Source organism: Heterodontus francisci, chromosome 2 (assembly GCF_036365525.1).
Source record: "Heterodontus francisci isolate sHetFra1 chromosome 2, sHetFra1.hap1, whole genome shotgun sequence".
In the NCBI taxonomy this organism is placed as follows: domain Eukaryota; kingdom Metazoa; phylum Chordata; class Chondrichthyes; order Heterodontiformes; family Heterodontidae; genus Heterodontus; species Heterodontus francisci.
In genome coordinates, this window is record NC_090372.1 from 138,588,931 (window position 1) to 138,877,288 (window position 288,358).

The 288,358-nt window shown below is 44.2% G+C and overlaps 1 pseudogene; it reads right to left on the minus strand.

The window, feature by feature from the left end:
* Window positions 1-38,224: 38,224 nt before the first annotated feature.
* Window positions 38,225-134,206, minus strand: LOC137379973 (maternal DNA replication licensing factor mcm6-like; annotated as a pseudogene).
* Window positions 134,207-288,358: the final 154,152 nt, after the last annotated feature.

Below are 288,358 nucleotides of genomic sequence, written 5' to 3' on the forward strand. Positions count from 1 at the left end.
GCACGCAATATTTAAGTGTGGCCTAACTAAGGTTCTGTACAGCTGCAACATGACTTGCCAATTTTTATACACTATGCCCCGACCGATGAAGGCAAGCATGCCGTATGCCTTCTTGACTACCTTATCCACATGCGTTGCCACTTTCAGTGACCTGTGGACCTGTATGCCCAGATCTCTCTGCCTGTCAATACTCCTAAGGGTTCTGCCATTTACTGTATATTTCCCACCTGCATTAGACCTTCCAAAATGCATTACCTCACATTTGTCCGGATTAAACTCCATCTTCCATTTCTCCGCCCAAGTCTCCAACCGATCTATATCCTGCTGTATCCTCTGACAATCCTCATCATTATCCGCAACTCCACCAACCTTTGTGTCCTCCGCAAACTTACTAATCAGACCAGTTACATTTTCCTCCAAATCATTTATATAGACTACAAACAGCAAAGGTCTCAGCACTGATCCCTGCGGAACACCACTAGTCACATCCCTCCATTCAGAAAAACACCCATCCACTGCGACCCTCTGTCTTCTATGACCAAGCCAGTTCTATATCCATCTTGCCAGCTCACTTTTGATCCCGTGTGAATTCACCTTTTGCACCAGTCTGCCATGCGGGACCTTGTCAAAGGCTTTACTAAAGTCCATATAGACAACATCCTTCCCTCATCAATCATCTTCATCACGTCCTCAAAAAACTCAATCAAATTAGTAAGACTCGACCTCCCCTTTACAAAACCATGCTGTCTCTCGCTAATAAGTTCGTTTGTTTCCAAATGGGAGTAAATCCTGTCCCGAATAATCCTCTCTAATAGTTTCCCTACCACTGGCGTAAGGCTCACCGGCCTATAATTTCCTGGATTATCCTTGCCACCCTTCTTAAACAAAGGCACAACATTGGCTATTCTCCAGTTCTCTGGGACCTCACCTGCAGCCAATGAGGATGCAAAGATTTCTGTCATGGCCCCAGCAATTTCCTCCCTTGCCTCCCTCAGTATTCTAGGGTAGATCCCATCAGGCCCTGGGGACTTATCTGCCTTAATGCTTTGCAAGACACCCAACACCTCTTTTTTGATAATGAGATGACTGAGACTACCTGCACTTCCTTCCCTAGGCTCATCATCCACTAAGTCCTTCTCTTTGGTGAATACTGATGCAAAGATAGGCCCTACCCTTTCCTTAGTTATCCTCTTGCTCTTAATGTACTGATAAAACATCTTTGGGTTTTCCTTGATTTTACCTGCCAATAATTTTTCATGGTCTCTCTTTGCTTTCCTAATTTCCTTTTGTACTTCACCCCTGAACCTTCTATACTGCTCTAGGCTTTCTAAAGTATTAAGCTTTTTGTGACCATCATAAGCTTTCTTTTTCTGCTTTATCTTACCTTGTATGCTTCTAGATAACCAGGGGCTCTAGATTTGGCCGTACCATCCTTTATCTTTGTGGGGACATGTCTACACTGTGCCTGTAAAATCTCACTTTTGAATGCCTCCCACTAGTTTGCTACTGATTTTCCTTCAAGTAACTGTATCCAGTCCACTTTCGGCAGATCACCTCTCAACTTTGTAAAATTTGCCTTCCCCCAATTTAGAACTTTTACTATGATAAAAGCAAAATACTGCGGATGCTGGAAATCTGAAATAAAAACAAGAAATGCTGGAATCACTCAGCAGGTCTGGCAGCATCTGTGGAAAGAGAAGCAGAGTTAACGTTTCGGGTCAGTGACCCTTCATCGGAACTTTTACTCCTGTTTTATCTTTGTCCTTTTCCATGATTATGCTAAAACTAACTATTATGGTCACTATCTCCAAAATGATCACCCACTGCTAATTCATCCATGTGCTCAGCTTCATTTCCGATGATTAAATCTCGAATTGCGTCCCCTCTCGTTGGGCTTGTTACGTGCTGGCTAAAATAGCTCTCTTGAATGCAGTTGAAGAATTTTGTGCCCTCTTTGCCCTTCACACTGTTTGTATCCCAGTTGATTTTTGGGTAGTTGAAATCCCCAACTATTATTGCCCTATTGTTTTTGCACTCAGAAATTTGTCTACATATTTGTTCTTCTATTTCCCTCTCACTATTTGGGGGTCTATAGCACACTCCGAGTAATGTGGCTGCCCCTTTTTTTATTTCTGAGCTCAACCCATATGGCCTCATTTGATGATTCATTTAGTATATCATCCCTCCTCACAGCTGTTATTGATTCCTTAACTAATAATGCTACACCCCCTCCTTTTTTATCCCCCTCTCTATTCTGCCTGAAAACTCTATATCCAGGGATGTTGAGATACCATTTTTGCCTCTCTTTAAGCCAAGTTTCCGTTAAAGCAATATCATGTTGCCATATCTGTACCCTTAGCTCATCGGTTCTTTTGGCTATACTCCTTGCGTTTAGATAAATACCTTTTAACACTTCCAAATTCCTGTGCTGCACACTTTTTAACCTGTGCTTCTTCAGTCTTTAGAGTTACTCGCTAATTTTCTGCCTCCCGTTCCCTGCTCTGAATTTGTCCTATCTGAAACTGCCCTCAGGTTCCCATCCTCCAGCCAAACTCGTTTAACCCATCCCCAACAGTACTCGCAAATGACGAAGGATGATCCATTGAATGTGGAGTTTGGTGGAGTGGAAGGTGAGTACAAAGGGAACTCTATCCTGGTCCTGGAAGAGAGGGAAAGGGGTGAGAGCAAAGTACGGGAATTCAAATGGACATGGTTAAGGGCCTTGTCAACCATGGTGGGGTGGAAGTCCTCCGTCAAGGAAAATAGAAGGTATAGGCTCTGGTGGCCAGACAGCAGAATGAAGCTGAAAGATAGAAGGGGCGAATCTGGCAGTGCTGGGCAAAAGGGGGCGAGAGAGAGAGAGATAGTTGGATAGAAATCAGGTGAAAAGGGGGAAGGGTAGGAGTGGATTAGATAGCAGGATTAGGATCAAAACAGTGTAATAGGATGGAAAGGGGGTGGGAATAGAAAGAAAGAAAGAGAGAAAGAAAGAGAGAAAGAGAGAAAGAAAGAGAGAAAGAAAGAGAGAAAGAAAGAAAGAAAGAAAGAAAGAAAGAAAGAAAGAAAGAAAGAAAGAAAGAAAGAAAGAAAGAAAGAAAGAAAGAAAGAAAGAAAGAAAGAAAGAAAGGGAAGGAAGGCATTTAAACAGAGCCTTTCACAACCAGCTGACAACTCAAAGTGCTTTACAGCCAATGGAGTACTTTTGAAGTGTAGGAAACGCAGCAGCCAATTTCCACACAACAATCTCCCCCAAACAGTAATGTGACAATGACCAGATATCTGTTTTGTGCTGTTGATTGAGGGATGAACATTGGCCAGTGGAATAGGATTCTACACCTCCAGTGGAGCCTGCTCATTAATGGGAGTTTTGGATATTAGACTGGTTAGGTTTGGTTTGGTTAGGTGTGGTGCTGGGGTGAGGTCGGTGCTGAGCCATTACAAACTTTTCCCTTGTTTAAGGTGCTTTAAACCCGCATAACACAGCTGTAACTGACATTAATAAAATATGCTTAATGCAAAGATAATCTGCTGCTGGAGATAACTTTCCCTGTTGTGACTTGTTGGGGGATCTGCAGAAGATGCTGATTTGGATTGAGCCCACTCCTGATCAGCTACTGAAAATAAAGCTCTCAGCCTCATGGACTTCGAGTTCAGTCTCCATGATCCACCATGAGCTGACTGATCTCCAGTTAGTCCTGTATCCTTGGCTGTGGTGCCCCTTTCTAGAGAGGGGAGGAACCCAACCAGGGTAATTAATCCCTCCTGCTGGCAGTGCAAACACATGGACATAGAGTAAGCAGGGGATCAGGCATGGCTGTAAAGCTTTCCCCACCTCTGGCTTCTAGTGGTACTACGCAGACTTACCTCCATTCTGCAGGAACAGGCAGAAGCACAGGCCACTATCTGCATGGCATCCATCATTCATATGGGCACATGCAGTTGCATCTCCTGCTTGCGTCCAAATATTGAAAATGGTGTTATCCGGATATCACATAACCTAACTGGCTGATGTGATGCGAGGATACAACAATTGAACAATGCAGGTCCTGGCAATGCCTGCATTGTCCACTCTTTCTTTAAAGAAGTGTGAAACAGCAAGATGGGCCCTGCAGTAGCGTTCTTTAAAGGGCCAGGAACCCTGATTGAAGGCAAGTAACATTTATTGAACTTCTTCCACAGGAAAATGTCTGAAAGTACTCGGCAGTTTTTTCGAGATGTATTTGCCGGAGAGTGTTGCTGCATTCCCACAGGGATGGCAGAGGAGTAGGTGACCTGCCCACACAAAAGCTGCCACAGGTATGGGGCAGCAGTGACAGTGCCTCTGGATCTGGAGTGCCACAGGAAGATGGAGCAAAGGCTGCAGAGAGGGTAAGCTCTGCATCATGCCCTCTACCTACTTGGAGCAGACTCCTCCATGCTCCTCAACAGTGACAGGATACTGTCTGGCAGTCCGGCCAATGCACCTTGGTGTGCATTCCCATTCAACTCTCTCCTGTATACCCTTCAAGGTCCTCATTTGAGCCCTCTGCAGCAGTACTCATCTGCGACCTCAGCCTCCAGTGAGCTGGCAAACAAAACATCCTGTCCCCCTACCCTGGCTGCAGCCCACTCATGCCCAGATGACTCACCACATACTGATTCTGACTATATACCAGCCTCCAAGGTATATGCACTCCCAGCATCTGAGCTGGTGGCTGTGAGTGTTGGATCAAATGATGGTGCCTCTTCATAAGTGCTGTGTTGTTGCTCTTTCTCCTCCTCTTTGGATTGCTATGGCTGGACAGGCTGCAGTTCTTGAGTGTCTGAAAGCAGGAACATTCAAGTTGAAAGGTGGGGTGAGGGAAGAGTTTTTGGGGTGTAAAGCAAGAGGTCCATGGTCACACCATCAGCAGCTTGCTCATCATGCCAGATAGCAGGGTAAGGATGAGCTGGGAGTTGAGAACGGGCAGAAGGAAGAAAGATGCCGTCAATCATCAATGTTCTCAGTGGTGTCGGATGCTACAGGCTCTGTCGCAGCTGGCATCATCATAGGCCTCAGGAGATGCAGGTGTTCTTGTCCCATGCAAGTTCTGCTCTGCTTCCTTCTGTTGTGTGCCACCTTGTCCTGCAAGATAGAGGGCAGAATGTCAGTGGCTGTGTAGCACTGTATTTGGGTGACGTGCCTGCCATAGCTGAAGGTATGTGGATGCAGCGAGAAGTGGGTGTGAGATTGGCAGCATTGGTAGGTGTGTGAGGGTGAGGCATGCATGTGGAAGGTAGGCATTCCAGGGAGTGCTGCAGCACGAGTGATGGGGATGTGATGCATTGAGCAGCATGAAAGGCAGGTGGAGCACTGGGTAGGAGATGTCATGTTAAGATGCATTCTCCTATATGAGGTCATTAGACCTCGTGCCAGGTCCTTGGGTCCAGACCACAGGAGTTGACCTGCCTGGCCACCTGCTCCCACTTCCTTCTGAGGGTCACCCTTGAGGGTCCTCTGGCCCCCTGTACTTCTCTACCTGCCCACCTGTACCGCTAATGCATCCTGTGCAGCATCCATCAGTCTGGATCTTTCTGCATGCCTAGGTGTTCATTTTTCAGGAATTTCCATTGCAGCAATCTTGTTTCCCACTTTACCTTTAGGAGGTAGCTTTCCTTTAAGAAAAAGTCTTTACCACATGATTAGCAAACAAGTGTGTCAGCACCACGTGCTGTGTGCAGACCATGCTGGCAGCATTGAGGGGAGAAGACCAATGATGGAGGCCCAGATTTCTGCACTAGAATCATGCAGATGAGGTGGGTAGACAAATTTTGTGTCTTACCCACCTCAATCTGAATGGCTTGGGCACACCGTGAACCAAGGCCCTTGCACCCAAAACGTGGGGCAATTGAATTTCTTACCCAATGTTTTCATGGAAGGTGTGACGAAACCCCCACATGTCAAATGGAAATATTAATTTCATTATGTAGGACTTTGCCTGAGACTTTTACTGGAAATTGTTACAAATAACTTTTAAAACAGAACAGCTAGCAGCCTAGATGGCCACTCACAATTTGCATATGAAAAACCCAAAGGATTAGGCTAGAGACAGATGTGATTAACTCAGCCTATCCAGAACAATGGGCTGCTCTCTGATGCACTTATCTGAGGTAGCCTTGCCAATGTTGGTTGTAAAAAGCCATCGACATCCATTGACTTTGAAAGAGCCAAACCCCCCCCACCCCCACCCCGCAACCAAGTACGTCTGGGCAGCCTGAGAGGAGAGCCTTGAATTTCAGAGACCATTTCAGAAGATTCTCATTCAAACACAAAGAGGTGGTCATATCATGTGACTGCTTGGTCACTCTAGAGATTTAATAGAACATAGAACATAGAACAGTACAGCACAGTACAGGCCCACGATGTTGTGCCGAACCTTTAACCTACTCTAAGATCAAACTAACTACCTACCCTTCATTCTACTATCATCCATGTACCTATCCAAGAGTCACTTAAATGCCCCTAATGTATCTGCTTCTACTATCACCGCTGGCAGCGCATTCCACGCACCCACCACTCTCTGTGTAAAGAACCTACCTCTGACATCTCCCCGAAACCTTCCTCCAATCACCTTAAAATTATGCCCCCTGGTGATAGCCTTTTCCACCCTGGGAAAAAGTCTCTGACTATCCACTCTATTTATGCCTCTCATCATCTTGTAACCCTCTATCAAGTCACCTCTCATCCTTCTTCGCTCCAATGAGAAAAGCCCTAGCTCCCTCAATCTTTCTTCATAAGACATGCCCTCCAGTCCAGGCAGCATCATGGTAAATCTCCTCTGCACCCTCTCTAAAGCTTCCACATCCTTCCTATAATGAGGCGACCAGAACTGAACACAATATTCCAAGTGTGGTCGAACCAGGGCCTTATAGAGCTGCAGCATAACCTTGCGGCTCTTAAATTCAATCCCCCTGTTAATGAAAGCCAACACACCATACGCCTTCTTAACAACCCTATCAACTTGGGTGGCAACTTTGAGCGATCTATGGACATGGACCCCACGATCCCTCTGTTCCTCCACACTACCAAGAATCCTGTCTTTAAGCCTGTATTCTGCATTCAAATTCGACCTTCCAAAATGAATCACTTCACACTTTTCCAGGTTGAACTCCATCTGCCACTTCTCAGCCCAGCTCTGCATCCTGTCAATGTCCCGTTGCAACCTACAACAGCCTTCCACACTATACACAACTCCAGCAACCTTCGTGTCATCGGCAAACTTGCTAACCCAGCCTTCCACTTCCTCATCCAAGTCATTTATAAAAATCACAAAGAGCAGAGGTCCCAGAACAGATCCTTGTGGAACACCACTTGTCACCGAGCTCCATGCTGAATACTTTCCATCTACTACCACCCTCTGACTTCTATGGGCCAGCCAATTTTGTATCCAGACAGCCAACTTTCCTTGAATCTCATGCCTCCTTACTTTCTGAATGAGCCTACCATGGGGAACCTTATCAAACGCCTTGCTAAAATCCATATACACCACATCCACTGCTCTTTCTTCATCAATGTGTTTTGTCACATCTTCAAAGAATTCAATAAGGCTTGTGAGGCATGACCTGCCCCTCACAAAGCCATGCTGACTGTCTCTAATCAAACTATGCTTTTCCACATAATCATAAATCCTGTCTCTCAGAATCCTCTCCAATAATTTGCCCACTACCGACGTAAGACTGACTGGTCTATAATTCCCAGGGTTATCCCTATTCCCTTTCTTAAACAAGGAAACAACATTTGCCACCCTCCAATCATCCGGTACTACTCCAGTGGACAGTGAAGACGCAAAGATCATCGCCAAAGGCGTAGCAATCTCTTCCCTCGCTTCCCGTAATATCCTTGGGTATATCCCGTCTGGCCCCGGGGACTTATCTGTCCTCATAGCATTCAAAATTTCCAGTACATCCTCCCTCTTAACCTCAACCTGTTCGAGCATATCAGCCTGTTCCACGCTGTCCTCACAAACGACCAGGTCCCTCTCACTAGTGAATACTGAAGCAAAGTATTCATTTAGGACCTCCCCTACTACCTCCGACTCCAGGCACAAGTTCCCTCCACTAACCCTGATCGGCCCTACCCTCACTCTGGCCATCCTCTTGTTCCTCACATAAGTGTAGAACGCCTTGTGAGTGATGATTCAGAAGACAGACAGTTGAGATCCAGCAAGGGAATATCTCTCTCTCCTCTCTCCAGTAAAGTCCCAGAGAAGCCATGGCTGCAACTACTAAGCCTCAAACTTACAGCCCAGAACAGCCAGCAAACTAGGGGACATGGATAAAGCCCCGCTCCTGCCTTCTGGAACCTGAGAAGCAAGCCTGAACTGTGCACGTGGCCCAGAAAAGATTTCAGGACTACAATTTCAACCAAGAACTCTGAAACTGAGATTCAGTATTTAAATTCCATTTATTACAAACTCTACTCCAACCTCCCAACTTTGTTTTTTCCTCTGTAATCTATTTGTGTGTGTGTGTGGCTCTTGTGTGAATATGGGGCATGGATGCATAGCATATTTTAATAATTTTAACCAGTTTAGAGTGATAAGGATAATAAAATAACATCTTTCTTGTTTAAAGCCAAGAAAACTTGTCTGATTGGTTCATTTGCAATTATATTAGAGGAACAGGAGCAAGTACTCACTGAGGTGGTAAGTTAGATCACTTTGTTTAAAAAAGGATAAACCCTGTTGTGATCAAACGAGAGAAGAGATGAAAGGGGTGCCTGAGGCCCCTTCCTCACCTGTTCATAACAAAGGGGAGAGGGAGAAAGAATAATTTTGTACTTGAGGATTTCCCACTGTTGGTGCTCTATTAACCATTGCAAAATTAGTCAAATTATGGATTATGCTGTAAACCTATAAATCTGACAATCTTTGAAACAATGAAACAACAGTGCAAAGGTTACGACAATAATTGGGCACAATAAATAGAAATTTTGGTCTATTTTGATTTTTGCAAAGATAGGAATAAATTATTGGAGTAACTCAGCAGTTTCTCACTGCCAGTGGGAAGCTGCACTCAGAGTGCATCGGTCAGAGAATCGAGAACGCAATGTTTTGCTATATGAACCAGATTCTCCAAGAGCAGTTCCCTTACCTTCCTCAACTTCTCTGTCTCCATCTCTGGGGATAGGCTGTCTACTAATATTCATTATAAGCCCACTGACTCCCACAGGTACCTTGACTACACTTCCTCACACCCTGCATCCTGAGAGCATTCCACTCCATTCTTCCAGTTTCCCTGTCTTTGACGCATCTGCTCTGATGATGCAGTCTTCTACAACAGCACTTCTGATATGTCTTCCTTTTTCCTTAACTAAGGATTCCCCTCCGCTGTGGTTGACAGAGCTTTCAACCGTGTCCAGCCCATTTCCTGCACCTCTGCCCTCATCCCTTCCCCTCCCTCCCAGAACCTCAACAGGGTTCCGCCTGTCCTCACTTTCCAACACACCAGCCTCCGCATCCAAAGGATCATCCTCTGCCATTTCCACTATGTCCAGCATGATGCCACTACCAAATGCATCTTCTCCGGATCATTCCCTCCGCGACACCCTGGTCCACTCTTCCATTACGCTAACACCTCGACCCCTTCCCATGGAACCTTCCCATGCAGGAGGTGTAATACCTGCACTTTTACCTCCTCTCTCCTCACTATCCAAGGCCCCAAACACTCCTTTCAGGTGAAGCAGTGATTTACTTGTACTTCTTTCAATTTAGTATACTGTATTCGCTGCTCACAATGCAATCTCCTCTACATTGGGGAGACCAAACGCAGATTGGGTGACCTCCGCTCAGTCCGAAAGTGTTACCCCAAGCTTCCTGTCACTTGCCATTTCAACACACACCCCTGCTCTGGTGCCCACATCTCGGTCCTGGGCTTGCTGCAGTGTTCCAGTGAACATCAACGTAAACTCGAAGAACATCACCTCATTTACCAATCAGGCACATTACAGCCTACTGGACTGAACACTGAGTTCAATAATTTCAGAGCATGACTGGCCCCCCTTTTTTATTTTTAGTTTTACTTTTTATTTTTTATTTTTATTTCATTTCATTTTAGTTTGTTTCATTATTCAATTTTTTTTACCATGTGCCTGCCCACTCTTTTTTTTTCATATTTGTGCTTTTGGCTAGGGCTTTCATTATTCTGTCATTTAACACCCTCCCTGCGCGCTTTGTCTTTCACCATACTATGAACACACCCTTTGCCTTTGCTTTTGCCCATGACCACCTTGTCAGTTATTCTCTTTGACCCTATGTCCTATCAACACCTTCCCTTTTATTCTCTTGCCCCACCCCCACTTTATTTAAAACCTATTACATTTTTAACCTTTGCCAGTTCTGATGAAAGGTCATTGATCTGAAACATTAACTCTACTTCTGCCTCCACAGATGCTGCCAGACCTGCTGAGTATTTTCCAGCACTTTTTGTTTTTATTTCATCAAGAGCCGGGTACCTCAATTAGAATTCGGAATTACCCCTTGTTTTATGGATTTTTGATGAGCAGGATGACTGTGTCACAACTCGGTATTGTCTCACAGGGTCCATGCACTCCATGAGTTTCCATGGTGTCAGGAAGTCAACAATTTAAAAATTAAGTCATCAACCTTTCAGGATTGTCCTGGACTTTCCAGCAATTAATTATTAATCTCCTGAACGCTGCTGTGAGCAACCTGAGAAAAATCAGAAGCATTTTAAAAATGTGGTTTTTACTTTGTTTTTATATTGAATTTACAACACAGGAACAGGTTATTTGGCCCAACTCAACTCTGTTTAATAGTTATAAAAATTATTGTATATTGGGGGTATTGTAGATGTTTGGAGAAAGTCATGTGATGAAACTTCCTGGAATATATGCAACTAGTTGGCAACCCTTCTTAAAAATCTTGGGGGAAATGTTCATTCACATCGCACAGCTTGAAGCAACACTATGCAGACCACAATGACAGGGGAAGATAGCACCATGGGCCACTATCTGCACAGCCTGCACGACGTCCTTCAATGATATCAATGGGGAATGCTGTGCAGGTAGCATCCCAGGGAATCCACATAGTCTGCACAGGACTGTCTGAAGCAGTGTTACAAAAATGAATTTTTCACCATATTTATAAATATATAAAATACCTCAGTATTTATTATAACACGAGGAGGATCTATAATTCTAACTCAATCTTGTGAATCTTTTAACAGTCCTAAACTGTTTTGATTAGATTATGATTAGAGATACAGCACTGAAACAGGCCCTTCGGCCCACCGAGTCTGTGCCGAACATCAACCACCCATTTATACTAATCCTACACTAATCCCATATTCCTACCAAACATCCCCACCTGTCCCTATATTTCCCTACCACCTACCTACACTAGTGACAATTTATAATGGCCAATTTACCTATCAACCTGCAAGTCTTTTGGCTTGTGGGAGGAAACCGGAGCACCCGGAGAAAACCCACGCAGACACAGGGAGAACTTGCAAACTCCACACAGGCAGTACCTGGAATCGAACCCGGGTCCCTGGAGCTGTGAGGCTGCGGTGCTAACCACTGCGCCACTGTGCCACCTGTTCTTGCTATTATCAGGACCCCTCAATTGAGCAGCAGCTGCATAATTCATTCCCAAACCACCATTACTCTCTGCGCGCAGAATGGAAATAGAAAAAATAGAAAAAATGTAGATATTATTGAAAGGGACATACAGTGAGGCTGACTTCAAGGAATAAGGATTTTTATTTGAAGATTTGCAAAATGTGCATCTCAATCGATCACAAAAAGAAGTGAGTATTATAAATAAAGAACAGGGAGAAACACACAGCTTGTCCTTATTCAAAGTAGCAATGCAATGGTGCAATAGCTTATGTTGCTACACAGACAGCAAGTCCGACTCAGTGTAAAGCAAAGAGCTTTATAGCCTTGACCTAACAGATTCAGAAAAATAGTACGTGTCAGTATTTGGAATAAAGGAGCAGGCTTTTATAAACTCCTGAAGACAACAACCTCTATATTTTAAGAGGCGATAATACTAAGTAGGTGATAGTTTCCCAGGAGTAGTCATTAACAGAAATAGATTGTAGAGCAGCCTAGATTTCACAAGGCAAAAACACTTTGGACTTACTTGTGATTTATTTCTCCCCAGTTGAATAGCACACCAGAATAGTATGCTGATATTCATTTCTAGGGTCTACTGGCTACTAGGCTCCCACACAAAATAAGTTTGGACAGCCTTGATCTAGTTCCTAGTGAGCATGTTTAACGGCACTAACCTACACTTAATTAGGCCATAGTTAGCAAGAAGAGCTGCAAATCTTAGGCAAAAACTAGACATGAGTAAAAACCACATTAGCATTAGTCTCATGATTTAACCACCATCTACTACGGATATCACTAGTAAGTAAAACTCATATGTGCTGAATGCAACTTACCATTTGGATCTTCAATTTTACTAAAATTTGAGAAGATGGCGATTTTAACCCCTAAATAGACACCTCAGTGCAGTGCTGCAGGTTGCTGCACTGCCGGAGGTGCCATCTTTCAGATGAAACAGTAAACTATGGGCTCATCTGCCTTCACCAGTGGATATAAGAGATGTCATGGCACTCTTCTTAAAGAAGAGCAGGGATGTTTTCCCCATTGTCCTGGCCAATATTTCCCTCAACCATCATCTCTAAAACAGATTATTTGGTCTTTACCACTGTTTATGGGACCTTACTGTGTGTAAATTGCCTATCACATTGCCTAAATTATAACACTGACTACATTTCAGAAGTACTTCACTGGCTGGAAAGCACATTGGGAAATCCAGAGGCCATAAAAGCTGCTATATAAGTGCAAATTATTTCCTTATTTTCTTTCTTTACTTTCACTCAAGGGCCATAAAATGGCTTGTGCAGGAAATCAAAGTTCGTCACATTTATACTATAGGGGCATTTGTGAGATTGGAATCACGGCACATTTTTCAGGCATAACAGAAGAAGCTTTACTTTTCCTTTTCCTCTAACTATACCCAAGAGTGTCTGAAATTGCCTGATACCAACATCAATCACCTTGATGATAGCTGGAATATTGAGAGATTATGAGACCAGGAAAAGAAAATGAGAAAGAGATTGAGAGAAAAATTTAGTAGAATGAGAAAAGATTGGAAAATAAAGAAACTAAATGAGAGAATAAAATAACAAGAGAATAAAATAACAAAAGAAAACTAAAAATAAAGTCAGTGTAACCTCCCTGGTGTGAAATTTGGGCCACTAATGAACTTGTCATCAATTATGAAGAATTTACAAACTCTGAATTTTGTTGAGCTCCCGACATCGGGCTCTGTGGCAGGCAGCGACAGAAGATCACAATGGCCTGCCACAGAGCCTGACACCAGGATTGCCAGGCCCGATTTTCCCGGTGGTGGCGAGGCTCCATGGTTGTCCCCTGCTGCCGTTCGGCGATGGGACCTGACTTTACATGTGTAAACAGCCTTTCTGCATACATTATTATGCATCCCAGTGCAATTCAACCATCAGCTTAGTCTCTTCAGCTGGACGTGCTTCACTCACGTACCTTCACTTTCACGTCCTAGTAAAGTCGGCGCCACTGAGGCGAGAGTGCTCGGAACCCATGAAGGTCGATATGTACTGACCTGCTCTCCTGTTCTTTGCGAAGCCGAATTAAATCACCTGATGGGGGTCTGAACTCTGCATCCATGAAGGAGGGTGGGTGGGTGTTGGGAAGGGCGCCGGAACTCTGCATCCATGAAGAAGGGTGGGTGAGAGTTGAGAAGGGGGTCGGAACTCTACATCCATAAAGGAGGGTGGGTGGGTGTTGGGAAGGGGGTCGGAACTCTGCATCGATGAATTGGGGGAGGAACCCCATACCCTTGTTCCGCAAAGGGGGCCACTCTGTGCCCGTGAATGACTGAGGGCGGGGGGGCGTGGGCTGGTGTAGGGAGCTCACCCTGCATTCAGGCAACGATGTTTGGTGAGGGGGAGAGCAACAAGGGAAGTGGATGAGCCTTTTATGTGGGGTGGAGGGCACAAATGTAAAATGTTATAAGCTCCTGTTGCCGGTGGTCCAATCCAGACAACTACAATGATATTATGGTGGTGAGGCTGGCTCGCTCTTAATTAAAGCTAAGATGGGCAATGCCGTGCCATATCATACAGCCAGAACACAGCTGAAGCACAAATTTACATAACTCTCTGCCAGATAGATGCCATTGACCTTGTGAAGGAACCGAGTTGACCTCGAGAGAAATGGGGCTGGTCCACCCTGTCTTCCTGGATCCTCATGCCGCGATGAGGAATATCCACCGGAGGTGGAACCAAGAGGCAGGTGCAGCCCATGTAGAAGCTCCCAGAAGCGAGCACAAACAGCCACTAAGGTGCATTCGAGCCCAGCGGGTCAATAGGACCTGGATGACTTACCTGCAGATGGCGTAACTCCAGTGTCAGAGATGACTGCGGATGCCCAGAGAGGTGGTGACTCATCTCTGCACACTGCTGAATAATGACCTGCTGCCACTGGACTTTGGTGGTCCCCCTATGCCTGTGGCCCTCAAAGTGACAGCGGCTCTGAACCTCTACACCTCCACATCATTCCAGGGATCGACCGGCGACTTGTGTTGGGTTTCACAATCAGCAATACACTGCTGCATCAGGGAGGTCACGATGCCTTGTACTGGAGGGTCGGTGACTACATGCACTTTAGGATGGACCCTGAGAGTCAGGCTGAGAGGGTCATTAGATTTGGGGCTATTGCGTGATACCCATAGGTGCATGCAGTCATCGATTGCATGAAAGTGGCCATCAAGGCTCCAACAGAACAACCAGCCGCACACCTCAACAGAAAGGGCTTTTACTTGCTCATCATGCAGCTAGTGTACGACCACAGGAAGCACTTGCTGCAATTGTGTGCCTGCTTCCTAGGCAGCTGCCATGACTCCTTCATCCTGTGCCAGTTCCAGGTGCCGCTGCTGTTCACTCCACCGGCTCAAATTCAGGGCTGGATTCCTGGGGATAAGGGCTACCCCTTAATTACATGGCTTCTGATACCGATGAGGAACCCCAGCAGCAATACAGAAGAACAATACGCCTGCCATGGCTTCACACGAGCTACCATCGAGCAGCCCATCGGGCATGCTGAAGGTGTGCTTTCGCTGCCTGAAAAGATTTGGTTGGGCTCTACAGTACGCACCAGACAGGGTTGGGCACGTCATTGTCATGTGCTGCATTCTGCACAACATTGCAGTCCAGAGTGGGGAGGCCTCGCAGGATGATGAGATACTGGAAAAGGAGATATCCTCAGATGATGAGGACACAGAGGGCATCTAGCATCAGCCATGCAGGGGAGCATGGACAGCATTGGTGGAGGGCATACATGGAATGGCCAGCAAGGGATGCAAGGCAACACCTGAGCATTGAGCTCTTCCACAATCCCTGAAGTATGCTCCCCAGACCACACACCACCATCCTTCATCTCGTCTGAAGTCTTCTGCCTTTGTAACATCTGTCTCTCCAACATTACTGGCAGCAGCTGACTGAGCCATTGCCCTTGTGACTGCATCTGTGCAGTGTCACATCACGCATACTGGCATGATGTCCGTATCCCTCTATTCCCATCCTATTCATGTATTTGTCAAGATGCCTCTTAAACGTCTCCATGGTACCTGCTTCCACCACCTCCCCCGGCAACAAGTTCCAGGCACTCACCATCGTCTGTGTACAGAACTTGCCTCGCACATCCCCTCTAAACTTTGCCCCTCTCACCTTAAACCTATGTCCCCTAGTAACTGACTCTTCCACCCTGGGAAAAAACTTCTGACTATCCACTCTGTCCATGCTACTCATAACGTTGTAAACATCTATCATGTCGCCCCTCCACCTCCGTTGTTCCAGTGAAAACAATCCGAGTTTATCCAACCTCTCCTCATAGCTAATGCCCTCCAGACCAAGCAACATCCTGGTAAACCGCTTCTGTACCCTCTCCAAAGCCTCCACGTCCTTCTGGTAGTGTGGCGACCAGAATTGCACGCAATATTCTAAGTGTGGCCTAACTAAAGTTCTGTACAGCTGCAGCATGACTTGCCTATTTTTATACTCTATGCACCGACCAATGAAGGCAAGCATGCCGTATGCCTTCTTGACTACCTTATCCACCTGCGTTGCCACTTTCAGTGACCTGTGGACCTGTACGTCCAGATCTCTCTGCCTGTCAATACTCATAAGGGTTCTGCCATTTACTGGATACTTCCCACCTGCATTAGACCTTCCAAAATGCATTACCTCACATTTGTCCGAATTAAACTCCATCTGCCATTTCTCCGCCCAAGTCTCCAACCGATCTATATCCTGCTGTATCCTCTGACAATCCTCATCACTGTCCGCAACTCCAACAACCTTTGTGTCGTCCGCAAACTTACTAATCAGACCAGCTACATTTTCCTCCAAATCATTTATATATACTACAAACAGCAAAGGTCCCAGCACTGATCCCTGCGGAACACCACTAGTCACATCCCTCCATTCAGAAAAGCACCCTTCCACTGCTACCCTCTGTCTTCTGTGACTGAGCCAGTTCTGTATCCATCTTGCCAGCTCACTTCTGATCCCGTGTGACTTCACCTTTTGTATCAGTCTGCCATGTGGGACCTTGTCAAAGGCTTTACTGAAGTCCATATAGATAACATCCACTGCCCTTCCTTCATCAATCATCTTTGTCACTTCCTCAAAAAACTAAATCAAATTAGTGAGACACGGCCTTCCCTTCACAAAACCATGCTGCCTCTCACTAATAAGTCCATTTGTTTCCAAATGGAAGTAAATCCTGTCCCGAAGAATCCTCTCTAATAATTTCCCTACCACTGACGTAAGGCTCACCGGCCTATAATTTCCTGGATTATCCTTGCTACCCTTCTTAAACAAAGGAACAACATTGGCTATTCTCCAGTCCTCTGGGACCTCACCTGTAGCCAATGAGGATGCAAAGATTTCTGTTAGGGCCCCAGTAATTTCTTCCCTTGCCTCCCTCAGTATTCTGGGGTAGATCCCATCAGGCCCTGGGGACTTATCTACCTTAATGCTTTGCAAGACACCCAACAGAGCTGGCGGGCAGCCATAAAGACAGGGCTAAATTGTGGCGAGTCGAAGAGACTTAGTAGTTGGCAGGAAAAAAGACAGAGGCGCAAGGGGAGAGCCAACTGTGCAACAGCCCCAACAAACAAATTTCTCTGCAGCACCTGTGGAAGAGCCTGTCACTCCAGAATTGGCCTTTATAGCCACTCCAGGCGCTGCTTCACAAACCACTGACCACCTCCAGGCGCGTATCCATTGTCTCTCGAGATAAGGAGGCCCAAAAAGAAAGTCGTCCGGAATGCTGGAAGCGTCACGGACTTCCCACATCTCACAGGTGAAGCACTTCACCCCTCTAACTGTCATTTCTAGCACTAATTAGTTAATTAATATAAAATAAATAAATACTTATTAAATCCTTACTAAATTGTTATAATTAACTATATGGTCCCTAGTGCTAGATTTCTACTATAAATATTAAATGCTAACTCCTCCCTCTGGTTTAGTAATCTCCTCCCTCTGGTTTAGTTACTCTACTTATTAATTAGTTAATTAAGGGTTTTAATCAATTTTTACCAATGTTTTAATTTCAAATTCAGTACAAATTCCCTACCAGCCAATCAGGTCACAGCTTTCCTGTGATGTCACTTTTCAGTTTTTTTTAACCAGAGGTAAGTAGTTTATACTTACCGGTCCGGAACTCCGCCCTCCGAGTCTTCTCCGTGAATGTAGGCCGCGAATTCTCGAGGTAAGTTTTTTATACTTACCGGTCCGGAACTCCGACCTCCGAGTCTTCTCTATGAATGTAGGCCGCGAATCCTCGAGGTAAGTTTTTTATACTTACCGGTCCGGAACTCCGCCCTCCGAGTCTTCTCCGTGAATGTAGGCCGCGAATCCACGAGGTAAGTTTTTTATACTTACCGGTCCGGAACTCATGTGCCGTCAATTCTCCCTGACCTCCCTGTCTTTGACATGACAGTGGCACCCTTGTGGCATACCATGTAGGGACACCCAGGTCAAACTGAGCAGTTCTGCAACGTGCCACATACCTTTGCCGAACACATGAGATCGTTGACCCTCTTCCTGCACTGGACCCAGTCTGATCAGATGACCCCATGGCTGCTGACCTCTGTGATCTCCGTCCAGACTTGCTTGGTCAGGTGGGAGGACCTCTTCTTGCCATTGCTGGGGAAAAGGACCTCCCACCATTCCCTTGCAACCTGGAGGAGAGTGAGCAGGGTGGCATCGCTAAACTGTGGGGCCACCCTTCCTCGGATATCTGCCATTGGTACAGGGGTTCCCATGGGTGCTACTTGAAGGCTGGTGCAGTGTTGCAGACACTCCTGGCCTTTCTGCTCCAGCACGATAGTGACAATGAAGAAAGAGCTTGAATGCAGGCTGGCTGCCTTTTAAAGATGGCACCAGCACCTGCTCACGAATCAGCTGATGCCATTCACTGAGGCCAACCCCGCAATGTGATTGGGGTGGAGTGGCCTGCCCAGCGTACTCAAATGAACCTCCGCGCACTACATCATGGTGGTGTGGCGGCGCGCGGCCCATGCCTGCAGGCCACCATTTCTTTCTTCCACCGCCGGGATTGGTGGCGGGTGAGTAAAATGCAGTCCTATGACTGCTGGTGTTTCCTCTCAGCATACCCAACCGTACTGGTATTCAACAAATTCAGCAAACCACTTTGACCCACTTATAGTAGATAATGACTTTTGCCCTTGACTAGAATAAACTTTTCACAAATATGCTGAATGGGAACTTTACAGCACTGGTATGGAATGTGGCATTTTGAGAACAGACACAAAGGAAATGGAGAGATTGGGCTAATGAAATAAAGTCCTTACTGGAAGTGGGGTGAAAGGAAGCATAGTCAAGTAACTATGGGAGTCAGTGGGCTGATAGTGGATATTGGTCAATAGCCTATCCCCAGAAATGGAGACAAAGAAGTCAAGAAAGGAAAGGGAAGAGTTGGAGATGGGCCATGTGAAGGTGAGAGAAGGGTGGAAATTGGAAGCAAAGTTGCTGAAATTTTCCAGTTCAGGGAGAGAGCAGGAAATGGGGCCGATACAGTCATCAATGTACCAGTAAAAGAGGTGAGGGAGGGTACCTGAGTAGGACTGAAACAAAGATTGTTCCACATATCCTACAAAAAGACAGGCATGGCTAGGAACCATACAGTTTTCCATAGCAAAACCTTTTATTTGAAGGAAGCGAGGGGAGTCAAAGGAAAAGTTGTTCAATGTGAGAACAAGCTCAGCCAGGCAGAGAAGGTGGTGGATGTCTGTAATCATGGGTGGATCCAAAACATGAAGGGTAGAATTTCAGTTGGAATTCACATGGAATAAATCAGCTGGAGACAGTTGCTGAGGAAAGAGATGCTGCAGTGAAAGTAAGTTTTGACCTGATCAAGCTTGATAAAGGAAACAGAATGCAACGAGCATAACACGATAAAGGAGACAAATAGAATTCCCATCGGAGGGAAGAACAAAACTTCTCTTGCAGCAATGCCCACCTTGAAGAATTGGCTGTGAATTAAACTCAGTTACAAAAGTAAAACAGTGCAGATGCTGGAAATCTTAAATAAAAAACAAAAAATACTGGAAATACTCAGTAGGTCAGGCAGCATTTGCGGAGAGTGAATCAATGCTAACCTTTCAGGTCAATGACTATTCCTCAGAATGGGCAAAAGTTCGAGATGTAACAGGTTTTAAGCAAGACTGCAGTTGATGCTTTTCTCATTAAGATTGGGTTTGGCAGCTATGATAGTAGATTCACAGAGATTACAAGCAGAGATAAAGTTAGCTTGGAATGCTTCCTAATTTCATGGACGATGGCAAAATGACAGGCATGATTAAATCAGGATTTAATACTAGATGCAACAGAAGGAGAAGAGTGAAATTTTTCATGACAGCTAGAATAATATTGAAAATTTATCGGCACAAATAGATTGATCAGAGCAGTAAAAGCAGCAGTTGGAGCGCAAAAAGGCAACACAGATTCCTGAGGTCCAAGTTGGTTAGTTTATAGTGTAGAACAAGGCATTGGTGTTTATGGAATGTACTACAGCCAGGTGAGGAGGGAGTCACAGGCACCCCTCTTGTCCTTCCTCTTATTTGACCGCAACAGGGTTTATTCCTTTTTAAACAGTGGATGCGCTTACCACCTCAGTGAGTATCTTACCTTTTACCTTTGTTGTGATTGTGAAAGAACCAATTGGACAGGTTTTCTTGGGTTTAATCAAGAAAGAGGTAAGGTTATTATACTTAACAATCTAAACCCGATCTAAATAAAATAATATAAAGGCTGCACATTCACGCACACCCTCACATGAGAATTACACACACACAAATAGATTACAGAGTGAGAAGTAGATTTATGCTTGGATTAAAGCCCAGAATAAAAAAAAAATTAATACACAGTCTGTGAGGTTGGATGATTCTGTGGTTTTCTGGCTGAAGTTATATTCTTGAAGTCTCTGGCTGGTTGAAGTGCACTTGGTGGCTGGCCCACTTGGCTCAGCATTTTCTTGGAGGCAGACTTGTAGGTGGCTCTCTTCCCCTGGTGTCTCTGTCTGTAGAACCTGTAGGCTTGGAGGGTCCACTGTTACAGACGGTTTTCAAACTTGCGATGTCATCAGGTGGGAGAGAGAGAGAGGGATGCAGCTCTTCTGTTTCAGTCACTGGCTTGTCTGTCTTTGTCCAAGGGAAACTCCCAGCTTTCACAGAGATGGACAGTCAGTCACATGACTGCCTCAGTGTATTTTCCGGAACCTTCGAATGAGATTCAAGGTTAGGAGTTTCCATCTCCTTAGGCCTCAAGATGCCAATATTTACACTTGGAGGGGTTTGCGTTTTCAAAGTCAATGGGCTGAATTTTATAAGGCCATCATCGATTTAGCTGGCGGGTGAAAGAAATAGCGGGGCCCCTGTGTGGGCCGCACGCCAAAGAGCCACCATGATCTTAAGCGCGGCGGCTCATTTAAAAAGTTGGCGTGAGCCACCCCACCCCGATCACATGGAGGGGGCGGGCTGTCTGTCCCTAGCAATGGCTTCAGCTACCTGTGCGCAGGCGCTGACGACATTCTTCAAGGGCTGTTAGCCCTACTGGCATATTTAAATATTTAAAGAAAGAATAAATAAAAATGAATACATACATTTCTTTTGCCCCTTGCCCACCTCCTCAATAACACTTCAATTAATTATTTGCCCTTCCCCTCCCCAAACACTTACGTTACCATCTGACCTCCCCGCCCCCCCATCAAACTGCACAAACTTTAAACTTCAACCCTTTACTCCATCCGCTACACCCATAACGTTAATTTGACCCCATCCCCCCACTCCCACACTGAGAAACCAACCTCCACCCCCCTCCCCACCAGTGTTGTGCCTTGTTTCCCCGGACGGGGATCCGAAGTCGCGGGAATGCCGGACGCCGAGCCAAAGATCGCATCAGGACATCGGGAGGTGTCGCAAGTTTATTTAAATTAATTATTTTAATTGATTTAAATATTCTAATTATGGTCCCATCGCCGAGCGGCAGGAGGGTGCCGTCATGAGGCCTCGCCACCACCGGCAATATTGGGCTGGGCCCTGCCGGCGTCGAGGTCCATGGCAGGCCTCATCCAGGGCCATCTTCAGGCCCCCTCCCCCCACCATGGATCCCAATGTCAAGCGCTTCTTAAAATCCAGCCCAATATATCAAGATGGCCTTGAATGTTGTGCTAATGAAAGCAATCTTAGATAATTCAGTTACGAGAGCAAGTCATTGTTTTGGTTACAGGATCATCAGACAAGTGCCTCCTGTTGGAGGCCTTGGAATGTGGTGTTCAAATGCAAATTGCGATGGCCATCTTGGCTACTAGCTTTTTTTAAAGTTAACTGTCGGATTTTTTTCCATTAAAAGTTTAATGTAAGTTTCCAACCGATGAATTAGAAGTCCTCACTTGGCATATCATGGTTTCTTGACAAATGATTCCTCCTTTGTACTTCCACAGCACTGCTTTTATGGTTCTTATCCTATCTATCACATGAAGACAAAATGAGGCAGATTTTCCTTTCATTGCACTTTGGTATAAAGGATCATCTGGTATCAACATAAAATAAAATCTGGTGGAGAGCATCACACATGGATATCCATTTGATTTTTCAATCAATAATTTAAATGTTTGATAAATTGGGCAGACTTGTGTATGTGATCCACTAAACCTAATTTTCCTCTATCTGCTGCACTCAGGTGATGCACAATAAGAGGAAAATCTCCTTCAGTGGTTTCTCCTCACATGTTCTTCAGCAATATCATTTGTAAGCATAACATCAACTTTCAAATACACACTAATGATACCCAGCATTACCTCTTCAATTCACTTTCAACTCCACTGCTGTTATGATGTATTTCAACTGCTGATCCAACATTAAGATGTCAAATGAGTTGTAATGTCCTCCAACTTAATGTCAATAAATCCAAAGTCATCCTCTGTTGCTCTCACCAGTATATCTGTGCCTCTGGTCTGAACTACATCGATCTTGCCGGCTACCACCTCAGGCTTAATTGAGAGCTGTAAAATATTCCCATCCTCAACTTCAAGCTAAGTCTCCTTCCCAACATTGGATCTATTGGCAAGACTACATCTTCCACCCTCTAAAAAGTGTTGAGCTCCATCCTGCCACTTGGTGCCTTAAAATGGAGAGTGCTCTATTCCTCAGCATTGAAATTGTCAAATGTTCCAAAGCAGACAATGTTTGCCTTGTTGCCCACCAGGTGTACCCAATTGTGGAGATAAACTGATGCTCTTGATATTGATCAATTATCTTGGCATGAGGAGGCTTTTGAATTTAACTGATATAGCAAAGCACAGGAAAGAGAAATACAGACTATGATAGCTGAAGTCTGCGTCGCTGATGGTAGAATGGAGAGAAGGAGGATGCATGGACCCAAAGGGCTTCTACATAAAGCTGGAGGAGGTCACAGGTGACTTGGAGAAGCTCATGGAGGGATTTGTAACTGAGGTCAAAGATTGGTAATTCAAAATACAGGGGAATGGTGAAGCACTGGAAGTCACTGAGGGTTGGAAGGATGGCTGGGCAAGATTGAATACGTGAAACATAGATGAGTTGAGTTTATATGGGGTGGAAGTCGGAGGCCAGTTAGGAAGCACTGGAAAAGCCAAGTATAGAAGTAAAAAGGTATGGATGTAGGTTACAGTAGCAGTGGGATGAGATAGGGATAGACACAGGCAATATTTCAGAGATTGAATTGGTGACAGTTTGGATATGGGTTGAATCAGGGCAAAAAGGTCATTTGGCCCAACAAGCCAACCTATTTTAGGGCAAATTACACCTCACTAGTTTGCTATCTCATTATGTGCCTCTAGTCCTCCCTCCACCCCACCCCCACTCCAGAAACATGTTTGTTTATCTGCTAAACTCGTTTAATGGTCTTTCTAGTAACACAGTCCATTGGGAAGATTTTGAAATACATGCTCCCAGTGTGGAGTTTTCCTGGTCAGAATCACATATCAGGAATTTAACAGTCCCACAAAATTTTCCACTCATTATGGATGAACATAACAACATAGAAATGGGAGCAGGAGTAGGTCATTCAGCCTCTCGAACCTACTCCGCCGTTCAATAAGACCATGGCTGATCTGATTGTGGCAATAACTCCACTTTCCTGCCTGCCCCCATAACTCTTGACTTCCTTGTCCATCAAAAATCTGTCTAACTCAGCTTTGAATATATTCAATGATCCAGCCTCCACTGTTCACTGGGGAAGAGAATTCCAAACACTCGACCCTCATGTCCGTCTTAAATGGGAGACCCCAAATTCTAAAACTGTGCCCCCTAGTTCCAGATTCTCCCATGAGGGGAAACATCATCTCAGCATCTATCCTGTCAAGCCCCCTCAGAATATTATACGTTTCAATAAGATCACTTCTCAATCTTCTAAACTCCAATGAGTATTGTCCCAACCTGCTTAACTTTTCCTCATAGACAAATCCTCATCCCAGGAATTAGCTAAGTGAACCTTCTCTGAACTGCTTCTAATGCAAGTATGTCCCTCCTTACATAAGGTGACCAATATTATACACAGTGCTCTAGGTGTGGTCTCACCAATACCCTATACAGTTGTAGCAAGCCTTAGCTACTTTTATACTCCATCCCCTTTGCCATAAAGGCCAACATTCCATTTGCCTTCCTAATTACTTGCTGTACCTCATGCTAACCTTTTCTGATTCCTATACAAGGGCACCTCTGTAATACAGCATTCTACAGTCTCTCTCCATTTAAATAATATTCTGCTTTTATATTCTTCCTGTCAAAGTAGACAACATCACATTTTCCTACATTATACTCCATCTGTCATATTTTTGCCCACTCACTTAACCTATCTATATCCCTTTGCCGACTCTTTGTATCCTCCCCATATCCTGCTTTCCTACCTATCTTCATTTCGTCAACAAATTTGGCTACAGTCCAGTCGGTCCCTTCATTCAAGTCATTAATATAGATAATAAATAGTTGAGGCCCCAGCACTGACCCCTGTGGCACTCCACTAGTTACAGTTTGCCATCCTGAAAATGAAACTGATCTCTCTGCTGAAATTTCCAAATTGTGGTTCTGGTGAGTGGTCTACTGAGATGGGAGAATAAATTCATAACATTTACTTTTGTACATGATATGCTGAATTTCCTATTTAATCGAAATTTCCTAGTTTTAACCTATATTTTCTGATTAGCAGGAACAATTTATCTCAATCAAATTTATTAAAGCTTGTGATCATTTTGAAAATATTCTATTAGGTCAACCTCTAGTCTATTTTTGAGTGGGCCTTACTTGTTTAACCTTTGCTCATGACTTAGATTTCTGAGGCCCAATACTATCTTGTTTTCCTATACTTTGAAAATGAATAATCTATTTTTGTGGTATACTGATCAATAATGCATCGAAATCGGCGGCAGGCGAATAAAATGGGCCGCATGCCAAAGAGCCACCGCAATTCCAAGCGTGGCAACTCATTTAAATAGCCAGGGCGGGCTGCCCCCGCCCTGATCACATGGAGAGGACAGGTTGTCCGACCCCGGCAAAGGCGTCAGCGGCCTATGCGTTGGTGCTGATGCCATTTTTAACATAGAAACATAGCAAATAGGAGCAAGAGTAGGCCATTCGGCCCTTCGGGCCTGCTCCACCATTCAAAAAAGATCATGGCTGGTCATCTAATTCCGTACCCTGTTCCCACTTTCTCCCCAATTCCCTTGTTCCCTTTGGCATTAAGAAATATATTTATCTCCTTCTTGAATATATTTAACGACTTGGCCTCCACTGCCTTCTGCGGTAGAGAATTTCACAGGTTCACCACCCTCTGAGAGAAGAAATTTCTCCTCATCTCAGTTCTAAATGGCATACCCCGTATCCTGAGACTGTGACCCCTGGTTCTGGACTCCCCAGCCATCGGGAACATCCTCCCTGCATCTAGCCTGTCTAGTCCTGTTAGAATTTTATAGGTTTCTATGAGATCCCCTCTCATTCTTCTAAACTCTAGTGAATATAGGCCTAGTCAACCCAATCTCTCCTCATACATCAATCCTGCCATCCCAGGAATCAGCCTAGTAAATCTTCTTTACACTCCCTCCATGGCAAGAACATCCTTCCTCAGATAAGGAGACCAAAACTGCACACAATACTCCAGATGTGGTCTCACCAAGGCCCTGTATAACTGCAGTAAGGCATCCTTGCCCCTGTACTCAAATCCTCTTGCAATGAAGACCAACATACCATTCGCCTTCCTAACTGTTTGTTGCACCTGAATGCTTGCTTTCAGCAACTGGTGTACAAGGACACCCATGTCTTGTTGCGCCTCCCCCTTTCCCTATCTATCACCATTCAGATAATAAGCTGCCTTTCCGTTTTTACAACCAAAGTGGATAACCTCACATTTATTCACATTATACTGCATCTGCCATGCACTTGCCCACTCACCCAACTTGTCCAAGTCACATTGGAGACTTTTTGCATCCTCCTCACAGCTCACAGTACCCCCAGCTTTGTGTCATCTGCAAACTTGGAAATGTTACAGTTAGCTCCCTCACCCAAGTCATTAATATATATTGTGAATAGCTGGGGCCCAAGCACTGATCCCTGTGGTACCCCACTAGTCACTGCCGGCCACCCGGAAAAAGACCTGTTTATTCCTACTCTCTGTTTCCTGTCTGTCAACCAATTCTCAATCCATGCCAGTATATTACCCCCAATCTCATGTGCTTTAATTTTGCACACTAACCTCTTATATGGGACCTTATAAAAGCCTTCTGAAAATTCAAATACTCCATATCCACTGGTTCTCCCTTATCTGTTCTCCTAGTTACATCCTCAAAAATTTCCAGTAGATTTGTTAAGCATAATTTCCCTTTCGTAAACCCATGCTGGCTTTGTCCAATCTCGTTTATGCTTTCCAGGGCTGTTAGCCCTACCGGCATATTTAAATATTTAAAGAAACATTTAATGAAATTAAATAAATACATTTATTTTGCCCCACTCCCACCCACCCCCATAACAATTAAATTAATTATTTGCCCTTCCCCCCCAAACTCTCACCTTTACCATCTGACCTTCGCCCGCCAATTGCACAAACTTTAAACTATGACTCTTCCCACCATCCTTACACCCAGGACATTAATTTGACCCCCCCAGTTTCCCCAGACCGGGAACCGAAGGCACGGGAGTGCCAGCTGCCAGGCCGAAGATCGCAGTAGGACATAGGGAGGCGATGTAAGTTTATTTAAATTAATTAATATAATTATTTAAATATTCAAATCATGGTCCCATCGCTGAGGTGTGGGGGTGGGGGGGGGGGTGAGGCTGCCACGAGGCCTTGCCACTGCCGGTAATATCGAGCCAGGCACTGCCAGCATCGAGGGCCGTGATGGGCCTCATCCAGGACCATCTTCAGGACAGCCCGCCCCGCCAACCCCCACCACCAGGGATCCCACCATTGAGGGCTCCTTAAAATCCAGCCAATTATTGCAGATAGGGACTACCAAGTGTTTTAAACAGCAGCCACATCTCCCTTTTCTGATTCTTTCCTCATCCAATCAGTATTCCGTTCCCCTTTTTACAGCATCCATGCACTGAACAGCTGGTTTCAGCAACTGTCCACAGTAACCCCAAATGCCTTATTTTATTCCTTCATTCAAGTCCTTGCTTCAATAATAATTTAGTGTAGACATATATAAAAATTGTATTTGGCAGCTAATGATCCAGTTCCCTAAAAAAATTCAAAAGATCTTGAATCTGGTCATATTATTCCTCATTATTTGCTCTATCCTATTTTTGTATCATCTGCAAATGTGAAAGGTTTGCTTTCATTCACCTAATTTCAAATCATTTACACATTTATAAGTAACAGAACTCATACATAACCCCTGGAGTACTTCATTTATGATCCCTTTCTATCTTGAAAATTTTCATTTATAGCTATATTATATTCTCATTTTTTGAGCATTTTTTAAACCAAAAGCACCACTGTACCCCATTATTTCTTACTTCAATGATTAATCTTGAATTTTATCTACAAAGAAAACTACTAATATTCTTTTCACATCTATTAAGTGATACTTCCTTTCAGTGGAAGAAACACAAGGTGGCAGTTAAATCCTCAGCATCACAAATTTCTACAACAGATGGAAAACAGACAGTTTTTGCCAAGACAGGCAGACAAGATCTGTGAACTGTCTATCCATGTGCCAAAAAAGACAAAATGCATCAAATATATATATGGATCAACTTGCTTTACTTGATAGCACTCACCTCTGAGTGATAAGATTGTAGGTTCAAGGCTTGGAATACATTGTAATGAATGTAATCTGACACTCCAGTGCAATAAAAGGGAGTGCTGTATTGTCAGGGGTAATGTCTTTCAGATAAAATTTTAAATCAAGGACTCACCTGCGTATTCTAGATTTGCAGCTAAAGATGGCAGATCTACTATAATGTTACTGACAGGCAATGTTGTTGGAAGTGTGGGGGAAGAAGTGCACCGCCTAAAAACATGATGGTGCTGCGCCCATTTAACAGGCATAAAATAGATGCCTAAGCATCATATGGTGGGTGTTGTGTGCACCACCATACTGGTAAAGGCTCTTTTAAAAGTCTGTATTGAAAGCATGGCATTTACATAAAATGAAACAGCACCAGTGCCCTTGTAGAGAGGGTACATTGATATCAAAAGATCAAATGAGAATTAGTCAACATTCCAAATAGATTTGAGTGGACTGTATATGAAAGCACAAAGCATTCAAAACAAAAAAAATCTACAGAATTGGAAGCATTAATAACCATGGATATAATATAGAAACAAGGCTGAAATTTGGACTGGACTGAGAACTCAGTATTCATGGTTAGAACAATTTCAGGAAATATATTTCAGAAGCCATTTGCAGAAGGCATTTGACAAGGTGCCACATAAAAGGTTATTGCGCAAAGTAGGAGCTCATGGTGTAGTGGGTAACATATTAGCATGAATAGATGATTGGCTGGCTGGCAGAACACAGAGAGTATGCATAAATGGATCCTTTTCTGATTGGCAGGATGTGAAGAGTGGAATCCCGCAGGGGTCTGTGCTGGGGCCTCAACTTGTTACAATTTATATCAATGACTTAGATGAGGGGAGTGATGGCATGGTAGCTAAATTTGCAGATGACATAAAGATATGTAGTAAAGTATATTGTGAAGAGGACATAAGGAGGTTGCAGACCGATATAGATATAGGTTGAGTGAGTGGGCAAAAATCTGGCAGATGGAGTGTAATGTGGGAAAATGTGAAGTTGTTCACTTTGGCAGGAAAAATAAAAAAGCAGAGTATTACTTAAATGGAGAACAACTGCAGAATTCCGAAGTGCAGAGGGATCTGGGTGTTCTGGTGCAGGAGTCACAAAACGTTAGTATGCAGGTACAACAGTTAATAAAGAAGGCTAATGGAATGCTATCCTTTATTACAAGAGGAATTGAAAATAAAAGTAAGGATGTTATGCTTCAGTTAAACAGGGCATTGGTGAGACCATATCTCGAATACTGTGTGCAGTTTTGGTCTCCTTATTTAAGGAAGAATATAAATGTGGTGGAAGTGGTTCAGGGGAAGTTTATTTATTTATTTACATATTGATACAGCACTGAAACAGGCCCTTTGGCCCACCGAGTCTGTGCCAACCAACAACCACCCATTTATACTAATCCTACATTAATCCCATATTCCCTACCATATCCCCAGCTTCCCTCAATTCTCCTACCACCTACCTACACTAGGGGCAATTTACAATGGCCAATTTATCTATCAACCTGCAAGTCTTTGGCTGTGGGAGGAAACCGGAGTACACGGTGGAAACCCACACGGTCACATGGAGAACTTGCAAACTCCACACAGGCAGTACCCAGAATTGAACCCGGGTCACTGGCGCTGTGAGGCTGCAGTGCTAACCATTGCATCACTGTGCCACCCTGGAATGAGTGGGTTGTCTTATGAGGAAAGGTTGGACAGACTGGGTTTGTTTTCACTGGAGCTTAGAAGAGTGAGGGGAGACTTGATTGAAATTTATAAGATCCTGAATGGTCTTGACAAGGTGGATGTGGAGAGAATGTTTCCTCTTGTGGGTGAGTCCAGATCTAGGGGGCACTGGTTTAAAATTAGGGGTCACCACTTTAGGACAGAGATGAGGAGAATTTTTTTCTCTCAGAGGGTTGGGTGACTTTAGAACTCTCTGCCTCAGAAGGTGGTGGAGGCAGGGTCATTAAATAGTTTTATGGCAGAGCTAGATAGATTCTTGTTAGGCAAGGGAATCAAGGGTTATCGGGGGTAGATGGAAGTGTGAAATTCGAAACACAAACAGATCAGCCATGATTTGATGGAAAGGCAGAGCAGGCTTGAGGGGCCAAATGACCTTCTTCTGCTCCTAATTCGTATAGAGAAGAGGAAAGGGGGTAGGGTTAAAATTTCAGTAAATTATTCTCACAGCACTAATATCCTAAGGGGCTGTGTATAGACAGAATCTATATGGATAGAGTTAGTAAATAGGAAGGGAAATGGTATAATTTTGTACTCTCTACAGGCCATGAAACAAGGAAGATGAGGTAGGGGTGCATAGAAACATAGAAAGATTTCTAGCACAGAAGGAAGCCATTCGGCCCATCACATCCATGCTGGCCAAAAAAAAGTTACCCAGTTTAATCCCACCTTCCAGCTCTTGGTCAGTAGCCCTGTACGTTACAGCACCTCAAGTGCATATCCAAGTGTGTTTTAAATGCGATGAACATTTCTGCCTCTACCACCCTTCAGGTTGTGAGTTCCAGACCCCCCCCCCATCACCCTCTGCATGAAAAGAAATTCTCAACTCCCCTCTAATCATTCCACCAAGATAGTTCAGAGAGATACAGAAGAACAACAGGGTATTAATATTGGGTGATTTTAACTATCTCAAAACATTACCTTTATTCAAGTCTAAATGGGAACACTTTTTAGAATGTATCCAGGACTTCTTCCTATATCAGTGTGTTTCTAGTCCAATAAGAAAGAAACATTGTTTGATTTAGTTCTGGAAAATAACTGATGCGACAGCAGGAAAATAAATGAAAAATAATGGCCAGAACAGTTATGTTTAATAGAATAGGAAGCAATAATGAAGAGTCAAAGGTGAGGGCGCTGGACTGGAAAAAGATAAAGTTCAAGAAGAGAAAAAGGATAAATGCAAAAATTTATGGAAGGAAAAGAAAACATTTTCCCAATCAATCCAATTATTTCCATTAACAATGTGCTCTGAGACTCTACCCAAATTATTAAATCCCCTGCAGGAAGGTTCTGAAAGGTTTCACCTAGCAACTCCACTTCACCCTTTCCCTAGCTAATTTGATCAAATTGATCTAACTTTGCAATCTGCATTCTTCATCATTGGACAGTTGTTGTTCAATGCATGACATTTTAAGAAAGAGGTGTTTGCTAAATTTTCCTCTGATGGTGGGGCGAATGAACTAGTTCAAACCATACTTGTTTTTTATGTTGAAATATCCAACTTTTCTTACTTCCTTCTGTCCATATGCTTTCGGATTTCAGAAGATATTTTCAATGTGCTTTTAGCACACCATACTGAACTGACTCATCTGGATCACAGCTCAATATATTCACTCAATAACAGTTCCATTACTTTTTGATGTAAAATTGCATCAGACATTGACTTGGTCACATCTATAAGAAAAAGTAAGCAAATAAGGATTTTAAAATCTTGAGGGTCTTGCAGAGAAAGGTTAGGTGGAAGAAAGTAAAATCAAAGTTTAAAAATAAAATGGAGTAATAAAGCAGGAATGTGGAAGGAAGAGATAAATAGATTGTAGAATGTGAAATATGTATTGAAAGTTTTCTTAAGTCTAGACGTAATGGCACTGAATTTGCTCTCAAAGAACATGTAATGTTACTTATGCACAAATTGGAGAGCAGCTTCAGGTGGTGGGGTAGATGTGCAGTTAAACACAGAAACCTGAAAGTTGCTGTCCAGGGTGCATCGTTCACTTCTCGCTTTGCGAAAATGAATCTCGCTGTCTGACTCACCATTCAAATGCTTTGAATACTGAAGTTCCATTTTTCCACTGTAGATACTGACTAAACTCACCAAAGAAAGTTAAGTCACGTTAATTACTGCCAGTTAATCTCTCTGCACTTAATATTAACTATTACAAGCATAGAATATCATTTTTTCAGGTTTAAGTTTTTTGAAAATGTTTTAGTCTCTTATTTTTCTCTAAACCAAAAAATTATTTCCCCATTTCTCTTTCTGTGCCTGATTTGACATTAAATTCATCATTCTAACTTATACTTCCTTGAACAGACCTTGCACTATTCATTTCCACAATCCTGCAATCTTATTGGTTAAGGAGATACAAAGTTGCTTGGCCTGTTCACTCAGATCCCAGATGCCCTGCATAGGACATCACACCATTTCCATCTCACCCTTCCAGGAATATGCACTGCAAAATTTCATGGAGATTAAACGGGCATCGGTAAGTCTACTTCATGGTGGACTTGTTCGTTGACTGGTATTACGAGCGCTTCTATATTAAAAAATTTTTTTTGCAGACTCATGTATTTTTTGAGCTGGACATTGGTTTATTTTGGGAAAACTGAAAAGACTCCATGGATGGGTTTTTAACCAGGGCCACTGAGATGCCTGGCTTTGAAAACAAACAGTTACTGGAAGGCACCTGTTTTCAAATCATCATCCAGCAGGGGTTGTTTTTGACTTGAGGAAGATGTTTACAGTGAAATGACAGGTCAAGATTTATAGAGAAATGAGGCTTGTCTCTTGTAACATTGTTTATAATTTTGTTTTGGACAGTGAGTTGGGTATGAACAATGGTTTGAAAAGACAGTTGGAGAAAACTTGCCAAGAACAAACAACCCCAACTCAGTCTGTTCCAGCAGTTTGGAAAAAGCCTGCCAGTTTTCCATCTCTCAAGGAGTTCAGAAGCAAGTGTAAGAAGCAGACTGAAACTATTGCTGCATTCCTCCTGTAAGGCCTGTTCAAACCTCTGTTGCTGCATTTCTCCATGAAGCCTACCCAAATTGATCTTCAATGTCACCTGAAAAGATCTGTTCTAGGAAGAGCCCAGTGATAGCCATCTGTAGGCATTTGGGATACCAAACCAAAACAAAATGACATTTTTCCATATCTTTTTTTCTTCAAGAATTAGCAAATATTTAGCCCAAGTTGTTTATTTTCTGGGTTTTTTTGTAATAGAGCTCTAAAACAAAAATCCCTTTATTTTTCTGGCTAACCTATGTGTGTGTGTGTGTGTGTGCGCGCGCGCGCGCGCGTGAAGGGCTAATGTAAAAAGGGGACTTTTATATTTCAATCTGTGTGTTGCTGCTTTGCTTCATTGTTGGTTAAGAATTGTTTTATAATAAACTGATAATTTTGTTGTTTATTAAAGAAACCTGCTTGGTGTGTTTTATTCTGGGCTAAAAAGAGTCTATGATTGACCGTATCGGTAAATGGGAAAAAAATGTAAATATATGCTGTGACCTGTGGAAAAGTGGAACTAGAATAAACAGTGCCCTTCTCCCCCCTTAGTCGTAACACCAGCTACAGCAAATTCTGGGCCGATATTGCAGAAATAAAGCTACTCTTCACAATTGAATAACTATTATTGTAATTGTTTAATGCAACATCTAAAGGTTGAATACAAAATCGGGTTCAAAAGTTTACAATGCTTTATAATGTGGCAATAATATTGACTGCTGGTCCCAATGAGTTTACAAGAATTGCTTGTTTTACAAGTATATATCTTTTCATTATGACTTAAATGACAAAAAAAACGAAGATCCATTGGTTCGATATTTGGAGCTCAAAATGTTCCGGAGAGATTGCTATCAAACTGTACAAGAGTGTATTTTTATATCAGAAAATAAGAAGTGGTTTCTTGAGGCTATAGTGATCAAATTATTTGATTAAAAAATGTAATTTAAAGCCTAGGAAATTGCCTTGTTGTTCCTTTATATTCTTTAGTGGGTTCTTTTTTTCCCCAAGTAATTTTCACAACACTTATTAGCCAGTTATATGATCTGTTTTGCTGGTAATTATCATCTTTAAGCACACTATTCCATGCACAGCAGTGCAAAGTTTCAATGTGGTTGCAGGTGGCACAAAAATAGGAGTACGATTGACGAGATACAATACTTGGATTCTTGATGAAAGAAATTGCAGAATCAGGAACTAATACGAAAAGATATGTGGCTGTATAAATCACAGGAAATGGAACACTTGGCGAGTCAAAACAAGGATTGTGTGTGTAGAATTCAGAACTATTTATCTTAATATAAATTCACTTGCTCCATATAATGTTAAAAGGATTCTTGCTGAGCTCTTATCTTATATAATTGATTAAATTTATTAAAATTAGAACAGGATCAGTATTCTAAATGCCATGTTTAACATTCATTTATTAATGGCTTAATTTAAACCAAATCAAAATCTAGGAAATTCTCTGTTCAGCAAGAGAAGATAGATCAGCTGCAATAGGTGATCTTGATTGATTTCTTCATAAGACTCAATGCAATTCACTAAATCTGAACAATCTATTCTCCTTCAAACAAAGATGACTGATCAGCTGTCTGGCTTGGACAAGCAGGAAAATATGAGAAAGATTTACCTCCTTTGAAAAAGCCAATATACCCAGAAGTATTACTTTTATTGCAAAGTTTTATGCGACACAATCTTTTTCTAACTGAAGGTACTCATAGTGATTTTTCAAAACAAAGACTTGAACTTCTACTTCCAATCCTGGTGCTAGTTTCTATTGTTTACCTGAAGCCTGCTAGGTGTAACTATGCTAGAAAAAAATCCAAATTGCAAATATTTTGTTGTTCTACCTTATTTTGAAACTAATGCTGAGTGCAAAAAGGTGAAATGCGCTTCATTCTGAATTAGCATTCCATATTATTTTAACTTAATCGAAGGTTAAGTAACACAATTTTAAATAAAGACTTAAGCTTATAGATCTGACATGACTGTGGCTACTAACTTGTTATTAGCTATTTCTTTTGTATAATGATTTGCCACTAAATTTGCATAATGTTTTTTCTGAATATAAGAAGTTATCACTCACAAAGGAGGTATGACTATTGTTGCTGCATGCTGCAGGGACTTGCAGTCAAACTCTTCTTGGTCTGTCAGTGGCTGTAAAGGCCACAACCTCTAAATTCTGTGCCTCTACATCATTCCAAGGCATGATTAACGTAAGCCACACTAGTCAATCTGTAGTGCATAGATGTATAAAAGAAATGGAAGATGACTTGTTTGCTGCAATTTCATGTCCTTGTCCACTGGGCAACCAACAGCAGGATGAGGTTGGTAGAATGTTGAGTGGCATGATTGCTGAAGGTGCAGTGGGTTATGAATTACACTCAAGTGGCTCAGTGTGATTCATTACACAATACCATTGTCTGTATGAATCAAAGGATTTTACTGTATTCAGTTCATTTGTGACAATTATCATAGGATTAAGGAAGCCAGTGCTATTGTTCCAGGTAGCTTTCAATTGATCTTTATTTCAAGGCAGTCAATCATCCCACCAATAGTTGATTCACAAAAGACTAGTGACAGGGCAGCTCCTGAGTAATCAAGACATCTTTGCAGAAGCCAGGAATACCAGCTGAAAATAAAGTGGAGGATATTCCACCAGTGTAATCTGAATGCACTTCATTTGTTATGTCAACAACTTGCATTCAGATAACAGCTTTAGCACAGTAAAACATCCTAAAGTGCTTCACAAGTGCATTAAACAAAATATGACACTAAGCTACACAAGGAGATTTTTTTTTAAATTAGTTTGTGGAACTTGGGCATCACTGGCTAGGCCAGCATATATTGCCCATTCCGAATTGCCCTTGAGAATGTGGTGGTGAGGTGCTTCTTGAATCGCTGCAATCCTTGGGATGTAGGTACACCAACAGTGCTGTTAGAAAGGGAGTTCCAGGATTTTGATCCAGTGACGGAACGGTGATACAGTTCCAAGTCAGGATTGTGTGTGACTTGGAGGGAAACTTGCAGGTGGTGGTATTCCCATGCATCTGCTGCCCTTGTCCTTCTAGGCAGTAGAGGTCACAGGCTTGGAAGGTGCTGTCGAAGGAGCCTTGGTGAGTTGCTGCACTGCATCTTGTAGATGGTATACATTGCTGCAACTGAGCAACAGTGCTGGAGGGAGCGACTGCTTTGGCCTGGATGGTGTCGAGCTTCTTGAGTATTGTTAGAGCTGCACCCATCCAGGCAAGTGGAGATTATTCCATCACACTCCTGACTTGTGCCTTGTAGATGGTGGACAGGCATTGGGGAGTCAGAAGGTGTGTTACTTGCTGCAGAATTCCTGGTCTCTGACAGACTCTTGTAGCCACGGTATTTATGTGGCGACTCTAGTTCAGTTTCTGGTCAATGGTAACCCCCGGGATATTGACAGTGGGGGATTCAGCACTGGTAATACTATTGAACATCAAAGGAGAGATGGTTAGATTCTCTTGTTTGAGATGGGCATTGCCTGGCACTTGTGTGCTGCGAATATTACTTGCCACGTATCAGTCCAAGCCTGGATACTGTCCAGGTCTTGCTGCATTTCTACATGGACTGCTTCAGTATCTGATGAGTCGCGAATGGTGCTGAACATTGTGCAATCATCTGCAAACGTCCCCACCTTTGCTCTTATGATTGAAGGAAGGTCATCGATGAAGCAGCTGAAGATGGTTGGGCCTAGGACACTACCCTGAGGAACTCCTGCAGTGATGTCCTGGAACTGAGATGATTGACCTCAAACAACCACAACCATCTTCCTTTGATCTAGGTATGACTCTAACCAGCCGAGAGCTTTCCCCGCACCCCCCACCCCCCCGCCCCGATTCCCATTGACTCCTATTTTGCTAGGGCTCCTTGATGCCATACTCAGTCAAATGCTGCCTTAATGTGAAGGGCAGTCACTCTTGCCTAACTTTTCACAACCACTGGCTCTCTCAAAGCACTTTACAGCTAACGAAATACTTTTGAAATGTAGCCACTGTTGTAAAGTGAGAAATGCACCAGTGAATTTGCACATAGCAGGCTCCTACAAACAGCAATGAGATAATGACAGATAATCTGTTTTTGTGATGTTGATTGAGGAATAAATATTGGCCAGGACACTGGGGATATCTCCTCCACTCTTCAAAACAGCGCCATGGGACCCTTTACATCCACCTGAGGGAAGACTAGACCTCAGTTTAACATCTCATCCAAAAGATGGCATCTCCAACAGTGCACACTCCCTCAGTCCCCCAATCAAATGGCTGGCAACTCAGCAGTATTGGCAGAACCACTGGGAGCAGTGGCCACTGCAGAGGCCTTGGGGGTAGGGGCAGGAATGAGGCCATTAATAGGCCACTTATGAGCCACAATTTGCCCCTGAGCAAGAAGACCATCGTCAGCCTAGCCCGGCCCCAGCAAAAATCATTTGGCGATGGGCCCTCCAGCCACACTGCCCGTCGCGATTCAATCGGCCCCCACTCGCCTTTGAGGGGGCCATAAAATCTACCCCATTGGCGATTTAACTACAGTTCACTCCATCATGCACTCCTGGTACAGTTAAATTCATTCCTCCCACCAGGTAATCAGAACTCCAAATTTAGTTATTAGCTCACATTTACAGCTCTATTTGCATTCCACAACTGGTCCCAATATTGCATACACAATTCCCCACTTCAATTTTTTTTTCCTTTCGTCAATGTGTTAACTTGTTGGTGTACAGCTCTGGTATCTCCACTCCAGCAGTCATTTTTCACGAGAAAAGCTACTGAGTGTAGTCAGGCAATTCAGCTATGGGTGAGCCTGAACAAGCTGAACTAAGGCCGATCCTCTCCTCTCCTGATGTAGATGCACATGCACTGAGCTGTCAGTGAATTGCCTTGGACTCTTCTGCAATGGTGAGAGAACTACAGAGTGAACCATCAAAATGATAATTTTTCCAGCAGACTTTTTAAAAAAAGTCAGAACTCATCAGAAAACACCGAATCTGTCCAAAGTTCAGAAATCGCTGTTCCCACCCCCAGCAGCTGTGAAACTGACACATACAATTTTTTTTTTTAATAATCTGACTAACCGTCTGCTGAGCATTCCACCTCTCTGCAACTGTGATGGGTGGGCGGGGAACAGAGAGAGCAAGATAGAGAGAGAGAGAAAGAGAAAAGGAAAGAGAGAGAGAGGACGACAGAGAGACAGACACACATAGGGGGACAGAGATAGACAGGGAACAGAGAGAGCATGGATGACATGATGAGGGGGAACAACAGAGAAGGGGAAACACAGTGAAGGTGACATAGGGAGATAGGGAGAGAGCGCGATCAAGATCACTCTTGACAGATGGACAATTATCCGGAAAACTTTGCATCGCTACAAGTATGAGGGCAAACATTGACTATTGTGCGAGCAAAAAAAGTGCTCGTATCTCACTAAATCAGTGTCCATGTAGTGAAGAGAAATTAAGTCAATAAATTATTCTTCTCATTTAAAGCTTCTTCACTAAAATGTAAATGTTGCTTTGATTAATAGTAAGATTAATTTTTAATGCCTTTATCTTTAAACTGTCTCACCGGCCCCCTACATAAGACACAAATTATAATGTGGCCCCCCACGCGAATGGGTTGGACAACCATGTCAAGAATGATGCAGATGACTGAATCAGCCAGATTAGTTTTGAATCAGTAACAGTGGAGTGAATTCATTTGGTGCCATCGTCGCTGCTGAGCTAATGGAAATTTAGCAAAGGTTTCATATTTTCTCTTGGTTAAGTTCTTTCAAAGCTATACAATAATAACTTTATCACATGGAAACAAACAGCCCTTTATTTTCTGATATATTAAACTATTTTACACAACTAGTCAGCGATTACTCTATGAAGGGATGTTCAGCACCAAACCAGATTCTTCCAAAGTGCAAAGAAAAATAAATTAATAGCCAAGTTCCATGTCCTATTCAGAGTCTCAATACCAGTAGATTTACCATTGCAATATTAGACACTTAATATAATTAGATTCAGCACATATGCATTTTAATTAAAATGCAAGCTTCAAGTGCTAATCATCTGGTAATTAATTTTGAAACTGCAATATCCGCTAATCTTCCAGCATAGTTTGGATTAGCTACTAGGAAGGTTTCATCTTCTTCAATGGCATCATCCCCTTCTCCAGTCTTTAGCTTCTTCAGTCCAGACTTGGTCAACTATATTAGAATATGATCCTAAAATATAAAATTAGCAATGATTTCAACATCCATAACATATCTTCTCAGCATCTCCACAATCTTATTCAAACAATTTATTGGGTTGGTTCTCAATGTGAAAAGAAAGGCCTCATTGTACATTATAGGTTTTTATTAGGCAAGGATATTAAAGAATATGGAACCAAGGTGGGTGGAAGGAGTCAAGATACAGATTAGCCATGATCTAATTAAATGGTGGAATGGGCTCGAATGACTGAATGGCCTACTCCTGTTCCTATGCTCCACTGCAATGGCAGAGGAAACAGCTGAATAGAGTGAAACTTGTCAGGCTTTGCATCAAACTAGGTGGGAATATTCCATTGGAACAGGGGAAATATTAAAAGACATTTTAATTAAAAGAAATACTCACAATTACAATTCAAAACAAGGATATGCTGCTAGGAAGCCCAGTCAAACATATCAAAACAAAAATCAAAGGAAAAATTCCATAAAAACCTCATGGCACTTTCTAGAAAATGCCATCTTTTGTTGTTGCCCTCAAAAGACCCTTTTTATTTTTTTTTGTTCTTTCATGCAATGTGGGCGTTGCTGGCAAGGCCAGCATTTGTTGCCCATCCCTAATTCCCCTTGACAACTGAATGGCTTGCTAGGCCATTTAAGAGTGCAGTTAAGAGTCAACCACGTTGCTGTGGGTCTGGAGACACATATAGACCAGACCAGGTAAGGATGGCAGAATTCCTTCCCTAAAAAGACATTGGTGAACGAGACAGGTTTTTAGAACGATCAATAACAGTTTCATAGCACTATTACGGAGACTAGCTTTCAATTCCAGATTTTTTTTTTAATATTAATCGAATTTAAATTCCACCAGTTGCCATGGTAGGATTTGAACCAGTGACCCCAGGGCATTTATCTGGGCCTTTACTAGCTTAGTGAAATTACCACTGACAGACACACATCCGCCACAGCGCAAGCCAGACAAAAGTGCCAGGAAAAAGCATCACCAAAACTTGTCTAACTGAGAGCTGGGAGAAAATCCAAAATGAAGGTGCCTTGCTGTGAATTCTACATTTCAACGTGTGCAGTAGTGAATTGGAAGTGAGCCGATCTACGAACTGAACTTTCAACCAACAGAAAAATCTACAAACACCTCAGGCCTGCAACTAATGAGAACTTGACCTCCGAGAGAATTCAACAGGTTTATCATGAACCCCAAAACCCTATCTCGCATCAAACCACTTATCCCTTTTCCTCTCTATCTGTACCATCTTTTATGTGTGTGCGAGTGAATGCACGAGTGGGTGCAGTTGCAACAATTTCAGGATAAGGCATCTTGCTCAATAAATTAATTTTCTGTTTTAAACCTACAAGAAAACCAATCGCTGTCTGTTTGACAAATAAAACACAGGGGTTAAAACTCGAACCTGCTGTCAGAGTCTCCGTTTGGTCTCCCCAATGTAGAGCAGACCACATTGTGAGCAGCGAATACAGTATACTACATTGAAAGAAGTACAAGTAAATCGCTGCTTCACCTGAAAGGAGTGTTTGGGGCGTTGGATAATGAGGAGAGAGGAGGTAAATGGGCTGGTATTACACCTCCTGCGCTTGCAGGGGAAGGTACCTTGGGAAGGGGACGAGGTGGTGGGAGTAATGGAGGAGTGGACCAGGGTATCGCCGAGGGAATGATCCCTTTGGAATGCTGACAGGGGAAGGGAGAGGAAGATGCCTTTGATAGTGGCATCACGCTGGAGGTGGCAGAAATGGCAGAGGATGATCCTTTGGATATGGAGGCTGATGGGGTGTAAAGTGAGGAAAAGGGGAACCCTCTCACGGTTCTGGGAGGGAGGGGAAGGGGTGAGGGTAGAGGTGCAGAAAATGGGCCGGACACGGTTGAGGGCCCTGTCAACCACAGTTGGTAGGGGGAAGGGAGTCCTCGGTTAAGGAAAAAGGAAGACATATCAGAAGCGCTGTTGTAGAAGGTAGCATCATCAAAGCAGATGCGTTGGAGACAGAGAAACTGGGAGAATGGAATGGAGTCCTTACAGGAGGCATGGTGTGAAGAAGTGTAGTCGAGGTAGCTGTGGGAGTCGGTGGGCTCATAATGAATATTAGTAGACAGCCTGTCCCCAGAGATGGAGACAGAGAAGTTGAGGAAGGGAAGGGAAGTGACGGAGATAGACCATGTAAAGGTGAGAGAAGGGTGGAAATTGAAAGCAAAGTTGATAAAGTTTTCCAGTTTGGGGCGGGAGCATGAAACAGCACCAATACAGTCATCAATGTACCGGAAAAAGAGTTGGGGGAGGGGGCCTGAGTAGGACTGGAACAAGGAATGTTCGACATATCCCACAAAAAGACAGGCATAACTATGGCCTGTGAGGGTACCCATAGCAACACCTTTTACTTGAAAGAAGGGAGTGGAGTTGAAGGAGAAGTTGTCCAACATGAGAACAAGTTCAGCCAGGCGGAGGAGGGTGGCGGTGGATGGGGACTGGTTGGGCCTCTGCTCAAGAAAGAAGCGGAGACCCCTCAGACCGTCCTAGTGGGGGATGGAGGTGTAGAGAGATTGGACGTCCATAGTGAAGAGGAGGCGGTTGGGGCCAGGAAACTGGTAATTGTCAAAATGACGTAGGGCATCAGAAGAGTCACGGATGTAGGTGGAAAGAGACTGGACCAGCCGAGAAATGAAATGGGGCCTTATTTCTGTTAAAAAGTTGTTAAAAATGTAGGAACTTTGGACACTATTTGGAAATTGTGCCCAAAATGCACTTGAAATTGCGGTTAGATTACAGTTCCACTCAAAGTTTCCTCTAAAATGCATCTGCATAATCACACAAAATCTTCCATGAACCAGTGGAATCAGGCAGCAACAGAACATAATTGTTTCTTTATTTTTTATATTAAAAATCATTCAAGAGTACTAACCTGATGCAGTTTTATTAATACAGCTGAAAACGGTTGATCAAAAATAAGCATTTTTAGTAACGTTGTATAGTCCTCTACCTAAAAGCAACCTGATTTAAAAAGCACTAAAAATGGCATAAAATAACAATACTGAATCATTTATCAATTTCATGGGTGCACACTAATCAGTTTTGTAAAAAAATTACTTTTTGACATGAAAAAGCTTGTAAAACATGCCTACTAATCCCTGCCTGCCTAAGGAAATGAGCACAATTTGAAGAGCCTTACCTAACCAGCAATCGGCAGAATCTTGCAATTTTGACGAAGGCATGGTCAATTTTGGTGTGGGACCCGATTTAGACAAACTGAGCCTTGAACCAGCATAAAAAGATCATGGAAAACATGAGCGTAACTCATTTGTGTTCTAAATGTTCTGCTCTTTTGCACTCGTTTAGCTAATTACACTGGAATCTGGGCCCAAACCTCCACCATGTTAATTTATAGAAACCAAAGAACATTTACGACAGAAGGCGGCCATTCGGCCCATCGTCTATATGCCGATCGACGCAGAGCTACCGAGGCTAATCCCACCTTCCTGCAGTAGGTCCATAGCCTTGCAGTCACAGTTCTAGTAGATATCCAAGGACCTTTTTAAATGTGGTGAGAGTTTCTGCCTCTACCTTTCAGGCAGTGAGTTCTAGGTCCCCATCTCCCTCTGGCTGAAAAAAAATGTTTCCTCATCTCCCCTCCAATCCTTTTACCAATTATTTTAAATCTACGCCCCCTGGGTTTGACCCCTCTGCCAAGATAAATAGGTCATCCCTATTTAGTATATCTAGGCACCCCTCAGCCTCCTCTGTTCCAATGAAAGCAACGCCAGCCTATTCAATCTTTCCTCAGCTAAAATGTTTCCAGTCCTGGCAACATCCTCGCAAATCTCCTCTGCACCGCAATCACATCTTTCCTGTAATGTGGTGACCAGAACTGTATGCAGTACTCAAGCTGTGGTCTAACTAGTGTTGGAAATAGTTCTAGCATAACCTCCCTGCTCTTATATTCTATGCGTTGACTAATAAAGGAAAGCATGCCATATGACTTCTTAACCACCTTTTGACCTGTCCTGCTACCTTCAAGGGTCTGTGGGCATACACTCCAAGGTCCCTCTGTTCCTCCACACTACCTCAATATCCTATTTATTGTGTATTCCTTTGCCTTGTTGCTCCTCCCAAAATGCATTACCTCACACTTCTCTGGAGTGAACTCCATTTTCCACCAGACCATCTATACCTTCGGGCAGTCTAAAGCCTTTCACTTCACTGTCACCCACACGGTCAATTTTTGCATCAACTGCAAACTTCGTTATCATGCCCCCTACATCTGAGTCTCAAATCATGGATACAAGCTATAAAAAGGGACCAAGTACTGAGCCCTTCAGAACCCCACTGGTAACAGTGTTTCAGTCACAAAAACACCTGTCAACCATTATCCTTTACTTCCTGCCACTATGCCAATTATGGCAGCACATGGCTCATCCCAGAAATGCACCACTTTATCCAATAGGTATTACGAGAAACAGTACAATTTTCATCTTAATTTCCGTAGATACCAATAAGACTTTCTTTTTAAATCACCTGCATACTGAGGGACAAGAGTAAATCACAGTTTTAAAGCTTGAAGAGGGGAGGAAAGAGTTTCACTCTCCTGGAATTTTACCCTTTCAAGCTTTTGATTTAAAATATGACTGTGAGCTTACTGCTTTAAAACTCTTAAAACAAAAATGCACAATTCCTCGCCAATATTTTTAGATGTTCTCAAAATTTGATTGCAGTTATCATACTGGATAATCATTAAGGTTTTATAGCAGATTTACATCATGTCACAAGTGGCATACATACACACAATACAAAATGGGTCTTTTCAAGCCTTTAACCCATCAATTGTCATCTGTCAAAAGTTCCTCTTAGAACATAATTCTTATTTCATTGTGCTACTGATTGGATAGCCAAATGCAGTCAGAAAAAAAATCTTATTAGCGAAGAACATAGCAAGTGGCAACTTGGACAGCTAAAACGACCAGTTGCCGATATTCCTCTTCAGGTTTTCATTATGAGATGAGCCCATAAATTTTAGCTGAAATATCTTAGGAACAATAGGAAAATTGAGGCACTACTTTCCTCCTGTATTTCCCCTCTGGACCCATTGAGATCATTGTGTCCAGAGTGCAATGGTCTTCAAACTAACAGGATAGCCCAGATTTTGGATTTGGGCGTGTGGGGGGGGGGGGGGGGGGGGGGGGTGGGCGTGGCGGGGGAGGTGTGTTGTGAAAAATTCTACATTTTCAAAAGTCTAACTACCATTTCCTTTGTCGTTTTGATTTAACAGCTGTAGAGCAGTCTTAAGAGACTATATGCTAAAATGTGCCTACAGAACCTGCCGGGTCCTTCCATACTCAAAGTCTGAAAAGTGAGAGGATTAATAATTTGCCACATGAAACACTCACATTGTGAACCAGTCGGTGAATAACCTTTTCAATCAGGGTCTTCTTCAGAATCAGTTCAGTCTCTGTTTCAATCTCGCTTTCCATCTCCTTTAGGTACCAATTTATAAGATCACTTTTCCGCACAGCCACATCTCCTTCCACTATAATAAAACACAACTAATTTAGAACAGCAGTCCTAAGCACATCTTTTCAGAAACTGATCCTAGGTTAGAGTCCCATATGCTGGTGCTGCAATTCATCCAGCAATATTACAGCCACGACAGGCACAGCAACAATTACCAACAATGGCTTGCAAATGAAATTGGGCTCTTCAAAGATATGAAATGATCTACTGAGATGCTCAAAGATTTGCAGGGACAATTATGCAAGGTTTTCTCCCCAGAATTTTGATGATCGTCTTACTGCAAAGCATGTGCATCACCTTACAACTGAAGTTAGCAAGTACCACAATAAGAAGCCAGCTGTAGCAGAGCTCTCTTTGTACAACAATCTACTTGAAGTGCTAAGACTGTTCAACAGCATATAGGTAAATACAGGAGAGGCCAGGCATATAATGTAGTCATCCCAATTACATTACAGGGACGTGAAGGTGGAGACACTTAAGTTGATTGGCACTGCAGTTCAAAGCAGTTGCTTAGTGATAGTTTTTGCTGCACTTTCATACCTGATGCCAAAGCAGCATTTAAAAAAATTAAGGAAGGGTTGCTGTGGTTCATTTAACATTTTACTTACCTGCAGATTTATTTTCTTGTCTGATGTGACTGGGTCAATTCATGCAATTTTTCATCTTGGTAGTGGCATTTTATTAATGCTTATTTTTCATGTATGAGGACAATTTAAAAGTGATACTGAAGAATGGACCTTAAAAGGTTATAAAAAAAATGTGTGCTGGACTGTGCAGTACAATACTGTGCAGTACAATACAAGGACCAATTCCTGATGTGCAGTGTAATTGCAAGAGTGTGGAGATTAGTTAGTTAGTGATACAGCACTGAAACAGGCCCTTCGGCCCACCAAGTCTGTGCCGACAATCAACCACCCATTTATACTAATCCTACACTAATTCCATATTCCTACCACATTTCCATATTCCTACCACATCCCCACCTGTCCCTATATTTCCCTACCACCTACCTATACTAGGGGCAATTTATATAATGGCCAATTTACCTATTAACCTGCAAGTCTTTGGCATGTGGGAGGAAATCAGAGCACCCGGAGGAAACCCACGCAGAGACAGGGAGAACTTGCAAACTCCACACAGGCAGTACCCAGAATTGAACCCGGGTCGCTGGAGCTGTGAGGCTGCGGTGCTAACCACTGTGCCACCCGATGTAGGGCACTCTTCCCAAAACTGGATACTAAAGTTCAAAATTGAAAGTGCCTTGTATGACTAAATTTCACCTGTGATATTAGGATAAGTGGAGATTAATTATGAAACAAAATAAATTTTAAAAATATTAAAATTCAAGGCTTTGTATTGCATTGAATGGTCCTTTCTAGTTGTTCAATTATCAGGATTCTCTGCACTAAATTTACTGTTGGATATCAATACTGCAGATGAAGACAACTACAGCTGTGCAATGGCAGTATCAGAATTTTGCAGTGTATTAACCATCTCTTGTGATTCCAGTTATTGTATACTTGTGTGTCATCACCTGTACGGTAATGTGTCTAGTAATTGAAACACTACTGGAAATACTCAGCAGGTACATTTAGTAAGTTTGGTAAATGAATAATTTTACCATTTTCAGTTTAAAATTATTGGATAACTGATAGAGACTGAGCAATGGCAGCTACTTTTATGCTACTCAACAAGACTCTTGTAATGCAAGCATAACTACCTAATTTTGAAATACTACACAAGGAGCAGCACATTAAGAAAGAAGTATAATTTAGGGTGGCACGGGGCCATGTTTTAGAACACAGAACTTTCATTTCAAAGCATCTGAGAGTGTATTTTCTTCTGGTTGCTAACAAGAGTAGCAAAATTAATAAATATAAAATGAATGAATGATCACTTCAGAAGTCGGGATGTTGATTGATGATTGCACAACATTCAGCACCATTCGCGACTCCTCAGATACTGAAGCAGGATTTGTAGAAGTTCAGCAAGCCCTGGACAATATCCAGGCTTGGGCTGATAAGTGGCAAGTAAGATCTGCGCCACAAAAGAGCCAGGAAATGACTATCTCCAACAAGAGAGAGAATCAAACCAACTCCCCTTGACATTCAATGGCATTACGATCACTGAATCCCCCACTATCAACATCCTAGGAGTTATCATTGACCAGAAACTGAACTGCAGTATCCATATAAATACCGTGGCTACAAGAGCAGGTCAGAGGCTAGTAATCCTGCAGTGTGTAATTCACCTCATGATTCCCTAAAGCCTATTGTTATGATCAGGTGAGAAAGATGTCGAGTGGTTCCCCTCAGCCTTCACCTGGTCTTACTGTAACAGGGTTTAATTTTAAACACACCATGTTTTTTACCCCCCCTTGGTGAATCCTTGTTCACCGCTTTCCAATTATAAAGCAAAGAAACAGCACAAACAGGCTTCCTTAGGTTTAAAGAAGAAAATTTGAAATTCATTAAACTTGAACAAACCAATTCGGTTGACGCCTACGGATACACGACATGCCCACGTTAGCATGCATACGTGATTTTTTTCCTCTTTGGCCTCACTGTCTCGAGAGACAATGGGTAAGCGCCTAGAGGTCATCAGTGGTTAGTGAAGCAGCGCCTGGAGTGGCTATAAAGGCCAATTCTAGAGTGACAGACTCTTCCACAGGTACTCCAGATAAAATTGGTTATCGGAGCTGTTACACAGTTGGCTCTCTCCTTGCGCTTCTGTCTTTTTTTCTGCCAACTGCTAAGTCTCTTCGACTCGCCACACTTTAGCCCCGCCTTTATGGATGTCCACCAGCTCTGGCGATCACTAGCAACTGACTCCCACGAGTTGTGGTCAATGACACAGGACTTCATGTCGCCTTTGTAAACGTCTTTAAAGTGGAGACATGGACGGCCGGTGGGTCTGATACCAGTGGCGAGCTTGCTGTACAATGCGTCCTTGGGGGATCCTGCCATCTTCCATGCGGCTCACATGGCCAAGCCATCTCAAGTACCGCTGACTCAGTAGGGTGTATATGCTGGGGGTGTTGGCCACCTCGAGGACTTCTGCATTGGAGATACAGTCCTGCCACCTGATGCCAAGGATTCTCCGGAGGCAGCTAAGATGGAATGAGTTGAGACCCCGCTCTTGGCTGACATACGTTGTCCAGGCCTCGCTGGCGTAGAGCAAGGTACTGAGGACACAGGCCTGAAACACTTGGACTTTTGTGTTCCGTGTCAGTGCGCCATTTTTCCACACTCTCTTGGCCAGTCTGGACATAGCAGCGGACGCCTTTCCCATGCGTTTGTTGATTTCTGCATCGAGAGACAGGTTACTGATGATAGTTGAGCCGAGGTACGTGAACTCTTGAACCAATGCCAGAGCATGGTCACCGATATTGATGGATGGAGTATTTCTGACGTCCTCTCCCATGATGTTCGTTTTCTCGAGGCTGATAGTTAGGCCAAATTCATTGCAGGCAGCCGCAATCCTGTCTATGAGTCTCTGCAGACACTCTTCTGTGTGGGATGTTAATGCAGCATCGTCAGCAAAGAGGAGTTCCCTGATGAGGACTTTCCGTACTTTGGCCTTCGCTCTAAGATGGGCAAGGTTGAACAACCTGCCATCTGATCTTGTGTGGAGGAAAATTCCTTCTTCTGAAGACTTGAATGCATGTGAGAGCAGCAGTGAGAAGAAGATCCCAAACAGTGTAGGTGCAAGAACACAGCCCTGTTTCACACCACTCAGGATGGAAGAGGGGTCTGATGAGGCATCGCTATGCTGAATTGTGCCTTTCATATTGTCATGGAATGAGGTGATGATACTTAGTAGCTTTGGTGGACATCCGATCTTTGCTAGTAGTCTGAAGAGACCACATCTGCTGACGAGGTCAAAGGCTTTGGTGAGATCTATGAAAGCAACGTAAAGGGGAATCTGTTGTTCACGGCATTTCTCCTGTAGTACTGCTCAGTCATCCTAGCACAGGCAAAGCAGTTCATGGAGTGCTGAGAGTATAGCAGGCTTGGCACTCTTGATTATTTCAGGGGTAATGCCATCCTTTCCAGGGGCTTTTCCACTGGCTAGAGAATCAATGGCATCACTGAGTTCTGATTTTGTTGGCTATTCATCCAGCTCATCCATGACTGGCAGAGATTAGGCTGCATTGAGGGCAGTATCAGTGACAACATTTTCCCTGGAGTACATTTCTAGGTAGTGCTCCACCCAGCTGTCCATTTGCTTGCATTGGCCAGTGATCATGTCCCCTGATTTAGACTTGAGGGGGGCGATCTTCTTGATGGTTGGCCCAATCTGGCTGCTTTAAGTAGTTCAACAATGCAATGCACTTAGTGGCTATGACAGGTTCCAGCTCTTCAAAGTGAGATTGAAACCAGTCTGCATTCTGCTTCTCATGTTTGCCAAAGGTGGTCATTGCTGAGTCATAGATGGTGTCTCTGATGTGGGCCCACTTGGTCTCTGCATCCCCTGCAGGAGTGTTTTGAAGGGCTTTTTCAAGTGAATTTAGAAACTTATGTAACAGCTGTAGATAAGAAATTCTGTTAGTGTTGATGCGCGGGCAGCCCTTCTGCTTGGAGTGATGTAGCTTCTTTGGTTTGAGCCTAACTTTGCTGCACACCAGGGAGTGTCCGATGTCACAGTCCGCACTGTGGAAGCTGCATGTGATTTGGACACATGAGGTCCAGCTGGTGCCAATGACGTGATCTTGGGTGCCTCCTTGAAACCTAGTGACAGGGTTTAGTATGAAAGAACGAGTTGGTGATACAGAGGTTGTGATAGGTAAACAACTCCGGCAATCTCTGTCCATTCTCATACACACATGCAAATAGAGACAGAAAAGAGAAGAAAAATAAAAGTGGAAAAGTTTGGGGCAATATCTGAAGAGTTTTTCTTACAGTTCTTCAAGCTCACTGTCGAGTCCTTGATTGTAGGTAGATCTTGCTTTTCGTTGGGGCCCAGTATTATTCTTAAACCTTGTTCACTGTAAGAGACTTTTCTCTGTTGGGGTTCAAGTGTCTTCAGTGGATTTGCAGTTCTGTGAGAAAGAGATGGGAGCAGACAGACAGGAGAGGCTGTGGTGAGCCAGCCAGGAGAGAACTTCAGTCCAGGAGCATTCTGCTTTCTGCCCAAATTGTACAAATTCAAAACAATCAGGTTGCCTAGCAGGTTAGTCACGTGAGTAGCTGGTTTGACCATGTCAGTTTGTGTATTCAGCCATCTTAGCAGTCAACCTGGAATACAAGCCCCCCACCTTCAACATCTGGTGATCAAAGGTCCATTGGGTGTTGAATGGATCAGGGAATGGTCCTTTATCTTTTCCGAGCACGGTCTGTTGATATGCAAATGTCTTTCCAGCCAAGATCTGGCAACATTGTTTTAAAGCAAGTCCTTTCTTCACTCCAGTATGAGTTTAAAATCAATGTTCATGACAAAATTAATGTGTCTCATTCATGGTAGGTGGGGGCCCAGCATGACACCTCCACACCCAGCGGAATGCAATGCGATTCGAGAAAAGGTGCATTTTCATAAAAAGGGTTGAGAGAAAAATACAAGATTCAGAAAAAAAGGCATTTCTCTCATTCACAAATCCTAAAACTTATCAAAATTGCCCTTTTTTTGTATCCCAATAAATATGTGGTTCTTTTTTGGGGAAGATTCCCTTCCATTTGCTCATTTCCATGGCTGCCTCGGGTCTTTGTTCCTGCTGAAGTAATTTTTTTCTCTCAGAAGTCAGTAGTGGGTGGGGCTATCCTTAAAACACTCCATGCTTTACTGAGTCATGCAAAGACTTTTGACTTTGGGGGACAGATGGTTTTCTTTTTTTGACTGTAGGGGAGGATTCTTTGCTAATCTCCCCTTTATCCCAGAGGACACTCCTGTCTGCAGGTATTTGTGCAGACTCTACTGCACTCCCCTGCAGTACTTTGGCCAGGTGAGGCATCACCCTCACAGTTTCTGTGCATCCAGAGATCTTTCTTTGTCTCTGCAGGTTCCTGTAGATGTTGTTAGCAACTCTGGTGGGGTGCTTCCAGTGTCTGTATTTACATAGGAAGGTGTGTGATCTAACTTTTCAGATTTTTTGGCGTTGGCTGACCAGACAGTAGGGGTTTTCATCTGGGATTCCTCCTGGATTTCCTTTAACCTGCCCTTGGTCGCTTTTTCCCCTTCTCTTTCTAAACTTTTGCCAGCCTTGTGCCTGCCTGTCTCTTTTTGTTTTCAGCAAGGATCCCTTACAGTCCACCAGCCCTCTGCTGGAGGGTCCTCCTAACACCAGTACAGGACTTAGGGGTAGCGGTTACACTGTAGGTTGGGGTTTCCCCTCAACCTGGCACATGTAGCAACTCCTGCAGTACCCCACCACATCTTTGTGAAGTTTTGGCCAGTCAAACTGCTGTCTTATGCAGGCTTTGGTCTTTTGTGTACCATCATGTAGAGCCACTGTAGTCTCGTGGGCCCTTAATATTTAACTCCGGTACCTCTGCGGCACCACTAACTGGTGAACTACTGCCCAGTCCTTGCTCTCAGGTCTGTGAGGAGAACTCCATTTCCTCATCAGTATCTCATTCGTTATAAAGTAGCAATCAGGGACTCCCTCTGCTGAGCCTCACCTAGGGAAGAGAGAGTTTTATACAGCACAGAAACAGGCACTTCGGCCCATCTGGTCTATGCCGGCCATCAAGCACCGAACTATTCTAATCCCATTTTCCAACACTTGGTCCATAGCTTTGTATGCTATGGCATTTTAAGTGCTCATCTAAATACTTCTTAAATCACTGCTGTTTGTCATTTTTATAAATGACCTGGAAGAGGGTGTAGAAGGGTGGGTTAGTAAATTTGCGGATGACACTAAGGTTGGTGGAGTTGTGGATAGTGCCGAAGGATGTTGTAGGGTACAGAGGTACATAGATAGGCTGCAGAGCTGGGCTGAGAGATGGCAAATGGAGTTTAATGCGGAAAAGTGCGAGGTGATTCACTTTGGAAGGAGTAACAGGAATGCAGAGTACGGGGCTAATGGGAAGATTCTTGGTAGTGTAGATGAACAGAGAGATCTTGGTGTCCAGGTGCATAAATCCCTGAAGGTTGCTACCCAGGTTAATAGGGCTGTTAAGAAGGCATATGGTGTGTTAGCTTTTATTAGTAGGGGGATCGAGTTTCGGAGCCACGAAGTCATGCTGCAGCTGTACAAAACTCTGGTGAGACCGCACCTGGAGTATTGCGTGCAGTTCTGGTCACCGCATTATAGGAAGGATGTGGAAGCTATGGAAAGGGTGCAGAGGAGATTTACTAGGATGATGCCTGGTATGGAGGGAAGGTCTTACGAGGAAAGGCTGAGGGACTTGAGGTTGTTTTCGTTGGAGAGAAGGAGGAGGAGAGGTGACTTAATAGAGACATATAAGATAATCAGAGGGTTAGATAGGGTGGATAGTGAGAGTCTTTTTCCTCGGATGGTGATGGCAAACACGAGGGGACATAGCTTTAAGTTGAGGGGTGATAGATATAGGACAGATGTCAGAGGTAGTTTCTTTACTCAGAGAGTAGTAGGGGCGTGGAACGCCCTGCCTGCAGCAGTAGTAGACTCGCCAACTTTAAGGGCATTTAAGTAGTCATTGGATAGACATATGGATGAAAATGGAATAGTGTAGGTCAGATGGTTTCACAGGTCGGCGCAACATCGAGGGCTGAAGGGCCTGTACTGCGCTGTAATGTTCTAATTCTAAATACATTTAATTCATTCCCAGTGTTTAACTTTTCAAAGTAAGTCTCAGACAGACAGACCTGGTCACCTGCCTGCAGTACTAATTCAATCCCCTCTGGGGGAGCTGGTTTGATCATGGTCTGACCCACTACACATTCAGGGAAACTGCAGAGGTCTGTCTCCCACCACTGCCCTGTCTGTCTGACCTCCTGCAGTCTTTCTTTCACTACTGGGGGGGACTACCACCTTCACCCTTGCCAGATCATTACCTAGGAGCAAGTCAATCCCATCCACAGGCAAACTAGGGACAATCCCCAAGGTCATCGGTCCCAAAACTAGGTCGCACTCCAGGTGCACAGGTACAGGCATGCATTGCCCTCCAATACAATTCACCACCATTCTGATGTTCACTGCACTCTCAGAGTGGGGTGGGGGGGGGGGGGGGGGAGGAAGGTCAGGCCTTTTCCCAGTAAAAGGGATCTAGTGGCCCCTGTGTACCTGAGAATTACTATGGGCTTGCTTGCCCCACTTGAGGGATATGGGGTTACTTTCCCTTCAGACACAATACCCTGATAACCTTCAGGAATCCTACTAACTTTTCCTGCACTTGCAGTAGTAAGCTTCCTGGGTCTCACTCTTACTGCAGTTAAAGCCACAGCTTGTTCTTCTGTGCTTTCCATCAGGTTGCCTTCTTCACTGAGTGGGTGTGCCCTGCATAACCTTTAATTTCCAGCATTCAGCTTTTCAATGCCCTGCTTTATTACAATGGAAACACACAGGTCTACGGGTCTCACTGTTGCTCATAGCAGCTTCCTTTCTGGCTAGAGAGGGACCCCTGTGTCTCCTGCTTCCCTTTTTCGCCCAGGACTGCTTATGTTCCTATCACCTTTCCACCTTTTGTCCCTTTCGGATTTGTGGGGGTGACAAGGAAAGATTCTCCCCTGGGAAACCGACTTATAAATTAAAGCAGACTCATTGGCCGTTTGCTGGGCTCTCTCGACCCGCTGCTCCTCTACATGGGTCTGTATGAAGAGTGGGAGAGAGTGTTTAAATTCTTCTAACAGAATTACCTCGGAGATTCTTTAGCTGACCTTTATTTTCAGCCACTGGTCAAAAGCCAGCTCCATACTTTTTCAAACTCCAGATAAGCTTGATTAGCTTGCTTCTTCAGGGTTCTAAACTTTTGGTGATAGGCTATGGGTACTAATTCATATGCCCTGAGGATAGCATTTTTGGTCAGTTCATAATTTGATGAACTCTCATCTGGCAATCAGGAATAAACCTCATAGGCTTTTCCATTTAACTTGTTTTGTAGTAAGAGAGGCCATATCTCAGCTGGCCATTTTAGCTGCCTTGCCAGTTTCTCAAAGGAAACAAAAAATCCTTCTGCATCCTCCTCATTAAATTTTGCAACTAATTGAGCTCGTTTTAACAATTTTGTATCCACCTTGAATTATGCTCCTCCCTATTGGCTGTGCTTTCATTGGGTTTGCTTTGTCGCTCCCCAGTTAACTCAAGCTGCTTCAACACACTCTCTTCCCACTCCTTCTGGAATATTCTCCCTCTCCTCAAATTCAAGTTTCCTCTGTTATAATTGTATCCTTGCTAGCAGTCTGCTTCTAACCCTGTTCCTGCTTCTTCAGATTCAAGGGAAAAATGGTTAGCCACTAGCCTTAGGAGTTCAGACTTCCTAGCCTTGCCACGTACAGTGATCCCACACTGCTCAGCCATTTTCCTCAACTCCACCATAGACAGTGCTTTTAAACTTATCCCAAGTTACTTCAACCTGGCTTGGAGAGCTAATCGCTTCAGTTGCAAATGTGTTAGTTTTCAAGCACACACAACCACAAGAAAACCTCTTTTTTAACTGGGAACAATTTGGCTTCCCATTTCCAATTTCCCTCGTTTGTCTGTGGGTTAATACCGGACGGCAGCTCCCAACTTTCTGTTACGACCAGGTGAGAAAGAGGTCTAGGGTTCCCTTTCAGCCTTCGCCTGGTCTTACCATAACAGGGTTTTATTTTTAAATAAACACCGTTTTTAGCTCCCCCTTGGTGAACCGTTGCTCACTGTTTTCCAATTATAAGGCAAAGAAACCAGCACAAATAGGCTTTTGTATGTTTAAAGAAAAGTTGAAATTTACTAAACTTGAACTTAAACTCTAATTTGGTTGATGCCTACGGATACATGACGCAACCACGCTAGCATGCATATGCGATACGCACATGCAAATAGAGAGAAAAAAAAGTGGAAAAGTTTGAGACGATATCTGAAGAGTTTTTGTTACTGTTCTTCGAGCTCACTGTAGAGTCCTTGATTGGAGGTCGATCTTGCTTTTTGTTGGGGCCCAGTATTCTTCTTAAACCTTGTTTGCTGTAGGAGACTTTTCTCTCCTGGGGTTCATGTCTCTGTCTTCACAAAGGAGAGGGTTGACGCAGACATTGTAGTTAAAGAGAAGTATGAAATATTGGATACAAAAAGCATGAGAGAGGAAGTACTAGAGAATCTGACATCATTGAAAGTGGATAAATCGTCAGGACTGGATGGATTGCATCCCAGGTTGTTAAAGGAAGCCAGGAGGAAATAGCAGATGCGCTGAGGACCATCTTCAAATCCTCACTCGATACAGGAGGGGTACCAGAGGATTGGAGGTCTGCGAATGTTATACCATTGTGTAAAAAGGGCGCAAGGGATAGGGCAAATAATTATAGGCCGGTCAGTCTGACCTCAGTGGTGAGAATATTGTTAGAATCTATTCTGAGGGACAGGATAAACTGCCACTTAGAAAGGCACAGATTAATCAGGGATAGTCAGCATGGATTTGTTAAGGGAAGGTCATGTCTTATTCAAAAAACTCAATTGAGTTAGTAACAAGAAGGATTGGTAAGGGTAAAGCAGTGGATGTGGTCTACATGGACTTTAGTAAGACATTTGACGAGGTCCCACATAGCAGACTGGTCAGTGAAATGAAAGCCCATGCGATACAGGGGAATGTGGCAGATTGGATCCAGAATTGGCTCAGGTACAGGAAACAATGGGTAGTACTCGACGGATGTTTTTGAGAACGGCAAGCTGTTTCCAGTGGCGTTCCATAGGGCTCAGTGTTGGGTCCCTTGCTTTTTGTGGTATATATTAATGTTTTGGACTTAACTGTGGGAGGAATGATTAGCAAATTTGCTGATGACACAAAAAATTGGCCAATGTAGTCAACAGGGAAGAGGATAGCTGTAGTCTCCAGAATGATATCAATGGTTTGGCTGAGTGGGTGGAAAAGTGGCAAATGGAATTCAGTCCAGATAAGTGCAAGGTAATGCATTTGGGGAGGGCAAACAAAGCAAGGGAATACACAATAAACAGGGGGATATTGAGAGGGGTAGAAGTGAGACACCTTGGAGTGCATGGTCCTTGAAGGTGGCAGGACAGGTAGATAAAGTGGGCAAGGCAGCATATGGAATGCTTTCCTTTATTGGCCGAGGTATAGAATTCAAAAGCAGGGGTGTAATGCTGGAACTGTATAAAACACTGGTTAGGCCACAGTTGGCAGAATTGCGTACAGCTCTGGTCACATTACTCTCCCCAGAGCGGTTATGTCCTTTCTGTAAAGAGGAGATTTACTAGAATGTTGCAAAGGCACGAAGGTTGCAGCTATGAGGAAAGATTGGATAGGCGAGGGTTGTTTTCCTTAAAACAGAGGAGGCTGAGGGGTGACTTAATAGAGGTGCACAAAATTATGAGGGCCTAGATGGACAGACAGAAAGGACCTGCTTCCCCTCACAGAGAGTTCCATTACCAGGGGCACAGATTTAAGGTGATTGGTAGAAAGATTAGAGGGGACATGAGGAAAAATGTTTTCACTGAGAGGATGGTGGGTGTCTGGAATTCAGGAACAGTGGTGGAGGCAGAAACCCTCAATTCTTTTAAAAGGTACCTGGACATGCACCTGAAGTGTTGTAACCAGCAAGGCTATGGACCAGTTGCTGGAAGATGGGATTAGATTCGGCAGCTAGTTTTTTTTCTGGCCAGCATGGACAAGATAGGCTGAATGGCCTCCTTCTGTGCCACAACTTTTCTATGGTTGTGTGTGTCTTCAGGGGATTTGGAGTTCCGTGAGAAAGAGATGGGAGCAGGCAGACAGGAGAGGCTGTGGCAAGCCATCCAGAAGCATTTTGCCTTCTGCCAAAACTGTTTGTACAAATTCAAAAACCTCAGGTTGCCCAGCAGGTTAGGGGTGTGACTAGCTGGTTTGACCATGTCAGTTTGTGTATTCAGCCATCTTAGCTGTCAACCTGGAATACGAGCACCCCCACCTTCAACGTCTGGTGATCAAAATTCCATTGTGGGTTGAATGCGTCAGGGAATGGCTGCTTTGTCCTTCCAAACACAGTCTGTTGATATGCAAATGTCTTTCCAGCCAAGATCTGGCAACGTTTTTTTTTAAAGCAAGTCCTTTCTTCACTCCAGTAAGAGTTTAAAATCAATGTTCATGACAAAATTAATGTCTCTCATTCTTGGCAGGTAGGGGCCTTGCATGACACTGTCCACCATCTACAAGGAACAAGTCGGGAGTGTGATGGAATACTCTCCACTTGCCTGGATGGGTGCAGCTCCAACAACACTCAAGCTTCTCGACACCAAGCAGGACATAACAGCATGCTTGATTGGCACCCATCCACCACCTTCAACATTCACTCCCTCCAACATGAAACGCACAGTGGCAGCAGGTGTGTACCATGTACAAGATGCACTGCAGCAACACACCAAGACTCCTTTGGCAGCACCTTCCAAACCAGCGACCTCTACCACCTAGAAGGACAAGGGCAGCAGATGCATGGGAACACCAACTGCAAGTTCCCCTCCAAGCCACACACCATCCTGACTTGGAACTGTAGTGCAGTTCCTTCACTGTTGCTGGGTCAAAATCCTGGAACTCCCTTCCTAACAGCACTGTGGGTCTACCTACCCCACATGGACTGCAGTAATTCAAGAAGGCAGCTCACCACCACCTTCTCAAGGGCAATTAGGGATGGGCAACAAATGCTGGCCTGGCCAGCGATGCCCACATCCCATGAACAAAAAATAAGCATACAAGCATTTCTAGCAAGCCTGCAAGAATATTAGTGGTGAGAACAATGCTGATATTTCCTTAGACCCCTGCCCTACCCAATGCCCTTAGCTCAGAAACATTGAAGCCAATTATAACTGTCAAAACTCAGCAGTGGTGACCTGTGCGGTTCACTGCTATATTAGCCACTTACTGTTTTAACATAAATGTCTCTAGTTAGTTCTGTTAAATATCTGGAGGAAAATCACAGTAAAGCAGGGTCATAAAATTAGTGTTCAATTCTTCCTTACACAGAACAATCCCCAAGTTTAAAAGAACAACTCTCTTCAAAGGTAAAAAGGCAAATAGAGCAGTGAAATTCATACCATTTGGTTTGTTTTCATCTTCTTGATCAAAGTTGACATCTGGAGTCTCCACCTGAATAGTTGATTTATTCAACAGTCTAAATGCCTCCTTAACATGCTTTGGCTGCACCGAGACACAATACAAAATTAGCCTTCATTTCCAGAAACAAATAAAACGGTGGTGACGCTATGCAGCATTTCAGGTGTAACCCTTCACTTCAATGATGTTGTTAAATTGTTACTGGGTAATTAACAGATTAGTATTCGTTGGACTTCCACAAATATAAATCATGTTATAAGTTACAAAATCAAAATGGAATGGCATATTAAGTTAAACAAGCTCAGCAAAATGTTTAACATTCCAATGTGATTTTTCAAAAGTAGGAGAGGCATATTATTCAACACATCACCTTCATCTAGATTATTTGAACTTTAATGCACATTATTCAAGTTTTCCTTGTATTGCAATTATTTGAAGGAGCTGAAATATCCCTTGCGGCATTTCACATGCAATTGAATTCATAACATTTCTAACCACATTATAACAAAGGATTTGTCTGAATGCATGACCTACAATCAAACTGACAAGTAATAAATGTGAAACATGGAAATTACAACACAGAAACAGGCCATTTGGTGCAATCACTCCATGTTAGTGTTTGTCCTGCACACAGCCAGTATGCTGATGTGTTTACCCTGTTGGTAGATCCCTTTATTCATTTTCATCCTACCAGCTATCATGGTCTCTGCTTTAATCACTGTAGAACAATTACTTTGAGTTGGATCCCTACACTTAGAATGACAGGCCCAGAGTATTATTTCCACTTAGGTGTGGTGATGCTTTTACTAAGCCTTCATTTCAAGTTACAGAAGACAATAATTACCGGTTGCTTAGTGCCCATGCATGCTGAAGCTCGCCCTGAGTGGTCAATCTGACCAATTCTTGCATGTTTTCCAGTCACTGACCAGGTTACTCCTTCCTGACTGCAGTACAGATCTTCTCCTGTTCCAACTTTTAACTTCTTGGCTGTATTCCAATTACCATGATGTCAGTACGTCCGCTGTCTCCGACCATATTCGGCCAAAAGCCAGTTTCAGCTCATCTGATTGAAAGCCAGTCATTTCATTGTCCATTGCAGGCCAGATTCTACTGACTGCACCTTCCTTTGTCTCAACGCCGATTAGATCAGTTTGTTGCAAGTTTCAACTTGTTACCTCACCTGTGGCTCTCGAATCTTCTTTGGTTCGATGCCTTCTCCAATCTTGATGTTTCACAATCCACCCCTCCTGCTTGTTGCACGCATAGTTACTCCAATGGTTTTTACACAATACATCGGTTTCAGCATTTGTAAATCATCTTACAGCATCCACACAAGTGTATAATTTTCCAAAAAAGTTACTACACTTTGTTACATTTTGGCACTCAGTCACAAGTTTTCATCTTGTTCCTTTAACATCTTACTCATCCATTTCATCTTCCATATCATCGGCATGATTCAAATATCAGAAAGATTACAATCACAAATTGTACCACAACCAACATGAGATATTATCCTCATCCAAGGGTGAATTTCAATACTGCTTTCAATGTCCCACCAGTGAGTTCTGGGATATTTCTAATTTTCACCAGCATCTGATTGTTCAGCTGTGGTGACTGGTAATATACCTTTTGCGATCCTTTAATAGATTTATGCAACCCTGTCAATTGCTCAGGAAGTTGCGATGTCATACCCAAACTTCTCCACATACATGCACAGTTGACCCTTTAGCTCATTTGACTTTAATTTTAGTCCTGTCGTAGTAAATGTTTACAAGCTCCCTGTTAGCTATTCTTACAGGTAATTCCAGCGTGAAACAAAAGGTTGACTGGGTATTGGACACCAAGTATCTCTCCCATAGATATCGGATTCTTCCCTGTGGTGACACGGTATTCCCTTTCTCCCACACAGGCAGTCTGAGTGGGCTTCAAGCTGGCGTTGATGGCTTCCATAGTACAATTTACCTCAGCGCTACTGAACCCACACATTGATTAGGAGTGTTCCTCCAGTCGGTAAAGGGACCCTGTTATTCTTCCAGGTATTACATCCTTGCAATCACATTCCTATCACGTACTCCCCATATTTATCACATATGGCTGGATGTCATGGTACTGTATGTGGCTATTGTCTCCTTGGACTCCTATATTTTATATCCTGTAAACCAGGAGTGGCCAAGCCTCATACAGTACCACTGGTAAGTACAACACCATTGCAATAATATTGTGATCAGTTCCATTACAATCCACTCGTACAGGATACACCTGCACTAATCCTGAGTTGGCACACAGTAATGTTGTTTTCACTTTAAATGGAGCTCCAATCTGCTCATTAGTTATCCATGAGGGCACTTCCCCTTTGTGCATGTGTCTCATTCCCCCAAGCCTGTTCTGCCAACCAGGAGCCATTCATAACACACACATCACATTTGACTGCCTTGTTCAAGGCAATTCTATCCTCTCATACGAGTTTGTTTATAGCCCTTGCATGTGCCTCCAATTCGCCGACCACATCCTTTAGGTGGACCGTCATTATCTAGTCCTCCTGCAATTGAGAGTCTTGGTTGGCATTTCCACTAGTGAGGATATCCTTTAACCTCCTATTAATCAGAAATTGACAGCCCATCTCACTGCTTAATGCTGACTACAAGATTCTGTCCAAAGTCATCGCCAGTTGGGTCAAGTCTGCTCTGGAGTTGGTGATTCACCCTGACCAGACCTGTACTGTACCCGGTAGGAAGATCTGATCATATCCCTTAGTAGCGTGAGACTATCGCCTATGTATGGCACAGGGTGGTGGACACCTGCCTCATCAGCTTGGACCAGGAGAAGGCTTTTAACAGGATATCGCACACCTACATGATGGACGTGCTCTCCAAAATGGGGTTTAGGGAGGGAATCTGCAATTAGATCAAACTGCTCTACACAAACATCAGTAGCGCAGTCTCAATCAATGGGTGGGAATCAGAAAGCTTCCTGATCCAATCTGGAGTCAGACAGGGCTGTCCTCTCTCTCCAGTCTTGTTGGTTTGCTGTATCGAACCTTCTGCTGAGTCCATTAGGAAGGATGCGGGCATAAGAGGGGTGACAATGCCAGGCAGTGGAGGCACTCAGGTTAAAGCCTCCCTGTACATGGGTGATGTTGCTGTCTTCTGCTCAGATCCACTGTCCATTCACAGACTGATGAGCATCTGCAAACAGTTTGATCTGGCCTCGGGAGCCAAAGTTAACTACGGCAAGAGAGCGAGGTCATGTTCTTTGGTAACTGGGCCGACTGATCCTTTCTCCCCTTCACAGTCAGGTCAGATATGGTTCGGAAAGGCCAGGGCATGCGCCAAAACCTGGAAGGAGCGAGTAGCCAGGGTACACCATAAACCGAGCATGTGGGAGCAGAAATCTTTCTCCATTGTGGAGAAGAACCTGGTCATCAGGTGAGAGGCGCTCATGTTGTTGCTATACGTGGCGCAGTTCTGGCCCATACCCCACTCCTGCCCCATGGCAGTCACCCGAACCATTTTCCACTTTATCAAAATGGACCAAGTCCGGAGGGACACGATGTTTGAACCTCTGGGTAAGGGCGGGAAAAACGTACCCAACGTTGCCCTCGTCCTGATGACCACCTTAGTGTGCGGCTGCATCAACTTATGTATACAGCCCTGGTATGCAAACACTAAATGTCACTACGTGCTGAGGTTCTATCTGTCCCCAATGTTGCAAAGGATGAGTCTGGTCACATTGCCGCGGAACGTTCCATCCAGTTGGACTGTGCTGTACTACCTATCCTCCGTGGGAAAGTGTCTGTGGGAAAACACCTTTGACGACCAATCCATCAGGCAGTGGTCTGCATGTAATGTCCTCAAGGCCCTACGGGGTAAGGAGACGGTGGATCCTGACGGATGGTTCCCCAAGCAGACTGCCAAAGTCATTTGGCAGAATGCCTCATCACCAAAACTTTCAAAGAAGCAGCAAGACATAGCTTGGCTGGTGGCGAGAAGGGCCCTCCTCGTCAGACCCTTCTTGAATGCCCAGAGTCTCCCCCCTCCACACACTGCCCTCAAGGTTGCTGTGCTGGGGATGAGACAGTTGCCCACCCTCTTCTGGAATGTGTCTTTTCAAAACAGGTGTGGAAAGAAATGCAGTGGTTTTAGTCGAGGTTCATCCCAAGCAGCTCTGTAACACAGGAGTCTGTGCTCTACGGGCTGTTCCCAGGTACGCACACAGAGATAAACGTCAACTGCTGCTGGAGGACCATCAATTCGGTGAAAGCCGCTCTTTGGTCTGCCCGAAACTTGCTGGTCTTCCAGCGCAGAGTTGTCCACGACTGAGTGTTGCAGACTGGCACATTCCAAGGTCCAGGACTACATGCTGAGGGACGCACTAAAGCTTGGGGCAGCCGCTGCAAAGGCTCAATTTAAAATCAATATTCATGACAAGATTAATGTGCCTCATTCTTGGCAGTTGGGCGCCTAGCATGACACTTGGGCACGGGTGCACATACTTCCCCCTGCTTTACTCAAGATCCCACATTTTCCAAAGGGCTCCAAGTGGGGAATCATTTTCGTCTCTCTCTACCCCATGGGTAGTCGGGCCATCCTTTAGCCAGCTTTAGCCAGAAGAAATCAGACCTCCAGTAGTTCTGGGGTTTAACAGATTACCCCTCCTTGAGGGCTCACAACTCTCAAGTTCTCAGGTTCTCGGTTGTCGCGTGCGACAAGGGAGCACCCGTATCAGAGTGACCATCCACCAAGGGGTATCATTACCATAGACTGAAGTGGTCTAATGTCCATCCACTGCTCCTCTGAGAATAACTGCCACTGTCTACATCCATCAACATATTTCTGCAAGACACAAAATTACAAAAGCGAAAAAACACATTGCTCTTTCAGCTAGCATGGCCATTGGCAGTTACTAGTTAAACATACAGTTCAGAGTATTCAAATACTGGATGATGGCAACTGTTCTTTTGCCTAATAATCATTCTTGATATGCTTGAGGTGGTCCATTGATCTGGTGTTTACTGATTTGCATTTAGCATGTCAACGTCACCCAACTTCACCCATAGCATTAGCATCATCACCCCACTATTGTGGAGGCTGTGGGTTTTCCTCAGTCCATCATTGGCATCATCCAATCAACCATACTCAATGGTCTCACGCTGTCATGGGCCTTTACTTGCGGTGTTGCCAATTTCATCTGATTGATGAGAAACCATTTCACTCTCTTGGGTAACTGAACTGCATACACCATTGACTAGCTTTATCAGCTATGATACAAGGCCCTTAATACAAAAGTTCAAAAATTCCCACCTTGCATAGTTTCTGAACATCACCATGTCACTTGTGTTCCACTCCTGAGGTTTAAGACGACCCAGGTACTGTCGGTTCCTTTGATGGTTTCCACTGATATTTGCGGCAGCCTGCATGTTTCACTCCTTCAATGGCCGACAGAGCTCTTTTGTAAACCGGTCCTTAGTAACCTCGTCCTCCTGATGCTCAGCGGTGCGCATTGGCTGTCCTGTAGTAGCTCATGAGCCTGTCCCTTTGAATTAAGTACTTCTGATGTGCATTAGTATCAAGGGCAGAACCTCGCTCCACTTTTTGGCCTCGTCACCCATTTCCTTTCGGAGGGCCATCTTAATGCTGCAGTTCATTCTTTCCACAAACCCCAATGATTGGGGGCTGTGCACCATGTGCCACTTTCCTTCTATCCCTAGCAATTTTAGGGTGGCCAGCGTCACATGACCTGCGAAATGGCTACCCTGGTCTGACTCTACCACCTTGGGAAGCCCCCACCAGAATACTTCCCTCACCAGACCCTTTGCTGTCTACAGCACTGTGCCTGACCTACAAAGGAATGCCTCAACCTACTTGGTGAAATTATCCTTCACACCAGACAGTACTTATGACCTTCCTTGGTGGTCAGGGGGGAAGTCCTATAAAATCTATCTGGATGCACTGCCACAGCCCCCTCGGCTTGTTATGTGACCAATGGGTGCTTTTTCCTTTTTATGGGGGGGGGGGGGGGGGGGGGAGTTGGAGTCAGGTTTGTTGGTTGCACAGACAAGACAATTTTTACAGTAGTCCTTAACATCCCTTATCATGTGGGGCCACATTTCCAGATGCACCATCTCCCAGGTATTGCCCGTCCCAGGACGTCCTGCCCTGGGCCCCCATGTGCCAACTAGATGACCTCTTCCCTATATCCTTCTGGTACTGCCCACTTGTCCCCTTGAACAACATTCCCTCCTTTACGGTCACATCTACCGACCCAAAGGGACCCTCGATTGGGGGTACTTCCTGTTTAGCTTTCAGGATGGCTTTTATAGTGTCACATCCTTCTTTTGGACCTCCTTTAGATCATGTGGGGTGGGGGGTATATCTCTCATCTGTTCCTTTGTGACCATGGGTAATATTAATCCTGATTGGAAGGGGTCCCAAGGGGTTCCTTCCTTCCCCACCCCCCCTCCCCTCCCCCTTTGCCTTGCCAACTCATCTGCCTTCCCGTTTCCGTCCCATCTGGGCTCAGTTTTGGAATGGGCCTTGACCTTGTGTACGTAAAAGTCACTGGACCTCTCACCAATAGTTTGAGCTATGGCTTTCAACATGGGTGCAGTAATTAGGGATTTCCCATCAGCTGATGTGAACCCCTATAAACCCACATCGTTAAGTATTCCATATAGGAGTTAGAAATAAACAGAATCTGAACAGATGGTGTACAGGTTGGGGAATTCCTGTCTGTGTGTCATCACATATGTTACGCCACCAATTCTGCCTGCTGTGCACTGAATGTAATGGGCAGTTTAATGGGCAGTTTGACCTCCCTTTATGGAACATAGACCCTACCGTCGGTTTTCCATTCTCCCTATTCCAAAAAAACTAGACCATCCACAAGTATATCCCGTCCCTTTGGGTGAATTCCCACTTTAAATTCCCCTTCAGTCTCCCATAGTCCTTCTACAGTACATGTGCGCAGTTCTCCTTTGTGTTGTAATTTGGCTGCCAGTCAGAGTTCTGGCAGAGCCTTAACCATCAACCCCATTCCTTCTAATAGCAACATCCAAGCTGCCACTTGGGAACTAGACACCATCCCATCCTTTATCTGTCCCTCCAGCAAAAGAAAACAATAATTACTTAGTATGCCTGCGTGCTGCAGCTCGTCACAGGTGGTCGAGCCAACGACTACTTTTCCTTGCACGTTGTCCAATGACTGACCAGGTCACTCCTTCCAGACTGCAGTACAGATCTGCTCCCATTCTGACTTTTAAATTTTTGGCTGCATTCCAATAACCGTGATGTCAGCACGTCCACTGTCTACAACCATATTGGGCCAAAAGCCAATTTCAGCTTACCTGATTGTCCATCGCAGACCAGACTCTACTGACTGCGCCTTCCTTTGTCTCAACACTTATTAGATCAACGAAGTTTCACTAACATCCTGGGGGTTACTGGACCAGCCGCATAAATGCTGTGACTGCAAGAGCAGGTCAGAGGCTGGGAATTCTGTGTCAAGTAACTCACCTCCTGATTCCCCAAAGCCTGTCCACCATCTGCAAGGCACAAGTCAGGAGTGTGATGGAATATAAAAACAAGAAATGCTGAAAATACCCAGCAGGTCTGGCAGCATCTGTGGAGAGAGAAGCAGAGTTAACGTTTCAGGTCAGTGACCCTTCATCAGAACCCTAATGAAGGGTCACTGACCTGAAACGTTAACTCTGCTTCTCTCGCCACAGATGCTGCCAGACCTGCTGAGTATTTCCAGCATTTCTTGTTTTTATTTCAGATTTCCAGCATCTGCAGTATTTTGCTTTTATATTTGTGTAATGGAATATTCTCCATTTGCCTGGATGGGTGCAGCTCCAACAACACTCAAGAAGCTCGACACCATCCAGGGCAAAGCAGCTTGATTGGCACCCCATTCACCAGTCACTCCTTCCAACACCAACGCACAGTGGGCGCAGTGTGTACCATCTACAAAATGTACTGCAGCAACTCACCAAGGCTCCTTCAACAGCACCTTCCAAACCAGCGAATTCTACCACCTAGAAGGACAAGGGCAGCAGATGCATGGGAACACCACCACCTGCAAGTTCCCCTCCAAGCCGCACAGCAACCTGACATGGAACTACATCACTGTTCCTTCACTGTCGCTGGGACAAATCCTGGAACTCTCTTCCTAACAGCACTGTCGATATACCGACAGCCCAAGGACTGCAGCAGTTCAAGAAGGCATCTCACCACCACCTTCTCAAGGGCAATTAGGGACAGGCATTAAATGCTGGCTTATCCAGTGACACCCACATCCCATGAACGAATTTAAAAAAAATTTGTTGCAAGTTTCAACTTGTTACCGCACCTGCGGCTCTCGTATGTTCTTTGGTTCGATGCCTTCTCCAATCTCTATGCTCCACAGACCACCCCTCCTGCTTGTTGCACACATGGTTACACCAACGGTTTTTACACAATACATCTGTTTCAGCATTTTTAAATCATCTTACAGCATCAATTCCAGTCATACATTTCACAAGCCTCAACCTTGTAAATATGGAAACAGTTCTCCCCACAATCCGTCCTAAATTTCTTGCATTTAATCTGACATTTAATTCCAGTTATTTTACACCTGTAAACCACTGGAAGCAGTTTTATTTTAGTCACCTGTAATCAATCACCCCAATGAAAAAATCCTCATTTTTTTTTTCCAAATCTTTCTTTGCATTTCATACCAGGCAGCACCCTAGTAATGATTTTCAGGGCCTATTTTGCTGGAAAAGAATCAATTCATAAAATGTTAGACCCATTTTTAAAAAAGTATTTCTTGGACTATGGACTTCATTAAAACAATTATTTTCCATCCCAAGTTGCATGTCGACAAAGCCTCTGTTTTAACATCATATTGAAATGATGGCACCCAAGACAATACCGCACTACCTTATGTGGCAAAATGTCATCCAAGATTATGTGTCAATTCTATACCAATTTCTTGTCCTGGAGTGGAACTTGAACCCAATTTTCTGACTGAAAGAAAAATGCTACCTGCTGAGCTGATTATACCTTTACCCATGTGTTTTAAAGGGTAACAGATTAAAGGCTATTTTCATTAAGCAAATTGCCTTTTTTTTCCTTACCCCCAAGTTTTTAATTTAACAATTTCAGGAACATTGGCTGTTAATTTCTAAACCAGTATGTTTGCACACTTGCCTTAGAGGGTCAGTGAAGTAATCTTTGCTTTGCGGCACAGTTGCGCAGTGGTTAGCACCGCAGCCTCACAGCTCCAGGGACCCGGGTTCGATTCTGGGTACTGCCTGTGCGGAGTTTGCAAGTTCTCCCTGTGACCATGTGGGTTTTCACCGGTGCTCCGGTTTCCTCCCACCACCAAAGACTTGTAGGTGATAGGTAAATTGGCCATTGTAAATTGCCCCTAGTGTAGGTAGGTGGTAGGGAATATGGGATTACTGTAGGGTTAGTATAAATGGGTGGTTGTTGGTCGGCACAGACTCGGTGGGCCGAAGGGCCTGTTTCAGTGCCGCATCTCTAAATAAATAAATATTTACAAAAGATTCCTAGTTAAGGTGCAGAAGTTAATTTGTGTAGCATCATGAAGAAAAATACTTTCCACAGGGAATCTCTAAGGATTCAGAGAAAAAGTATTACGGGGGTGTTTAAAGCAAGTTTCCTGCTTACAATAGAGAAAAGAATTCTGTATATAGCACAGAAATCATTAATACATTTGCAGTACATGACTGAGCACCGGCACAGCATTCTACAGTTTTAAAGATACATCTTCATTTTCACTCATTATAGCTTTTGGCAAGACTGGACTGAAGAATGGTGTGCCTCAGCCAATTTAAAAATGGGTGAGTCGCAGATTACATATAGTGTCAAAGAATTTTCAAAAAACTATGAAACGAAATCAACCATGCATCTCCAGGCAGCTTAAGACATTATGTGCAGGAATTTGAACAAAAATCACTGCGTTAAATGATGCATACCATTAACATGCAAATTGGCCAGCAACTTGTGGCAAGTGAATTCCAAATTGCCACAGTTGCTAGACATTTTGTGCTGCTCCATTAGTTTTGCAAAAAACAGCATGGCACACTTAACCTCCCTGTGAGTTTCATGAATTTTTTGCATTTACCCATTAATTGACAATTAAACTCACTACAGAAAGTTAGTCTAGTAAATAATGACGCACATACCCTTTTCATGACATGATAATGGTTAATGACTGCCAATCAACTTCTCTGGCACAGAAAACGAACAATTGAAAGTCTGATGTCTCATTCCTTCAGGTTGGAGATTTAAAAACAGTAATTTTTTTAAAATCTTACTTTACTTTTGCTTTTTTTTCCCCTCATTCTTAATATAATCTATCTTTCCTCTCAATTTCTCTTCTGTACCCAAATTGGCATTGAATTTGCCCACACTAATTCACTCTCCTCAGTTCTTCCTCGATTTTGCAATCCTTAAATCTCATTGATTTAGGAGACACACTGTTGGTCATGTAATTTACCAAAGTCCTACATGCCCCATTGCCCTTGTTATTAGCACACACTTCCAGCAACTTACTGGGCAACATGTTTGAGCTGAAGGATGCAATCCAAGTCTAACTGGGTATGCCATAAGAGGCCTGCTCTGGCAAATTTCAGCCCTCTGGCTTTAAATAGAAGCGCATTATTAAACCACTGAATAAAAAGGGAACATATATTTACCGACTTTATATGTTAATAGTCCTTGAATGGGACCTCACTTCACAGCAGGACATGTTGGGCAACCAGACAGAGGTCAGAGCAATTAATTGACATACATCCCAATGTTACAATCAATAAAATGTGTCTGATTTACAAGAATAGAACCTTCAATGCATTTGTTATCTGAATATTTAAAAATGAAATCATTTAACAGAAGTATTTGTGTCAAGGTGTTTCAGTCTATTTTTTAGGCTGTTGGAAACCATAAGAGGTCCCAAACTTGACCTCAGCCCAATATGTATTAATACATATTCCCAAACTTTACTGTATCATCCAGAGATACAGTTGAAGCCAGGAATTACAACCCCTCTGATATCGGTATTGATAAAATATTGGTTGCTTCTCCACCCTCCCAAAAAAATTATGAATAGAATATCAAGGAGGGAGAAAAAAGCTGAACAGATTTGGAAGATGCTTTGCATTAACTTCTCATCTCTTTTGGATATAAAGTACCACTCTTCTATCTGGCTATCCTATGCTTTCTTCTCCCTTCCCAAGTAAATTACGAGTGGTGTTCACACTTATTTACTATTGGGTGTATAATATACACTTCACAATGCCACCAGGGGGCAGCACAGTGGTTAGCACCGCAGCCTCACAGCTCCAGCGACCTGGGTTCGGTTCTGGGTACTGCCTGTGTGGAGTTTGCAAGTTTTCCCTGTGACTGTGTGGGTTTTTGCCGGGTGTTCCGGTTTCCTCCCACAGCCAAAGACCTGCAGGTTGATAAGTAAATTGGCCGTTGTAGATTGCCCCTAGTGTAGGTAGGTGGTAGGAGAATAATGGGGATGTGGTAGGGAATATGGGATTAATGTAGGATTAGTATAAATGGGTGGCTGTTGGTCGGCACAGACTCGGTGGGCCGAAGGGCCTGCTTCAGTGCTGTATCTCTCTATGACTCAAAGATATTACACCTCATCCATGCAATGTATACGAGCCATGGCCTCAGATAATCTAATCAGGCTCTCCAGCTGACGAACAGTAATGCGCCAGGCTGATTTGACAACTCCACAACCATCACGCTGTCTTAGGAGTCTGTACTGCTGAACGATGAACTCTTCAGCTTCTCCTGATATCTGAAAACAAAATAAAAATATAAAGATTGCAAACCATCCAAGGCATATTATTCAGCTAGAATATGTAATTTCAAAGAAAAATTGAAAAGATTTATTTTAGAATCTAATGGCTCAAATAGCCAGGACAATAGTAGCATTTACACACTCAATTCTGGCTCCCCAGAGACTCTTGTCTCTCTGCAGATCAAGGGCACAGAGAGAGAGAGAAAGACATTGGAACATTGGCTTACTGGATTTTGACAATTAGTTGTGGACATGTTTGAGGGGAAGCACAGCCAAGGTTGCAAGTTTTCTTCTAACCTGATTGTTAAAAAATGCAAGTAGCTAGGTCCCTCCAGCTTTTCCTACAATGTCCAACCAGCAACCAAGATTTACAAAGATACAAAATTGATGGTTCGTCAAGCCTTTCCCATACAATGATGGTCACAGCACCTTAGCTAAACACTTCTTCCCTATCCACCCGCCACCAGCCATGTAATCTCCTGCAATGATAAGGAAAATGAAACAAATGTTCACCATCATATATTTATTATACGCAACAGGTAAAAATCATTGAATTTAGCGTGAATTAACTCTGGGAATGCAGCTAGGCATGAACTGCTCAAGCCTCTGAATATCATAACTGGATTGTTGCAAATTGTTCCTTACCTTACAACTAATATACACTGGATATAGAATTTCTCTATGATCAAACTCAAATATTTCAGTACATCAGCAACAAACCATGACAATTACTAACATCACATTCAAAACATTTGAGCTCATTAACAGCATAAAAAAATGAAATACTCAGTACACAAACTTGTGTCTATCATAAATAAAGCATGGAGCAATTCCAAGGGTCTAGTTTAAGAAACTTTGCTTTCAATTCATAGTGCAAGTAAAGCCAAATAGAGAAGCGTTTCATCATCCTGCTACCCACTTGCTTCGTCAGGTAACTTGCATATACATAAAAGCAGATATCATTAAACATTAATTTAGGAAACGCACTATAGTCTACTTCAAATCACAATTTAAATTATCTGAACTTAACTTTAGCATGAAATTCCCACTGTTCTGTATTAATGTTTAAAAATGGACTAAATCAAGAGTAGACAGTACCAAGTGCAAGATATATTCAAGCACCCTGACGAAATGCGCGGCATCGGCAACAATTCTCCTAAACACAAATTTGATTTAGCTTTGTATCAATTTGCTCTCCCCTCCACCCCTCCAAAAAAAACATGCACACTAATTAAAGCCAGTCCTTCTGAAAACATTTAAAAGCAACTCGTTTATCCATCATTCTTCTCATGCCTTCATCAAAGGCATTTTCACCCACAGATCTGGGCAGTATTCGAAAATCTTCAATACTACGGTTTGTTTTAAAATTCTCAAACAAGTCATGCTAATTGAGAGTCGTGTGTGGATGGGAAGGGGTTGAAGAATCATCTGTGCACCATTTTTTCTCGAACAAATTGAAGTAGTGATAATGCAACACATTTCAAACTTATTGCAGCTGCACTCACCCTGAAAAATACAAACTGCTTAAAAATCTGTTGTTGCCGCACCCGTCTTTCAGGCACCGAAGCATCCAATAAGGTGAGTGATGTGCATATGCTGTGTTAGAGATGCATCACATAGCATGTTGGTATAGCTTCTAAATAGGTGTGCTTGAAACAGGATTTATCCTCTTTGCATATGCAAATAAGAAGTTTGATATCAGTTTAATATCTTTTCAGAATTTGCCAGCAAGCACTCTTGCTGCTCTAGGTACTCTCAGGTGACTGGCAGCCAAACAGGCGATCATTAAAGGAATTGAAGACTGCCTCCAGAAAAGCAAGTTTTTATTTGTGCATTTCTCTGCCAGCAATACAGGAGCACGAAGAAGGGTCACTGACCCGAAACGTTAACTCTGCTTCTCTTTCCACAGATGCTGCCAGACCTGCTGAGTGGTTCCAGCATTTCTTGTTTTTATTTCAGATTTCCAGCATCCGCAGTATTTTGCTTTTATATACAGGAGCACTCCTTCTGGCTCCACTAAAACTCATGAGCCACTGTTGGCCACCACTTGCCTCCCTTCCCCAGACTCTGGTTATCAGGGTGAGCCAGCCGATCTTTGGTGAGCTGCTTCTGGGTCCGTAACCGACATCCAGAGCTAGCTGGTAGTAAACAAAGTAGGCAGACATACTAATTTCCTGTGTTGCTGTCACTGTTCTTATGCGGTATGCATTGCACTGGGATAATGTGAAATTCAGGCACAATCTTATTTTTAAGGTCAACGTTTGTACCCTCACTATGCATTTTTTATTTTAAAAATCCTTGTCCATGGATTAATTTTACTCAAATATTTAAATTCTGCTAGCAATCGTTCAAACACCTCGTGCTGTGCAGTGAGTGCGACAATGAAAATCAAATTATAATAACCTGCCACTTCAACCCTCCTTCCAAATGTTGCTTCCAAAGAAAACTGGAGTTGGGGATTATTCAAAATATTATTCAAAAAAGATTATTCAAATAGATTAAATATATCGAGAGGCTCGCCCAGAAGAAAAATTGTTGTGACTAGTAAGAGCAATTTTCAAAATTATATAACTAACTTGAATATTTTAAATTATACTTTCATTCAAAGTAATTTTCGAGATGAATACATTTCAGAACTGACAAGAGAATAGGTCAAACTGGATTTAGTGATGAGTAATTAACTAGAAGTAGTGAACATTCTGATGGTAAGGGTACATTTTGCAAACAGTGGTGATAATATGATTGATTTTGATATTGGGTTTGAGGGGGAGAAGGGAGAGTCACAAACTGAGCTTTGAAATTTATTTAAGATTAGGAGGTTGATCAGTCTCCTTTCAATGGGCACAGAAACTATGGGTTGAATTTTGCCATGGACCTCAGGAGCCTGATGTCAAGCCAAGAAGCGGGTTCGGAGCACGTACTTGCTGGCAGTGGGATTTTTAGGTGAGGCGGGCTCTTAACTGGCTGCCTCCAAGCTCACTGACCAATTAAGGATGGTGGGTGGGCTACTGATGATGCTGGCAGCTCTGAAGCCTCAGCAGCCCCACTAGGAGAGGTGGGCACTGCTGAAGCAGCTAGGAGACATCTGAGGGGTAACCATTATTTAAACTGCTCAACAGCGGAGGGCAGAGGGCCCCTCCGATTGGAGGGAAATACCTCCAGAGCAGGCAGCCGATCCGCACCCCGACCCAGCTGCTCGCTGCTGGGAAACCTGCCTCAAGGCAGGACTGCATTGCGGAGTCATCCAGAGGCAGCTACCTGCTATTTTCTTGGTTCTCCCCCCACCCCCACCTTCATTCCCACCACCCTGGGGCTGTTAAAATTTCAGCAAACGTTGTGGATTCCAGGCCAGTGCTCACTCTCACCAGTCATACCTTGCCTTTGTTACCAGCCCATGATCGAGTGTAGAGTGATATTGCCCTAAACACACCTCCTTACCCAAGAATCTGAGCACCAACTAAAACCCAGTGTATTCACGTCCTGCCCCCTCAAATCTGGGCCCATAGTTTGGGACCTGGAGAAAAAAAACTGTTTCTGCAGAAGAAATGAAAACCTGCAGTAATTGCAGAACTCTGAAAATCAGTTATGCCCAACAGAAAAAAAATCTCCCAGAAATATCTACAGTCCTGCTAATTTTTTTTTTATTATTCGTTCCTGGGATGGGGGCATTGCTGGCTATTGCCCATTCCTAATTTCCCTCGAGAAGTTGGTGGTGAGGTGCCTTCTTGAATTGCTGCAGTCCTTGCGGTGTAGGTACACCCACAGTGCTGTTTGGAAGGGATTTCCAGGAGTTTGAGCCAGTGACAGTGAAGGAACTGCGATATAGTTCCAAGTCAAGATAGTGTGTGGCTTTGAGGGGAACTTGAGGGAACCTATGCATCTGCTGCCCTTGCTCTTCTAGGTGATAGAGATCACTGCTTTGGAACGCGCTGTCAAAGGAGCCTTGGTGAGTTGCTGCAGTGCATCTTGTAGATGGTACACACTGCTGCCACTATGCGTCAGTGGTAAAGGGAGTGAATGTTATTCCAAGCTTTATGATGCGGATATCTGTGTAATGGGAACAATAGAAAGAGTAATATTTGCACCACAGCATTAATTGACAAAACCTTTTATGAGCTCTCTATGAACTGTGATGAGGAATTTGCTGAAAGAACAAGTTTGTAGTTATAAAAGCACCACATTATGTATCAGAATCATCCCAAACTACTTCACATTAAGCAAGTTGTATAGTTGCTATTATATGGATGAATGCGGCTGCCACTTTGAGCACAGAAAGATCTTTAATAGATCAATGTGGGTGGCGCAGTGGTTAGCACCGCAGCCTCACAGCTCCAGCAACCCAGGTTCAATTCTGGGTACTGCCTGTGTGGAGTTTGCAAGTTCTCCCTGTGTCTGCGTGGGTTTCCTCCGGGTGCTCCAGTTTCCTCCCACAGCCAAAAGACTTGCAGGTTGATAGGTAAATTGGCCATTATAAATTGCCCCTAGTATAGGTAGGTGGTAGGGGAATATAGGGACAGGTGAGGATGTGGTAGGAATATGGGATTAATGTAGGATTAGTATAAATGGGTGGTTAATGGTCGGCACAGACTTGGTGGGCTGAAGGGCCTGTTTCAGTGTTGTATCTCTAAATAAAATAAAATAAAAAGAAAGGTCAAGAAATCTGCTTTTGGCGGCATTGGTTGAGAGCAAACTATTGGCCAGGGTACCAGAAAAATCCTCCATTCTTCTTTGAATAGTTTCATAGGATCTTTACTGCCTGCTGAAACAGGCAAATTGGGGCTCAAATTCTAATCTGAATGGTAGTGCACGGGAATGTGGGCATTTTTATCAGAGTTACCCATGCTGCAGCCATATGCAGACTGGTTGATGCACAGAACTCCCTTAGTTTGAAACTGAACCAATTGCAGCTCATTTCCCAGATGGAGGTAGAAAATCTGTTCAAAATCAAGACCAATACAAATCTTTGTAATGTGAAACTAAAAATATTGTATAATTTCCATATTAAGGTTAAAACTTTTAAAAGGCTAGATTTCTCAGTGCGAAAAATACCTTTGGTTGAAACTGCTGAGCAAACAGCAAATATCGGCTAATGTCCTCTGGAGAATAGACTCGAAGAAATTCTTCACTTCTCGCATGAAGATCCACAATCCACCTGGCAATTGCATAGTCTGTAACCTGTAAAACAACTTTTCATTCTCATCGTGTAACATTTGTACAGTCAAACATGTCCAAGGAAACAGGCATTTTAATTGCAAAATGTTAATTAAAATGTCAGGTAATATTTATACAATTGAATTTTAGTGGAGCTTAAACTTCTCCCAAAATGCATTTCTTACACTGCAAATCTCTTACAAAAGCAAAATACTGCAGATGCTGGAAATCTGAAATAAAGACAGAAGATGCTGGAAATACTCAGATTGGGCAGAGTCTGTGGAGAGAGAAACAGTGTTAATGTTTCAGGTCAATTACCATTCATCACAACTGATGAAAGATCATCCACCTGAAACATTAACTCTGTTTCTCTCTCCACAGATGTTACCTGATCTGCTGCATATTTCCAGCATCTTCTGTCTTTATTACTGCAAATCTCATTGGTTCAACTCCAGGAAACAGGCTTTTCCACATCTCAAGTACGTCCAGTTATGCCAAGCCTTCCTCACAGGAGATTTTCATCGAAGTGAAAGTTAACCGAGTTATTGTCAAAAAAGGAATATCATAAATGAAATCAATCAATAATCGCAAGACTCCAGTAGATCAATCTCAATAATCCTGCCTGAGCAGTTATGATCAGTTGCCTTTGGGGCTCAAGGCAAGGACTCATGTTCACAAGACATCAATTGAAATAACTTAAGTAAGCAGATCGCACTGCTGTGCAGAAAAATATGAAAATATTTACAGGCACTCGGCAACTGGGGAGGTTAGCTGACATGCAACAGCAAGAAATGCAGAGCATACAATGCTTAAAAATAGCTAACATGATTGTTTAAACCCTTATTGCACAAAGTACAATAGGAAAGAGATTTGGATTTATTCATTGATGAAATGTTGAAAGAATGGTTACATGCAACAGCAACAATGAGGAGGACAAATTAAATATCAAGACATATAAACAGATTCAGGGCAGAGGTATAAGGAAGTGATAGGGGCTATTCTATAAACTATGAGAGAGATCACAAGCATAGTGCACCATTTTGGTCACTGTATTTTTGAAGTATATACAAGCACTAGAATTACTGGAATAAAAGGAGAAAGGTTGAAAACAAAGCAGGTTTACCAGCATCTTTTTTTTTTAAAAAGGACAGGGAAATATGAGTACAAATCCTTCATCAGAACTGGAAGAATCCAGTTTAATCCAATTAAATAAGGATGAAAATTAAAAGGAGATGGAAGACAAGAACTAAAGTATGAATCAGGGAAACCATTCAGACCAACTAATTCATCCTTCCAAAGGAACATACAATCTCATAACAGCATCTAAATACTGTTAGAATTGGTCCAAAGTTTTGCCTACCTGGAAAACTATCCAGGTATTAATTGTTCTTTTTGTAGTACAAGGGTCTGATAGGCTAATCTTGAGAGTGTAACAAATACAGCCCATCATGATGCAAGAGGCCATGTGGGAGAGACTCAAGAACAGATACAGCATAGTTTTTGAAGGAGTCACACCGGCTAGTGTGGAGTGTATATAGTTATGAAATAAAGATTAATGTTTGAATACTACAGTTTAAGATCCTCTGTGGCTGGACTCACAGTGGCAGCATACAGAAGCAAACATATATGGTGATCAGAAGTAGGATTCTACACCAAGAAAAAGTTTGAAGCAACTACCATCCTAAACCCAGAGAAAAATAAACAGGGAAAACCTAATCCTTCACTCAGGCTGAACGCGCGGGCGAAGAGCAGGAAACCCCTGAAAAGCGCACAAACTGCTGAAACACAGGAAACGCCCCTGAACACAGCAGGGAGACTCCATTAACACAGCCAAGCATGAAGAAAAATAAATAACCTGCAGTTCTCAAAGAAAGGGGTAAACTCTAGAACAGTCTATTAAAGCAGCAGGAAACTCTCAAACAGCTCTGTTAACTTCATTGGGAAAGCTGAATAAACAAAGTGAAGTGCTCAAGCAAAGGGAAAACCCCTAAAACGCCTATTAAAACAGCAAGGGTCACTCGAAAGCACCTGCTACATTCTATTAAATCAAGCTAGCCTGAAAAAGTGTTTCTTAAAGAGGAACACTCAAAAATAGTCTATAAAATAAAACATGGATCAAAAATTGGGAATGCTGGAGTTTCAAAAGTCAAGAAGGACCCAATTAGATTCAAAACTGGGTACTATGGAGAAAGAGGTTCCTCAGATACAGAAGCGCTTCTAAATTGGACAGCCAATCTGAAGCAGAGCAAGTGAATACACTGCTACATTCAACGGGTTCTATAGCAAGACAATTGCAAGACAAGGTCTTAATGGAACATCTGCCAAATTCAATGAAGTTTTAAAAGCTTTTCAAGTTGCAGAGCAAGATTTTGGAAAGAGCAAAATTCAACAAAAGGGTCCAGAAACCGTGTGAAATTGTCAATAATTTTATCAATGACCTTTACAGGCTTGCAGAGAGATGCGAGTATGGAGACCTTAAAGAAGAATTGATAAGAGATCGTATTGTTGTGGGCATTACAGATGAATCCATATCAGATCTTTTACAGTCGAAAGACCACCTCACCCTGGAGAAAGCTGTTCAGCTAGTGAGGCAAGTGGAGGACAAGAAGAACAGACCAATCTTGCGAGAAAAACCTTGGTTCAGGAAACCACCTGCAGCTGTTCAGTTCCTTCACCGGAGGGCTGAAAAAGAGGCACCAGGAGAGGAAAGCGAAAGACACCATTAAACCCTGTGGCACCAAAAGTACCCATAGACACAAACAAGTCCTGCTGATAGAGCAGATTGCTTTTATTGCAGAAAAATAGGGCATTTAAGAAGGATGTGCCAAAATAAAATCTTGACTACCTCAAGCTCTAAAGGAAAATCATTAAAAATAGAGAGGTTAAGGAAGTTAAACAACCTCCTGGAGCAGAGCAATTAAAACATTTTCTTGGCGAGATCAATGAACAATTCAGGCATTTTGGTCTGCAGACATACGTCAAAGAACATATCAATAATTTCAAACCAGACGGTGGAGCAAATGTAACGGTCTTAGACAAAAAGTTGTGGCTTTTCAGAACCAACGGAAACTGGGTTACATGGCCCAGGAAGGGTTGAACTTGAAGTAAAGGGGAAGTTATAGGCAACACTTCAGTACAAGGGGAAACATATATTAGAAACACTGGATGTCTTAAGAAATCAGGAGTTCTCACTCTTAAGTAGAAGAGCTTGTATGGACCGCCAACTTTGAGAAAGAAGAAGTTAAACGACGAGAATCCAAGAGTCACTTTCAAGAGGAATTCCCAAAATTATTCACAGGTCTAGGGAGACTGAAGACCAAATATAGTATATAGTATAATATAGACTCCCTTTGGAAGATGTTGTCTTAACTGTTTTCCATTTGCTATCACATCAGCACCAGAAATATTCCAGAGAATTACGTCAAATATTCTACAGGGCCTTCAAGGCATAATCTGCCATATGGACAACATCCGAATTTATGGGGAGTCTATAGAAGAACATAACTGAAGGGTTAGAGCAGTTTTGAATCATCTGCAGGATGAAGGAGTAGCATTCAATGAGAGGTGCGACTTTTCAAAAATGTCCATTCGTATTTTGGGACGCATTGTCAGCAGTAGCTGCATAATGGCAGACCTGCAAAAGAGGAGAGCAATTAGTGAATTTTCACTTGCTACTTTGAATCATGATCTTCAATGGTTCCTTGGCATGGTCAATTGGTTGGCAAAATTCTTACTTAATTTAGCCCACATTACCAAATCTTTGTGACAATTGCTGAGGAAAGCTCAGGCATGGTGCTGAGATGCACAACGGATCAAGGAGATGCTGATTTCACCAGATGTTTTAGCCCATTATAAACCTAACTTCCAACTACAATTGCTGCTGACACCTCATCCACAGGGATAGGGGCAGTCCTATTCCAAGAATAGGCTGATGGAAGTCAAAAACGTGTTTATTACACATTATGAGCACTATCTGACAGAGATGGGATACACCATGATCGAGAAGGAAACTCTCACAGTCACTTGGACTTGAGAAATTTTCAAACTACATTATTGGCTTAAAAGGTCATCATTGAGACAAACCACAAACCCCTAATTTCTTTACACGATGAAAAGAAACTCACTAGGATGACACTGTGGATCCAGAGATTCAGGTTGAGGCTCATGAGGTTCACCTACGAAACAGTATACATACAGGGTAAGCAACAAATGACAGCAGATGCATTGTCTCGAGTGACTGTCGACCATCCTACTCAACAGGATGTTAACTTTTTAACAAAATTGAGTCATATTTGCAGGTCACTGCATCACAATGGCTGGCAAGTTCAAACAGACACCAACAAATTTGTCAGGTGCTGAGGAAAGATGAAGAATGCATCTATGTCTGTCAAAATTGCAAGCAAGGTTGGCCACAACAGAGCCCCAAGGATAAGTGAATGAAAATCTTCTTTGAACACAGAAGACATTTTACTATCGTGTATGATTTATTGGTATATGACAAGAGATTGGTGATTCCAGAGTCACTCAGAGTAGAGATCTTGGAGAAAATCCATAGGGTCACATGGACATAATGAAATGTGGAGCATCCGTGTGGTGGCCTAGACTCTAAGGATATTGAAGAATTGATTTCAAATTGTGACATATGTGCAGTTCACAGACAGGATCAGAGAGAACCTCTGATTTCGACCCAATTCCTAACTGGACCATGTGAACGGTTGGCGATGGATCGATTCTTCTTTAATGGGAGATTCTAATTATAGTCAATTACTTCTCAAGATGGATCGAGGTTAAACGGATGTATACAACAATGACTGAAGCAGTCATCAAAATTTTACAAGACGTTTTCGCAACACATGGTATACCTGATCAGATAGTATCCGATAATGGACCACAATTTGCAAACAGTTACTGCACGCACGTTTCAGAAAAATGTGGATTTGTTCATCTAACAAGTTCTCCTAAGTATCCACAATCCAATTGAGAAGCGGAGCGAGCAGTCAGAATCATTAACACCATGTTGAAGAAAAATCAAGATTTCCAGTTAGCATTTCTGACCTACAGAACTACTCTATTATTATGCAGATCAGCACCATCCAACCTCTTAATGGGAAGAAAACTTCGAACACAACTTCCAATTCTACCCAAGAAATCACTTCCAGGTTACAAAGCAAGGATTATCAGAGAGTACAAGACAAAGAACAGTCATATCGAAAGAAACAAAGTCATAATTATAACAAGAGGTACAGCACCAGAAACCTACCAATGTTGTCAGTAGGGCAAAAGGTATGGGTACGAGACCAAAACAGAGGAGTAATTCTCCAGAAAGGGGAGAATCAACAGCGATCTTGTATATTACGAACTCAAGGTGGTACAATACAGGGAAAGAGAAGGAATCTTATTCCTTTACAGAAATGAACTCAGTCATACAGTTGGACAAATCAGATGGCGAAACGGCAATTCAAAAAGCACCAAATACCACAAACCTCAACGAAGGCCGTCCAAGTCAAGACACAAGAGATCAGAGAAAGATTACCAATCTTCCACATCGGACAAGATCAGGGAGATTTGTGAAGCATCCTGACAGATTGAATCTATTAAGTCAGAGACTTGAGGGGAGATGCTGTAGTATGTAAATAAATAAGTGAATGCATATAAATATATATTTGGATACAGACCTTGGAGGGACGGGAAGATATAGTACAAGCGTCTGAAATGGTTAATCTTGAGAGAGTGTAAAGAATACCGTCCATCATGATATTGTCAGTGAGCATGTGGGTGAGACTCGAGAACAGATACAGCATGGCTTTTGAAGGAGTCACACAGGCTAGTGTGGAGTGCATATAGTTATAAAATAAAGATCAATGTTTAAATACTGCAATCTAAGAATCTCCCTGGCTAGACTCAATATGGTGGCAGCGTACAGAAGCAAACATATAACATTTCCCATGAAAAAGTGACATGGAGGTGGACTTGAGAGGAGGAATAGTAATGGAGCATAAAATGGTTGACTGTGCCAAACACCATAGAAAAGTCAAGGAGTGACAGTGTGCTGTGGCCAGTTGCAGAGATAGTCACTGATGACTTTGATCAGGGTGGTCTTAGTGCTGTGGGTAGGGGGAATGACAGGAAATGTAGTTATTGAGTTGTTGAACAATGCATTGAAGGAAGAGGAAGGAGAAAAAGGCAAAGGAGATTAAGACAACACAAAGAGGTTGGAAATAGGTAGGAAAGAGGGAGAAATTTAAAATTACTGCATCTTCAGGATGTTTCACAGTGCTTCACAAACCATTGATTATTTAAGTGTGCTGATTTTTACACAGGTAAGTGAAGCAGCCAATTTGTACAAAGATGAACAAGTAGACAAGTAGTTCATTTTTTTTATTTGTTTGTGGGATGTGGGTGTTGCTGGCTAGGCTAGGACTTATTGCCCATCACTAATTGCCCTCGAGAAGGTGGTGGTGAGCTGCCTTCTTGAACCGCTGCAGTTCTTGGGGTGTAGGTACACCCACCGTGCTGGAAGGAAGGGAGTTCCAGGATTTTGACCCCTCAACAGTGAAGGAACGACAATGTAATTTTAAGTCAGGATGGTGTGAAACGTGGAGTGGAACTTGCAGGTGGTGTTCCCATGCATCTGCTGCCCTTGTCCTTCTCGGTGGCAGAGGTCACAGGTTTGGAAGGTGTTGCCAAAGGAGCCTTGGTGAGTTGCTGCAGTGCATCTTGTAGATGGTATACACTGCTGCCACTGTATGTCAGTGGTGAGGGAATGAATGTTGAAGGTGGTGGATGGGGTGCCAATCAAGCGGGCTGCTTTGACTTGGATGGCATCAAGCTTCTTGAGTGTTTTTGGAGCTGGATCAATCCAGGCAAGTGGAGAGTATTCCATCACACTCCTGACTTGTGCCTTGTAGATAGTGGACAGGCATTGGGGAGACAGGAGGCGAGTTACTCACCACAGAATTCTCAGCCTCTGACCTGCTCTTGTAGCCACAGCATTTATGTGGTTGGTCTGATGCAGTTTCGGGTCAATGGTAACCCCCAGGATGTTGACCGAGCCAACGTTTCAGTTGTGTCACAGAACTGAAAATGTTAACTATTTTTCTTTTCACAGATGCTGCCTCACCTGCTGAGTATTTCCAACATTTTTTGTTTCCATTGTTGGTGTTGGTTGAGGCATGAATGTTGGACAAGGAGAGCTCCCTGGTTATGTTCGAATAGTCCATCTGAACAGACTGGTCTAATGTTTGCATCCAAAAGATGGAACTCTGACAATGCAGTGCTCCCCAATAGTACTGAAGGATTAATCTATATTGCTGCTCCCAATGTTCTGACTCCAAAGTGAAAATGCTGCTAACTGAACCAAACTGATGTAATTCACTGCTGAAAAAAAATCTGAACAGCATTCCTGATGGGATGGGATGGGATCCAAGCTAGCAAATATTGGGATTTTGTGTGAGATACTATTGGATTATAAGCAGGCATGGCTCAGTCTAGCAAAAGGAGCCAAGAAAATAACAGATAAATCAAAAAAATAGTTTTAAAAAGTAATGTTCATTTTGTTTAGTTACCTCATTGCATTCATCGACCAGGATAAAGAATAGGTCAAATCTCGACATTATCGGAGCACTAAGATTTACATTCTATTTCAGAGTCTTGGATCGATCATATCTCCCACCTATAGGATTGGCTGCTGCGAGTATAGAAGCTCGGGTGTTCAATGTAGCCTAGGAGACGGAACAAAGAGCTATGTAGCAAACAAAGGTTTGTACTATTCCTTTACTTCAAATAAAATGGAAGTAGCTTATTTTATTGATCACTGAGGCATATTCAATTTTGTGTTTACTGGAGAAGCCTTTGAATCAAGTAAAAGATGTCAATGCAACATAAATATACAAAAACAGGAAATACATAGACAAAAGAGGAGAAATGAGTGGACAAGCTTTGTCAGAACTAAGAGTCATTTTATTGCTCATAAGCTAAGACCAAATGTCTCAGACTTATTTACTTTTAAATAGGCGCATGCCTCCATTCAAATAGCAGTCAAGAATTTGATACGAGTGTGTTAAGTGTTCACACAGTAACTGACAGTAGTCACTGCATAGCTCCATGGAGAGCTGGTATGGACTTGATGGGCTGAATGGCCACCTTCTGTGCTATATATGGCTAAAACTTTCTTTCATGGAAAAAGTGCAATGGTAAACACATTTTAGGCTGTATAAGAATCGATCCGTTTCACATGCTGAAAGACTATTTAGAACATAGAACATAGAACAATACAGCACAGTACAGGCCCTTCGGCTTACGATGTTGTGCCGAACCTTTAACCTACTCTAAGATCAAACTAATTACCTACCCTTCATTCTACTATTATCCATGTACATATCCAAGAGTCGCTTAAATGTCCCTAATGTATCTGCTTCTACCACCACCGCTGGCAGCGCATTCCACGCACCCACCACTCTCTGTATAAAGAACCTACCTCTGACATCTCCCCGAAACCTTCCTCCAATCACCTTAAAATTATGCCCCCTGGTGATAGCCCTTTCCACCCTGGGAAAAAGTCTCTGGCTATCCACTCTATCTATGCCTCTTATCACCTTGTAACCCTCTATCAAGTCACCTCTCATCCTTCTTCGCTCCAATGAGAAAAGCCCTAGCTCCCTCAATCTTTCTTCATAAGACATGCCCTCCAGTCCAGGCAGCATTCTGGTAAATCTCCTCTGCACCCTCTCTAAAGCTTCCACATCTTTCCTATAATGAGGCGACCAGAACTGAACACAATATTCCAAGTGTGGTCTAACCAGGGCTTTATAGAGCTGCAGCATAACCTCGCGGCTCTTAAACTCAATCCCCCTGTTGATGAAAGCCAACACACCATACGCCTTCTTAACAACCCTATCAACTTGGGTGGCAACTTTGAGCGATCTATGGACATGGACCCCAAGATCCCTCTGTTCCTCCACACTACCAAGAATCCTGTCTTTAAGCCTGTATTCTGCATTCAAATTCGACCTTCCAAAATGAATCACTTCACACCTTTCCAGGTTGAACTCCATCTGCCACTTCTCAGCCCAGCTCTGCATCCTGTCAATGTCCCGTTGCAACCTACAACAGCCTTCCACACTATCCACAACTCCAGCAACCTTCGTGTCATCGGCAAACTTGCTAACCCAGCCTTCCACTTCCTCATGCAAGTCATTTATAAAAATCACAAAGAGCAGAGGTCCCAGAACAGAACCCTGCGGAACACCACTGGTCACCGAGCTCCATGCTGAATACTTTCCATCTACTACCACCCTCTGTCGTCTATGGGCTAGCCAATTTTGTATCCAGACAGCCAACTTTTCCTGTATCCCATGCCTCCTCACTTTCTGAATGAGCCTACCATGGGGAACCTTATCAAACGCCTTGCTAAAATCCATATACACCACATCCACTGCTCTTCCTTCATCAATGTGTTTTGTCACATCTTCAAATAATTCAATAAGGCTTGTGAGGCATGACCTGCCCCTCACAAAGCCATGCTGACTGTTTCTAATCAAACTATACTTTTCCAAATAATCATAAATCCTGTGTCTCAGAATCCACTCCAATAATTTGCCCACTACCAACGTAAGACTGACTGGTCTATAATTCCCAGGGTTATCCCTATTCCCTTTCTTGAACAAGGGAACAACATTTGCCACCCTCCAATCATCCGGTACTACTCCAGTGGACAGTGAGGATGCAAAGATCATCGCCAAAGGCGCAGCAATCTCTTCCCTCGCTTCCCGTAATATCCTTGGGTATATCCCGTCTGGCCCCGGGGACTTATCTGTCCTCATATCATTCAAAATTTCCAGCACATCCTCCCTCTTAACCTCAACCTGTTCGAGCATATCAGCCTGTTCCACGCTGTCCTCACAAACGACCAGGTCCCTCTCACTAGTGAATACTGAAGCAAAGTATTCATTTAGGACCTCCCCTACCTCCTCCGACTCCAGGCACAAGTTCCCTCCACTATCCCTGATCGGCCCTACCCTCACTCTGGCCATCCTCTTGTTCCTCACATAAGTGTAGAACGCTTTGGGATTTTCCTTAATCCTACCCGCCAAGACTTTTTCATGTCCCCTTCTAGCTCTCCTAAGTCCATTCTTCAGTTCCTTCCTAGCTACCTTGCAACCCTCGAGAGCCCTGTCTGATCCTTGCTTCCTCAACCTTAAGTAAGCTTCCTTCTTCCTCTTGACTGGCTGTTCCACATCTCTTGTCATCCAAGGTTCCTTCACCCTACCATCCCTTCCTTGCCTCATCGGGACAAACCTATCCAGCAGTCGCAGCAAGTGCTCCCGAAACAACCTCCACATTTCTGTTGTGCATTTCCCTGAGAACATCTGTTCCCAGTTTATGCTCCCCAGTTCCTGCCTAATAGCATTGTAATTCCCCTCCCCCAATTAAATATTTTCCCATCCCGTCTGCTCCTATCCCTCTCCATGACTATAGTAAAGGTCAGGGAGTTGTGATCACTATCACCGAAATGCTCTCCCACCGAGAGATCTGCCACCTGGCCTGGTTCGTTGCCAAGCACCAAGTCCAACATAGCCTCCCCTCTAGTCGGCCTATCTACATATTGAGTCAGGAAACCTTCCTGGACACACCTGACAAAAACTGCTCCATCCAAACTATTTGCACTAAGGAGGTTTCAATCAATATTAGGGAAGTTGAAGTCACCCATGACAACAACCCTGTTACTTCTGCACCTTTCCAAAATCTGCCTCTCAATCTGTTCCTCCATGTGTCTGTTGCTATTGGGGGGTCTATAGAAAACTCCCAATAAAGTGACTGCTCCTTTCCTGTTTGACTTCCACCCATAATGACTCAGTAGACAAACCCTCCTTGACGACCTACCTTTCTGCAGCTGAGATACTATCCCTGATTAGCAATGCCATTCCCCCACCTCTTTTACCTCCCTCCCTATTCCTTTTGAAACATCTAAACCCCGGAACATCCATTCCTGCCCCTGTGATATCCACGTCTCCGTAATGGCCACAACATCGTAGCTCCAAGTACTGATCCATGCTCTAAGTTCATCACCCTTATTCCTGACACTTCTTGTGTTAAAATAGACAAACCTCAACCCATCATACTGGCTGCAACTTTGTCGTGTCAATTGTCTCACCTTCCTCACAGACTCTGCACTCGGTATCTGCCTGTTCAACAGCTACCCCATCCACTGATCCGTCGCTCCGGTTCCCATCCCCCTGCCAAACTAGTTTAAACCCTCCTGAAGAGCTCTAGCAAACCTCCCGCCCAGGATATTGGTGCCCCTCCAGTTCAGATGCAACCCGTCCTTCTTGTACAGGTCCCACCTTCCCCAGAAGGTATCCCAATAATCCGCATATCTGAATCCCTCCCTCCTACACCAGTTCTGTAGCCACGTGTTCAGCTGCACTCGCTCCCTGTTTCTAGCCTCACTAGCACGTGGCACCGGTAACAATCCTGAGATTACTACTCTGCTCGTCCTGCCTTTCAGCTTCCAACCTAACTCCCTATATTCGCTTTTCAGGTCCTCATCCCTTTTCCAAGCTATGTCACTGGTACCGATATGTACCACGACCTCTGGCTGCTCCCCCTCCCCCTTAAGAATCCTGTAGACTCGATCAGAGACATCCCTGACCCTGGCACCCGGGAGGCAACATACCATCCGGGAGTCTCGTTCGCGGCCACAGAATCTCCTGTCTGTTCCTCTGACCATTGAATCTCCTATCACTATCGCTCTCCTATTCTCCCCCCTTCCCTTCTGAGCCACTGAGCCAGGCTCAGTGCCAGAGACCTGGCCACTGTGGCTTTCCCTGGTAGGTCGTCCCCCCCAACCATATCCAAAACGGTATACTTATTATTGAGGGGAACGACCACAGGGGATCCCTGCACTGTACGCCTATTCCCTTTCCCTCCCCTGACGGTCACCCAGCTACCTTTATCCTGTAACTTAGGTGTCACTACTTCCCTATAACTGCTCTCTATCACCCCCTCAGCATCCTGAATGATCCAAAGTTCATCCAGCTCCAGTTCCCTAACGCGGTCTGCGAGGAGCTGGAGTTGGGTGCACTTCTCACAGGTGAAGTCAGCAGGGACACAAGTGGTGACCCTCACCTCCCACATCCTGCAAGAGGAGCATGCAACTGCCCTAGCTACCATCCCCCCCGCACTAAATTGACAGAGATTTTTTTTAAAAAAGGAAAACCTTACCTTACCAAACCCTCCACACAAGAGTCCTTTTTTTTTGGTTCGAGGAGGAGGATGGGTGGGAGACACTACACGTGTAGTGTTTCGGGTTTAGCCACTGCCCAAATATATAAGTTTACTTACCCAGCAGTCCCCGTGCCCGCCGAAACAAAAGGTAAGTTAATATAAACTGAAACTCACCTTCCCAGCTACCACCTCGCTCGCACCCATCGCTGCTTCAGAAAAAAGCTTCCCAGCTGCCACACCTTAAATGAGCATGCTGCTGGCGATTCAAAAATATTTAAATTAGTTTTGAACCGTGTGTTAAAAATCAGGCTAAAATAATGATGAGTGTATGTTGAGTAACTAAGCCATAGGGCAGCAGAGTGGCGCAGTGGTTAGCACCGCAGCCTCACAGCTTCAGGGATCTGGGTTCGATTCTGGGTACTGCCTGTGTGGAGTTTGCAAGTTCTCCCTGTGACCACGTGGGTTTCCGCCGGGTGCTCTGATTTCCTCCCACAGCCAAAGACTTGCAGGTGATAGGTAAATTGGCTATTGTAAATTGCCCCTAGTGTAGATAGGTGGTAGGGAATATGGGATTACTGTAGGGTTAGTATAAATGGGTGGTTGTTGGTCGGCACAGAATCAGTGGGCCGAAGGGCCTGTTTCAGTGCTGTATCTCTAAATATAAATAAATAAAGTGAAGGAAAGCTCTAGCTAGATCTCAGTCAAGGGGCAGTTGTGTACTATGGTCAATGACAGAGAAGCCCAGGGGACAGAGGGGAGGGAAAATAAATGTCAGTCAATGACCGTATTCCTGATCGCCATCAGAAATCAATTGTTGAAAATGTGGTTTTGTGGAGAGTAGAACACTCACCGCATCATTGAATAGTTCGCTAATGCAAACCATTCAGGCTCGCACAGGCTATAGCCATTTAGGCATGGTACAAAGTGGTAGCCATCTCTCTTCAGAAACAGTACCTCAGTTTGGTGGAATAGAATATAGTCAAATGAACATTTGAGTATATAAAAAAAAGCAACAGATCAGAACACTCCCAAGCTCATGGTATCCCAGGATACCAGCAGCTCAAGTCCAAAATTGGAAAAACGAGAAGTATGGATAATTGAAAGAGAATGAACTTTTAAATTATATTCCACATCTCATCAGTAAGCTGCAACACCATGTTTGGAGTGTTTGTAAAAGGGCTAATAATGAAGCCACAGCTCAGAAAAATGAAGGTGACCACCAGGAAACAAAATAACGAAAAGCACCAAGAGGAACAGTGCGGCAGATTTTTTAACATTCTTGCCCACGTGGAGGGTTCTAGTGTTGGTTAAATTAAAGTATTTTGTTTTGTTTTTTATTCATGGGATGTGACTGGCCAGAATTTGTTCCCTATCCCTAAATGCCCTTGAATGGAATGGCTTGCCAGGCCATTTCAGAGGGCAGTTAAGAGTCAACTACATTGCTGTGGGTCTGCAGTCACATGTAGGTCAGACCAGGTATGAATGGCAGATTTCCCTCCCTAAAAAGGTCATCAGTGAATCATGTGGGTTTTTACAACAATTGATAATTTCATGGCTAGATTTCAAATCCAGAATTTTATTAATTGAATTAAAATTCCACCAGCTACTAGTCCAGTGACATTACCACCACAACTCCGTCTGCCTCTAGATTTGATTGTTCTGCATGTTCATTTATTATCTGAAAACCAACTTATATCTGGCATTATCTCATTAAGATGTTTTAGTCACCTTCGGAAAAATTAGAGGCACATAAAGGCATGTGTGAAAGACAATATAAATTCAGTTTATGATGTTCTTCTCCCCACTCACCTCTCCAACCAGGGCTACAGTAGCATAATTAGATATTGGGCAGACCCCTGATCACAAGATGCTCAGACTGCTTATGGGAGTTACCAGCACCATTATAGGAACATCTAAGACAGATCCTAAACTTGTATCAACCTATTTAAAATAAAGACGTTAACAGTTGCATTAAAATCTTGTCACTTGCAGCACAGGAGGATGACAATTCAGTCCATTGCATCAATGCTGTGCTCAATTCCCTGAACCCTGCATTTTCCTTTTTGTTTCTAATATTTATCCACCTTTTCTCTTAAAAGACGCAAGGCCTTTGCCTCAACTACTCCGTGACACACCATTCAGTATGTCAACAATTTGTTCAAAATTTAATTCAGTCTCACTCCTCAGTCTGATAGCTTAAAAAATTCAAAATCTTATAGTTAACTAGCATTCTGTCAGAATAACTAAATCCCCTCATGGGTTTTGCAAATATTCTGCAGGTCTATATGGGCAATGTTAACCCAGTAAGTTGCTCCAAGTCATTTGCCACAAATGCCAAAGGCTTTAGGCCTGCCATTTAGCAATAAAATGAGTGAAGTGCTGAATAAATAGAAAGTATAATTAGTGGTGTTTTGTCAGATGAAGTGCTGACACCACTCCCCTTAGTAAGGTCTTGAGTGCAGATGAAAAACTCTTCGATTAGGGGCTTTAGTTACTGAACAATTCTGCTCAAGATGAAAGCAAAATACCGCATATGCAGGAAACTAAAAATACTGGAAACACTCGGCAGGTCAGATAACATCTGTGGCGAGAGAAAGTTATTGCTCGAGGTCGTAGACCTATCAGAAGGCCTGATGAAAAAGTCATTGGCCTGAAACATTAACTGTCACTCTCTGATCTGCTGCCTGATCTGCTCCATATGATGGCAGATAACAGATAGTTTTCTCAAGTTTCAAAAGTATTGAGGTTATTTTAACTGGTGCAACAGCAACGTGTATTTATAAAGGGTCTCATCATAAAATGTCCCAAGGCACTTCACTGGAATATTATAAAGCAAAATATGATACCCAGGCACAAAAAGAGGCGTTCTGATAAAAGATCACAGACCTCTCTCTACAGCTACTGCCAGTCCTGCTGAGTAGTTCCAGCATTTTCTGTTTTTATTTCCGATTTCCAGCATCTGCAGTATTTTGCTTTTATAAAGGAGATATTAGGACAGTGATCAAAAACCTGGTCAATAAAGAGTGTCTTAAAAGGAGGAAGAGTGGTAGGCAGGCAGAGATTTTGGAACTTAGGGCATTGACAGCTGAATGCATGACCACCAATAGTGGAACGATTAAAGTCGGGGAAACACAAGAGGACAGAATTAGAGGAGTGCTGATATCTCAGTGGGTTGTGCAGTTGGAGGAGATAACGGAGATAGGGAGGGACGAGGTCATGGAGGGATTTGAAAACAAGGATGAGAATTTATTCAAAACAAAAAAAAAAAGAGGCAGTGCTTAACTGGGACCCAATGTAAGTCAGCGAGCATGGGAGTGATAGGTGAACTGAACGTGGGATGAGTTAAGACATGGGCAGAGTTTTGAATGACCTCAGTTTACTGGAGGGTAAATGAGAGAGGACACAGGTGTGTTGGAATGGTCTAGGTTAGAGGTAACAAAGGTATGGTTAAGAGGTTCAGCAGCAGATGAACTGAGGCAAGGGTGGAGTCAGGCAAAGTTATGGAAGTGAAAAAAAAAGCATTTTGATGGCACAGAAGCGTGGTTGGAAGCTCATCTTTGGGTCAATTACGACATCAAATTTGAAAACAATCTAGTTCAGCCTCAGTCAGTTGCCAGGGAACGGGATGGAGTTGATGGCTAGCAAATGGAGATGGTAGCAGGGAACAGAGACAATGAATGCTTCGGGCTTCCAAATATTCAATATTAAAGATCCCAGGTACCAAAACCTTTCACAAAATAGAAAATCAAAAGTTGTCACACCAAATACCATCGCTCCACTGGCAGATGGAGCGCCATTCTGGCTGCAACATACACCCATCCACACTGTAGTAAACTATGTTCTAAAGAGCCCTTAGAGCTCGGAAACCAATTTGTTTTTGCAGGACAAAGGTGAATATCCTTGATCTTGGCACCAGGTGGCAATATTTCCATTCCTAATTATATTGTCTGATTAATAAAATGAGCTTCCGAAAGGCTTTAATAGTTTGGATGAGTGGTGCTTTATTCCCTTGGGTTGAGAGTCTCTGTTCAATAGCTACAATCAATAGAATATGCTTTTCCCACCTTTACACCAGCCTTTGTAATTGAAATGGTTTGCTGCTCCATAGCTTCATGAATTGCTACTTGATCTTTCACATCCATTTTGTCAAATTCATCAATGCAGCAGACTCCCTGCTTAATACAAATACTGAGAAACTAACTCCTCTGGATTCCTTTCATAATCAAATTTTGTTTTCTCAGGAAAATTAACTTATTGGCTGCATAAAAGAAACTAGGTGAGTCATTAGTCTGATTTTGTTTTGCCTCTCCCAGGAGATATATGGCTCTGCGTGTACAGGAAGTGTGCACATCATGATGCATAGGGTATCACAAATGTATGGTCCATCTAGCTTGTCCCAGTTACTCTTTTCATGACCTGGACTTTCATATGGACCAACTAAGTGTAGCAGAATGGAGTAAAGGAGTATGAACCATTTCAGAAACACAACCTTTTGGTAAAATGTGTACTTACAGGTCAACGTATCAACAGTAAGGTGACCACACCTGACATGTACTATTTCCTGTTCAACTGGAAAGGAGATTCAGGCCACTATCCACACAGAACCTCTACTATCCAATTAAGAAAGAGTAATTTCCATTGCTCTGAAGCACATTTCATTGCTGTTGGGTCAAGCAATGAAAGATTAGCTTTCTGGCTCTTAAGTAATTCCATTATAACCTGATTATATTCAGACAGCTTTCGATTAAGCAGTTAGAATTTTTTTTTTTTAAGGTTTACCAGTTTTTTTTTTAAGAAATACATCCAGCAAATAAATACCAAGGAAATTAGAGAATTCTAAAACATTCTTTTAAGCTATCACTTTTACATCGAAGGGAATGTTTTTTTAGATGTGTACCAACTCAAAGCCCTCAAACTTTTCATTCAGGTCACTTACCCGATTTTACACCCCACTAATGCTAAGAGTGATACTGCCTCCAGAATATCACATCGCTTGGGTTCTGTCATGTGCAAACTTTTGAAAGTTTCCAGGTCAATGGATCACAAACTTTTTAAAAGTTATATTTGAATGTTTTAGTTGGCAAGGTATGCTCTATTACAGTTTAACGTTAGGAAATAGTAAGCATTGATAAGCAAAGCAGTGTGCATGCCTGCTTGGATCTGAAAGTAAAGCTTTATCACTGAACAGAGGTGTTGGCTGCTTTTTGCACAGCACATCATCGGTGTGAAATCAGAAGCTGTAACTCAACCCCCTTAACAATGATAGCGTCAAACAGCAAGTCTTTACTGAATGTGATACTCCCTCTTTCTCAGTACCATCTTCAGTAGATGATATTGGGGATACAGAGTCCCATAAACTATGTGCACACTTCCAAAAGTTCAGGAACATATGCCAAAAAAGCCTAAAAAAGGTATAAAAGTAGAAATTCACATACGTTGTCAGCCAACATCAAAGCACCAGCCTCAATCACAAACCCATATGACTCTTCATCCTTTATTACAGCTGCAGTTAGGCCAGCAGCACTGCTGGCTTTCCCACTGGTATAGACAGCACGAGGACTACACTCTTCAACACATCCAAGGACAACAAAAAAAACTTCAACAAAATAAAGTTCCAATAATTGTTACAGTATATGCATAACATCCAATGGACACAATACACATTCTGATACCACAATACAGTTCAAAATATTCCATCAGTAGATGGTTTGAGAACAGTAATATGAATTCTTAATAAGATGCATTTCCTGTTAATATTTGGAGCATACAAAGCAGTGCTATTTCCGAATAAGCCATCCTAGATGAACTGCAATAATGTTCAGTTACAAACACTTAATCCTTTATTGTTTAGGTGATCACACCATCTCAAATAAATGTGTTGAAGTCATTGTCCGCATCTATCACAGCCGACTTGCATTTATATAGTGCCTTTTGACAAAAAAGTCATAATATGCTTCAAAGATGTGCAAGGAAAAATGGATACTGTACCAAGATGGATGTTAAAAGGGGTGTCCAAAAGCTTGATCAAAGAAATGGGTTTTCAGAAGAATCTCAAAGAGATCGAGTTGAAGAGAATTAGGAAAGAAATTCCAGAGCATGGGGTAGATCAATGAAAGAACAGTTGGAGGAGTGAGGGTGGGGGGGGGGGGGGAGGGGAAACAGGGGAGAAGAGGGATAGGAATGGAGAATTTCAAAAGGGATTGTAGTGCTAGAGAACATTACATGAGGTGGGGAAGAACAAGGTCAAGAAGAGATTTAAAGAAAAGTATGGGAATTTTAAAATGAGATTTTGGGAATAGAAAGATAATAACCAATAATAACCCAGAGGCAGAGTGGCAAGGGAGAACTGCATTCGTTGTCCTCAGCGACACACCTTGGAACCCTTATTTAAAAGGGACCTTATTTAAAATTAGTTTCCCAGCCACAGATAGCCAGATTGAGGGGCTGACTGGCTATAGAGAGTGTAGGCCTGCAGAACCAGGCCTGGGAGGGAGAGATCATGGGTTGGACATTTGGGTGGGGGGTGGTGGTAGGAGAACAAGAGAAGGGGTTTGAGTCAGCGATCACAGGTTGGACATCAAGGGGAAGAGTGAGTCTGATATTTAAAGGGGAGGGGTAACAGTTCAGGGATTAGCAAGTTCGCTCAGATGGAAAAGCACTTACCTGTTCCATCCTGCCGTTCAAGGCCTGGGAAGCCTGGCTGCCCAGGGTCAAATCTGAGCACACCAAAATGTGAGGCAAGGAGGCTCATTAAAGCATTTAAATTCAGGACCTGCCTCGATAGAACAGGTTAGTTGCTCACTCTTAACTTCCCCCTCTTACTCCATTAAAATGAAGAGTGGACACATTGGAGGCAGATTGTAGTAGAGGTTCCCCCATTTTTATTTTTTAAAACCTCACCCTCCTATCCTGGGAGGTAAAAAAACAATTTATACCAACATACAGACTGCCATCTGTCCAGAGGACATTGTCAGTTGAACCCCTCAATACCATCTGTTAAGCTCTTTTCATCAATGTCCTTCAGGAAAGGACATCTTCCATCCATACTCTGTCTGGCCCACATGACTCCAGACCCACAGCAACGTGGTTGGCTCTCAACTGCCTTTGCAAGCCACTCAGCTATATCAAACTGCTACAGAAAAGTCGAAAAATGAATAAAACCAGACAGATCACCCAGCATTGACCCAGGCACTGGAAACAACAAAGGCACACCCTGCCCAATCCTCCTCAGCAACATCTGGGACTTGTGACAATATTGGGAGAACTGTTCCACAGACCTGTCAAGCAACAGCCTGACGATCACATTCACCGAATTATACCATACAGCCAATGTCCTGGACTCCTCCATCACCATCCTGGCCTTGATTGGCACATGCGTGCAGTCGATGGTATACTGCACCTGGGGAATCCAACAATAGCCAAAATCCTATAGCCCTCTCAGCTTGACTGTTTGGATCAGTGCAGAAGCACACAGTCCTCCTGTCAGGGCATTGGTGACCTCCTTGATATGCTGATGGGCTGCAGGGTGGGACATTACACACATCTCCGGCCCCATTTCTCTCACTTGTCACCTGGCACTGCCCTGGTGGCACGCCCAGAGCTGGCACCTTGGCCCCCCCACTCCTGACTGTTTCTCGATGCTCTCCCTCCTCCACCCTGGCTGCCAAGCATCACGGCCTCACCTGATGGCTGCCCAGTGAAGCAAACACTGAGCTCCTGCCTCTTTGTCACTTCCTTTAACCAGGTGAGGCCCTGAAGCCCTGTGGTTCCCATGCACCATTGGTTAAATTGGCCCTAGTGAATAAAATTCCTGTCTATTGCACTCTTAAATGCCTTAATTGGCTTCTCATTTCATGGATGTGCAAAGTCTGCCCTCTATGTCGGCTGCCAACAGTAGAATCCGGAAGGGAAGTCGAGATCTTGGACTTCCAGTCCAATGTCTTCTGCCCTCCCACCATTCCCGTCTCAAATGGTCCCTTAAAATTCTAGCCGACCTGAAAGTATGGTGGAATCAGATCCCATAGGAACTTACAGAAGGCAATAGGACAAGTGCTTTAAGAGGGCTAACTTGCAGGGTTATGGGGAAAAAGTAGGGGTGTAGGACTAAATTGGACAACATTCAGGCTTGGGCTAAGTGGCAAGTGTTACGGCCAGAAGAGGGGGTTACAAGGCACGCCTCTTGTCCTGCCTCTTATTTGACCGCAACAGGTCCCTTTCAAACAATGGATGTGCTTACCACTTCAGTGAGTGTTTACCTTTTACCTTTCCAGTGATCGTAAAGAACCAATCGGACAGGTTATTATACTTATCAAAACTCGAACTAAATAAAATAAAATGCACATCGCACGCACATGCACACAGATTACAGAATGACAAGGAGTAGACTTGTGGCTGGAATAGAGTCCAGAACAAATAAAAATTGACAGTCTGTGGGGTTGGATGATTCCGTTGTCTTCCGGATGAAGTGGTGTTCTTGAAGTCTTTGGCTGGTAAATGTGCAGTTTGTGACTGGCCCACCTGGTTCAGGCTTTTGTTGTAGGTAGAATTATAGGTGGCTTTCTTTCCTGGTATCTTTGTCTTGGATCCAGCAGCAAGATTTCGGATGATGTTTTCTGGAGAGAGAGCGCAAGTGCAAGAGTGAGCGCTCCTGACTTCTGCACAGAATGATGTACTGACTTGACTATCTTTGTTCCAAGGGAAACTCCCAGCTTTCACAGGGATGAACAGATGGTCACATGATTGCCTCACTATTTTCTGGAACCTTCTAATGAAATTCAAGGTTAGGAGTTTCTATCTCCTCAGGCCTCAGGATGCCAATATTTTCACCTGGAGGGATTTTCTCTTTCAAAGAAAATGTGTCAGGATGGCATTGAATGCCATGCTAATGAAAGCAATCTTAGACAATTCAATCACTAGAGCAAGCCTTTGTTTTGGGTACAGGCTCATGAGACATGCGTCTCTTGTTGGAGGCCTTGGAATGTGTAAGGCTTTTAAATGCAAATTGTGGCAGCCATCTTCAATGCCAGCTTTTTTTTTTTTTTTTTAAAGCTAATGGTAGGACATTTTTCCATTAAAAATTTAATGCAAGTTCCCAATGAATTGAAATTTCTCATTTGGCGTAGTGTTTTGACACAAGTAACATTCGTGCCACACAAGTGCCAGGCAATGACCATCTCCAACAAGAGAGAGTCTAATCATCTCCCCTAGATGTTCAAAGGCATCACCATCACTTAATCCCCCAACATCCTGGGGGTTACCATTGACCAAAAACTGAACTGGACCAGCCATTTAAATACTGTGGCTACCCAAGAACTGGTCAGAGGCTGGGAATTCTGCAATGAGTTACTCACCTCCCAAAGCCCATCTACAAGGCACAAGTTAGGAACATGATGGAATACTCTCCACTTACCTGGATAAGTGCAGCTCCAACGACACTCAAGAAGCTAGACATTATCCAGGACAAAATAGCCTGCTTGATTAACACCCCATTCATCACCTCCAGTAGTGTTTACCATGTACAAGATGGACTGTAGCAACTCGCCAAGGCTCTTTCGATAGCACCTTTCAAACCCATAACCTCTAGTACCTAGAAAGACAAGAGGAGCAAAGCATCGGAACACCATCACCTGCAAGATCCCCTCCAAGCCACGCACCATCCTGACTTGGAACTATATTGCTGTTCCGTCACTGCCGCTGGGTCAAAATCCTGGAATTCCCTGAACAGCACAGTGGGTGTACAGACATCATATGGACTGCAGCAGTTCAAGGTGGTAGCTTACCGTCACCTTCTTGAGGGCAATTTGGATATGCAACAATGCTGGCCTTGGCAGAGACCCTGACATCATTGAACAAAAAAAAAAAAATCTGCGCTATATTTTTTCCCTATTTGCATATTTTAAATTTTTATTTAAAATGCTCTTATTAGGATTGTAATGAACCTTTGGTAGTTTGAAGTATAATCCAGAATTTTACAGTACAGAAGACAGCCATTTGGCCCATCACTCTAGCAAGCACTTAGAGACTAATGCCTTTAATCCCTTGCCCCTTCCTTTCTTTCTAAGTGTTGACCCATTTCCTTTTCTATTTCATGAATGTAAATGTGGATTCTCCAATGTATGGTTAAAGCACATATCCCTGCCCTGCTTGCTTGCTCATTACTAATGCATTAATTTTGAATTCAAATAGCTTAAAAACTTTGAGACTAAATCAAGAAAACTGTAAATATTCTTGACTGCATTTGAACCTGTAAGGAGAGTGCTTCACATTTGCAGCTTGATCTGAACAGTAGAGAAGAAAAGCTGCACGGATTGAAAAAGATCAGACTCTCCCCTCCCCCAAGTAAATAAATAAAACACATTGAAGGTCAGTTGCCTAGGATCTGACTCATTGCATCCACCAACACCATCTGCACAACCACATAGTTTACTTACTACAACAATCCATCCAGTGGAGCTCAGAAAATCATGTTTTTATCAGTGTATAGAAGAAAACAATAATTGAGGTTGAATTACTCGGATTTGTGGATGATGCATGATGCATTGCAAAGCACTATCATTCTACAGAGACACAACCTGTGATAACTTATAACAAACATTTTCATGTAAATGTAAATTAAAGATGTCTGGCTGACCATGACATCTGTTAAGTATCTTAATATCTGCCCTTTCAATGTACAACCGCAAGATGGGCTTTCAACCACATGTGTACGCCGTAACTAAGACTACTTATTTCCACCTCTAACATTGCCTGAATCAAACCCGTCTCAGCTCTTGTGCTGCTGAAACCCTCATCCATGCCTTTGTTACCTCCAGACTTGACTATTCCAACACAGTCCTGGCCAGCCTTCCATACAGTCTGTAAACTTGTCATCCAAAGCTCTGCTGCCCATGTCTTAATTAGCACCAAATGCCATTGATCCCTTACTCCTATGCCCACTGACCTATGCTGGCTCCTAGTTAAACAATACTTAGATTTTAAAATTCACATGTTTGCTTTCAAATTCTTCCATGCCTGGCCCCTCCCTTACTCCTTAAGGATATTCCTTAAAATCTACCTCTCTGATCAAGCTTTTAGTCATCTGCCCTAATATTTCCTTACGTGGTTCAATGTCATATTTTGTTTTATAATGCCTCTGAAGAGCCTTGGAACATTTAATTACATTAAAGGTGCTATATAAATACATGTTGTTCCTACTATCAAACCCATGGTTGGCCATGGGAAATTCTATTCATTTTATGATCTTTCCTGAAAGTATAAATCCTGGCTTGGGTAAACCTCCTCAGGCATTGTCTGCCTCACCCAGGCAAGTCTACATAGATGACAGCAGGCTATCCTGACATGGGAGCATAGAGATTCTGCCAGCTAATTTGATTTTGGCTGAAAAGTGTGGAGATGAACCCTATTTATGCCAGAAAGTATATTTTTGGATGTAATCTGCAAATAGGCTCGAGATAAAGCGAGCCTGATAACACTCACTGGGCTCAACCATGAAGAATGGAAAATTACACAAGGCAAAGGAAGACATTTTTTTTTTTTTTTTAAATTCGTTCATGGGATGTGGGCATCACTGGCTAGGCCAGCATTTATTGCCCACCCCTAATTACCCTCAACAAGGTGGTGGTGAGCTGCCATCTTGAACCGCTGCAGTCCATGAGGTAGGTACACCCACAGTGCTGTTAGGAAGGGAGTTCCAGGATTTTGACCCAGCGGCAGTGAAGAAACAGCCATATAGTTCCAAGTCAAGATGGTGTGTGGCTCGGAGGGGAACTTGCAGGTGGTGGTGTTCCCATGCATCTGCTGCTCTTGTCCTTCGAGGTGGTAGAGGTTGCAGTTTGGAAGGTGCTGTCTAAGGAGCCTTGGTGCATTGCTGCAGTGCATCTTGTAGATGGTACACACTGCTGCCACTGTGCGTCGGTGGTGCAGAGAGTTAATGTTTGTGGAAGGTGTGCCAATCAAGCGGGCTGCTTTGTCCTGGATGGTGTCAAGCTTCTTCAGTGTTGTTGGAGCTGCACCCATCCAGGCAAGTGGAGAGTATTCCATCACACTCCTGACTTGTGCCTTGTAGATGGTGGATAGGCTTTGGGGAGTCAAGAGGTGGGTTACTCGCCTCTGAATTCCTAGCCTCTGACCTGCTCTTGTAGCCATGGTATTTATATGGCTACTCCAGTTAAGTTTCTGGTCAATGGTAGCCCCTAGGATGTTGATAGTGGGGGATGACGATGGTAATGCCATTGAATGTCATGGGGAGATGGTAAGATTCTCTCTTGTTGGAGATGGTCATTGCCTGGCACTTGTGTGGCACAAATTTTACTTGCCACTTATCAGCCCAAGCCAGGATATTGTCCAGGTCTTGCTGCATTTCTACACTGACTGCTTCAGTATTTGGGTCGTCGCGAATGTGGCTGAACATTGTGCAATCACCAGCCAACATCCCCACTTCTGACCTTATGATTGAAGGAAGCTCATTGATGAAGCAGCTAAAGATGGTTGGGCCTAGGACACGACCCTCAGGAACTCCTGCAGTGATGTCCTGGAGCTCAGAGGATTGACCTCCAACAACCACAGCCATCTTCCTTTGTGCTAGGTATGACTCTAACCAGAGAGTTTTCCCCTGGGCGAATAACCAGTGTATTTCAATTACTTTCCTAATTATTTTGCCCCTTAAAAGAAACCCACGAGTTTTATGTAGCAAGTGCATCAAATGAAAATGCTGCATGTTTGCTTCTTAAAGCCTTGGATAATTAACTCATTAATGGAAATAGTTTGCCAGCAGCAGGTTTAAACGGCATGCTACTGTCCTCCAGTGGTTGAACAAAACTACACAAGTTTAATTCTACAATTTTGTGAACATATGGTAAAGTGTCTAAATTAAATCAAAGTACAAATGCATCTTAATTCATCCATACAAAGACCCTAGGGTCTCAGTAATGAAGCATCCAATTGATTCCAATGTAATTCCAGGGTTGTTCAATGCCAGCCATGGATTGGTGGTAACAGTCTAACCTGAGTCAGAAGGTTGTGGATTCAAGCCCCCCATGATTTGAGCTCATAACCTGGATTGAAACGTTTGTGCATTACTGAGGAAGTACTGTCTCAGGAACGAGACATTAAAACAAAGCCCCATCTGCCCTCAAGCTAATGTAAAAGATGTCATAGCACTATTTGAAGAGGAGAATTCTCCTGGAGTCCTGACCAACAATTACTTCTCATCCAACATTACTTTGCAAAAAAATCTTATTTACTGCATTGCTGTTTGTTACTTGTAGACAAATTGGCTGCCAAATTTTGCTACATTACAACAGTAAGTACACCTCAAAAGTGTTTGATTTACTGTGAAGCAGTTTAGGATCTGAGCTTGTGAAAACAGTCATGTAATTACAAGCTCTCCCTTTCTTCACCTGCACTACTATATCTGGAATCCATTCCAATTGTTGATCATTGAAAAAATAATTACAACCATTGCTAAATTTGCCTTTTAATTGTTTTATCATGTTGCCCCACTTAACTTATTTTCAAGTAGCTTGCCTAATTGTCATGCAGGCCCCCACCTGCCAAGAATAAGGCATATTAATTTTGTCATATGAACATTGATTTTAAACTGTTGCTAGGAAGAGAAGGCCTGTTACAGGGCTGCCAGATACTTAGCTGAAAAATATTTACATATCAACAGACAGTGCTTGCGGTGTCAAAGGACCATTCCCTGACACATTCGACCCACAATGGATTTTGATCACCAGACATTGAAGGTGTAAGTACGAGCATTCCAGAGACTAAGGTGATACAATCCACAAAAGTCAGGACTGGTTAAACCAGCTGGTCACATGACTAACTGGCTGGTCCAGGATTTTCTGAACTAGCCACAGATTATTGAACAAAAAAACCCATGGTTTTCTCCTGGAGTGAGAAGACCTCTCCTGCCTGCTTCCATCTCTTTCTCAAGCCTCTGGACCCACTGAGGACACATGAACGAACCCAAAGAGAAAAATCTCCTACATGGAACAAGGTTTAAGAAGAATACTGGGCCCCAACAAAAAGCAAGACCTACCTACAATCAAGGACTTTACAGTGAGCTCGAAGAACAGTAACCAAAACCATCTTCAGATATTGCCTCAAAAACTTTTCCACTTTATTGCTTCTGCTCTTTCCCATCTCTATCTGCATGTGTGTATCGCGTATGCATGCTAGCGTGGGTGCATCGCGAAGCCGTAGGCATTAACCGAATTAGAGTTTAAGTTTAATAAAGTTCAACATTTTTTCTTTAAAACTAAGAAAACCTGTTTGGCGAGTTTCTTTGCCTTATAATTGGAAGATAGTGAACAAGGATTCATTAAGGGGGAAGTTTAAAAAAAATGGTGCATTTAAAATTAATCCCTGTTACGGTCAGACCAGGTGAAGGTAGAGAGGGAACCCTAGATCCCTTTCTCACTTGGTCGTAACACTAATTTAAGGTTAAAACTTTGGTTTGTAACTTTTCCTTTCCCCTCTCAAAATCATATTACTGTCAATATTTGCAAGAAGCTCATTTACTCCAAGAGTATTAACTAAATCTAGTTTGATACTCAATAAATCCAGTGTGGCCCATCCCTTGTGGGTTCTAAAACACATTGGACCAAATCTTGCAGCATCTGCCATTAGACCTTTCTTGCACCCTTCAGCTCGCGTACAATTTGTGCCGTAACTTACTGGAAGGATGAGGTGATAATGATATAATGATACAGCAAGGGCAACGGAGCACATGGGACCTGAAATGAATGGTGGGACCAACAGTCTATCACTTTAACCAATGAGATTTAAAGATCTGGAAAGAAAAAGGAATGACTGAGAAGGAGGTCGACAGGAAGTCAAATCAGGGATAGATAAAAGAAGAGATAGGAAAGAAGATTGGATTAAGAAGAAGGAGACGACAAAAAGTAAAAGTTTAAATTAAATATTGTTTAGTCACCTTTTAGAAAATGGAAACCATGTTAGCCTATTTCCAATGTACTGGCACATTGCTAGATTTCAGTAGTTCCCTCATAAGGGTTAATGACATACAAATTTCAACCCCTCAGTGCTCTGGGATAGATACCATCCATTTCTTCAAGTTTATTTGATTTGGGCTCTTTTAGCCTAAGACCTCCATCTCATTTATGCCAAAATCATTAATACTACTTGGAGAGAACATATAACTCATTACCCCTTGTGCCATCAAGTGATACTTATTCAGTAATAAACATGCACACTGATGCTCAGTTTGATTTCTGTCAAAAATCACTCAGCTCCAGGTGCCATCACAGCCAAATACAGATGCAAAATCTTAATGCTGAATCAGGGAGCTCTAGGAAAAAATCAAGGTCCGAACGGGCCATGAAGAAAATTCTACAACAGCCGGAGTCATAGTTAACACAAATGAAGATGGTTGTGGTTGTGTTACGGAATTGCTATATATTTTTTGTTAAAACTTGGAATCTGTATTTTTAAAACTGAAGAGGCATTTGGGTATTTTGTTTTTAAAGGTGGTTGACCAGTAAACAAGTTTTTCTGGAAAGCCTGTGATTTCCAGTAGATATAGCAGGGGGTTTTGACCTAAGGGCTACCCATTTGTTGTGACAAGAGAGAATTTATAACTTAGCATGAGACTTGCTTGGAAGTTAGTTTCACTTTGAACTGTTAAAAGATGCTGGTTTTTGGACTAAAAGCAGGCAATCAGAATCTGCATATGGACCAGCCTGGAGATAAGAGAAAACAGATAACTGTTACCTCTCTGAAGAATCTCTACTAGTGAAAAGCAAAAGCTTGTATGAAGTGGTACTCTTTCCCCCTGCATTTTTAAAAAATCCTGAATGCTTGCAGAAACCTTGTAGTTTTAAAAAGGACGTTTGCATTTAATGAGAACTGACGCCTGTTGCTGCACATCTGATGGAATACCTATGTGAAGCTTCTGCAGTTGAATTTCTTTGAATGCCTATCCAAAACAGACTGTTCATCAACCTCGCCCAGAAAGACTGAGGGGCATCCAACTATTCAACTTTGGGACATCTCGCCAAACAAAAGGACTACCATCTCTTCAGCATAAGTTTTTTTATTATTTTATTTAGAGATACAGCACTGAAACAGGCCCTTCGGCCCACCAAGTCTGTGCCGACCAACAACCACCCATTTATACTAATCCTACATTAACCCCATATTCTCTACCACATCCCCACCATTCTCCTACCACCTACCTACACTAAGGGCAATTTACAATGGCCCATTTACCTATCAACCTGCAAGTCTTTGGCTGTGGGAGGAAACCAGAGCACCCAGCAGAAACCCACGCGGTCACAGGGAGAACTTGCAAACTCCGCACAGGCAGTACCCAGAACTGAATCTGGGTCGCTGGAGCTGGGAGGCTGTGGTGCTAACCACTGCGCCACCCCGAAACGCCAGTAGGGATACCATTATCTGCTAGACTGCCTCCAAGTTGCATACTATCCTGATTGGGATATATAACACAATTCCTTTGCATTGCTTGATCAATATCCTGGAATTCACTACTTAACACCATCATGGGAGTACCATCATACGGACTTCAACGATTCAACAAGAATTCCACCATCCCCTTCTCATGACATCTAAGAATGGACAGTAAATATGTTCTTTCTACTTCAATTATGTTTTTAAAGATATATCAAGCTGAGCATGAAGCTGAATAGAAACAAAAGAGGCACCAGGAGTCAAAATGATTACACCTACACTAATAAATCCAATAGGGTTTTAGGATAAACATCTTTACCCGTAGAGTAGCTAGAATTTGAAACGTGCTACCACAAGGAATAGTTGAGATGAAAAACAGATTTATTTAAGGAAAATCTAGATAAACAGGAGTGTGAAAGGAATTAAAGGTTATGCTAATAGGATTGATGAAGGGAGTGGGAGGAGTTTGGTGTGAAGTATAAACACCAGTATGGACCAGTTGTACCAAATAGAATGCCTCGGTGCTGCGCATTCTATGTAATTCTACATACTGCACTCACATTCAATTATACCCTTTACAATGCCTGGCTTAATATTCCCTGTAAGCAACTTTTCCCATTTCCAGGATAACAACCACAGAAAAAGCTAAATAATTCTTCACAGGTATTTAGTGATACTCCACGTAGGTGTGCAATTTATCTTAAAGACATTCATGCAGCAAATCAGTGTTTGAAGTCATTTCAAAAGAATTGGCAGTGATATTTCTCATCAAACCATGTTGGAAGTCTCATCATCTTTGAATTGCACATGGAACTAAAGATGGTGACAGCAGGCCCAAGAATGGAGTGAGAGATTTCTCTGTGCAATTTAGTTATTTTCATGAAAGTGATCCATCAACAACAGCAGGACAAAAATTGTATTTTTTTTTTTAAATCATGTTGCTTAAGAAACTTGGATGTGCTGGGGTCACCAACAATACAGATATTAATATCACCACGAAGTGAAATACCATCTTTCGTAGTCTTTGCAACCCCACCAAATATCAATAAGATTCCTCTCTTAATTTCATCACTACCTGAAAAAGAAATATCTTAGTTATAAGAAATAATTGGAAGAAATCACACATTTTTAAGTACCACTTAATTACTTAGTGCTGCTCACCATAAACCCATGAAATTAGTCTACAATGCAATTGGAAAGCTGGTCCGAATTTAATACAAGCCATAGTATCAAGTGTACTTTGGGTGTTTGATACCCAATTAATTCCATATACAGAATAATCAACATACACTGCACAATCTATAATACTTCCATCTTTACAGGAATTAGAACTCTTACTAGCCAATTATTCATCAACTTTCAAATTGTAGAATGATGTTCTCATTTTCTAATCTGTACTTCAGGATTTTGTTGAAAGTGAAAATTCCATTAAAGAGGAATTAGTTAGAAATTATTTAGAGATAATATACATAACGATTAAGCATTCTGAAATTGCACTCCTTAAATTGCATGAGTTTTTACCCTATACATTTACCCATACGGAATTTATAACTAAGTAGTTTCTGGTGTGAAATAATTAACAGAATAAGGCTTTTGAAACACGTCAATCTAATATGTTGTACATAGGTACTCGAGATCAATTTGAATTTTAAAAGGTCAAGAGTTCAATGGGGGGGGTGGAGGGAGAACAATGGGAACCAATAAGGTCAAGTGGAGGGGGGAAGCAGGAAGCAAACTGAGAAAGGTGAAGCATGGATGGAAGGAATAGAGAGAGGAGAGGAAGGAAACAGGAGCAGAGTAGGGGGAATGAAGGCAGTATTGAGAAAGGCAAACTCCACTCAGTGGAGGATTGAGGCACTGACGAGCCAGCCATCTGTAACAGGGGAAAATGAAGCAGTCTATGATTAGTCTGCGAGGAGCAACTGTTTTGCTCAGATACTGGGAATTCCTCACGTTAGTCAGCTACTTGGACTTGCTGTCTTTGATCATTGCCTTCCAACAATTTGAGAGGTTGCTCCGTTCCTTTATGTTCATTGTGTGTAGTGGGAGGGTTCCACTCATATTCCAGGCAGTGGGGGGAAATGGTTGATATAGATTGTAAACCTGTTCAACAGTTTGGTGGCAGGATGGGGTGGGGGAAAGGGAGAAGGATAAAAAGGGAGGGCTAAATATTTCCTCACTTGGGGGTGAAGGATTGGATGCCATATTCACAGCACCACTGACTAGTCCAGTTAGTTTGGAATGCAGACATTTTTATTTTGAATATATTAGATGTTCACTCAGTGGCCTGGACATAGCTTTTCCAATATTTAGGAGGAAGTGGTTGTGAAAAATAAAATTAGGCACAGCAACATTCAAATATTTAATTCAGTACAATTTTGGATTCTGTCCCTCCCCTTACTCCAGTCAACAACCATTGGGAATCCAGGGCAACACTAACTACTACTTGAAGTTGTGCTGCAGTATAAATAGCAACAAGATATTGAAATACTCTGGATTTTAAGTATTTTATAGTTGGAAAACAATTAAAATGGGTCAGCTTTGTTACTGTTGACTTTTAACAATCCTGTAGAAATGCTTTTCATGCTCTGGCTAAACTAGAGGGTCACTTACCATGAATAGTCGGGTAAAGGCTAGTGCAAATATTGTGATACAAGTTTTTATCCTGACTCATTTCAAACACTTTTTCCTACTCCTGCAGAGTCATTTGGTTTTTGATGTTTTCTGCTGTCTGATTTTCCTCTCTGAACGCTGACCCACCAAACTTTAGAATTCATCAAGGTAAAGGAGGGGGGGAAAAAAAGCACACGCTGTCATTAAGTTAAATGAGAAACTTGCATTCCCTCAAAATTATATTTAACAGAATTAAATCTGAAAATAGTTACCTATAATTTCACCCACACAATTCATAAGCACATAGTCTGAAATTTTCTAGAAAGCTTTGGACTGAGGATGGAACAGTGGAAGTGTACTGCACAACTGATTTATGCCAAAATATTTGTACACATGAATTTCCTCATTCATTTGTACTTTGCGTTTGGGTTCTCTCTGCCAAAACCCCACTTGGCTCATTAATATAGCCAAACCCCAAGAAAAAGACAAGAGAACTCTAGTTTCCTGCATTTACACCTGTTTGGAACAAATATAAACTTACATCCTAAATTCTAGTTATAGCAAGATCCTTAGTTAGGATTTCTAGCGATTAATACGGAGTAACAATAATTTATTGTATTGCTCATTACTGACATCTGCACTGTATTTCTATATCCTTGTTTTAATATGACATCAGAATCTATTATATTAAAAAGATAAAAGTATCCAGTTTTATTTTTTTAATACATGCTGTACTTAATGTGCATAAATGATAGTTTGATGTCTTCAAATCAGTAAAAGAGGGAACTGAAGGAGGAAGATGGCACATGTTCAATGCTTTCCTTGGGCCCCAATAGTTTATGCTGATTTCTGCTCATTTTACACAGGTTTTAAATGTTCCAGAAAACACTAATGCATTCTTAGAAAACTTAGGCTAAGTTCCTGTTGGCAAGATTGTTATACAAACTGGCACCAATTTCTGCACACGTATGATCCACATATAGCCGAAGTGTCAGTATATTTAGCAAAGTTAATTCAATGAAACAAATGCAGGAGGAGGCAGATGTGAACAGCAGTGCCCTGCTCGAAGTTAGGCAAGGACAAAGACCCTGATCTCAACTAATAGTACAAGTTTATCCTGGGCAGATTTCTGCACACCTTAGCCCAGCTAGACCAAGCAAATGATTTCAAACCTTAAATATGCAATGGTCCCAGTAGCATGGCAGCAAACCAAATGTACTCTCCTGCAAGCACTGCCTAGCTAGTGTAACAGCTGTCTAAATGTGTCTGCATAACCCTTCAAAATTTAAAAAAAACTAGCCAAAGAAAAACATTGCAATTATGTAGAAGCCAGACTAGTGAGAATGTACCCCAGGAATTGGCAGACATATACAGTACATTTAACATAGGAAAATATCCTAAGCTGCATAGTAGCATAATCAAACAAAAATAGGCCAAGCCAAACAAGATATTAGAAGGGGTAGCCAAAGCTTGATCAAAGGAGATGTTTTATTGATAATCTTAGAAGATTCAGAGGTTCACAGATTGAAGTAGAGCACTCAGGATCTAGATGGCTGAAGGCATGGTCACTGATGGTAGGGTGAATAAATGGTGAAGGTGCAAGAAGCCAAAGTTGGAAGAAAACATTTCTGAGGGATGTAGGACTTGGGGAGGTTACAGAAATAGGAGGGGAGAAGTAATGAAGAGATTTGAACTAGAGGATGGGATTTTTAAATCTGAAGTGTTGTGGGAGAGGATCAGGAACCAACTATAGGTCAGCAAGTACAGGGTGATGGGTGAGCAGGATTTGTGGGTTAGTGTACAGGCAAGGAGTTTTGGATGAGCTCAAGTATGGAAGAGAGATGGATGGAGGGCAGCCAGCAGGGCTTTGGAATAGTCAAGTCTGCTGATGACAAAGGTATGGATGAGGTAGGGATAGAGATAGATAATTTTTGATGTGGGAGGTGGCGATCTCTGTGATTGAGACCATCTGCGGTACAAGCACAACTTGGGCTCAAACAGGACACCAAGGTTATGAACAGTCCGGTTCAGCTGAAGATATTGGCCAGTGAGGATAGTGAAACCAGTGGCTAGGAAACAGAGCTGTGATAGGGGCTGACGCAATGGCCTCGGTCTTCTCTATGTGTAATTAGAGGAAACTGTAGCTTATCCAGGACTGGATGTCAGACAAGCAGTGTCAACACAGCGGCAGTAAAAAGGATCAAGAGGTGGAGGAGAGGTAGTTCTGGGTGTCTTCAAAGATGTCACCAAGAGGCAGCATGTTAAGAAATGAGGGGAGGGGAGTTCAAGGATAAATCTTTGGTATATCATGTAATATTAAGTTAGGCACAAAATAGACTTGTTGGCTTCTCAGCTAATGCAACCTGGACTGTAAGAAGGGATTTAAAATCAGCATTTTTAATATGACTTAATTAAAACACAAATCCTTTCCATCCTGACTTTGGTCTTACAACAACAATTATCTCACTGCTCTTACCCGTGGGTTAGTAGGTGCCACGTAACAAGCCAAGAAAGCCAACTTGTAGGAAAGATCTCAAACTCCCAGAGCTTTCAGGCCCTGTATGCTATCAAGCTCAGATCCTTGCACACCTGAAACACAACTACTTGTCTCTGCCCTTGTACCTGATTTTGATACAAAACATTTTAATGACCAGCAAGAGATGGGGAAAAACACTTTTCTGCCAAAAATTTGGAAAATGGTTTCGATAGCCAAAACAAACATTTATAAAGACTTTTACCTAAGCATTTACAGTAAAAGTTTAATTTATATACACCATTTTGCACCAATACTTGCTTTTCTTCACAGGAAGAATACATTTCTGCTAGCTAGTCTAAAATTAGTTTGCAGGGTGATGTAGATAATACAAGCCAGTACTAGTTTAGAGGTGGGATACAGTTTGTTTTTGAGTAGTTTAGTTATTTAATTACCATACTGCTTGTGTCAACTTGAAACCTGGAGGGCAGTTTCTGATATTTACCTTGCTCACTGCAGCTTAAACTGGACAGTGGTTCACCCTCTGCTGTACTGCAAATTTATTGAAGCAATAGGTCAGATAATGAGCAGTTTAAAAAATGCAGTACACCATACTGAGAGATACAGGCCTTCAAGATGTAGTGTATTATCTACCACTTTGCAAACAAGTTACAAGTAGCTTTTCTTCTGGTCTTTCCTTCCTCCCTTCCCCAAGTCTCAGTTAGTGTTTTTTTTTCTTTTGACCTCCTGTACTGGATTTGCAGTACCTGCTCAAGATGCAAGGACATTATTTATAGTTTGCTCTTCCCAAAACCTTCCTTTTCCAAATTATTTAAAAGGATTGAGCGTTTTCCTTTCCCTACTTCCCCTTTTACTTCCAGAATGAAGCACATAAATCTACAGCACAGGAGACCACCATTTGGTCCATCATATCTGTGCTGACTCTTTACTAAAGGAATCAAAAACTAACCCCACTTCTCTACACTCTCTTCAGTCATCTTCAGATTCAAATATTTATCAAATTTTCTCTCAAGATGCAATGATCTCAGTCTCAACCATTCTGTGGAAAAGCATTTCAATTTCCAACAACCTTGCACATAAGAATTTTCTGCTCACCTCTCTTCACTCCTAGCAGTTTTTTTAAAATTTTGATGCTGTCTCCCACCTACCAACCCACCCCCACCCCTACCCTGATTCACTAAAGAGGAATCAGAGCTTCCCTATTTACCACCAAAACCCTTGGTATTTTAAAGGCCTCTATTAAATTGTTTCTGAGCCTTCTCTGCTCCAATGAAAATAGTCCCAGTGTCTCATGCCTCTCATAACAAGTGTTGCACCTCTGGCAACATCTGGTAAAGCTCTATGGTTTTAATATCTTTTCTAAAATGAAAGTCAAAACTACACTGCAGCCTAACCAATTTTTGGTGTAATTGCATTACTTCTTTCGCATTGTCCCCCATTTATGAAAACCAAAAATGCCAATACATTTTCTAATGGTTTTATGCCTGCATTCACACAATTCAGGGAATTTGGTATTTGAACCCTTAAGTTCAGTCAGTTTTTTTTAAGTTGAGTATGTCATCCCATTCCTGCTTTTTCTTCCCAAAATATATTGCATCACATTGATCCATATTAAATAGACTTATAATTTAACTGATAAGTGCTTATTTGAACCATTGTTTTGCTCTTTGCACCTCAAGTGCCATGCATCAATTTCAGTGCTCCGAGACCACACTTTCAGGTGTGACATCCATAAAATGTGATATTATAGACACATGCTATACAAATAGAGCTAGAGAGCAATTTTGTACAACATTAACATAATAAAAGGAGGAATCAGGTAACTTGAGGAACTTCAAGCTTCTGGAATAGACTGCCATCTAGTGCAATATCAATCTGTTAGAAATATTCAAAAAGAGCATTTGAAGAATTCCTGATTCAGAAGAGGATGCAGATAGAAGGTGAAGATGAAAGTAGATCAAAGAACAAAGATAATTACAGCACAGGAACAGGCCCTTCGGCCCTCCAAGCCTGCGCCGATCCAGATCCTCTCTCTAAACATGTCGCCTATTTTCTAAGGTTCTGTATCTCTTTTCTTCCTGCCCATTCATGTATCTGTCTAGATACATCTTAAAAGAATCCATCGTGCCCGCATCTACCACCTCCGCTGGCAATGCGTTCCAGGTGCCCACCACCCTCTGCGTAAAGAACTTTCCACGCATATCCCCCCTAAACTTTTCCCCTTTCACTTTGAACTCGTGTCCTCTAGTAATTGAAACCCCCACTCTGGGAAAAAGCCTCTTGCTATCCACCCTGTCTATACCTCTCATGATTTTGTACACCTCAATCAGGTCCCCCCTCAACCTCCGTCTTTCTAATGAAAATAATCCTAATCTGCTCAACCTCTCTTCATAGCTAGCGCCCTCCATACCAGGCAACATCCTGGTGAACCTCCTCTGCACCCTCTCCAAAGCATCCACATCCTTTTGATAATGTGGCGACCAGAACTGTACGCAGTATTCCAAATGTGGCCGAACCAAAGTCCTATACAACTGTAACATGACATGCCAACTCTTGTACTCAATGCCCCGTCCGATGAAGGAAAGCATGCCGTATGCCTTCTTGACCACTCTATTTACCTGCGTTGCCACCTTCAGGGAACAGTGGACCTGAACACCCAAATCTCTCTGGACATCAATTTTCCCCAGGACTTTTCCATTTACTGTATAGTTCACTCTTGAATTGGATCTTCCAAAATGCATCACCTCGCATTTGCCCTGATTGAACACCATCTGCCATTTCTCTGCCCAACTCTCCAATCTATCTATATTCTGCTGTATTCTCTGACAGTCCCCTTCACTATCTGCTACTCCACCAATCTTAGTGTCGTCTGCAAATTTGCTAATCAGTCCACCTATACTTTCCTCCAAATCATTAATGTATATCACAAACAACAGTGGTCCCAGCACGGATCCCTGTGGAACACCACTGGTCACACGTCTCCATTTTGAGAAACTCCCTTCTACTGCTACTCTCTGTCTCCTGTTGCCCAGCCAGTTATTTATCCATCGAGCGAGTACACCTTGGACCCCAAGCGCCTTCACTTTCTCCATCAGCCTGCCATGGGGAACCTTATCAAACGCCTTACTGAAGTCCATGTATATGACATCGACAGCCCTTCCCTCAATCAACTTTGTCACTTCCTCAAAGAATTCTATTAAGTTGGTAAGACATGACCTTCCCTGTACAAAACCATGTTGCCTATCACTGATGAGCCCATTTCCTTCCAAATGGGAATAGATCCTATCCCTCAGTATCTTCTCCAGCAGCTTCCCTACCACTGACGTCAGGCTCACCGGTCTATAATTACCTGGATTATCCCTTCTACCCTTCTTAAACAAGGGGACAACATTAGCAATTCTCCAGTCCTCCGGGACCTCACCCGTGTTTAAGGATGCTGCAAAGATATCTGTTAAGGCCCCAGCTATTTCCTCTCTCGCTTCCCTCAGTAACCTGGGATAGATCCCATCCGGACCTGGGGACTTATCCACCTTAATGCCCTTTAGAATACCCAACACTTCCTCACTCCTTATGCCGACTTGACCTAGAGTAATCAAACATCTGTTCCTAACCTCAACATCCGTCATGTCCCTCTCCTCGGTGAATACCGATGCAAAGTACTCGTTTAGAATCTCACCCATTTTCTCTGAGTCCAAGCATAACATTCCTCCTTTGTCCTTTAGTGGGCCAATCCTTTCTCTAGTTACCCTCTTTCTCCTTATATATGAATAAAAGGCTTTGGGATTTTCCTTAACCCTGTTTGCTAAAGATATTTCATGACCCCTTTTAGCCCTCTTAATTCCTCGTTTCAGATTGGTCCTACATTCCCGATATTCTTTCAAAGCTTCGTCTTTCATCAGCCGCCTAGACCTTATGTATGCTTCCTTTTTCCTCTTAGCTAGTCTCACAATTTCACCTGTCATCCATGGTTCCCTAATCTTGCCATTTCTATCCCTCATTTTCACAGGAACATGTCTCTCCTGCACGCTAATCAACCTCTCTTTAAAAGCCTCCCACATATCACATGTGGATTTACCTTCAAACAGCTGCTCCCAATCTACATTTCCCAGCTCCTGCCGAATTTTGGTATAGTTGGCCTTCCCCCAATTTAGCACTCTTCCTTTAGGACCACTCTCGTCTTTGTCCATGAGTATTTTAAAGCTTACGGAATTGTGATCACTATCCCCAAAGTAGTCCCCTACTGAAACTTCAACAACCTGGCCGGGCTCATTCCCCAACACCAGGTCCAGTATGGCCCCTTCCCGAGTTGGACTATTTACATACTGCTCTAGAAAACCCTCCTGGATGCTCCTTACAAATTCTGCTCCATCTGGACCTCTAACACTAAGCGAATCCCAGTCAATGTTGGGAAAATTAAAATCTCCTATCACCACCACCCTGTTGCTCCTACATCTTTCCATAATCTGTTTACATATTTGTACCTCTATCTCACGCTCGCTGTTGGGAGGCCTGTAGTACAGCCCCAACATTGTTACCGCACCCTTCCTATTTCTGAGTTCTGTCCATATTGCCTCACTGCTCGAGTCCTCCATAGTGCCCTCCTTCAGCACAGCTGTGATATCCTCTTTGACCAGTAATGCAACTCCTCCACCCCTTTTACCTCCCTCTCTATCCCGCCTGAAGCATCGATATCCTGGGATATTTAGTTGCCAATCATGCCCTTCCCTCAACCAAGTCTCAGTAATAGCAATATCATACTCCCAGGTACCAATCCAAGCCCTAAGTTCATCTGCCTTACCAACTACACTTCTTGCATTAAAACAAATGCACCTCAGACCACCAGTCCCTTTATATTCATCATCTGCTCCCTGCCTGCTCTTCCCCTTAGTCACACTGACTTCATTATCTAGTTCCTTACAGGCTTTTGTTACTACCTCCTTACTGTCAACTGACCTCAACTGGTTCCCATCCCCCTGCCACATTAGTTTAAACCCTCCCCAACAGCGTTAGCAAAAGCACCTCCAAGGACATTGGTTCCAGTCCGGCCCAGGTGTAGACCATCCAATTTGTAATAGTCCCACCTCCCCCAGAACCGGTCCCAATGTCCCAAAAATCTGAACCCCTCCTTCCTGCACCATCTCTCAAATCATGTAAAAGGATATGTATAACAGACTGGGAGCAAAACAGATACCTTGTTTCTTCTAAACAGCATTATGTTACCAAAGTTCATATAAACACAACCTGATTTTGAAAATATATATTTGTTGCATTGCAATGTGCAAATAATAAATTGTAATTGCTTAATTGGAATGCCTTTAACTCCAGTATAGTGGATGGCTGTTGCCATTTTAATAAGTTTACATTTTCATACCTGGTGTAGCTAGTTGGTTAACATCTGGGACTACAATCAGTGTACCAGTGAAGTCACATCTGTCCCCAGCCTGAGCCATTTCCACAGCCTCTGCTCTCATTATGGCCTCCACACTATGTGGAATGCTGCCTCGAGGAAGCTCTGCCCGAGTTTCTTGAATTCGTACCTATAACATATGTTTATATTTATATAAATATAAACATTAAGAGTCATAGTCACTCCCGCTAAGAATAAAAGTATAATTTTCCCCGAGCTGCAAGTTAACTTTTCCCTTTCAGTTTTCCAGGATTGTTCTGCACCACTTTTTCCCATTTGAGGATCAGGCAAGTAACTCATTTGCCCATTAGACTTCTTGATGCTGGTGTACAACATGAAGATTCCCTGCTTTGGCATTTAGGGATAGGCTCAGCTTGCATTCAAGACTTTCCCCTGCCAAGGTACAATTGTGTGCAGGGCAGTCTCAGGCTTGAACCATATCCTATTTTTTCACATTTCCATATTTTGGAGGAGGGCTGGTGTGTTTACTTCAGCGCCATTTAAATTTATTTGAAGTCAGCATGGTCTCAAGACATTCTGTCATGGGAGAAAAATAGCTCTGGATAAGAGGCACTGGGGAAAAAAAAGTCTTGAAGAAATCTATGGCAATAACAACGTTTAGGGAAAAATATTTTGAAATATAAAAGCTTCCAAGACATGGTTAGGGAAGGGGCAAGAATGAAGCCACAGACACAGACCTGCAGCAGTCTGAAGTAAAGAACAGTGGTTTGGAACAGCTGGCCAGAAGCCAGTTATCAGATAAGAAGGGCCGCAGGTGCCCCAAGTTATGGATTTTGGTTAAGGCTGAAGTCTTCCAGGAGCAGGAAGAGTGCAAGACATGTTTAAAAAAGAAAACAAGCTACTAACTTTACCAATGACACTGCAACTTCCTTTATCCACTCTGCCACAAAGTCAGTTTAAGGGCCGCTGAGTATTAATTTACTCATTTTTAGATGAAGGAGAAATCATCATATATACATGGAGCATAGACCATTTCCATAGAGGAATTGCTCAGCATTAGCAAAGTGTCACAGGATTCAAAGCAGGAAAACTATCTATTTGCAAAGAGTAACACAACTGACCCAGGTAACTGCAAACAATTCAGCCTATATGAGCCAACAGGTAAAATAAAAGGACATCCACTCTAGTATAAACTGGACAAGTAGCTGTATAGCAAAAACTTCAAAAAGAAGCACAATCAACAGGGATTAGCAACACAAAGACATGAGCCTGGGTAGATAACATACTTTGTGAGTTTCATATTTCAGGGATCAGATGGCTCCAGATTGACTTCTACACCAATCAGAAGTTTTGATGACCTCATGATCCTGACAGCAAATCTTAAAGATTAGGTTGGGGAAGCAAATTTGATTTTTCTTTAAAATAAAAACAGGGAATGGATATTTTTATAATTTAAAAATATGGGGCAGTATTTTGAACAAAATTACTTCAATTGGACTTTATTGGCCTTTTAACACAAGTCAAGGTAACCTACCTGATGTGCAACAGTTGACAATTACGGTCCCAAAGAATTACTTGTGTTCATGTCAACATTTGCTCCATTCAAATATGAAGAAAGGTTGTGGTGAGCATCAAGGTTGACTGTGCAACCAGAGAGAGGGGGAGAACAGGGGGAATTCACAATTAAGTCACTACATTTCCAAAACTAACCTTCTGAAAATCCACAAAACGAGACTTGCTGGTATCCAATATAAACCTGCAGCAATTAGCGCAAATTAGGTTCTTGCAGATGGCTGGCTGTGTGTATTTGAACTGCTGCTCCACATCCTTGGTAACTGACTGGCAGTCCATACATAGAAAGGTACCAGTAACCAACTCAGGGTGAACAGGATGCGTTCGTACCACCTGCCCACTAATGCGCAACAATGTCCCAATCTTTGCTGCTGCAAGTTCTCGAATGCTATTTATCGAAAGAGAATTGAAAGCAGAATTTGCACATAAATTGCAGATATATTTATCAATATTTTCTAGGACCTTCAGTGGTGACCCTAAGTTTTAGTGTTTTACAGATTACTTTACTGAGAAGCAAGTTGCCATGTAGACCAGGTAGGTCACAATTAGATTGTTGAGTTAGCCAATCTAAGCTGGGGTGGTGCTAAGGGGGGGGTCATCAGAATCCAATTCCTACCTATGGATGCCAGGGAAGGGCAGGATTAAGCTTGTGGTCAGCCAGCTAATACTCAAACTAGATGCATATAGAACAGGCATTGTGCCAGAAAAAAAAAAATGTACCTTTGATGAATCATGGAGTTGGGGAGAACTTGACAAAAAAAAAAGTTAAGAAAAACACATGCAGCTGAACTGCGCCATAATGAAATAGTTTAACAAAAAAAAAACTGTCCCTTTTTTAATAAAGGCAGCACCTGTTGATTCTGCTATTGCCATTTACATTTCCTCCAGACCCATTTTTTGTTTACTTGTCCCATTACCATCTTTGTTTGCCTTGCATCGTCATCCCTATTGTCATTAAATCTCTCCAGACTTCTTTACAATCACAGACCTCCCGTTTGCTCTTTTCCCCCTCCTCCCTCTCCACCCCTTCCTGCCTCTATTTGCTTCTAACCTGTCAGAATTTTAACAAAAAACAAATCAACCCGAAACATTCACTGTTTCTCTCTCCACAGATATTGCCTGGCCTGCTGAGTACTTCCAGCAGTTTCTGTCTTTATTTTTTATTAAGAGGGTCTGTATTGTATTTGTGCTTCAGAATGCAAGGTTACAGGCAGCCTGGGAGCATACATTTTGTGTACCCCCTCATTCCCAATTTTGCATCAGGACTTTCCAATTCAGTATCATGAATAGGGATAAGGGATCTGAAATTGTAAGGCTCCCTTGTTTGATAATTGGTGCAAACAAAGCACAAGAAGGGAAGGGAAAGCTCAAGGCTAGTTCCGCTAGTTTTGTGGCATCCCAGGATCATGGTACCAGAAGCAAAAGAACCTTGCAGTTCATGGCTCAAGTCTCAATACTATATAGAACATAACAGCGCAGTACAGGCCCTTCGGCCCTCGATGTTGCGCCGACCTGTGAAACCATCTGACCTAAACTATTCCATTTTCATCCATATGTCTATCCAATGACCACTTAAATGCCCTTAAAGTTGGCGAGTCTACTACTGTTGCAGGCAGGGCGTTCCACGCCTCTACTACTCTGAGTAAAGTAACTACCTCTGGACATCTGTCCTATATCTATCACCCCTCAACTTAAAGCTATGTCCCCTCGTGTTTGCCATCACCATCCGAGGAAAAAGACTCTCACTATCCACCCTATCTAACCCTCTGATTATCTTATATGTCTCTATTAAGTCACCTCTCCTCCTTCGCTCACGAAAACAACCTCAAGTCCCTCAGCCTTTCCTTGTAAGACCTTCCCTCCATACCAGGCAACATCCTAGTAAATCTCCTCTGCACCCTTTCCAAAGCTTCCACATCCTTCCTATAATGCGGTGACCAGAACTGCACGCAATACTCCAGGTGCGGCCACACCAAAGTTTCGTACAGCTGCAGCATGACCTCGTGGCTCCGAAACTCGATCCCCCTACTAATAAAAGCTAACACACCATATGCCTTCTTAACAGCCCTATTAACCTGGGTGGCAACTTTCAGGGATTTATGTACCTGGACACCAAGATCTCTCTGCTCATCTACACTACCAAGAATCTTCCCATTAGTCCAGTACTCTGCATTCCTGTTACTCCTTCCAAAGTGAATCACGTCACACTTTTCCTCATTAAACTCCATTTGCCATCTCTCAGCCCAGCTCTGCAGCCTATCTATGTCCCTCTGTAACCTACAACATCCTTCGGCACTATCCACAACTCCACCGACCTTGGTGTCATCCGCAAATTTACTAACCCACCCTTCTACACCCTCATCCAGGTCATTTATAAAAATGACAAACAGCAGTGGCCCCAAAACAGATCCTTGCGGTACACCACTAGTAACTAAACTCCAGGATGAACATTTGCCATCAACCACCACCCTCTGTCTTCTTTCAGCTAGCCAATTTCTGATCCAAAGCACTAAATCACCTTCAACCCCATACTTCCGTATTTTCTGCAATAGCCTACCATGGGGAACCTTATCAAACGCCTTACTGAAATCCATATACACCACATCCACGGCTTTACCCTCATCCACCTGTTTGGTCACCTTCTCGAAATACTCAATAAGGTTTGTGAGGCATGACCTACCCTTCACAACACTGTGCTGACTATCACTAATGAAATTATTCTTTTCAAGATGATTATAAATCCTATCTCTTCTAACCTTTTCCAACATTTTACCCACAACTGAAGTAAGGCTCACAGGTCTATAATTACCAGGGCTGTCTCTACTCCCCTTCTTGAACAAGGGGACATTTGCTATCCTCCAGTCTTCCGGCACTATTCCTGTCGACAATGACGACATAAAGATCAAGGACAAAGGCTCTGCAATCTCCTCCCTGGCTTCTCAGAGAATCCTAGGATAAATCCCATCTGGCCCAGGGAACTTATCTATTTTCACACTTTCCAAAATTGCTAACACCTCCTCCTTGTGAACCTCAATCCCATCTAGCCTAGTAGTCTGAATCTCAGTATTCTCCTCGACAACATTTTCTTTCTCTACTGTAAATACTGACGAAAAATATTCATTTAACGCTTCCCCCATCTCCTCTGATTCCACACACAACTTCCCACTACTATCCTTGATTGGCCCTAATCTAACTCTAGTCATTCTTTTATTCCTGATATACCTATAGAAAGCCTTAGGGTTTTCCTTGATCCTATCCGCCAATGACTTCTCGTGTCCTCTCCTCGCTCTAAGCTCTCCCTTTAGATCCTTCCTGGCTAGCTTGCAACTCTCAAGCGCCCTAACTGAGCCTTCACGTCTCATCCTAACATAAGCCTTCTTTGGGACATCCTAGGGAAGTTGCCCATCTGCCCACGAGTTGCACTGCTTTGCTCCATTGCAACAGGCATGGCGGAATAAGCGGTAAGAAAACACAGGAAGTGTGTTCTCATACCTCTTAAAGCAGCATCACCCTCAGGTAGGCAAGCACATTTAACTTTTTTTTCTAAAAATGTTTTCTTCTGCTTGGGTTGATTTTGAAGCATTTTTTTGGTTCTAATTATTGTTGATTTTTACTTAGCCTTTTTGCATCTATCACTCATGGATACATTGTTGAGGTAGGGTGTTCCTTTGGAGGATTTATCAGAGAGATGTTGGCCTGTACCTAAAGTGGGTGCCCAGAACAATTACACAGGTAGGGTGGTCCGCAGATCCAACTAGACCTTCTTGGCCATGTCATAGGAGGTCATTCTCCAAGCTGAGACTGACCCCTCAATCCTGACCAGCCTCCCGTTTGTAAACGGAACGCCATCCAAAACTCTGCTGCCCATATCCTAACTTGTACCAAGTCCCATTCATCCATCACCTTTGTGTTCACTGATTTACATCGACTCCCAGTTCAGCAGCGCCTTGATTTTAAAATTCTCATATCCTCTGTTTCAAATCCCACCTTGGCCTCGCCCTTCCCCACGTCTGTACTCCAATTTTACAACCCTCCAAAATACCTGCACTGCTCCAATGCTGGCCTCTAGAACATCCCAGATTTTAGATCAGTTCACCATTGGCCCCCAAGTTCTAAATGCCCTCCCTAAACCTCCCCACCTCTCTCTCTTTCCCTCTTTAAGACATTCCTTAAAACCTGCCTTTTTAAACCAAGCTTTGGGTCTTCTGCTCTAATAAGCCTTTATGCATCTCAGTGTCACACTTTGTTCGATAACGTTCCTGTGAAGCGCCATGGGATGTTTTACTACATTAAAGAAACAATTTAAAACAAATTATTCTTGTTGGCGTTGGTGGTTGTCTCAGCAGTTGCCTTGAGGGGCTGAAAATTGACAAGACGTTCATAACCCACATGCCATCCTCCGCGTCAGTGAGTGACCGTGTGTCATCCAGCTAAGCTATTCTAAAATGGCTCAAGGGACACAGTAAATAGGGGGCCGTCATTTGGCCCCTCAAGCCTGCTCCGCCATTCAACTAGATAGCAGCTGATCTTCTACCTAAACGCCATTTTCCTGCCCTTATCCCTTGATATCTTTAATATCTAGAAATCTATCAATCTCTGTCTTGAATATACTCAATGACTGAGCCTCCACAGCCCACTGGGATAGAGAATTCCAAAGATTCACCATCTGAGTGAAGAAATTCCTCCTCTCAGAAGAGGTAGGCCATTTTGGACTGAGACTGAGACTGTCACCTCATTCTAGACAGCCATCACCACCACCACCACCCTCACCCCAGCCAGAGGAAATATCCTTCCTGCAACTACCCGGTCAAGCCCTGTAAGAATTTTGTATGCTTCAAATGAGATCACCTCTCATTTTTCTAAACTTGAGAATATCGGTACAGTCTCCTGAATCTCTCCTCATAGGACAATCCCACCACCCCAGGCATCAGTCTGGTGATCCTCCATTGCACTCCCTTTATGGCAAGTATATCTTTCCTCAGAAAAGGAGACCACAACTGTACACAATATTCTATACAATTGCAGCAAGACTTCTTGACTCCTGTACTTAAATCATTTTGCAATAAAGGCGAACATACCATGTGGCTTCCTAATTGCTTGCTGCACCTGCACGTTAGCTTTCAGTGACTTATGAACAAGGACACCCAGGTCCCTTGGGTTCAGGTCTTGAAAGATATTTATATGCCAAAGTTCAGATTGTACATTGCATCTTGAAGATGTGCCACACTGAAGCACGGATATGCATGAAATGCAAAGCAAGAGCTACAAGAATACGAGTGTTTGGCAAGGGCGAGTACATGTGGAATAAGCAATGCTTTCCAGCAAGTAAACATCAGGCTATGCACTTTCCAGCCAGTGTAGTTGGGTAGGATTTAGATGCCATATTCCTTTGTGCACTGTCTTGTTCTCTGACCCCAGGTCCTACAGGGAATGTTCAATGTTGAATCTGCTTTCATAAGTCGTGGGTTGGGGGGAAGGGTGCTTTGAAGTGCCAAATCGGCACCATTGGGGTAACTCCTTGCACAGAGGCAAAAGATGTGCAGGCAGCTCTGCATAATTAACCTAATGAGTTGGAGGACTAATTCCAGGGCTGTCAGTGGACCTCTGCAAAGCAGCACAGAAACCTCACTTGTGCCACGAGCTTCTTTGATATCTTTGGAATACACTTCATGATCTCCAACTACAAGTTCAGGATAACAAGCGAGAGTGAGAAGTGTACAGACATTTCTAATCACAATTTGGTTTTAATGAAATAGGAACATTTTGATTTAAAACCATTAGATGGTGCATTTGAAAAAATATCATACACAGATTAGTGATTTTTTCCAATGGGTACTTTACCTAAATAGAAGTTACAGATATAAATAAACAAAATTATGTACTTGTGTCTGGCTGGAAAGTCTTGAAAAGCCACATAGAATTCCTGAGAAGCAGGAATGTTTCCATGCTCTCGAGCAAAATTTCACACTGCTCGACAAATATATGGATAAATTCTAAGGTAATAAAAATTGAGAGAACATGTAGGCATTAGGGCTATTACAGTGGTTCACTGCTTTCTTTTTCCAAATTTTTTGAAGCCACGTTTCCTGTTGTATTCTTTAACAGCTGTAATAGTCCCCTTTCCCAGGCCCCATCAATATACAGTCCCTTAGTGCAAAGCCCCTTCCTCAAGTATAATTTCCTCCCATCCCAGCAGATGGGCGAACCCTGATCCTCGGGTGAACATTCGAGATGTGGCTCCTTTTAAATAAAAGCTGCTTTCATCATTTCATATTGCAAGCTCCCAAGCCAAAAGTATTTTCGATTGTTACAATTTATTACACTTAAAACAGAAGGAATTATTTTCTTCATGGTAATGGATGGTGCATTTCCATTCAAATAAATAAATCCTGTGCTTCTCTGCTCTTAGAATCATACAACAGATAAGGAGGCCATTCAGCCCATCATGCTGTCAGCTCTTTTAAAAGAGCTATCCAATTAGTCCCATTCAACTACTCTTTCCCCATAGCCCTGCAAAATATTTTAAATAAATATCCACTTCCCATATGAAAGTTATCAATTCTGTTTTCACCAGCCTTTCATGCAATATAACTAAATAAGGGGCCACTTGCATCATCTGTTGTGCTCAACTCCAAACCTGAACGGGTTTTCCTTCTCTTCAAAGATGATGGATTTCTCTTAAATAAATAACCCACACTCAAAATACGCAATAAATATCCATTTTCAAATTGGGAACTATATTATAACTCATTAAAAATAAATTATATTTTACATTTGAAACAAGTAAACTATCCCCATTTCCTTCTCCCAGCAATTCTGGATTTATTCATGCGATTGACCAGTTCCTTTAATTGGATGGATTCCATTCTTATTTCTGTACTCCTTACCGCAAAATTTTAAAAACATTGATTTTTTTTTTTTCCAGCTGCCACCTGGGGCACAATTCTTTAGCAGTATTGAAAGAAGCAATATCAATGTCAGAAGGTTTTTAGGTCCTATTTGCAACTCCATAGGAGATTAACCAGCATTCTAGGAAACACTATGTGGGGCATGCATTGCATTAAAAACTCCTATGTGAACCAATTCTTACAAGAAATTACATTATAAAAGTATCCACGTTTTTCTACAACAACCTATACCACTGTAGGTAGTCAAAACAAGAAATGCTGGAACCACTCAGCAGGTCCGGCAGCATCTGTGGAAAGAGAAGCAGAGTTAACGTTTCGGGTCAGTGACCCTTCTTCGGAACTGACAAATATTAGAAATGTCACAGGTTCTAAGCAAGTGAGGTGGGGGTGGGGCAAGAGATAACAAAGGAGAAGGTGTAGATTGGACAAGGCCACATAGCTGACCAAAAGGTCATGGAGCAAAGGCAAACAATATGTTGTTTTTCAACACACCATTAACATATTGTTTGCCTTTGCTCCATGACCTTTTGGTCAGCTATGTGGCCTTGTCCAATCTACACCTTCTCCTTTGTTATCTCTTGCCCCACCCCCACCTCACTTGCTCATAACCCATGACATTTTTAATATTTGTCAGTTCTGAAGAAGGGTCACTGGCCCGAAACGTTAACTCTGCTTCTCTTTCCACAGATGCTGCCAGACCTGCTGAGTGGTTCCAGCATTTCTTGTTTTTATTTCAGATTTCCAGCATCCGCAGTATTTTGCTTTTATTCCACTGTCGGTCGGTAGTGCTGTGATAGAACTTTCAGAAAGTATCTCAGCTTGCCGGTCACATAGGCAAATGAGAGAGAGGGAGAGGGCAAAGGAGTGAGAGGTGGGGAGAAAGAGACGGAATGATTTTAAAAAAGGAGTTATATTCATCAGGAAAAATTGTAGGCTATTTAATGACTTATTCAATGGTTCCAATACTATCCTTTAAAAGGGCATAAATACCAGTTATCATACATGCAACAGAAAAACTTTTACCCAACCTGTAATACTCCTCCTGAATTGTTGTTGCCAGCTGCTGATTGTAATATTCTATATCGGTGAAGCTCACAAATAAAGTATTCTGTTCTGGTCGCATAAGCTCTTGAGTGTCTTTAAGATACTTAACATCCCCAATCAACATTTTGATACCTGAAAATATAACAGGGCTTAAGAAATTCAAACTCATATATACTCATGGTGATAACCAAAATTGGTTTAAATACAGTAAAAACTCCAAAAATCCACTTTGCAAACTAAATTTGCAAAGATTAATTTTCATTATTTGACTATTAATTGTTGATCTTAAGGAAATATATGAAGCAAACGCAAACAGTACCTCAGCAATATCAGCATCATTAACTTGTATTTAGATAGCACCTTTAGATTAGATATACAGCACTGAAACAGGCCCTTCGGCCCACCGAGTCTGTGCTGAACATCAGCCACCCATTTATACTAATCCTACACTAATCCCATATTCCTACCAAACATCCCCACCTGTTCCTATATTCCCCTACCACCTACCTATACTAGTGCCAATTTATAATGGCCAATTTACCCATCAACCTGCAAGTCTTTTGGCTTGTGGGAGGAAACCGGAGCACCCGGAGAAAACCCACGCAGACACAGGGAGAACTTGCAAACTCCACACAGGCAGTACCAGGAATCGAACCCGGGTCCCTGGAGCTGTGAGGCTGCGGTGCTAACCACTGCGCCACTGTGCCGCCCTAACATAGTAAAATGTCCCAAAACACTTCACTGGAGCATTGTCAAACAAAATTTGACACCAAGCCACATAAGAAGCTATTACAACGGAGGACCAAATGCTTAGTCAAAGATAAAAACAAAGTGCTGGAAATACGCAGGTCTGGCAGCATCTGTGGAGAGAGAAGCAGAGTTAACGTTTCAGGTCTGTCACGTTTCATCAGAACTGGCAAAGGTTAGAAAAGAATTAGGTTTTAAGTGAGTGGGGGGGTGGGGGGCGGGTGCGGGTTGGTGTGGTGGGGAAGAGAACAAAAGGGAAGGTGCGTGATAGGGCAGAGGGCAGGAGAGATTACATAGCAAAGCTGTCATGGGATAAAGGCAAAGAGCGTGTTAATGCTTTTGGTGAAAGACAAAGCATTAATCCAGAGAGAATGTTAATGACAGAATGAGCGGCTCTGTCTGCATGAAAAAACAGGCACATGGTTAAACAATAAAATATAAAAAATGCTTACAAAAGGACAGTCATGCTCTGAAGTTATTGAACTCAAAGTTCAGTCCGCAAGGCTGCAGAATGCCTAATCGAAAGATCAGGTGCTGCTCCTCGAGTTTGCGTTAATGTTGATTGAAACAGGCCAAAGACAGAAATGTTGGCGTGAGAGAAGGCGCGGGGGGGGGTGCGGGCGGTGGTGTTGAAATGGGCAAGCGACCAGAAGCTTGGGGTCATGCTTTCTAACTGAGCAGAGGTATGTCGCAAAGCAGTCACCCAATCGGAGTCTGGTCTCCCCAACATAGAGATGACTGCATTGTGAGCAGCAAATACAGTATAATAAATTGAAGTACAAGTAATCGCTGCTTCACCTGGAAGGAGGCCTTGGATGGTGAGGAGAGAGGAGGTGAAAGGGCTGTTATTACACCTGCTGCAATTGCATGGGAAGGTGCCGTGGCAAGGGGACGAGGTGTCAGGGTGATGGAGAGGACCGGGGTGTCGCAGAGGGAACAATCCCTTCGGAATGCTGACGGGGAGGGGAAGGGAAGATGTGTTTGATGGTGGCATCACGCTGGAGGTGGCGGAAATGGCGGAGGATGATCCTTTGGATGTGGAGGCTGGTGGGGTGGAAAGCGAGGACAAGGGGAACCCTGTCGCAGCTCTGGGAGGGAGGGAAAAGGGTGAGAGCACAAGTGTGGGAAACTCAGAGGCTAAAGCATCATTTTAACAAAACATGATCACAGTTAGTTGAGAGGTGAAAAGTTGGAACCACCCACACCCCTTGTCTGTAACAACTAGAGTTAACAAAAGCTTGGACAGAGGTGTCAGCAACAGATGAGCTGAGACAGAGGCTGAGTTGAGTGATGCGATGAAGGTGTCAATAGGCTGTCTTAGTGATGCAGCAGAAATGCAATCGGAAACTTATCTTGGGGTCAAATATGACATCAAGATAGCAAACAATCTGGTTCTGTCTCAGACAATTGCAGGAAACGGAGTTGTGGTGGGTCTGAAGGCAATGACTTTGGTCTTCCCAATATTTAAGTTGGAGGAAACTTCTGCTTATCCAGTACTTGATGACAAACAATTTATAGTGATTACTTAGAGGCACAGGGAGCTGGCAGTGAGGTAAAGCTGAGTGCTATCAGTGCACATGTGGAAACTGACACTATATTCAGTCAATGCCGCTAAGGGCAGCACGTAGATGAGAAATAAGGACGGGGCCAAGGATAGCTCCTTGGGGGGCATTGGAAGTAATGGTGCGGGAGCGCTAAGAGCAACCATTGATGACAATACTCTGGCTATGATTATATGGATAAGAATGGAACCCAGTGATCTGGACAACAGTGGAGAGACACTGGAGGAGGATGGGCTGGTCAAACACATCAAAGGCTACAGGCAAGTCGAGCAGGGATAGTTTATTTTTGCCAGTCATGTAGGCTGTCATTTGTGACTTTGATAAAAGCCATTTCGGTGGCAGAGGCAGAAATCTGATTGGAGGGAAAGAGAAAAGACATCCCGACCAATCAATATCACTTGCAACCTCAAAATGACAATCAGCAAACATGTTATTTTGAGCTTAAATATTGACCGTTTTTATATACTGTCAACTCATTTATCATAATAAGCATACACGTAGATAGGCTATTTAAGCTAGATAGGTTAGGAAGGACCTAGAAATGAGTATAATTACGAGGGTAGAATTAGGCCAGATATCAGCAGGGACGACTTCTCACCAAGAATCACTAAACCATGGAAAAAGTTGGTGGCTTATGCAGCAGCTGCACATACTCTGCAAGCATTCAAAAGGGAACTGGACAAAACCATTCAGAAAAGGTTTTTAAAATAAAACTTGGCCTCTGGCTTCCACTGTCAAGCGTGGCAGGATTCCACTCCAAGTTTCCAGCAGAAACTCAGGGATCGGTACTTCTGTTGCACCCGGATTGTGAAAAATTGGAATGTGGTCTTGAGGAGGCCAAAGCAAAACAACGGGCAGATGTCCTAGTCTATTGCACTCTCTGGGATCTGAGAAAATGTTCTTCTTAAGCAGTCCCTCAGGAACGAGGATGACTTTCTTCCACTCCAGGGCTGTGGGTCCTTAGGTAACTGAATGGTCCAATTCTGGATCTGCACACTGCCACAGGTGGGGCAGGTGGCATTTGGTGAGGCAAGTGTATGGGATGCTCAAATTTCCAAATGCTCATTCTGCTGTTTGCACTTGGTCACTGCCTGGGCACATTGTTCGAACTGGCTGGCACCTTCATGGATGCTTCACCACCATTTTGGGTGGTCTCGGGCAAGAGATCCCCATGAATCATTGGAGAGGTCACATTTTTTCAGGAAGGCTTTAAGGACATCTTTGTAGCATTTCCTCTGCCCTCCTGGTAGCCTCTTGCTATGATGGAGCTTGGAGTAGGAAGCTTGTTTTGGGAGTCTTGTGTCAGGCATGCAGACGATGTGGCCCACCCAATGTAACTGACTAGCCATGACCAGTGTCTCGATACTGGGGGTGTTGGCCTGAGAGGACACAGATACCGGATTGCCTGTCCTGCCACTGAATTTGCAGGATCTTGCAGAGGCACCGCTGGTGATATCTCTTCAGGGCTTTGAGATACGTGCTGTACGGTGTCCATGTTTCCGACACATGCAGGAGGGCAGGTAACACTGCAGTCCTGTAGACCATGAGCTTGGTGCCTGATCTGAGGTCTTTGTCATCAAACATTTGTTTCCTCAGACAATCAAAGGCTGCGCTGGCACACTGGAGGCGATATTGAGTTTCATCATCGATGTCTGTCTTTGCTGCGAGGAGGCTCCCAAGGTATGAGAAGTGATCCACATTGTCCAGTGGTTCACCATGGATCTTGATAGGCGCAGCGGTGGGGAGAGGGGGGAGGAGGGCAGTGTTGTGCTGCGGGAGCAGGCGGATAGAGGACCTTATGAAAGTTTAGCTTGAGGCCCATTCTTTCATATGTCTACGTGAATGCATCGACGAGGGTGTGCAGCTCGACCTGAGTGTAGGCATACACAAGTGTCGAAAGAAAAGTTCTAACCTATAATGTAATGCCTGCAATACTAGTTTACCACTAGATGGAGTGACAGTCAAGCTTTTTTTTACTGGTTCAGCAGGACTTTGCTGTGGCATACCTTTAAGAGGCATGCCTAAAATTCCTGTCGATCACCATACAGGGTATAATGTATATACTCAGATAATCGGGCAGAAGTTAGAAGCAGTCAGAGATCAGATGGGTTAGTTAACCTCCCAGTTATTGTTGTACAGTTTCATATCTTCAAATAAAGAACCTATATATTTTAGTTACCAGCCCCCTCGTGTAGTTGGTGTGTTTGTTAAAGGAAGAGCAACACAATATAGTGGCGGCTGGTGGTGTTTGAAGAACTGATGCGAAGATTTTGCAGAACATGCAACACTGAACCCCTCCACATGCTGTAGAACTCCAGAGTGTGACAGTTAGATGATGCAACTAGTTCCTCTGCAGTACTTACAGCAGCTTGGAAGTCCATGTGAGTGATTGTGCAATGGTGTAGTCGTCCATTACACAGCAGAGCCACTCGGTCCCGGTAAAACAATTGCAGATAAGGGGAGGGTTAGTCGAAGTCCAACGGCTGATAAAAATTGGACAGAAAATAAAAATATTTTATATAACTGACTGATTGAGGTGTGGCACTGGGCATCAGGGCACCAGATCAGGAGGACTGGAGGTGGGAAGGGGTGGCAACCAACCACTCAAAGCCAGAAAATTAAAAAAAATAAGTCCGCTGAGCAGCAGCTTTGAAAAGGCTAAAAAAAAATCTTCACCGCCATTAAAAATTTTTGCTGCCAAAACTCAGCTTCGTGGCGTGGCCTAACAAAAGAACAGGATGGCAGCAACAGCACCGCCCATCCTAAGTCCAACAACTAAGCATGGCCATCCAGGGTATTACAAACTGTTGGAGCCACAGAATTTAAACCCTTAAGGTCTGTGTATGCTTGAATATTTATTCCTGCCCCAGATTTAACTGGAACTCCTGCGAACACTGACAGGATAACTATAGAATTATCATCCCTGAATTGGAAGGCAGATCTCCTTACTGAATTTAAATTGTTCAGCTATGTTTTCTGGACCTGGCTGGCTCCAAACCAGACAGTCAAGGCATCAAGGTAAAAATAGCCATAGGGAATGGAGGTCATCACAGACTGAAGTCATCAGGACTGCCAGAGAATGGCCTCAGAAGACAAGTAAAATATGGCCAACACTGGAAGACCAGTTAAGAGTGAAGCTCAACTTCCACATACACCGTCTTGAGTTTATATCTTTCAGACAGCAACCCGAGGAGACGATAGATCAGTTTGTCAGCCACTGCAGAGATAAAGGGCACAATTGTGACTTTTACAGAGGCAGAGCTGGCTGATGGTTTCTAACCCTCTCAAAATATTTCCCCCCCCTCAAAGCATTTCAAAAAGACCAACCCAAAGGTTACAGCTTGCAAGTGTTTCCCAAAAGCAGTCGCAAGTATGAAGCAATCTTTATGGGCAGACAGACTCTATAGGCTCTGTGCACACCATTCACGATTGGCATGGTAGCCGTTTGAATAAACCTGGTAAGCAATGCAGGCAGTGCCGCCTTATACATGCACCCACATATACAAGGCATGTGGCACCAGAGGACACTGGAACTGACAATGCAAGAAGCCAAAGCCAGGACAGGTGGCTCAACTCCAGGGCAAGCCACAGTTGGATGCAAGCCAGGTACAGCATTCCAGCAAACAAAAGTAGCAAATCCATGAAATGACCAGCCAGATGACAAGGTTGGATGAGGATGACCAGAGCATTTACATACAGTGAGCAGGCATTCCATACAGTCAATATCACAGAACATATTGACACTGTGGTACCATCCAAAGCCTTTGCCACTATTCACACTGTATGCTTACAGAAGCCTGGGAAACATATCCTGTGGGCAAAAATTGATACAGGTGCGAGTGCTAACATTCTTCCACTTTGCATACTGAAAAACATGTACCCACAGAAGTGGAAAGTGATGGCTCAACCAACCAATGCCAAGCGCTCAGCCTACAAAGGCTCGGAGATTCTGTCACTGGGATCCATCAGTTTTGAATTTCTCAAAAACTCAGCATGGTCAGCCCAGATGTTCGATATCATGGACACAGGTCCAGCGATTGCAGACCTTCCAGCTTGCAGAGATCTGACCTTGGTTACCTTTCATAGCATTGACACGATAATGGTGAAGACCAACAAACCAAGGACAACTGCAGACTATCTATAATAAGCAGGCACTGCAGGAGCTGGGGCACAAACACAGAGTCAAAACTCATAATCAATACAATCAAAGAAGCAACAAAGCAGTGCAGGGTCCAACTGGAAACAGATCTGAAGATTGAGAAGAAGTGGAGAAGGGCACTACAAAATGTCCTCCAGAGGGAGAGGGACATCATCTCAGAACTGAGATGACAAACACAGCACCCTGAAGGAATTCCTTCCATTACAAGACATTGCACAAAATGTACGAGTACAACATCCAACCAATTGAATATAGAATCCAGCAGAAATCATAAGTATCTGTCCAGAATCATCATACCAACGGCACGACACTGTGAAGAAATCAATCCCAAATCAGGGAAGTGCAAGAACAAGGAACATCAAGTAGCCCAACCGCAAGTCAAACATGATCTAAAACACAATTTCAAGCACAACACTCCTACAGACAACCAGAGTTGTGAAAACACAGTGATCTCAAACCAACTTCACAGTAACCAAGTCTGGGCATATCAGTAAACCTCTATTACGCTTCAGAGACTCATCAATTTAATTACTCTGTATAATTGTTTTTTTTAAAACACAACAGTTTTCTCTTGATGTAATGTAAATAGTTCTGACCATTAAGTTAGAAAAAAGGGTGATGTTGTGGTATACCTTTAAGGGGCATATCTAAAACAGCTGTCCAACACCAGACAGGATCTGATGTATATACTCTTGTAATCATTGAACAGAAATAGGAGCAGAAAGACCACACACATTAGTTAACTTCCCAGTTATTGCTGTACATAATTCAATTTCTTCAAATAAAGAATCTACTTACAGGAAAGTAACTTGCGAAGACATAAGGGGGCCACAAAAGGATATAGATAGGTTAAGTGAGTGGGCAAAGACCTGGCAAATGGAACATAATGTGGGAAAGTGTGAAATTGTCCACTTTGGCAGGAAGAATAAAAAATGCATATTATCTAAATGGTGAAAGATTGCAGAGCTCGGAGATGCGGAGGGATCTGGGTGTCCTAGTGCAGGAATCGCAAAAGGTTAGTATGCAGGTACAGCACGTATTTAGGAAAGATAATAGAATGTTATTGTTTATCGTGAAGGGAATTGAATACAAAAGTAGAGAGGTTATGCTTCAGCTATACAGGGCATTGGAATATGGTGTACAGTACTGGTCACCTTATTTAAGGAAGGATATAAATGCATTGGAGGCAGTACAGAGGTTTACTAGACTAATATCTGGAATGGGTGGGCTGTCTTACAAGGAAAGATTGGACAGGCTCGGCTTGTATCCACTGGAATTTAGAAGAGTAAGAGGCAACTTGATTGAAACATACAAGATCCTGAGGGGTCTTGACAGGGTGGACGTGGAAAGGACGGTTCCCCTTGTGGGAGAATCTAGAACTAGGGGGTGACTGTTTAAGACAGAGATGGGGAGAAACTTTCTCTGTGGGTCGTGTGCCTTTGGAATTCTCTTCCTCAAAAGGCAGTGGAAGCAGTCTTTGAATATTTTTAATGTAGAGGTAGATAGATTCTTGATAAGCAAAGGGTGAAAGGTTATTGGGAGTAAGTGGAAACGTGGAGTTATCAGTTCAACCATGAACTTATTGAACGGCAGAGCAGGCTCGAAGGGCCGAGTGGCCTACTCTTGCTCCTAATTTGTATGTTCATATGTTAGTTTTAGTTACCAATCGCCCTCGTGTGGTTGGCGTTTTATTAAAGAGGAACCCAACAGACTTCACTTAGTCAAGGTACAGTGTGATATTTGAACTAAATAGATTCTTCAAAAGCTTACTCTGGTAATTTCTAATTTACCTCACTCCTGTAGTCACTAAATTCATAACCAACTTTTAAGGTGCATCCACACTCAGAGGCAGCATTCTCACCAGTCATAGGGTGTGTTCAAAGGCCCACTCCAAAGATACAAGCATATAATCCAGACTGACACCTCATGCATTACTGCACTGTCAGAGATGCAGTCTTTCAGGAGAGACATTAAACCAAAGGCTCATCTGCTCCATTATTAAATTTTGTAACCAGGTTAGATTTACTCTACAATATAACAGATTATGGAATCAAGTGTGCCTGCATGCACCTGGACAGAGTATGCTACAAATTGTCCAAACTTTGTGAAGTTGTGCTTCACTGCTACTTCTTTTTCCTCTGCATCAAGTATGCACTTTTTAATCCTCATTTCACTTAAATTTGCAAGTCTGTGGAAAAGTCATTGACTTGAAACGTTAACACTCTCCCACAGATGCTACCTGACCTGCTGAGTATTTCCAGCATTTTCGTCTTTTAAATTTGCAGTATTTGTTGTTCTATGCTTCCATCATTCGTTTGTAACCTCTTGTTTAAACACTTTATGAGTGTAGTCATTTCTTTTGTGTTAGGGTAACTCTGGCTTGGAATTTGCACCTTGTGCAGGTAACTTTAAATGACTAGTTGCAACTGTGATTTAATAAGTTGAACAGACGATTTTTGGCCTGTCAGTGAGATGCTTTGTCCAATCTTTTTTCAACATTAAACACTTCTAGCAATCACCCATTTTATCCTCTTTCTTGGACATATAAGACTAATGCCATCAAGTCTGATCAAACAAATATTCAAGGTCAAAAGCTCATCATAGCACAATTGTGCCTTGCAGAGTAAATGAAGAAAATAGCAAACAGGAGAGAGCAGAGAAAGGGAAGTTTGGGAAATAAGAAATAGGAGCAGGAGTTAACCATTCAGACCTTCAAGACTGCTATGCTATTCAACAACATCATGATTGAGCTACTCCACCTTCCTATACTCTTCCCACATCTCTTAATTCCCTTGGTATCCAAAAATCTATCTATCTGTCCTGAATATACTCAATGACTGATCATCCAAAGAACCAAAAGTCTTTAAAATAGAGTTGAAAAAAATCATTTCCAGCTTAGACTTTTTGTAACTTAAGTTGGGGGTGCGGGCTGTGGTGGGGGAAGAAAAGAGAAATCAGGTATGTGATAACTAGCATCGACATTGAACACTATATGATCAAAATGACAACTTTTAAAATTATCCCTGAGAAAGAGCTGCATGGTGGCAGAATTATAACCTTTAAGTGTGAACAATTGAGCTGTTAAAACAATTAAGTTACATTTTTTAAAAATTGGGCCCATGTCCTTAAATGGGCAGTAACAGTCAAGAAAAAAATCACAGCTTTAAACTGGAAAAAAGGGATAAGTTTGACAGGACAAGGTAGAGCAAAACAGGGAATAGAAGTGACAACAGGGTAAACAAGTAAATGTTTGCAAATGTCTTTTAGATGTTTAATTTTGGATTAATATTGCAGCAATAAAACTATTCCAGAGAGCTTTATTATTGCAATAGTGGGGTGGGTGTTTCAACGAGAGATGCTGAAAACTCACTAAACTCATGTTTCTCTCAATTTTCTGCTATTTTACCAGTTAATAGCAATCTTTACTTTTGCACATACCTCACACATTTACAGCCAACACTATTAACTTAAAGTTTTATTACAAGATTCTTGTTTTATCAGGTCTTTAGTTATACTGCATTCCACAAATGCTTTAAGTCATAATAAAATGTACCACTTGCTCTTTCAACCATTACATTCCTTTAAATGTTTCTTATTTCCCAAACTTCCCTTTCTCTGCTCTCTCTCCTGTTTGCTATTTTCTTCATTTGCTCTGCAAGGCACAATGCTATGATGAACTTTTGACTTGGTCATTAAGTCTGATCAAACTATACATTAGTCCTATATGTCCAAGAAAGAGGATAAAATGGGTGATTGCTAGAAGTGTTTAACGTTGAAAAAGCATTGGACAAAGCATCTCACACACAATTCTTACATACTGGAGCCTAGCAGAAATTTAAACAAGACCAAGATTAGATCCAACCAACTCCTTACATTTACTGAAGCAGCCCTTGCCGAGAAAAATGTTCCAGAACACCTCACAGAGGTAGGAACATTTCTCCAGGGCGGGATAAGCCGAAATGCGAGCGTTTGCTCAGCCTAGTCACAAGTTAAAAACATCTGACAGGGTACAACATGTGATACCTTACTTGAAATTGAAGGCTATAAAGAATTTCGCTTTAAAATTAGGTGCTGCCTTTGGAGTTTCAATTAGTCACCATTACTAAAGAACTATGGACTATGTTCCTATTAAAACATGTTCACACACACACACACACTTCTTAGTTAACTAATGTTAAAACATGCATTAACTCCATAGGCCGCGAACAGGACATGACCTTCATGTTATTGAACTCTTCTATATTGGTTATCACTTTTGTGATTAACGACCTTGTAGCATAATTATGGTTACTATCCATGAAAAAGTTATATGCGAGCGTTTTCGGGTAAAGTGACCCTATAAGTGCTACCCGCTAACCTTAACCATTTATATATTTGTAAAATGCCGCAAGATCAAAAACATTTTTAAAAAAGTGTCCTAATTTTAATTCCCCCAATACAACGTCCTAAATTGCTGAACCATCCTCCACCAGGTTCAGAATTCATATCCTTTTTCACTTACACTTCTAAAAACTCCAAGAACAGCTTCTGGCACATTTCAGCCAGCGCGTCCTTAACTTTTTGCTTCGCAACATTATCTAGCAGATTCACATCCATCGCTCTCTCAGAAACAGACAGCACAAACCAGCTGCTAACAGTGATCCACTGCCCAGCCCCATTTCAAACCTCCCGCCCAGGCTGACCTCCCGCGAAAACCCATTGGTCCCCGCTGCAAGAGCCATTGTGACCTCACTGAAATGTGCCTGGTCACTGGCCAATGGGAAGGGAACCTCTCCTCTTTGATTAATCAATTAGATGGTTTAAATTATCAATCGGAAACAGTGTCTCCTTTTTAAAGGGACACAAACAATGAGTTCGAAATTAGAATAAAACTAAGATAAAACTTCTCATATGATAATTTTGTTCCCTGTTCCCACTATAGGCTGTCCAGTCTCTCCGGTGCCCACCAGTTGAAGAACACCTCAAGCATACACCACGTGCTCCCTCTCCAAGAACACCCAGGTATGGACATAGCAGCAGAAGAGAGGCATGTTGCCAGAGTGACCATGCCCATCAACTGCACTCTGGCTGAACTTGGTAATGGCAACCTTGGCCAGCCCCAGGAGCAGGCTCAAGAGGAGATCCTCCAATTTGTCTCCAACGTGCCTGCTCCACCACACTTTCACCACCCCTCCCCCCCACACCCCGCCAAACACCGCAGCAGATAGCCAAAGATCAGGAGCATGGGACTGAAGCGTAGCCAAAAATAGAGCAGCCCCTTCAAATAATCGCCTAGAATTTGCACTCAGCGATGAAGCAAGGGTGCTCGCCGTTGAACTCGAATGAAGCTAACCTCAAAGATCTAGCGACTTTGTGGTGTGGTTATCCTCTCTCCCAAGAGCAGTTTAAATATGGCGCCGTCCAGGGAATGTCTTGGCTGCAGCAACAGTGATGTTAGCAAGCAGGCAAGCAGACAATCAAATTTTAGTATTCACACACAGCAAACCAGAGAATTAAAAACACTTAATATACTTCACTTTTAATTTAAATTCTCAGATAGCAAAATAAATGTTTTTGATTGGATTAAGACAGAACCTAATATAAAGATAAACAAAAAAATTAAGGCACAGTGGTGCAGTGGTTAGCACCGCAGCCTCACAGCTCCAGTGACCCGGGTTCAGTTCTGGGTACTGCCTGTGCGGAGTTTGCAAGTTCTCCCTGTGTCTGCGTGGGTTTCCGCCGGGTGCTCCGGTTTCCTCCCACAGCCAAAGACTTGCAGGTTGATAGGTAAATTGGCCATTGTAAATTGCCCCTAGTGTAGGTAGGTGGTAGGAGAATGGTGGGGATGTGGTAGAGAATATGGGGTTAATGTAGGATTAGTATAAATGGGTGGTTGTTGGTCGGCAAAGACTTGGTGGGCCGAAGGGCCTGTTTCAGTGCTGTATCTCTAAATAAAAATAAAAAATAAATAAAGACAAGTGGAATTTTTATCATTGGGAAGAAATTTCACAATCCACAAATATAAAATTAACTTCTCAGGACCAATAATTCTGAAGTTAGTACGGAATTAAAAACCCAGTTACATCTCAGTCGACAAGATATATCTTTTTTTTTCAAGGGTTTTTACTGCGAGACTAACAGCACAGAAGTGGAAGTTTGCATCAAATCATGGTTGCAGTGGAGTCTGTGGAAACCTCTATAGCAAGACCTATGGAGAAACAAAGACTCGCTGGCAGGACAGAAACCCTTGGATTTCTGTCTTATTCTGCACAGATGCAGACTCCCAAAGTTGCTGTCAGTTTCAGTACAGTAATGACTGTCTTTACCACAGCAATATCCAGGACAATGAAAAAGGGGCCACAGCCTCTCACATTCAGTATAAACATGAAACACCAACTCATCCAGTCTTCAAAAATTTAAGGCAGCCTGGGAGGGGGAGGGAAACTTTTGTCGATTGTGCCTACAAGAGTTGTCAAGATACAAAGAGCAGCCTGAAATGTTGCAGATATGGGAAAATGGTACAAACTGGTGCGGTTTGTAGAGGTTAGGAGAGTTTTAAAGAGTAAGCCATTAATGAGTTTGATTTTGAAAAAGCTGTATGAGTTATTTTACAGTCCACAGTACATATTAAAAAAATCATTTAACATTCTGTTGATTATGAAAAGTCTGTTCAGTGAAATCCACTCACCCACTCTGGGCTGGATTTTGGGGTGGAGGCGGGGCTCCCGATGCTGGGATGAAAAGGCAGGGAGAGCCCAGCCTCGACCTTTTCATGACCACCATTCCCCCACCCCCCGCACCGACCCCGGAGCAATCCTCCGTCATTTTGCTGCCTAAATGTCCTGCGCCGAGATCTCCGTCCCTTTAAAGACGGAGATTCCGCCTCCAAGAGCTGCTGGTCTGTGATTGGCCAGCATCTCAGCAGTATTGGCAGCACCACCAATAGCGGTAGCCATGCTCGCTCTGCAGAGGCCTTGGACCCAGGCCCAGCACTGGAAACCCAGACCTCAGCTAAGTGAGGAGGGGTTGCTGGGACCAGACCAGAAGACCCCTGCGAGGGCTGGTGAGAGGGTGGGCGTGAAGTCCAGGGGGGGGTGTGTCCATGGAGGTGGAGATTTTTCTGGCAGAATTCCTCCATAAGCTACAGATCACCCGTGAAGGAGGGATTTCCCCCCCCAGCCCACAGGGAAGATGCCTAGTTTTACAAGGCGCCCTCCCTGCATAGCAGAGGCAATCCCCCCCCTTCCAACAAACCATCCCCCCCCCCGCCACTGGTTAGATCCCAACAGTGGTGGGAAAAGGCCCTTAATTGGCTGTTAATAGGTTACTTAAGGGCCTCAATTGGTCTCTGTCTGAGAAGGCTGTTATTAGCCTATCCCAGCCCCGGGAAAATCATTTGGCTATAGAGCGGTGACAGGGCTGCAATAGGCCCTCTGTCCCCAACACCCGTCACGATTCTATGGGTCCCCCGGCCTCTGACCCCACCTCAGGGGGGCCCATAAAATCCAGCCCTATATCTGCCATTGTTGGTTTTGGGCAGGTGAGTCTGCTGCTGAGTCTGCCAGATAGTTTGTGAGCACAGTAACAGGCAAGATAGGGTTATAGCACATTGTTACTCCACATGTTCAAAAAATAGCATTCTGGACATGGCAAGCACACTACTGCTTTTAAATAAAAAAGCCGTATCTCCCTAAATAGAACAATATATATTTTATATTTGTTTTCTGATGTAGGTTGCACTGGAAGGCCACATTTATTCTCTATCATTATTTATCCTAAGAAGATGGTGATGTTGCTCCCACAAATGTAGTGAGTTCCAGGACTTTGACACAGTGACAATATTGAAGTCCTCGTTTGGTAACAAAAAATATTTATTTTTTTCTTTATTTCAAGGTTTTATTTCTCCAATAAATGATGCTGCATATAATTACTGTATTAAAACAAATAACTGAATATCTTCTCTGTAGTACTCAGCTATAACAGTTCCAATTTTAACTCAGGGCAGGAATCGGAGGTGTGGGGGCTGAAGAGAGTGCCAATCCGTCCGGATCCACGGAGTGTGAGGCCTGGGAAATCTTAACTCCTGGACCTCATTTAAATTTCCTACCACTGACACCTACCCGCAGCAAGTGGGAATGACCTGGAGGCAGGTAGGCAGGAATGGAAAATCTCCCAGTAGCAGGCTACCACTGGGGATAAAAGAAATTTAAAAAAATGGTCCCAGCAAGGTATGTGAGTAGAGTGGGCTATGGGGGAGGGTGTGTACAGGAGACGGAAAATTGACGACTCCTTCTCCTGGACCACAAGAAAACTCTTAGAAATTTATCATTTTAATAATGCCTGGGCCTCTTCTGGCCTAAAGTTTTTTGCCACTTGCTTTTACTGGCAGCTTGGATACTGAGTGCAAATTTCCCCAATTAAATTGGTCTCAGAGACCGAATGACATTTCAATCATGTATGAGGACCAATCTGCCTAAAGTGAGTGGCCTTTGCACTCTTGGGAATGCAAGAGTTAAAATATCAGAGGATGGGAACACAGCATCCTGTATTTTAACCCCCTTGCACACATTTTGGTCCTGCTGGTGAGCTGCATTCAGATCAACCCGAATATATTTTCTCTATTGGTTCTATCAGTTTTTTATTTCAGTATCACTTTTTATCTGATTATGATGCTGTGAAGTGCCTTGGAATATTTAACTACATCAAAGATGCTAGATAAATGTAAGCTATTATATTATGATTAAACATAGTTTTTTGAACTATCATAAGTTTTATTCTATATGCTACTCAGCAAAACATCAGTTGTTGTTGCAGAGTCTCTTTAGCCATTGAGATTTCCACAGATGCACACCTTACAGAAAACCTGTCATATCTAACTAAAGTGTTGTCTCCCTGCTGAACTAACATAATTGTGTTTTAATGTAGTTAAATAAAAGCTATTTTGAGAAGCTGGTTTTAATTATTCATCAGCCAATAGTAAATGCTCTTCTGGATAGTTTCCAATTAATTTCTGTTTTAAAATTCTTAATGTACTGTCATCTTTCTGACAGCCAATGTAACATTCACCAGCCAACCTCCCATCAACTGAACCAGAGTAAAAAAAATTCTGGAAGTTCAAGGCCTAAATGTATTATCAGGAATATATAACATAACCTGGCTATGCCAGGGTAGGCTTAATGCTATTGATCCTAGCACGAATTCATAAGAAGATTATCATAACAGCTTTTCCAAAAATACTCCAAACTGAATGTGCTTCAAGACACAAGGGCTCACAAAATACTCACAAACATGGTTGTATGGAGAATGAGTGTTCTATAGCATCTCAGATTAATGTTTATGTGTCATAGTACATACATCTGCGATCATCCAATAAGGAATTGTCAAGTAGACTTCTGAACGTTGTTTTTGCATGGCTCGGTACTACCACTGGAGCCTCGCTGAGAGTGAGCATAGATCATGAATTAGGATGCGTAGAACCAATTTGAAATGCAACAAATTTCAAAGGGAAAAAAATGGCAAGAAGGAGTTGTGATGAAATAAACAATGAAATGGAAGAATTATGAATTAAAAAAGTCAACTGTTAAACAAATCTACAAGGACATGGACACTGGTACCACAGTCAAAATGGAGTAGTGGTCACGTAACCCCTCCTGTACTGGAAATTAACAAACCTGCATGCAAAGATGGAACTCATTAAACTTGTCTGAAATAGCTCTGGGGAGAACCCCTTTGAAATTGAAAAGAGCACTATTGCATATTAATGACTCTTACTGACATGAATGAACTAACAAAGGATTCTGGAGACAGACGGACTCACAGCCCAAACCAAAATGAACAGATGTGAAATAGAACTGTGTTAACAGAATGGTCCACATTCAGACATTAATCGGCAGCCAGGGGTTCCACATTCTGGTCCATTGTGTGGTCACACCAGGAGAGAGGGCCATGTATTTCATAACAGAAGCTCTAATGTGATGGATTTTTACCTTAAAAAGGTAGCCCTCTAGAGAGAGAAGGGAGATCAAGCCAACACCTCAGAAAGTCAGTCCAGCCAGAGGCTGTGCAAGAGACCCAGCCAAGCAAGAAGAACCCTGCTGAACAACAACTAATAGCCACTACAGCAGAAACATCACAAAATGATTTTAAGACCCTCCATCTGTGAAGATAACAAAATCCACACCACCAGATTTGTGCTGAGTCGAAACCACTAGAACTCTACAACACCTCAACAAGCTCAAGACTACAAACATCCAGGCCTGCACCTTTAAAAAGACTTTCATCCTAAGAAGATTCAACAGGATTACTATAAACCATGAACAATTACCTCACTTTAAACTTTAAATTACCTCCTACCCTCTTCTCTCTATTTATCTATTCTTGTGTATGTGTGTGTGAGTGAATGTGTGTGTGGGTGAAGTTCCGACCATTACAGAAACTGTGTAAAAATAAATAGATATCTTTTTTAACCTACGAGTAAATCTGTCATTTGACTGTTTATTTGATCCAAAAGACACTCAGGGGCTAACGCATCATTTTAACTATACACGATTACAGTCATTTGGGAGGTGAACAGTGGGAACAACCCATACCCCTTTCCACCTGTTTGTAACAATATGGTTATTTCATACATTAGATCCCACATTCATTTCATATTTTTCAAGCAGGCTCCACAACTGACACTCAACCCATCCGTGTAAAAAACACTATGCGATGAATATGCCGGCCTGGGGTGTTAGATTTTTGAAACTAGCTGGAGAATTTCAACCCTTACTGCTATTTTAACCAGAGGTCTGAGCAGGGAAATGGTTGTGGGCTTCCTCCCAGACCAACCTAACAGGAAAAGAAATTGGGGCCAGAAGAGGATCGAGCACAGCTTAACACAGTTCTTGTCCAGCGAAGGGAAGTTTCAAAATTCACAAAACCCACCCTCCACTTGAACGGCAAGCATCAGCACTTTTAAAACCTGCTCCTCACTGTATTTCTCTTCCCCCAAATAATCAAATTTTTTTGATTCATCAGCCAACATTTGTTGGCCATCCCTAGTTGCTTTAAGAAGGTGGAGTGAGCCTCCTTCTTGAACCACTGCAGTCCATGAGGTGATGGTACTGCAACAATACTTTACATTGAGTTGGAACTTTTCATTCCTATCTATCCAGTCATAGCCAGAGAATCACCTACGAGGGTCTTTCTTCCTGCTCTGGAATCCCCCATGGATCTATCCTTGCCCCCCACACTGCCTCCCCCCACCCATTTCTTATCTACATGTTGCCCCTTGGCAACATCATCTGAAAATACACTGCCAGGTTCCATGTCCACATGTACGCTGATCACAGCCAGCTCTACCTCTTCGCCACCTCTCTCAGTCCCTGCTCTGCCTTGGATTTGTCATGCTGCTTGTCCGACATCCAGTACTGGATGAGTGGAAGAGGGAAGCCATTTCTTCAGTCCCTGCCATAAGCTGCAATCCCTAGCCACCAATTCCATCCCTCTCCATGGTCACTGTCTGACACCGAACCACAGCATTCACAACCTTGGTGTCATATTTGAACCTAAGCTGAGATTCTGACTCCATATCTTCTTATCAAAATTGCCTACTTCCAGCTCAGTAACATTGCTACCTCTACCCCTGCCTTAGCTCATTTTCTGCTAAAGCCTTCATCCATTATTTTGTTACCACTAGACTCAACTATCCAATGCTCTCCTGGCTGGCCTCCCACCTTGCGCCCTTCATAAGCTCGTCCAAAACTCTGCTGCCCATATCCTAACCCGCATCAAGTCCCATTCATGCCTGTGTTTGTTGACCCACAATGAATCCCCATTGAGCAATGCCACAATTTAAAAATGCTTATCTTTGTTTTCAAATCCCTCCATAGCCTCCCGCCCCCCCACCCCCCCCCCCATCTCTGTAACATCTACCAACCTTACAACCCTCCGAGATCTTTAAGCGCCTCCAATTCTGGCATTTGGCGCATCCCTGATTTTCATTGCTCCACTATTGGTGACCGTGCCTTCAGCTTCCCAGCAAAGAAGCTTTAGAATTAAAAACAGAAAGTGCTGGAAACACACAGTAGGTCCGGCAGTATCTGTGCAGAGAGAAACAGAGTTAATGTTCATGTCTGTGACCTTTCATCAGAACTCTGGAATTACCTCCCTAAACCTCTCCCCTATTATACCACTCTCTCCTCCTTTAAGACGTTCCTTAAAACCTTCCTTTTTGACCAAGCTTTTGGAAGCTGGTCCTACTATCTCATTATGCGGCTTAATGTCACATTTTCTTTGATAATGATTCCGTGACGCCCTATTGATGTTAAAGGTGCTCTATAAATGCAACTGGCAGAGAGGCTATCACATTCTAACACTGTAAAATGTATCTGAGAGCACTAGCATTATTTATAAATTCCAAGACCAACCTTATTTATATGTATCTATTCTGATTAGAGCCTAATATATTCAGTGTAGCATTTTGAACTGTATTTATCTGAGTGGAATCTCTATTGGGTTGGCATTTTCTCATTATACACATTATTCGCACTGCATTGGGATTGTGCCCTATCCTTAAGCAATGTTAACATTTCAGAACAAATGCCAAAGTAGATGACAATTATATTTTCAAAAATTATGAGGAACATTCCTACAGTGACATATTGAATTTTTTTCTTGTTTGCAACTGAAAACACAGTAAATGAAGAGATTGGGAAATAAATCATTTTAAAATCAGATAGAGTTGGCGAATTTCTACTAATTTATTAATTCTGTCAATTGTAAACAATTTTGTTGAAACATTTAATCATGCTACTGTGAAATGTTTAATGTTTTAAATTTAATGTATTTAGTTTAAACTTTTACTTAAAGCACAGAAATTTTAGTAACTAAGGAAAATTGGTTTTGAAAACATTTTCAGAAAGTGTTTTGAACTATTTCTGGATATATAATGGCCAGATTGTGTAATTACAATGAGAAGTGTATGCAGGCACAACCCATTATAAATGTGATCATAGTCATTTATAATGGAAAGTAATTGACACAAAAGTGTGACAAAAATGTCTCAAAGACGTCAAGTTGCTAAGATAGTAAGTGCATGCAAATGTAAAACTTTTAATACATTACAGATGATTTATACTAGTGGTTTCATCTGCTCATGTTGCTATTTTGCAGAGTCAGCTAACAAAGGAGATCCTTATTCTCTTTCTACTAAATGTTTCCAGTTCGCATCCCTGCTAAGATCTTTAATTATTTAGACAAGTGGATATTCTATTTTATTTGGTATACTGAAAGACAAAGCATTGGACCAGAGTGATTATAGTCTATTAAAGATTACAGGGGGTATTTCCCTTCCAAACTTCCAGTTCCATTATTGGTTTGCACTCTTGCATATTTTTAACTTTCGATGCACAACAGAATGTGGCTTAGATAGCTATGGACCTGAATATGTGTGATGAAATTCCAATTCAGAATCTGTTTTTATTAAATCTAAAAATAAATGAATTTTGAGGAATGAGCGAACAACATTAACCACACATTGTGATCTAGAACATGATTCATGATTTTTTAAATCTATTTAATAATTCCAATCTCATTATACTAACAGGATGGACATGTCAAGTTTTTGAAAAAAACATGAATTAATTTGGAAGTCATGCTCAGCTCTAAGTTTTTTTTCTTTTAGATGTTTTTCAACCTTATTATTATGTATATGTTCAAATAGTTTTAAAAAACCTGCTATTAAAGCTGAAATGGCATTTTGTATTCCAGTTAAAGATGTTAATAAACTGATACGTAAGCTTCTTGCATTTTTTACAACAATTTAAGCTACTTAGCCAAAATTGATTCACAATATTGAACAACCCACTAAACATGGTGAAGTAAAAACAATTAGCTAAGAGTATTTTCAAAAATAATTGGTAAAATAATTGGGGCAAAATTGTCTCATTTTGCCAGTTGCTGGGCTGAAAACTTTGAAATAGTGGTCCAATTTAGGGAGCCAACCTCCTGGTCCGAACAGCATTGAAAACATGCCTAACACCAGGCAACCCTGGCATCAGTGTAAAACAGAAGGTAGGCCTGTTGAATATGCTGACAAATGGCATAACTTAGGACCTATGGCAGAAAGTCGTTTGCCCTGGACCTTCTCTGTTCTTGTTTACTTGGCCTAAGTTTAAAGGGTCCACTGTAGGCTGCCACCAGAAAGGTACTTTTATTTTTAAACTTAGCTCTACTGTGAGCTACCTAGCCCCACTTACCCACTCAGAATCCCATCTGAGGACCTACCTGTCACATTAATCTTCATTTTGCCATTCATTTTGCCATTCTTCATTTGCTTGGGGATGTCTGATATATAATTTCAGCTCAATAATCTTATTAAAATGAAGCCTGAGGCTCAATAACAATTGGGTTTCAAGCCTACCTGTTCCAGTGCAGGGCTCGTTCCCTGCGTCCAGTCATGCCAACCTGCTGGCACAAAGCAGTTTCTACACCATTTCGTTGGCATATTACCTTAAACAAAATAATTCTTTTCCATTTTTTTTTTCTTCTCCCTTGAAAGCATTGGCTCTTGGTCGGTACAGCTTGCTTCTCATTTGCTAATGCAAAGGATTCTCCCAAACAGCCGCTACTCCTACTCCAACTTAGCCACTGTAACTTTGGTGGATGATTGACAGAAATCTGTTTATGCATGCATTTGGGGTTTCTGCCAATCTTTGGCCAAAATGATGGCAGTTGATTGGAGAACCCACAAGGAAATTTCTGGCGATGGTATTTTCACCACTGTGTTAAAACCTATGTTCTTTGTCTTCATTTTCCTATTTTGATGAGAGGAATTAATAAATTGACTACCTTGTTGATTCAACCTGAAGAAAGATAATGAAGTCAGTAACTTCATATGTTTTGTGCCATCTAAATATCTGTATATTCATATTGTATATATTTATAAGCTACAGTGATTTAAAATGACCCCAATTTTCATAGATCAATGGCCCTTTGAATGATTAAAGATCCATTAAAGATACATTTTCAGTGTACAGCAGAACTAATTAGATAAGGCCATGCTACAACTTCTAAATTATTTACATACTGTAGAGATTGTGGGCTGAATTTTGTCAGTGATGGTGAAGTCATGCTGCTGGGATCGAATGTGGGAGCTGACCCTGCTCCGGCCTGTAGGCGGACACTGGGCAGCATATTGCAGGTGGCAGCCAATTAAGAGGCATCCGCTGGGGCCGCCGTCCAATTAAGGATGGCAGCCCGCCCCCAAGAGCTGCCGGCCCAATTAAAGGGCTGGCAGCTCATCAGCCTCAGCAGCACCACTGCTAGCAGTGGTCATTGCTGAGGATGCAACTCCAGGATGAGGGCGCTGTCGAAGACAGATCAGTGTGGTTGGGGGAAGCTGGTGCTTGGCCATTGCCTCCAGGGGGCCCCTACGTGGGCCATGGAGTGCCCATCAAGGAGGGTACACTCAGAACCCACTGGGAGGCTGCCAGAGTTTACCTGAGGGTCTCCCCACACAGTGGCAGGCCCCCCCTGACATGGGCAAAATGCCTGCAGAGGTGGGAGGTGGTCCTTAATTAGCCATTTAAGTGGCTCAATTAGCTGCCTGGGGAGCAGCCGAGCTGCCAGGTTTTCCACCGCTGGCAATATACCATGGTGGCAGGAAGATGTTGGCCTCCCCTTCTGATGCCTCCCCCTGCCATTTTGCCAGCCATCCCACCTCCCAGCCAACGGGTTGGGAAAATTCAGCCCTGTGTTTGCCAGGTAATATATTTAAGTAAGAAATGGAAAAGATGATGGTGTTGCTCGGCATTTATGTGTTAAATTCAACTTCAGGAAAGTGCAAAAAGGGTGATAGCGGATCGACCACTGTGCTTGATTTTCCTGTCTGTTGACGTCATTAGAAAAAAAGATTGGGCAGGGTGTTCAATGGGCACATGATCCTCGACAGCCCACTTTGCGCCCTCTCCGACGTTGAATTTCACTTCCTTACACACCTCTCATAACAAAGCATATTGTCATTACCTGTTTATGTTGATTCATCATATCAATTTCTATTTCACCCAAATTGGGCAATCCTACTTATTGAAAGGCTGGGAGGAATATAGGAAAAACATTCAACTTTGACAGCTGATGACATGAGGCAACACTTCAAAGCTGAAGCTGCTTGGATGACTAAGAGCTGAAGTATTTGAGTAAAATTCTGTGCCTCACACTGCACTCACTGTGCACTGCATTGCGAGTGAGGGTAATTCTCTTTGACATTTACTCCACTGATTTATAAATTATACAGTTAGTCTGTAGATGCTGCTTATTATCATCATGATTATTACATTTTATATGCTAAAATGTTCTCTTTGTTATCATTAATGATATTACTGGATGAATGCTTAACACATTCCCATGATATTACTCTATTTTATTTCAACAGAGATGCTGATCAGTTTATTTGAAATGGATTAAAGTCACCGTTAAAATAATGGACGCAGCAATGTCATAATAAATGCTAAAAGTTCACCTGGTAATATTGACAACTAATTTCTTCATTCTCATTTTTAGAATGACATTCACAACAATTTCCCTGCCTTCTATAAAGAAAATTGAATAGCATGCGTGCCCAGATGTGAGGTATCTAGAATGATTTTAAACTAGTTATAAATGTCGATAGAATAACATAGTAAAGACTTGCAAAGCAACTAGTATTCATGTGTTGATAAAGAACAATAGTTATATTCATTAATTATCATGTCTCATGAAATTGGAAGCTTATCTTGGCTATTTTCATATATTAGCTCATGCACCTGCAGTGACAAAAATAACTATTTAGATAGCACATATTAAATATGTATAACTGCATTAAAATTCAACATTTAAAATCATATTGATACAAGGGTGTTGCAATAACAATCATCAAAGCTATCTTTTAGACTGATTATAATGTCTTTCTGATTGTTACAGTTCATCAAAACAGTATTCAGATCACCAATGCACAACTCAATGCTCAAATAAGATGCGAGAAAGCTGGGACAAAGTATGATGGCAAGCAGAACATTCCATTCCATAAAGTAGGGAATTTCTGGCTTCACTTCCACTTTTAGGAATGCCACTGATAAAAATCAGAGTGACCTCGAATTTTCCACTACAGCCATTCAAATTACACAGCAATAATTTATAATCTATGACCACTAAATTCTGAATTATGGCATTTCACAATTGTGGAAGAAGTGCAGTAAGACGACATCACTGATGAGGTAAGCAATGTATTTTTGGTATCAGATGTACAGAAAACCCAACAGTTTTTTTTTTCAGGAACATGCACAGAAGTGTTTTACCAGCCCTTTGGAGACTGGCTGTGAGTTTGGAGGCCTCATAAAATGGCCATACAACAATACGAATTAGGAGCACAATTTGGTCATATGGCCTCTCGAGCCTGCTCTGCCATTCAATACAATTGTGGCTGATCTGTTTCTGTCTCGCATTCCACACTCCCATCTACCCTGGAAGGCAGTGGAAGGCATGGGAGGGGAGCCCAATATCTTCCCACTGCCACTGGATGTTACCAGCAGCAGGAACCTCAGTGGCATGGCTGCCCACTGACCAGAGACAGGTGACCAAGTAAGCCAATGAATTGGCCAATTAAGGGTCACTCCCCATCCCCGCCGACATTTTACAGGCATCATGAGGCACCACCACTATATGGAGAGACCGCCAGGTAAACCCTGGTGGCCTTCCAGCAAGTTCCTGGGGGAGCGGCCCTCCTTTGTGGCTACTTCATGGCCTACGGAGAAGTCCCCGGGGGCAATGGCCACCCTGACAGCTACAGCACTGCCACTAGAGGGTGCACGTTTCCATCCCTGCACCCCACTCCGCCCAATCGCTGTGGCATACCTGCTTGGTCCCGGATTTGTAGAGAAAAACCTACTTGACTGTCGAGGGCACTGCCAAGGCTGCCAAGCTGCCATCCCTCTGATTGGGCTGGCAGCTCTGGAAGGCGGACCGCCGTCCTCAATTGAACAGCCCAACGGCAGCCTCTTATTTGACTGCCGCCAGTAAAATGCCACGTAGGTCCTACTGCCTGCCCATGCGGGTTCAGGTCCTGCTTTCGGTCCAGGCGGCAAGACTGCTTACCCTTTCAAAAAATTCTTGCCAACTTGTTCATTGTCTTATCATACTCTGGAATTTCCTGCAGAGGGCAGCAAACCACAAATGTTTCTTGGCTGTTGGACAGAAGTGGAACAAAAATACAACTTCTGGCAAAATCTGCCCTGTAGGGCACTGTTTACTATAAAATGCTTTGCTGAAAATTGAGACATGTTGTCAAAGCTTTTTGCCTTGCACTCATCAGGACAATACGCAAGAATAACCAATGTAAGGGAAAACAACAACTTATACTGCATGAGAAAAGAGTGCTGATTGGTTGACAACTGAGGCATGGCCAACCAATCAGAACGTCTCTACCAATCAAAGTTCACTTGCCAACCAATCAGCACTTTCTTTTCATGCAGTATAAGTTGTTGTTTTCCCTTACATTGGTTATTCTTACGTATTGTCCTGATGAGTGCAAGATGAAAAAAGCTTCGACAACGTCTCTATTTTCAGCAATTCTCAAGTTCTGTACTACCAAACGACTATATGTAAAATGCTTTGTTCATTGTAAATTGAATTGCTTCACCGTCTTATGCACTAATATTTCCACAACCATCAACTGGTCAGGAAGCCCCAGAATGTGTCCATGTATATTTCAGCTGAAGTAAGCTCCTCCTCTGATTAACTTGTAATATCCTTAATACATACTGTCACAGTGAGCAAGCATTATACCTCCTCTCCAACAATTTCATAAAAAATGACAAGTTCTAAAACCGTAATAGCTGAGAGTAGACTATTTCCAATTTTCAATCAAACTGATTATCAGGAGTATTAACAATTATTAACAATAATAACCGAGTAAATAGTAACCAACATGAATTCAGAAAGGGAAGCCCATGTCAGAGCAACCTCGCCAACTTCCATGAGGAAATGACTGTGGTACAGCCCATGCCATTGTGTACCTGAACTTCTAAAAAGCACTTGAAAAAGTTCCAGACAAAGGCCATTAGTCAAACTAAAAGCCATAAGGATTCAGGTTAAATCTTATGAAAGGGTAAGAGACTAGCTGAAGGATAGAAAATAATAAGTATTGTTACAACAACAACTTGTTTTATATAGCGCATTAAATGTAATAGAACCTCCCAAAGTGGTTCACAGGAGCATTATAAAGCAAAATTTGACACCAAGCCACATAAGCAGATATTAAGGCAGATAATCAAATGATTGGTCAAAGAGGTAGGTTTTAAGGAGTGTCTCAAAGGAGGAAGGGGAGGTAGAGAGGCAGAAAGGTTGAGGGAGGGAATTCCAGAGCTTAGGGCCTGGAGACTAGAGCCAATCAGATTGCTCAAGAGGCCAGAATTCAAGGAGTGCAGATATTCTGGAAGGTTTTGGAGGAGAATACAGAGATGGGGTTGGGGGGGTGGGGGGTGGGGTGGTGGTGGCAAAGCTTTGGAGAAATTTGAAAAGAGGGATGAGAATTTTAAAATTAAGGTGCTAATTAATCAAGAGCAAATGTAGATCAGCAAACATGGGGTGATGGGTCAACAGGACGAGTTAGGACATGGGTAACATAGTTTTGCATGACCTTAAGTTTATGGAAAGTACAATGCAAGAGGCTGGACAGTAGTGCATTTGAATAGTTAAATCCAAAGGTAACAAAAACATGGATGAATGTTTCAGCAGCAGATGAGCTGAGGCAGGGACTGAGTTGGGCAATGCTACGGAGGTGCAAATAGGAGGTTTTAGTGATGCCGCAGATATGTGGTCAGAAGCTCATCTTGGGGTCAAATGTGAATAGTCTGGTTCAGGCTCAAGTCAATTGCCATAGAGAGGGATGGAGTCAGTGGCTAGGGAACTGAGTTTGCCACAGGTCTGAAGAGAATGGCTTCAGTCTTCCCAATATTTGCTTGGAGGAAATTTCTGCTGATCCAGTACTGGGTGTCGAACAAGTTGCCTGACAATTTAGAAACAGTGGAGAGGCTGAGACAGGTGGCTAGTATGGTGGGACATCCTGAGTGGGCATAGTGTTGGGACCACTACTGTTTCTCATTTAGATCAATTTACATAATACCTAAATAGCTCACCGCCACCTTTTCAAGGCCAATTAGCGATGGGCAATAAATACTGGCTTTGACAAAGACACAAACATGAATGAAAAAAAAATTATATGCGCTCAGAGACTCAGTATAAAGTAGTTATATTTGCTCATGATACCATATGGGAAGAGCCATAGAATCAGAGCAAGAAGCTCACAGAATGAGTTGAAGTATGTGGGCAGAGCATGCCAGATGATATTTAATTCAGTTAAGTGTAAAATACTTCACATGGAATGGAAATTACACATATTACATGAATGGTATTGAAATAGCTAAAGCTGAAAGATATTTTGGAGTCTTAGTAGGTTTGTTACTAAATCTATCCAAACATATCAATAAAACTAATAGAATACGGGCCCTACCTCCACCTCCATCCTTGAGGCTCACTTTGAACAATAGCAGTTACAGTAGATAGTACACTTTCTCAATCCAGTCAGATAGCCCTTAGAAATTACACTAGATTAAACAATAGAAGACGTACATTTTAGGGTAACAAAAGGAAACTCAATGGCAGACACTAGAACTACATATTAGAGTATATTTTCTTACACAATAACATATCTTACACATTGTGAGCATGCATCAGAAAATTGCAAGCCTGAAAATCACAAACGGTAACCATAAACTCTTTGCCATTCACGTTACACACTATTGTATAAATTTCACATAATAAATTGTCTGAACTTTATTTCTCCTTAGTCAAGAGAGTTTCTTTTGAAAAAGACTGATAGATGGCAAAATACCATAACATGCTAGTTAAGATACAGAACATAAGAATATATAGTGTGGCACTTCTAGAGCCCCTTATTGGTGATAAAAACTGGTCAGGGCTACTTGTGCAGAGGCCAATTCTAGGAATTACTGGAATTTTCTATCAGTGCCTGCTGCACAAATGTTGATGGCTGCACATCTGCTTCCACCATTTCTTCGTCCTCTGCTAACAATGAAGCCTGGGTCTCCTTTTCATTCTGCTGCATGCTTGCTCCACAGATGAAATAAATCACATAAAAGCCTGAGGCTGGAATTTTACGTCATGGCGGAGGCCCCACCCACCAACCAGAAAGTTGGGGGCGAGCCCTCCTCCTCCGGGCGTGGAAGCCAAACCGTGATTTTATGTGGCCCACGCCCTTAATTGGCTTCAGGCGGGACTTCCGCCCCTCTGAGGCAGGAAGTCCCACCTCCAAGAGCTGCCAACCAATCAGAGGGCCAGCAGCTCTTCAGTCCCAGCAGTGCCACCAGGAGTGGCAGCCATTGCATCCAGTGAGAGGAGAAGCAATAGAGGAGGCCCTGGAATTACGGTGACTGTATGGGGCCTCGCCGGGGACAATTGGCTAGGCCCCGGTGAAGAGAGATGGGTGGGGGTTTGGGCAGGTGCTTTTCGGTCGAAGGATGGGTGGGGAGGTGCTGCAGCGGGGTGGCTTGTGCCATGGGACGGGGGAGGTCCCTACATGCAGCACAGGGTACCTGATCAGTAGGCACCTCCCTGCCCCCACCCACCACCGAGCCTGCAGGGAGCCACATGGTGGAGGGCCCACCCGCCGCTGGTAAAATGTCAGTGGCAGCGGAAGGAGGCCTTTAAGTGTCTATTAATTGGCCACTCAAGGTCCTTAATTGGCCTGTGGTGGGCTTGCCACTTGTCACTGCCTCCGCCACTTGTTAAATTGCAGCAGGGGAGGGAAGGCGATGCGAACGCCACCCCTCACTTCCCACTCAATTTTATGCCCACCACCCCCACCTCCAGCCCAGGTCCAGGGTGGTGCATAAAATTGAGGCCTTAGTGTCTATTACTGCAGAACAAAGAATTTAAAAGACAAGAAATGCTGGAACCACTCAGCAGGTCTGGCAGCACCTGTGGAAAGAGAAGCAGAGTTAACGTTTCAGGTCAGTGACCCTTCTTCGGAACCTGATCTCACCTGATGTCTGGGGGTCCAGCACTGGGCCTGGGTCCAAGGCCTCTGCAGTACCGGCAGTGGCCAACGCTCCTGGTGGCACTGCCGATACTCCTGAGCTGCTGGCCCTGTCTTTAAAGGGACGGAGATTCTGGCGCTGGGCACTTAGGTTCTGGAACAACGGAGGATAGTGCCGGGGTGGGGGCAGGGACTCAGAACGGCTGAGGTGGGGTTCGCCCGCCTTTTTGGCCCTGCACCAGGAGACCTACCATCACCACAAAATCCAGCCCTGCAAGTGCCCTTGCTGTTGCCTGTCAGGCAGCCAGCTGCAGAAACTACCAGCTCTGCAGAGCCGAATTTTACTGCTTAATTGTTGAGTGGCAGATAACCCACCTGATGCCTGATGCCTTGGTGTTAAGCATGAATCTTAAATGCTAACTCCATGGCTAATTCACAAAAATTTCCCGAGGTGGTGCAGGCATTCCAGAGTGTGAATGGGATGACATTCTAAGGGGAGCACCAGTGATGCCACTGCTTCGCCACTAATGGAAAGTATCACATTGCAGCTGCCACCCATTAACCAATCCCCTCCTGGTTTCCACCGCAATCATCCAAACCAACCACCATACCATGTAGTGAATGGATCAATTGTTCCAGCCTACATGTGGGTCCCACCCGCAGGATTCAAGGCCGAGGACTCAAACGGCCAGAGCAGATCGGGGCACCACTCCCTAAACTGATAACTCCATGTTTCATTGCAATTTATTTTCCAGTTACTTCTCAATGGGTTGCAAGGCCATCATCACATTGAACTTCAAAGTGACCAAGAGCAGGCTGTGTGTCACCTCACACCCACTTGACCATCAATTTTTGTAATGTGAGGTACTTAAAAATTTTGTATTTTATTACTGCTGTAATGTAGGGAATAAATCTATCTTTTGGATAGTATAATTAGATGAGTATCTGCCAAACTATTCTCGAAGTATTTAAACTGTTTTGTCCCTGAGCCTACATAAATGCAAAGGAAAGATTTACATTTATGTCTCCATGATGAAATGCAAATCTAATACTAGCTGTTCTGTCAAAACTAAATGGGCATTTTCTCACTGAATTCTATTACCCTAGCAGTTGCCTTGTTTCACTGGCCAATAATATTGCAGTACTTGATGCAACATACTTGTGTTTTCAGCTGGTAATATACAGTGGAAGAATTTAAGCTTACCACTGATCTGCTGTTTCGGCAAGTTTTAGAAATAAAATGTGATGATCTCCATTTTCTTTCTAGTGTGTTTCAGGACAGTTCTTAAATTTGACAGTCATGAGATGGCTAAATCTGCAGAGTATTTTCTGAAGACATAGCTGTGGTCTACAATTGTCTTTCCAGTTCATTGGCTGGAGTTACTCTGAAAATAAAATCCCTTGAATTAGCAATCATGTTGAGTATGGATTCCAGATCAAAATATTCCAATGTATAATATTGCCCATAACAGCAGGAAGACATCACGGACTGGCAGAGGATCCCAGACATTAGGCCTCTCTCCACAGCTGAGGAGGAGGCACTTGAACTAGTGGGGACCCAGGGCAGCACCTCAATCATGGATGGTGAGACTAGAATCTCCGTGCACGAACATAAGAAATAGGAGCAGAAGTAGGCCATCCAGCCCCTTGAGCCTGCTCCACCATTCAATAAGATCATGGCTGAGAATGAGGATTGACTTCCATTGACTTACGGTTCACTTCTGGAGACCCCATTACACATGGTTGGCATGATGAGATCTGCTTATCCTAACCCACGCATGTTTGTGATGAGAATAGAAAGTGCCGGAAATACTTAGCAGGTCTGGCAGCATCTCTGAAGAGAGAAATAGGTTTAATGTTTCAGGTCTGTAACCTTTCATCAGAACTGCACATGTTTGCTTTCTCTCGTGCAGGTTGGTATTTGCAAAAGACTCCAGTCGAAGGGGGACATAATTCTACCTCTGAGGAGGAAGAGCACTCAGTGGATGCAGTGTCCCAAGACTCTCCAGTACCTTCCATCATCTTGGTTGGTTTCCGCTTGGCTGCAGATTCAGGGTCACAAGCTGGTGAGAGCACTGCACAACTGTTGTGGGTCCTCTTCTCTTGAAAGATCAAGAATGCAGTCACTTTTCAGTTCCAAACATCCCTACAACACGTCAATGTTAACATGGGCTCCTCTTCTGCACCTGAGGGATGTTGCAGCTCTCATAATGCCTCTAACCGTCCTGGGGCAAACTTGGGCTATGAAAGAAATGAGGGGGACTGATCTCACTTTTTCAGTCAGTACTCTGCTCTCATTATGCTACAACCTTCCTATCATTAGCATGGCTGTCTCAAATTTGCTCGTGGGCAAGCGGGTCGCAGCAAGCTATGTGGAACCACAAAACTTAACCTTGGCTGAGCATAGGAAGCCATTGACCATCTACCTGCACTGAACCCAGTTATGACGGGTGACCCCACAACTGTTGACCTCCTCTACGTTCTCCTTCCAGACTTGGTTGGTCAGGCAGAAGGATTTCTTCTTGCCATCACTGGGGAAGAGGATCTGCCGCCTTTCCCTTGCAGCCTGGAGGAGAATCAGCAGGGAGGCATCTCTGAAGCATGGGGCCACCCTTGCTCTGAGCTCTGAGATTCTCAGCGCTATTCCCAGGGCTTCCGCTTGCTGAGGTTGCAATTGATGCTAATGTACAGACGCTTTTGATGATTGAGCTGCTGTAGAATTCAAAGAAAGGGTGAATGCAGGGCACGCAGCCTTTTAAAGAGGGCGCCAGCACCTGATCCAACATCAGGTGACACCGTTCACAATGTCACCAATGCCAGCCTCGCCACGTGATTGGGGGGATGGCCAGCCTTATTATACTAAGTGGCTGCCCACCGTTTAATCATGGCAGCATGATGAAGACATCACAGGCGGGACATCCGCCATTTTGTACACCTGCCGCCGTGAGTGGTGGTAGGGTAACAACATCCATCCCTCAGCCTGCTGCTGATCACCAAACAGAACAGATGTGTATAGATGTTCTCTTGCAATGTAATGCCAGGCAATAAAGGAACCCACTATTCAAGTGTTAACTGCCCCTTGATGCATGGTTAGTGTCTTCATGTCTGAAATCTTAGTAAGCACAAGGAAAAGAAACACAACGCTCAATACCTCTATTTATGAAGCCCAAATTCCATATGCTTTAGTAATTACACTCTCAATATGTCCTGCCACCTTCAAAGATCTATGCACATGTACCCCCAGGTCCCTCTGCTCCTGCACACTCTTTAAAACTGTGCCATTAAGTCTATATTGCCTCTCCCTATTCCTTCTGCCAAAATGTAACACCTTATACTTTTCTGTATTAAATTCCATCTGCCACCTGTCTGCCCATTCTGCTAGCCTATCTATGCCCTGTTGCAGGCAGTTTATATCATCCTCACTGTCAGCCACACCTCCAAGTTTGGTATCATCAGCAAATTTAGAAATTGTACTCTGTATTCCAATATCTAAGTCATTTATATTAATCAAAAAGCAATGGTCCTAACACTGAACCTTAGAGAACACCACTGTCTACCATCGTCCAGTCTGAAAAACAACCTTTTATCATGACTCTTTGCTTTCTGTCCTGAAGTCAATTTTTATCCAAGCCTCAATTTTATTAACCAACTTTTTATGTTTAATTTAGTTTAGAGATACAGCACTGAAACAGGCCCTTCGGCCCACCGAGTCTGTGCCGACCATCAACCACCCATTTATACTAATCCTACACTAATTCCATATTCCTACCTGTCCCCACATTTCTCTACCACTAGGGGCAATTTATAATGGCCAATTAACCTATCAACCAGCAAGTCTTTGGCATGTGGGAGGAAACCGGAGCACCCGGAGGAAACCCACGCAGACACAGGGAGAACTTGCAAACTCCACACAGGCAGTACCCAGAATTGAACCCGGGTCGCTGGAGCTGTGAGGCTGCGGTGCTAACCACTGCGCCACTGTGCCGCCCTGTTATGTGGTACTTTGTCAAATACTTTCTTAAAATCCAAGTAGACAACATCCATTGCTTTCCCTTCATCAACCTTCTCTGTTGCTTCATCAAAAGAATCCAATTAGATTAGTCAAGCACGATCTGCCTTTTACAAATCCGTGCTCGCTCTCCGTAATTAACTCAAACCTCTCCAAATGCCTGTTGATTTATTTTTGCATAATTATTGTTTTTAAGACCTTACCCATCACTGATGTTAAACAGACCAGCCTGTTGTTAGTAGAAATGCCCTTATACCCTTTCATGAACTGGGGTTTCACATTTGTCGCTCTCCAATCCTCTGGCACCTCCCCTGTTTCTAGGGAAGTTTGGAAGATTATGGTAGGCTCTTTCACTATCTCCACTCCCACTTTCCTTTAGTAACCTGGGATGCAAGCCATCATGCAAGCCAGGGCTTATCCACGCTAAGCACAGCCAGCATTTCCAGTACATCCTACCTATCAATTTTCAACCCATCCATTACCTCTACCAATATTTTGTCAACATCCTCTTCCTTAGTTGTTGTTGTTAGTCCCTCGAAACAAGGATGATGTCTGCCGGGCTTCATGTTTCGTGTGTCTCCAGGTGACTCAGTAGGCCAATCCTGGGGCCACAGGTCTTTGGACAGAGAAGACAAGAGTTGCCCTGAGGATGGGGGGGGTTCTCAAGCTAGGGTTCTGCTCTCTCTCCTTCCACTTTCGATGCTTCTCTGCAGAAGAGTTTATGTGGTCAGTTTCCTGTGTTGTGGCTTGTTGAATGAGGTACTGCCACAGGATACGTTTTGTGGCAAGTTCCTCCCATGTACCGATGTCAATTTGTTCCCTTTTCAATGAGGCCTTCAGAGTGTCCTTAAGACATTTTCTCTGTCCTCGTTGAGATCGGGTGCCATCCTTAAGTTGAGAAGAGGATCTATTTTGGAAGCTGATTATTTGACATGTGGATGCAATGTCCAGACCAGTGGAACTAATTTCACATGATCATGGTTGCAATGCTGGAGGAATTGCCTTCGGTGAGGATGCTGGAGTTTGTTCACCTGTCTTCACACTTAACTTTGAGTATCCTGTGGCAACACTGCTGGTGGAAATTCTTCAGCATCCGGGGATACCTTTGGTAGGTGACCCAAGTCTCACTTTCATATAGAAGGGTTGTGACAACAACAGCGGTGTAGACGAAAGCCTTTGTTCCCTTTGGAGATCTTTGTTGTCAAAGAACTGATTGTGAAATTTTTGGAAGGCTGCGCTAGCACAGCAGATTCTGTGCTGGATCTCCATGTCGATGGTGACCCTTTGAGAAAGGCAGCTGCCGAGATATGGGAAGTGTTCAATGATGTCTAAAGTCTCCCCATCAATAAAAATAGCTGGAGTTGTAGGTGCTTGTCTGGGGGAGGGCTGCTGGAGAGTTTTAGTCTTGCTGATGTTGAGTGAGAGTTGGAGAGGTTAAGGGCGGTCTGAATGTTATTTGCAGTGTGGGCCACAACTGCACAGTCGTCGGCATATTGTGAGTCGTGAATGTGCTGGAGAGTCATTTTAGTCTTGGCTCTCAGCCTGTTGAGGTTGAAAACCTTTCCATCGAGTTGAAACCCACCTGTGGAAGTTGGTCACGAATGAGTTCCATGACCAGCCTGATGTAAATTGTGAAGAGAATTGGTGAAATTACACAGCCTTGCTTGACACCCGTTTGGATACGAAAGGGCTCGGTCTCCAATCCATTACAAAGGACGGTTGCTGTCACACCATCATGCAGAAGTCGCAAAATAGTAACAGGTTTTGCTAGACATCTAAGTCTCTGTAGAACTTTCCAAAAACCTTCACGATTGATGGAGTCAAATGCCTTTGAAAGATCAATAAAAACCAGGTAGAGCTCTTTGCATTTTTCCAGACATCTTTCTTGAATTTGTCACGTGATAAAGATCATGTCTGTGAGTCACCTGAATGGCTGGAAACCACTTTGAGTCCCTGGAAGGACATCTTCACTGACTGGTAGGAAGCGATTCAGGAGGATTTGTGTCAGAATCTTCCCGGCAGTGGACAGAAGTGATATGCCTCTATAGTTCCTACAAATAATTTATCACCCTTCTTGAAAAATGAGACAATGATGGCATTGCGGAAGTCAGGAGGCAGTACCTCTTCCCAAATTTTTGTAAAATGGGCCGGAATTATACGCCTCCCCACAGGTTGTAAAATTGAGTGGGAGGTGGGGGGTGCCATTCCCATCGCCTGCCTGCCCACGCTGCAATTTTACAAGGGGTGACGACAGAAATGGCCCTCCCTCCCGAGGCCAATCAAAGCCCTTAAATGGCCAATTAACTGCCACTTAAGGGCTTCCTCCTGCCGCCACTGGTATATTACCAGCAGTGGGTGGGTGGCTCAGGACCCCCAGCAGGCTGCCCAGTAAAACCTGGCGGCCACCTTGCGGGCTGGGGGGGCCCTCCTGATCGGGCACCCAGTGCCCCACAGAGCGCCCCCCACAACCCAACCACCCCCACTGAATTACATTCCCCCCCCCCCCCCCCCCACCTCCAACCGACCCCTCCTTGCCTTGCCAGGGCCTAGCCTATTAGCTCCCATGCCCGGTAGAGACGAGCTCATCCCCAATATTTTGGCTGATGGGCGGGGCCTCCAGCCCAATGTAAAATTCTGGCCAGGGTCTGAGAGTTTGAGCAAGAGTTCATGACCACCAGCTTTCTAGATCTCTGCAGGAATGGTGTCTGGACCACACACCTTGTTGTTTATCATCTGTTGGCTAGCCTTTAGTTTCTTAGTAAGTGTTGGCAGCATACCCAGGCTCACTCAGTCTGTTGAGGGATTATTTCCATGGCTTTGTCCAATTGAAAAGATTCTGGTAGTGCTCCTTCCAACCGTCTCAGATAGCTGCATCATCTTTGAGAAGAGTAATGTTGTCTTCAGCTTGGAGTGGACCATTTGTTTTTGGCCCGTAGATGGTCTTGGTGGCCTGAAGAAGCTGCGCGTGTTGTGCCAGTCTGCATAGTGTTGAATTTCATTGGCCTTCTCTACCCACCACTTATTCTCGATGACACATATCATTCTCTGAGCTTCAGATTTGAGTAATAAGTATTCTTCTCATTTTGGCTGTGATGCAGAGAAAGTTGACACATAATAAAGGCTCCAATCGAGAAGTTTGCATATTTCTTTATCATTCACGTCGTACCAGCCTTGGTGCCTGTGAGAGTCAAACCTGATGATCTGGGGACATGTCTTTTGGATCACAGATTTGATCTTGTCCCTTCCACATCATTGGAACCTGTGCGAGCAAGACAGGAAGAAAGTTGCACCTGGAATTTTTCTCTGGTTTTTATATCCTGGTGAGTATGGACATTAAAACTTCTCCTGGATTTCTTTGAGGATCTTCGATGTTTGGGTGCCAGGCGTATGCTCATGGTGGAGCGTACGAGTCTGTGGCCTGTCCAGCGGTCGTTTGCATCCGGCATGGCTCGGGTGATGTGCACTTCCTTCCGATCTTGGGCTCATACAATGCTGTAGTCCAGGAGCTGCCAATGCTTGGATTGGGGGTATTTCCACGTTGTCTTATATTTATCTTTCTGATGAAAGAGTGTGTTTCTGATGGTGAGCCCATGTTCAGTGCACTTGGTGAGGGGGAGAAGACCGTTGGCATTTGATTTCCCCACTCCTTCTTTCCCGATGGTGCCATCAAGATAGTGTAGTTGCCTCGGACTCTGGCGTTAAAATCTCTCAGTAGAATCAATTTGTCTTGTTTTGGGATGGTTGCCAGTACAGAATCCAAATCTGCATAAAATAGCTCTCTGGTTTCGTCAGAAGAATTGAGTGTGGGACCATAAGCACTGATGATTGTGGCCCCCTGGTTGCCACTAAGCTGAAGGCATAGGGTCATGAGCCGTTCCCAATACCCCAAGAATCTGAAGTCCTCTCTCCTGCACCATGCTTCAAGCCACGCATTGATCCTCCCTATCTTCCTGTTTCTACTCTCGCTAGTGTGTGGCACTGGGAGTAATCCAGAGATTACTATCTTTGAGGTTCTACTTTTCAACTTCCTTCCTAGGACCTCAATTCCTGTCCTTTCTATGTCATTGGTACTGACAGGTACCCCAATTTGTGGCTCACCCCCTTCCCCCGGCAGAATATTCTGCACCCTTTCTGTGATGTCCTTTACCCTGGCTCCATGAAGGCAACATCTCATACGGGACTCACAACAACGGTTACAGAAATTCCTGTTTGTCCATCCTAACTATGGAATCTCCTCTAACAACTAAATTTCTACTCTTTGCTGTTTCTTCCTGTGCAGTCACTTGCAAGTGTCTTCCCTTGACATCAAGGAAACATTTTCCCAGTGCAGCCCCAAGTAGCCTCGTAAAACAGAAGTCAATTGTGATTGCAGGGATAGCTCTCCAATTACTGGCACAATGCAAGATAATTGTGGATGTTGGATACAATCATCTCAGCCACAGGACATCACTGCAAGAGTTCCTCAGGTCAGCGTCCAAGGCCCAACTATTTTCAGCTGCTTCCTCCGTGATCTTCCCTCTATCATAAGGTCATAAGTGCGGCTGTTCGCTGATGATTGTGCAGCGTCCAGTTACATTCAAGGGCTATGTCCAAGAGCTACCCTTTTCCTGCCATCCTTCTCCTGTGATTGAAACATAGTAAGTCACTTGATTGTGCCATTAGTTTGTTAAATCTGCTGTGGAAACAAAATACAAATAAGGCTACATATTTAACTTGTCTTGTTTATCATTCTAGGTTCACTACACGGAAACATTAATTTGAACTTAACTGGTGTTTCATTTTCAAAGAATTTGATAGTTTTACATTTCAAACTGGAACAAGTAAAGGGAGGAATAAAGGGCTGAATTTTAATTTGCAAGAGTGTGTGCCTTTGGGATGGGTCTTTAAACCAGCGAAATGGACACCTCATTGGGAACTCGGCTCCAAACCGCCATCTTCCACATTTTACGCCAGCACATTCGGTTGCATGCGCACAATCCCCTCGAGAGAGGCAGGTTGCCAGCTAGCATATGGTAATTGCTCAATTCATGCAATATTGACACAGATGTTTGCCTTTAACGTCCATTGATCTCTCAGGTTCCCTGAAACTCGCCAGCGAAAGCAAGCTGAGTACACAGCAGAAATTGAGGGAGCTGAAGCAATCTCAGGAAAATATGACAATGAATACTCAGTACTCACAGTACATTCTTACCTGCTTGTGGGACAGGGTTTGCTCAAAGGTCTTTTGCCGATAGGTTACTTTACACAATTTGCACTTCAGACATATGATCTATCAGATCAGGCTGGGTGCTTTAGAATGCTACCTTATATTGGAACTCAGATGAGGATTAAGATGACCAGCAACAGCACGAACAGCAGCAGAAGCAGCCTGTACTTCCACAGGAGAGAGGGCAGCAGCAGAGAGGTGCAGCTCGCAGGAACTTTTGTGCCTTTGAATCAGGTGCCACGGATGGGAGTTTACCAGCAGCAATGAAGTCCTGATATCAGGACCTAAAGTGGGTGGCGTGGCTGTGTGGTCAGGGTGAGGAGGGGGTGGAAGTGGGAGAGTGATATTGTCAGAGCTGCCTAAGTAATGGCCAGCAGGTGAGGGAGCTGGCCAGTTAGGAGGTGCGGGCCGGAGGAAGTGCTGGCTCAGGCAAAACAGGGCCATCTTTACCAGCAGTATTTTTAAAGGCAGCAGCCCTGGAGGGAACAACGAGGGAGTCCTGGCAACTGCAGAAATTGTGACATGGCAGAAGGGAGAGCAAGGGTGGCTGCCAGGTTCTCTGATGCCTCCCTGAAGGTGCTGCTCCAGGCTGCTTAGGCTCGGAGGATGGGAGGAGGAGACTGGCTCATCAGACCAAACAGACATGAATGGAGATAGCAAAGGAAGGGAGTAGCTGTGGGCTGGTCCCACTTATGTGGCTGCAATGTTGAAAAAGGAGCAATGATGTGATGCATTCTGGCAAGGTGGCACAGTGGTGCAGTGGTTAGCACCACAGCCTCACAACTCCAGCAACCCGGGTTCAGTTCTGGGTACTGTCTGTGCAGAGTTTGCAAGTTCTCCCTGGAATAACCTGCGTGGGTCCCCTCTGGGTGCTCTGGTTTCCTCCTACATGCCAAAGACTTGTGGGTTGATAGATAAATTGGCCATTGTAAATTGCCCCTAGTGTAGGTAGGTGGTAGGAGAATTGTGGGGATGTGAGAGGGAAATGGGATTAATGTAGGATTAGTATAAATGGGTGGTTGATGGTCGGCACAGACTCGGTGGGCTGAAAGGCTTGTTTCAGTGCTGTAGTTCTCTATGGCTCTAAGGTGAGTACAACACATAATATTAAACCTGCAGCCTTAAATGCCCACCTAGTCAGCAACAGTGATTGGGCAAAAGCATTGGCTATCAGATGCATGTTAGTCTCTCTGGAGGACACCAGCCAGTCAAAGTTGACTCTAGTACTGAATGGCTGCATGCTGCTGTGGCACCATAATGGACAGTTAAGCTGCCACCAACATAGGCACATTACATGTCTTGGATGGGCAAGTAACAATGGAAATTTATGTGCTTGCAGAAGAAGAGAGCTCACAATGCTCAAGAAAGACCAAGAACGGGAGGCGGCGTGCCCTACATGACAATCCTCATGCCAATGGAAGAAACATTGGAGCTGGGAGGCAGGGCAGGCAATTGTTGATGATGTGACGGGTGTGGAGTCCTAGACAGTGAGTGCCTAATGGATGGGTGCATTAGACCCCCTGGCAAGCACAAAGCATAGTGCTCTAGTGTCCACAACTGGTCACATAGAGCTCCAGGTGATGAACAGTCAGAAGGGCATGTTGGAACACATATTGCCCTCTCATTATTCTTCTCTCTCTCGCAGGTCATGGACTAGAGTAGACAGCTGCCAAGGCTGTGCGACAGCCTTCCACCTCTGAGGGCTAGTGGAAGACCTCAGAAAGTGTCACATCATTCATCCCCTTGTTTCACTAGTGCAGATACGCTCACATTAGTGGCTAGTCACGCATAAGTAACAAAGGGGTCACAATCTGGTCAGCACAGCACAGTTGCACCCAAACAGCTGACGGAAGCAGTGACAGTTGAGGCCACTCAGAGGATTATGGGATGACCTGGCAATGCTCATCTTCAGGCTGATGACATACCTCTGGTGTCATCAACAAGGTGGCAGATGCTGGAGCTGCAGCGTGGGTGTGTGAATGTCTTGCGAAGCCTCCAGAGGCGATGCTCACCCATGCATGAATGATGGAAGAGTCCATTCAGACCATGAGTGCAGCCATGACTCTGGCGTGTGTACACATGGCTTCTTCCATCGAGAGATTGGCTACCCTCATAGAGAGCCACAGCCAGAAAACCACTGAGTGGATGCCGGAGATGCACACAGACCTGCATGACATCACTACTTCCACTGAGCTTTGTGGAGCAATGACTGGCCGAAAGTTGGACAAGACACCTGGAGTCATCACCAGGTCCTCGAACTCCTTGGATGAGCAGGGAGGGACAAGTGTGCCCTGAAAGGGAAGAGGAATAACTGCTTTGGGCATCTATGGCTTCTTTCAGGGCAAATTGGGGTAGACTGGAGGCCCTCAGCCCCTCCAAAGCCGACACTAACACTTCAGGAAGCCGCGATGAGAGAGGTGGCTCTTGTACCTGTGTAGGAGGGCCTCAATATACTGGGGCCCTCAAGGCCTCTGACAACCAGAGGATGTCAGCCATGGTCATTGAAAGCCATGAAGCAGAAAGGTCAGTAGCCTGTCAACACCTCATCTGCCAGTGCAGTGGGAGTACCTTGTAGGTGTACCTGCAAGCATGTGAGAAAGTCCACCTAGCTGCACTTCGGATTCACAGGGTTATATTATGTAATTAGATATCAGCTTGCTGTTTATTTGTCTTTAATTAGTTCTGAGATCTCACCAAAGCCTTTGACCTCGTCAGCAGACGTGGTCTCTTCAGACTACTAGAAAAGATCGGATGTCCACCAAAGCTACTAAGTATCATCACCTCATTCCATGACAATATGAAAGGCACAATTCAACATGGTGGCTCCTCATCAGAGCCCTTTCCTATCCTGAGTGGTGTGAAACAGGGCTGTGTTCTCGCACCCACACTTTTTGGGATTTTCTTCTCCCTGCTGCTTTCACATGCGTTCAAATCCTCTGAAGAAGGAATTTTCCTCCACACAAGATCAGGGGGCAGGTTGTTCAACCTTGCCCGTCTAAGAGCGAAGTCCAAAGTACGGAAAGTCCTCATCAGAGAACTCCTCTTTGCTGACGATGCTGCTTTAACATCTCACACTGAAGAATGCCTGCAGAGTCTCATCGACAGGTTTGCGTCTGCCTGCAATGAATTTGGCCTAACCATCAGCCTCAAGAAAACGAACATCATGGGGCAGGATGTCAGAAATGCTCCATCCATCAATATTGGCGACCACGCTCTGGAAGTGGTTCAAGAGTTCACCTACCTAGGCTCAACTATCACCAGTAACCTGTCTCTAGATGCAGAAATCAACAAGCGCATGGGTAAGGCTTCCACTGCTATGTCCAGACTGGCCAAGAGAGTGTGGGAAAATGGCGCACTGACACGGAACACAAAAGTCCGAGTGTATCAGGCCTGTGTCCTCAGTACCTTGCTCTACGGCAGCGAGGCCTGGACAACGTATGCCAGCCAAGAGCGACGTCTCAATTCATTCCATCTTCGCTGCCTTCGGAGAATACTTGGCATCAGGTGGCAGGACTATATCTCCAACACAGAAGTCCTTGAAGCGGCCAACACCCCCAGCTTATACACACTACTGAGTCAGCGGCGCTTGAGATGGTTTGGCCATGTGAGCCGCATGGAAGATGGCAGGATCCCCAAAGACACATTGTACAGCGAGCTCGCCACTGGTATCAGACCCACCGGCCGTCCATGTCTCCGTTATAAAGACGTCTGCAAACGTGACATGAAATCGTGTGACATTGATCACAAGTCGTGGGAGTCAGTTGCCAGCATTCGCCAGAGCTGGCGGGCAGCCATAAAGACAGGGCTAAATTGTGGCGAGTCGAAGAGACTTAGTAGTTGGCAGGAAAAAAGACAGAGGCGCAAGGGGAGAGCCAACTGTGCAACAGCCCCAACAAACAAATTTCTCTGCAGCACCTGTGGAAGAGCCTGTCACTCCAGAATTGGCCTTTATAGACACTCCAGGCGCTGCTTCACAAACCACTGACCACCTCCAGGCGCGTATCCATTGTCTCTCGAGATAAGGAGGCCCAAAAGAAAGAAGTTCTGATATGCTGCAGCACAAAAAGAATCCTTTCTTTATTTATACACTACTGGACCATTAACAGGTCGATGGCTCTCACAAAGGGTGTGATGGGAAGGACCAGACTGCATTAGATCAATGCATTTCCCATGCTGTTGCCTGATGTGATGACGGGTCCAGGGAGATGGTAACAACATTCAAGGAAAGGAAACAGGGTTGCAGAAGGTGGAAGATTTATTTGATTGAATGGGTGTGTAAGGAAGGCTTATGTAAAACGTGCCTGTATTACTGCAGCATGAGCCTCCCTTGTGAGTATCTCATTGTGCCTTGCCTGTTGTTCTTCGGGGCTTTCATCATAGTGCACCTGGTCACCATCCCCCTCCATCCTCCATATCCTGATCCTTGGAGGAGGCATTGTGCTCCAGGATGTCCTCATTGTTTAAACTTTCACCCTTCTGTAGCACCAGGTTGTGCAGAGCACAGCACACCACAATTATACGTGAGACCCTTGCTGGGTATATTGAAGGACTCCACCAGATCTATTCAGGAATTGGAACAACGTCTTCAGATCATTGTCGGTCACTGCTCGATCATTGTCCTGCAGCCACTGCTGTACCTCTCCTCTGCATCTGTGCTTGGGTACTGCGCAGGTGTAAGCAGCCATCTCTTTAGTGGGTAGCCCTTGTCAACCAGTATCCATTCTTGAAGGCACACTGTGGGCCTGTAAAGGTCAGGCCCTGAGGACTGCCTTCATATGAAAGCATCATGCCAGCTTCCTGAGAACTTGGCATCGACCTGACAGATCTGTTTGCGGTAGTCACAGACCAGTTGTACATCGAGAGACTGGAAGTCCTTCCTGTTGATGAAGGCTGCTGTCTGGGATGTAGGAGCCTTGATGGCCACATACGTGCAGTTGATGACACCCTGCACCTGGGGGAATCCAGCAATGACCCTGAAATCTATAGCCCTCTCAGCCCGACTGTCTGGATCAGTGCAAAACTGTACATATTAGCTGTCCCTCTTGAGCATGGCATTGGAGACCATCTTGATGTGGCGATGAGTCGCAGACTGGGAGATCCCAAGATATCCCCAGAAGATCCCTGAAATGATCCTGAGGTCCAGAAATTCATTGCCACAGTGACCTTCAACATCACAGGCAATGGGTGCCCATGACTTCCTATTGGACTTAAAGCCTCCTCCATCGTGGTGCACTGCTGAGTGACAACTTCCCTGGAGAGGCGCAGTCTTCAGCAACACTGCTGCTCTGACATTTGCAGGAAGCAGAGCCTCTGATGGTGAACTTCTCTCGTGCGTAGCATCATGTGAATGCAACAGGCTGGCTGTGTGCCTCTCTGCGCCCTTTTCCTCCATTCCCTCTTCCACCCTCATGATCCTGGTGCCTCTCTGAGTGCTACAGCCCTGCTCCCCATGGCTGCTGTTCTCTCCCCCTCTGATGCTCCTCCTGTCTGGACGTCTCAATGAGGCCCATAGCAAATTGCTACATTCACTCCTCAGTGCCTCCCACCACAATGCCACGCCACCCCCCCACTTAATCTGCGCACACAAGTGGCAAGTAAGAGAGGATACTCAACCAGAATGCTTCTCCTGTGCCAGCCAAGCTTGGCTTGTCTCCAGAGTGCTACTGCTGCTGTCTACTCAGTAACACCCTCCCTACAAAGCCACACTACCACTCGCAATAGCCGTGGACTGCAGCTAAGACTGTCTTTCCGTTGAGCTTCTGCCTCCTTTTAGCTGGTGAGGCTCTGAAGCTCCATTGTTCTCGTGTTACCCTTGCAAAATGGAAAAATGCTAATAAAATTGCCCTTAATTTCCTGTTTAACAAGTTTAATTACCTTCAAGCACGGCCTCCACCCGCCAGCCCGGCCACCACTGGGAATATCCCCTAGCAGTGTAAACGCGTCAGGCTACTCCCCGATGCCATTCACTGCCATTTTCCTGCCTGTCCCATGTCCTAACCTGTCACCACTGTGCTGACAAAATCCCAGCCCATGTGTCAGTTCTATGCCTGTATTTAATTTGTAGCAAAGGCTACAATAATTTGTGACTGACACAGTGCCTTTCAATATGATAGTTGGCATGACTTTGGACTGGGACTTATGTATCTACCTGTCAGTTGCTCTGAACTGGGATGAAATGCAAACTATAGGGCTGAATTTTGTGCGGAACTTGAGGATGGAAATGGAAGCAGAGGGGGCCATAAATCGGGATGAGAGACGTCGGATAGGAAGTCTGACGTCATGACGTTGTCACGCAACTGTGCTATCTCGAAGGATGTTTTTTTTAATCCACTGGCTGGAAACATGAATTAAATTTAAAAGAAAAAGAAACAGATAAAAGGTGACTATGAGCAGCTAAGATAGTCACCCCAATTTGCATCATTATACTCCACATTCCAATGCATCGAGGTGGAGATGAATTGTCTGCCCAATCCCAGCAAGAACAACGACCTGGGAACATTGAGTGAACTACCAATCCTGCTCCCATTAACAAGACATTAAGGCCATCACTTGGACATTAAACAGGTGGAGATGAACCACTCAAACCTAATCACTTGAACAATGGGACACTGGTTGTGAGAAGGGAATTCCTAGACATGGACTGATTAAGTTGCAGGAGGGAATACACACTGGTAACCATCATGTTAAATCACTGGGTGATGGTCATGTGACAGGCCCACCATCTGTGTGCTTAAGCTGTTATTTTCACTGCAACAACCAGACAAGGAGCTAGGCACTGACAACAGAAGACCTAAGTAGAGTCCCTCCTCCCTCTCACTCTCACCAATCCACTTTGCAAGTGTCTAACCCTGCCTGATGGCCGTAACCACCTAGGCCTATCACTGCTGCAGACAGAGCCCCCATGAAGGAAAGCATCCACACCACTGTGTCCAGGAGAACCATTGAATCATCCATTCACATCTTTAAACCAGAAGCTCAGGACCACTGAGTACAGCCTGAAGCCAGCTGAGTCACCAACCTCCACATACTGTGTACCCTTTTTTTATTTCATTGGACTTTAATTTGACCAATCTATCCTTCCCCACTTTGTAACCTATTTGTGTGTTTGTGTGTGTATGTGACCCTTGAGTGTGTATGTGTGTGAAAGTTGGAGCACAGCTTATTATTTGACTTAGATAGGTTTAAATATAATAAAGCTAACCTCTTTCTTTGTTAAACTCAAAAAACCTGTCTGATTGGTTCTTTTTATGATCATAGCACGTAAATTGTTAAACACTCACTGAATTGGCAATTACATCCACTTTAAAATGAAATAAACCTGTTGTGGTCAAACAAGAAGTAGGAAAAGAGGGAAGCCCTTAGGCCCCTCCTCACCTGATTGTAACAATGTTCAATCCGGATTTTACCCATGGCAGCAAAAATGGAGGGCGAAGATCAGTCATCGACCCGGCGGGCAGGCAATTAAGTTAGTTAAGAGGCAAATTGGAAGTGATTTTATTCATGGTTTTAAATTTTATTAACGTGGCGTGGCATTCATGAGGCTTCAGAGACTTGCCTGCTTCAAGGAGGCAACATGGAGGTGGGATCTCATTGCTGACCATTAGGAGAGACAGCATCAACTACCAGGCAGGGTGGAGAAGGGAGGGCAATGGGCATCATCTGATGAATGGTGGAAAAGTTTCCAGAACAGTGGGGTGCCATTCCATGGGGAGCAATGGGCAAGTGCCACCTTGTCAGAGGTGCCAAGTGGGGGACGGAGGGGACTGCTGGCAGGGAAGAACTTGTATTTAAGGGGACACCACCATAAATGGGTCCTTTTGTGATTGGCAGGATGTGCCGAATGGAGTCTCAGAGGGGTCTGTGCTGGGACCTCAACTTTTTACAATTTATATCAATGACTTAGAAGAAGGGAGTGATGGCATGGTAGCTACATTTGCAGATAACACAAAGATAGGTAGGAAAGTATGTTGTGAAGAGGACATAAGGAGGTTGTAGACTGATATAGATAGGTTGAGTGCGTGGGCAAAATTCTGGCAGATGGAGTAAAATGTGGGTAAATGTGAAGTCGTTCATTTTGGCAGGAAGAATAAAAAAGCAGAGTATTACTTAAACGGGGAATGACTGCAGAATTCCAAAGTGCAGAGGGATCTAGGTGTTCTAGCGCATGAGTCACAAAAAATTAGTATGCAGGTAAAGCAAGTAATAAAGAAGGCTAATAGAATGCTATCCCTTATTATGAGAGGAATTGAAAATAAAAGTAAGGATGTTATGCTTCATTTATACAGGGCATTAATGAGACCACATCTCGAATACTGTGTGCAGTTTTGGTCTCCTTACTTAGGGAAGGATGTAAATGCGTTGGAGGCAGTTCAGAGGAGGTGTGATAGATTGATACCTGGTATGAGCAGGTTGTCTTATGGGGAAAGGTTGGACAGACTGGGCTTGTTTTCACTGGAGTTTGGAAGAGTGAGGGGAGACTTGATTGAAGTATATAAGACCCTCAACGGTCTTGACAAGGTGAATGTGGATATTATGCTTCTCCTTGTGGGTGAGTCCTGAACTAGGGGGCACTGTTTTAAAATTAGGGGTTTCCCTTTTAGGACAGAGATAAGGAGAATTTTTTTCTTTCAGAGGGTTGTGCAACTTTGGAACTCTCTGCCTCAGTAGGTCGTGGTGGCAGGGTCATTGAATATTTTTAAGGCAGAGGTAGATAGATTCTTGTTAGGCAAAGGAATCAAAGGTTATCGGGGGTAGATGGGATGTGGAATTCGAGACACAAACAGATCAGCCATGATAATGTTGAATGGCGGAACAGGCTTGAGGGGCCCAATGGCCTACTTCTGCTCCTAATTCGTATGTTCATATGTTCGTATGTATCATGGGCCTAATTTTTCCAGGCTTCAGGGACCCCATTGAAGAGGAGGAGCAGCATAGTGGGAGGGAGGTCCAGGCACCGGCAGCGACACCCCAACAACCTGTAAGGCCACAGGAGGCTCAGCAGCGGCTTCCAGATGGTGGAGAAGGGCACAGAGGAAAAAGAAAGTTGTCTCCCCCACACAGAAGTAGGTACTGTCCAGAAAGAGTCTACTGGTCGAGGCTCAATTACCTGCAGATGTTCAAGAGGCAGTACCAATGAAGACTCTGCCTCTCCAGAAGGCCATAGACTTATGCACTATGATGCAGGACAAGCTATGACCCAGGGGACATGATGGAAATTGAATGCCAGTGGCACTGAAGGTCACAATGGCACTGAATGTCTACAATTCTGGATTATTCCAGGGATCCACTGGGGACATGTGTGGGGATCTCACAGTCAGCAACCCATTGGTGCATTTTCAGGAGGCCATATGGATCCCAACTGTCAAGCTGAGAGGGCTATCGGGTTCGAGGTCATCGCCGGATTCCCCCAGGTGCAAGGTGTCATCGACTGCACACAAGTGGCCATCAAGGCTCCTGCACACCAGCCAATGCCCTTCATCAACAGGAAGGGCTTTCACTCCCTCAATGTACAACAGGACTGTAACCACCATTATCGGATCCTGCAGGTCTGTGCACACTTCCGAGGAAGTTGTCATGATGTCTCCATTTTAAGGTAGTCCTAGGTGCCAGAGCTTTTCCAGCCTCCCTAACACCTTCAGGGATGGATCCTTGAAGACAAGGGCTACCCACAGAGGACATGGCTACTGACATCTGTGAACAGCCCACACACAGACGCAGAGGGGACGTACAATACCCTGCCATGGGATGACACATGCGGCCAACGAGCAGGCTGTTAATCTACTCAAGATGAGATTCGTCCAGTGGAGTCCTTGAGTATGCCTCAGTGAGGGTCACACATATCGTCGTGGTCTCCTGTGCACTGAACAACCCGGCACTACAGACCAAGGAGGCGATGAACAATGAGGAATTCAAGGAGCACGATGCCTCCTCAGATGATGAGGATGCGGAGGAGGAAGCTGGCCAAGCATTGCTGGAGGAAGGACCCCAGGGACGACAGGATTGGTGCCATAAGATACATGCAAAGGAGGCTTGTGATGCCCTTATACATTCTTGTTTCCTTTGATCTTTACTGCCAGTTGTACATTGACCAATAAAGACTTAGCTTTATGCAGCCCTGTTGTTACCTTCTTTCCTTCAGGGAACAAATGCTCAATGATTATGTTTAACCAACTTGCTGGAGTTTTTTGAGGAGGTAATAGAGGGGGTTGATGAGGGCAATGCTGTTGACGTGGTGTACATGGACTTTCAAAAGGCGTTTGATACAGTGCCACACAACAGACTTGTGTGCAAATTTGTAGCTCATTGAATAAAAGGGACAGTAGCAACACGGATACGAAATTGGCTGAGTGACAGGAAACAAAGAGTAGTGGTTAATGGATGTTTTTGGGCTGGAGGAAGGTTTGTAGTGGAGTTCCCCAGGGGTCAGTGTTGGGACCCTTGCTTTTCCTGATATATATTAATGGCCTAGACCTTGGTATACAGGGCACAATTTCAAAGTTTGCAGATGATACAAAACTTGGAAACATTGTGAACTGTAAGAAGGATAGTGTAGAACTTCAAAAGGACATAGACAAGTTGGTGGAATGGGCAGACAGGTGGCAGATGAAGATCAATGCAGAGAAGTGCGAAGTGATTCATTTTGGTAGGAAGAACATGGAGAGACAATATAAACTAAAGGGAACAATTCTAAAAGGGGTGCAGGAGCAGAGGGACCTGGGTGTATATGTGCATAAGTCATTGAAGGTGGCAGGACAGGATGAGAGAGCAGTTAATAAAGCATACAGTATCCTGGGCTTTGTTAATAGGGGCATAGAGTACAAGAGCAAGTAAGTTATGTTGAACTTGTATAAGACACTAGTTCGTCCTCAGCTGGAGTATTGCGTCCAATTCTGAGTTCCGCACTTGAGGAAAGATGTGAGATCATTGGAGAGAGTACAGAAGAGATTCACAAGAATGGTTCCAGGGATGAGGAATTTCAGTTATGAAGATAGATTGGAGAAGTTAGGACTTGGAAAAGAGAAGACTGAGAGGTGATTTGATAGAGGTATTCAAAATCATGAGGGGTCTGGACAGAGTAGATAGAGAGAAACTGTTCCCACTCATGAAAGGATCGAGAACAAGAGGGCACAGATTTAAAGTATTTGGTGAGAGAAACAAAAGTGACATGAGGAAAAACTTTTTCATGCAGCAGGTGGTTAAGGTCTGGAATGTGCTGCCTGAGAACGTGGTGGAGGCAGGTTCAATTGAAGCATTCAAAAAGGAATTAGACAATGATATGAAAAGGAAGAATGTGCAGGATTATGGGGGGAAGGCAGGGGAATGGAACTGCAGGAGTTGCTCTTTCAGTGAGCCGGTGTGGAAACGATGGGCCGAATGGCCTCCTTCTGAACTGTAACAGTTCTGTGATGCTGTGTTCAGTTGCTCAGTGCTCAGCTGGCAAGGCTCCAGACTTGACCACTCGCAGCATGATCCCTCACCTCAAGTCTCTTCACAGAAGCAGGGTTGAAATGAAGCACCAAAGGCCTTCTGGAATAGGAAGGAGATCTTGTATGTTGGGAAAAAACTTTAATGACCGTGACAGCAAATGTTACCCTTTCCATCTACAATACACAATAACCCATGACTACCCTGTACTTTTTTTTTGCATGTACTCCCACATGGTGCTCCCCATGCACTTTCAGCTGAAGTGGAGGCAGGCTGCTGTCCTTGCTGCCCCTTGGCTAGGGATGACTTTGGTGATCGACCTCCAGTTTCCTGAGGCCTGGTGGCCCCTCACATGATGGGGTCCTCCTACACAGAAGTAGTACCAACCTCTGTCATCAGGGATGATGGAGGCCTTGGTGTTATTGGCAGAGGGGCACAGGAACAGCTGGCTGCACCAGGAGCGCGCTGAGAGGAGCCCCCAGCAGCAGTGGGCAGCCGTTCCTCCTCTCTTGCAAGGCAAACTTGTGTTTCCCTACTGACCTGAGAGGGTAGAGGAGCTGGTGCTGACTCCAGAACCCCATCCCCCCTTTCGCCTTGCCACTACTACTGCTACCTTGTGTCCATGGTCAATCGTGCACCAGTCAGAGACAGTGCCAAGCTCAAGGCCTGGATGGATTCGTCCATCGTCTGTGCTTGGGCATGCATAGCCTCTGGCATCTCTGCCAGATGTTATCTGACCTCTCGTTGCAGCTGCTGCATTTTCCATGATGCTGGCAACACCAGAGGCATGTCATGACCCAGAAGCCTGGCCTCCAACATTCCTCTGACTGTTAGAGGCCTGGGCTGTCACAGCCTCTGTACGCTGCTGGGGTGCATGTGTGCTGTGTCCACCTGGTTATGTGCCCGAATCTAACCGTGAGCGCTTACACAGCGACATGCGAGTATCTGCAATGGTGGTGGGTGCAGGGGTATGAGGTGACGCTGGACCCCCTGAGGCTCCATCCTCCCCCTCAGAGGTGACAGGTTCTCCCACAGTCTCGGAAGCTCTTCAAGTAGGCACCGCCTGACTGCATGAGAGAACAGAGACATTGAAGGGTCGAGAATATCGCACACACCCTTACATTGGAGATCCCTGTAAGAACCAGATCCCTCATTAGCAGCATGGCTCCATCTCTGCAGATGGACCCTTGTGCCCCATGACGACCTCACTCAATGGGCAGGATTGTATAGGTCCGCCGCCGAAATGGCGGCCCGCGCGCATGGGACGCGCATCGCGGAGCTGCCGCGATTCCAAACGCAGTGGCTCATTAGCATGCCCGGAGTGGCTGCCCCCCCTCAATGACATGGAGAGGGCGGGCTGACTGACGCCATAAATGGCATCAGCTGATGAGTCAGCAGGTGCTGGCACCATATTTGAACGGCAGCCAGCCCTACAGTCAGATAGAATCCATTTAAAAACCTTGGTACTGGAGCTGAGAAGCCAGCGCAAAAGCTGTTGAACGTCGTCTTGAAACCAAGATGCCAGCAAGGCACAGGAGATGGAAGAGGAGCGAGGAAGGGTGGCCCCACAGTTCAGCGATGCCTCTCTGCTCACTCTCCTCAGATTGCATGGGCAAGGTGGGAGGTCCTTTTCCCCACTGATGGCAAGAAGGGACCCTCCCGCCTGGCCAAGCAAGCCTGAATGGAGATTGCAGAGGAGGTAAGAGGCCGTGGGGTCACCCGCCGAGACTGGATCCAGTGCCGCAAGAGGCAAAAGTAAGTGGCACTATTTTTTGCAACCCCTTCTGACCTGGGTTTGCCCACAGAGTGGCACATGGGTACCACTGCCATGTCCATCACAGTGAGGCTGGGTGGGGAGGATTGATGCCACATAAGTGGCTGCATGTGTGAAAGAATCCACCCTCATTCGCACCTCAGAGCATGGCACCTACATAACAGCTGAGTCCGTATGACACACTGATTTTCCCCCACCTTTTGTTGTAGTGCCCCTGTTGTGCAAAGTGTCATGTTGTTGTATGGCAATGTTTTACATCTGCATCCTTGCTCTTCCAGGTAAAGAGTGCGCACAATGTGAGGGAGTCCTCCAGGACTGGAGGAGGGTGCCAGACATCAGACCACTATTCCAGGCTGAGGAGGAGGCCCTCGAACTCTGTGGCGGTCAGGGAGGACGTTCCATTTTAGAAATTGAGCTTGGGTTCCCGAGTGAACATACATCTCTTTGACAAATGCAATGATTATTCAAAACATTTCTTTTGCGGGGATAATGATGTCATATTATTGATATGTACACCAGTGAACTTAAAACTGTGCTCTTCTCATTCTATCTTGCAGGGGACACACCGATGTGGCATCAGTGGCCCCAGAGAGTGCCAGCACCTTTGAGGAGGAGACAATCTCAGAGGACGCGGAATCCCATGACACTCCCGCCCCTTCCACCAGCGCAGAGACACTCACCATGGTTGGAATCCGTTGGGCTTTAGAGTCTGGGTCACAAGCTGGTGAGAGCACCACACATGAGCCTCTGGTGTTGACAGCACAGGGCGTGCTGAAGTTGCAGGGAGAGGTAAGGCAACATCCGGTGGAGATTCCACAGGCCGTGCGCAGCCATGAGCGGACGATGGAGGTGTCCATCCAGGCCATGACAACTGCCATGTCCCAAGCAAATGACTGCGTGGCTTCTTCCATGGAGAGGCTGGCAGCCCTCATGGAGAGCCACATTCCACAGATGTGCGCTGACCTGCAAACCCTCACCTTGAGGGGGAGGAGGCGAGCCAGTGGTCCATATGTGGGGTCTCTCCTCAGGGTGATTCCAATGTGGACACTGGCTCCTCAGCCCCTCTGCCAGTGAGTCCAACCCTCAGGCAGCCAGGGCTCTCCAGGCCTCGTGTGCCCAGAGGACGACTGCCCAAGTCATCCAAAGTCAAAGGGCGTCCTGATCAGCAGCCTGCCTCCAGTCAAGCTGCTACCGCAGAGGTTGCACTGCAAAGGAACACCCGCAAACGGCTAAAAAAAGACACCATGACACATATGGGTTATCACGGTTGACACAGGAATGTATTGATTACTCCTCATTAAATTTGTTTCTCTAACAGATGTCTCCTTTTTAATGTGTAAATGATGCATTCCAGCATGTGCCGACTATGTCTCCTCCCATTACATCATTGACCTGCGAGAAATGCCAATGTATGGAAAAACATCATTGCCAAGCTAGTATGTATGATGATTGCACTGCACGGATCTGTTGCCAGTAATAGTGGAGACACAGATGTCACAGATGCAGAAGACTGCCTATCAGATGAAGCATGGTGATGTGTGACATGGGGAGCATATTCTGCACCTTAGGGATAGTGGAAACGCTAAGTAATAAGGCATTGCCAAGCATCCCTTGCTCTTTGTTTGCCTTGTCTGTGATGCCACGATGATCTCTGTCCTCCCATGCGTGTATGCTGCTGCACCTCCTCTGTGTCCTCATCGTCTGAGGATGTCTCCTGTTCCTGTCTCTCGCAATCCTGCAAGGTCTCCCCCTTCTGTATTGCAAAGTTGTGTATAGCACAGCATACAGCAACGATGCGCGCAACCTTTCTGGTGCGTGCTGTAGGCTCCACCTGATCTGTCCAGGCAGCGAGTGTGCAACTTGAGCATGCCGATGGCCTACTCGATGTTAGCTCATGTCGCGCCGTGGCAGGCATTGTATCTCTCCTCTAAATCGCTGGTGGGGTTTCTCACCGGCGTCAGGAACCATGTCTGCAAAGGGCAGCTCTTGTCCCCAAGAATCCACCTCTGGATCTGTGCCAGTGCAGTGAAGAGCATTGGCAGCTGGAACTGGTGGAGGATGAATGAGTCATGACAGCTGTCTGGAAAGCCAGAAGCATTTCCTGTAGTCACAGACTAGCTGCACATTGAGTGAGTAGAAGCCCTTTCTATTCAGGAATGTGGCTTGTTATGACCAGGTGAGAAAGTGGTCTAGGGTTCCCTTTCAGCCTTCAGCTGTTCTTACTGTAACGGGTTTAATTTTAAATACATGGTATTTTTAGCTCCACCTTGGTGAAACCTTGTTCACCATTTTCCAATTATAAGGCAAAGAAACCAGCACAAACAAGCTTTCTTAGTTTTAAAGAAGAAAGATTGAAATTTATTAAACTTCAATGTAAACTCTAATTTGGTTAACGCCTACGGATACACGATGTGCCCACGCTAGCATGCATACGCGATACACACATGCAAATAGAGACAGAAAAGAGCAGAAGAAAAAAAAGTGGAAAAGTTTGAGGCAATCTCCAAAGAGGGTCTTTTGTTACTGTGCTTCGAGCTCGCTGTAGAGTCCTTGATTGTCGGTAGATCTTACTTTTTGTTGGGGCCCAGTATTCTTCTTAAACCTTGTTCACTGTAGGAGACTTTTCTCTCTTGGGGTTCATGTGTCTTCAGTGGGTTTTGGAGTTCCGTGAGAAAGAGATGGGAGCAGATAGAGAGGAGGTCTTCTTCAGTCCAGGAGCATTCTGCTTTCTGCAGGCTCTCAGTTCAAATGCTACAATTCAGAAAAAACCCAGACTGCCAAGCAGGTTAATCATATGACTAACTGGTTTGACCACGTCTGTATGGAGATCGTATTAGAGCAGGTGATAGCTTCTTTGTTCCAAACACTGTCTGTTAATGTGCAAAAATGTCTTTCCAGGCAGGGGCCTGGCAACCCCTTGTCACAGGTCTTTTCTTCTTCCCAGCAACAATTTGAAATTTAATGTCCATGTGATGAAATTAATATGCCTCATTCTTGGCAGTGGGGGGCCTGCATGACAGGCTGGTTATCCGACTGGAGCCTTGATGGCCACATGCGTGCAATTGATGACCTCTTGCACCTATGGGAATCCCGCAATGGCTCCAAATCCGATGGCCCTTTGGGCCTGACTCTCAGGGTCCGTCCTGAATTGAACATAGTCACCGGCCCTCCTGTACAAGGTATCGGTGACCTCCCTGATACGGTGGTTCACTGCTGATTGCGAAAGCGCATACAGGTCGCCGCTGTGCCCCTGGAATGATGCGGAGGCGTAGAAGTTAAGGACAGTGGTGACTTTGAGGGCAATAGGCATAGGGTGTCCACTAAAACCTAGCGGCTGCAGCTCATCATTCAGCAGTGCACAGAGATGCATCACCGCCTCTCTGGACATCTGCAGTCTCCTCTGACACTGGCGATCCGACATCTGCAGGTATGTCTTGCGGTGCCTGTAGACCCGCTGTCTTTTCTGGCGTCGAATGTGCCTTAGTGGCTGTTGCTGCTCACTTCCATGAGCTTCCACGTGGCTGTGCCTGTCTGTTGGTTCCGCCTCCGGCGAATATGGCTCCTCATGGCACTTGGATCAAGAAACAAAGGGTGGACTAGCCCCATTTGTACGCTGCAGGTGAACCTGGTTCCTTCAGTAGGTCAATAGCACCTATCAGAACAGAGAGTGATGTATATTGGTGCTTCAGCTGCGTTCCATCATCATCTATGTGGCATGGCATGACGTTGCCCGTCTTAGCTTTGCAAAAAGGTGGGACAGCTTGAACACAGTCATGTTGCTGATGTTGCATGGATGCAAACATTGGCCACATGACCTTTGACCCCTACCATTTTTGGCCCCTACCCCACACAAAGGGATACTAGAGTGCTATTGATCCCCCCTCCCCCAAACAGCGTTGGCCGATTGCAGGGCGCAGAGTGACCCCCTTTAAGGTAGAAGGGCAGAGGGTACCTTCCTTCTTACATGCAGAGTTGTATCCCAGAAATTGCAGAACCCCACCCCATCTCCCTTCTTTCATGCAGACTTGTATCCCAGACATTGCAGCCCCACACCCACCTTCACATGCTCCGAGGACTGACTCTTCAGTGCCACCAGCTTTTCACGGACGTGAAAGTGAAGGCACGTGAGTGTCGCACATCCAAATGAAGATCTCAACCTGCTGCCTGAATTGCTGTGGCCTGCATATTAATGAATGGCAAGTGCCCATCTGCATATTGTAATGCGGGTCCCATCGCCGAGCAGCAGGGGGGCCAACACGAGGCCTTACTGCCACCACCGAGATCGGGACAGGCCCTGCCAGCGTCAAGATTGCTGGTGGGTCTCATCTGGAGCAATTTTCATGCCCCCCACCACCCCCCACCCCCCGCCACCGTTGTCGACGTCGGGGCCCCTATAAAACCCAGCCCACCGTCTTGGGAAGGTGCCCCTGTCTCTCCGTCCGCAAAGCTTCTTCCATCTGTGGCTCCTCCCCCATTGGGCTCCGGACATGGAGACTTGGCAGCCCACTGCCGGTCTTGGCCCAAACTCTGCGATTATGTGCAATCTGCTCCTGTAGACAGAGGGATGGAAACTGTTGGTCCCCCAGTGAGGACAATGCCAACATATATGCTGGTGTTTGTCCATCGGTCACGGATGGGAGCACACAGATGCCTCCTGCATGCGGCCCCTTTCTAAGGATCTCATGAGGGTCTCCAACAACAAATGGCCTCCATTCAGGACCATTTTGGAATGCCTCAGGCAGTTTGTCTGCATCCCCTGACCCTTTGCCCATGGTTGGGTGAGCACTCCCTCCCCACCCAACACACTCTCCTTCTTTGCCAAATGCCAAGCCCAAGAGCTGAGGGCTTTAAGAGGTATTCACGTTTGCTGCCTGAATGTGGTCATTGAACCACTTGTGGAACTGAATCTAAGTCCTTGTTGTACCCCATGGCTGCTGACCTCGTCCACAATCTGCATCCAGGTTTGCTTAGTCAGGCTCCCAGCTGTCCTCCTCTCATCCCTAAGGAAGTGAATCTCCCACCTTTCCCTGCCCTGCCTGTAAGAGTATCTGGAGGGAGGCACCACTGAAGCGTGGTGCCACCCGGGGTCTACTTCCTGCCATCAATCTGCAGCCTTTCTGAACTCTACCACTCCAATCACTGCAGACAGCAACATTGAATGTAGGTCTGGCAGCCCTTTAAAAATGGTGCCAGCACCTGCTGTGGCATCAGCTGATGCCAGCATCTCCACCTCCACCCCCACCACAAACCGCAAAATTGGTTGCCTCCCACGTCTCATTCCTCTTCATTGACTGGCCACCACTGGATTGCATGCAGCCAGCCGCTCCTGGCCCCAATGTGACACGCAGCTGCTTCCAATCCTGACAGCAGAACCAGCATTTGTCAAATAGAATCCAGCCCTATATCTATCTCTCCTGCTGAGTTTGACTTGAATTGGACAGACACCTCTGGACTTTTGGACGGAAGCTGAACTATCCGTGCAGAAGAAATGTGCTTCAGAACTAGCTGTGCAACTAGCCAAGCTATTCCAGTACGTCAACTGCCCCCAGAGAATTTGATGGGAAAGTATAGGTGGAATTTTACCCTGCATCTGTCCTGCGCTGTGCTTGGCCTGGGACTGTTTGATGGGACAATGCAAATGGAATGTTCCTCTGTATCTAACCCATGCTGTACATGCCGTGGAGTGTTGGATGCAAGAGTGCAGAGTGAGATTTACGCTCTATCTAAAGATGCATATGAATATAAGAATATAAGGACATAAGAAATAGGAACAGGCATATGGCCTCACGAGCCTGCTCCACTATTCAATATGATCATGGCTGATCTTCTGCCGCAACTCCAGTTCCCTGCCCACTCACTATATCCTTTTATTCGCTGATAGATCAAAAATTTATCTTTCCAAGTTTTGAATATATTCCCCACATTATATTCTATCTGCCACCTTGTTGCCTACTCACTTAACCTATCTATATCTCTGCAGCCTCTTTGTGTCTTCCTCACAGCTTACATTCCCACTTAACTTTGATCATCAGCAAATTTGGATACAATACTCTCAATCTTTTCGTCTAAGTCATTAATATAGATTGTAAATAGCTGAGGCCACAGCACTGATCCTTGCGTCACTCCACTAGTTACAGCCTGCTAACTTGAAAATGCCCCATTTATCCCTACTCTCTGCTTCCTGTCCGGTAATGAATCCTCTATCCATGTAATTATATTAACTCCAACTTCATGAGCCCTTACCTTGTGTATTAATCTTTTATGTGGCACCCTATAGAAAGCCTTTTGGAAATCCAAGTATAATATGTCTACTGGCTCCCTTTTATCTACCCTATTAGTTATATTCTCAAAAAACTCTAATACATTTCTCAAACATGATTTCCCTTTTGTAAAACCATATTATCTCTGTCTAATCATACTATGATTTTCTTTGTGCATTGTTAAGGCTTCCTTAAAAATAGTTCCAGCAATTTACCGATGACTGATGTCAGGTTAACTGCCCTGTTTTCTCTCTCCCTCCTTTGTTGAATAGCAGTTGTTACATTTGTTAACTTCCAATCTCTTGGGGCCATGCTTGAATCTAGGGAATTTTGGAAAATCATACCAACATGAGAGTATATGTGCTGGTGGTGGGTGCGGGGGAATGATGTGATGCTGCACCCTCTGAGGATCCCTCCTCCTCCTCAAAGGTGGCCAGCTGTCCCTGGTCTTTGCGGCTGACTGTCTCTTTTGGACTGCTGAGACCCGCACAAGAGAACACAAGCATTTAAAGGTTAAGGGCTTCACATTTCCTCATTCCAACCGTGCCCAATCTGGAGTTCCATATGACCAGTGATGGACACATGAGCACTATGCATCCTTACTCTCGCGTTGACAATCGAGTCTCGCCATCTGCAGTTGCGTGGTAACCCTACAAACCAGCCAGTTCCAGGGCCTCCTCCTCTGCCAGTGTCAGAGTACATATATCTGAGATGTGTCCACCATTCCTTGTTATTGTGGGCCCGTTTCTCCTGCAAGCAGAAGGAGGGGCACTGTTAGCTTTCCCTCACCCTTTACTTCTGCTCCACTCTCAGCTTCACTCTTTACTGATGCTCCGCTCTCAGCCTCGCCCTTTACTTAAGCCCAACAATTCTGCCTTCCTACTGCAATAGGATATGTGTTATTAAAGAGTCTCCAGAGGTGGGGAATTAGGGACTAAAACAAATTAAGTATGTGTAATTTTGAAACCACATAATATAATTATTTTTACATACATTGTGTAGAACATTTGTTTCAAGCACAATACTGGTTAACAGAAGAATTAACTTGGCATATTGTTGTCATTTAACTTTACGATGTTGATTGCAGTTTGAACAGAAGATGTTGGTATCAGGCAGAACTTAAAACTGCTCAACATTATTTTAATGTGTGCAAGCTTGGCTGTTTCCTCTCAGAACATTGTTTAAATTCCAGCTGAGCAGTTTCAAAGAGTTACTGTGTTGTCAGCAAAAACTGTTCTTTTTGAATCTTAATCGGTGGTAAAGGAGTTTTCAAGTGACAAAATTATAACATTCATCTTTGTTACTGTATCTTGACTTTCACACCCTCCTTTAGAAGGCAGATGTTGCCTCAGGTCATACAACTGAATCTTGAACAACAGAAACTAATTTGCTAAGAAATTTTCTGCTTGGATCAGGATTTATGTATAAACACACAATTTCTAAAAAGTCTTTGCAGCACAGGTCATTTAATCATTCATGTTGTTGTTTAGTCAGAATAAAAACTATACATGCATAAGAAGAAAAAAATTCTAATGCTGTAAATCCATGGCAGCAAATATGGAGGGCACAGGTCTGAGAGCGACCCGGCGGGCAGGTAATTAAGATACTTTAGAGGCCAATTGAAAGGGATTTTTATGGATGGGATTGGATTTCTCAAATGGCGCACAGATTTCACAGGACTTCAGAGGCTTGCCTCCTTAAAGGAGGTGACATGGAGGTGGAGGGCAACTGTTGCGTTTGATTGCTTAGTGTATTATGATCCCAGTGCAGACCACGAATAAACCAAAAGAATCAAATCCACCGACTGACCCACATTTAGGAAACAAAAACGAAACAGACAAGATTTCACTTTTATAAATGTTACTTTAACACCAAAACTAAAACCAACTTAAATTTGACATGAACTAACAGTTAAACTATGATTGATGTATGTATATCTTAAAAGTTATATGTTAATTATCAGATGCAACAAGGATGTATCTCACAAGCTCTGTGGCAATCCTATCAGCAGGATGATGCCGAACCATCACAAAGTCCTTCAGGTCTTTGAGCTTTTCAAATAGATCTCCAGATTCCCATCTCCCAAGTTGCAAACATGGTTTCCACTCAATGGCAGCTTCTCTGCAATCCGAACTCCACAGATACTATCTCCACCAACATTGTGCATCCTTCCAGAACTTCCGTGGTTTTGTTCACAATAGTCCTGGTGGTGTAGCTTCACTGGTTTCACATTATGTAACTCTTTAAGGTACCAAAAACAATTGTAGCAACTTGTATTTTCCGAGGGTCAGCTCCCAGAAAACAGGTTCTAATTCAAAGAGCTTGTCTTTTTTAAAACCAATAGCTCCCAGCTTGTGTCACGTCAGCAGCTCTGGGAAACTTACAAACAACCCCCAGCTTTTAAGCCGGCTTCAACCTCTGGAGTCTTCTTGTGAAAACTGAAACCTAAGCTCCAATCACATGCCTCTGGTAAAACAACTGTTTTGTTAACCTGGTTCTGAGATCCCACAACATTGAGGCTTTTAGTTTCATTTCAAATCAGGGTCTGTCTCAAAACAGCATGCTTTGAATCCAAAGTCACAGCATCCAACAGGTCAGCTGCACAGAACACAGTCTGCACATGAGGACTCCATCTCAAGTGATTGATTGTCTGTGCTGTGTCTGTATGCTTTCAGTCAACCCTGAGGGGGCATATTACCAAAAGTGAAACTAAAATAGATCCAGGTAGCCATCTGAATAAAGCCTACACACACAGGAATTGTGAGTCTAGTTTCTTCATGATAGCCCCAGCACCTTCCCTGCCATCACAGGGAGATGCTCCCATTCTGTGGGAGAAATAGATTTCTGGGTTTGAAACCTACTTGCTTGCTACAGGTATGCACGATACGTAAGTAACAGCAACCCACAAGGTGATACTCGTGCAATGCCTTGGAGCAGAGGGCCAGCGTATATTCAAGCAGCCATGGGTGATACATCTATGTTCGATAAGGTGATAAGTGCTCTCGAGAAATACTTTGACCCAAAGATAATTGTGGTCTTTGAATGATAACGTTCCATCAGAGATGTCAGGGAAATGGTCATCCCATTAAACAATATGTGTCAGCGTTGTGTCAGTTGGCTTCTACATGCAAATTTAGCACACTAGCTAATGAACTAATTTGTGACCAACTAATTGAAAAAATTTCAATCCCACAAATTAAGGAACACTAACTCATGGAGGATGATGTTTTGACTTTTGAAAAGGCCATCTTGGCCATCCAAATCAAATCAAATCAAATCCACCATGTTAGATTCTCTCACCTTTACATGATCCATCTCCGACACTTCCTTTCCCTTCCTCAACTTCTCTGTCTCCATCTCCGGGTATAGGCTGTCTGATAATATCCATTATAAGACCACCGACTCCCACAGCTATCTCGACTACACTTCTTCACACCCTGCCTCCTGTAAGGACTCCATTCCATTCTCCCAGTTTCTCCGACTCCAACTCATCTGCTCTGATGATGCTACCTTCCATGACAGCATTTCTGATATGTCTTCCTTTTTCCTCAACCGAGAATTCCCCCCCACTGTGGTTGACAGGACCCTCAACTATGTCCGGCCCATTTCCAGCACCTCTACCCTCACCCCTTCCCCTCCCTCCCAGAACCGTGACAGGGTTCGCCTTGTCCTCACTTTCCACCCCTTCAGCCTCCATATCCAAAGGATCACCTTCCGCCATTTCCACCACCTCCAGCGTGATGCCACTACCAAAAGCATCTTCCCCTCCCTTCCCCTGTCAGCATTCCGAAGGGATCATTCCATCCGCGACACCCTGGTCCACTCTTCCATTACCCCCACCACCTCGTCCCCTTCCCATGGCACCTTCCCCTGCAAGCGCAGGAGGTGTAATACCTGCCCATTTACCTCCTCTCTCCTCACTATTCAAGGCCCCAAACACTCCTTTCAGGTGAAGCAACGATTTACTTCTTTCAATGTAGTATACTGTATTCGCTGCTCACAATGTGGTCTCCTCTACATTGGGGATACCAAACGCAGACTGGGAGACCGCTTTGCAGAACACCTCCACTCAGTCCGAAAGCATAACCCCGAGCTTCCGGTTGCTGGCCATTTCAACACTCCCCCCTGCTCTCATGCTCATATCTCTGTCCTGGGATTGCTGCAGTGTTTCAGTGAGCATCAATGCAAACTCGAGGAACAGCATCTCACTTACCTATTAGGCACACTACAGCCTGCCGGACTGAACATTGAGTTCAATAATTTCAGAGCATGATGGGCCCCCCATTTTACTTTTATTTTTAGTTATTTTTTCTTTTTTCTTTTTTATATATTTTTTTGTTTATTTTATTTTATTTCATCTTAGTTTGTTCAGTTTGCTTACCCACTTTTTTCATGTTTGTACTTGCAGTTGTTCAGTTTTCAGTCCATTAACACCCTATCTGTACTAATGCTTTGTCTTTCAACACACCATTAACATATTGTTTGCATTTGCTCCATGACCTTCTGGTCGGTTATTCTCTGTGATCTTGTCCTATCTACACCTTCTCCTTTGTTATCTCTTGCCCCACCCCCGCTTTACTTGCTTAAACCTTTCACATTTCTAATATTTGCCAGTTCTGAAGGAGGGTCACTGACCTGAAATGTTAACTCTGCTTCTCTCTTCACAGATGCTGCCAGACCTGCTGAGTATTTCCAGCATTTCTTGTTTTTATTTCAGATTTCCAGCATCCACAGTATTTTGCTTTTATGTTGGACGTCATGTTAGATTCAAAGATGTTATACAAAAATACACCCTCAGGCTCAGGGTTGCAGACACAGCTTGCCCAAACAACTTCAGTGCAAGGGTTACAGACAAAGAGACCTCAGCAGGCTCATCAACACTTACCCTCTCACAGTCAGGCACCCTCGAAAAAGTGCCCGAATTGTGGGGAACCCCATGGATTCAAAACACCATGTCTGGCACGAAGGTAAAAGTGCAACTCACGCTCAAAGATGAATCACTTTGCAAAGGTATGCAGGTCGTAAAGAAAAAGAAGACTTTGTCAGTTCAACACATGGAGGAACCTATTCCTAAGAGTGAAATATGGCATGTGTTTACTATTGTGGACAGTAATGTGCCCAGTCCCATGTGTGGCGGTCACTTCAAAGATTGCACAGTTGCAATTGCGGGCATTTTGGTGTCGTTCCTCATTGATTTGGGTGTGAAAGTATCCATATTGAGTGAGACCTCTACCATTATTTACTTTTTGCAACTTTCAGTCATGCAAAAAACAAGTTTCAAGTTTACAATGACTCGATTATCCCAGTCTTCGGCATGATCACAGTTTCAGTGCACTACAAAAAGGTCAAGTAGACAAGTTCCCGTTCTGTGTGGTCAAAGGCAGGAGCCTTGTGCAGGTGGAATTGTTCGATAAGCCTGGCTTCAAACCGGCAGACCCCACATTAATATGATTGATGATACAGATAATGCTCAATAGTATCCTTCCTTATTCACCAAATATGGGGAGATTAAGGGGTACGGTCATGCTCCTTGCATCAGCATATCAAATCCGCCTGTTTTGCAAAATTTGAGATGGTTGCCATTTTCAAACCGTGTCAAAGTGTCACAGGAGCTGAAATGACAGGAAGCAGATGGTATTATTAAGCAAATTAACTCAGCGCCATGGATATTGAACCTAGTCAACCCATGGCACAAAAGTGGAGAACTAGACTATTCATTGCCCTTAAGTCAGTCAACAAAGCAATTATTCCAGACAATTACCCACTCCCTACGATCCATCATTTCATCCACAGTCTTCACAAAGCTTAACATGCGAGGGAGCTCTCTTTAGTTACCTCTAGCAGAGCGAAGCCGATATCTTACAGCCTTTGTTACACATTGTGGTATGTTTCAGTCTTGCACAAAGCCGTATGGACTAAGTTCAGAACCTAGTGCATTCCAACATATTGTCTCTTCAGTCTTGTCAGATGTCCAGTGGATGCTCAACCTTCTTGACGACATTGTCGTCCATGGAAGGGATGAAGCAGAACAAAATCAGCAGTTATCTGCGATGCTCACTCGTCTCGCACAACACAGTCTGACACTCAACAAGGACAATTGCACTTTTGTGGCATCCAAGATTTATTTTCTTGGGTACAAAATGACAGCGGCTGGAGTAAAGCCTACATACAACAATGTCAAAGCCATTCAGGCACTTCCAAACGGGTCTAATGTGAAAGAGTTGGCATCATTCCTCAGCACTACTAACTTTTATCACACATTTGTACCCCAATACATAGAGATCATGGAGCCTCTTTGAAAGCTACTGCGCATAGATACACAATGGGAATGGACAATCGCAGAGCAAACAGTGTTGACACATTTAAGGTGAAGATAGCATCTCCCCCAGTCCTCGTGCATTTCAACCCACATACAGAAGCGCACATCATAACAGACACATCAGGAAATGCGATAGGAGCTGTACTCTCAGTACATTGAAGGAAGTGATTGGCTGATTGTATACGCATCATACCCGTTGTCAGAAACTGAATGCAAATACACCACTAGCAAGCAGGAAGCATTAGCCTGCAACTACACTTGTGAACATTGGTACAGGTATCTCTATGCTAGGAAGTTCACCCTCCACAGTGATAACCCAGCTCTGACTACATTGTTAGCCATGTCAGGATCTGGTCATCGACCTCTACACATCTACCGATGGTCTGATCACCCTCATCAGTACAACTTTGAGGTTGAGTATCTCGCAGGTTTACACAGCTGAGTAGCTGACAAGCTTAGCCGCACTACTGTCACAGACAGTGTTAGCAATAGTGAAGCGACTTGCCACGTTGAAGACTACGTAGTCGTGGTAATTTTGCACATGACCGCGAATCTTGTGATGCGAGAGGAGTTGAAGGCAGAGTCATCAGCAGACAGCGTACTGTAGAAAGTAAGCCATTACCTAAAAACTGAGTGGCCTAATGAAATAGATGAAGAAGTGGGCTCGTACTACAGAGTACGCAATGAGCTCGCATTGCTGACAACTGTATCACACGTGAAATTCAAATTGTTATCCCGAAAGCACTACAGCAATGGGTGTTGCATTTTGCCCATGGAGGACATTTGGGTGTTGTTAAGCTGAATCAATGATCCTGTAAGGCAGTCTGGTAGCCAGCAATAGATCGACGCATAGAAGAGTTTATCAGAAACTGCGTAGCTTGTACACTCAGTTTAAAATCTGCTAAACCGTGTCCCGCATCTTTACAACATCTTTACATGGTCAACAAAATCATGGTAACAACTCCAAGTAGACATTTTCAAAGAAGTGCATACAGCTTCTAGCAATCAATATTTCTTTGCTTGTTGTTCATGATCTACATAGCAAGTGGCCAGAAATCACTACAAAAAATTCCATAACTACCACTTCAGTCATTTGACATTCTAGACAAGTTGTTTACAAAGTAGGGTTTACTGGAGACTATCACTACGGACAATGTACCACAGTTTGTTTCCAGTCAGTTCATGGAGTTCCTAGCGAGCTATGGAATTCACCATCATCTGACATTGTGATACAACCTGCAATCGAATGGTGGCATCGAACATTTCAACAGGGTGATCAAGGACAGTTTGACAGCTAGCACGTCGGCGGGCAAAATGTTTGAACAATCCATTCATATTGTACTTCGCACATATCGATCCATCCCACACTCTCTGACCGGAAAGACACCGGCCGAACGTATGATTGGTCACAACATTTGCACACTGCTAACCATTCTTCAGCCATCACTGCCATCCAACGCTATTGTCAGGGCAAAAGCAGAAGAAATTGCGAAACAACAAGGTAAAGTAAAAGCGTATGCTGATAAATGAACACATGCAAGGAAACCACGATTCGCAGTCGGAGATTGGGTTCGCATCAAACGCCCAAATTGCAATCACAGGCTTATGTTGTCTCTATTGCGACTGAAGCAAATCAAGTGGATGTTCGGTACCAATTCTTATCCCTCGGATGACAACACCAAATGGAATACAAACTGTTTGATTGCGAGCAGACCTGTGTAGGGCTTGAGAGCCCTGCGCAGAGTGACTCAATACCAAATAATGCATTAAAACAATAATTTTTATTAAATATTTATTAAACAATTATTAATGATAAAAAAGGAAAGAAAGGTACCTTTATTAAAAAAGGAAGGAAAAGAAACACTTTGTATAGAAGGACAACTCTTTTATAACACAAGGGCTATAACCCTAAATTAGACTGTTCAAGATAGCTCCCTAAAATTCCCCTTGGTGTATACATCACCAAATCTCCAAATAACATTGAACAGGGGTGGACTCTCCAATCGGTCACTCCGTCGACGTCCCCTCCTCCATCGTTTTCCGTGGTTGACTGGTCCACTCCGGCTGCGGCACCGAACATTGCATGCTGTGCCCCCCTTTAAGTCCAATTTCTGACTCCATTCCAGCTTTGCAAGGCCTCCATCCAGACTTTCTCCATCCAGACTTTCTCTTTCGCAAAGAGTCTGACAACCATGAGTCCTTATCAAATTCTTCTCACAGGCTCTACGAACCTGCCCAGGCTGTATACACAGGATTTTATTGTGTCCCTCACCTGCCATCAATTAGGTTATACTGTCTATCAATTAAACTCCATCTCCTGACTCTACCCCATGTGCAAGGCCATCCAGTGTCCTGGCTTGTAGTTCAAGGGTCATTGAATACTGTAAGAACTGACTCCTGTTTTAAACAATAGGAAACAACCATTATTTTTAACATAAAATAAAAACAGGAAGTGCTGGAAAAACTCTCAGCAGGTCTGGCAGCATCTGTGGAGAGAGAAGCAGAGTTAACATTTCAGGTCAGCGACCCTACTTCAGAACAGGCAACCATAAGAAATGTAAAAGATTTTAAGCAAGTAAAGCGGGGGTGGGGCAAGAGATAACAAAAAAGGTGTTGATAGGACAAGGTCACAGAATAGCTGACCAGAAGATCATGGAGCAAAGGCAAACAATATATTAATGGTGTGCTGAAAGACAAAGTGTTAGTACAGAGAGGGTGTTAATGGACTGAAAACTGAACAGCCACAAGCACAAACATGAAAAAAACAGTGGGTAGGCACAGTAGAAACAAACTGAACAAACTAAAATAAAATAAACACAAAAAAAAAACTAAAGATAAAAGTAAAATGGGGGGCCCGTCATGCTCTGAAATTATTGAACACAATGTTCAGTCCGGCGGGCTGTAGTGTGCCTAATAGGTAAATGAGATGCTGTTCCTTGAGCTTGCGTTAATGTTCACTGGAACACTGCAGCAATCCCAGGACAGAAATGTGAGAATGAGAGCAGGGGGAAGTGTTGAAATGGCAAGCAACCAGAAGCTTGGGTCCTGCTTGTGGACTGAGTGGAGGTGTTCCGCAAAGCGGTCACCCAGTCTCCGTTTGGTATCCCCAATGTAGAGGAGACCACATTATGAGCAGCAAATAGAGTATACTACATTGAAAGAAGTACAAGTAAATCGCTGCTTCACCTGAAAGGAGTGTATGGGGCCTTGGATAGTGAGGAGAGAGGAGGTAAATGGGCAGGTATTACACCTCCTGTGCTTGCAGGGGAAGGTGCCAAGAGATAGGGACAAGATGGAGGGGGTAATGGAAGAGTGGACCAGGGTGTCATGGATGGAATGATCCCTTCGGAATGCTGACAGGGGAAGGGAGGGGAAGATGCTTTTGGTAGTGGCATCACGCTGGATGTGGTGGAAATGGCGGAAGGTGATCCTTTGGATATGGAGGCTGAAGGGGTGGAAAGTGAGGACAAGGCGAACCCTGTCACGGTTCTGGGAGTGAGGGTAGAGGTGTGGAAAATGGGCCGGACACGGCTGAGGACCCTGTCAACCACAGTGGGGGGGAGTCCTTGGTTAAGGAAAAAGGAAGACATAGCAGAAGCGCTGTCATGGAAGGTAGCATCATCAGACCAGATACGTCGGAGACGGAGAAACTGGACGAATGGAATGGAGTCCTTACAGGAGGTAGGGTGTGAAGAAGTGTAGTCGAGATAGCTGTGGGAGTAGGTGGGCTTATAATGCATATTAGTAGACAGCCTATCCCCAGAGATGGAGACAGAGAAGTTGAGGAAGGGAAGGGAAGTGCCGGAGATGGACCATGTAAAGGTGAGAGAAGGGTGGAAATTAGAAGCAAAGTTGATGACGTTTTCCAGTTCGGGGTGAGAGCAGGAAATGGCACTGATGCAGTCATCAATGTACCGGAAAAAGAGTTGGGGGAGGGGTCCTGGAACAAGGACTGGAACAAGGAATGTTCAACGTATCCCACAAAAAGACAGGCATAACTAGGACCCATGCGGGTACCCATAGCAACATCTTTTACTTGAAGGAAGTGAGTGGAGTTGAAGGAGTAGTTGTTCAATGTGAAAACAAGTTCTGCCAGTGGAGGAGGGTGGCGGTGGATGGGGACTGGTTGGGCCTCTGCTCAAGGAAGAAGCGGAGAGCCCTCAGACCGTCCTAGTGGGGGATGGAGGTGTAGAGAGATTGGACGTCCATAGTGAAAAGGAGGCGGTTGGGGCCAGGAAACTGGAAATTGTCAAAATGACGTAGGGTGTCAGAAGAGTCACTGATGAAGGTGGGAAGAGACTGGACCAGCAGAGAAAATATAGAGTCAAGATAGGAAGAAATAAGTTCAGTGGGGCAAGAACAGGCTGAAATAATGGGTCTGCCGGGAGAGTCCTGTTTGTGGATTTCGGGAAGGAGGTAGAAGCGGGCTGTCCGGGGTTGCAGGACTATGAGGTTGGAAGCTGTAGAGGGAAGATGTCCAGAAGAGATGAGGTCAGTGACAGTCCTGTGGACAGTAGCTTGATGTTCGGTGGTGGGGTCATGGTCCAGGGGGAAGTAGGAAGAAGTGTTTGAGAGTTGGCGCTGAGCCTCTGCAAGATAGAGGTCGGTACGCCATACAACAACAGCACCACCCTTATCTGTAGGTTTGATGACAATGTCGGGGTTAGACCTGAGAGTACGGAGTGTGGCAAGTCCGGAGGGGGTCAGGTTCGAGTGTGTGAGGGGGGCAGAGAAATTGAGATGACCAATGTCTCACCGACAGTTTTCAATGAAAAGATCAAGAGCGGGTAAGAGGCCAGAGGGAGGGGTTCAGGTAGAGAGAGAATGCTGGAGGTGGGTGAATGGTTCTGCTGATCGAGGGGAGGACCTTTGGTCAAAGAAGTGAGCCCGGAGGCGGAGGCGACGGAAGAAAAGCTCAACGTCATGCCGAGTTATTTTTTATTCTTTATTTTTTTTGTGTTTATTTCATTTTAGCTTGTTCAGTTTGTCTCTAATGTGACTACCCACTGTTTCATTCATGCTTGTGCTTGCGGCTGTTCAGTTTTCAGTCCATTAACACCCTCTCTGTACTAACACTTTGTCTTTCAGCACACCATTAACATACCGTTTGCCTTTGCTCCATGACCTTCTGGTCAGTTATTCTCTGTGACCTTGTCTTATCAACACCTTCTCTTTTGTTAACTCTTGCCCCATCCCCGCTTTACTTGCTTAAAATCTTTTACTTTTCTGATGTCTGCCAGTTCTGAAGGGTCACTGACTTGAAACGTTAACTCTGCTTCTCTCTCCACGGATGCTGCCAGACCTGCTGAGTTTTTCCAGCACTTTCTGTTCTTATTTCAGATTTCCAGCATTTGCAGTATTTTGCTTTTATTTCATTATTTTTAACAATCTGGTAAGAAGAGAAAAACAGTAGTTCAGACTGCGAACATGACCTGCATTGGCAAGCATGAAAACAAAATATAGGAGTTCTTGGGACAAACAAATCCACAGTTAATAATATTAATATTATATTATATATAGTTAATAATATTAATACTGATTGCTATTGAGTTCATAATTGATTTAATACTTGACTTAATCAGAGCACAGTCACACTTAGTTTTAAGTCAATGTCAACAAAGTAACCTTTAAAAATTCAATACAGTTTTTTTTTAAATCAAGAGCAAAGCAGAAGTAAAATAAAATGCAAAATTATAAAGTGTAAAAAGTAGTGGCTGCAGGCCTCAGGTCTACACCTGGAGATTTCGATGATCATGACGATGAGGATACATTTCCTTTTCTGATTAGTGATCATGATGTTGATCATCTCCCTCATCAAGATGATTGCACTGAACCACAACCATGACTTTATCGATCTCAGTGCGATTATAGGAAACCTCCATATCTCGATGAATATTTGTGCACTTAGAGAAACAAATGGACTCTCAGAAATGACTCAATAGCTACCTGATTGACGCTTATGAAGGTTTAACTCAAAATAAGCTCCCTAGTCGACCAGGGGGAAATATGTTGTGTTTGATTGGTGAGTGATTGATTGCTCTCTGCTGTCCTTGTAAGGCTGCTCACTATACTGTCATTCAATCCTGAGGAGGCATGGTTCCAAAAGTGAAACTAAAATCGATCTGAGCAACCATCTGAATAAAGCCTATGTACACAGAAATCTTGAGTCTAATTTCTTCATGCTTGGGCTACGAAACACAACAGCAACCATTGAGGGCTTGTCATGATTACGAAGGAAGGGCATCATACATTGTGTGAGGGGAAGGTTGTTTGAGCTATGGGGGAAGCCATTGCAAGGGGAGCAATGGGCAAGTAACACCTAGGCAAGGCTGACAAATGGGGGCAACAAGATTGGGATGCTGGCAGGGAAGGACTTGAATTCAGGGAGAGGGCTCCTATGATGGGCCTCATTCATCCAACCTTCAGTGAACCAGTTGAAAAGGAGATACAGAAGAACAAGAGGGTGGGCCAGGCACTTGCTGTGGCACTGCGACAACCTGTGAGGCCAAAGGAGGGTCAGCAACGGCCTCCAGATGGTGGAGAAGGATACAGAAGGAGAGAGAGGGAGCTTCCCCATGCAGAAGGAGATCTCTCCACAGATGGTCTACCAGCTAGGCTCAACTACCTGCAGATGTCCGATAGGCATTGCCAATGAAGACTCTACCTCTCCAGGGAGGCTGTCACTGACATGCGTTATGATACAGTGCAGGCTGTGCCCCAGGTGACTTGATGGGAATCCGATGCTAGTGGTGCTGAAGATGAACTTCTATGCCTCTGGATCATTCCTGGGATCCACTTAGGAAATGCGTGGGATCTCATAGTCAATGGCCTATTAGTGCATCAAGGAGGTCACCAATGCCCTTTTCAGGAGGGACAGCAACTGTGTGCTTCTGCCTGGATCCCAACTCTCAGGTCAGGAGGGCCATTGAGTTCAGGACCATCGCTGGATTCCCCCAGCTGCAGGGTGTTATGGTCTGCGTGCATGTGGCCATCAAGGCTCCTGCACACCAGCCAGCAGCTTTCATTAACAGGAAGGGCTTCCACTGCCTCAATGTACAACTGGTCTGCGACCGTAAATGGATCGTGCAGGTCTGTGCACGCTTCCCGGGAATTTATCATGATGCCTACATTTTGAGGCAGTCCCAGATACAAGAGCTTTTCTGCCACGGGACAATGCAACTACTATTGAGCAGGCCATTCTTCTGCTCAAGATGAGATTCAGGTACCTAGATCGGTCCAGTGGAGCCCTTCATTATCCCACGGTGTGGGTCTTACATATCGTCATGGTCTGCTGTGCACTGCACAACCTGGCCCTGTGTTGTGGCGAGCCAATGAGCAATGAGGAAAGTGAGGAGCAAACTCCCTCCTTGGACAATGATGATCACAGAATCACAGAATAATACAGTGCAGAAAAGGCCCTTTGGCCCATCGAGTCTGCACCAATGCATTAAAGACACCTGACCTGTCTACCTAATCCCATTTGCCAGCACTTGGCCCATAGCCTTGAATGTAATGGCGTGCCAAGTGCTCATCCAGGTACTTTTTAAAGGATGTGAGGCAACCGGCCTCTACCACCCTCCCAGGCAGTGCATTCCAGACCGTCACCACCCTCTGGGTAAAAATGTTCTTCCTCAAATTCCCCTTAAACCTCCTGCCCCTCACCTTAAACTTGTGACCCCTTGTAATTGACCCTTCAACTAAGGGGAACAGCTGCTCTCTATCCACCCTGTCCATGCCCCTCATAATCTTGTACACCTCGATCAGGTCACCCCTCAGTCTTCTCTGCTCCAGCGAAAACAACCCAAGCCTATCCAACCTCTCTTCATAGCTTAAATGTTCCATCCCAGGCATCATCCTGGTGAATCGCCTCTGCAGCCCCTCCAGTGCAATCACATCCTTCCCATAATGTGGCAACCAGAATTGCACACAGTACTCCAGCTGTGGCCTTACCAAAGTTCTATACAACTCCAACATGACCTCCCTGCTTTTGTAAACTATGCCTCGATTGATAAAGACAAGTGTCCTTTGGCACCTCCCCCGTGGCCAGACAGGAATTAAAAATTTGGGTCAGAGCCCCTGCAATCTCCACCCTCGCCTCCTACAGCATCCTGGGTCACAAATCATCCGGACCTGGAGATTTGTCCACTTTTAAGCCTGCCAAAACCTCCAATACCTTGTCACTCCCTATGACAATTTGCTCAAGAACCTCACAGTCTCTCTCTCTGAGTTCCATATGTACATCCTCACTCTCTTGGGTGAAGACAGATGTGAAGTATTCATTCAACACCCTACCAATGTCCTCTGGCTCCACCCTCAGATTTCCCCCTTGGTCCCTAATGGGTCCTACTCTTTCCCTGGTTATCCTCTTCCCATTGATATACTCATAGAATATCTTGGGATTTTCCCTACTTTTACCAGCCAGAGCTTTCTCATATCCCCTCTTTGCTCTCCTAATTGTTTTCTTAAGCTCCATCCTACACTTTCTGTACTCCACTAATGCTTCCGTTGATTTGCTCTCCTTGTATTTGCTAAAAGCCTCTCTTTTCCTTCTCATCGTACCCTGAATGTTTCTGGTCATCCATGGTTCTCTGGGCTTGTTGCTCCTACCTATTACTCTAGAGGGGCCATGTTGGGCATGTACCCTCCCCGTTTCCTTTTTGAATGCCCCCCACTGCTCTTCTGTAAATTTCCCAACAAGTAACTCTTTCCAGTCTACCTTGGCCAGATCCTGCCTTATTTTACTAAAATTCACTCTCCCTCAATCCAAAACCTTTTTTTGCAGCTTGTCTATTTCTTTCTCCATAACAAGCTTAAATTGTACCATGTTGTGGTTGCTATCACCAAAATGTTCCCCCACCAACACATCAACCACCTGTCCGGCTTCATTCCCCAGAATTAGGTCCAGCACTGCACCCTCCCTTGTTGAATCCTCTACATATTGAGCTAAAAAGTTCTCTTGTATACATTTTAAGAACTCCACTCCATCTAAGCCCTTAACACGATGACTATCCCAATTAATGTTAGGAAAGTTGAAATCACCTAATATAATTACTCTATTATTATTTTTACACACCTCTGTGAATTGCACACATACTTGCTCCTCAATTTCCCGCTGACTATCTGGGGGTCTATAATAAACACCTAGCAATGTGGCTGTCCCTTTTTTTATTCCTAAACTCTACCCATAAAGCTTCATTTGATGCCCCCTCCAAGATATCATCTCTCCTTACTGCAGTAACTGACTCCTTAACTAATATTGCAATGCCCCCTCCTCTTTTACCCCCTCCTCTGTCTCGCCTGAAGATTCTATATCCCGGGATATTGAGCTGCCAATCCTGCCCCTCCCTCAACCATGTCTCCGTGATGGCTACTATATCACAATTCCACGTGTCAATCCTTGCCCTTAACTCATCTGTTTTACCTGTAATACTCCTGGCATTAAAGTAGAGGCCATCCGTCCTGGTCTTACTCCCTTGAAACTTACTTCCGCTGTATTCCCTCTGACTTGTTTGCTTTCCTGTGTTTAGCTGTGTCCCTATTCTGCTAGGAGTCTGCGTTCCCTCCTCCTGCCAAATTAATTTAAACTCCTCCCAACAGCACTAGCAAACCCGCCCGTAAGGATGTTAGTCCCCCTCTGGTTCAGATGTAGACCGTCCCACTTGTACAGGTCCCACCTTCCCCAGAAACAATCCCAGTGGTCCTGGAATCTAAAACCCTCCCTCCTGCACCAACTCTTAAGCCACGCATTCATCTGTGCTATTCTCCTATGTCTCGACTCGCTAGCACGTGGCACTGGGAATAATCCAGAGATTACAACCTGAGAGGTCCTGCTTTTTAGTCTACTGCCTAACTCCCTGAATTCTTGATGCAAGACCTCATCCCTCTTTCTACCTCTGTCATTGCATGATGCAGAGGGGGAAGAAGGACCCCAGGGCAACAGGAGAGATGCCATGAGATACGTGCAAGGGAGACTTGCAATGCCCTTCTACATTTGTGTTTTTGATCCTTACTGCCAGTTGTAGCTTGATGAATAAAGACATACTTTTTTGCAGCCATGTTGTCACTTTCCTTCATTAAGGATGCAGTGGCTTATTGAACATTCACGCAGTGCAGAGCTGGCCAGGCTCCAGAGTTAACCCCGTGCAGCATGTTCTGTCGCCTGCAGCCTCTTCATAGAGGCTGAGTTGTGGAGAAGCGCCAAGTGCTTGATGAAAGAGAAAGGGAGGGATTCTATGCTCAATAGAAACAATTTATTAACATGCAAAATGGAGCCTGCTGTTGAATGACACACTCACACATGATAACCCCATGATTCTATGTGAATGTCTTTATTCTCTTCCATGAACTCCTACGAGGTTCTTCCCCTGCATGATCAGCTGAGGTGGAGGCTGGCTACTGACCTTGCTGCCCCTTGGCTAGGGATGGCTTTGACAGTCATCTTCTGAATGCCTTAGGCCCGGAGGGCCCCAGTATTTGGAAGGCCTTCTGCACAGAGCCAGTACCACCCTTTATCGGCAGGGATGAAGGAGGAATTGGCAACACTGTCAGAGAGTCAGAGGAGCAGCTGCCCATACCAGGAGCACCCTGAGAGGACCTCCCCCGCCCCCCAATCTGCGAGGGGTAGCCACTCCTCCTCCCTAGCAAAGCAGACATCTGCCTCCCTGCTGACCTGAGAGTGTACAGGACCTGGTGGTGACTCCAGGTCCCCTGTTCCCCTCTCTCAATTTGCCACTGCTGCCTTGCACCCAGGGTCAAAATGAGGGATGTACATCTGCACAAATGTCCTGCAGATACTGAATGCTCTGCTGGATATGGATCCCCATCAGAATCACCAATCTCTCAATGGAGGATGCCACTTGTGCACCAGCCGGAGATGGTACCGAGCTCAAGTCCTGGTTGGATGCCTCTATCATCCGCACCTGTGCATGAATTATGACTGGAATCTGACAGCTACTCAGGTTGTGTATCCAGATCTAAACTCAAGCAAACCTCCTGCTGATTACCACCTACTGCCCCCACCACGGCTGATGAATCAGTGCTTCTCCATGTTGAACAGAAATAGGAAGAAGCACTGCGGTTAGCAAGGGCACAAAATGTACTCTGGGTGGAGGACTATCCATCACCAACAGTAGCTCAGTAGCACCAGTACTGACCGAGCTGGCCGAGTCCTGAAGGACATAGTTGCTAGATTGGGTCTGCAGCAGGTGGTGAGGCAACCAACAAGAGGGAAAAACATACTGGACCTTGTCTCACTAATCAACCTGTTGAAAATGCATCTGTCAATGACAATATTGGTAGGATTGACCAATGCACAGTCCTTGTGGAGGCAAAGTCCCATCTTCACATTGAGGATATCCACCATCGTGTTGTGTGGCACTACCACCGAGCAAAATGGGATAGATTTCAAACAGATCTAGCAACAGAAAACTGGGCATCCTTGAGGTTCTGTGGGCCATCAGCAGTAGCAGAACTGTATTCAACCACAACTGTAACCTCATGGCCCGGCATATCCCCCACTCTACTATTGTCATCAAGCCGGGGTACCAACCCTGGTTCAATGAACAGTGTAGGAGAGCATGTGAGGTGTCAGCCTGGTGAAGCGACAACACAGGACTACTTGCATGCCAAACAGCGGAAGCTGCATATGATAGACAGGACTAAGCGATCCCACAACCAACGGATCTGATCTAAGCTCTGCAATCCAGCCATATCTGGTCGTGAATGGTGGTGAACAATTAAACAGCTAACAGGAGGAGGAAGCTCCACAAATATGCCCATCCTCAATAATGGGGGACCCCAGCACATCAGTGCAAAAGACAAGGCTGAAGCATTTGCATCCATCTTCAGCTAGAAGTGCCGAGTGGATGATCCACCTCAACCTCCACCTGAGGTCCCCAACATCACAGATGCCAGTCTTCAGCCAATCCAATTCACTCCACGTGATATCAAGAAACAGCTGAAGGCACTGAATACTGCAAAGGCAATAGTTCCTGACAACGTTCTGGCAATTGTACTGAAGACTTGTGCTCCAGAACTGGCTGCGCCCCAAGCCAAGCTGTTTCAGTATAGCTACAACACTGGTATCTACCCAGCAATGTGGAAAATTGCCCAGGTATGTCCTCTCCACAAAAAGCAAGACAAATCCAACCCAGCCAATTACAGCCCTCTCAGTCTACTCTCGATCATCAGCAAAGTGATGGAAGGGGTCGTCGACAGTGCTATCAAGCGGCACTTGCTCAGCAATATCCTCCTCACTGATGCTTAGCTTGGGGTCCTTCAGGGCCACTCAGCTCCTGATCTCATTACAGCCTTGGTCCAAACATGAACAAAAGAGCTGAACTCCAGAGCTGAGGTGAGAGTGATTGCCCTTGACATCAAGGCAATATTTGACCGAGTATGACATCAAGGAGCCCTAGCAAAATCAGTGTCAATGGCAATCAGGAGGAACACTTTCCACTGGTTGGAGTCATACCTAGCACAAAGGAAGATGGTTGTGGTTGTTGGAGGTCGATCATCTCAATCCCAGGACATCACTGCAGTAGTTCCTCAGGGTAGTGTCCTAGGCTTAACCACCTTCAGCTGCTTCATTAATGACCTCCCCTCCATCATAAGGTCAGAAATTGGGGATGTTGGCTGATGATTGCACAATGTTCAGAACCATGCGCGACTCCTTAGATATTAAAACAGCCCATGTCCAGATGCAGCAACACCTGGACAACATCCAGGCTTGGGCTGATAAGTGGCAAGTAACATTTGCACCTCACAAGTGCCAGGCAATGACCATCTCAAACATAAACGAATCTAACCATCTCCCCTTGATGTTCAATGGCGTTACCATCACTGAATTCCCCACTATCACAATCCTAGGGGTTACCATTGACCAGAAACTGAACTGGATCAGCCACATAAATACTGTGGCTACAAGAGCAGATCAGAGGCTGGGAATTCTGCGGCGAGTCCACCATCTACAAGGCACAAGTCAGGAGTGTGATGGAATACTCTCCACTTGCCTGGATGAGTGCAGTTCCAACAACACTCAAGAAACTCGACACCATCCAGGACAAAGCAGCCCGCTTGACTGGCACACCATCCACCACCTTCAACATTCACTACCTCCACCACTGAAGCACAGTGGCAGCAGTGTGTACCATGTACAAGATGCACTTCAGCAACATACCAAGACTCCTTCAACAGCACCTTTCAAACCCATGATCTCTAGCACCTGAAAGGACAAAGGCAGCAGATGCATGGGAACACCATCACCTACAAGTTCCCCTGCAAGGCACACACCATCCTGACTTGGAACTATGTCGCTGTTCCTTCACTGTCGCTGGGTCAAAATCCTGGAACTCCCTTCCTAACAACACTGTGGGTGCACCCACACCTCAAGCACTGCAGCGGTTCAAGAGGCAGCTCACCATCACCTTCTCAAGGATCGTTAGAGATGGGCAATAAGTGCTGGCCTAGCCAGCGACGCCCACATCCCATGAACGAATAAAAAAAAATCGATGTGTGAGTATCTACGTTGGTGGAGGGTGCAGGAGTATGAGGTGCCAATGGACCCCCTGAGGCTCCTTCCTCCCCCTCAGAGGTGGCAGTCTCGGAGGCTCTCTGATTTGGCACTGCTTGACTTGCATAAGAGAACAGAGACATGTAAGGTTCAAAAGCCTCCCTTCCTGCCAACACACACCCCTATGATGCAGACTCCTGTGGGCACCAGATGCCTAATAAGCAGCATGGCTCCATTACTGCAGATGCAGCATTATGCCCCATAGCAACCTTACTCACTGTCTTGGCAAGGTGCCCTAGTCTCTCCATCCGTGACACTTCGGTCGTGCTGCAGTCCAGCCAGCTCCATGGCCTCCTCCTCCATCGATGTTAGATCATGCAGCATGGACAGCTCTGTGCCCGTCCTGGCCCTTCTCTCTGATTGGGCGCAATCTTCTGCTGCAGACAGAGGGAAGGAAGCTGTTGGTTGCCCAGTGACATCAATTTCAACATAGAGGTTGCTGGCAGTCCAGCTGCCACAGATGGGGGCACGCAGATGCCCCCTGCATGTGTCCATTTTCTAGGCACCTCATGAGATTGTGCTCTGACAGGGGGCTTCATTTCAGTGACACCTCACCATGCCACTGTCAGTCAGCTTGCAGCTCCTGACCCATCCCCCACCTCTGGGGGGGATGATCCCTCTCCTTCCAAAGCAACCTCCTGCTTCTCCAGATGCAAGGCCCAAGAGGATGAAGGTATTAAAAGGTATTCACGTTCACAGCCCAGATGAGGTCATTGAGCGGCTTACAGCACTGAGTCCATGTGCGTGGCATGACCCCATGGCTGCGGATCTCCTCTGCAATCTGGAACTAGTCCTGTTTAGTTTGGCTCCCAGATCTCCTCTTTCTATCCCTTAGGAACAAGATGACACTCCTTACTTTGCAGCCTGCAAAAGCACCTGGAGGGAGGGATCATGGAAGCATGGAGCCGCCCAGGGTCTCCCTTCAGTCATCTCTTCAGCTTCTTCAATCACCACCTCCCCTCCAGGCCTTCACTGTTCAGTGTTCAATACAGGGATGGCAACCCTTTAAAAATGGCGCCAACACCTACCGACACAACACCTGACACAACACTCATGTCTCTGGGCCCGACCTTGATCATGCAATTGTTCAGGGGTGTCACGGGTATCAGGCTTAATTGGCTGGCCGCCGCTGAATTGCGTGCAGCGGCCGTTCCTGCCTCCGATATGCCTCATGCCTGATTCCAGTCCTAATGGCGGGACCAGCATCTCAAACATAAAATTCAGCCTGCTATTTCCACTGGTAGTTGACTCAGTTTTATTAATTTAATGTTATCACTAAAAACAGAAAGAGGTTATGAAAATTTAATTTATGGCAGGTGTGGTTAGAACTTGGAATGCCCTGCAGGGATATAGAATTCATAATAGCTTAAAAAAGAAAGTGGATAAATAATTGAAAAAGAAAATTTTAAAAGCATAGTATTGAGGCTCAGCCAAGGCCAAGATTCCTTGCTGCCATTCTTAGACAGGCCTGCCACTTGCTTTGCTGCATTTCCACACAAAATATAGAATAGCAACCAATTTATCAGTGACTAGAACAATGGCAGTTGAAATTTAATGCTCAAAGTGGAATGTTCTACACATAATGAAAAATAGATGAAACACATCATGAATGGTGTTGAAATAACTAAAGGTGAAGCTGGAAAAGACCTAGGAGTCTTAGTAAACTCGATGCTAAACATGTCCAACCATTGCAGAGCAGCAATCAACAAATCCAATAGGATGTTGAACTATGTAGCCAGAAGAGTAGAATATAAGTCAGAAGATATAACATTGAAATTTTATAGTGCACTGGATAGACCACACCTTAAATGTCCATTTCTGGTTGTCAAAAAATAAAAGAGACACTCATGCACTGGAGACAGGGCAGAGAAGAGCGCTTGCTCTGATTTCCAGTTCAGGGATCTGAATTATGGGGAAAGACTGGAGAACTGTGGTTTTCAGCCTTGGAAAGAGTCATCTGAGAGGTGATCTTATAGTGATACATAAAATCATTAAGGGAATAGAACAAGTTAACCTGGAATACTACTTTAAATTAAACTGCAAAATTATAACCAGGGGGTGCAGATCAAACAAGTAAAACATAATTTTAGGACTGATATCATGAAATTATTTTTTCCCCAAAAGATTGATCAATATGTGGAAAATACTTTCAGAGGAGGAAAAAGCCTTTGAATCATTTAAGAAATCAATGGATGTTACATTGGTTAGTTCATTAGGATCTCTCTGGATGGATGAACTAAGATGGGCCAAATAGCCTTCTTTATCCATAATCATCTTGTGATCTTAGCACAGTACTGTCCAATAAAGGTACAGTACAGTACATATGATAATAGTATTTATTTAGAATTCTCCCCATAGATTAATCCAGTCTATAATGCTCCAGAGGTTCACTAAATCTAAGAATCACAGGCAAGAAATGCTGCTGCCACTTTGACCTGCATACTGATTTAGACTTCAGCTTCAATAGATTTTAATTTTTCTCCCCACCGGGTTGAAACTACTTAACTCAAATCTATTCAATCATGTTTATTCCTCCTGATATAGTGCTTCCTTTGCAAATCTACTTAGTCTGTTGAATTTTATTTGTACCATGCCCAGAGCAATGCTCTTCACATCACTGTGCACACTCTGTGGGGGGAGTTTGTTTTTCATAATCATTGCTTACCCACTGTTTTTTTCAGGTTGTTTTTCTTCAGGTTTGCACTTGCTGCTGTTCAATATTCAGTATATTCACACCTAATCTGTACTAATGCTTTGTCTTTCAACACACCATTAACATATTGTTTGCCTTTGCTCCGTGACCTTTTGGTCAGCTATGTGGCCTGGTCCAATCTGCACCTTCTCCTTTGTTATCTCTTGCCCAACCCCCACCTCACTTGTTTATAATCTGTGACTTTTCTAATATTTGTCAGTTCCGAAGAAGGGTCACTGACCCGAAACGTTAACTCTGCTTCTCTTTCCACAGATGCTGCCAGACCTGCTGAGTGAATCCAGCATTTCTTGTTTTTGTTTCAGATTTCCAGCATCCGCAGTATTTTGCTTTTATATCTGAATTGACTGGGCTTGTCCAGAAACAAAGAAAGTGATTGTCTCTACCCTCCTCAGGATGAATGTCTTAGAACAATAAACCAGAATGGGGCTAATCAAACTAGAACCCCACCATATTTGGAAAAGGATTGGTGAGAAGTCACATGGTGGGGCAGCCATGTTGGTCTCCTTAAAATACAAACTGTAGAAAAAGCAGCAGGCAGACAAGGCAGTACCATCATGCCTGAAAGAACTGGAGGTTGTAACATATTAAAGTTTCCGAACCTATTATTTCCAAGTCCACCAGTACAGAAAACCAAACCCCTAGTAATAAGTCTACAAGCAACTAACTTCATGACCTGCTGAAAAATCCACCTCTTTGAGAGAATTCTGCAATCACTTTGACATATGACTTTGGCTATCAAATTCGGCGAACTACACTTCAGGAGTGAAAATGCCTTCTTCACCGGGCCCACAGCACATGCCTTTTCCCCAAGGTGAGCCAAATCACATGACTTATTAACTATTCCTTTGCTTGTAATTTATAAGAGGGCACTATCCCTTTTAACAGCTTTCTTTCTTGAGTGTGTGTGTGTGTGTCTGTCGGTGAGTGGTGAGTGAGTGACATAACGTTAGACTTTCAGGTACAATGTGTGAATAAAAATCAAGCGCTTTATTTAAATCCATTAAAACATGCTGCTGCTTATTCAAATTGGCCATAAACTCAAGGGTTAATGAATATACACATCTTCCTTGTCAGAAAACTCACTGATGAGGGACAGTAAACTCTCTACATTCTGTCCGTAACACAACAGCAAGTGGAATGTGAGATGTTTGATTGTGAGCAGACCTGGAGATTTTGATGATTGTGACTACGAGGATACATTTCCTTTTCTGATTAGCGATCGTGATGTTGATCATCTACCTCATCAAGATGATCGCGCTGAATCGCAACCACGCCCGTAATTTTACACCATCCCAGCAAGCCAGATGATGGCGGGGGTGGTGGCAGAAAATTGAGCGGGAGGCTCCGGAAGGCCTTCCCCACCCGCGCCCACGTTCTCCCCACTTTATGTGCGCTGGCGGGGGGGGGGGGGGGAGCGGCAGGGGGGTGGCGAGAAATGGGCCGCCCGTCCCACGCCAATCAAGGCCCTTAAGAAGCCATTTAGCAGCCACTTAAGAGCCTTCACCCACCTCCACGGGGATTTTACAAGTGTCGGGGAGACGTGAAAGGCTGACCAGCGAAACCTGGCGGCCTCTCAGCGTACCGGGGTCGGTTGGGGGTGGGGGGGGGGGGGGTGGGGGGGGTGGGGGGGGGGTGCCCGGACAAATGGGCACAGGGTTCTCGATTGAGGGCCGCTCCCACTTCTCCAACCACCCAGAGGACCTGAGATGCCCCCCTTCCCCTCAAATGACCATCCTTGCCTTGCCGGAGTGCGACCGATTAGCCCGGCGAGGCAAACCCCAACTTACCTGGACTCTTGGTTCCATGTCCTCAGCTGGGCTGCAATCCCAGCAGTGGCCAGTGCTCCTGATTGGCCAGCAGCTCAATGAGGCGGGACTCCTCCCTCAAGCGGGTGGAAGTCCCGCCTCGGAACAATTAAAGACTGGAGACCCGTAAAATGCGGGACAGATCCCCAGGCCGGGCAGAAGCTGGTTCGCTCGGTGTAAAATCCAGCCTCAAGTCTTTGTTGATATCAACATGATTATAGAAGATCTCAATATCTCAAAGATTATTTGTGTATTTAGAGGAACAAAAAAAACTCCAAGAAATGACTCAATATATACTGTTTGATCCTTATGAAAGTTTAATTCAAAATAGCCTCCTTAGTTTACAAGGAGGTAAATATGTTGTGTTAGATTACTCAGTGATTGATTGATCTTTGCTGTGTTTGTTAGACAGCTCACTATGCTGTCAGTCAACCCTGATGGGACGTGTTTCCAATAGTGTAACTAAGACAGCTCCGGGCAGCCATCTGAATAAAGCCTGAAATAGTGAGTCTAGATTCTTCATGCTTGAGTTACAAAATATAACAATAACCTTTTGTTTCATATTCCTTTTTGCATTAGTTAGTTTTGATCAGTAGCCTGCCATTTTTTTTGTCAATTGTTTTGCTTCATTATTCTTGGTTGCTGCTCCCATTCCAACAACACTTTGCAAAGTAGTGAAAATGGGTATTCGTTTGGGGGTTTCGAAAACACTGAAAACATGAGGTCAAAAATATTGTCAGAAGTGCTGGTGGAATGACACTTGAGGTAACCTGGGACTCGTTTTTATAGGCCCCTCAACATGCATATGCCTCATCATATCAGAGGAGGCCGATCTTCACCACATTCGCTTTACAATAAAGGCTGTCACAAAATTGTACCATCTACTGCAGGATGACCTGTCAGTAACATTTGGAAAAGAGAAAGCTCTTCTTGTGAATATGAAGATTACCATAGCATGAAACTTGCATGCTGCCAAATCCTTAAAAGCTGCTCCAGGGAATATATGCAGTGCACTCATGTTAAGCAACGTTTGAAAGGGACATCACCTTGATCACATTCCCTGGGGAAAAGAGACATCAGCCAGACAAAGTGCAGGTCTTTCACAAGACACTGCCCATGGAGTTCATGTGGACATCATGGTTTCACATATTAACCCATGGCCCTCATCATCAGCAGGGATTGGCACTCAATTAATGTTCAGGTGGCATCTGATCACTGAATTCTGTCCATGGTCTAAAAATGCCACAGGGGAGAAATTTTTTCGTGGTGCAATGCAGACTTATGTTGATTCCCTGCGGACAGACAGCACCGCCAACTAGTACCTGTGTGATATCATTGAGGAGTGCCGTGTGGGCCTGGCAGGTCACGGCCCATAGCACTGCCTGCCCCTGGTGAATTGACATAGTCTGCATAGCGCTGCTAGAAGCAGTGCTACCGAAACAAATTTTCCCCACAAGTGTTTTTGTTGTGACATTGTGAATAATTGGTCCACTTTTTACCATCACCCTAATTTATCCTTTAATAGTGAACTTAGCCCTTTAAAACCTGCTGAATTTGACATTTTACATTCCATAGCCAAGTGTGCTACAGGCTTAGTGCCCTAGACAGTTTTTTTTAATATGCTAATGGTCCAATCAAATCAGGAGACATAACTCAACTCTATTTTTGACAGTCTCACAAAAAATAGGGGTACAGAGAGGTACAGTGTACTAGAACGCACAGCAACCTTCTTCCTGTGATTACATGTACAAATATCTGTGAAAAGAGATTTGAAGCCGAGCACAGTAATATGACTTTTGACATGCTTTACTTCCAACTATTTTCTTGAAATTCTGATTGTTTCTCATCTCTATCATTTCGCTCTCATTATTCATATTTCATTTTCCTGCTAACCCTCAATCTCCAGTCTCGCATTTTCTGCCTTTTCCACCACTTGTCCTACTATACTTTTGTTTTACTTTCTCTTCTCTCATTTTCTCATTAAATTCACTGGAAATGCAATTCAACTTCAGCGAGGACACAAAATGGCCACTTAAGGATTGGTGTCCTGTGATGCACCTGGACTGATTTTTCTTTCTATTCAAGTAACTAGAAAAGAAAATTGGGCAGGCTATTACAGGGTAGCCAATCCACGACTGCCCGTATTGTGCCCCGTCAATGTTGATTTTCACCCCTTCTGTTATCATTTCTTCATTTTTCATTTCCTCTTCCCTTTGATTCATATTTCTTTTTTTATCCTTCAGTCCCTCATTTAAACTGCATCACTAAACCACCAGCAACAGCTTAATCATTTAACGCCAAGCAGTCTAGGGCCAGAATTTTGCGCTGCCCCAGCGGGTCGGATGGTGGCGTGGGGGCGGCGTAGAATTTAGCAGCAGGCTCCGGGAGACCTACCCGCCCCTTTTCCGCCACCTGACAAGTTTACGGTGGTCAGGTGGGAAATGGCCTGCCCACCCAAGGCCAATCAAGGCCCTTAAGTGGCTACTTAATGGCCATTTAAGGGCCCTCGCCCGCCTCCACGGGTATTTTACCTGTGGCAAGTGGGTGTGCTGGGGACGTGAAAGGCTGCCCAGCGAAAGCTGCCGGACTTTACGTGCCCCCGGAGGGGCATGGCAGTCGAGCACAGGGTGGCCGATTGAGGGCCGCCCCCGGCTCCCAACCCACCCCCAGGACCCAAGACATGCCCCTCCCCCCCAAAGGACCACTCCAGCTTCACCAGGGAAGTACCAATCCCCCTGGTGAGGCATGCCCCTACTCACCGCTCCTGGAGGCCCGCTGATTGGCCAGCAGCTCACTGAGACGGGACCTCCTCCCTCAAGTGGGTGGAAGTCCCGCCTCGGGACAGTTAAAGTCAGGGGATCCGCAAAATGCGGGATGGATCCCCAGGCTAGGCAGAAGCGGGTTTGCCACCAACTTTTACGTCGGAGTCCGGACCCCATCCATCTACTGTAAAATTCCGGCCGAGGTAACTGAGACAGGTTTGTGCTCATGGTAGTCCCATTGCTGCTCACTATTTTCTCTGTGTCTGGCTGATATTCTAATTAATTCAAAGTATATTTTAGCTGGATCAGAACAACTGAATGATTTATGGTGGTTACTACACAAGGTTGAGATCAATGTGCAGACAAGTGCAAAGAATACACTGTAATCACAAAAGAGCAGCATGTGGTTTCTGAAATGTTTGTTATCCACCTTGTTATATTAGAAAGAGAAAAATAAGGTAAATTAATATGCAATTATTCACCAAGCTATATGGTAATTTAATGTGATGTCAGTTGTATGGTTCATTTGTCTCTTGATGGAAGAATTAAATTAACTAGACAGGCAGAATTAACATGTCATGCTATTCATCAATAAACCCAGTCACATTTGATATCTTGAACATCTAAAACTAATGTAGAATTAGCACTGTCTGTAAGAATTATTATAAACTAATCCATGAGAGAAGATTTTTGCATTTTTGAACAGCTCATTATTAGGCCACAATCATCCTTTTGACCCCTCAGATATAAATACAAATCTGATCATTGCAAACTCAAGCTGCTACACTTTCAAATATTAAGGGGTTGCTGTGTTAAATGTTGAGAGATGTAGTTTATGTTGATGGAGTAAGGTTATTTTGTTTATTCTGAGAACTCTGCACTAGAAAAACTAGGTTTAAAATTAACAGGCATCAGGAAAGCATCTATCCCTATGGAATAGAGAGGGCAGCAGTGGAAATCATGAGTGCAGGCAAGGATTTCTGGAGAATTTGAATCATTTATTCAAATACACAGACAGATGGCAGGTTAAATTTGATATTAATACTAGCAGCACATTGGAGAGTACAAATTGAATAGAATAGAATTTGCATTGGAAGACTCAGAAAGAGATCTGGAAGGACCAGTGAATTTGTCACACTCAATGTGCAAACATTTTGTGGCATGATAATTAAAATAAGTTAATAAAGATATGAGCTACATACTGTAATATATTCGGGTGGCACTAGCAGAGAAAATGGACACCAAGCATGGCCAGATCAAGGAAGTGTTTATTCATGTCATTACATTATCACATTATTACATCATCACATCCTTAACATAAATAGATATACATTACACTGTTTCCCCTTTCAAAAGAAAAGTATATTTCTTTTTGCTTCTCTACAATGAACTATATCTACAAATCAAGTTTAATAACTAGTTTACAAAGTCTTTCTGATAACCTTACAGGTTTTGGTGTCGAGTTGGGTTTTTGACTGCTTGGTTTTGTTTGGTACTACGAATGTGAACGTATAAACTAGGAACAGGAGTAGGCTATTTGGCCCCTCGAGCCTGCTCCGCCATTCTATAAGATCATGGCTGATCTGTTTGTGGACTCAATGCCACTTTCCAGCCTACCCCCGATACCCTTTAACTCCCTTGTTTGTCAAGAATCTGTCTCCCTCTGCCTTAAAAACATTCAATGACCCTGCCTCCACCACTCTCCGGGGAAGAGAGTTCCACAGTCTCATGGCCCTCTGTGAGAAACAATTTCTACTTATCTCTGTCTTAAATGGGAGACCTCTTATTTTTAAACTGTATCCTCTAGTTTTAGTCTTTCCCAGAGGGGGAAACATCCTTTCAACATCCACTCTGGCAAGTCCCCTCAGGATTGTATATGTTTCAATAAGATCACCTCTCATCCTTCTAAACGTCAATGAATACAGACCCAACCTGTCCAACCTTTCCTCATAAGATAACACTCTCATCCCAGGAACCAGTCATAAGAATCTTCTCTGAACTGCTTCCAATTCAGTTTTATCCTTTCTTAAGTGTCACGGCAATGTGCTTTGTTGAATGATTCTTTTTTAAATCCACTGAATCTGAATTTATATATTTTTTAAAGAAATGTTAAAAAGAACAGATAAAAGATGACTTTGCTAGCAGCTTAAGGTGAATACCTAATTTGCTACACTGTATCCTACATTGCAAGGTCTGCGAGGAGGGTGATGAAATGTCTGCTCATTCCAGCAAGAACCAAGACTCAGGAAATTTAAGGGAACTGCTTGTTCTTTTTACTAAAAGCAAAATACTGCAGATGCTGGAAGTCTGAAATAAAAACAAGAAATGCTGTAAATACTCAGCAGGTTTGGCAGCATCTGTGGAGAGACAAGCAGATTTAACTTTTCAGGTCGGTGACCCTTCATCAGAACAAGAAAAAGTGCAGCTAACTACTATGCTTGAATCACTAAGTTACTGTCATGTGACAAGCCACTCCCCATCTGTGGTTTTAAGCTTGTGTTTCTCTGCAAGAGAGAGGAGAAGCATCTTGAGTCTGACATGTGCAGACTCTAAGCAGGTATCTCTGACTGTCTGTCTGTCTGTCTCTCTCCTTTCTAGCTTGCAAGCTTCAAACCCTGCTTGTTGACTGACCATCTTTGTATACTCCAACTACAATCAGAAACTCCATTGGAGGAAATCATCCGCATCACTATCTCCAAGAGACTCACCAAATCAGTCATCTAACTCTTCCAACAAAAAGCCTCAGGACCACCGAATTCAACTCGAAGCCAGCCAAATTACCAAACACCACAGACTGTAGACCACTTTTTTCCTATGGACTTGAACTCAACCAATCAAACTTTCCCCACTTGGTAACGTGTGTGTGTGTGTGTGTGTGTGTGTGTGTGTGTGTGTGTGTGTGTGTGTGTGTGTGTGTGTGTGTGTGTGTGTGTGTGTGTGTGTGTGTGTGTGTGTGTGTGAAAGTTGGCATGCAGTTTATTATTTTCATTAGTTCAGTTTAGGTACAATAAAATTAACTTCTTTCTTTGTTACACTCAAGAAAACCTGTCCAATTGGTTCTTTTTATGATCATAGCAAGTAAGTAATCAAACATCTACTGAATTGGCCAGTACATCCATTTTAAGGAAGAATTAAATCTGTTGTGGTCAAACAAGGAGAGGGAAAAGAGAGAAATCCTTTGACCCCCTCCTCACTTGACTGTAACATAAGTAAGGAGACCAAGACTGTACACAATACTCTGGATGTGGTCTCACCAATGCCCTGTACAACTGTAGCTAAACATCTCTGCTTTTATATTCCATTCCCCTTGCAATAAACCACAACATTGCATTTGTCTTCTTAATCACTTGCTGTACCTGCATACTTAACTGTTTGTGCTTTGTGTACTAGGACTCCCAGATCCCTCTGCAGCTCTGAATTCTGCAATCTCCCTCCATTTAAATAATATGTTGCTTTTCTATTTGTCCAGTTAAAGTGGACAAGTTGAGGCCCCAGCACTGATCCCTGTGGGACTCCACTAGTTTGCCAACCTGAAAATGACCCATTTATGCCTACACTCTGTTTCCTGTTAGCTAACCAATCCTCTCTCCATGCTAATATGTTACCCGCTTTAGCATGGGCTCTTATTTTGTTTAGTAACCTTTGATGTGGCATCTTGTCAAATACCTTCTGGAAATCCAAGTGCACCACATCCACAGGTTCCCCTTTATCCATGTTGCTTGTTACTTTCTCAAAGAACTCTAACAAGTTAGTCAAACATGATTTCCCCTTCACAAAACCATGCTGACTGCCTGATTACATTGAAACTTTCTAAATGCTCTGCTATAACCTCCTTAATACTAGATTCCAGCATTTTACCTATGACAGATGCTAAACTAACTGGCCTGTAGTTCCCTGCTTTCTGTCTTCCTCCTTTTTTGAATATATTCGCGATCTTCCAATATGATGGGACCTTTCCAGAATCCAGGGAATTTTGGAAAATTAAAACTATCTCAGCTGCCACTTCTTTTGAGACCCTAGGATGAAGTCCATCAGGACCTGAAGACTTGTCAGCCTTCAGTTCCAATAACATTCTCAGTACCCTTTCCCTGGTGATGGTAATTTTTTAAAGTTACTCCCTTCCTTTCAACTCTTGATTCACAATTATTACTTAAAGAAGATCTTGCTTCTTTCTCATAAATTGGTATTTCAGACACTGAAGTCTGAACTGGTTCAAATTCTGACATGAGCTTCAAGTGGATCGTGCTCATGTTTTGGTTCATCCCTTGCTGGGATCATGTGATCAACATGGACATTCCTCACTTCTCCATCAATTTCAACCAAGTATCTTTTGGTTCCACACACTTATACTACATTTCCCACATCCCACATGTGTGACTTGTGAGGGGACTCAAAACACAAAGATACTCATTTTGTTTAAAACTGCATTCTCTCTTGTTTGTGATAGACTGATGTTTTTGACTGAACTGCTTGTTTTCAACGGGGATCCCGCCTCCAAGAGCTGCCAGCCAAACAAAGGGTCAGAAGCTCAGGAGTATTGGCAGCACCACTGGAAGCTGTGGCACTGCCAGTACTGCAGAGGTCTTGGATCCAGGCCCAGCGCTGGAATCCCAGATCTCAGATATGTGAGGCGGGGTCGCTGGGACCAGTCCAGTAGGCCCCAGCAAGGCGCTGTGGTGGGGGTGAGGGGGGTGGGCATGAAGTCCAGGGGGAGGGGGAGACCATGAAGGGTGGTGCCAATGGGAGTCCTCTGTGGATCACAAATTGCCCACAGAGAAGGGATACCCCGAAGCCCCCAGGGAGGGCACCTCGTTTTACAAGGCACTCTCCCCGCATGGCAGAGGCACCCCCCCGCTGCTGGTTAAATCCCAGTGACAGGAGGAAGAGGCCTTTAAGTGTCCATTAATAGGTCGCTTAAGGGTCTCAATTGGTCTCTGGGCATGAAGGCCATTCCCAGCAAAATTACTTGGTGATGGGGTGGTGAGGGGCCCTCCACTGCCCACCTTCCATCACGATTCTATGGGGCCCCTGCCTCTGACCCATACATCTAGCCCTTTGTGTGTTCAGTAACTTCGATTGGATTCTTTCATTCACCAATTCACACAAATCTGTCTCATAATGCATTGGAATGTGCTAAAGTTACAGTATAGTGATAAATTCTTCAGTACCACAATGTCCTCACCAACTGTTTCTCTTTTTTCTGATTTCTGGGTTCCAAATTTGTAGTTTTCTGCTATCTCGAGTGGCTTAGGGCTGAAATGTTCCACTATTTTGGTGATGATTGTTTTGATTGGCGTATTGTTTGCCTTGTTGGGAGCAAGAAGATTTGTTAGCATGCCATACACTTCCGGGCCAATTTCCTTTAGCAAAATGGCTTTCTTGTGCTCAAGCCTTGCCTTATTACGAGTTTTGACTGCTTCACTTTCACCTTCAAGTTCCAAAATGTAATTCGCTCTGAAAAATGTCCATTCTTTCAATATATGAATTGAATGGTTCTTCATCCCTCTCATGTGTTCCTAGTCTTCCAATGTATCACATGAGCACAGACACATTGTCCCATTTCAAATTGGCAATAATCCAATAAACATTTTATTGCGGTTGTCCGTAACAGTGATACCTAAAACCAGTCTAGTCAGTGGTTGAAAATATTCTCTTTCCCAAATGAGCACTTTGAATCCGATGCATGTTAGGACCCTGCAGCATCCCATTCAACTGCGGAGTTAGTTTAAGGCTCAAGCTTCACACAATCCAGGTAAAATCTCTGCCATCCGAGCAGGTGGGTCACCTGGATCTGGCTCATCATATTCACTCCCGTCCCTACTGTTGTTTGCTGCCTATATTTACAGACTCCATCTCATCCTCATCACCATTTTCTGTAATATCGTTTGGTGGCACTAAGCAGAGAAAATGGACACCAAGCATGGGCAGTTCAAGGAAGTGCTTATTCACATAATTACATCATATGTCATTATGTCATTAACATAATATACAAATACATTACACGTACCAAGAGCAATGGAACACAAATCTAATATGGTTATGTTGAGACTGTATAATGCACTGATCTGACTGCACCTGGTACATTGTGGGTAGTTATGGTTGCTACACTTCAAGTAGGGTGAACTAAAGAAATAGGAACAGGAGTAGGCCATATGACCCATCGAGCCTGATCCACCATTCAATATGATCATGGCTGATCTTAGGCTTCAACTCCACTTTCCCACCCACTGACCATATCCCTTGATTCCCTGAGAGACCAAAAATCTATCTAGCCCAGCCTTAAATGTATTGAGCGATGCAGAATCCACAACCCACTGGGGTAGAGAATTCCAAAGATTCGCAACCCTTTGAGTGAAATAATTTCCCTCATCTCAGTCCTAAATGATCGGCCCCTTATCCTGACACTGTGCCCCCATGTTTTAGACTCCACAACTAGTGGAAACAATCTCACAGCATCTACCCTATCCAGCACCTTCAGAATCTTGTATGTTCCAATGAGATCACCTCTCATTCTTCTAAACTCCAGAGAATATAGGCCCAATCTACTTCACCTCTCATCGTAGGACAAACCTCTCATCCCAGCTACCAATTTAGTGAACCTTAACTGTACTGCCTCCAATGCAAGTCTATCTTTTCTTTAATATGGAGACCAAAAATGCACACAAGTACTCCAGATGTGGTCTCACCAAAACCCTGTACAATTGTAGCAAGACCTCTTTATTCCTGTACTCTAAGGGTGCAACCTTTGGAGAGGGTGCAGCAAAGACCAAAAGAATAATTTTAATTGCACGAGGGGTGAGATATGAGGAAAGGTTTAAATAAAAGCTCAGTCTCTACTGCCCTGGGAAAATAGTTTTGGGGAGTGGGAGGAGGGGGAGGACCTCATTGTAGTATAAAATATATTGAATAGCTCAACCAAGGTAATTCTAGAACAGTAATAAATGCAAAAGCAGAAAAAAGAACAACTTGCATTAATGCAACACTTCATGTCATTGAAACTTCTCAAAGTGTTTCGCACATTTCTTTTGGCAGCACATTTTAGGAAGACAAACTTTGGAAAATGAAGAAGCAGTTAATGGAGCTTGACTGTAATAGATGTTAGAGATGTTATATGAACTTATGTTCTGGAAAAGGGGATATAAAGTGTAATGGTCAAATGTGTACATGATACCAAATTGTGTGGCTGATTCAGGACCTTAGTTTGTGAATATATGTGCAGAGAATAGGGACATGGACCAAGTGGGCAAATGGCTTTCAATATAAATGCATAAAATTCAGAATACAGATTTTGGCTGCAAATTTGAGGACTCCTGTTCCACTAGTGCAAGTGTAAAGAATGGAATCTCAAACCTCAAAGAAAGAAATACTAACAGAGGGCATAGATTTAAGCTAAGGGGCAGGAGGTTTAGAGGGGATTTGAGGAAAAAACATTTCACCCAGAGTGTGATTGGAATCTGGAACACACTTCCTGAAGGGGTGGTAGAGGCAGGAACCCTCATAACATTTAAGAAGTATTTAGATGAGCACTTGAAACGCCATAGCATACATGGCTATGAGCCAAGTGCTGGAAAATGGGATTAGAATAGATAGGTGTTTGATGGCTGGCACGGACACAATGGGCCGAAGGGCCTCTTTCTGTGTTGTATAACTCTATGACTAACAGAGAATATTACTATCTTTTGGATAGCCTATTTTTAAATAATTATAGCTAAGTCATAAATTTCCCAGATATTATAAGTGTCTCGGAAACTCTCTTCAATAAGTATCTCCCACTTAAGGAGACACAGAGAGGGGATACTTGTAGTTGTATACAGAATGCTAAATGAGACGATGTATTAACTTTTATGTATTTATTAAAGAATTGAACATGCAATACACTTTAAGTGTCTAAGTATACGACAATATCAAAGATTACTAAAAGATATAAAACATAATCTTATTTCTAAAATAGAATCCAAAAGTTTAACCTTGACAATATTGCAGCAAAATATCTTAAAATACCCATCAAAATTTAAAGTAAACTTTTACCTTAAATTTCCCGAATACCATAGGTTGAGAAGCATTGAGGATACTTCTGGCGTTTTGATTCAAAACTCTTATGTCTATACTGTTTCTAATCTATCATCTCATCTTTTAGAATGTAGATGTTACCTTTCTGTGTGTTTTTCCTGCTTTTGAGATCCATATATGGTAATAACATTAGCTACATTTCCCACATAATGTAATTGCTGAAAATTCCCTTGTCTTGAAGTTGTGAGTTTTAATCTGGTCAAAATGTTTGCAATTGGGACTACTTGGCAACTGTTTTTGTAAGTACCATTTCATTTTCATTCTGTTGAGCCAGTATGTCTATATCACTAACACTATCAACTCATTAAGTTTATAATTCTCAGCAGCACAGTTGCGCAGTGGTTAGCACCGCAGCCTCACAGCTCCAGGGACCTGGGTTCAATTCTGGGTACTGCCTGTGCGGAGTTTGCATGTTCTCCCTGTGTTTGTGTGGGTTTTCGCCGGGTGCTCTGGTTTCCTCCCACAGCCAAAGACTTGCAGGTTGATAGGTAAATTGGCCATTATAAATTGCCCCTAGTATAGGGAGGTGGTAGGGGAATATAGGGACAGGTGGGGATGTGGTAGGAATATAGGATTAGTATAAATGGGTGGTTGATGGTCGGCACAGACTCGATGGGCCGAAGGGCCTGTTTCAGTGCTGTATCTCAAAATAAAATAAGATGTCCCATTGTGTTTCATCTTCTAATTCCATTGGAGGAGAGATCTTGGAATGGATTTTTTAAACTTTTTTTTCTGGTTCACATTCTATTGTAACAGGGATGTTTATGAATTTTTAACTCTGCTCTGAAAAGGGAATTTCAGTGAATCTTGAAAACTGACCATTTATTCAATGTTTAATTTTAAAAGGTATAATGTGTTAATTATATCTAAATTCTACCTAATTAATCCTATTATACCGATGTTTCATTGCACCACCAAGTCACACACCATCCTGACTTGGAACTATATCGCCGTTCTTTCACTGTTGCTTGGTGAAAATCCTGGAACTCCCTTCCTAACAGCACTGTGGGTATACCTACCTCACATGGACTGCAGCGGTTCAAGAAGGCAGCTCACCACCACCTTCTCAAGGGCAATTAGGGATGGGCAATAAATGCTGGCCTGGCCAGCGACGCCCACATCCCATGAATGAATAAAAAAAAACAACCTCAGGAACATGCCCTGACATGTCTGTGTGGGTGTCTGTTTTAGTTAAAACTGTCCCAGCAATAATGTCTTCCGACAGAATTCTCCTTTCATAGCTCCATCTTCTTACCACCATGATACAAACTCTGCCGACAGGACTCCACCACAGCCAACTTACATTCATTAATACGAAATAAATAAAAGCACGGGTTACATGATTAAGAGTGATTAATATAATTAAGGTAAATAATGCACTGGCTTACAATAAGAAAGGTGACAAATGCTTTTTATGCTATGAGAGGGGAGTTTTTGGTGTTCTGTCTGACCGGAAAGAAGCAGGCAGAGTGTGCATATGACTTTGCCAGGGTAAGGGGTTTCCCAACGCTGCAGAGTTCTATTGACTGCACACATGTGGCTTTGGGATACCACATCTAAATGCAATGGTTACCAGTCGCTAAATGTGCAGCTGGTGTGCAACCATGCTCAGCCCATCATGCTGGTGAATGTCCACTATCCCGGCAACAGTCAAGATGCTTCTATTCTGTGCCAGTCTGCCGTTCCCTCAGTATTTGAGCCACTACATCAAACAAGAGGGTGAAGCTGGCACCTGCATTATCCTTCCCCCTGCCCTTGCTGCAGCCCACTTGCACCCAGTGACTCATCATATGCAGAATGTCCTTCTATGCTATTCTCGAAAGCATACACAGTGCCAGTAGCTGAGCTGGTGGCTGCAAGTGTGAGATCGAGTGACGATGTTTCTTCTTCTTCAGTGTCCTACACATTCCCGCACCTGTGCTTGACCAGGTGGCAGTTCTTGGCCATCTGAAAGGATAAAGGCATTAGGGTTGGGGTGAGTGAAGGAGGGGAAAGGAAGAGATGCATGCTTACACATCTGCATCTTGTAAATCAGAAGCGATTGTGAGATGAGGGGGTTGTGGGATGTAAGAAGGTGGATTAGGTGGGAACATACCAACATCTTCTATGGTTTCAGCCCCGCTGGTAGTCACGGTTTCAGTTGTGGCTGCTCCAATGATGGTCAGCACCGTCTCCTCCAGTGGGGTGAGGACATGCAGCCATGCCTGTCCCTTGACAATTAGGTGTTGCTGCCTCCAGTTATGGGCCGCCTTGTCCTGCAAGAGAGAGGGAAGTGTGTCAGTGAGTGTGGTGAAATGAGTTTGGGTGATCTGTTTGTCATAGTTGAATAGCTGGCAGTGTGTGCAAGATGAGAGATGTGGGTGTGAGCCTTGATGCAGTTTTAAATGTTTGAGGGTAAGGTGAGGCTATGATTGTGTGGTCTAGTCATGCTTGGAGATTATTGGTATGTGAGTGAAGAGGGTGTGGTGAATACAGCAGTGTGTAAGGATATGTCATTTGAAGATGCATTCACTGACATTAGCCACTCTTATGAGGTCATTAAATCTTTTTTCTGCACTGCATCCAGGTCATCAGGGCTAGACTGCTGGCATCGACCACAATGGCTATCTGCTCCCATTGTCTTCTCAGTAATTGCCTCGGGAGCCTCCTGGGCCCTATGGGAAGAAGACCATTCTCCACCTGCACCAAGGCCTACAGTACTGCATTAGAGAACCTTGGAGCATACTCTCTACCCTGTTGTACCATTTCCATTCTGCTTCCTGCTCTGAGAGACTTCCATAACCAGTTTCAGCACCTGCTGCAGCCAGAATGCACTTTGTCTTTAAGAAGTTGTTATGCCAATGTGTTTTGTTGAATTATATTTTCTTCAATCCACTGACTGGAGATCTGATTTTGTATTTTTTTTTAAATGACTTTGATAGCAGCTTAAGATGATCACCTAGTTTGCTACACTGTATCCTACATTGCAAAGGATTGCAAAGCAATCTGTGATCTTAAGCTGGTGTTTCCTCTGCAGCAGAAGAGAAGCAACTGGACTCTGACATGAGCAAACCCTAAGTGGGGGTTCCTCTCTCTCTCTCTCTCTATTCCAGCTTGAAAGCTTTCAAATCCTGCTTGTTGACTGACCACCTTTGCACACTCCGGCTACAATCAGAAACCCTGTTGGAGGAAACCATCCACATCGCTATCTCCAAGAGAGTCACCAAACCAGTCGTCTACCTCTACTAACTAAAAGCCTCAGGACCACTGAATTCGGCTAGAAGCCAGCTGAATCACCAAATTCCACAGACTGTATACCTTTTTATGGCTTCTAACTCAACCAATCTACCTTTCCCCACTCTGTAACCTATTTGTGTGTGTAAACCTCTAGTATGTGAGAGTGAAATTTGGCGCATAGTTTATTATTTTATTAGTTCGGTTCAGGTACAATCAAGTCAACCTCTTTCCTTGTTAACTCAGGAAATCCTGTATGACTGGTTCTTGTTATGAACATATCAAGTAAGTAATCAGACACCTACTGAATTGGCCTGTACACCCACTTTAAGAAAGAAAGAAACCTGTTGTGGTCAAACAAGGAGATGGAAAAGAGGGAAGCCCTTCAATCCCTCACTGACCGTAACAAATTACATTCTGGCTTTAATTAGTCTAGGCTAACTTTAAGTGGTGCTAGCCTCGCACAAACATGGGCCCACCTCTGAGGCATGAAGTCACTTAGCAGTGGACTTGGTGCTGGGCTACATGCCACTATCATTTAAATTAGAAGGCAGCACAAAGTTTGCATGTGGCTTGCATTGCAATAAATTGGTGCAGGTTAATCGTGAACCCCGCATGCATTTTCTGGTCTAATCCAATTTTTCCCCCATTATTTCTTCTATTTCTTTGGAATAATTTAATGTAATAGCTTTTTATACACGTCAAAAGAAAATTGATTTGCACTGAAAAATGTTTACTAGTCAGCTTTACTTCCCCTCAATACACAATAAATACTGCTAAAGTTGTGTGTTGAGTTTGCTATCTTTGCTAGTCCATTTATTTATTTTAAAACCGGTAAATTCTTCATATTACCCATGAACTATGTATGCTGATTCTACAATATTGATAGTCAGAGATCTCCAGTTTACGGTAAAACATTCAGAATAACACATACCGTATGATTATGTTTGCAATTATCATGTAAACAAATACATTGCTTTTATTTTGGAATGTAATTGTGCATGATTTCTAAAGATATCTGAGGGTAAATTTTATGAATTTGCACTCCTGGAGAACAGTTCCATGCAATGAGAATTAATATATGGAGGTTAATGAAGTGCAAATTCATGAAATGCCCCTTCTCTATCCTTGCTTTTATTTGCATTTCCCAATACATTTCACATAGACAAAAATAAAATGCCTGTCTTCCTGTAACTATGTTTCCTCTTATCTTCCAGTCTTTTATTCATTCAACCTTTCTCTATCTTACAATCTGTTCGCTTGGCTGTTTTCCTTGTGTCCCCTTGAGTATCTCTCACATGCTTTCCACAAATCTTGCTTCTGCATCTTTCCACTCATCTCTGCATTTTTTCTCTCTCTTTCTTTCTCCCTCTCAGTAACTTTATGTTTCCCTGTGGATGAGCTCACAAACTTAAATTCCAGGCACAGTTTGTTCTAAATGTCAATTATTTAAAAGATGCAGCTGTTTTATTTCCACACTTAATTTGTGTTGGATACGTGAAAGAGAAGTTTAAGCTGCTTATCTCAGTATGTTTTCATAATTAACAAAAAGACTGGGTTTTTTTGTATGTCCTGCCTTAGCCCCTCTCCAGTTTGTTGGGTAGAAGGTGACAGCTTTAAACTGCATTATAGGACTTACAATGAGTATTCACAGAATGACACTGGTGCATTCTGGGAGTTCTAGTCCACAACTGATTGAGTCTCCATATCAGGAAGGAGGATGTTACAAGCTCAAGGAATGAAGCAGATCTCAAGAAATGAATAAGGACTCAAAAAGACAAGATAATAGAACCCCAATTGCCATTTTTGGTCATAACAGGTCAGAGCTTTCAGGTTCCTGTCAGTTCTATGGACGATGGAACCGAAGAGGCCCGCCAATGGTAAGTGTTCAATTTCTGTAGGCCACAGAATTGACCCTACATATCTCCGGATTAAAAGGCCAAACTGTTGGATTACTGGTCATAACTAGTAACATAACCACTGTACTACCATATGAAGATTGTAAAAGTAATCCAGCCTCCTGAGAGAGAGCTCTCTTGCAATCAGACACCAATTTCACTTATATGTAGAGGATCCAACAAGGAAGGGTGCAGTGCTGGACCTAATTCTGGGGAATGAAGCCGGACAGGTGGTTGACGTGTTGGTGGGGGAACATTTTGGTGATAGCGACCACAACATGGTACAATTTAAGCTTGTCATGGAGATAGAAATAGACAAGTTGCAAAGAAAGGTTTTGGATTGGGGGAGAGCGAATTTTAGTAAAATAAGGCAGGATCTGGCCAAGGTAGACTGGAAAGAGTTACTTGTCGGGAAATCTACAGAATAGCAGTGGGGGGCATTCAAAAAGGAAATGGGGAGGGTACAGGACCAACATGTTCCCTCTAGGGTAATAGGTAGGAGCAACAAGTCCAGAGAACCATGGATGACCAGAAACATTCAGGGTACGATGAGAAGGAAAAGAGAGGCTTTTAGCAAATACAAGGAGAGCAAATCAATGGAAGCATTAGTGGAGTACAGAAAGTGTAGGATGGAGCTTAAGAAAGCAATTAGGAGAGTAAAGAGGGGATATGAGAAAGCTCTGGCTGGTAAAAGTAGGGAAAATCCCAAGATATTCTATATCAATGGGAAGAGATAACCAGGGAAAGAGTAGGACCCATTAGGGACCAAGGGGGAAATTTGTGGGTGGAGCCAGAGGACATTGGTAGGGTGTTGAACGAATACTTCACATCTGACTTAACCCAAGAGAATGAGGATGTAGATATGGAACTCAGAGAGAGAGACTGTGAGGTTCTTGAGCAAATTGTCATTGGGAGTGACAAGGTATTGGAGGTTTTGGAAGGCTTAAAAGTGGACAAATCTCCAGGTCCGGACGATTTGTGTCCCAGGATGTAGTGGAAGGCGAGGGTGGAGGTTGCAGGGGCTCTAACCCTAATTTTTAACAAAGTGATTGATGACAACGCTACGTCATCAGAATGCGCCGCGGTGCGCACATGTGCACACGGTCTCGGGCCCTCTGCGCATGCGCTGCGGTCCGGATTGCCAGGACCAGTTTGCACATGCGCAGACGACATCATCGCGTAACGTCATCTTCCTCGGGGAACACGCCAGGTTGGCCTTTGCGCATGCGCAAACTGGTCCTAGCAATCCGGACCGCAGCGCATGCGCAGATGACCGGAGCCCATGTGCGCATGTGCGTCAATCTTCCGAAAGCTTCGGCGCAAGTTTTTGAAAATGGAAGGAGGAGAGGTTTCGTCGGGCATTTTATCTCAATTATTTAGTCATTTTGGACATTTGCTTCATTTTTATTACACAGAGGAGATTGTTCCAAGGTAAGTTGCTCTGAAAATACATTTCAAGGGAGGGAAGGGAAGGGAGGGAAGGGAAGGGAGGGAAGGGAAGGGAAGGGAAGGGAGGGAAGGGAAGGGGAGGGAGGGAAGGGAAGAGGGGAGGGAAGGGAGGGGGAAGGGAGGAGAGAAGGGGGGGAAGGGAGGAGGGAAGGGAGGAGAGAAGGGAGGGAAGGGAGGGAGGAGGGAAGGGAGGAGGGAAGGGGGGAAGAAGGGAGGGAGGGACGGGGGTGGGGTAAGGGAGGGAGGGGGGGTGAAGGGAGGGACGGACGGGGGGGGAGGAAGGGAGGGAGGAACGGGGGGGGGAATGGAGGGAGGGAGGGAAGGGAGGGAAGGAAGGGAGGGATGGGAAGAAGGGAGGGACGGGGGGGGAGGAAGGGAAGGGAAGGGAGGGACGGGGGGGGGAAGGGAGGTCGGGGGGGAGCAGCGGACCGGAAGGGGGAGTGCCTTTTTCTGTGCATGCGCCATAAACACAAGGACTGGCTGATGAGATGGAGCCAATTAATTTGCCCAACAATTGCCCGGAAGCACCTTCGGATGGAGGTGGCCACGTGTGCTGGACATCAGTCGCGTGCACAATCCATGGATCCTGAGCGTTTCACCCCCTGGCCTAATGATCTGATGGACCATGCATACGCCTGCCTGTTCAAAGCTCCACTTCCCCCACCTGCGGTACCCTCTCCTTGCTGTTCAGTTACACCAGTCACCTGTTCCTGCACCCATCCAAGCAGTGCACGTGGACACACAGCCACATGTTTCCCCATCCGCCCTTGAAACAACATGCAGAGCCTTGTGAGACTCCGCAATTGCCAGCTGCTGCCTGTCAAGCAGAGAAGGCGTCCAAAGGGGTCAAGCACTTGGGGAACATTCAGCAAGAAGAGACTGAGCACTAAAAGAAACAAGCATGCCGTGTCCAGTGGTAGCACAAATGTGAATGCTCTTGCTGCGTACACAACTGGTGAGGTGGGAGTGCAGCCACACCATTCTCCATCCTCAGTGTTGCTTTAAGGCTAAAGGTAGATAAGAGTGAAAGAAATGGAAGATGATGCTGATAGTAGTAGGCAGGATTAAATGGGAATGGATGGGAAGACGCACGAGTAGCATAACCACTAGCAGGGAACAGCTGGGCTAAATGGCCTGCTTTATGTTCATAGTCCAAAAGAAATGTGCTTCTTTTTCCAGCACCCTCACATCATTCATGTTTTCCCTGAGAGCAGCATTGAACCATCACGAGATAGGGGCAGTTACATCATCCTGACTCCTACAGCTGAGGTGGGTACTAAGTGATTCATTGGCCTATACTGCAGAGCATAAAGCATGCGCAACAGTAAATTTCATTGGAGGAGGGAAGCTCTGACACTGATGTTCTTTCATTATTTCCTTTCATGTAAAATGTGCCCTTGAGAAAACAATCCTTGACACTTAAGGACGGCATTCAAGCAAAGGAGACAGTGCAGGAGATGACTCAAGGATGTGATGATTCCTGCATCTGAGGTGGGTAATAAGTGCTTCATTGGCGACGTTATCAATTGGTGCCTTCACTGCAGAACTTAAAAAGGTGTGCGCAACAGTAAATTTCAGTGGATGGAGGGAGGCAAGCTCTGACTCTGATTTGCTTTTCTTCTTTTCATGTAAAACATGCCGTTGAGAAAACAATCCTCGAGACTTACGGTCAGCATTTCAAGCAACGAAGGCAACTGGATCATGCTGCGGAGCTCATCACGATGTGGAAAGGAACCTTGCATTTATGGATGAATTGGGAATGCACATTGGGATGCGCTTGGGGAACATTCACCAAGAATAGACTGAGCTCAGACTCTTGTGACTTTGCCTTCTTCACATGGACAATACAGTAGTGGAATAGAGAGCCAATCGTTTATTCACCACAAGGCTCTCCAGGAACAATCTCTTTAGCTGTGCATAGCAGAGACTCAGCCTGTCTGTCTAACGGGAATGCTGGACACAACACTCATGTATCCATGCACAGCAGTTCCTCGGATACTTAATGAACTTAATAAAACTTTTCAATAATTAAACCCAGAATTGTTGAGGTTTGTTTTGCATGCTATTTCCCCGACTTTGCAACTGCACTTCAGATATTCAACTATGGTGGAGGGGTGGAGGTAGGGGGGTAAAGGAGGGGTGGAGTTAGAGGGATAAAGGGGGGGTGGGTGAAGAGGGGGAGGGGTGGGTGAAGAGGGTGAGGGGTGGGGAGAGGGAGCATGCAAAATGCAGGGACCAGACAGTTGCAATGCCTGAAGTACTGTGGAGAAGTAGAGAAAGCAACTGGGTAGGGGAGAAAGCAACTGGATTGGGCATCCGCAGCTGGAGGGAACGGCTGAATGGAGAGGGCCGGAAGCGAGAGGCCGTAGAGAGCCGCGGGGAGCGAGCGTGCGAAGACCTCGGTGTCACCGGGTCCAGGGACTGGCCAGTAAGTCTTTTGCTGTTGTGTTTATAGCGCATGCACAGAAAAAGGCACTCCTCTTCCGTTCCGCTGCTCCCCCCCCCACTCTCTCCCCTTCTCCCCCCCCCCACTCTCTCCCCCCCCCACTCTCTCCCCTTCTCCCCCCCCCCCACTCTCTCCCCCTCCTCCCTCCCTCTCCCCCTCCCCCCCCCCACTCTCTCCCCTTCTCCCCCCCACTCTCTCCCCTTCCTCCCTCTCCCCCCCACTTCCCCCAGCTCTCCCCCTCCCTCCTTCCCCCCTCCCTCCCTCCTCTTTCTCTCCCCCTCCCTCCTTCCCCCCTCTTTCTCTCCCCTTCCCTCCCCCTCCCCCTTTCTCCCCCCTCCCCCCTCCCCCTTTCTCCCCCCTCCCCCTCTCCCTCTTTCTCCCCCCCTTTCTCCCCCTCCCTCCCCCTCTTTCTCCCCCCTTCCTCTCCCTCTTTCTCCCCCCTCTTTCTCCCCCTCCTCCCTCTCCCTCTTTCCCCCCCTCCCTCTCCCTCTTTCTCCCCACCCCTCCCTCTCCCTCTTTCTCCCCCCCTCTCCCTCTCCCTCTTTCTCCCCCCCCCCCTCCCTCTTTCTCCCCCCCCCCCTCCCTCTCCCTCCTTCTCCCCCCACCCCACCCGGCATCGCTACCGCTGGTCTCCCCACGCTGCTCTCCCCGGCCCGCTCCACTCTCTCACTCCGGCCATTGTATTCTGCCACGTGTTTGTTAGGTTTCATCTCTGTGATTTTTTGAGCAGCGCCATCTTTAGTCCTGGCAGCTGCTGCAGTCGCAGGCTGTGACGTTTTCGTGGCACATGCTATATCTGCGCATGTGCCAAAAGAGCGCCACCTACCGATCGCATTGTCAACAATTGCGGTCAATTTTTAATTCCTGTCTGGCCACAGGGGAGGTGCCAGAGGACTGGAGAACAGCTAATGTGGTCGCACTATTTAAGAAAGGTTGTAGAGATAAGCCAGGGAACTACAGACCTGTGAGTCTCACGTCAGTGGTAGGGAAACTATTGGAGAAAATTCTGAAGAAGAGAATCTATCTCCACTTGGAGAGGCAAAATTTGATTAGGAATAGTCAGCATGGCTTTGTCAGAGGGAGGTCATGCCTAACAAATTTGATTGAATTTTTTGAGCATGTGACCAGGTGTGTAGATGAGGGTAGTGCAGTTGATGTTGTTTACATGGATTTCAGCAAAGCCTTTGACAAGCTCCCACATGGACCTTGTCTTTGAGTTTCTTTTGGCGCCGGAGGAACCGGAAGCTGGTCGGCAGCGAGGACTCCTGGGTAGGTATTTTCCTTAAAGGTGCGGAGCTCCGTGGACTCGGCCTCATTTCCCGGCGGAGCAGCAGGAGAAGGTAGCGACTCTTCGGTGGGTGAGTGAAGGCATCAGGAGCTGTGTTTTAAAAGTAAGTACTTACTGTTTTACTTACTGTTTTCCTTGTCTTTGAGTTTCTTTTGGCGCCGGAGGAACCGGAAGCTGGTCGGCAGCGAGGACTCCTGGGTAGGTATTTTCCTTAAAGGTGCGGAGCTGAGTAAACCCGAGCCACTACAAATGTAGTGTCTCCCACCCATCCTCCTTCTCTAACCTAATAATAAGACCCTTTTTACCCTCCTCCTCTAACCAAAAAGGACTGAGCAGGTAAGCTATTTACTGTTTTTGTTAATATCTATAGTTGTACTTAACTAAGGGGTAATTGAATAAAAGAAATGGCAGCCAGTGTAGTGTATTGCTCCTCCTGCAGAATGTTCGAGGTGAGGGAAACCTCCGGTGGCCCTGCCGACTTCACCTGCTGGAAGTGCATCCGTCTCCAGCTCCTATCAGACCGTGTTAGGGAATTGGAGCTGGAGCTGGATGAACTGAGGATCATTCGGGAAGCTGAGGGGTTGATAGATAGAAGCTACACGGAGGTCGTTACTCCACAAATCAAAGGCAGCTGGGTAACAGTTAGAGGTGGGAAGAGGTCAGTGCAGGGATCTCCTGTGGTCGTTCCCCTCAACAACAAGTATACAGTTTTAGATACTGTTGGGGGGGACGGCCTATCGGGGGCAGGCTGCAGTGACCGGGCCTCTGGCACGGGGTCCTGCACTGTGGCTCAGAAGGGAAGGAGGGAGAATGGGAGAGCACTAGTCATAGGGGACTCGATGGTGAGGAGTACGGACAGGCGGTTCTGTGGGCGCAGGCGAGACGCACGGATGGTTTGTTGCCTCCCTGGTGCCAGGGTCCGTGATGTTTGTGATCGCGTCTTCAGGATCCTTAAAGGGGAGGGGGAGCAGCCAGAGGTCGTGGTGCACATTGGCACCAACGACGTAGGAAGGAAGGGTGGCACAGATGTTAGAAGTGAGTTTAGGGAGTTGGGCTGGAAGCTGAAAGCTCGGACGGACAGAGTTGTTATCTCTGGTTTGTTGCCGGCGCCACGTGATAGTGAGGCTAGGAATAGGGAGAGAGCACAGCTGAACACGTGGCTGCAGGAATGGTGTAGGAGGGAGGGCTTCCAGTTCTTGGATAATTGGACTGCATTCTGGGGAAGATGGGACCTGTTCAAACAGGACGGGCTGCATCTGAACCAGAGGGGCACCAATATCCTGGGAGGGAGGTTTGCTAGTACTGTTCGGGAGGGTTTAAACTAGTTTGGGAGGGGGATGGGAACCGGACTTGTAATCCAGGGACCAGTGGGTCCACTCAGAAAGACAAAGAGTGTAGTGAGGTATTGGGGAAGGTAGCACTGTCACAGAGGACAGATGGGCACGGAGAAGGGTTAAAGTGCGTATACTTCAACGCAAGAAGCATCAGGAATAAGGTGAGTGAATTGAAGGCGTGGATGGGCACTTGGGACTACGATGTTGTGGCCATCACTGAAACGTGGATAGGTGAGGGGGAGGAATGGTTTTTGGAGGTACCTGGTTATAGATGTTTTCATAAGATTAGGAATGGTGGTAAAAGAGGTGGGGGGGTGGCATTGTTAGTTAGAAATAGTGTAACAACTGCTGAAAGAATTTTCGAGGAGGATCTGCCGACTGAGGCACTGTGGGTTGAGGTCAGGAACATGAAAGGAGCAGTCACCTTGATGGGAGTTTTCTATAGGCCCCCCAATAGCAGCAGGGAGGTGGAAGAGCAGATTGGGAAACAGATTTTGGAAAGGAGCAGAAGTCACAGGGTAGTAATTATGGGGGATTTCAACTTCCCAAATATTGATTGGCAACTCTTTAGATCGAATAGTTTGGATGGGGTAGTGTTTGTGCAGTATGTCCAGGAAGCTTTTCTGACTCAGTATGTAGACTGCCCGACCAGAGGGGAGGCAATATTGGATTTGGTACTAGGTAATGAACCAGGGCAAGTGATAGAGCTGTTGGTGGGCGAGCACTTTGGAGATAGTGATCACAATTCTGTAGCATTCACTGTGGTAATGGAGAGGGATAGGTATGTGCAACAGGGCAAGGTTTACAATTGGGGGAAGGGTAGATATGATGCTGTCAGGCAGGAACTGAGGAGCATAAGTTGGGAGCATATGCTGGCAGGGAAGGGCACGGTCGAAATGTGGAACTTTTTCAAGGAGCAGATAGTAGGGGCCATTGATAAGCATGTCCCTGTCAGACAGGGAAGGGATGGTCATGTGAGGGAACCGTGGTTGACAAGAGAGGTTGAGAGTCTTGTTAGGAAGAAGAAGGATGCGTATATAAAGTTGAGGAAAAAGGGCACAGGCATAGCTCTGGAGGGATACAAGATGGCCAGGAAGGATCTGAAGAAAGGGATTAGGAGAGCTAAGAGAGGGCATGAAAAATGCTTGGCGGGTAGGATAAAAGAAAACCCCAAGGCCTTTTACGCGTATGTCAGAAATATGAGGATGACTAGGGGGACCATAGGTCCGGTCAAGGACAATAGCGGGAGACTGTGTGTTGAGCCGGAAGAGATAAGTGAGGTTTTGAATGAGTACTTCTCTTCGGTATTTACGAATGAGAAGGGGTGTATTACTGAAGAGGACGGTGTGAAACAGACTGGTAAGCTCGAGGAAGTGCTCGTTAGGAGGGAAGATGTGTTGGGGTTTTTGAATAACTTGAAGATAGACAAGTCTCCCGGGCCTGACGGGGTATATCCAAGGATGTTATGGGAAGCAAGGGATGAAATTGCAGAGCCGCTGGCAATGATCTTTTCATCTTCTCTGCTGACGGGGGTGGTACCAGGTGATTGGAGGGTGGCAAATGTTGTGCCCCTGTTCAAGAAAGGGAATAGGAACAACCCTGGGAATTACAGGCCAGTTAGTCTTACTTCGGTGGTAGGCAAGTTGATGGAAAAGGTGCTGAGGGATAGGATTTCTGAGCATCTGGAAAGACACTGCTTGATTCGGGACAGTCAGCACGGTTTTGTGAGGGGTAGGTCTTGCCTCACAAGCCTGATTGAATTCTTTGAGCAGGTGACCAAGCAAGTGGATGAGGGTAAACCAGTGGATGTGGTGTACATGGATTTTAGTAAGGCATTTGATAAGGTCCCCCATGGTAGACTTATGGAGAAAGTCAGGAGGCATGGGATAGTGGGGAATGTGGCCAGTTGGATTAAGAATTGGCTAACTGATAGAAGGCAGAGAGTGGTCTTAGATGGTAAATACTCAGCCTGGAGCCCAGTTACCAGTGGCGTGCCGCAGGGATCAGTTCTGGGTCCTCTCCTGTTTGTGATTTTTATTAACGACTTGGATGAGGAAGTCGAAGGGTGGGTCAGTAAATTTGCAGATGATACAAAGGTTGGTGGAGTTGTGGATACCGAGGAGGGCTATTGTCGTCTGCAAAGGGACTTGGATAGGTTGCAGTGCTGGGCTGAAAAGTGGCAGATGGAGTTTAACCCTGAAAAGTGTGAGGTCGTCCATTTTGGAAGGACAAACATGAATGCAAAATACTGGGTTAACGGTAGGGTTCTTGGGCATGTGGAGGAGCAGAGAGACCTTGGGGTCTATGTGCATAGATCATTGAAAGTTGCAACTCAAGTGGATAGGGCTGTGAAGAAGGCATATGGGGTGTTAGCGTTCATTAGCAGAGGGATTGAATTTAAGAGCCGTGAGGTGATGATGCAGCTGTACAGGACCTTGGTAAGGCCTCATTTGGAGTACTGTGTGCAGTTCTGGTCGCCTCATTTTAGGAAGGATGTGGAAGCCTTGGAGAGGGTGCAGAGGAGATTTACCAGGATGTTGCCTGGAATGGAGAATAAGTCTTACGAGGAAAGGCTGAACATTCTAGGCCTCTTCTCATTAGAAAGGAGAAGGATGAGGGGTGACATGATAGAGGTTTATAAGATGATCAGGGGAATAGATAGGGTAGACAGTCAGAAACTTTTTCCCCGGGTGGAGCAAAGCGTTACAAGGGGTCATAAATTTAAGGTGAAGGGTGGGAGATATAAGGGGGATGTCAGGGGAAGGTTCTTTACCCAGAGAGTGGTCGAGGCATGGAATGCCTTGCCCGGGGAAGTTGTTGAGTCAGAAACTTTAGGGACTTTCAAAAGGCTTTTGGATAGGTATATGGATAAAGGAGAATGATGGGGTATAGATTAAATTGTCCTTGACAGAGGACAAAGGATCGGCACAACATTGTGGGCCGAAGGGCCTGTTCTGTGCTGTATGTTCTATGTTCTATGTTCTATGGGAGACTTATCAAGAAAGCAAATGCACATGGGATACAGGGTAACTTGATAAGGTGGATTCAAAAGTGGCATAGCTGTAGGAGACAGAGAGTGATGACAGACGGCTGTTTTAGTGACTGGAAGCCAGTGTCCAGTGGCGTACCACAGGGATCTGTGCTGGGTCCCCTATTGTTTGTGATTTATATAAACGACATAGATGACTATGTGGGGGGTAGGATCAGTAAGTTTGCGGATGACACAAAGATTGGCCGAGTGGTTAACAGTGAGGTGGAGTGCCTTCGGTTACAGGAAGATATAGACGGGATGGTCAAATGGGCAGAAAAATGGCAGATGGAATTTAACACTGAAAAGTGTGAGGTGATACACTTTGGAAGGAGTAATGTGACACGGAAGTATTCAATGAATGGCCTGACACTGGGAAGTTCCGAGGAACAAAGGGACCTTGGCGTATTTGTCCATAGATCCCTGAAGGCAGAAGGGCAGGTTAATAGGGTGGTGAAAAAGGCATATGGGACACTTGCCTTTTTCAATCGAGGCATAGATTACAAAAGCAGGGAGGTCATGTTGGAGTTGTACAGAACTTTGATAAGGCCACAGCTGGAGTACTGTGTGCAATTCTGATCGCCACATTATAGGAAGGATGTGATTGCATTGGAGGGGGTGCAGAGACGATTCACCAGAATGTTGCCTGGGATGGAACATTTAAGCTATGAAGAGAGGTTGGATAGGCTTGGGTTGTTTTCGCTGAAGCAGAGAAGACTGAGGGGTGACCTGATCAAGGTGTACAAGATTATGAGGTGCATGGACAGGGTGGATAGGGAGCAGCTGTTCCCCTTAGTTGAAGGGTCAGTTACGAGGGGTCACAAGTTTAAGATGAGAGGCGGGAGGTTTAAGGGAGATTTGAGTAAGAACCTTTTTACCCAGAGGGTGGTGACAGTCTGGAATGCCCTGCCTGGGAGGATGGTCGAGGCGGGTTGCCTTACATCCTTTAAAAAGTACCTGGATGAGCACTTGGCACGTCATAATATTCAAGGCTATGGGCAAAGTGCTGGCAAATGGGATTAGGTAGACAGGTCACGTGTCTTTAATGCATCGGTGCAGACTCGATGGGCCGAAGGGCCTCTTCAGCACTGTATTATTCTGTGAATCTGTGATTCTGTGAAATAATAAGCTGACCTCATAAATTGAGTGCCAACAACATACTTCCATTTGAGCCTTTCTGATACCTGTATCTAACAATTCAGTTGTAAAATATATCCAATTGGAAAATATTGGGGGTTAAATTTAGGAGTGTTAAATAGTGAAGTCTGACAATCCCCAGATATTGGGCCTCAGACCTCATCATAATGAGGACAGCCCTGCCGCAGCAGATAAAGTTGAGTTGTTACACTTTGTAGTCGGGGCCTCAGAAGAGGGATTGGGGGTCAGGGCATTTGAAATTGGGACCCCGGAACAAGTCGCCACAAGTCACCAGACTCCTACTGAAATTGTGATGAGGTACCAGCAGAACCAATGAAGAAATTGGGGCAATTATGGTTTCTCAGTTGGCTTTTACACTGTATAGCTCTCTCTGCTTAGAAACTTAGGCTATTGAACTAATTGTTGAAACATACTTTACATTCTCTGCATCTGTTTTGATTTAAAACATCGTAGCCTTCCTTTGGCCTTCTACCTTTGCATTCTTAAACCTCCTCTCAGCCTTTGAAAACTTTCTTAAGTCTTCTAACCTCCTTCTTAAACTGCCTGATTTAACTGAATGATGTGCAATCTTAAAAACCTTAAAATATTAAAAGAGATTCCATTTCAGGTAGCCAATCACAATGACAATTATATGTGGTTCACTTTCAAAGATTTCAATTAAATTCAATTAAACAGGCATGTGTCTGAAACTATGATGAATAGATTTAAATTCATTTTACAGAAACATTACTTCCACTCCTTCTTTGCTCTAAATCATCAGGAAGGAATGCAACACTGATAACAACTTCTCGAGGCCTCTTTGTGGTGCTATCAGCCACAGCATATGAATGTATCTTTGTTCTTTCAGCATCATCAGACATTGGCTTGTCTTGATACAAATGCATATAATGGGCATCAATGTACACCAGAGTATGTGTATGTACTCAAATAATTCACCTTTCAATTTGAGCATTTCTTACACTCAGTAGGAACAAATGCAGTTTGCTTTTGGCCAGTTGTCCCACTTCCCCAAAATGCCGACCATAATTCAGGCCCACTCTGAATAGAAAAGTCTTCAGTTTCTCTATGTGCACATAATTTATGACCAACAGCCCATTTCATCCAATGCTACCCAGGCAATATGCATAACTCAGATATTTTGAGCCAGTCCAGTGTGACCAAATTGTTTAAAGGAGAAGGTTGCACAGAAGCTGATATGTTTTTGTGTCAATTCTTCACTTCTTGACCTAGAAACTTTGGCTTCTGTATTTTATATTACTCACTTAGGTGATTGTTCACTGTCTAAGGTCTCAAAACTATCTTCCATAGCCTTTATATTCAGATAATTTTCTAAAAGTGAATCCAGGATAATAAACACTTAACACTTCAGATGCATACTCATAACCAGAACTGAAGACTGGAAGTTGGATAGCTTGGCCTGAAGAATCCATGGGAGTGCTATCCCAGCAATTATATCTGGATTGTGCCTTCTGGACAACTCCACCGCTGGTTCCAGCAATGTTTGCAGGATTAGAGAGAGTGGTGTCTAGGAAGTTGCCCCATCTGCAAAATAGACAGTAAAAAGAAAGATTGCATTTATATGGCACCCCTCACATCCTCAGGGTGTTCCAAAATGGCTTATAGCCAATGAAGTACCCACAAATACACTCACTCCTGTAATGTAGGAAATATAGCAGTTCTGTAGTGCCGAGAGCTGTTTCTTTACATTAAGTAAATACAAGTTGTTGATGCTGGAGAATTCCTCATGAAAGGATTACAAAATAAATGTAAATTAATTGATGAAGATCAGTAAATGTAAGATTGATTGATGTATTGGAGTATATCAGAAGGAAATTACAACGAGATTTTTTTCATATTAGCTGTGCATAGTCACGATCCTCAAAGTATTAAATCAGTTAGATGACACCCATGATAAACCAAGTTGTCCCATGTTTAAATTAGGAATGAATTTGATGGGCTGGATGAAGACTTACTTACGTATTACTCCCTGAGTTTTCTTATTATTTCCAATGAGCTGGGAACTTGTTCATAGTTTTCCAAGAGTTGGCAATCCACCAGTTGCTCTGATGACCCAGAAATGGACAATATTCAATCACAGGAAAATATAGTAATACTTTTAACAAAGCTGTTAATATAATTTGATATGAATGTCTGTATTAATGGGTTTAACGTTGTTCACTACACTGCACAGTGATGTCACATATTGTTTTCTTAATATAATTTACAAGTCTAGTAGAATCAAATGTCATAACCCTTTTGTTCACTCAGCGGGACATTTCTATAATTTGGTTCATTGCTCCTGATGTTATTTTCCTTCTTACTTAATGTCAATGAAAAAAGTGCTTCCTTTTTCCCGGGGGACATTCTAATTTCTCACAGTTAGCTTTGGAAGGTAAGATATATGTGTCTTCTCCAATCATGCTATACAGAGTAATAGTGTGTACTGATGTATGAATTGGTGCATATGCTACCCTGTTATTTGCCTACTCTTCCTTCTTTTAAAGACAATAATTTGTGAAGTATATGTCATCTCCTCTTCATATAGTAAAGGGGCACCAACTTCCTGAAAATTGATTTTTCAGCTTTTCTAATTTTTTCACCTATACCACTCAACTTTGTAAATCATAACGAGTATACGTAACATAATTTTATTGAAAATGATCACTAATTATTTTCCCTCCCCAAATGAAAATATAGTTTTAAAGGGAAAATGTTTTCTGATAATGTGAATGGAAATTTTTTTTTTTTTTTTTATGAGAGGGAAAGGAGGGCAGATCATTTGTGCAAGATTTTTATTAGCTGCAAGTGATGAACTGGCCATTAAAAAACTTTTATATTTGTTCTTGGGATGTGAATTGGAGAAAACGTAAATCCAGAATTGGATAAAAGCAAGATGAGAGATATTATACTAAAGAAAATGAAAATATCAGCTAAGTTAACGGAGGATAAAGTGCCAGGACCTGAAAGGATACATCTAAGGATCCCAAAGAAAATGATGCAAGAAATAGTGGAAACCCTAGAAATTATATTTCAGGGTTTTATTGAGAGTGAACGTGTGGCAGAGAGGGAGAGGGTGGCCAATGCATTTCCATTTTCGAAAAGGGAGTCTGAGCTAACCCAAGTAATTGCAAACCATTTTATTAAATATCTGCAAAAATATTGGAATCTTTAAATATGAAATTGCTAAATATCTAAATAAAACAAAAGTAATTACAGACAGCCAATGAAGATTTCAGAAATCTTATAGAATTCTTTGAGGGTGATGGGGGAATGCAGTAGATGTGGTATATATGGACTTACAGATCACCTTTGAAGTGGTAACATACAGAAGATTAAGGGATAGAGAATTAGGGGAATAGCAGAAAATTAGCTTAAAAACTGGTTAGAAAGAATGAAACAGAGAGTAGGAGTTCAGGGCTGTTTCTCAAAGTGAAAGCCAGTAGTGGAGTCCAAGGGGTTATGTTCTGGGACTGCTTCTGTTCACTGTGTACAATGATTTCTAAATAAGGTTAAAGGGAGTGATGTCCAAATTTTCAGTTTGTACTAAAATAGGAGGAATTGGAAATAATTCTGAGGACCAAAGGAGGCTGCAAATGAATATTAATAAGATGGTGGAATGGGCAAAAAATGGTGGAAGGAATTTAATGTCAGTAAATATGAGGTGATATATTTTGATTTAAAAAGTATAAATAATAATTACACCTTGAATAGGGAAAAGCTAGGTGATATGGAAGAACAGAGGGTTTGGGGTTCAGGTTCACAAACATTAAATGAATAGGGTAAAAAAAAACATGTTAATGGACTACTGTGTTTTATGGTAAGAAGTACTGAATATAAAAGTTGAGATGTTATGGTGTATCTATGTAACACCTTAGTGAGACCACAGTTAAAGTACTGTGTTAAAGGATGCGGAGGCAATAAAGAGGAGATTTACGAGGATGCTGCCTGGTGTGTGGAAAAGGAAGTATGACGAAAGACATGAAAAACTGGGACTACGTTCAATAGAGCAGATGAGAATATAAGATGACTTGATAGAGTTGTTTAGTATTATGAAGGAATGGGACAGAGTCAATAGAAGCAGAGAAATAGATTTTCATGTGTGGTGCACATTGGGCAGAGCAATTGGGATGCCTGTTCAGGTCACCAGTGAGAGGCTCAAACAATTTTGATGGCCAGGCTTCAAAAGTGATTTGTCTACATATTTCCGGCATTGATTGGTCACTCGCATTGGAGGGTGGGCCCCAATGATACATTCTATCAGCCCCAATGCCTATTTTAAATGAGATTGTACCACTTAGTGAGATGTTAACTAATCTAGAAATAATTTTAGATGCGTTTTCTCAACTTTATGTCAGAAATTTTATGATGCATTGGTGGAGGTCCTGGTGGAGCAGGTGACAGCCTGGAGATAAGTCCCCTCAAATGACAGAATGGCTGACACTTAAGAAGGTCTGAAAGGAAGTGACAGAAAATATGAATTTCAGAAGCATCATCCCCAGGACATGGATGCAGAGTTGGATGATGTTCAATGGCCTTACTCAGACAACAAAGTGAGAATGATGTCTTGATGTTTCTTTTTCACAGGATAATACCTTGCCACAGCACACTTCTCTTTCCTCAATTAATGATGCAAGTAGGCAGTGTGGCAACCTGATGCGACATTATAATGATGCTCATATGCTGGCATGTAATCTTCATATTATATACCTTGTCCCTCTCTCTTTTTTTAGGTCCATACCTTGACCCAGCCCCTATCACACAAGACATGGAGGGGGAAGCACTCTCATGAATGTATATCGTCACTTGGTATATCCTTTCAAGCACAGAAATTGCAACCCCAAGTGGGATAGATACTGAGTGAGAGGGGTTTGTACAGGGTAACTCATTCAGTGCAGAAGCTGGCACTGGTGGAGAGGGCAAAGCAGGAGCCAATCTCTGCTGTAGAGAGATGCAGGATTGAGTGGCTTGCATTCAACTGAATGATTTTTCATGTGTTCTAGGCTTTATATAGCCCGCCTAAGTGCTGTGTGCCATGTCTGAATGTATGAATAATTCTGCTTCCAGCTTGTACAGAATTCTGGAGCAATGTATTAGCATTCTGCAGTTTACAATGAAGCTTGTCATTACCTCTATGGATGCTGTAGCTGATGGTCATCAGAACTAGCATCTTTTATCAAAGCTCAAACTGGTGCCCTTCAAGCTCTAGTCTCCGCTGTCCCTCCACCTTTGGAAGAAGTGGGAATCAAATTAATAGGTGCTTTAAAACAGATATTCTACAGCTTTCTGTCTAGCAGATCATTGGAGTACTGAACCACAACCCCATAGCTGAGATTGAGACTGAGAGTAGCACATGTTGCCCTTTCTTGCATTACCACACACCTGCTGCCTGCCATCCCATTAACCACTGCCTGCCAGTAATCCAGCTGAGCTAGAGCGCCCAGGCAATAGCTGAGATAATTGTATTCTGCAGCTGGGACCTCTGTGTCCTGAGCTCCGAGTAGTCACCAACAATAGCATCTCAACAGCCATCTCTGAATATCAGCAGGCTTCAACCTCCCATGCTGAAGCCACTAGGGAACCACCTTGTAGGAGTTGAAGAGTAGGTGAAAAGTGGTGCAAAAAGGCACTATGGGCTGAGACATGGGTGATCCTGTTTTTTCGAAGCAGTTGTGTAAGCCATTATAAAATCATATTGTTAGAAGTTGCAACTTTGTCTGCAGGCTAATTCTTTAGTAACTATTGAGCCCTCAGTTCAAAGTGTCATGTAAATAATGTTGCTCAGTGGTTGGAAATTGGAAGGACTGGTAGAGAGTGTTAGTGCAGGAGGAAAGCTGCAGTGAAAGAGTAGTTTATTATTCCTTTTGGTGTTTTTGAACAGGTTTAATGTGTAAGACCTAAGATAGTTACTGATAAATCCAATATGGAAATGAGAAATTTCTTTACTCAGAATGGTTAGAATATGAAACTTACTACCATTGTGGTTAAGGCAAATGGCTTAGAAGCTTTCAAAAGGAAAGTAGATGGATACAAGATAAAAAGAACAAAGAACAGTACAGCACAGGAATAGGCCATTCGGCCCTCCAAGCCTGCGCCGATCTTGATGCCTGCCTAAACTAAAACCTTCTGCACTTCCGGGGACCGTATCCCTCTATCCCCATCCTATTCATGTATTTGTCAAGATGCCTCTTAACCGTCACTATGGTACCTGCTACCACCACCTCCCCCGGCAGCAATTTCCAGGCACTCACCGCCCTCTGTGTAAAGAACTTGCCTCGCACATCCCCTCTAAACTTTGCCCCTCTCACCTTAAACCTATGTCCCCTAGTAACTGACTCTTCCACCCTGGGAAAAAGCTTCTGACTATCCACTCTGTCCATGCCGCTCATAACTTTGTAAACCTATATCATGTCGCCCCTTCACCTCCGTCGTTCCAGTGAAAACAATCCGAGTTTATCCAACCACTCCTCATAGCTAATGTCCTCCAGACCAGGCAGCATCCAGGTAAACCTCTTCTGTACCCTCTCCAAAGCCTCCACGGCCTTCTGGTAGTGTGGTGACCAGAATTGCACACAATATTCTAAGTGTGGCCTAACTAAAGTTCTGTACAGCTGCAGCATGACTTGCCAATTTTTATACTTTATGCCCCGACTGATGAAGGCAAGCATGCCGTATGCCTTCTTGACTACCTTATCCACCTGCATTGCCACTTTCTGTGACCTGTGGACCTGTACGCCCAGATCTCTCTGCCTGTCAATACTCCTAAGGGTTCTGCCATTTACTGTATACTTCCCACCTGCATTAGACCTTCCAAAATGCATTACCTCATATTTGTCCGGATTAAAGTCCATCTGCCATTTCTCCGCCAAAGTCTCCAACCGATCTATATCCTGCTGTATCCTTTGACAATCTTCATCACTATCCGCAACTCCACCAACCTTTGTGTCGTCCGCAAACGTACGAATCAGACCAGCTACATTTTCCCCCAAATCATTTATATATACTACAAACAGCAAAGGTCCCAGCACAGATCCCTGAGGAACACCACTAGTCACATCCCTCCATTCAGAAAAGCACCTTCCACTGCTCCCCTCTGTCTCCTATGACTGAGCCAGTCATAGAAAGATAAGCTGAAAGGCTAAGATGCGGTACATAGAATGGGAGGAGACTTATGTGGAGTATCAACACCAACACAGACTAGTTGTGCTAAATGCCCCATTTATGCACTGTATTTACTATTCAATGCAATAGCCTTTGATGGTGTTGTTGTCTACAAAGTGCTCTGTAATAGCTGTGGACTCATATGGCATGTATCTGAATGATGATCAGTGAGTGGAAGTTCTTTATTGGAGGGTAGTTTAGATAATGCCATGAGCAGGAAATTGGGTGGGGTGGCAGAGTGAGGGCAGGCAGTAGTGTAGGAGATGTAATGTTCAATGAGTTACAGGTATACAGATTTGTTTGCAGGCTGATATTGGAGAGTTCACACTACAGCTTCATCCTCCACTTCATCAGTTTCCTCCTCTTCATGTGGCAGATGGTCCTCTTCATCTGTTGGCCTCAATAGCACTCTGTGTTGCAGAATATGTAAGAGGCAACACACCAGGAGCAGGGTCATTAGCCAAGTCTGGAATGGATATTCCTTGTCTCCTAGCAGCCAGCACCTGGTATGTTGCTTCGGGTCACAGGATGTAGCGGTTGTAAGAGCATCCTGGAAAGGAGGCACACACCAATTCCTGCTGCTGGTGGTCATATAGCAACTGAACATTAAGGGAGTGAAACATTTTGTGATTAATGAAGGTGCTGGGCTTTTTGGAAGGAGGCCATATGTGTGCAGTCAATGGCATCCTGAACTTGCTGGAATCCTGCAATGGTGACAAAACCTATATCCTTTTCTGGGGGCTTCTGAGGTCCATGTGGAGTAGGTTGAATCCATTAGACCTGTAAAATAACACCTCTAATACAAAGGTAGCCTGAAACTAGCTATACGCTTTGAGGGGCTGTTGCCACCTAAACTGCCACAAGCAGTGCAATGCTAGCATTCTGCAGATTTCTGCTATGGCCTGTAATGAACAGTGCAATCTCCTCTTACACCATTGCATATTAAGGGAGTTGCAATTAATTCAGTCTACACCTGTAGGAACTATTCGGAGTGTATGGTTGCCTGAGGACAGTTGTCCTCCTTGCTGGAGTCATGCACTGCTCTATGAAGCTCCCTGACATGTTGCTGCAGCTGTTTCTGTTCTTCCTTTTCCTGCAGCTAGTGGGAATAGCTCATATCACTCACATCCTTTAGTGAAGCAAGCACCTTTCTGTGCTAACAGAATGTCAAGAAATGCAAAAAGTACAATTTCATCCAAAATGTTTTCTTGCAAAAGCTCCTTCAATTCAACACATACCAATGATATGCCCCTTTAAATATCACTGAAAGTATCTGTTTCTGACCTGCATCAACCAGTAGTACTGAAGAGGTCCAACACTTGGTGTTCACCAATCTAAAGTGAATTAAAATGGCATTTGGCTCCTCTTTGCAACATAGGACCCCAATTTTCATGTTTTAATAAGGCTCTTGCTTGTTTAAGGCAGGAGATCTGGTTGCTTATATCGAGGCCCTGACCATGGCAGGCAGATCAGTGGTCAGAGTAGGCTGGTAAATTGTGCACCCCTATTTTCATTGTGCTACAGTCTTGGCCCTGCCCAAGAATGGGGATAGAAATCTGTCCCAGAATATTGCCATAATTGAGGGTCTCAAACAGCGGGACATACATATAAGGTTAAATGTCCCAGAACGTTTAGGACAGACAGCAGATAAAATACTTCTTACACAGAGAGTTCTGAGGTTGTGGCGTTAGTGATTGAATCAGACTCTTGTATGGTGGGAGTGGAGGCAGGATGGCTGGAAAAATAGCAGGGAACCACATCAGGACAGCTCCCTGGTGCATTCCCGCCATCGGGGAAGTTTCCTGGGGGTGGGCCAGCGTGTGGATTGGCTGCAAGATGGCGGGCAGCTAATCTGCATCTTTAAGGCCCCAGTTGGAGGCCATTTAGAGTATGCACCAGCATTTTACCTGCAGCAGTGCAGCCCCTGCCAGGTGTAGAGGCTGCCAGCTTATTGGAGGTGGCCTCCCTGAGGCAGTCTGGTGTCCATCAGAGCCAGAGGCTTCATCCCCCAAAGAGGGGATCGCCGGCAGCAAAGGCCACACCTGCGGACCAAACACAGCTACCGGAGGGGCTTCCCATCCAATCAAGGTGGCCTGTCTGCTTAGCCCCTCTAAAAAATTAATTAATTTTCACCCCTCCAAGGGTGTCTCCATTTTGAGGTGCCCTTGTGATCTCCTAGCTGCCTCAGCAGTGCCCACTTTTCTCAGTAACTATGCTGGCCGCATAGGGGGGTGCCTGCCTTAAGGATGCCGAGCTTATAGGATGGCTCCAGGAAAATAACTCCTTTGGTCTGGCTCCTGTTAAGTGCGGGCACTGAACGTCCATTTGGGCCCAATGCTAGTGTCCTGAAGTTCGTGGGAAAATTGTCAATATTTAAGAATAGTTTAGATAGGCAGTTGAAGGACAAAGGACTAAAGTGATATGAGAACAGGGCATGAAAATAGGGTTACAACTGCTGCTTATATGAAGGATAAATATCAACATGCACTGGTTAGACCCACATGCCTGTTTTCATGTTATAATTTCTGTGTAATTCTATGTCTTAAGTGAAAGCAATAAAATTCTTAGAATGCACTTTATTATATGCCGGTAATGGCACTCTTCAATGTAAGTGTTACTCATATTATAAATAAGAATTCATTACAAAATTTTCACTAAACTTTTAAAAATTAGAATTATAGCATTTTTCTGCTGTAAAAAGTAAGATTTTTGACTGCAGAACTTTGTCATTATATGTTTCAAAGCCACAATAATGTAATTAGTTTCAGCATAGACCAAAGTAGACTTTGGTGGGAAAGTTCTTTGAGCTTCTTTCCCATCTTGTTTACTAATCATTTGATTATGATCTCATGTTTGTAATGGAAATCCAGATTCCACATTATTTGTTACTTATTTATGTATGTTATCATTTGCTGGAGCAAAAGACAGAAAACTTAAATGTCCAGATTTTTTTTTAACTTATTGAGCAAGCCCCCTGAAGACTTCTGCATTCTTAGATTTATTTTATTTGATTCACAGTTACAGCCACTTTGCACAACATAAACTGAAGAATTAGGAAGCTACGCTCAAATCTGCTGGAAAATAGTCTTCAAGAATACAATGCCACAATCTTAAAGTTAGAGCTGTGTTTTTTAGAAGTGAAATCAGCAAGCACTTTTCATGCAAAGGGTAGTGGAAATCTGGAACACTCATCCCCAAAAGCTGTGGATGCTGGCTCAACTGAAATTTTCGAGACTGATATTGATAGATGTTCATTAGGTAAGGGTATCAAGGGATATAAATGGAGAGGGGGGGTGGTAAATGGAGTTGAGGTACAGATCAGCTCTGATCTGATTGAATAGTAGAACAGAACGGAGGTCCTAAATAGCCTACTCCTGTTTTTATGGTTTTCAGGAGGTAGAGGAGCAGATATGTAGACAGATTTTGGAAAGATGTAAAGATAACAGGGTTGTAGAGGTGGGTGATTTTAACTTCCCCTATAATGACTGGGACTCACTTAGTGCTAGGGGCTTGGATGGGGCAGAATTTGTAAGGAGCATTCAGGAGGGCTTCTTGAAACAATACATAGATAGTCCAACTAGGGATGGGGCCGTACTGAACCTGGTATTGGGGAATGAGCCCGATCAGGTGGTCGAAGTTTCAGTAGGGGAGCATTTCGGGAACAGTGACCATAATTCCATAAGTTTTAAGGTACGTGTGGATAAGGATAAGAGTAGTCCTCGGGTGAAGGTGCTAAATTGGGGGAAGGCTAATTATAACAATATTAGGCAGGAACTGAAGAATTTAGATTGGGGGCGGCTATTTGAGGGTAAATCAACATCTGACATGTGGGAGTCTTTCAAACGTCAGTTGATTAGAATCCAGGACCAGCATGTTCCTGTGAGGAAGAAGGATAAGTTTGGCAAGTTTCGGGAACCTTGGATAACCCAGGATATTGTGAGCCTCGTCAAAAAGAAAAAGGAAGCATTCATAAGGGCTAGAAGGCTAGGAACAGACAAATCCCTTGAGGAATATAAAGACAGTAGGAAGGAACTTAAGCAAGGAGTCAGGAGGGCTAAAAGGGGTTATGAGAAATCATTGGCAAACAGGATTAGGGAAATTCCCAAGGCTTTTTATACGTATATAAAGAGCAAGAGGGTGACCAGGGAAAGGATTGGCCCACTCAAGGACAGGGAAGGGAATCTATGTATGGAGCCAGAGGAAATGGGCGAGGTACTAAATGAGTACTTTGCATCAGTATTCACCAAGGAGAAGGACTTGGTGGATGATGAGCCGAGGGAAGGGAGTGTAGATAGTCTCAGTAATCTCATTATCAAAAAGGAGGAGGTGTTAGGTGTCTTGCAAAGCATGAAGGTAGATAAGTCCCCAGGGCCTGGTGGGATCTACCCCAGAATACTGAGGGAGGCAAGGGAAGAAATTGCTGGGGCCTTGACAGAAATCTTTGCCTCCTCATTGGCTACAGGTGAGGTCCCAGAGGACTGGAGAATAGCCAATGTTGTTCCTTTGTTTAAGAAGGGTAGCAAGGATAATCCAGGAAATTATAGGCCGGTGAGCCTTACGTTAGTGGTAGGAAAATTATTAGAGAGGATTCTTCGGGACAGGATTTACACCCATTTGGAAACAAATGGACTTATTAGCAAGAGGCAGCATGGTTTTGTGAAGGGGAGGTCGTATCTCACTAATTTGATTGAGTCTTTTGAGGAAGTGACGAAGATGATTGATGAAGGAAGGGCAGTGGATATTATCTATATGGACTTCAGTAAAGCCTTTGACAAGGTCCCTCATGGCAGACTGGTACAAAAGGTGAAGTCACACGGGATCACGGGGGAGCTGGCAAGATGGATACAGAACTGGCTCGGTCATAGAAGACAGAGGGTAACAGTGGAAGGGTGCTTTTCTGAATGGAGGGATGTGACTAATGGTGTTCCGCAGGGATCAGTGCTGGGACATTTGCTGTTTGTAGTATATATAAATGATTTGGAGGAAAATGTAGCTGGTCTGATTAGTAAGTTTGCGGACGACACAAAGGTTGGTGGAGTTGCGGACAGTGATGAGGATTGTCAGAGGATACAGCAGGATATAGATCGGTTGGAGACTTGGGCGGAGAAATGGCAGATGGAGTTTAATCCGGACAAATGTGAGGTAATGCATTTTGGAAGGTCTAATGCAGGTGGGATGTATACAGTAAATTGTAGGAGTATTGACAGGCAGAGAGATCTGGGCGTACAGGTCCACAGGTCACAGAAAGTGGCAACGCAGGTGGATAAGGTAGTCAAGAAGGCATACGGCATGCTTGCCTACATCGGTCGGGGCATAGAGTATAAAAATTGGCAAGTCATGCTGCAGCTGTACAGAACTTTAGTTAGGCCACACTTAGAATATTGTGTGCAATTCTGGTCGCCACACTACCAGAAGGACGTGGAGGCTTTGGAGAGGGTACAGAAGAGGTTTATCAGGATGTTGCCTGGTCTGGAGGCCATTAGCTATGAGGAGTGGTTGGATAAACTCACTGGAACGACGGAGATGGAGGGGCGACATGATAGAGGTTTACAAAGTTATAAGCGGCATGGACAGAGTGGATAGTCAGAAGCTTTTTCCCAGGGTGGAAGAGTCAGTTACTAGGGGACATAGGTTTAAGGTGAGAGGGGCAAAGTTTAGAGGGGATGTGCGAGGCAAGTTCTTTCCACAGAGGGTGGTGAGTGCCTGGAACTTGTTGCTGGGGGAGGTGTTGGAAGCAGGTACCATAGAGACGTTTAAGAGGCATCTTGACAAATACATGAATAGGATGGGAATAGAGGGATACTGACCCCAGAAGTGCAGAAGGTTTTAGTTTAGGCAGGCATCAAGATCGGCGCAGGCTTGGAGGGCCGAATGGCCTGTTCCTGTGCTGTACTGTTATTTGTTCTTTGCTGTTTGTATACAGGAAGTAGCTGAGCCCTGCAGACCAAATTGAACACAGATTAGATCCTTGGTCTGTGATGAAACAATTTGGAAGCTTCCTTAACTTTTGTGGATACCTTGAGTCAGATTGAGAAAGACGTTGCAGGGATTAACAACAGGAGCAGTAGATGGTAACTTCACAGGTTCAGTTTCAACACTGTCAGATTTTACAGCTTGTTTGTCCCTTAAGCCTGTCACCAACTGTTATGTCAAATTATCACCTAGGTTGGGATAGTAATCTAATGGCTGCTTTCATTTCAGGCTCTCTGGAACATTGGGTCTGAATAGGTTTTGAGTGAGTTACAATTAGGCCCATTTTCTCCAGAAATAACATACAATATGAATGGTGTCTCTGGAGTGTAATTGCTACAGTATCAAGATCAAGAGGGCGCTTGGCCCTGCCATCACGATAGTTGCTCCCCTAAGGTCATCAGAGGGTGAAGTAATCACCAACAGAAGTAAACAGATGTCCTGCTGGGCTGAAAACCAAAGCAAGCTGTAATCCTATGAGTTGGACATCACCCAATCTGTGCTTAGTGCTTTCCCGCAACTAGATGAAGAACCCTCATCACTGGAGCACAAGAAGGCCATAGACCATCTAGCGAACAGAAGGACAGCCAGCAAGGACAGAATCTTACCTGAACTAATCAAGCACGGAAGTCCCATCTATTGCCGTACCTTTATGACCTTCTCCTTCTCTGCTGGAAAGTAGGCTCTGTCCACAGGAGATGTGTGACATCAAAATCATCACACTATACAAAAACAAAGGCGACAGAGGAGACTGCAACAACTACAGGAACACCTCTCCTTAGCATCACGGGGAAGGCCTTTGCTAGTGTCATACTTAAAAGACTCCATTTACTTGCTGACTGTGTTACCTGGAAACACAATGTGGTTTCCGTGCTAGCAGATCTACTGTGGACATGATCTTCTCCATACGCCAGCAAAAAAGAAGTGTACGAAACAGAGTATACCACTTTACCTTACTTTAGTAGATCTCACTGAGGCATTCAACACTGTTACAGGGCTTTGCAAAATTTTGGGAAAAATTGGCTGTCCGCCGAAGCTCTTCAATCTCATCCACTCCTTCCATGACAACATGCACTGCACTGTACAGTTTGATGGCTCCACTTCCAACAGTTTCGCAGTGAAGAATGGAATGAAACAGCATTGTGTCCTAGTCCCCACTCTGTTTGGCATCATCTTCTCCATGCTCCTAACCTTTGCTTTCCCTGCAGATATGGAAAGAGTCTGCTTGGACACTATGTCCGATGGCAAGCTCGACAATCAAGGCTGAAAGCGAAGACATAAACACATTGCATCCTGATCAGAGAACTCCTTTACACTGATGATGCTGTGCTAGTCACTCACAATGAAACTCAGCTATAAAGCCTCATGGACTGCAAGTAATTGTCTCTCCCATGCCCGTAACTTGTTCTTCTTGACTGTAAGTGTCAAGAAAACCATGGTCATGGAACAAGATGTTGCATCTCTGCCCCTGAACACATTAAATAACACTCCAATGGAAGTGGTTAACAACTTCTGCTACCTTGGGTCCACGGTGACAGACAATCTGTCCCTTGATGCAAAGCTTGATACACGCATAGGGAAAGCAGATAACACCTTTGACCGACTTGCAAAACATGCATGGGATAACACCAAGCTGACCCTTAGGACCAGGCTGATGGTTTACAAGGCCTGTGTTCTCAGCACCTTGTTGTATGGCTGTGAAACATGGGGGACTTACAGCTACCAGGAAACGAAGCTCAATAATTTCAATCTTCGCTTTCTGTGGTGCATTATCGGTATATCCTGGCAGGACAAAATCACAAATGCAGCAGTCCTCTCTGAAAGCAGAGCTCCCAAATGTGTTGGCATTAATCAAACTGAGGTGGCTTTGATGGATTGGACACATCCACAGGATGGAAGATTGTTGCAAAGACATTCTGTATGGTGAGGTAGCCAGGGTCAGATGACCAATGGGGCGCTCAAAGCTCCACTTCAAGGATGCTTGAAAGCATGGCCCAAAATGTCAACTATTGCACCTGGGAGTCACAAGCTAGCGAAGGAGGGAAATGTCGTCACATCCTGTGGACTGGTGTACGCTACCATGACAACCAGTTGCTACAGCAGCTTGGCAACAGGTGCCAACATCAAAAACAACAACACACAGCGTCACTTGGCAGCTTCACACGTAGCACTTGTGGCAGAACCTGCCTCTCAAGGATTGGTCTTCACAGCCATCAACAAAGGTGCACCCAGAGAAGACATCCCACCTAAACGGATTGTTTGTTGCATGTCCATCATCTTTCGTAGATGGAAGGATGCCAACCAATCAAACACTCGCTCACATCAAGGAGTCCCTCTAGTTTTCAATTAGCGATATGCAAGTACAATACATATTTATGGGCGGCACAGTGGCGCAGTGGTTAGCACCGCAGCCTCACAGCTCCAGGGACCCGGGTTCGATTCTGGGTACTGCCTGTGCGGAGTTTGCAAGTTCTCCCTGTGTCTGTGTGGGTTTTCGCCGGGTGCTCCGGTTTCCTCCCACATCCAAAGACTTGCAGGTGATAGGTAAATTGGCCGTTGTAAATTGCCCCTAGTGTAGGGAGGTGATAGGGAATATGGGGTTACTGTAGTATAAATGGGTGGTTATTGGTTGGCACAGACTCGGTGGGCCGAAGGGCCTGTTTCGGTGCTGTATCTCTAAATAAAAATAAAATAAATATCGAACACTAATTTCCAGTCTTGTATTTTCAAAATGTTTTCTAGTTGGCAGTGCAAAATAACAAGTTAAAGGAACAAATTCTGTGTCCAATAGTAATGTGATACAGTAGCATACCTACAGTTTCCATAGGATTAGTTCTGAGTCTCAGCTGTACAGAGCCAGAGAATTCTCAACAGAGAGGAAATAATGGAGGACAGGTTCTGTCATATACTTTCTAATGGTTGGCTATAAAACAGTATTGGCAGAGACAAATAACCACAGCCACCATATGTTGTATAGCATCATCTTCAATCAGCCAAAAGTAAAATCATCTCAGACTAACAGATGGTTGCAAGCTTTAATTTGGAAATCAGTCAGATTCCCACAGCTATGTTAATCTGCCTCCATGTTTATAACTCAGCATTGTTACAAAACAGAAGACAGCAAAAAGAAACTAAATGGACTCAAAGCACAAAATTCTTTGAAGTGAATTAATACTGTGTTTGTGCCAGTGGATCATCAGTAGTATTAGCCAGTCAGCTGTGCATTAAGCAATGTCTATGACAGCAGGCAATTTCATCTCTGTTCCTAAGGCCAATCAGCAGCACGATGACAGGGCACAGCAATGTCACAATATTAATACTGCTGCAACCAATGATATTTGTTGCCTTTCCCCAATTAATAGTGGTAATTCAATAAGACTGGAGAGTACAGGGGGGATTCTGTGAGTCTGCATTCCCAATGTGCAGTAACACTGCAGTGTTGTAACCCCATCTTCAGCTTCCTTGCTGGAAGCATGCTTTCACATAACCTCCCCTAATGTGACTTCAGACTGATCAATAGAGCGGGGACGATTTTGATCAAACCTGTCCAGCAGTTAATATCACCCAGATTACTCACCTGCTGTGGAGTCTCGGAAAACTGCAGGGGCAGTTGCTGACTTTAACCTACTCTACTGAGCAGGTATCAAGGAGTCCTTTTCATCAGGACCAGGCTACAATTGAAACTTGGCAGCCAGAACAGGAAGCCACAGTGGCTCTCCTGCCAGGTGAAGACAGTGGGGAAGAGGATTGAGGCAACAAAACACTCAACAGGCAAAGTTTTACTCTCCAAGATTGCCCTTCGGACCCCACAAAAAATGTTTAGGCTCCCCCAGGGAATTACCTCCACCATAAAAGGGTAAATGGCACAGGGGAGATATTGGCCATTGACAAATAATTGCCCTTGGCACTGTACAGGTGGAGGGGAGAGTGGGCAGTTAGCACTGGAGCAGTGTAGGGGGCCATCACCCTCCTGGCAGCATGGCGGCAGAAGAGCAGGGGGAAAGGCTGCCAAGGACAATTGGGTGGCCAGCTGACCACAAGCAAGGCAGCAGCTTTTAATGGGGTCCTGGCTGTCAGATTTTGGGCCCAGTGGCACTGAGGAGCAATACCCACCACAGGCATCAGGAGGGCAGAGGAGAAAGACAAGGGGCAGGAAGGACATGGAGGCCATGCACACAGCATAGGATCTACCAACGAAGACAGAGCTACCTTGAGATGACCAAGAATCTGTGCCGTAGGAGATTGCGACCTTGGTGGCATCTCGCAAATGGCTGTGGACGACTGCATCTCACAGGTCACTGATGCCCATTTACCAGAGCTGGATAGTGCATTTTGTTCACTACAGATGAGGCAGCGAAAACACATAGGGCAGTGAGTTTTGCTGCCTTTGCTGAATTCTCCCAGGTGCAGGGCATAATCAGTTGCACCTATATGGCCATCAAGGTGCTTAAGTATCCGGTCAGTCAGGTTCATCAACAGGAAGGACTTCCACTCCCTCAACTTTCAAGTGGTCTGCGACCACAACAAGAGCTGTTTCTATATGTGCACTTGCTTTCCTGGCAGCTGCCATGACTCCTTCATCCTCTGCCAGTACAGGCTGTCACAGCTCTTCACTGCAACTCCCAAGGTGCATGGATGGATCCTGGGGAACTAGGGATATTCCTTGAAGAGGTAGCTACTCACCCCTCTACGAGAGCCCCAGATAAAGGCACAGAGGTGATAAACCAATACCACCTGCCTACTAGGACAACCATTGAGTAGGCTGTCAGGTGTCTCAAGATGAGATTCCAGTGCCTGACCCAGTCAGGTGGTGCCCTACAATACCCTCCTGCAAGGGCATCGTGGTGATCTACTGTGCTCTCCACAACATGGCCCTCCAGAGAGGTGTGGACCTTGAAGAGGGTGAGGCCCTGGAAGGAGATGGCTTATCAGGGTAAGAGAAGGGGCAGGAGATGGGAGAGGAGGAGGAAGAGGAGGTGAAAGGGAAAAGGAAACACCAAGGTGCTCTGGCTGCATGACGAGGTGACCGTGCATGGTAGAGGGTACGAAAGTTTCATTAGGATGCCATGAATGTTACGGATCATTTGATCAGGAACATTTCAACTAAAACCCTCTGGACCAGGATGAATTCCAAAGTATGGACGTCACTCTGAGGTACAGGTGCTAACGTATCCATTGAAGATGCAGCCCGGAAAATCTAAACTCTTCCTGCCAATGAAGGAAGCACATCTGCCCAGAGGCTTTGCCATCACTGTTGAGAAACCCTTGATCTCCTTCACCACCTCATTACACTTTTCTTGTTCCGCCATCGATGAAAAGTGTCTCACACTCAGACTTAAAGCGTCATTAGTAACATAGTACTCAGAAAGGAAAGCAGTGCACAGATACTGTAAGAGGAAACCTCAGTGACGCGCTCAGTGCTTCGCACAACATGGCCTCTGCACTCACCAACTTTTACGCGGTGCTTCCCCTGCAGCCTCGGAGGAGGTGGTGGCAGCCTGCTCACTTGCCTCGGTTTGCAACTGAGATGCATGTGGTGGCCATCCCTGTTGTGGAGGTGTCGTGGCTGCTGCACCTGCATCTTTTCTGGGGCAACCTCCATCACTTGGCCTATGCTGCACAGTCTCCCATTATCACAGGAGTCAAGGAGGCCAAGAATGATGAACACGCCCATGGGGGTGGCACCCTCATCCTCCTCAGTGACATCGTCAGACCTTAGCGGGCACTCCAGATGGCTGGAAGGGGCACAAGCTGGGGCACAACTGGAATCCCCTCCAAAGAACTCTGCACCACCAGTGCCACTGACTGGTCTAGGCTACACAGCCTGTGTTCATCAGTGCACTGCTCCTGCATCCACTCCAGGTACTATCGCATATGGCTCTCCATGAGGTTAGCCACTCTCTCAGTAGAGGAGCTCATGTGCTCATAACCTTGAGCAATGGTGGTGCACATGAGCTGATAGACTCCTCCATCCTCTGCTCATGACTCTGCACTGCCTCAGGGAACTCCAACATGTGGGAGCACATCTGCTACTGCTGGCCTAGGTAGAACCTCCTTTCCAGTGACTACTGAGGCCACGAACCTCTGCCCAGCTGAGCAGGGCTGTGTTTGTCCTCCATCCTCCAAGGCGAACTGACCACAGCTCCCACTGCCACTGGATCTCCTCCTGTACACTAATGCTGTGCTCCTCACACAGTGCCACCCTTATCTAAATGCATGCAAGAACCCACTGAGGTGAGAGTATTTGCCCTGGCAGATGGTGCACTAGTAAGGTGTGACAGTGCTTCTTCATTTCCTTGCTGGTCATCTGGGGCTGCAGAGGGAGAGGGAGAAGTCTCATGGGGTGGACGTCTGCAACTGTGGGAGACATAAGAAGAAATCATGAGAGCTAGCCTTGGAGAGCTGAAGTCTCTGCAGTGCTGAGGCTACCCAATGCAACAACTCTGATCAGCATGCTGGTGGAGTGTAATGCAATGAGTGTTTTTCCCTCTGTAATCACCATCTCCACGATGAGTACCCATTTCACCAGGGTTGACTTCTTCCTAAACTGCAATCCTGGCTATCTCCATTACTCGATCCTCCAATGCTGTGATGATTTGAAATTATGGTATCCCCGTTGCCTATTTTGGGCTCTCTCCTGGGCATTATGTGCCAGTTTCGCCTGAAAGGATAGAACATTGGACACAGAGGACAGCCATGTTTTATCTCCTTCTCTTCTGTCCTTTCAGAAGAAACCGGCACACAATGTCCGGGAGAGTGCCCAGATGGGAGAAGGGGTGCCGTTCTTTTACTGCATCACCCCGATGGAGCAGACAGCGATGGAGATAGCCAGGATAGTGGAAGAGGAGGCTGTCAGACCTGGTGAGGCTGTTGTTAATGGTGGATCTGGTGATTACAGAGGGCAATGAGATCATTGCTCTCCTCCTTGTCCAATAGTGTTTCGAGCACCGAGAAACATTGGGTAGCCTCAGCACTGCAGCAGTTTCTACTCTCCAAGGCTATCTCTCATCATCCTTTCTTGTGCCTCCTAAAGATGCAGATGTTCAACACACGGCAGCCTCTCCCTCTCCTTCCATGGGCCTAGAACAGCGCAAAGAAGAAGAAGAAGCACTGTCACACCTTACAAGCACACTGTCCACCTGCACAGAGACTGTCACCTTGGTGGGTTCTTGCATATGTGTAGTTAGGGTGGTGTAGGGTGGTGATCACTGCAATAGTGGACAGGAGGAGGTGCCAGAAGCAGATGGAGCTTTGGTCAGTTCCTTTAAGAGCAGAGAGAACAGACACAGCCCTGCTCAGCTGGGCAGATGTAAAGGGCCTCGAGAAGGGGCTCTACCTTGACCAGCCGCAGGAGATGTGCTCCCACATGGAGTTCCCTGAGGCAGTGCGGGACCTTGAGCAGATAATGGAATCCATCCAGCTCATGTACGTCACAATGGCTCAGGGGTCCTCCATAGAGAGAGTGGCCAACCTCATGGAGAGCCATAAGCGACAGCACTCGAAGTGCGTGCAGGAATTGCACACTGACATCCACAGGATGCATGCTGGATAGCATGGACCAGTCAGTGATGCTGGTAGCACAGGGATCTTTGAAGGAGTTTCCAGCCTTAGCCCAGCTGGTGTCATCCGCCAGGCATCCAGAGCAACTAGCAAGGGCTGAGGATGGCACAACTGAGGATGAGACTACCATCCCTCCTGGGATGCTCTTATCATCCTCAATCTCCTTGCTCCGCTGACTGAGGGACAATCTGTGCTGTCCCTACAATGCTGATGGGGGGAACAGCCCCTGGTGATGCCTTCACAGGCACCTCCACAATGAGGATAACCACCACATGCATTTCAGCCTCAAGCCAAAACTTGGGGCGCCGCAGTGGCGCAGTGGTTAGCACCGCAGCCTCACAGCTCTAGGGACCCGGGTTCAATCCTGGGTACAGCCTGTGCGGAGTTTGCAAGTTCTCCCTGTCACCGCGTGGGTTTTCGCCAGGTGCTCTAGTTTCCTCCCACCGCCAAAGACCTGCAGGTGGTAGGTAAATTGGCCATTGTAAATTGCCCCTAGTGTAGGTAGGTGGTAGGGAATATGGGATTACTGTAGGGTTAGTATAACTGGCTGGTTCTTGGTCGGCACAGACTCGGTGGGCTGAAGGGCCTATTTCAGTGCTGTATCTCAGAATAATATAAAAATAAGTAAGTGAGCAAGCTGCCTCCACCTCTTCTGAGGCCAGAAGGGAATCACAGCGCTGAAGTGACTGAATGTGGAGGCCACCACATCACACAGAGTACTAAGTTCTTATTGGCTCTGTCGACAGTTTTCCTCTCTTTGCACTGTATAAATGATGACACTTTAAAGCACAGATCTGGGACTCCTTTTATTGCTGCTGTGATAGGAAAAGTGGTATGAGCTGGTGAGAGAGATAACGGGATCCACCATGGTGAGGGCAAAGTCTCTGGGCATATGTGCTTCCTTCATTGGGGCCACTGATTAGATGTTCCAGGCTGCATCTTCCATGCATGTGGTAGAGCAGGTATCTCAGATTCCCTTCCATGCCACGTCCCTCAACCTGGATTAGAGGGGTTCAGTTGAAACATTCCTTAATTTGGAGATTTATTTATTTATTTAGTGAATGCAAATCCCCGGAGCCAAGTAATAGCCTTCTCATTTGCTGAGTTTAAGGTGATTAGTCCACCACTTTGTCTGTAGAGGGGTCACTCCTCGGTAATGTGCAGCATTGCTTGTGTCTCTCCACAAATGCATAAGGGTGACAATGGATCAGCGTTTACGCCATGCCCCGCCCCCCCCTACTCCCCATCAGTACCCAGGCACCCCTGGGGAAGTAAATGATCCTACCAGCGGACTGAATTCCGATAAAATTAAAGGACTCCGAAAGAGCCCCCTTGCGGAATCCCAGTCACCCCAGAACCACCAGTCTCAACATGAAAAACACTCTGGCTTTATGGCAATAGGACATGCTCTCCGAATCTTACAACTTAATGTTGAGGGTTTATCAGCCGCCAAGAAAAATTAGGAGATCCCTGACATTCATGGTATCTTCACAAACCCTCTGCACGTTGTTGTGCAGCAGGGACCTTCTCCCTCTGCCTCCTCTTCCTCCTTTTCTCTCATCTCCTGCTCCTGCTCTTCCCCTGATGAGCTGTCTCCTTCCAGGGCCTCACTGTCCTCAAGGTCCACACCTTTCTGGAGGGCCATGTTATGGAGAACACAGCAGGCCACCACAATGACTGAGACACTTCCAGGAGGTTATTGGAGGGCATCACATGACTGGTCAAGGCACTGGAAACACATCTTCAGAAGCCTGATGGCCAGCTCAATGGTTGTTTGTCCTCGTGAGCAGGTGGCATTGGTTGTATCGCCTCTGAGCCTCTGTCTGGGGCTCCTGTAGATGGACCAGTAATCATGTCTTCAAGGGATATACCTTGTCTCCTAGGATTCATCCATGCCCTTTGGGGGTTGGAGAGAAGTTCTGAGGCAGCATGGTCTGCCGGAGAATGAAGGAGTTATGGCAGCTACCAAGAAAGCAAGTATATATAACGGGGAAGCTCATGTTGTGGTCGTCGTCCAGCTGAACGTTGAGGGAGTGGAAGCCCTTCCTGTTGATGAATCTGATTGGGCGGTTGCTGGGTGCCTAGATGGTCACATGGGTGCAATCAATGATGCCCTGCATCTGGGGAAATCCAGCTTGGGCAGCGAAACCCAATGCCCTCTATCCCTGTGAGGCCGCACCTGTTGTGAAATGCACGTACTGTCCAGCTCTGGCAAATAGGGCATCAGCAACCTGCGAGATGTAGTGATGTGCTGCTGTTTGCGAGAGGACACTAAGGTCCGCAGCTAATCCTTGAGAGGAGCCAGAAGTGTCGAAGTTTAAGGCCACAGTGACTTTGATGGCCACTGGCAGGGCATGGCGACAAGTGCTGCAAGGTGTGAGGTCTTTGGCAATGACATCACAGATGTCTATGACCATCTCCCTGGAGAGATGCAGTCTCCTGCGGCACTGGGTCTCTGTCATCTCCAGGTAGCTCCATCTTCAGTGGTAGATCCTGTGTTGAGGGTTTGGCCTCCATTGCCTTCCTGCCCTTCTCTCCTCTCCGTGCATTCCCGCTTCTCAGGGTTCTATCCTTCCTGCGGAGGGTGTTGCCCTTTATCAACACTGAGCCTAAAATCTGACAGTTGTGCCCCCACTGCCAGCTGCAGCTTTCCTTTTGGACAGATGGCCTTCCTATTGTGATTGGCAGCCTTGCCCCTTGCTTTTCTACCTCCGTGCTGCTAGAAAGCGCTGACACTTTTTAGTGCTGACTCACCCTGTCACTTGCACATTGTGAAGGGCACCTCCTTTCCAAATACTCTTTCACCCTCTGGTCTGCTGACCCTCTTATGGGACTGAGGTAATTCCCTGGGGCAGCCATGACTGGCTGCCCACTCTGCACCTAGAGACTTTCAGCTGGTCAACAACAGACAGCGTGTGTAACCCATGCGCCCTGTCAAGATTTCAATCTCCACTTTGAACAAGCGCTTAATGAGCTGCTTAATAACTAAAATTAGTTTCAATCGGGAGGCAGGCGGGAATAGCTGTCTCGTAACCCCCACCCCCGCCAACCCTGGCGAATATTGGTGGCACCGGGAATGGTGTCTCGAAACCAACATGTCGGCTGGCGTCAGTATTTTTGGGCACCTCCACCACCCCCACCCCCCCCAGCCTCTGTTCCCAACCTCGGGGGTTGGGGGGGGCAGGTGCCCAAAAAATCAGCCCATGATGTCTTAAGTTTGTTTTTTTAATCTTAAAATAGGAGTCATTCGTATTGCATAATAGTCTTACCACTTCTGATCTCTTCAATAATATGGGTGGGATATTAAAATATTTCCATCAATGAGGTCAAAATACAGTTCTCAGGTAAACTCACCATCGCAGTTGATAAATGAACTATTCCTCAGTTGTTGAAAGCCTATCAATTATTTTATCACTAACTTACAAGACATTTTTAAGAATTATTGTCTGTCAATCTTTTGCTACTTAAACCTGAGGAACATAAAATTATGGAACTTGCTAGTGATATGATTAATATCTCAGGATTACTCCCATATACATGACATTGACAGATGGGCAAAACCTTTGTGCCTTATAGAGTCATATCTCTTCTGTAAATATCCAGTTGATAGGAAATTGCCCTCCTCCTAAAAAGAGAATGTTCCAAATGTAAATGTATCAGTATTCAGACCAACATGTAAAAGTGTCTTGGAAATATCATGAGTTATTGCTACCAGAAAAACATGAAACAAAAACAGGAGCTTTAGAGGCAAATAATGGATGTCCTTTGGTTTGCTTAAGTCAGAAAATGTTTATCAGCAGTGATCCAAGAACAACTGGCAGAGAGGGAAGGCCCAGGAAGACAAGTTGATAAACAAGCTGGAGACATTCTGAATGAATATAAATGCCTTTCTCAATCAGATGCTTAAATATAATATTTGGTGAGAAATCATGGCACCAGAAACCTGCAGCTGTCTGGAAGACTCCCGATGTAACATTAGTAGAAACTAGGCCAGGTTAATTATAAATACGCTGCATCCAGCCTTGCATCCAAGTTTCATGGGCCTGTGGATATGGAGCCTCCACCTTCCCCTTAAAGGCTGTTGACGTAAAGAGAGGGCGACGATTCTGAAATTTAGAGTTCTCATTTCCTGGACTTCCTTTGGGGCCTAATGTATGGTTGATGCAGGTCAGCTTGGTATGCCCAGATGCACAGGCAGGTATGGAGCCTACCTTGGGATGCAGGCCAGGATCATGGCCCCAGACCCTGTTCTCCAATTTAGGATTTTTTAACCAACTTTTCCTTCCTCTTCGGCAAAAGGGTACAGAGGAAGGCAGGTGCCACAAATGCACCCCTAGCCCACTGAAAAGACTTAAATTTCAGGTTTCACCTAACTCCATGAAAGTTTTTGAGATAGTGATGGAGTTCTAAGGTGGGCACATCTCAGCACTTACACCAAGATGCAATGCCCTGTGAACTTCTAAGACCATGTGTTTTATTTACAGCTGTCAATTATCTAACCAGTTTTTTTTCTCTCTTGTATCAACCCTTACATAACATGATCAGATATTAAAGGACGCCAGTGGATTCATACATGCCAACCTGAAAAACTGGGAAAGCCTAAGCAACAACTCCAAAAAAGACAAAACAGTTTCCAAAGTTGACACCTCAGAGATGTTCCTGATTATTGTAGTATAAGGATGTAAAGGACTAATACAGAAGACAGTGAGAGTTCCCTCCCACGGCAAGAGTGATAATGCAACAGTCACATGAGATAAGCTGGAGAAGAGGAAGAAGGAGATGCACAGAGGATGCTAGTTTAGGTGACTTGAGGAGTGTGTATATAGTATAATGTAAATAATAAACAGTTCAGAATTAACCTTTACCTGAGCCTTGCTCTAGAATGCCCGACAACACTACTAATACAACAATACACAATATGGTGGCAACAGTAAAACAGCGATTAAAACAATGAAGACAATTTGAAGTAAAAACAGAAAGTGCTGGAAATATTCAGCAGGTCAGGCAGCATCTGTGGAGAGAGAAACAGAGTTAACGTTCAGGTTTGTGACGTTTCATAATGGAATGGAGTCCTTACAGGGAACAGGGTGAGATGAAGTGTAGTCAAGGTAGCCATGGGATACGGTGGGCTTATAATGAATATTAGTAGACAGCCTATCCCCAGAGATGGAGATAGAGAAATCGAGGAAGGGAAGGGATGTGTTGGAGATAGACCATGTAAAGGTGAGAGAAGGGTGGAAATTGGAAGCAAAGTTGATTAGGTTTTCCAGTTCGGGCTGAGAACAGGAAATGGCATCAATGCAGTCATCCATGTACTGGAAAAAGAGCTAAGAGAGGGGGCCTAAGCAGGACTCATCAGAGCTGGCAAAGGTTAGAAATGTAATGGGTTTTAAGCAAGTGAAGGAGGGTGGGGTTTGGTGGGGAAGAAAACAAAAGGGAAGGTGTGTGATAGGGCAGAGGGCAGGAGAGGTTCAATAACAAAGCTGTTATAGGACAAAGGCAAAGAGCGTGTTAATACTTGTGGTGAAAGACAAAGCATTAGTCTAGAGAATGTGTTAATGGAAAAATAATGAGTATCTCTGTCCACATGAAAAAACAGGCACATGGTTAAAAAAAAAAATAATATGATAAAATCATAGAAAAACATTTTAAAAAGGCCAGTCATGCTCTGAGATAGTTGAACTCAAGGTTGAGTCAACAAGGCTGTATAGTGCCTAAACGAAAGATCAGGTGCTGCTCCTCGAGCTTGCGTTGATGTTCACTGGAACACTGCAGCAGGCCAAGGACAGAAATGTGGGCATGAGAGCAGGTGGAAAGTGTTGAAATGGCAAGCAACTGGAAGCTCGGGGTCATGCTTTCAGAGAGGAGGTGTTCCGCAAAGCAGACATCCAATCTGCGTTTGGTCTTGCCAATGTAGAGGCGACCGCATTGTGAGCAGCGAATACAATATACTAAGTTGAAAGAAGAACAAGTAAATTGCTGCTTCACCTGGAAGGAGAGTTTGGTGCCTTGGATGGTGAGGAGAGAGGAGGAAAAGGGCAGGTATTACACCTCCTGCAATTTGCATGGGAAGATGCTGTGGGAAGGGGCCGAGGTTTCAGCCGTGATGAAGGAGTGGACCAGGGTATCACGTAGGGAATGATGCCTTTGGAAGGCTGACGAGGAAGGGAAAGGGAAGATGTGTTTAGTGGTGGCATCATGCTGGAGATGGTGGAAATGGCAGAGGATGATCCTTCCATGGTGAAGGTTGATAGGTGGAAAGTGAGGACAAGGGGAACCCTGTCCTGATTCTGGAAGGGAGGGGAAGGGGTGAGGGTAGAATGGGTCAGACACGGTCGAGGGCCCTGTCAACTGCAGTGGGAGGAAATCCTCGGTTGAGGAAAAAGGAAGACATGTCAGAAGCGCTGTTGTGGAAGATTGCATCATCAGAACAGATGCGTCAGAGACGGCGAAACTGAGAGAACAAAATGGAGTCCCTATAGATCTTCCCTCTACAGCTTCCAACCTCATAGTCCCGCAACCCCGGACAACCCTCTTCTACCTCCTTCCCAAAATCCACAAACAGGACTGTACTGGTAGACCCATCGTTTCAGCCTGTTCCTGTCCCACTGAACTTATTTCTTCCTATCTTGACTCTATCTTTTCTGCCCTGGTCCAGTCTCTTCCCACCTACATCCGTGCCTCTTCTGGCACCCTACATTATTTCTACAATTTCCAGTTTCCTGGCCCTAACCACCTCCTCTTCACCGAGGATGTCCAATCTCTCTACACCTCCATCCCCCACCAGGATGGTCTGAGAGCTCTCCACTTCTTCCTTGAACAGAGGCCCAACCAGTCCCCGTCCACCGCCACCCTCCTCCGCCTGGCTAAACTTGAACAACTTCTCCTTCAACTCCACTCACTTCCTTTAAATAAAAGGTGTTGCTATGGGTCCGAGTTATGCCTGTCTTTTTGTGGGATATGTTGAATATTCCTTGTATCAGTCCTGCTTAGGCCCCCGCTCTTAGCTCTTTTTCCGGTACATGGATGACTGCATTGATGCCATTTCCTGTTCTCAGCCCGAACTGGAAAACCTAATCAACTTTGCTTCCAATTTCCACCCTTCTCTCACCTTTACATGGTCTATCTCCAACACATCCCTTCCCTTCCTCGATTTCTCTATCTCCATCTCTGGGGATAGGCTGTCTACTAATATTCATTATAAGCCCACCGTATCCCATGGCTACCTTGACTACACTTCATCTCACCCTGTTCCCTGTAAGGACTCCATTCCATTATCCCAGTTTTTCCACCTCCAACGCATCTGTTCTCATGATGTAACCTTCCACAACAGCGCTTCTGTCATGTCTTCCTTTTTCCTCAACCAAGGATTCCCCCTCACTGTGGTTGACAGGGCCCTCAACCATGTCCGACCTATTTCCCGCACTTCTACCTTCACCCCTTCCTTTCCCTCCCAGAACCATGACAGTGTTCCCCTTGTCCTCACTTGCCACCCCACCAGCCTCCATATCCAACGGATCATCCTCCGCCATTTCCGCCACCTCCGGCGTGATGCCATCACCAAACACATCTTCCCTTCTCCTCCCTTGTCAGCATTCCGAAGAGATCATTCCCTCCACGACACCCTGGTCCACTCCTCTATCAGTCCCGACACCTCGTCCCCTTCCCACGGCACCTTCCCATGAAAATTGAGGAGGTGTAATACTTGCCCTTTTCCTCCTCTCTCCTCAACACCCCAAACACTCCTTCCAGGTGAAGCAGCGACTTACTTGTACTTCTTTCAATTTAGTATACTGTATTCACTGCTCACAATCTGGTTGCCTCTACATTGGCGAGACCAAACGCAAATTGGGTGACTGCTTTGCAGAACACCTCCGCTCAGACTGAAAGAATGACCCCAAGCTTCTGGTCGCTTGCCATTTCAACACTCCCCCTTACTCTCATGCCCACATTTCTGTCTTTGGCATGCTGCAGTGTTCCAGTGGACATCAATACAAGCTCGAGGAACAGCATCTGATCTTTCGATTAGGCACTCTGCAGCCTCATGGACTCAACCTTGAGTTTAACAATTTCAGAGCATGACTGGCCTTTTTTATATTTTTCTATATTTTTTATCATTTTTCTTTATTTTATTTTTAACCATGTGCCTGTGGACAGAACTGCTCCTTATTCTGCCATAAACACACTCTCTAGACTAATGCTTTGTCTTTCACCACATGCATTAACACGCACTTGCCTTTGGCCCATGACAGCTTTGTTATTTAATCTCTCCTGCCCTCTGCCCTCTGCCCTATCACACACCTTCCCTTTTGTTCTCTTTCCCGCCAACTCCCACCCTCCCTTCACTTGCTTAAAACCTTATTCTTTTCTAATCTTTGCAAGTTCTGATATAAGGTCACAGGCCTGAAACGTTAACTCTGCTGTTTTCTCCACAGATGCTGCCTGACCTGCTGAATACTTTCAGTACTTTCTGTTTTTATTTCAGATTTCCAGCATCTTCCGTATTTTGCTTTTATTTAAGAAAATTTGAAGATCTCCGTACCTCGTGGAGAGGCACCAGGAAAACAGCAGATCTAGTTGGGGGAGCTGCTCAGTTGCCACAGACAATTGTGGATAGTTGGGGAGAAAGCCCTGCAGCCTCTCAGACTGCGCCACAGAAACATCTGGGTCTGCATCAGTACATCCAAGTCCAGCAATTGAGTCTGAGTTTCAGTGCGGGTGACGGTCCAGGATCGGGTGAGATATTTTGTATGGGGGCCAGTAACGGTTTATGGCACACTGGGTCAAGACCACGAGTAGAGAAATTGATCTTGGATGAAGAGACGTCTCGGGAGTTGGGTGGAGTTGGCAGCCATTGCTCAGCCAGGCCGCAGAGAGAAAGCACAGGAAAGGTCAGAAAACGCAGGAAATCCGCAAAAGACCGTGAAAACCTGCATTCAAGCCTACAAGTTTTTAAAACAAAGGGGAACACCCTAGGAAGCCTTACTAAAGCGAAGAAAGTAATATGGATTCAAACTTCAGAATGCCAAAAAGTTTTCAAGATCTAGAAGGACCCAATCAGGTTCAAAATTGGTCTATTAGGAGGAAGAGATTCCTAAGGTTTAGAATTGTTTCCCAACTCCATACAAGTCAGAAGTTGAATGGGTCAACACCCTTTTACATTCAGTAGGTGCAATTGCTGACGAAGTAATTGTCCGCCAAGGGTTCAACAAGGCTTCCGATAAATTCGAAAAGGTACCTCAAACCTTTGATAAATAGTTTAATCTTCACAGAAATAAAATCTTGGAAAGAGCCAAATTTAATATGCAGACGCAGAAGATTGGTGAATCTGTCAACTCCTATATTAATGCTCTGTATAGATTAGCAGAAGGTTGCAAATTCGGCGAATTAAAGGCAGGACTAATCAGAGATAGGATAGTCATCAGCATAGTTGATGAATCCTTGTCAGACCTGTTGCAATCCAAGGAAGACCTTACACTGGAAAAGGCCATTCAAATTGTAAGTTAGGCTGAAGTTCGCAAACTGAATAGGGACATTCTATGAGCTGAAGGCAAGCCGTGGATGAGAAGGAGTCCAATGCCCGTGCAATTTGTTAAGCCAAGCTAGGCAAACACTTGATGGAACAGCAAAAACATACAGATGAGAAGCCACATGACACAGGAAAACCATGTTAATGTTGTGGAGCAAGGAAGACCCATAGACGAGAGCAGTGCCCATCAAGTAAAGCTGAGTGTTTTAATTGTGGAAAAACTGGACACTATGGGAAGATGTGCCACAGCAAAATATCTTCGCTTAAGGGTACAAAGCAGAAGACCTTCGCTCAAAGAGCAGTGAATAAAGCACAGCAGTATTCACAAGAGAAAAAACCAGGAGATTTCTTGGGAGAAATCAGTAACCCAGACCAAGATTTCTGGACGGCAGATATCATACTGTGAACGGACACTTCATGAATTGTAAGCTTGACACAGGGGCTAGCATCATGGTAGTATCTGACCAAGAGCCAAGAATTAGGAGACATTACCTGCAACTGACAGTTATACAGTTGCATGATCCAGGCAGGGCATAACTGAGTGTAAAAGGTAAACTACAAGCAACTCTTCAGCATAGAGGGATACAACAGGAAGAGACCTTATCTGTCTTACATAATCAAGAATTTTCTTTACTGAGCAGCAATGCATGCTTAGAACTCCAGTTGATCAAGAAGGTAGCAGAAGTCAAGTAAAGGTAAACAATTCCTTCCAATTGTCAGCCAATGCATTATTGAGGGCAATGGCAGGAATATAGGAACATAGGAGCAGGAGTAGGACCTGTAGCCCATCGAGCCTGCAATATGATCATGGCTGATCATCCACTTCAATGCCTTTATCCCACACTATTGCCATATCACTTTATGTCATTGGTATTTAGAAATCTGTCAATCTCTAAACGTACTCAATGACTAAGCTTCCACACAGCCCTCTGGGGTAGAGAATTCCGAACAATCACAACCCTCTGAATAAAGAAATTTCTCCTCATCTCTGTCCTAAGTGACTTCCCCCTTATTTTGAAATTATGTCCCCTTTTTCTAGACTCCCCAACCAGGGAAAACATCTTAGCTGCATCTACCCTGTTTATCCCTTTAAGTATTTTGTAAATTTCAATGAGATCACCTCTCATTCTTCGAAACTCTAGAGAATACAAGCCCAGTTTCCCCAATATCTCTTTATAGGACAGTTCCGCCATCCCGGGAACAACTCTAGTGAACCTTCTTTGCACTCCCTCTATGGCAATAATATCCTTCCTAAGGTAAGGACCAAAACTGCATACAGTACTCCAGGTGCGGTCTAACCAAGGTTCTATACAATTGAAGCAAGACTTCACTACTGCTGTACTCAAATCCTCTTGTGATAAAGGCTAACATACCATTAGCCTTCCTAATTGCTTGCTGCACCTGCATGTTAGCTATCAGTGACTTATTAACAAGGACACCTAGATCCCGTTGTACACCTACGCTTTCTAATCTCTTACCATTTAAGAAATACTCTGCACATTGTTCCTCCTACCAAAGTGGATAACCTCACATTTTTCCACATTACATTCCATCTGCCACATTCTTGCCCACTCACTAAATCTGTCCAAATCCCCTTGAAGCCGCTTTGCACCTTCTTCACAACGCACATTCCCACCTATTTTTGTGTCATCCACGAACTTGTAAATACTACATTTGGTTCCCACATCCAAATCATTGATATATATTGTAAGCAGCTGGGGCCCAAGCACTGATCCCTGCGGTACCCCACTAGTCACAGCCTGCCAATGCGAGAATGACCTGTTTATTCCTACTGTGTGTTTTCTGCCTGTTAACCAATCCTTAATCTGTGCCAGTATATTATCTCCTATCCCATGTGCTTTAATTTTGCTAACCAACCTCCTGTGTGGGACTTTATCAAAAGCCTTCTGAAAATCCAAGTATACCACGTCCACCGATTCCCTCTATCAATTCTGTTAGTAACATCCTCAAAAAACTCCAACAGGTTTGTCAAATATGATTTCCCATTCATAAATCCAGGTTGACTATGCCCAATCAGTTCATTATTATCCAAGTGTCCATTTATCACATTCTTTAGAATAGATTCTAGTATATTCCCAACGACTGATGTAAAGCTAACAGGTCTGTAATTCCTTGTTTACTCTCTGCTTCCCTTCTTAAATAATGCGGTGACATTTGTTACCTTCCAACCTGCAGGAACCATTACAGAATCTATAGAATTTTGGAAGATGATCACCAATGTATCCATTATCTCTATAGCTACCTCTTTCAACACTCTGGGATGTAGAATATCAGGTTCTGGGGACTTGTCAACCTTCAGTCCCATTAATTTCTCCAATACAACCTTCTTATTAATAATAATTTCCTTCAATTCCTCATTCCCCCTAATCCCTGGATCTCTAATTCTGGGAGATTTCTTGTATCTTCCTCAGTCAAGACAGACACAAAGTAATCATTTAGTTTCTCTGCTGTTTCTCTATTCCCCATTATAAATTCTCATGACTCTGCCTGTAATGGACCCACATTTGTCTTAGCCAAACGTTTCCTTTCTATGTACCTGTAGAAGATTTTACAGTCCCTTTTTATATTTTTTGCTAGCTTACATTCATATTCTATTCTCTCTTTCTTTATCAGTTTTTTTCGTCCTCCTTTTCTGAATTCTAAAATCCTCCCAATCTTCAGGTTTACAACTATTTCTGGCAACCTTATAGGCCTTTTCTTTTAATCTTATACAATCCTTAACTTCCTTTGTTATCCACCGTTGACTGCCATTACTTTTGGGGTTTTTGTGCCTTGAAGGAATGTATAGTTGCTGTAAACTATGTAATAATTCTTTAAAGACTATCCATTGCCTATGTACTGTCATACCTTTTAATGTATTTTCCCAACCCACCTCAGCCAATTTGCCCCTCATACCTTCATAATCTCCTTTGTTCAAATTTAACACCCTGGCTTCAGATTGAACTACCTCACTTTTCAACATAATGTAAAATTCTATCATATTATGGTCACTCATCCCTAAAGGTTCTTTTACAACAAGATTATTAATTAGCCCTTTCTCATTACATAAAACTAGATCTAAAATAGCCTGTTCTCTAGTCAGTTCCTCAACATACTGCTCTAGAAAAACATCCCTAACACACTCCAGAAATTCATCCTCCACAGCATTAGTGCTTATTAGTTTTACCCAGTCTATATGCAGATTGAAGTCACCCATGATTACTGTATTACCCATGCCACATGCTTCTCTAATCTCCTGATTAATACCATGTCCCACATTACCACTACTGTTTGGTGAGCTATAAACAACTCCTATCAATGTTTGCTGCCCCATGCTGTTTCTTAGCTCCACCCATTCAGATTCCACATTTTGTTCTTCTGATCTGAGATCTGCCCTTAATAATGTACTAATCCCATCCCTTATTATCAGCGCAACACCACCTCCTTTTCCTTTTTGCCTGTCCTTCCTAAATGTCGAATATCCTTGAATATTCAGTTCCCAGTCTCGGTCACCCTGTAGCCACGTTTCCATTATGGCAATTATTTCATACCCATTTACCTCTATTTGGGCCTTCAAGTCTTGTTGCCTTGTTGCGAATGCTACGTGCATTCAGGTAGAGTGCCCTTAATCTTGTCTTTTTGACATTATTCTACATTCTAAGCCTAGTTGATGCTCACCATTTTTTCATCTGCCTTCTAATGTCACTTGCTACTTTTCTACCTCCTGTTGCCAGCTTTACTTCCTTCCAATTTGACAAGCTAGTTTAAACCTTCCCCAACAGCACTAGTAAATCTCCCTGCGAGGATATTAGTTCCAGGCCCGTTAAGGTATAGCCCGTCCATCTTGTACAGGTCCCACCTGCCCCAGAACCAATTCCAATCCTTCAGAAATCATATGCCCTCCCTCCTACACCACTTCTCCAGCCATATGTTCAATTGATCAATCCTTCTATTCCTATGCTCACTTGTACGTGGCACTGGGAGTAATCCTGAGATTATTGCTTTGGAGGTCCTGTTTTTTAATTTCCTTCCTAACTCCCTAAAATCTGCTTTCAGGACCTCATCCCTCTTCCTACATATGTCATTGGTACCAATGTGGACCATGACGTCTGGTTGTTCACCCTCCCCCTGAACAATTTCCTGCAGCCACTCCATGACATCTTGACCCTGGCACCAGGGAGGCAACATATCATCCTAGAGTCGTGTTTACTACCGCAAAAATGCCTGTCTGATCCCCTGACTATCAAATCCCCTATCACTATTGCTCTTCCACTGTTCTTCCTCCCTTCCTGTGCAGCTGGGCCACTCATGGTGCCACAGATTTTGATCTGGCTGCACTCCCCTGAGGAACCATCGCTCTCACCAGTATCCAAAATGGAAAACTGATTAGCAAGTAAGATAGACTCAGTGGACTCCTGCACTGCCTGTCTGGTTCTCTTAGACTGGCTAGTGGTCATCCATTCCCTCTCTGCCTGCGTGCTCTTAACCTGCGGTGTGACCACCTCCCTAAATGTGCTATCCTCATAGTCCTCTGCCTTGTGGATGCACAAAAGTCACTCCAGCTGCTGCTCGAGTTCCAAAACCCGGAGCTCAAGCTTCTGTAGCCGGTGACACTTCCTGTAGATGTGTTCGTCCAGGACACGTGGTGCGTCCATGACTTCCTACATACCACTTGGCCAAGCTGACCTGCCATAATGTAACTTTAAAAACTTTTTATTACAATGAGAAGTAAAATAACTTACCAGTTACTCACCAATCAATTTCTTCCCTGTACTGAAGAGAGAGGCAGCGACTGGATGCTGAAAAAAGGTAGAAGAAAGAAAGAAAGGAGCCCCTCCAACGTCCAACACAGGAAAACGTGAAGTTCATATGTGACTTCGAATCTTATTCACAACACACAACACAAAGTTGGCCAGCATGCACACAGAAGTTGCGAGAAATACGACAAGCACAGAAGAATGACCAAGAGTGCATCCGCATTAGACAATATTGTATACATGGGTGGACGCAAGAAAGTCCAGGAAGGAGAACAATGAAGATGTTCCATGAGTATAGGAAATACTTTACCATAATTGATGACGTATTGTTTTACAACAACAGAATTGTTACTCCTAATTCAATGAAATTCTATATCTTAGATCGATTACACCAAGGCCATTTGGGTATAACCAAGTGCAGAGTGAGGGTACAATCTTCGGTTTGGTGGCTTGGGATATCTAAGGATATTGAGACCATGATCAACAACTATCAGACACATGTGATACAGAGGCCAGAACAGCGCGAACCACTGTTGACTACCCAATTTCCAACGAGACCTTGGCAAAGGCTCGACATGGATTTATTCATGTTTGGTGGCAAGTCATATATCATCATTAGCAGGTGGATATTTTCATTTTCCAGGTGGATAGAAGTTCAATGATTACATTCTATGACCACCGAGGTAGTTATCAGACTCCTTCAGAACATCATTGTGACACTTGGGATTCCGGATGAAATATTAACAGACAACAGACCAGTTGGCGAACAAATGTTTTACACAGTTTGCTATGAAGATGGGCTTTCAGCATCTTACGAGCTTACTGAGGTATCCGCAATCTAATATCAAGGCAAAATGAGGTGTGCGAACTATAAAATCTTTACTCAAGAAAAATGAAGATCTTCCTGTCTCACTCCTCATTTATCGTACAACGCCATTAATGTGTGGATTATTGCCAGCTGAATTACTAATGGAAGGAATCTAATAACACAGCTTCCAGTATTGCCCCTTCAATTAATTCCAGTATTGAAGACTCAAGAGAAAGATTGTGAAAGAGAAAAACTCCTACAGAAGGAAACAAACCCAGAATTATAACAGAAGATTTCTAGCAAGAAGCTTACCCAAATTAAACAATGGTCAAAAAATTTGGATGCGTGACCTGGAACAGGAAGGTACAGTAATCCATAAACATGAGGACTATCAGAGATTGTATGTTATGCAAATGACTGAAGGAAACATATGGAGGAATTGAAGGAATATCATTTCTATTCTGCAAAAGCAACAGCCAATCCATCTGCAAGATTCAGATGAAGATGAACAAACCCAAACCGAACAAAATACTACAACCCGTTTTAAACGAAAAACCAAGTCAACAACCCAGACTTACTACGAGGATTACAGATCGTCCCAGACAGATTACAACCAGATCAGGGAGAGTTGTCAAACCTCTAATAAAACTGAATCTGTAGAGTCAGAGACTTGGACAGAGAGAGAATAGTAGAGAAGTCATCAATGTATATTGTCACAGAACTGTATTTATTTTCTCCTCTGTTTGAAAAAGTATGCCTTTAAGACTCTGTTAAAAACAGTGTACCTTTAAGACAGAGAGAGAAGTTAGATTTCTGAGAACAGTGTTCCACAGCTGCAGTTGTTACCTAGGTGACAGCAGGAGAGTGAGGAGGTCCAATGGTATTGTTATAATTTAACAGTGTGGAAAAACCCAGCTAAAGCCAGTTTTGAGACACCAGCGAAGCATGCTTACTGAAGGAAAGAGCTGTCTATTTCTCTCAGCAGAAGTTCTACAATGTTAATTGTAGAACAGGTCATGTTAATTGCCTAAGGAGGAAAGAAAATCTTTGAAGAGATCTTTTGTATTGCTGGAGGTAGCAAGATTCCTTTTCTTTACTTCCAGTCTAAGAGTCTTTGCTTCAAGATTGACTCTCTCTTGACTGATTGTGTTTGCTGGAATTCAGAGTAAAGCTTTGACTGAGAAACTGCTGATTTCAAATAGATCTATTGCTGTGCTCATTGTTGAATGAACTGGTGACGCCTGCTGCAGCCGAATGCCTATCTACTAAGAGACTGTTTCATCAAATCTGCGTGGAGACTTTGGCATTTGATTATTTTTACACTAGGATACCTCATCCATCAGGAATGTAACCCACAAAGATTAACAACCCAGTCATTTATTTATTCTTAAGAAACATCTAATTTTTAAAACATAATATTTTAAAAGAAAGCGGCTAACCATTGATTTCTGAGTGTATGTGTCTGAATGGGGGAGTTAGGTTAAATAAGAAGTTATAAGGTCTTTAGACATAGGTTTATCTTAATACTGTTTAAGATTTAATTTTTAATAAATAGTTAATCTGTTGTTCTCTAAAGATACCTGGTTTGGTCTATTTTATTCTGGGGGTTACTAGAGTGTTTAATTTGGCTGTTTTATGGTTGGGTGGGAAAACTTAAATAATATGCTGTGACCTGTGGAGTGGCGGGACTGAATTGACAGTGCGTTGCTCCCGCCTCAGTCGTAACAATATATGCTTGGAAAAATATTGGCTAAAGGCTTGGGGGGAAATATAGTATAAGGATGTAAAGGGTTAATACAGAAGACAGTGAGAGAGACCCCTCCCACTGTAAGAGTGATGATGCAACAGTCACATGAGATAGGCTTGAGAAGAAGAAGAAGAAGCCGCACAGAGGATGCAAGCTTAGGTGCCTTGAGGAGTGTGTATATAGTATAATGTAAATAATAAACAGTTCAGAGTTAACCTTTACCTGAGCCTGAGACTTCCTCTAGAATGCCCTGCAACACTACTAATACAACACACAATTATAAACCTATGAGATGTGAAAACAGTAGTTACCCTCTTTGTAACTTAAGCTCCAGCCATTCAACAATGCCTTGCATTTATATAGCATCCTTAATATAGAAAAATATCCCAAACCAAGAATTCCTTTACTTGTATTAGAGGGAAAAGTAGTAAAAATGCCTGAAAGTTGAAGGGGGAAAATCAAAATGATTGAAGGTGTAAAACAGATGATGCATTTCTAGGGATACTTGGGTGCATGCTGCATAGAAAATGAACAACACTAACTTAGGTGAGGTATTACAAGGCTACCAGCAGCCATGGATCAATACTCAGCAAAATGTCAATGGAGGACTGATTTTTTAAAAATTCTTTCACGGGATGTGGGCATCGCTGGCTAGGCCAGCATTTATTGCCCATTTCTAATTGCCCTTGAGAATGTGGTAGTGAGCCCATGTGATGGTGATGTATGTGTACAGGTGTGTACAGTGTGTTTTTCCCAGTGCTTCCTGTTCTGAAAATGTATATTTAGTGAGGGTGAAATTCATCCTGGGCAATAGTACAAACGAACTACAGCAAATATAATGTGTCATGCTCGGCCCCCACCTGCCAAGAATGAGGCACATCAATTTTGTCATGCACATTGATTTTAAGCTGTTACTGGAGTGAAGAAAGGACATGTTAAACAGATCAGCCGTGGCTGAAAAAGAGATTTGCATATTAACAGAAGGACAAAGGACCATTCCCTAAGACATTCAACCCACAATGGACCTTGATCACCAGGTATTGTGTGTAAGAGAAGCATTCTAAGAAGGGCGGCACAGTGGCGCAGTGGTTAGCACCGCAGCCTCACAGCTCCAGGGATCCGGGTTCGATTCCGGGTACTGCCTGTGTGGAGTTTGCAAGTTCTCCCTGTGTCTGCGTGGGTTTTCTCCGGGTGCTCCGGTTTCCTCCCACAAGCCAAAAGACTTGCAGGTTGATAGGTAAATTGGCCATTATAAATTGCCCCTAGTATAGGTAGCTGGTAGGGGGATATAGGGACAGGTGGGGATGTTTGGTAGGAATATGGGATTAGTGTAGGATTAGTATAAATGGGTGGTTGATGTTCGGCACAGACTCGGTGGGCCGAAGGGCCTGTTTCAGTGCTGTATCTCTAATCTAATCTAATCATTCCAGAGACTGCTGTAATCCAAGACATGGTCAGACCAGTCAGTCACGTGACTAACCTGCTTGGCAACCTGGGTTTTTCTGAATTGTACAAACAGTTTGAAGTCAGAGAAACACTGTTTGCTCCTGGTTTGAGAAGATTTCTCCTATCTGCTCCCATCTCTTTCTCACAAGCCTCTGAATCCACTGAAGACACATGAACCCTAGGAGATCTGCCTACAATCAAGGACTCTACAGTGAGCTTGAAGAACCGTAATAAAAACTCTTCAGATATTGCCTCAAACTTTCCCACTTTATTTTTCTTCTGGTAACAGCCAATGGAATCCAGGGCAATTTGGCAAATTGGGTCCAAAATTGGCTTAGTGGCAGGGGGCAGAAGGTGATGGTCTAGAGTTATTTTTGCGATTGGAATCCTGTGACCAGTGGTGTACCACAGGGATCGGTGCTGAGACCCTTGCTATTTGTAGTGTACATTAATGATTTAGACGCGAATATAGGAGGCATGATCAGTAAGTTCACAAATGACACGAAAATTGGTGGCGTTGTAAATAATGAGGTGGATAGCCTTAGTTTACAGGATGATATAGATGGGCTGGTAAGATGGGTGGAGCAGTGGCAAAAGGAATTTAATCGTGAGGTGATGCATTTTGGGAGGACTAACAAAGCAAGGGAATATACAGTGGATGGTAGGACCCTAGGAAGTACAGAGGGTCAGAGGGACCTTGGTGTACTTGTCCATAGATCACTTAAGCAGCAGCACAGGTAGGTAAGGTGGTTAGGAAGACAGCTGGGATACTTGCCTTTATTAGCCGAGGCATAGAATATAAGAGCAGGGAGGTTATGATGGAGCTGTATAAAATGCCAGTTAGGCCACAGCTGGAGTACTGTGTACAGTTCTGGTCACCACACTATAGGAAGGACGTGATTGCAGTGGAGAGGGTCCAAAGGAGATTCATCAGGATGTTGCCTGGGCTGGAGCATTTCAGCTATGAAGAGAGACTGGATATGCTAAGGTTGTTTTCCTTAGAGCAGAGAAGGCTGAGGGGGGACATGATTGAGGTACAGAAAATTATGAGGGGCATAGATAGGATAGATAAGAAGAAACTTTTTCCCTTAGCGGAGGTGTCAATAACCAGGGGGCATAGATTTAAGGTAAGGGACAGGAGGTTTAGAGGGGATTTGAGGAAAAAGGTTTTCACCCAGAGGGTGGTTGGAATCTGGAACACACTGCCTGAAGGGGTGGTAGAGGCAGGACCCCTCACAATATTTGAGAAGTATTTAGATGAGCACTTGAAACGGCATAGCATACAAGGCTATGGGCCAAGTGCTGGAAAATGGGATTAGAGTAGATAGGCTTGATGGCCGGCATGGACACAGTGGGCCGAAGGGTCTGTTTCTGTGCTGTAAAATTCTATGGCTCTATGCTCTTTTCTGTCTCTATTTGCATGAGAATATCGCGTATGCATGCTGGTGTGGGCGCGTATGCACGCTCGTCGTGTATCCGTAGCGTCAACCAAATTAGAGTGTAAGTTTAAGTTTAATAAATTTCAACTTTTCTTCTTTAAACCTAAGAAAGCCTATTTGTGTTGGTTTCTTTGCCTTATAATTGAAAAGTGGTGAATAAGGATTCACCAAGGGGGAGCTAAAAACACAGTGTGGTTAAAATTAAACCCTGCTACGGTAAGAGCAGGTGAAGGCTGAAAGGGAACCCTAGATCTCTTTCTCACCTGGTGGAAACAAATGGAAAAGACAGTGAGGCAGTGTGTAACACGAGCTGCCGATTGTTGTAATATCAGTTTAACAATGTAAGTACTCCACACATTATCACAGGATTCTTGAAAATCTTTTCTACACCCTCTCTAATGCCTTCATATACTTACTAAAATATGGTGCCCACAATTGTACACAATAGTCTAGTTGAGGCAGAACTAGTGTTTTATTAAAGTTCAGCCCAACTTCCTTGCTTTTGTACTCTATGATGCTATTTATAAAGCCCAGGATCCCATATTCCTTTTTAACCACTTTTTTAACGTACCCTGCCACCTTCAATGATTTGTACACATATATCCCCAGGTCTCTCTTCCTGCATCCTCTTTAGAATTGTACCCTTTATTTTGTATTGCCTCTCATTCTTCATACCAAAATGTATCACTTCAATTTCTCTGCATTAAATTTCATCTTTCACTTGTCCACCAATTCCACCAGGCTGTCTATGTCCTCCTGGAGTCTATCTCTATTCTCCTCACAGTTTGAAATACTTCCAAGTTTGTGCCATCTGCACATTTTGCAACTGTGTCCTGTACACCCAAGTCTAGGTCATTAATATATATTGTTATGACCAGGTGAGAAAGGGCTCTAGGGGTTCCTTCTCAGGCTTTTCCTGGTTTGGCCATAACAGGATTTAATTTTTTAAAACACTGTGTTTTAGCTTCCTGCCCAGTGAGTCCTTGCTCACTGCTGTCTAATTGTTAAGCCGCAGAAGTCAACCAGACAGGTTTTCGTAGATTTAAACAAGAGAGGTGTAAGTTTATTAACCTTAAAACTCTAATTCAGTTAAAAATACTAAAAATACACAATGCGACCATGCTAGCATGCATGTGTGATAAACACACACAAATAGAGACAGAGGAGGAGAAAGAAACGGAAAGGTTTGAAGTAATAGCTGGAGTTCAGTTATTGGTTTTGAGTTGGATGTAAATTATTTGATTGGTTAAGTCTCGCAGTTCTCGTTGGGGCCCCGTGCACACTTTCAAACTTGTTTCGCTGATCTTCAGTCTTGAGGCTTAATTTACTTCCATGGGTCCCAGGAGTTTTGCTTGAGAGAGAGAGAGACAGAGAGAGACCTTTCTTCTCTTTGGTTTTCAAATTGTAGTCTTCCTTTCTGTGTGGCACAATTCAAAACAAACCCAGGTTGCTCGCAGGTTAGTCATTTGACTAACTCCTTCTTTGGAAAAACCTCTCCAGCGAGGTTTGTGGATTTCCCCCAAGCTTGGCAGACACTCTCAGTGGGGGATGGAATACTGGCTCAATTGCATTCAATATCTCTTAATCAAATTCCATCTGACTAATTGAATCAGGGAGGCACTCCCATTGTCTTCTTCAGGCAACTGTATTTTAGAATGCAAATGTGCAGCCATGTTTTCAGCTACTGTCCTTTAGAATGCAAATGTGCAGCCATGTTTTCAACCATTGTTGTGGTCTTTTTAAACAAGTTATTTCAAGTCCAGTAACAGTTCAAAAATAACGTTCTATATGATGAAATTAATATGTCTCATTTTGGCACATGTGGTTTCCATCACAATATCAAGAAAGGCAGTGACCCTAGTACCGACCTCTGGGGAACCCCACTGTATACCTTGCACCAGTCCGAAAAACAACTGTTCACTACTAGTCTTGAGTTCCTGTCACTCAGCCAACTTCGTATCCAAGCTTCCACTGACCCTTTTATTCCATGGGCTTCAATTTTGCTGGCAAGTCTATCATGTAGCAATTTCTCAAACACCTTATCCTCTTATTCTGTGCCTCATCTAGTGTGTCAGTAAGTGACTATGCATCATGCAGGTAGGTTGTGTTACAATAATTTTATGCAGGAATCCCTTTGAAGATGAGATTGTTTCAATAGTGTCCAGCTGTAAATTATAGCTTAAATGTGTGTTGTGGAATAAGAGTGTGATAAGCAATGAAAGAGCTGCAAGATTTTGTGTGGCCTTGGCCTGGCCCAGCTTTAAATCTGAAACTCGCTGACAAGATTTGGCAACACTTTTTTCTTGGCATGTATAGTTGGACTATATATCTGCTAAAAGATACAGTTGAATATTTTACTTTGGCAGTTCCCTTAAAGTGTGATGTCATCCTTTGCATTTTCCCTCCATAATGGGGGTAATGTTTAATCCTGATTATCGCCTCCTGCCAGAATGCTGCACTGCTATCCTTTGTGTAGGATGTTCTGGAGTACCATTCAGGGCATTCCCTAGTTGCACTCAGCAGTTCCACTTCATTTGCCATCAAACAGGGGGTTCAGCTGTTGCACTGCTCCATTTCATGTCCACAGATTCATTTCCTGACTGCAAATTAATTTTGCTTTTAACCAAATGCTTTTTTTTTGATAAACACAGCCTTTTGAAAGACTGAAATGTACTTTTAAATTGCATACAGCCTTTGTAGACATTGTAAGAATATTCACTCACCCAATATAGCTCCTTACCTTTAAGTAGACTTTAGCTGCAACCCTCTAAGATGTGGACATGAGAAGAAGTTACAAAACTTCTCACAACTTCATTAGAGAAGGCACATGACAGGTGTGAGGAATTGGTTGGAACATGATTTCCAGAAAATCATGCAATGTAGTCTACCCCTGCCTACCTGTGCTTCATTCATTGGCTGCATGTGCTCCACTCAGGCATCTCACCCTGACAGTCAATAGTCCTTGGCAGCCAGTTATTCCCCACCCTGGCTCGAAACGGCCCTCCAAATTACTGCTCCATTTGGCCCTCACATAAAACTTGAGGAGAAGGATTATTTATTTTTTGAAAATGTAACTGTTCTGTGCTGTACTGGAAGGATTTAGCAGGTGGGAAATGAATATAAATAAATACGCAATGGTGAGCACAAAACAGGGGCATGATCCAGATCTGTAAGACATTGATAGTGGGGATAAAAGCAGATTATTAAATTTGTGATAAGACCAGAAAGTCCTGGAAAGTCAGCAGGTCTGGCAGCAGCTAGGGAGAGAGAAACAGGGTTAACATTTCAGGTCAATAAACTTTCATCAAAAAATAATCAAACAGGCTAATGAAATACGGACCTGACGGTTGTGCACTAACATGCACCAGACAGTTCCAAAATTGTGGTGCTGACCTCCCCAGTCAATTAACAAGCTCCTAAAGGAGGTTAATGGGCCATTAATTAGAGGTGAGCGGCTTTCCCTTCCCCCATCCTTACATTGAAAATCGTGTATAGTCCCTGAGGTGTAGGTTCTGGATATGACATCTGGGTCCACAATCTTCAAATTATGTCCTCTCTGGCTCCCACCCCATAGCCCTTTGAAAATCCAGCCCTCTTCCCTGGAATTTAGAAGGATAAGAGGTGATTCGATCGGTTTTCAAGATATTAACGGGAGCCGATGGAATAGTTAGTGAGAAATAAAAACAGAAAATGCTGGAAATACTCAGCAGGTCAGGCAGCATCTGTGGAGAGAAAAACAGCATTAACATTTCAGGTCTGTGATAGACAGAAACTATTTTCATTGGCTGGGTAGTCTAGGACCAGGAGGCATAGTCTAAGAAACAGAGTCAGAACCTGTAGGAGTGAAATTAGGAAACACTTCTACACCCGAAAGGTAATAGAAGTTTGGAACTCTTTTCCGTAAACGAAAATTGATGCTAGATCAATTGTTAAATTTAAAACTAAGATTGATAAGTTTTTGTCATTCAGGGATATGAGGCAAAGGCAGGTATGTGGAGATAAGTTGCAGTCAGAATGAAAGGGCTCTGGGATTTCCTGCAGTAGCTGACTTGCCCTTGGTGGGGGTTGGGGGTGAGTACAAGCCCACCTGATGTCATCAGTGTGCAGCTGGGCCAATTCTAACTGTTCTCTTGTGATTGGTGGAGATGGGATGTGATGCAGGTGAAGGAAGTGTTTAGAGTGCTGGGGAATATTGGGATGCTGGACGAGCTGTTTCCAGGTGCTACACGGAAAGTTCAAGAATTGAAGAGCTGTCTGATATACCTGCTTTGAATGGTGATGTTTCACTATGTTAAAGGTGCTATATAAATGCAAGTTGTTGTTGTTGTACTCATTCTTGCTACTTTGAACTTTTTTGCAGCATTGAATCCAGATCCTGGGGACGATGCTCCTTTGAACTGACAAGTTCAGCCCCTTCTTGCCAAGCCTGTCAGGCATTGGCCTTTGGTATCTCCTTTCTATTTGTTGAAAAGAGAATGAGCACAAAATTCAGATCAGTAGCACTGCCAAACACTCTCCCAGGGGTGCACGCTACGCCACCAGCCACTTCCAGTATGGCCAGCACAGTGTACCATTTTGTGACAGGTGATAGCGCGGGTGTCCCCTCGGAGCTCCAGAAACAACAGAACTGGTGAGATCAGGGCATCACACAACCTAACCAGCTGATACGACGACACCCATTTTGCCTTAAACATCTCTCAAGGGCTCTGGTCTCCGACGCAGGGGAATCAATATCCAGTGGTGCCTGCTCATTAGTTTCCTCCACACCCTCCACGTCGGATGAGGACTGGCAATTAATCTTGTACTCTTCATGCAAGGCCTCCCCCCTCTGCTGTGCTAGATTGTACAGAGCACAGCAGACCATCACAATACACAAGACCCTTGGTGGGGCATACTGCAGGGCTCCACCAGATCAATCGAGGTACTGGTATCTCATCATCAGTAGCCCAATGGCCTGCTCAGCGGTCCCTTGGTGGACCTATGGCAGGTGTTGTGCCTCTCCTCAGCTGCATTTTGATGGTTCCTCACAGACATTAGTAGCCATGTCTTCAATGGGTAGCCTTAGTCCCCTCAAATCCATCCCTGAAGTAAAGCGCGGGACGGGAAAAACTGGGAGACTTGGGACTATTGAAGTATGTAGGCATCCCGGCTGCTTCACAGGAAGCGGGCACACACATGAAACGCTTTTGTTCGTCGCAGACCAGTTGTACGTTGATGGAATGGAAGCCCTTCCTGTTGATGAAGGCGGCTGGCTGTTCCATGGGAGCCTTGATAGTCACATGTGTGCAATTTATCACACCTTACACCTGGGGGAATCCAGCGATGGCACTGAAGCCAATGGCCCTCTCCGCCTGACAGTCATAGTCAATCCAGTATCACACATAGTCACCAGCCCCTTTGAACAGGGCATTGGTCACCTCCTTGATGCAGTGGTGGGCTGCTGGCTGGGAGATCCCACACATGTCCCCAGTGAATCCCTGGAAAGAGCCAGATGTGTAAAAGTTGAGGGCCACAGTGATCTTCAGGGCCACGGGCATCGGGTGTCCACCGAAGCCCATGGGTCGCAACTTATCCTGTAGCATGGCACATAATTCAGTGATGATAATGCTTCCTGTCATTACTCTATAATTTGCAAATGCCTGCTTAAATATGGGCAGGTTTATTTAATATGCACAATCAGTTCCGAAAAACCTGGAAGTGGTAGCAGATGTCAGGGAGGTGGCAGAATGGCTCCCCAATACAATTCCCACGTCTGTTAGCCCTAAAATCCCCAAAAATGGATATAAATACAGATGCTGAGCCTTGGATGTCATCGACGAAGTGGAGTACTCTGGAGCAGCAGCAAAAAATGTGTGAGGTTCTGTCAGCATTTCCTGAGGCATTGCTCACAATTGAAGAGTGATTGGAGGCGTCCGCCTTGAACAGAAGTGTCATGATGTCTCAGGCCTTTGCGATGGTGTCTACTTCTCTGAAAACAATGGCCACCTGCATGGAGCAGCAGTCTGACGTTCCACACATGATTGCTGTACAGTCAGACTGCCACCTTAAGCAGGATGGAGAAAAGCATCGCCTTGGTCATTTAGCACCTTATTGAAGTCCAGCAAAGAGCTCCCCAGTGTTTGGCTAGCAGGGAAGTGTGGGTGGACCATGAGAGGAAAGATAGAGAAAGAGCGCATAGGAGTGGGGACTCTGCTTAAAGCATTTCCACTCTTCATCCTTTGCCCCCTCTCAGTCAAAGCCCCACATGCTGCCTCCAGTCTCGCTGGCCGAGTTTTCTCCTGCATGAGTGCCAGTGAAGTAATCTTTGGCAGGGCTCTCACAGGCACCAACACCCAAAGGATATCAGCCCTGAGCATTGAGCAGTCAGAACAAGGAACGAGCAGCACTTTATGAGAGTAATAGGAAAAGAAAGAAAAAGGGTTTGTAGTTGCACAAGAGTATTCATTTAGGTGTTTATGACTGTGTTACATTCTCACATTTCTGGTCAACGTTCAGAATTTGTAAACTTTCTTTCACTCCATTGTTCCGTCCTCTCCATTGTTGCCTGTCTCCTGCCAAGTGGCCATCTGCCTGTGGAAAACATTATGCCAAGAGTAAATGATGAGCATCAGTGAAAACGATGAATTGTTGAGTGTGGGACTGCTTTGTACTCGGGGCTGTGAGTCCACAATGGGTTCAGAATTGCTGTGCCGGGTGGAGGCATTGCATCAGATTTGCTAAAGCACACCTGACTGTTCAGATGCTCAGGACTGACATCCTTTAGGTTTTGTTGCCTGTGAGATCCCTGCCAAAGACTGCCCCACCAGCACCTGTGCAGGAGCAAACTCAAGAAGTCCATCCTGGGCACCCTGCCAACGTGTGGCTACAGGTGCCCTCACCACATCAGGCTGCTCCTTCTCCTCTTTCTCCTCCTCTAGTTGATTCTCCTCTTCTAAAGAAGCAGAGCAGTCATCACCTTCCTCCTCCTGCATCTCCAGTCCTCTCTGCAGCTCAATGTTATGCAAGGTGTATCACGCTACTATCATTCTGGAAACCCTTACCAGTGCATACACAAGGACGCTCCCGAATCTGTCCAGGAATCTGAATCACATCTTCAACATCCTGATGTTCAGTGACACTTCTTGGGCTCATGTGGTTGTATCTTTCCTGGCTCCTCATAGGTGTCATTAGCCACGTCTTTAAAGAGTAGCGCTTGTTTCCGAGGAGACATCCACTCACTCTGTTTGAAGGTGTGAATTGTTGTGCAAGGGTTTGAAAGGGTTAATGATTGGGACAGTGTAAAGAATACCTGCCACTATGATGATGAAAAAGATCACATGTGACAGAGACTGGAGTGAGATGCAGCATGGCTTCAGAGAAGTCACAGAGTCTGGTGTGAAGCTGTACATAGTTATAATGTAATAAAGAGTTAATGTTCAAAGTACTGAAGACTCAGTAATCTTGCCAAGCTAGACTAACTAAGTATATTAAGGTGGCAGCAGACAAACCAAACAGCCAACATGAATATTTATGGGAAACTTCACTGGCGCAGGATGAAAGCATCATGACAGCTCCCTGGGTATTTTGCACAGACATGCAGAATCATCTTTTGGTGCTGACCGACCAGCTGAGCATTGATATAGTGGAATTCCTTTTGGTTAGTGAATACTGTTGGGAGATCTGAGGATGCTTCGATTGCCACATGTGTGCAATCTATGACTCCCTGGACCTGTGAGAATCCAGCCAGTGCAGCAAGTCCGAGTGCCTTCTCTGTCTGACTGGCCTCATCAGTAGGAAGTGCACATAAATGCCAACCCTGGTAAACATGGCATCGATCACCTAGCAGATGCACTTGTGGGCAACAAACTGAGATTCTGCAAGTACCACCAGCAGATCCCTGGAAGGAGCCAGAGACAAAGCAATTAAGAGCTGTGGTGACCTTCACTACCACCTACCACTGGCAATGTGTGCTCACCTGATCCACTTCGCAGGAGGTCATCTTCCAGGAGGCTGCAAATGTCAGCAACCACCTGACGGTAACGTCTGAGCCTCCTGAGGCACTGGTGCTTAGTTATATCCGGAAAGCTAATTTTCTGCTTGTATACCCTCTGCTGGGGTATTACCTTATGTGAGCTGGAGCTCTGTGCTCATTTTCTCTGTCCTGTGGAGTGGCAGGTGGTTGAGGAGAAGGCTGCTGTTGCCCCTGCTGGTGCTGCTCCTGCTGCTGCTTCTGGTATTGCTGGTACTGCTCTGTAGTTCCTTATCAGAGGTCCAAGGCACAGCCACAAAAGCAGCTTTCATGCTGCTGTGAAGGTTCACAGCAGGATGTGTAGATCAAAGGCAAAAAAGCTCCAAGGTTGCGGAAATGATTTCCAAATTCTTAGAAATCCCCTCCCCAAGGCAGTGAAAGCATGCTCTCAGAACAAGTCCTGTGAGCAAAAGCTTTTCACCTAGGCAAGGAATCAATGTCAGATCTCAGTCTTTAAAGGCTTCCTTGCCCGTCAATTGCATAATCCCATCATTCCCCATTGCTCTCTCGCTTTGATCAACCTGGCAGGTTCCAGGAAGCACGAGAAATCTGTGCACCCACAGTTAAAGACAGAATCCAGGGCTTAAACTGCAGTTAATGAATATTTAATGTAAGATTAAATTCAAGATTGCTTGACCCACGGGGGTTTCCCGTACACTAACGAACCGATTTGAGTTCAAGTCAGAAGTCAGCGGCTTCTTTTCAACTTCCTCGCATTGCCAAGGTCACTGTTCTACTAACATGGGAGCTTCATCTGGGGGATGCTTTGTCTGGCATACTGACTCAAACTATCATGGGTCTAACTTGCTCTGAGGTATTAACGAGGGAGACTTGATTCATATATGCAGCCAGTATTCTGCCAGCAATCTGTTATGACCTCCCTGTTTTTGAAATGGCAGCGGCACTCATGTGACATATCGTGCAGCGACAACCAGATCACACAAAGCAATTTTGGAACATGCCACTTACCTTTGCAGGAGGTCATTGACCCTCTTCCTACTCTGGATCCAGTTTTGTCAGGTGACCCCCATGGCTACTAACCACCTCTGCAATCTCCATGCAGGCTTGCTTTGTCAGGCGGGAGGACCTCTTCTTGCCATCTCTGGGGAAAAGGACCTCGCACCTTTCCCTTGCAGCCTGGGGGAGAGTAAGCAGGAAGGCATCACTGAACTGTGGAACCAACAGTGCTCCAACCTCTGACCTGAGCAGAAGAATGCCCAGCGGGGCAGCTTGCTGAGTTTTAAGTTTTTGGAACAGCACAGAATTGTTCAGTGAGCTTCTATAAAATGCAGGGAGACAGTGAATGCATGGCTGGCAGGCTTTTAAAGATGGCGCCAGCACCTGGTCCTACATCAGGTAACGCCATGAATGCCATCTCTATTTCTACCCCCACCATGTGATTGGGGGGACGACTGCCTCCATTACGCCAAAAGGCCGCCTGACCTACCCTCAGCTCATCTGTTGCTGAAATCCTCATCCATAACTTTGTTACTTCCAGACTTGACTATTCCAATGCTCTCCTAGCTGGCCTCTCATTTTCCATCCTACATAAACTTCTGCTCAGCCAACACCCTGCTGCCCGTATCTTAATGTGTTCCAAATCTCATTTCACCTATCACCACGGTGCTTGCTGACGTTCACTGGCTCCCCGTCCAAAACACGTCAATTTTAAAATCACTATCCTCATTTTCGAATCCCTCCATGGCCTCGCCCCTCCATTTCTGTGTAGCCTCCTCCAGCCCTACAAGCTTTCAAGGTCTCTGCACTCATCCAACTCTGGCCTTCTGCGCATCCCTGAATTTAATCACTTTGCCCTGCGTTCCGCTGTCTTTCCCTGAAACTCTGGAATTCCTGCCCGAAACCTCTGTACCTTTCGATCTCTCTCACCTCTTTTAAGACACTCCTATAAATCTACCTCTTTGACCAAGCTTTTGACTGTCTTTCCTGATTTCTCTTTCTATGGCTCATTGTCAAAAAATGTCAAAATTGGTTTTTATTGATATCACTCTTAAGTGCCTTGGGATGTTTTACTACATTAAAGGTTCTACATGAATGTAAGTTGTTTTTGATAATCTTCTCAGCACCGGGACATCGCTGTAGGAGGTCCTTAAGGCAGAATCATAGGCCCAAATATGTACCGCTCCTTCAAAAATGACCTTCCCTCCATCACAAGGTCTGAAGTGGGGCTATTCACTGGTGATTGCACAGTGTTAAGCTCCAAGAAGGACAAAAGCAGCTGGTACATGGGAACACCATCACCTCTAAGTTCCCCTCTAACCTCGACTTTGACATATATTGCCATTACTTCATTGTTGCCAGGACAAAATAAAGGAACACCCTACCTCACAGCATTGTGGGAGTATTAACCACATGGACTGCAGCAGTTCAAGAGGAATGCCCACCATTACAGTTACGAGCTCACAGGACACCAGTCTGGTGTATACGAGTCTTTATTGAAACTAATTGTAATGGTCGCCCCCCAAAAAAAATTTGCATGCATTTTCATTGGCACTGTGAGTTGCCCAAGTTACCCACTATGTACACAACTATTCTCATGCATTAATAGTTTGTCATTCTTGTCAGTCTCTGCACATGCATTGCACAAAGTCATTAAATCGTGCCGATCTCTTCATAGTGCGCAAGCGCGTTGCCGTTTGTTGCTCATCTGGTTGATTTTCCTTCTCCGGCGAGTGTCATTCCCTTGTCACTTGTTGCCGCGGTAACTGTTATTGTTCCATTTCCGTTGTTGGGGTACTGTGGACCTCTGGGGATGATGGTGGTCTGTGCAGTTGGTGAGTTCTTACCTTCCTGATTGGCTGCCTGCCGTGATGGAACAGCTTCTTCAGTTGTGCGTGTGTGCCTGCGGTTGTGACAGTATATCTGGTCCTTCACTGCCACCGCATACGATCGAGGTGACAACTGCTCTATGCAGGTCCCAAGATTCCACTTGGGCTGACTGTTGTTGAGCGCATTGAAGGTTTGTACCCTGACTGGCTCTCCAATGCTCAATTCTGGAAATGGTTTGGCAGTTTTGTTAAAATTAAATTTGGCTTTCTGCCATGAATATGCTCTAGCTGCTGATTTACAACCTCAGCACTTCTGCACATGTTGATTGTTTTCCTGAGAGTCAGTTTCTCCTCTCTCAGTAGACATGTGCTCACTGCAGGATATCTTATACCTAATACAATCCTGTCTTTAATTAGATCATCTTTTAGTTGTGCAAATTCACAGGATTGTGCCAGCTGTGTTCATGCAGTCACATATTGATCACTCTTTTTCACTTCAGGCCCTAATATTGAACACATTCATAGGTTATGTTCACTTGGGGTTCAAAGTGTGCCTTCAAGGCTTTCAATATTTCTGCTGTCCATTTTTATTGTTCTTCAGAGAGACTTAGGGGGGAATACACTTTGTTACAGTCTCTCTCCAATAATGATAAAAGTTTTTCTACACGCAGCTGCTCTGGTTTGCTAATTAAATCTTTGCAATTTTGTAATTTTGCCATTGTGAGTGGAAGAACTGTCAGCTCTGTTTCCTATCACCTTTCATTTTGACCGGCACAGGCAGAGGAAAATTTGCAGGCATTGTCTTACCCTGTGTTTTCTACTGTTTCTTTGTTTCTTTTCTGTGGCTTCCTGTGGCTTTCAGGAGTTTTTAGCAGTTGTGACCATTCCTGTGGCCTTTGTTCCATCGCTGTGCTTCTCAACAGCTTTTCACCACTCAGTCTCAGCTCCACTCTGACACCATGTTACGAGCTCACAGGACACCAGTCTGGTGTACACTGAGTCTTTATTGTAACTGATTGTAATGGCTGCCTCCAGTCAGAGTACCTCATGGTAGAGGTCACATGACTGCGGCAAGCCAGGAGGCACATTGTTACAGTGTTGAATTTCTATCCCAAACAATTACCTTCTCAAGGGTAACTAGGGATCGACTAAAAAGGCTGGCCTTGCCAAAGACATCCACATATGGAGAATGAATAAAAAAATTTAGATGATAATATTATCTTTTGACCTATAACTTAAAAGTAAAGCAAATTTAAAAGAGGGCATTTTCTGTTACATTTCTACTGCAGAATGACTATCCAGTTCATTGAAATAATTATCATCCTAATGGGAAGTACATTATTCAAGTTCAATAAACCTACCAAAAATTCATGAGCGTTCTCATAAGTTTCTAATTTGATCTAATGATACTGCTTTTGAACTACATATAATTGATAACAGTGGTGGGCAAGAATAATAAAGAATTCAGAGCCAACTGAGAATCTAGACACAATCTAGTGACGTCAATAAACAGCTACTGTTGATGTTGGAAGGTGGTTCAAGTAGGCTTAATTTGCCTAGTTACTCTTAGAATTGAAATTTCACAATGTTTTATACAAAAACAAATCCCGATTGTGACAAAACATTTTGTTCACAAGGACAGTGGAGTGGGTCTGTCAGAGTCAGTGGTAAATGCCAGTAATTGTTCTGGTTTGGAAGAATAGCTGGACTGCTTGTTCTCAGACTTTTGTTTTGAGTACTATTAAGCTGGAGATACTTTGCTGAAATGGTGTTTTAGCTGTTGCAGGGAGGAATTGTAACACCCCTGTGTGGCTGGGAATGGGGCAGGTGCACAGATAAAATGGAGCGGTGATCCGCTCCACTACATTACTGCGGTGAAAATGAAAATCTCAGATCAATGCGTCATCGAAGAAAATGAGCCTAAGAATTCTATTCTGTGCTGCATTAAGGCTGTAATTTGTACACTTGGGCCGCAGCCTCACAGCTCCAGCGACTTGGGTTCAGTTCTGGCTACTGCCTGTGCGGAGTTTGCAAGTTCTCCCTATGTCTGCGTGAGTTTCCGCCAGGTGCTCCGGTTTCCTCCTACAGCCAAAGACCTGCAGGTTGATAGGTAAATTGGCCATTGTAAATTGCCCCCAATGTAGGTAGGTGGTAGGAGAATGGTGGGGATGTGGTAGAGAATATGGGATTAATGTAGGATTAATGGGATTAATAAATGGGTGGTTGTTGGTCAGCACAGACCCGGTGGGCCGAAGGGCCTGTTTCAGTGCTGTATCTCTAAACTAAACTAAACTAAAACTAAACTAAACTAAACTAAACTGAACTAGTGGACACTGAGGGCCAATATCAGCAGCTACCTTATTGACTGGAACATTTGGAGGCGGCGATGTGCGCACTATGGGGGCAAGCAGACAGACACTCAATTTCTTCACATCTGCCCTTATTTCTACCATGGAGAATAGTGATTACAGGGCCCCCGATGCACCAGCATTTCCAACAGATAATCATATAGTGGAGTACACATTCTGTTCAAAAAAACTCTCTAACAAGCCCCAAATCAATGAATACATTGATATGCAATATGCAATGTTTAATGTAAAGTGAAGAATGACAATTGGACAATTTGCAAAGGTTTTATTTTAAAATGAACAGCCAAGTTCTTACCTATACTTGTCAACTCTAATAAACTCCTGGGGCTGGATTTTTGTCACGGAGTTGGGAAACAGGAGCTGCAGCTGGTCTTGAGTCAAAAATTCCCCTCCAGTGAGAAACTGATTCAGGTTCAGATTTTGGGTGCGCCCTAATTTGGTATTGAAGCGGGTTTCCTGTCCACAGAGCCAGTGGGGCCGGGAATGGAGGGGAGTCAGCTGAAGTGTGGGATGCATGTAAACACTCCATAGCAGCCATCACTGAGACTGCTGGTTGTCCTGAGGGAGAGATATGCGTTTTGTGCCAAAGCCTTCCCGTTGCACCTGAGGGAAGTGAGATGTCATGGGGGAGTTGGAGGCCTGGTACCAGGGGCAGGGCAGACCCTCACTAGAGGCCCTGAGGCAAAGGAGGGAGGTCCTCTTACTGGAGGGTGGCAGGAGGAGGCCACCTCGTCATGCAGCAGGGGCACCTCGCTGTTCAGTGTTATCCCCTCCGCTTCTGTTTCCTCTTCCTCTCTTACCTCCTGCTCCTCCCCTGTTGAGCTATCTCCTTGTGGGGCCTCGCTGTCCTCAACGCCCACACTTCTCTGGAGAGCCATGTTATGGAGAGTGCAACAGACCACCACAATGACTGTGACCATTGCAGGAGGGTATCTGGAGGGTGCCACCCAACCAGTCCAGGCACTGGAATCACTTCTTCAGAAACACGATGGCCTGCTCAATAGTTAGCCAGCTGAGCAGGTGGTATTGGTTGTATTGTCTCTATGTCTCCCTTAGAGGGGTCAGTAGCCATGTCTTCAAGGGATTTCTCTTGTCCCCTTGGATCCATCCATATACTTTGGGGGAAGGAGTGATTATCTGAGGCAGCCTGGACTGCGGAAGGATGAAGGAGTCATGGCAGCTGGCAGGAAAGCGAGCTCACACATGCAGGAAGCACTTGTTGTGTTTGCAGACCAATTGGATGTTGAGGGAGTGGAAGCTCTTCCTGTTGATGGATCTCACTGGTTGGTTGCTGTGTGCTTTGATGTCCACATGGGTGCAATCAATGATGCCCTGCACCTGAAGGAATCTGGTGATTGAGACAAAACCCAATGCCCTCTGTCCCTTGCAGGCCCATCAGTGTCAAAGTGGATGTAGCCCCTGCCCTCATGAATATGGTATTCGTTACTTTCCTGATGGTGTGATGATAATTTAAACTTAAGGAAGGGATGTTAAACTATGACAATCTTTTATCCCTCAAAAACTCTAAAGCCAAATTGATTCATTGAAAAGTGTTTGCAAGTGGTTGATCTATGCTGGTCATCGCTGGACGAACGAGGAGTTGAAGCTTCGGATGTTAAACATTTTCCTTTTCCCATCGGATGACTGGGAGGACTTCAAGCAACCTTGGACAGTTGCACATTGGAAGATTCCACTTTGGCAGGAGCGTAAATCTGCAAGGACACTAATTTTACTATTTTAAATGTTGCTTACATCTTAGTTTTCTAATTAAACAGTTAATTTGTTGATCTAAAGACACCCGGTTTGGTTCGCCTCATTCGGGGGTTAATAGATGGCTCAATTTGGCTGTGTTTTTTTTAGTTCAGAAAGTTTAAAGTGATATGTTAGGTGATCTGTGGAGGGATGGGACTGAATCGACAGTGCGTTTCTCTTACCACAATCAGAATCATATATTTTGATTTGGGGCTTCGTCTTGAGTGGTCGGTCAAAACACCTTCTTAATTCATGTCTTTTATCTCCCACAGGACCTTCATGTGTGCAGTGGGAGTCAGTGAACATGGAGTGCGACAAAGGCTCAGAAGAGCTGAGTGCTTCTTTGTCACAAGGCTAATTCAGAAGATGCACCAGCTCAGATACTCACACTTCGCTGAGCTGGTAAAACAGATAGTTGAGTTTTCACCTGGTGACTCACACATCACAAGTGAGCAAGAGCAGCTGGTGAAGACAGGGGTAGCAGTGGAGAGTCCACGTCGGAGGGCATGGCCCTTTCCAAGCTCTGATCAGCTGAACACAGATGCTGTACCCTGAGGGTCGTCGATGAAGAGGAGAATCTATGAGCAACAGCAGACAATGTGCAATGCACTGACAGATCTTCAAAGTGGAATCACTGCGCTTACGGAGCGTTTGGAAGAGTCCATCTCAAGCATGAGGGAGGAGATGTCATAGGCCATTGAAATAAAGTTTTCTTTCATGGATAAAGTGGCCAGTGTCATGGAACATCAAACACTCCAATCAAATGAGTTCATGAATGCCTGAACACCACCATGCAGACTATGGCTGCCAACATGTCTGCCACCTTAAATAAGTTTACAAATACCTTATCCTAGGCCTTACAGTGCCGCACTGAGTTGCACCAAGCTGTTCTCTTCTGCAGCACAGTGGTAGCAGTGAAGTGACGCTGGACCATGAGAACAATGATGGCAAAAGCAGACATGGAAGCAGGGCCTCCATTCAAAGTGCTTCAACTTCTCACCACAGCCCATCTTAGAAGTCCACATGGTGCCCCATATTCAAATAGCCGAGTCTGCCTCCGCACAGGTGCAGGTGAAACAGTTTTTGCCATGGCCTGCTTGAGCTCTAGAACCCAGAGGACGTCAGCCAAGAGCATCTCAGCAGTCAGAGAAGGGATGTGAGCAGCCTGCCTTCACCTCTGCTGAAGTCACATAGGTTGCATCGTGTAGGAGTAGCAGAAAAGGAAGAGTAAGGCGTTGTGGTTACACAAAGGTATACACATGGGTGTCTGCAAAAATGCTGTTTTGGTTACTTTTTGTTCTTTATTTAGCTCTAACAAATGGTATTCTTTTTCACCACTTTCCCATTTGTCCATTCTTGGGAGCTGGGTGGTAAAATGATTCTACTCTCAATGATCAGTAAAGTGACGGAAGGTGTCGTCAAGAGTACTATCAAGCAGTACTCATTAAGCAATAACCTGCTCACTGGCGCTCAGTTTAGGTTCCATCAGGGCCACTCAGCTCCTGACCTCATTACAGCCTTGGTCCAAACATGGACAGAAGAGCTGAACTCCATGGGTGAAATGAGAGTGATTGCCTTCACATCAATGTAGCATTTGACCCATTGCGGCCTCAAGGAGCCGTAACAAAACTGAATCAAGAAAT